The sequence below is a fragment of the Mytilus edulis genome, chromosome 11, assembly GCF_963676685.1.
Source record: "Mytilus edulis chromosome 11, xbMytEdul2.2, whole genome shotgun sequence".
In the NCBI taxonomy this organism is placed as follows: domain Eukaryota; kingdom Metazoa; phylum Mollusca; class Bivalvia; order Mytilida; family Mytilidae; genus Mytilus; species Mytilus edulis.
In genome coordinates, this window is record NC_092354.1 from 79,820,617 (window position 1) to 80,089,355 (window position 268,739).

A 268,739-nucleotide genomic window follows, 5' to 3' on the forward strand; every position below is an offset into this window, starting at 1 on the left:
GCTAGACTTTGCATATCTCCAGCGCTAGATTTTACACATCTCCAGTGCTAGACTTTACATCCCCAGCGCTAGACTTTACATCTTCAGCGCTTGACTTTACATATTCAGCGCTAGACTTTAGATCTCCAGCGCTGGACTTTACATCTCCAGCGCTAGACATTACATATCCAGCGCTAGACTTTACATCTCTAGCGCTAGACTCTATATCTCCAGCGCTACACTTTACACAGCGCAGGACTTTAAAAGACACTTTATAATCTGTGTGAGACCAACAGGACTTCGTACTTTAGAGCCTCTAGTTATTTATTATAAAGAAATCGCATGTATAGGCGCACCTGTATTCTGGTTGATATTCGAATGTGTTACGGAGAATATATCTCCCAATTGAAACTATATTCCGCGCTTGTATGACACTTATGAATATTTTTATATTTTTCTCATAGTATTTGTTATATGATATATTTTATAACAATTGCATTAGGATTTTTTGTAATTTCACATTTAAATTTGCAAAAGTATCATCTCCTCTAAAGCAGTGACATCGAATGTTTGCTTATAACTAATTTTTTTATCCAATATTTACAACATTTATTATAATTTCACAACATTGTTTTCGCTGTAATAAAAGCGAACTGTTTACGTCTGCAACATTAGACAGAAAATTTCACACTAAGTTAACCTGATTCCCAGAGATGATAAAAACAATGTAATTAAATATCCACCAGCTGCATTTGCAGACGACTATTATTTGAACTCTTAATGACTAGACTGGCCTACTGAAGGTGTCATAACATTTAGGAATCCCGTTAAGATTAACGTTCAACTTTCTACACTGTAATAAACTATTTAAAAAATACTGTTATTTGTAAAAGAAATTGTAACTTTGTTTCAACATAATTCATATTGTACTGAAAAATAACGATTAGATTAATTTAACTTGCAAAATTATAAGTAAAACTATAAAAACGAGTTCTACTCTACTTAAATTCAATCATACTCCTTAAAACTATTTAAAACTATTAACTATTGTTTTTCAATAATTTAAAACTACTTAAGTTAAGATATCTAATCGGGTCCTACTAAAAAGCGTCGGGAGCGCCCGGATGAAGAAAATGCGCCGGGGAAAAAAATTAGCGCCCGGGGAAAATATATAGAGATGAATGTTTCAATTTTAACAATAATATATGAATACTATTTCGAAAAGATAATAATGGATCACAGTTTATGCTGAAGATTTATAAATCGTTAAACACCGACAGACACGTTTCTCAAATTTCCCAGATTAATATTAATTTTATAAAATTAAAGGAGTTGCACATTATTTAAGAACGGTAAAAGTAATTGAACAAGTGTTCACCATGCAGTTGCGAATATTAGACCTCGGGCACTGATTTTTTTTAAACTAACTAAATATACGTTTTGATCGAGGACAATATCGTTCATGATTCTTCTATATACTTATATTTACCAACTTATATACAATTTTTAAATCTAAAATGTAAAAGTGCAACAACACTATCTACACACTTTAGATTTAGCATCGTAAATATCCCCATTTATACGGGTGAAACGCGCAATGTTTTTTTTTTCATTCAGGAAATCACTTATTCTCCCGGGCCTTTTTTTCTTCCTCGGGCGCTTTTTCTTTTCTCGGGCGTTCCCAAGCGTTTTTTAGTAGGACAGATCTTATCGTATTATTTATTTATCGTAGGACATGTAGAAAAAAATCCGTGCTTTCGGATAAGTAGTTTTATACATATCACCCCAAGGTTATCCTAGTAACGTGTCGAGTAACGAGTAGCAGCACAAAAGCAATTAAATGGTGGTAAGGACCGGTAACTCTGTATTTTTTTGCGGGAAAATATGAATGGCTTCTCATATCTAATCTTTCAGAAAAATCGATTTCTTACAAAAGAGTGTCCACCATGCACTTACACTGCACTATTAAAAGCATAGTAGAATATATTGATATACAAATGGATGAAGTATAAAAAAAAAAGAAGATGTGAAGGTATGATTGTCAATGAGACAACTATCCACAAAAGACCAAAATGACACAAACATTAACAACTATAGGTCACCGTAAGGCCTTCAACAATGAGCAAAGCCCATACCGCGTAGTCAGCTATAAGAGGCCCCGATAAGACAATGTAAAACAATTCAAACGAGAAAACTAACGGCCTTATTTATGTTTAAAAAATGAACGAAAAACAAATTTGTAACACTTGAACAAACGACAACCACTGAATTACAGGCTCCTGACTTGGGACAGGCATATACATAAATAATGTGGAAATTATATATACAGTCCTTGGATGGTGTAAACTTTCCAAAAAAATTGTATAGTGTACTGGTGTAATGGTGTAATGGTGCTGTGGTGTATGGTGTAAGGGGAATGGTGTAATGGTAATTGAGGAATGGTGTGATTGTGTAACGTGCGATCGGGAATGGTGTGAATGATGGTGTACGACATCTCATTGGTTGAAACGAATTTCTTTTTATTTTATTTTTTCGAATTGTAAACATAAACAATAATAATAATCTTAATATTTGAAATTTAATTGCATTATGGGTAATTTCGGATCGTGTAGATAGAATGGGGAATGGTGCATGGTGTAATGTGAAAGGTGTATGGTGCAAAGGTGTAACGTGTATGGTGTAATGCTGTATGGTGTATGGTGTAATGGTGTATGGTGTAACGTTAGTGGGAAGTTTACACCATCCAAGGACTGTACATGTAACTGTTATATTAATAATAAAATAACAACAAACCAGTGCATACTCTGTGACGTTTATTATATTAGTATAATAGTCCCAGGTATACTGATTTGTATCTCAACAATATCATAGTTATTACGGTGCGGTTGAATTTCCTGTCATTTATTTATCATCCGCGCAAGAACTTGTCTCAGAAAAAAATATACTCTGTACATTAAACTCAGTTTCAGGTATAGCAAATGTACAGAGGTGTGATCTTTTTCTGTGACATCTGCTTTTGACCATCCACAAGAACTTGAGTCATCCGATGTTCAGTACTTCAGTACTTTGATTAAGTTGGAAGTTTTCAGTTCAAAATCGATTCATGAATTTTTTTGGTGAAAATAAGATTTTTGAAATATCAATTATTGCAACAACAGAAATCGCGTAATTGTCTTCAATAGTTTTAATAAGAGCATAACACTTTGTAAATATAGGACCAATTGGCCTATTATTTTCCTTATTACAGTGTATCCAATTTAATGATATACATTGCCTTGTATTGTTTCTTGTGTTCGTCCGGAACCATTCATGAACTATTTGCCACTGGAGTCCAATCAAATCGTTTCCTTTGTTGACTAGTATATATAAATCGATTGAAGCTTGTTTATATCAAGTGACTAATTACATGTAATATTTTTTTTATAAACTGTAGTATCAAAGCTCCTCTATGCACACAAGACGTAATTTATAATAAATTATGGACTTCTTTCAGTAGTTATTTTATATCTATGTTAATCTTTGGTACACCATTCTTACATGTCAGTCCTCTCCCACCATAACACCACTCGATTTTGGTTAATAAGTTGAAAAGTTAAATTTCGTTTATTGTAAGTGTAATGTATCAAGAAAACAGAGACGGGTTCAAACAGAAAGGTTTTGAAATCAAAGATAACTGTGCACCTTAAGATCAGCATGGGTTTATTAGTCGTCAATACGTGTACTTAAAGTCCAGTCTAAAAATAAGCATACTAGGTACTTTGATTCAAGGACGAAACCACGATGTCTAGTCTTACTAAAAAATATAATCAATATTCAAACTCTACTTATGAAGATTAAAACAGATTATATACCCATGTCATATCTTTTACCACTTAATCATAAAAGAATCGAGTCTTGTCATTGCCAGTGGCGATCTATGATAAGGCGTGTGCAAGATGTTCACCCCCCTCCTTTCATCGAAATAGACAGAAAATAGTATGGTTCTCACAGTTATATGTATCTAAAGGATAAAGTTGTCCTTCACCTAGCTCCTCTCGCCGGTATGAATTGTCTTTTGGGATTTACACTCCCTTTTCACATTTCATGGATTCTCCCTGATTGTACCAACTATTGTACAGAAATGAGTTAAATCAGTCTAGAAAATACTTAAGGTGGTATGGGAGTCTAAATAAAAATGATATAATTTGTTCGTTACTTTGCCAAAACGTAGTATCTATTGATACATGTCGAAAAATATAATAAAAATGATAAGTCAACGCGCATTTTCTCAAGCTACAGGACGGGACAAAATGACACATTTTGTATGGATTATACAGGAAAAAACACCATTTTGTGATTAGAAACTAAACAAAATGATAGAATTATTAAATACTTCAGGAAAATATAGTTTTCAGACACTGCTTTAAGAATATCAAAAGAAAAGATAGGGTCACCGTACTAAATACAAAATAGGAAAATTCCATGAATCCTTCAGAAAATGCACTGTTTTAGAGATACCTCCCCCTAAAATGCCAATTAAAAAAACCTAAAAACAAGCCAAAATAGTTAACATTTGCAAATATATTAATATTTATAAGTTCTATTCTTATAAATTGGCTCTTATAAATGAAAATTTACATTAAATATCTGCATTCCTGCATCAAATTTTGCTATCTTGATGGAAAATCTAGATCTTTGGTTCTCTGTTTTTTACAATCCAAGATGGAGGAAGACACTAATACCACCTTAAGACTAGATCATCTTTTATTTAAATTTTCTCAACTTGTAATTTTTTAAGAAAAATATGTATAAGGTTTTCAATCAAATTAGTATTATCACAACTGCATGTGACCATGATGACTTTGTGTACTTTTGAAAATATTACAATTACTGTTACACAGTAGCATATCAGATTCCTAACCATTTATATCTATAGATGAAGGCTATTCGTTGGGGAACCGTCGTGTAATGCATTAAATTTTTGCTCGCTTAATTAACATAATTTAAAGAAAGATGTGATATTGTAATCAATGAGTCAATTTTTCACAACAGACCAAGTGACACAAAAATTAACAACGTAAGGTCACCGTACGGCCTTCACTAATAAAAAAATACCAAACTGCAAAATCAGTTACAAGGCCTCGAAATGATAGGTAAAACAATTCAAACAAGTTAACAAACAGCCTGACTTATGGTTTAATTGGTGAACGACAAAAAATGAATTATACTTCATATGAAAATGCAATATTTTGATGGCTGATACGAGGGTGTTAATTTACTCTATCACATGAGAGTGACAATTTTTTTTTTAATGTTACCTTTTCGTCTAGAAAATCGATAGTTTAAAGGACAATGGGTTGAATATACATCAAGTAAATAAAAACAAGGCTAAAGTTCCGCTACGTTTTGACTCAGATTTTATCATTTGACTGTCAATCCCCCCCCCCCCCAAAAAAAAAACCAATACCGTTCCTGTTTGTATGGTTGAACACTAGTAATTTTTAGGACACTTTATAGCTTGTTGTTCGGTGTTAGCTAAGGCTCCGTGTTGAAGGTCGTACCTTAACCTATAATGGTTTACTTTTATAAATTGATACTTGGATAGAGAGTTGTCTCATTGCCACTAGCACATGCCACATCTTCCTATATATATGTATACTATATAAATAGAAAAACTGATTACCAAAACAAGATGAATAAAAAATATCAAACAAGAATTACAAATACATCATTTAGTGAAATATTCCATGTGGAACACCTAATAAAATTATTATTTAGCGAAACAATATTGGGAGGAACATACATTATATTGATTTGCATATAGGAAAACACATCAACTTAACATTGAATACAATGTTTCTTTGAGGATTTTATATTAAATGGTCTTCAAGTGAAATGTGCCAATTTTCACCATTGAAGTGTTCTGTTAGGGGAACATACAAATATTACACTAAGAACACATTTACATTGTACAAGTTACAGTTTGGTAAATAATTATCTAGGGAACCTACACACCTTTTAAAAGACACATATTTATGGTAAACACATACATGTATCACTTAAAAATGAAGCGATCCCACATAACCCGTTATTTCCTGAGAGACGGACAGAGGTAAAGGACCATAGGAAGGGAAGCGGGGGTTAGCGGGCGGGCAGTTGGGGTCAAGGGATTAGGATCTGGATGAAGAGAAGAGGTAAAAGATGAGATACTCTGGTAAAAATGATTTGACGGATTTTCGTATAGGAGTTAAGAAAATTAAAAGTAGGAATCATCCCTCTTTTCTGTAACGCCAAACGTATTTTTTATAAATAATTTAACGACCGAAAATAGCAGATTTTATATAAACATGTACATACATGTATGTTATAAACATAAACATGTTTACCCCCGCCACATTTTTGCGCCTGTCCCAAGTCAGCAGCCTCTGGCCTTTGTTAGTCTTGTATAATTTTAATTTTAGTTTCTTGTGTACAATTTGGAGTTTAGTATGGCGTTCATTATCACTGAACTAGTATATATTTGTTTAATAGGGACCAGGACCAGGTGCGGGAATTTCTCGCTACGTTGAAGACATGTTGGTGACCTTCTGCTGTTGTCTTTTCTATGGTCGGGTAGTTTTCTCTTTGACAAATTCCCCATTTCCTTTCTCAATTTTATGACTTCCTCAAGTTTTATAAACAAAATGGAAAACAATTTTCATGCAAGTAACTTTTGTAGATTTGTAAATTAAAATTTTACTACAGTTTGGGGATTCCGGAGTGGAGGTGGGTGAGGTTCTAGGGGTTGAAACCCCCCCCCTTTTTTTTTTTAACTATGATTGCATTTGAATTGGGACATATGTTGGACCCCTTTTTTTTAAATGGCTGGATCCGCCTCTCAAGTATACGTTATGTTAGGTTTCATTGCAAATTTATTGTGTAGCATTTTAAAACAACATATTTTATACAACCTTGAAAATATATGTCAAAGTTCACCAATATTTACCGCAGATAGAAAAAGGCGCGTTGTTGAAACAATCAAATGCGATTATCAAACAAGATAGGAATGTTAAAGTTAGGCTTGTTGCTAATTAGAATAAACAGGCTGGGAGTTCCGATAATAAATCTCAGACAAACGCTCCAACTAGACTGTCAACAATTGAGATTTCCTGTCGAAATAATTATCCGCTATACTAAAGAAGAAATGCATGTGTTGGACGTTATAAAATGCGAGTTTCATTTTAGTATACTAGCTTTATACATTTTTTTTCTAAAACATTATTATATTACTACATATTACTTTTAACTGATTCGCTGTAATTGATTGTTATTTTCTTTACGTCCAGTCACAAATATTTCGAACATGTTCAGGACAAGAACAGATAAATCATAAGTACAACATGTAGGTCCTTTATGCAACTGTAATGGAGTTTAAACATCACGATTTTAATTGTTGTTGTCGTAATTTCTGCTTCTCGCTATGTTTTGATATAGTTATAAAGCCAGCAAATACGAATATCTCATAAAACTAGTAAATGCACGGGGTAATAAATAAATACGGACGTCAAATCTGTTGTCTGTTCTCTCTCATCATTGGTAGCGTGAATAACTAGTCAATAGTAAAGATGATACTTTTATTAAACAGCCGATATATTTCCATAAAAGTACAATATTCCAACAATAATATATAATAAACATACGGGGCGAAGATACTTAAATAATATTCTTTCTCGTGTATTTTCGTACGGGTCAACTGGAATTATCTTAAATATTTCAATGACAATATAAATAAAATGCAAGGCATACAGCTATCTGCGCTGCTTCTTACCTCTAAATTATAACCCTTACTTGTAATACAAAATGCGAGGCATACAGCTAATGCGCTGCTTCTTACCTCTAGGAACCCCCGGGATGAGCCTTGCTGCAAGCCAAAAGTAAACACAGCAAAGACTGACGAATGTGACGTTGCACTGGTATTTATTTCAAATTACCGGAAGTAAATATTCTAAGCAGGAAGAAAAACAACGTAAAACGCTTACATAAAATATAGGAGTCCTCGACTCAAAATGCTTATAATAAAACACTCTTATAAATAAACATATCTAGACATATTAATTCTTCCAGTTAAGAACTCATAAATGTACACTTTTGGGTTCACGCTTAAAATATTGACCCAACGGTAACGTTCTGAACAATACATGACAAAATTGCGCAATATACGACGTTATCGATACAGCTAATAACATAAAGTAAAACGTACGTTAATTACTCATTCAATATACTAAATACTAGAAATAACTTCAGACAACTGATATAAACTCTCTTAATACAATAATAACAATATTCCTTTACTTGGAAATAACCAATTCACACATTTACAACACTGCCCCTCCACCAGAATACATTTCGTCCCCGAAATATGGGCTTGGCAATTTTGACAATACGTCTTAAAACTCTTTTCACAATATTTCTATGTACATATTACTCTATCATACAAATAAAACATTTTTTACTCATCTCCAATTTGTCAAAAACAAACAAATATTTAAGCTATCTTTAAACTTAAACATACATCAACAAACTACTGCGCCTGTTAATGTCCTAACAAAAACAATATCTGCGATAACAAACTAATGCGCCTGTTAATACTAAAAAGGTAATACAAGTTAACTAAAATTTTCTTCCACATATAAATATATTCTCTTATACTTATATAACAGTAAAGTGTCACGAAAACACCTAGTTCTATTTTTTATACAGCAACAGCACTTACATACAGTTACTACATTAAAAGTTCATTCCAAAATTCTCCATTCTATCAGACGCTGGAGTTAAAACATCATGAAGCTCAACTCCATATAAACACCCGACTAACCATAAGCCGACAGATGTCCTACCAAGTACTATACCGCCGTCAAGGGTACCACCGTGTATAAATATTTACACAACCACGATACCGATGCACCATACTAACATAAGTAGAAAAATTAGTACAAAGTACAAGTAATAAAAAAAAATGGTCATCAGTATTCCCCGAGAAATATCTAAAATGGTGTAGACTATAGCTCAGCATACCCATGGTGTAACCTAAATGTATAATGCAATCTAGACTAATCATTAGCCTTAACTTATTCTCGCACCAAAACAAAAATGGCACCTAAAGTATCCCAACTGCCAATATACACCCACCGAAAGCAGCTTCCCACCAAAATAGTATTAAACAATCTTTTTTTACTGCAACAACAGCAACAATTCAATAGGATCATCAAATTCCAGATTCTGATAAAAAATCACCTGTTTACTGAAAATCTCAAAAACAATTTCAGTACCACAATATACTTTCAAAAATCTATAATACTGTATACTCTACATATTTGTGCTTAATGTACTCAGCGTATAAACTAATATTACAAGTCTTCTTAATAAACAATAAATCTCTTTTTTACATTTCATCAATTACAAAAAATCACACTAGTTTCATATCTACATTATAAAAAATCCGAATCTACACAAAAACATATTCTCATATTTGTCCAGTAGGCCTATCTGCTATATAGTCCTAACTATTTCTGATAACCCTGGCTTATAAATCCAAACTGCGGGTTCCCTCCAAAAGTATTCATATTTTCTGGTTTTCCTCTTTTTCCTCTTGAGAAAGGACAATCTCTGCTGTAATGCCCCTCCTGGTGGCATGAGTAACATGTATTTACTTGGTAACTGCTGTTTGCATGCAATTGGTCTTTCTTAATGTCTTTAAAATCCATCAACTCGTCTATGCCCGTTTTAAATTCTGCATTAGCGACATATTGGGTTGGACTCTCTGTCCTACATACATCGAAGTCTTCCGTTTCCTCTTGACCTGTGAAATTTTCATAGGTATTTACCTGTCTGACATTACCATTTTTGCCTACATTTTTTCTACAACTTGCGTGCCATGTTACTATATTTATTGCATCCTGCAATGTTGCTGGTTTCTGTTTGAGGACTTCATATGATAGTGACTGGTCTGGCAGACCCTTAATAAAGTGTTCTGTTTTAAAATAGTCTAGCAAACTTGAGTCATTTACTGCAGGGTAAGCCTTACCTACAAGTATCTCTACACGAGATGCATATTCTTGTATGCTTTCTTTATGATCCTGTTTAATAAACTGCAAGTTGGTCCTATAAGTCTCTGGTAAAATATGATCCCCAAATCTCTGTGACATAGCCTCATGTATATATTTTATGTCTCTGTGCAAAGAAACAGGAAGCTCGTTTACGTATACCAAGGCTTCATCTCTAAGACAATTTAAAATGAGCTCCTCTACTTGTCTGTCACTTGACCAATTGAACCTACTACGCAATAAACTAAACTGTGTCCAGAAGGCATTGAAATCCCTTTTACCATCAAAGAATGGACTTCTAGGTTTTGGTTCTTCCCTTTGTAGTTGCTGAATATGATTACTTTCTCTTACATAATTTGTACTAACTGGACGTGGTGTATAAATGCTGTCAGTACTTGGACCAGCTGGTAATTGTTGGGTCACTGATACCTGGTTATTTTGTTCAGTTGTGGTCATGCTATTTTGACTGAAATTCTGCGTATTGGTGTTGTTTTCAGCCACATGGTTACCCCTTGCTAATTGAGCTATATTTTCCTGATTTAGCTTAACTTGCGTGCTCATCTCTGATACTTGCGTGCTCATCTCAGAAACTTTCGTCTTGAGCTCAGAAAATCTATCATTTTGATTTGTTAATTGTCTCTGAATGTCCGTTAGAATAGCAATAATATTGTTATCATTCAAATTCGTCTTACTTTCCTCAATCGTCCTAGTATTCTGCACAGACGAGTTTATCGGGCTTACTATGGGGCTGTAGGTAGATAAATTAACATCATCTTCTATACCCAAATCTATCAAATTACAGGGCTGAACAGTTCCGCTCTGTGAAATAATCATATTCTCCATACTTTCCCCCCTTCCAAAATTTGGAGCTGGGATTTTTCTATTCCTAAGATCCATGTTTAAAACAAACAGTAATATGCCAATAGAAGCTAACTGCACCTCTATTCCCCTAATAAATAATTATTAGGAAGCTAAATGCACCTCCTTAATATATTTTTTTTCTCTAGGAAGCTAATTGCACTTCCTTAATAATTTTTTTTTTTAAAGGAAGCTAAATGCATATTAAAAAATATTTAAAAAATTTAGGAGCTAAATGCACTCCTGTATTTTCCAAAATAATCCATTCAACACAGAATTATGTATAGAGCTAAATGCACTCCATACACAATATACATGTATGTCACTTAGTGTGTTCCATACAAATTAATATTTCTAAAAATAGACGTGCCAAATTCCTTGAAACGTGAGAACTAAACCGCTGCCACCATTGTCGTAATTTCTGCTTCTCGCTATGAAAAAATTCTGACCATTTAGATATTGACAAATATAATGTCTATCAATATTAGAATAGTATAAAGCATGACATTATTCTCATTGGAAACTTTAGAACTTAAAATTGGGAATGAAAATTGGGAATGTGTCAAAGAGACAGTAACCCGTCCAAAGAGCAGAAAACAGCACAGGGCCACCAATTGGTCTTCAACACAGTGAGGAAATCCCACAAGTGAGGTTTTGCTTGCATCTAAACAGTATGTTTGTATCCAAGTTCTGCAAATATGAAATTTAATAAAAAAAAAATCTCCGAAACATATAAAGGAACCAAAATAAGTAGTAAAAAAAAACCATACTAAACTAACATAGGCCAGAGAATCCCGACTTAGAATAGCCGCACAAATGAGGCATGTATATATATAATGGCAGTCAGCAGGGTTAAAGAACATCAGTTGTTCGACCTGTTAGTCAAATGCGTTTTGTTTAAATATACTTTTTCACTATTTTGGTCTTTTGGAAAATGTTGTTTATGCTGTTTTTAGACCTTTCTACAACGAAATTTGGTTTACATGCACGAGTATAAAAATTGCGATCAAACATATAAATTGAAAATCAGTTTTTGCTGCTTTTCCGCTTGACAGGTGTAAAAGAAATCTTGTCTGCCAGGAGTCAGAATAATGTATTCGAGTAGAAACTCTTGTAATTTCGAACTTTATTCGATCGTCACTGATGAGCCTTTTGTAGACGAAACGCGCGTCTGGCTCAAATACAAAATTTAAATCCTTGTATCTACGATGAGTTTATTAGGCTTACTGTGAGTACTCTCATATTTGTACTTAAGTGTCTATTTGGTTTTGTTTGGGATGTACAAGTACCCGGACACGTCCACGTGTATTTTCATGTAGTATTTGTATCTTTAATCATCTGTCGAGTTAAGACTTTCAGCTGATTTTTATAGATCGTTCTTATGTTGTACTATTACACCACTGTTACATGTAAGGGAGTGGGTTGCGATCACGCAAACATGTTTGACCCCGCCACATTCAGTATGTATGTGTCTTTCCCAAATCAGGAGCCTGTAATTCAGTGGCTGTCGTTTGTTTCTGTTCCATATTTGTTTTTCGTTCATTTTTTGGTACATAAATTAGGCCGTTATTTTTCTCGTTTAAATTGTTTTACATTATCATTTTGGGGTCTTTTATAGCTGACTTTGCGGTATGTTGACCTATAGTTGTTAATTTCTGTGCCATTTTGGTCGTTTGTGAAGAGTTGATGCATTGGCAATCATACCATTTCTTCTTTTTTCTATATTTGCCTTGTGAACTAGCACGCTTAATAAACTGACCCAGTGCGTCATTGTAGTACAAAGTTTTGAAAATTTTCAAATCTCATATATCAATTTCCGTCATAAGACGGCATGCTGGACTCATTCGTATCTTGGACTGTTCGCATTCGGGATGCAATCTGGACTCAATCGGCAAAAAAACAGCAATGGTAAATCTTTCTAGATCATGCCCGTTCCACATGACACTGTCCAGAAAATAGTTATCAAAGACACAAGGATTATAGTTTTTTAAGGCAGACGCGCGTTTCGTCTACATAAGACTGATCAGTGACGTTCAGTTCCAAATAGTTATAAAGCCAAACAAATACAAAGAAGAAGAGCACTGAGGACCAACAATTAAAAAAAAGTTGTGCCAAATACGGCTAAGGTGATCAATTCCTGGGATAATGAAATTCTTAGTCACAGATCATTGTTACGATTTTGATCATCGCGATACTAGAGAATTTGTCACGACATAATAACGATTGTAATTCGACTAGACAAAATTGATTGAGACTTCCCGAATGTTAAGGGACGCACCTAACTGTCGGGGTGCTTGTCCAAACTCTCCGATCCGTAGGAGTCTGAGTGTTACGAACGTACACTACAGCGGTCAGGCAATAACAGGACATTCCATATCATTGAGGATGGTAATCCAACTTTTTAACTTTTCGAGTCTTAGCGCAGTCTGATCTCAAACGGGAGCAATAATCGACACTGTGTAAACCCCGCTTTAAAGATCATAGAACGATTCTAACAAGCTCATGCCGTCCTAATAACGCACGTCTTACGACCTTACTACGTTTATACTACGACCATTTTTACTTATAGCCATGCTCGGGCTCATTCTCATTGTCAAATAAAGCATGTAAATGCTCCCCAGGTTTTATTCGTCTGTATATAATTTGGATCTAATGTCGCTAGTCTCCAACAGCTCAGCCATGCTTGACACATTTGTATCATCCCACTATTAATTGTTCAATAAAATATCTTCATTTGATCTTGATAGATCAGTAATATACGTTGTGATAGGTTAATCCGACATCTCATCTGGATCAGGATTCGTATCAGAGGCCCCACTGACTCTACCTCTATCCATATCATGCACAAATACAAAATATTGTAGATTTTGGTGGCCTGTCTGTGTTGTTATCGAGAATTCTACGTATAAATGAAAATAAGGAGGAATGGAACAGTATTTATATTGACTCCGACAACGTGATATTGACGTTATTATATTACCGAGAGCGTAGTAAAATCGCCATATGAACATGGTAAGATCGTGGAATGATCGTGATAAAACCGTTCTTTAATCGCAGAAGAAACGTGCTAAGATCGTTTTTTAATCGGATAAAGTGTGGTATAATCGTAGTAAGAACGTGATGAGCGTAGCAAGATCGTGATTATCGTAGTGAGGTCGCAGAACAAGCGTGGTGAAAACGGGGTATACTCTTGGCGGAATCGTTGTAGAAAAGTAATGAAGTCGTAGTAGCATCGTGAACACATCCAAAATTTACATTTTCATGCCGCCCATACCGCGACCTCAACACGATCTGAATACTTTTTATATCGCGCTGATCGTGGTGCGATCGCGGTCTAGTGTGACTTGTTCATAAGATAACAGCGGGCAAGCTGAAGAGATGCCGTGCATTTACATTGATACATGTATACATTGTATATTTAGTATTGACCATTTACTGAAATAACTATCTATTCTGTCTTTTTGGAACATTACCATTCAGCTTTCATTGTAATTCTTTTGCACTATTGGGGAAGTTATATAATATAAAACATCGTAAAGCTTAACTTATAGCTGTTTTGATTTTAGCCAGTGGCTTTATCTCCGAAATCTAAAAATAACAGGAAAGACGAAAACACCTGTTATATTTACCTGAATGTGTGATCTTGGATTGGGTATTAAATAAAAAAGACACTTTTCTATTATTACTGTTACTATTACAAAATAGAAAAGAAATGAATTTCATCTTCAAATTGGTTGCAGTTAATCTTTCTTCTATATATATTGGCATTCTAAGATATCTTCCTTTTTCTATTAATAAATTATGATCTCTTATTCTAGTTTTGTTATTAGTTTTCTAAATTAAAATTTTGAGTAAGTTAAATATTTTTCATTTGTATTATTTAGTCTTACAAGATTATAAATAGTGAGTTTGCTGTTATCCTTCATATCTTATCATTTACTATCTTTTCATAAAAATTCTTCAATTTTAATTTTATTTGTTCTCTAATAGTTTTAGTTATCTTATGAGAGGAATATTTCTTGAAAGTGTCTAAATCCATACCAGTTTCTTCTGATACATGTTTTACATATGAGAACCAACTGAAGAATAAACTCGCACATAGTCTAAGCTTTGAGACAAAATAAATGATTCCTTTACAAGAGGAAAAATGGCATGAGAATATAAACGTATACCATACAATATAGATTGAAATTTAATATGTAGCTCCAGGGGAAGTCTCTCAAGACCAGCTCTTAGATATAGGAAGATGTGGTGTGCAGTGCCAATGAGACAACTCTCCATCCAAATAACAATTTTAAAAAAAGTAAACCATTATAGGTCAATGTACGGCCTGTAGACGAAACGCGCGTCTGGCTCAAATACAAAATTTAAATCCTTGTATCTACGATGAGTTTATTAGGCTTACTGTGAGTACTCTCATATTTGTACTTAAGTGTCTATTTGGTTTTGTTTGGGATGTACAAGTACCCGGACACGTCCACGTGTATTTCCATGTAGTATTTGTATCTTTAATCATCTGTCGAGTTAAGACTTTCAACTGATTTTTATAGATCGTTCTTATGTTGTACTATTACACTACTGTTACATGTAAGGGATGTACGGCCTTCAACACGGAGCCTTGGCTCACACCGAACAACAAGCTATAAAGGGCTCCAAAATTACTAGTGTAAAACCATTCAAACGGGAAAACCAACGGTATAAATTTGATGAAACTATGCTTAAACCACGTGTATATTTACAAAATTGTAAGTGTGACTTTTTAAAAGGTGGTTTGACATGAAGTGAATCAAATTATCAAAGGGTATCGAATAGTTGCAGGGGCGGATCCAGCCATTTTAAAAAACGGGGAGAGGGTCCTAACCCAGGACAAAGGGGGGGGGGGGGGGGGGGGTTCCAATTACATGTCCCCATTCAAATGCATTGATCGTCCAACAAAAAAAGGGGTTCCAACCCCCGGACCCCCTCCCCCCTCTGGATCCGCGCCTGAGTTGCCACTGACACATCGAGTCTTTTTAGTTTCATGCTCTCTTAATCAACTCAAGATCCAGAAAACTAGTAAATGGTACATATAAGACTGTACTTTGACCTTCAATGGTTTATCTTTAAAAAATATGACTTTAATGAAGAGTTGTCTCATTGGCAATCATATGTTATCTTCTTATATCTATAAAGGTCATGATACAACTTTCAACTATGAGTAAAACTCGTGCAGCATAGTCTGCTATATGAAAGGCCCCGAAATTACAAATGATAAAACAATTCAAACGAGATGCATTATGATTAGTTTGTTTTTTTTTCAATCCAAGAAAATATGTATAACTGTGTATATAAAATTAACAAATTGCAAATATCTCCTTTTAAGCTCACCAGGCCAAAAGTGACAAAATGAGATTATTTATTAAACTTTTCTCATCAATTGTCGTCCTTCGTCCGTCGTTGTCGTCCTTCGTCCGTCGTTGTCGTCTGATAGCTTTTACAAAGATATTCCACTCTGAATCTGCTGGGCCAAATAAAACCAATTTCGGCCTAAATCATTATTAGGGTATGTAGATAAAAAATTAATTCCGATGCATATGACCACGCTGGTGCACCGAGATGGCAGTCATCGCTAAAAATAGAACATCGGGGTAAAATGCAGTTTTTGGCGTATAAATCTCCGAAACTAAAGCATTTATAGCAAATCTTATGTTCGTTTAGTCAAAAGTTATCTGCCAATGCATTAGACAACCCGTTGTTGTGTTGTTTCCCCTTGAACTGATAGTTGAAAGAAAATTTTGCAGTTTTTGGCTATCATCCTGAATATTACCATGCATGAAGAAAAACTGTTGACAGCAAACTTTTTCAGCAAAACAAGGTCTACAAAAAGTAGTTATTGACTTTTACAGTTAATTTCCCACAATTTGTCTTACATTTCGGTAATCCTTTGCCAAACAATTCTCCTCTGAAACTATACTTGTCCAAATTAAAACAAACTTTGCATAAACAATCCCTAGGGTATCTAGTTCAAAAAAATGTATCCATTGACCAAATATCAACCAAGATGGCAGAATGGCTAAATAGTAAATAAGCGGGGATGCAGTGTTTGATTTATATCTTTGAAACTTAAGCATTTAGTCCTAAATAAGATATAAATGAGAGAAACTGAACAGACTTAAATGACCGCCAATATAAGATAAAAAAAAAACATATCTGTTTTTGTCATTTAATAATACTTTTCTCGTCTACAATGTTGAAGTGTGTCTTTGTCTAATATGATATATACCAAGATGAGCAACACAGGCTATTTTGAGCCTTCAATTATTATTAAACTGGCGTTTTTTTTGGTTTGTTTTAACTCGCACAATATTCCGGGACAGTAGTGAAAATAGAGGTAATTCGAATCTTTCATTACAGTGCAGACAATGAATGAATAAATAAAATTGAAAGACTTTGTCTAGCTGCAATATTCCTTTTTTTCCTCTTTCAGTATGCAATGCTAAAAACTCGACATAAAATATTAGTTAGGACTTCGATATGGGGAAAATATCACTCACCTCAAGTTCAAGAAAAACAATTTTCACTGTGTAAGTGATTCTTGATGTTTAAAGATTTCAGAAATCGTGAACTAAACTTTATCTTATAAAAAATATGTTGTATGATTGCCAATGAGACAACTCTCCACAAGAGACCAAATGACATAGAAACTAACAATTGTAGGTCACCGTACGGTCTTCAACAATGAGCAAAACCCAAACCACATAGTCAGCTATAATAGGTTCCGAAATGACAAATATAAAACAATGCAAACCTAAATAACGTACAAAAATGAACGAAAAACAAATATGTAATACATCAACAAACGACAACCACTGAATTACATGATCCTGACTTGGGACAGCTTGTTTGTAGTTTTTTTGTGTGATGAATGCAATAATATTGAAGGTTGACTTGTTACTCATTTTTTTCCTGCAGGAAATATTAATTCTCTACCGTATTATTAGAATAAAATTAAGCAAAAACTCCTAGAAAAGTTTCATAAATTAATTGAACATATGAACAATACTGCTTATGTTAAAAGAAAGATTACAATACATGTATTGCAATACAATTAAATGTGTCATGTCATGTTCAAACCGACCCGTCAGTTTCGTGCTAGCATAGACATCTTTCGTATGAGTGATATTTTTCGAGGCAATTAATAAGAACTATTACATTAGCAGATCCAGGGGGAGGGGGTCCGGGTGTTTGAACCCTCCTCTTTTTTGCCGATCAATGCATTTGAATGGGAACATATAGTTGGACCCCCCCCCCTTTTTGTCCTGAGTTTAGGACCCCCCTTTTAATATGGCTAGATCTGCCCCTGTATTATATGTCAGAGGAAAGACTGTGGTGCTCGCGGAGTCATATTAAGTTTTGTTGACTATTTAAATCTACTTGTACATTAGCACGTAAACAAAATACAGCGCTGCTTCCCAGTTTAGTTGAATATGCCATAACATTAGTCATATAATTCAAACAAACGCGAGAAGAAAAGAGTTCTAGTATTTCACAAGCTTTAAGAATTTATTATAAATTCAATTTAAATTCCAGCAACCTTTCACGTTGAAGTCCGTGAAAGTAAGAAGAGGGGGGATAGGACCTTTATCGGGACTCCGGGATCGGGTGTTTTTAAGCTCGGGATTTCGGGACGTCGGGACTTACTTTATTTAAATTCGGGACCTCGGGATTTCGGGATCAGGACCCCTCCTATCCCCCCTCTTAGAACATACGGAAAAAAAACGAATTTAACATTCAAACAAACTCATAAATTTGTTGTGAGTGTTTTTCTATTATATAGACTTTTTCAAATGATTAATTTAGTTTTATTTTATTTTGTGTCGTCGATTAGTTTGTTTTCCTTCAGAAGCATATTAACAGTTAAAGTTAAAACAAAAATAATAATTTATAACTAATATCTACGCTTGTGTATTGTGATGCGTTGTCTGTTTTCAAAGTTAATCTCTAAACTTTTATCACAAAATATTATATATTAAAGTGGCAAGTGCAATTTGAGGGATCAGCGTACCAATGTGACCTCTGTTTCTAGCTTAAGAGAAATGTCTAATCGTTGAACTATCACTAGATATAATGAGGTTTCCTGATGCACTTGAGCCATTAAAAATCAAATACCTTGTTACTGCAGCTTACAGTACACAGATGTATTAGTATCGTATTTCACTTCATTGATAAAACACAATATTTTGTAGCTTAGACGATTTATAATTACACAGTTTATATATCTCTGCAGATTATAATGTATTTATAGCACACATATGGAAACAGATACGCATACGTCAATGTGATTGCATCAACAATTTGTCAATAGTTGTATTTATGTCCTGCAATTATACTATCTAATATTTTTCGATAATTAAAATACGAATCGAATATTTCCGCTTAGCTCTCATTTAAAATTCTCCCAAACAGAGGTATGCCATGAACAAGATCGGTTTTCAAAATCTTACATTTTAAGCTAATCTAAGTCATTCCCTCACCATTTATACCGTCAGAGCATATATTTTCATCAGCAGGACTGTTAGTTACAAATAAAGTTGAGAATTAGCCTCATCCCAGGCACAGTTGTCAAGATACTACTTTTAGATCAGACAAATTCAATGCACCTTATGTAGACCCTCAGAAAATTATTAAAGTCATCAGTGATCATCAGTTAGTTCAAACATCACCCCTTTGTTGATTATTTTAAAAATGTGTTTTTTTACGGTCCCTTAATACTGTTGTTTGAGTAATATTTTTTTCTATAGTTATCACTTAATTACTGGATTAGATAATTGTCAGTTTACATAATAAAATAAGAACATGTATGTCATGTATTAAATAAGCTTTTAATTATGATTTATATGGTATATAATTCATATTATCTAGTCCATTGTTATAATGTTGAGGGTTTTACGTTTATAAGTCCTTAAATTCTTTATTGAAAAGAACTTTACGCCCATATGAGCCAATGGCTTAAAACATTATAAATAATATACAGTTTACATATATAAAACAATGAAAAAGACAACGACCCACAATACATAAAATGGATATAATTTTGTGTTTCCATTTTGTAAATGTTTTACCGAGCGAGTACTCTTCACCGAGGTAACATCCCTTCATGTTATTATATATTTTTTTCCATTGTATTTAAGAAAACAATAAATAGATTTCATTTGTCTCCCTTTTTTTTGTAGAGAATCAGTTTCAAAATATAGTTATCTCCCATCTTAAATTTAGCCTGTTAGTCAAAGGGAGACAACTTTAATTTTCCACAAAAATTACGGAATTCCATAATATTATGGAGTTCGCTAAGTGCCCCGACTGTTAATGATTACTTTAAACACATAAACAAGAATGTGTACCCAGTACACGGATGCCGCATTCGCACTATCATTTTCTATGTTCAGGTCATCGTAAAAATGGGGGAAAATCTCTAATTTGGCATTAACTTTAGAAAAATTATATTATAGGGAACATGTACTACGTTTGAAGTTGATTGGACGAACGCACAGACCAGAACATATAATGCCCATAAATGGGGCATAACAATCAAACGACTCATTAATTATTTTTAGCAGTTCGATGATTTATTACAAAGGATAACTACCCTCCAATAATAATAAAATCAAGCTATCCGACACGTGCTTCCTTCATCACAACTGAGCAAAAAGCAATACCAGTTTGTAAATAAGGATATTATGAAAGACGAATACAAAACATCTGGTCCAGATTCACATGTATAAAAATGACAAGAACAACACAGTGAAGAATAATTGAAAAGTCTGATCCTTGAATCGGAGTCAATATAAAAAAGAAGATGTGGTATGATTGCAATGAGACAATTGTCCACAAGAGACGTTATATTAAAGTCAATCAAAATCTACATTTAATTATTTTTTTTTAAATCCATTCGAAGGACTTACAGCAGCGATGTCCATCCGTTTTTACTTTTTATTTCGATCTAAAAATAATGAATATTAAAAAGAAATTCAATTATTGGTCCATATGAAAAGGGGGGATTGGATATGATAGATATCAGAAGTTATTTCACTGCTTTAAAAGCTATGTGGGTAAAAAGACTAGTACATGATTGTGAAGGAGGGTGGACAATTATACCTCAATACTATTTTTATAATTTTGGGTCAAACTGGTTAGTGTTTCAAACAAACAGTGGGGATTATAAAATGTTGGAAATTAACTGGTGGAGGTCTAACAAAAAAAAACAGAAACATTTACAGATATAAGAAAACAAATATTATGGAACAATAAATTTATTAAATTTGAAAATAAAGCTATATTTAAAAAAAAATGGATTAAAAGTGATCTTATTTATGTAAATGATATCATAGATGAAAAAGGCTGTCTTTCTCAAGACATCATTTTGAATAAACTAGAAAATAAATCAAATTGGATAGCTGAAATTAATTTAGTAAAGAAATCTTTACCAAAAGACTGGGCAGCAATTCTGAAATCGGAAAATTCTATAAAAAGTGTTGTTAATATAAAAAGAAACCAATTTATATTGGATGGTTAACCTATAAAATAAGAAGCATTAACAAATAAACTTTTATATAAGTCTCTGATAAATAAAAAAAAAATGAACCAGCTATTGGACCCAAACAATGGCTGCGTATATTTGATATAGATGATGTGTTATATCAAAACTATCTATATAAATTTTTATTGAGATATTTAAAAGAAAATAAACTTAGAATTTTTAGATGGAAATTACTACAACATATTCTACCTACAAAGAAACTTTTACGAAGGTGGAAAATTGTAAACAATAGTTCTTGTAATTTGTGTACACAAGAAGAAGATTATGATCACTTCTTTATACTGTGTCCGTATTTAAAACTTTTTTTGGAATAAAATAAATGAAGTTTTAAAGAACAGTAAAATAACTTTTAAGACAAAACTAAGACACTTAGTATTTGGATATAAAACTTCTCAGGAAGAATATTTTGACTTAAACTATTTTTTAACAATTGTGGGTTTTTCAATTTACAAAGCCTACTACATATCTGATCAAAAGACACAAAATGTAAACGTTTTCTCAATTTTTCTTAATGAGTTCAATAGAAGAGAATGTTTGAAAATTAAAAGAAATGTTTTAGCAACTATTAGAAAACATATGAATAGTCATATTAAGTGATATTATTTAATATATATATGATGTAAAAATGTTTTATGTATTTTACAACAAATCATTACCCTGAGTGATTAGTGGATTGTAACAGGGAACATCAGGAGGAGCTTGGACTCCTGAAAGATATTGCCACAAGCCAATGTTTGAAATAAATATCTATTTATGTTGTTAAAAAAAATAAAAAAATAATGAATATTCCATGTGTTCATATGTGTGTAATTCAACATGTGTGTAGTTCCTGTAGTTATCAAGAATATAAGACCTGAGTCGGTCAATATATTATTGAACATCTTCAACAGCATTTTGCAAGATTTAAGCCGTCAATATACAATTTTAAGCAATTATATGATTTTTTTTACGTAATTAACTTACAATGCAACAACAAAAATATCTTATTAGCTTCATAACAAGTAACATTTTTCATTCTGTCCAAGCATTTTTTTATGATGAAATACACGACAAATATTTTTGTCTAAAACCTTTTGTCTCAAACGCTCAACTAACTTCACATGTTTTACATCACAATTAATGTTCTCCTTTTAGGTTTATTGATGTGCCATAACCATGAGCGATCTACATAAGGTAATATTGTTTAACGTAATATTAATCGGTTTTTAATAGTTGTAATGATCAACATGAACGTGGCAAACTAACATTCTTCTTATTAACTTTCTTCATTGCCTTGACAAATATGTATCTAACATTGTTGGGTTGATGTTTAGACGAGTTGTATATAAATATACAATATATAAATACATGTATATAGATATAGGAAGTTGTGCCAATGACAATTGTAGTTATATATATATTACTATAAGACGTGTCACGGTACTTATCTATCCCAAATTCATGTATTTGGTTTTGATGTTATATTTGTTATTTTCAAAGGATTTTGTCTAATGCTTAGTCTGTTTCTGTGTGTGTGTTACATTTTAATGTTGTGTCGTTCTCTTATATTTAAGGTAGCACAATACAAAGATTTTGTCACTCCAAATCAGATAACTTTAAACTGATGTAATTCATTTCATCCTTCTTTATATTTTATAAATGAGGTACCAAAAGAAAGAAGAAAGATTAATCTTTCAAATTGTGATAATTTCATTATGACATAATTATTACATAATTAATTATTATGTAATTAGATGCTATATTGTGATGTCCACACTTGAATGAATTTAGCTTCTTTGTTCTTCATAGCATTCCAAAATATTTTATAGATTCTTGTACAACACAGCTTGACCTCCAAAACTGTGTCTCAGATTTCCAAAAACATCAAAAGAACAAATTGTATACCCAATTGAATTTAGTGGTCTCTTATGAATTGATGTTGCAAACTTCATTGAAGATTTATGAGAGAATGAAATACAATAGAAAAAATCTGAGACACAGTTTTGGAGGTCAAACTGTGTTGTGCAAGAATCTATAAAATATATTTTGGGATGCTATGAATAACAAAGAAGCTAAATTCATTCAAGTATAGACATCACAATATGGCAACTAATTACATAACAATTAATGATGTGATAATTATGTCATAATGAAATTATCACAACTTGAAAGATTAATCCTTCTTTTTTCTTTTAGTACCTCATTTATAAAATTTAAAGAAAGATGAGTGGAATTACATCAGTGTTAAGATGTCTGATTGGGGATGAAAAATCTTTGTATTGTGCTACCTTAATGCGTTTCCCTCAGTTTTAGTTTGTTACCCCTAATTTGTTTTTTGTCCATGGATTTATGAGTTTTGAACAGCGGTATACTACTGTTGCCTTTCGTCTAAACATCAACCCAACAATGTTTGATCTGTAAATTTGCTTTTGCAATATTTTTGTTCTTCACTCGCCGGGATTCTAATCCATGCTAATATCGTGACACCAAATCACCTGCACTGTAGCCGTCCCGCTAGACCACACGACCATCTGGGCTTCCCAAACAATAAAGCTTACGGTGGCCGTGTGTTACCTTTCCTCGTCAGTTTTAATCTAGCGGCGTAATACAGTACATGATATATAAGGCATGGAGATGTTATTGTTACAGATCAGCTCAATTATCTATAGTAAAGGATCCTACAAATTAATGCAAGATACAGTCACAAAAAATAATTATATTAATAAGAACGTCTAAGTCAGTGACAACTCTACAACAGATTTATCCATCGCATCGGATCACCAGCAATGATGGTGATAAATGGCTGTGTACATTATGTATATACAACTCGTCTAAACATCATCCCAACATTGCTAGATCTGTAAATTTGCTTTCGCAATTTTATTGTTCTTCACTCGCCGGGATTCGAACCCATTCTACTGAGATATCGTGACACCAAATCGCCTGCACTGTAGCCGTCCCGCTAGACCACATAACCACCTTTGCCTCACAAATAATAAAGCTTTCGGTGGCCGTGTGTTACCTTTCCTCGTCAGTTTTAATCTAGCGGCGTAATACAGTACATGATATATAAGGCATGGAGATGTTATTGTTACAAATCAGCTCAATTATCTATAGTAAATGATCCTACAAATTAATGCAAGATACAGTCAAAGAAAATAATTATATTAATAAGTACGTCTTAGTCAGTGACAACTCTACAACAAATTTATCCATCGGATCACCAGCAATGATGGTGATACATGGCTGTGTACATTATGTATATACAACTCGTCTAAACATCAACCCAACAATGTTAGATCTGTAAATTTGCTTTGGCAAATTGTTTGCTCTTCACTCGCCGGGATTCGAACCCATTCTACTAAGATATCGTGACACCAAATAGACTCCACTGTAGCCGTCCCGCTAGACCACACTACCACCTGGGCTTTACAAATAATAAAGTTTTAAGTGGCCGTGTGTTACCTTTCCTCACCAGTTTTAATCTAGCGGCGTACTACAGTACATGATATATAAAGCATGGAGATGTTATTGTTACAGATATATATATATATATATTAATAAGTACACCTCTTAAGAACAGGACATGCTTTTGATAATATCACCTTTCAAATAAACCTTTTCTTGAATCTGATAGACTTAATGAGAGTGATGAAAAACAGTTCTACCCTAAACCAAAGGAATAAATCTTGAATTTAATTCTATTTAACTAAAACAACTATTTGTTTAGATTTAAAAATTGTTATGTACAATAAACGGCAAAAATATGTTTTTTTATACCCCATCAATCAATATGTTAAACTTTTGGTGGCAGAAACCAGTTATTTTACAATAAATCTTCAGAATTTCATGGATTTTTGATTTTATTTTCTTGAAAATTCATTCAAGCTTATATACAAATAAAATGTATGGTTTCAAGGAACTAAGATGTGTGCGTGCTTATGTAAATATATAGAAAACCTTTAAATTTGGGTGTCTGTCCAGCATGGAGATTTTAAAATTTATAAATGCATTGCAAATTAGGCAAAAATGTGATGCTCTGATACCAATCTAATCCTCACCTGCAGAATCCTGCTAAAAGCCGACAAGAATTTTAGCCAAAATTCAAGAGAGAAAAGATATTCAGTAAATTAGAGCCTTGTCCGAACCTATCCTTACCATCTAAATCTCAAGATATTTTTGTTTACACAAAACTGATTTTTTCCCCACTTTGATTGGATGCCGTCAAGTGAGGAGATCACAATTTTGACATCTGATTTGACCTATATGTGCAGGAAATCCCCAACCTGTGTATGTAACTACTTACTTGTGTAGTATAATAGCCTAGAATTTACATTCATTCTTTTTCAGTCCACATGATGCAATTATATACCTCAATACTTAACTATTACAAAATTTCTGCGTGGGACACATGTTCTGGTACACCAAAACTGGTACCTGCCACCTTTACACAAATTTTGTGTAGCCGTCAAGCTACAAAGATAATTTTTGTCATGCATCCGATTTCACCTAGATAGATGCACACACCCGACGAAGCTAATTTGTTTAGCGAAATATTGCGTGAATAATATATAAAATATAACAACTAATTTTATAACACTGATTAGTGTGTTAAAGTTACATTCTTAGACACTTATATATATATATATTTTCATCATTTTGTAAATATTTTAAACATTCTTATATTTACATACTAAATAGTGTGTTAAAATTACATTGTTAGGCAATCTCTCTCTCTCTCTCTCTCTCTCTCTCTCTCATTTTAAACTCTATAGTTTCTTTTAATTTTTCTGCAACCAAATTATGGAAGTTTCTACATTTGCCTTCTGTATTTATCAATCTTTCGTAATGTTGTAGAAATTCCCTTTTAAAAATTCAAACGTATTAATTTGTTTATTGTTTTGTTCGGATGCATACTAGCCTTTATACATTCATTTTTTTACATAAATAAGGCCGTTAGTTTTCTCGTTTGAATTGTTTTACATTGTCTTATCGGGGCCTTTTATAGCTCATTATAAGGTATGGGCTTTGCTCATTGTTGAAGGCCGTACGGTGACCTATAGTTGTTAATGTCTGTGTCATTTTGGTCTTTTGTGGATAGTTGTCTCATTGGCAATCATACCACATATTCTTTTTTTATATTTACACAGTAAAACGTATCATTGTCAGTAAATTATTAGTACTGTAATATTTGTATTGTTAATATTGTATCCATACAAAAGTGATCCAAGTGATCCTATTTTAAGTTTATCGAGTAAAAGTTTTATTTGATTCTTAAAGGATTTTGAAAATGTGCATGTCAAAAGATAATATTCGATGACATTACATATATAACATATTATCGGAGTTTCAGTTAATTTCCAAGACAAACGTAATTGTTTGGTTAAGAAAATGTTATACAGAAATTTCCATCTTAATATTTTTAATTTATTATTTTGTATATAGTTAAAGATAAAGCACAGCACTTATTTTTTCTTGCTTGTGTTGTTTTCAAAATCAACATTTTTTTTGAAATACATTTGCTTTTCCATAACATCCATTAAGTCAGGGGTTAAATTTTTTTTGTTACAGCTAACTAGCCCAGGACTTATAGGCAGCAGTATTTTACTAGCCCTGTTGGAAGAACTGCTTGTCCATCAAAACTGACCGGCTAGTCCGAGTATGCCTTAAAAATTAGATTTTGCTTCATAATACAACAAAGTGGGTATTCGTTTTGAAGGCGATATTATACACTGTATTTACTATTCGTTGTTGATCTGCTATTTATTCTGTTGGTGCTAAACCTAACTTAGTTGTTTCCACATATAAAGCAGGCTTTTTGTTGGCGTGCTTGGGGAAATAACGGAAATATTCCTAGCATCGTCTCTGTTTTTTTTCCATCTCTTACAGCCGACCTTGCCCAGCGGAATCAATCTGTAATTTGTTTCCCCCTGATTTTCTCGGTCGTATTTGGCGTATTTGGGGGATGAATTTTCAGCCTCGTTACCCTCTTCATTTCCAGTTTTTGTTCGAAACTGACGAAGTTCCGTGGGTGCCAGTACTAAAATATTTTGTTGCATGGTTTTGTGCTAAACAGCTGTCCGCGCCAAGATGATCAATTCTCCATACCCCCAGTACGGTTAATTGAAAAATCTCGGCATAAGCATTAAGCAATCAAATAAATTTACAATACCACAGGTCATGGTATTAGAAATCAATATTTCGAATTGCGATCAATACATGATACCGGACCACCCAGAGTTATTTGTTCTATTTTAAAAAAATATGTAAAAACCATGAGTGTACAAACCAGTTCAAATTCTTGGAATCACGGATGACGTAAATTGTAATTGAATCTGATTGGCTAGGATAGAATAGTGATGAAAGGAATTTCCACTTTCTTCCTTTTTATTTTGGAAACGTCAAAAATTTTTAGTTACTAGTCCGTCGGGCATATTGGGTCACACATTTTGATTGCCCGATGTGTAAATGCTCTAGTCCCGAACGTCGGGCTAGTGGATTTTTAAAACCCTGATTAAGGAGTGAAAAGATAATGGTTTTTGAGAAAATGTTTTAAATTAATATAATTTTTCCTGTTCTATCTTTAAATTTAAATTCGAAGTTTGTTTTTATTGATGCTTCTTTAGTTAATTTATGCTTTCATTAATTTAGAATATTCCGAAAACCAAGTACCATGTCAAGATAGTTTATCTAAAATAATAATTGGAATAAATTTTTTTTTTTTTTTTTTATCAATTATGAAATTTACAAATAACACTTTTCAGTTTATCCAGTTTTTAAAAATGAGAAATATTTCGTTTAATTTGATATAATTATCTCATCACTTAAGTTGCTGTCTAATCTGTTTATTTAATAGTTGATCTGATTCTTTTTCAGATTTTGAATTTATCCATGATAAGATTTGTTAAGTAAAATTGTGGAATTGATTCTTTTAATTTATTAATATTGTCAAAGATAATTTTAGATATAAAGAATTCTTGTTTAAATTTATGAAAGTACAATTCTTGTAAGACTTTCCAATTGAATGTTTGGTCTTCGTTTCTATGAGTTTTTTTACCCAACTAATATTTATTGCTTCTAGATATATATCTATGTCTAGCGTCTTAAGCCCGCCAGCATTGTAATTATTTGCTTATTATATCAATTTTTACTTTTTCTGGTCTATTGTTTCATATAAAACTATGTGTTTTTTATTTAACTTTTGCAGGGTATACTTGATCAATTTCGATTACTGTTGCAGCATAAGCAATATTCGGTAGGGTTAATGATTAACATACAGGAGTTATCTTAACCTTAAATGGTTATTTTAATTCCAGTTTTTATTATTTTTTCAGTTTTTTCGTTTTGTCGTTTCACGTTTAATTGTTTACTCTAATTTCAAATAAGTCCAATGTATGATCCCAAAACTTTAATCGGTAATGGTGTACCTACCTTCAATTTTTTTGAAAAAAGCTTGAAGCCTGAAAGTGACTAACAAATTTCAAAACTATCACAGTTAACGAAAATTCTTGTTTTTAATTGAGAAACAAAGTTGTGTCATTTACAAGCTGGCCTTACTTTAATGTATGGGTTTTGTTATTTAGTTTAATTTGAAAGCCTTTAAATTTATTATCTTGTCTTAAAATTTCAACATTAATACCGAAAATTAAAGGGCTCTTCAGACATCCTTGTCAGATCCTGCACTCAATTTTTTTATATGCAACCCTTTATGTCTATTTTTTCAATGTCATGTCTTTTATATAAAGCTTTAAATGATCACTGTAAAATATTGTTCTCTTATCTTTATTTCAAACAGATCCCCCACAATTGCTTAGCCTTTTCTGTTTCTTAATTTTTCATATTTATCTATTAAAGTATTTATTTTGTATTGTGTATGATTCGTTGTTAAACGGATCAAAATTATTGGTTAAACCAAAATCCTACACATTCTACAATCATGTCATTTTACATTGTTGTAAATGGAGGTGTTGCATTACTTTTTCCAGGTGTGTATATGTTGATTACTGGTATTGGATTTACAATATGTAGGAGTAACTTGGCCGACAATTATCTTGATTCGCTTCATTTTAAGTATTATTTGGATTATGAAAATATATGTATAATCGCCAATATAATTGTTTGATACAATGGAGTATTAACATGATATTTTTCCTTACAGAAACTTTATGATGCAGTATCGAAAAACAATGTTGCAGAAGTTAGTGAATTACTAGGAAGAGGTGCATCAGTCAATTATCAAGGCGACTATTATGTAAGTCATTATGCATTATATAAAATTGCTATTATTGTTAGAATCAATATTATATTAATCATGGCAATATTTATGGCAAAAAGTTTCAATCAGTCATTTTTATCTATTTAATGTCTGTGTCCTTGAATACTATGACATTTTTATAAGACACCCAGTCCCACACAGAGCTCTGCGAATGGTTATGCATATTTTCATTTTTAACTCCTCGTCGTTAACGCTGTCATTTTACGTATGCACTACCTGGCTATCTTTATAGCTCTATTGATCTTCAAACATTATAGTGACGTCATTCTATTGTTGTACCTGTTCTTTATTTTAGTAATTGGACTATCCTTTACCTGCAAGAAACCAGTATGTTACCTTTAACTTCCAATATTTCAAAGAATAGCCCTCGTCGTTCTTTAAAATATTTGAACAGTTGAAAGTAGATACATGTTATAGACTTTTTTGAAATTTTGAACCCTCAATGCTCTTCAACTTCGTACTTGTTTGGCTTTATAAATGTTTTGATATGGGCGTCACTGAAGAGTCTTATGTAGACGAAACGCGCGTCTGGCGTACTAAATTATAATCCTGGTACCTTTGATAACTATTCGTACAGGTGAATTACAGTTGAATCAGTAAGAACAAAGCTTTTAATTCTGTAATCTTTTTTTCTTCAAGTAAAAACAAATTACAACCAAATAACAAATGACAATTAAGAAAAAAAAAACCCGAAGAAACTAATATCTAAAAGGAGATTGCTACATTTTGAAATATTAAATGTATATATAACTTGCCATTATTATAAAAAGCTGCATTTACTATATACTCTTTTTAATCCACACTGAAATCGAATTTAGCTGAGTACACATTTGATTTTAATCCAAAGTTTGAAACAAAACAATCACTATTAACGATATTACTCCTTTCGTGTTTTGCGTCAGAAAATACTTTCATCGTCTTTATCCATTTTGAAACAAAACAAATAATGTAAAGGTGTTCACGAAAAATATTTAGAGCAGTCCTTGCGCACACATAAATCATGATACGCATACTCTGTCATGTAATCGTCATGTATCAATGCATGTGGTTTACCTTCAGCTGTGCTTTTTTGTCTATTACTTAAGTTGAGCTACTGTTAGAGAAGGCCAACACGAAGGATAAATTCTAACGCTTAGAAAGTTTATTTACACTAGAAAATACCCGCGAAATATACTTTCGCTTATTTACCCAAAAATATTTCCCAACATGCTCTGCTCCGCAGAACATTGTTTTTTGCTACCGCCTTAACATTAAATCCTGAATCACAACCGTATGTATGGTGTTTCCGTGCCCAGAACCTTGTATGCATTAATATATGAATGGGTGTACGTCACATTCCAGCCGCACTTGGTACCCATTTTTAACCGAACACTGAGAAAATCCCCCCACCATTTTAATGTTGAATTGATGCGGTTCTCTGGAAAACCTCTTGAGGTGTAAAAATATGTTGTTAAAGTGCTGGGAGCGTAAACGGGAATGTGTATCACAAGTGTTTCAGTGTAAGGTCAATTTTTACCGTTGTTCAACTACGTTTACCGTATCTGCTACAAATTAAAAATCAATTTTGCCGGGCAGACGTGCAATGGCGGAAATATTGACTCTATAATTGAAATCTACTTTCTTGTCACTAAATAGTCTTCTAATTGCTATTTGTTGCTAAATAGTCTTCTTGTTGCTGAGTAATAAGACCGGATCAGAGGACGTAAGTTTTAGAACCGAACGTTGTGTAGGACTGTCGATCCGAACTGTTTTATTTTCGATTTTACCCTAAAATACCCCACAACAGAGCTTTTAATGAACACATAAAAAACTACGCTGGTCATCACCCCTTATGTTATAAAACAATGATCGTGGATTTTATGTGAAAGTAGAAAACGCGACACCAAATTTCAATTCTATTCATTTAGTAATATAGATAACAATTTTCAAATTTGATGAAAATATATCATAACAAAATTAGTTTTTGCGTACATTTGTTGACCTAATTGACGTGTTAAACACAATGTTTTAAGTAAGATATAGGCCTCAAACAGTCCATTTTGTAAATGATTGAACAGGTCTTCGGATATTAAGTATCTATTTTGAATAAACAAATCGTTTAGACATGACCTTGCTTAAACGTTTTTTTTTATCCCAGTCATATGTATCTATACTATACACAAATCATAAATATTCAATCTGTATTTATGTTTGTTGAGCGTGTTTGGTAGTCGGATTTTGTAATCCAGACACACATATGCATGGAAGGATCACGTTGCACTTGTGTGCCAATTAAATTGCATGAAACGGTCAACATTCACCTGCCAATCCAAATAAGCACATGGATAAAACGCGAATATGCAAAACAGCAACTTTGACATTTTTAAAAACTACTCATTTGTCAAAGTGTGAATGAAGATAGCCAAAGTAAGGTTACTAATGTGGTTTCGTGTAAAAGGAGATCATGGTTTGATTTTGTCAATAATTATCATATCCGAACAGCAAGGTAGCCTAGCAATGAGCAGTGTAATCCATTTCAACGAAAAAAACAACGGACTAAACTATATAAAAAATCGAAAAGAGATAGTGTTATGAAAGTCACCAACAAATAATCACTACTGAACATCAGGTTCCTGACTTCAGCCAGATGCAAACAAATACAGCGGGCGGGTTTGAACGTTGAACTAGGTACAAACCTTCACCCCTAATTTAAAGTATCAATTGAAATGGCTTAACTCAATCAAAAGACATATAAATTTGAAGTATGACACAATGTAAATACAAAATCAATAAAATAAGGGGTGAATAAACAAAGACAACAGTAGTATACCGAATAATTTCTGAAAGTCCAACATAACTTTGAACAAATAACCTTGCCGCCAAAAAGAATAATGAAGACAGGTAAAGGAAAATAATTTTGATGTAAGGTTAACAGTAAAAAAGAAGAACGGACATATATTTTATAAAATGAATAATTCATAGCACGAGAACAGGAAATTAATAGTCATACTACACACTTATCAAAACTGATATATTTTGAAAATAGAGAAACGAGATATACCCCTAAATAAAATATCATTAAAAAAAACAAAATTTAAAATCTGAAGTCAAAGCCTTTAACTTATCTTAAAAGTAGGTGATATGCACTTATCAGAATGATAAAAAGTAAAACAGAAAATCCTAAGAATAACATAAGTTTTTTAGAAAAGAAAAAATATAGAAATATTGATGGTTACATACACTACCCACTAGTTATATTTACTCTATTGTTTTAAAAAAAAATCCTTCTTTTTGTAGATTAAAGGGTAAATAATTCTACAGTAGTTCATGAAATAAATATTTTTTTCTATCATAAAGCGCTGTCAAAATTGTGAATACAATACATATAAAATAAACCTAACCTTTAAATACACCTGCGTTCATTAAATTAAATTCTTGATAAAGAAGGATCTTGTTAAAGAATGATCTTGTTAAAGAATGATTTTGTTAAAGAAGGATCTTATTAAAGAATGATCTTGTTAAAGAATGATCTTTCTAAAGAATGCTCTTGTTAAAGTAGAATCTTATTAAAGAATGATCTTGTTAAAGAAGGATCTTGTTAAAGAAGGATCTTGCTAAAGAAGAATCTTGTTAAAGAAGGATCTTGTTAAAGAAGGATCTTGATACAGAATCATCTTATTAAAGAATGATCTTGTTACAGAATGATCTTATTAAAGAAGGATCTTATTAAAGAATGATCTTGTTACAGAATGATTTTGTTAAAGAAGGATCTTATTAAAGAATGATCTTGTTAGAGAATGATCTTGTTAGAGAATGATCTTATTAAAGAACGATCTTGTTAAAGAATGATCTTGTTAAAGAATGATCTTTCTAAAGAATGCTCTTGTTAAAGTAGAATCTTATTAAAGAATGATCTTGTTAAAGAAGGATCTTGTTAAAGAAGGATCTTGCTAAAGAAGAATCTTGTTAAAGAAGGATCTTGTTAAAGAAGGATCTTGATACAGAATCATCTTATTAAAGAATGATCTTGTTACAGAATGATCTTATTAAAGAAGGATCTTATTAAAGAATGATCTTGTTACAGAATGATTTTGTTAAAGAAGGATCTTATTAAAGAATGATCTTGTTAGAGAATGATCTTGTTAGAGAATGATCTTATTAAAGAACGATCTTGTTAAAGAATGATCTTGTTAAAGAATGATCTTATTAAAGAATGATCTTGTTAGAAAATGATCTTTTTAAAGAATAATCTTATTAAAAAATGATCTTTTTAAAGAATGATCTTGTTAAAGAATGATCTTGCTAAAGAATGATCTTGCTAAAGAATGATCTTGCTAAAGAATGCTCTTGTTAAAGAAGGATCTTGATAAAGAAGGATCTTGTTAAAGAATATTCTTATTAAAGAATGATCTTGTTAAAGAATGATCTTGCTAAAGAATGGTCTTGCTAAAGAATGATCTTGCTAAAGAATGCTCTTGTTAAAGAAGGATCTTGATAAAGAAGGATCTTGTTAAAGAATATTCTTATTAAAGAATGATCTTGATAAAGAATGATCTTGTTAAAGACGGATCTTGTTAACGAAGGATCTTATTAAAGAATGATCTTATTAAAAAATGATCTTGTTAAAGAATGATATTGTTGAAGAATGATCCTGTTAAAAAATGATCTTGTTAAAGAAGGATCTTGATAAAGAAGGATCTTGTTAAAGAATGATCTTATTAAAAAAATGATCTTGATAAAGAATGATCTTGTTAGAGAATGATATTGTTAAACAATGATCTTGTTAAAGAATGATCTTGATAAAGAAGGATCTTTCTAAAGAATGATCTTGTTAAAGAATGATATTGTTAAAGAATGATCTTGTTTAAGAAGAATCTTATTGAAGAGTGATCTGAGTAAAGGATAATCTTGCTAAAGAATGATTTTGTTAAAGAATGATCTTGTTAAAGAATGATCTTGTTAAAGAAGGATCTTATTTAAGAATGATCTTGTTAAGGAATGATCTTGTTAAAGAAGGATCTTGTTAAAGAATGATCTTGTTAAAGAATGATCTTGTTAAAGAAGGATCTTGTTAAAGAATGATTTTGTTAAAGAATGATCTTATTAAAGAATGATCTTTTGAAAGAATGATCTTGTTATAGAATGATCTTGATAGAGAATGTTCTTGATAAAGAAGGATCTTGTTGAAGAATGATCTTATTAAAGAATGATCTTGTTAGAGAATGATCTTATTAAAAAATGATCTTGTTAGAGAATGATCTTATTAAAGAATGATCTTGTAAGAGATTGATATTGTTAAAGAATGATTTTGTTAAAGAATGATCTTGTTAAAGAGGGATCTTATTAAAGAATGATCTTGTTAGAAAATGATCTTTTTAAAGAATGATCTTATTAAAAAAAATGATCTTGTTAAAGAATGATCTTGTTAAAGAATGATCTTGCTAAAGAATGATCTTGCTAAAGAATGCTCTTGCTAAAGAATGCTCTTGAAGGATCTTGATAAAGAAGGATCTTGTTAAAGAATATTCTTATTAAAGAATGATCTTTATAAAGAATAATCTTGATAAAGAAGGATCTTTCTAAAGAATGATCTTGTTAAAGAATGATATTGTTAAAGAATGATCTTGTTTAAGAAGGATCTTATTGAAGAGTGATCTAAGTAAAGGATGATCTTGCTAAAGAATGATTTTGTTAAAGAATGATCTTGTTAAAGAATGATCTTGTTAAAGAAGGATCTTATTTAAGAATGATCTTGTTAAAGGATGATCTTGTTAAAGAATGATATTGTTAAAGAATGATCCTGTTAAAGAATGATCTTGTTAAAGAAGGATCTTGATAAAGAAGGATCTTGTTAAACAATGATCTTGATAAAGAATGATCTTGTTAGAGAATGTTCTTGTTAAAGAATGATCTTGTTAAAGAATGATCTTGTTAAAGAATGATCTTGTTAAAGAAGGATTTTGTTAAAGAAGGATCTTATTAAAGAATGATCTTATTAAAAAATGATCTTGTTAGAGAATGATATTGTTATAGAATGATCTTGTTAAAGAATGATCTTGATAAAGAAGGATCTTTCTAAAGAATGATCTTGTTAAAGAATGATATTGTTAAAGAATGATCTTGTTTAAGAAGGATCTTCTTGAAGAGTGATCTGAGTAAAGGATGATCTTGCTAAAGAATGATATTGTTAAAGAATGATTTTGTTAAAGAATGATCTTGTTAAAGAAGGATCTTATTAAAGGATGATCTTGTTAAAGAAGGATCTTATTAAAGGATGATCTTATTAAAGAATGATCTTTTGAAAGAATGATCTTGTTAGAGAATGATCTTGCTAAAGAATGATCTTGTTAAAGAATGATCTTGTTAAAGAATGATCTTGCTAAAGAATGATCTTGTTAAAGAATGATCTTGTTAAAGAATGATCTTGTTAAAGAATGATCTTGTTAAAGAATGATCTTGCTAAAGAATGATCTTGTTAAAGAATGATCTTGCTAAAGAATGCTCTTGCTAAAGAATGCTCTTGAAGGATCTTGTTAAAGAAGGATCTTGTTAAATAATGTTCTTGTTAAAGTAGTATCTTATTAAAGAATGATCTTTTTAAAGAAGGATCTTGTTAAAGATTGATCTTGTTAAAGAATGATCTTATTAAAGAATGATCTTGTTAGAGATTGATCTTGTTAAAGAATGATCTTGGTAAAGAAGGATCTTGTCAAAGAATGATCTTGATAAAGAAGGATCTTGTTAAAGAATGATCTGGTTAAAGAATGATCTTATTAAAGAAAGATCTTGTTAAAGAATGATCTTGTTAAAGAATGATCTTGTTAAAGAATGATCTTGTCAAAGAATGATCTTGATAAAGAAGGATCTTGTTAAAGAATGATCTTGTTAAAGAATGATCTTATTAAAGAATGATCTTGTTAAAGAATGATCTTGCTAAAGAATGATTTTGCTGAAGAATGATCTTGCTAAAGAATGATCTTGCTAAAGAATGAACTTATTAAAGAATGATCTTGATAAAGAATGATCTTGATAAAGAAGGATATTGCTAAAGAATGATCTTGTTAGAGAATGAAATTGTTAAAGAATGATCTTGTTAGAGACTGATATTGTTAAAGAATAATCTTATTAAAAATGATCTTGTTAGAGAATGATCTTGTTAGAAATTGATATTGTTAAAGAATGATCTTGTTAAAGAATGATCTTGTTAAAGAGGGATCTTGATAGAGAACGATCTTATTAGAGAATGATCTTGTTAAAGAAAGATCTTGTTGAAGAATGATCTTGTTAAAGAAGGATCTTGTTAAAGGATGATCTTGCTAAAGAATGATCTTGTTAAAGAAGGATCTTGCTAAAGAATGATCTTGTTAAAGAATGATCTTGATAAAGAAGGATCTTGTTGAAGAATGATCTTGTTAAAGAATGATCTTATTAAAGAATGATCTTGTTAGAGAATGATCTTGCTAAAGAATGATCTTGTTAAAGAATAATCTTGCTAAAGAATGCTCTTGCTAAAGAATGCTCTTGAAGGATCTTGTTAAAGAAGGATCTTGTTAAATAATGTTCTTGTTAAAGTAGTATCTTATTAAAGAATGACCTTATTAAAGAATGATCTTGTTAGAGATTGATCTTGTTAAAGAAGAATCCTGATAAAGAAGGATGTTGCTAAAGAATGATCTTTTTGAAGAATGATCTTGTTAAAGAATGATTTTATTAAAGAATGATCTTGTTAAAGAATGATCTTGTTAAAGAAGGATCTGTTTAAAGAATGATCTTATTAAAGAATGATCTTGTTAGAGATTGATCTTGCTAAAGAATGATCTTGTTAAAGAATGATCTTGATAAAGAATGATCTTGTTAGAGATTGATCTTGCTAAAGAATGATCTTGTTAAAGAATGATCTTGATAAAGAATGATCTTGTTGAAGAATGATCTTGTTAAAGAATGATCTTGCTTAAGAATGCTATTGTTAAAGTAGGATCTTATTAAAGAATGATCTTGCTAAAGAAGGATCTTGTTAAAGAAGGATCTTGTTAAAGAGTAAAAACACAAAAATACTGAACTCCGAGGAAAATTCTAAAAGGAAAATCAAAAGTCAAAAGGCAAAATCAAAAGTCCAAGCACATCAAACGAATGGATAACAACTGTCATATTCCTGACTTGGTACAGGCATTTTCTTATGTAGAAAGAAGGACCTTGCTAAAGAAGGATCTTATTAAAAAGGATCTTGTTAAAGAAGGATCTTGATAAAGAATGATCTTATTAAAGAATTATCTTGTTAGAGAATGATCTTGTTAAAGAATGATCTTATTAAATAATGATCTTGTTAAAGAATTATCTTATTAACGAATGATCTTGTTAGAGAATGATCTTGTTAAAGAATGATCTTGTTAAAGAAGGATCTTGACAAAGAAGGATCTTGCTAAAGAATGATCCTGTTAAAGAATGATCTCATTTAAGAATGATCTTGATACAGAATGATCTTGTTAGAGAATGATATTGTTAAAGAATGATCTTGTTAAAGAATGATCTTGTTAAAGAATGATCTTGTTAAAGAAGGATCTTGCTAAAGAATGCTCTTGTTTAAGTAGGATCTCATTAAAGAATGATCTTGTTAGAGAAGGATCTTGTTAGAGAAGGATCTTGCTAAAGAAGGATCTTATTAAAGAAGAATCTTGTTAAAGAAGGATCTTTCTAAAGAAGGATCTCATTAAACAATGATCTTGTTAGAGAATGATCTTGTTAAAGAATGATTTTGTTAGGGGATGATCTTGTTAAAAATGATCTTATTAAAGAATGATCTTGTTAAAGAATGATCTTGTTAGAGAATGATCATCTTAAAGAATGATCTTATTAAAGAATGATCTTGTTAAAGAATGATCTTGTTAAAGAATGATCTTGCTAAATAATGATCTTGCTAAAGAATGATCTTGTTAAAGAATGATCTTATTTAAGAATGATCTTGTTAAAGAAGGATCTTGATAAAGAAGGATCTTGCTAACTTTAAAAAATGATCTTATTAAAGAATGTCCTTGTTAGAGAATGATACTGTTAGAGAATAATATTGCTAAAGAATGATGTTGTTAAAGAATGATCTTGTTAGAGAATGATATTGTTAAAGAATGATCTTGTTAGAGAATGATATTGTTAGAGAATGATCTAAAAGAAGGATCTTGATAAAGAAGGATCTTGCTAAATTTGAAGAATGATCTTATTAAAGAATGACCTTGTTAGAGAATGATACTGTTAGATAATGATATTGATATAGAAGGATCTTGCTAAAGAACGATCTTTTTAAAGAATGATCTTATTAAAGAATGATATTGTAAGAAATTGCTATTGTTAAAGAATGATCTTGTTAAAGAAGGATCTTATTAAAGAATGATCTTGTAAGAGATTGATATTGTTAAAGAATGATTTTGTTAAAGAATGATCTTGTTAAAGAAGGATCTTATTAAAGAATGATCTTGTTAGAGAATGATCTTGTTAAAGAATGATCTTATTAAAGAATGATCTTGTTAAAGAAGGATCTTGTTAAAGAAGGATCTTATTAAAGAATGATATTGTTAGAGAATGATCTTGTTAAAATAGGATCTTGTTAAAGTATGATCTTGCTAAAGAATGATCTTGTTAAAGAATGATCTTGCTAAAGAACGGTCTTGTTTAAGAATGATCTTGATAGAGAAGGATCTTGTTAAAGAATGATTTTGTTAAAGAATGATCTTGTTAAAGAAGGATCTTATTAAAGAATGATCTTGTTAAAGAAGGATCTTGCCAAAGAATGCTCTTGTTTAAGTAGGATCTTATTAAAGAATGATCTTGTTAGAGAAGGATCTTGTTAAAGAAGGATCTTGCTAAAGAAGGATCTTATTAAAGAAGAATCTTGTTAAAGAAGTATCTTTCTAAAGAAGGATCTTATTAAAGAATGTTTTTTTTAGAGAATGATCTTGTTAAAGAAGGATCTTATTAAAGAATGATCTTGTTAGAGAATGATCGTCTTAAAAAATGATCTTATTAAAGAATGATCTTGTTAAAGAATGATCTTGTTAAAGAATGACCTTGCTAAAGAATGATCTTATTAAAGAATGATCTTGTTAAAGACGGATCTTTATAAAGAAGGATCTTGTTAAAGAATGATCTTACTAAAGAATAATCTTGATAAAGAATGATCTTGTTAGAGACTGATATTGTTAAAGAATGATCTTGTTAAAGAATGATCTTGATAAAGAAGGATCTTGCTAAAGAATGATGTTGTTAAAGAATGATCTTATTAAAGGATGATCTTGTTAGCGAATGATATTGTTAGAGATTTATATTGTTAAAGAATGATCTTGTTAAAGAATGATCTTGTTAAAGAAGGATCTTGCTAAAGAATGATATTGTTAAAGAATGATCTTATTAAAGAATGATCTTGTTAGAGAATGATCTTGCTAGAGAATGATATTGTTAAAGAATGATCTTGTTAAAGAATGATCTTGATAAAGAAGGATCTTGCTAAATTTAAAGAATGATCTTGTTAAAGAAGGATCTTGTTAAAAAATGATCTTGTTAAAGAAGGATCATGATAAAGAAGGATCTTACTAAAGAATGATCTTTTTAAAGAATGATCTTATTAAAGAATGATCTTGTTAGAGAATGATATTGTTAGAGAATGATATTGTCAAAGAATGATCTTGTTAAAAAATGGTCTTGATAAAGAAGGATCTTGATAAAGAATGATCTTGCTAAAGAATTATCTTTTTAAAGAATGATCTTGTTAAAGAAGGATCTTATTAAAGAATGATCTTGTTAGAGAATGATCTTGTTAAAGAATGATCTTATTAAAGAATGATCTTGTTAAAGAAGGATCTTGTTAAAGAAGGATCTTATTAAAGAATGATATTGTTAGAGAATGATCTTGTTAAAAAAGGATCTTGTTAAAGGATGATCTTGCTAAAGAATTATCTTGTTAAAGAATGATCTTGCTAAAGAATGGTCTTGTTAAAGAATGATCTTGATAAAGAAGGATCTTGTTAAAGAATGATTTTGTTAAAGAATGATCTTGTTAAAGAAGGATCTTATTAAAGAATGATTTTGTTAAAGAAGGATCTTGCCAAGAATGCTCTTGTTTAAGTAGGATCCTATTAAAGAATGATCTTGTTAGAAAAGGATCTTGTTAAAGAAGGATCTTGCTAAAGAAGGATCTTATTAAAGAAGAATCTTGTTAAAGAAGTATCTTTCTAAAGAAGGATCTTATTAAAGAATGATTTTGTTAGAGAATGATCTTGTTAAAGAAGGATCTTATTAAAGAATGATCTTGTTAGAGAATGATCTTGTTGGAGAATGATCTTATTAAAGTATTATCTTGTTAAAGAATGATCTTGTTAAAGAATGATCTTGTTAAAGAATGATCTTGCTAAAGAATGATCTTATTAAAGAATGATCTTGTTAAAGAAGGATCTTGATAAAGAAGGATCTTGTTAAAAAATGATCTTGTTAAAGAATGATCTTGCTAAAGAATGATCTTATTAAAGAATGATCTTGTTAAAGAAGGATCTTACTAAAGAATAATCTTGATAAAGAATGATCTTGTTAGCGAATGATATTGTTAGAGAAATATATTGTTAAAGAATGATCTTGTTAAAGAATGATCTTGTTAAAGAAGGATCTTGCTAAAGAATGATATTGTTAAAGAATGATCTTATTAAAGAATGATCTTGTTAGCGAATGATATTGTTAGAGAATGATATTGTTAAAGAATGATCTTGATAAAGAAGGATCTTGCTAAATTTAAAGAATGATCTTGTTAAAGAAGGATCTTGTTAAAGAATGATCTTGTTAAAGAAGAATCATGATAAAGAAGGATCTTACTAAAGAATGATCTTTTTAAAGAATGATCTTATTAAAGAATGATCTTGTTAGAGAATGATATTGTTAGAGAATGATATTGTCAAAGAATGCTCTTGTTAAAGAATGGTCTTGTTAAAGAAGGATCTTGATAAAGAATGATCTTGCTAAAGAATTATCTTTTTAAAGAATGATCTTATTAAAGAATGATCTTGTTAGAGAATGATATTGTTAAAGAATGATCTTGTTAAAGAATGATTTTGTTATAGAAGGATCTTGATAAAGAAGGATCTTGCTAAAGAATGATCTTGTTAAAGAAGGATCTTGATAAAGAATGATCTTGATAACGAATGATCTTGTTAACGAATGATCTTGTTAAAGAAGGATATTATTAAAAAATGATCTTATTAAAGAATGATCTTGTTAGAGAATGATATTGTTAAAGAAGGATCTTGTTAAAGAAGGATCTTATTAAAGAATGATATTGTTAGAGAATGATCTTGTTAAAAAAGGATCTTGTTAAAGGATGATCTTGCTAAAGAATTATCTTGTTAAAGAATGATCTTGCTAAAGAATGGTCTTGTTAAAGAATGATCTTGATAAAGAAGGATCTTGTTAAAGAATGATTTTGTTAAAGAATGATCTTGTTAAAGAAGGATCTTATTAAAGAATGATCTTGTTAAAGAAGGATCTTGCCAAAGAATGCTCTTGTTTAAGTAGGATCCTATTAAAGAATGATCTTGTTAGAGAAGGATCTTGTTAAAGAAGGATCTTGCTAAAGAAGGATCTTATTAAAGAAGAATCTTGTTAAAGAAGTATCTTTCTAAAGAAGGATCTTATTAAAGAATGATCTTGTTAGAGAATGATCTTGTTAGATAATGATCGTCTTAAAGAATGATCTTATTAAAGAATGATCTTGTTAAAGAATGATCTTGTTAAAGAATAATCTTGCTAAAGAATGATCTTATTAAAGAATGATCTTGTTAAAGAAGGATCTTATTAAAGTGTTATCTTGTTAAAGAATGATCTTGTTAGATAATGATCGTCTTAAAGAATGATCTTATTAAAGAATGATCTTGTTAAAGAATGATCTTGTTAAAGAATAATCTTGCTAAAGAATGATCTTATTAAAGAATGATCTTGTTAAAGAAGGATCTTGATAAAGAAGGATCTTGTTAAAGAATGATCTTACTAAAGAATAATCTTGATAAAGAATGATCTTGTTAGAGACTGATATTGTTAAAGAATGATCTTGTTAAAGAATGGTCTTGATAAAGAAGGATCTTGCTAAAGAATGATCTTGTTAAAGAATGATCTTATTAAAGGATGATCTTGTTAGCGAATGATATTATTAGAGAATTATATTGTTAAAGAATGATCTTGTTAAAGAATGATCTTGTTAAAGAAGGATCTTGCTAAAGAATGATATTGTTAAAGAATGATCTTATGAAAGAATGATCTTGTTAGAGAATGATATTGTTAGAGAATGATATTGTTAAAGAATGATCTTGTTAAAGAATGATCTTGATAAAGAAGGATCTTCCTAATTTAAAGAATGATCGTGTTAAAGAAGGATCTTGTTAAAGAATGATCTTGTTAAAGAAGAATCATGATAAAGAAGGATCTTACTAAAGAATGATCTTTTTAAAGAATGATCTTATTAAAGAATGATCTTGTTAGAGAATGATATTGTTAGAGAATGATATTGTCAAAGAATGATCTTGTTAAAGAATGGTCTTGTTAAAGAAGGATCTTGATAAAGAATGATCTTGCTAAAGAATTATCTTTTTAAAGAATGATCTTATTAAAGAATGATCTTGTTAGAGAATGATATAGTTAAAGAATGATCTTGTTAAAGAATGATTTTGTTAAAGAAGGATCTTGATAAAGAAGGATCTTGCTAAAGAATGATCTTGTTAAAGAAGGATCTTGATAAAGAATGATCTTGATAAAGAATGATCTTGTTAACGAATGATCTTGTTAAAGAAGGATATTATTAAAAAATGATCTTATTAAAGAATGATCTTGTTAGAGAATGATATTGTTAAAGAATGATCTTGTTGAAGAATGATCTTGATAAAGAAGGATCTTGCTAAAGAATGATCTTGTTAAAGAATGATCTTATTAAAGAATGATTTGGTTAGAGAATGATCTTGTTAAAGAAGGATCTTGATAAAGAAGGATATTGCTAAAGAATGATCTTGCTAAAGAATGATCTTGGTAAAAAATGATCTTGTTAAAGAATGATCTTGTTAAAAAAGGATCTTATTAAAGGATGATCTTGATAAAGAAGGGTCTTGTTGAAGAATGATCTTGTTAGAGAATGATCTTGTTAAAGAATGATCTTTTAAAGGATGATTTTGTTAGAGAATGATCTTGGTAGAGAATGATCTTGTTAAAGAACGATCTTGTTAAAAAAGGAAATTATTAAAGGATGATCTTGTTAAAGAAGGATCTTATTAAAGGATGATCTTTTTAACGATTGATCTTGCAATGAGTTTTATTTTCAGTTATTATACTTAATAAAATGAAAAATGTATAACAAAGTAGGTTTTTTATTCAATTCTGCATGTTTAATTATTCAACTATCGCAGATTTGTGTAATGTTGATACCATGTTAATCGCCATTACATATTAATTATGATAACAAGAGGAAAGATCATTACACGTATTGTTGAAAACATTATTGAGACAACAATAATTTAAAGTTTGAAGAGCAAATGCAAAACCTCTGACATTTTATTTCATTTTTGAACGATTTGTCTCACAAGTTAAAAAAAGATCTACAGGATAAAAATAAAACAAATTAAAAGAGAGCAAAACATTCATAGTCAAATATCTATACAAAACATTCTTATGTCATAATTAAAGTTATATGTAGAGCTTACACAACAAAGACCAACTTCAACTGTCTCCGCTAGTGTAATGCATCCGTACGATAACGAAACTATTAAAGTCTTTTGTAGTTGGTCTGATATTAAACTAAAAGTAAGTGTTAAGTAAATAATGTATTTTTCATTTTAGTGATGTTAGTGTTTTGCTTGATATCTTTGGTATTTTGTTATTGAAACATTGGTTGTTTTTCAATCTATTTTCTAAAAGACAACATTCTGTTGTTGGATTAAAGGGTGGTCATTTCTACAGTAGTTCATGAAATACATGTTTTTCTATAATAAGACACTACCAAAATTATGAATAAAACTATTATAAAACAGATTTTACCTTCAAATAATTATTGCGTTCATTAAATATGTTAAATTACACAACCAAGACCAACTTCAAATTTCTCCATTAGTGTGTTTACCCTGTAATGTAATGTACAGTACTTGCAACCTTAGGCGTTACTGTTTGACGTGAACTTGACTGATCGGTGAATGATCGGTGACGGATGTTTGACTGATCGATGAGTGATCGGTGATCGGTGACCCATAGGATCCGTCAGATAAGTCAACTAACATATATAAGAGTTACCCTGACAACTATCACCGATCGATCAGTAAATTAAATTTATGCACGGATCGTACGGATACGTATATATTTCAAATTCTTATGTAAACCGAACTCGACAGTGTTTACAATCGATGAACGCGGACCTCTACGAAGACACCTAAATTTACACGTTAATTTGTAATAAAATAAGTTGCAATAAAACATTGTAAATAGTATAACAGAATAATATGCTTAGAGCGTTAAATTGTTTGTGTAGATTAATAGTTTTGTATTAAAGATTGTTAACATCAGAGACATATAATACATAATTATATTATATGACTCTGTAAACATAAACTTCTTCCTACGAAAATCGTTAATATTGACCGCCATTGTATGTATGTATGTATGTACTGAGATTCCGCCAATTAAGACGCACCCCTTGATTGACTGCAAGGGTACAGCGGATCCATGTACACTCCCTAAGGATTAATGGAGATGTGTCCTTTACAATATTACCCCACCACCAGAACAATCCCCACCAACACCGCCCAAGGGAGCGTGTAGGACACCGGGAAGTCTGTTATTATGGTGAAGGAAGCCGAAGTACTCGGAGGGAACCACCGGGCCACTCGGTGGAAACAGACAAACCAGAGAGATATCAGAAGATTGATCTCCAGGTCAAAGTAGGGGACAACTTTGACCAACCGAGGCCCCCAAAGTACCCATTCTAGTTTAAACTCCGGTCTGGGTACCAGAGATGTGTGAGAGGGTGAAAATTACCCTTCTGATGTACTGATATTTTTATCACCCCAAGTGAGAATCGAACTCGGGACCTTCAGCACTGTAGCCATCGGTCTTAACCACTAGACCACGAACTCACATTGGATTTTTGTATTTTTTATAGTTTAGTATAGTTTTGTTTTCCATAGAATTAAAAGAATATCAGAAAAATCATACTAAAATTTTGTTCACATTGTTTAAAATAACCAAAATTATTCTTCTTTTTATCAAAAATGATACTATTTTATTTGAAATCAGTTATTTCTACCATCTTGTGACAAGTCTGCTAATAAGAATTGAGATATAATGAGAATTAAAATACTTACTTTTATTTTTGTGGAATAACAATGCAGTTATTGATTTATTTTGATACAAATTATTAACCGTCATATGATTTCAGTACTTTTTGTACATCAGGATTGACTGTTTGTCATAAAATATACTTACTTTAAGGAAAAAGATATCAAATTTTTGTACGCGTTGCCTAAAATGCAAATATTTCTTCATTTTACTGAAAATTTTTGACCGCCATTGGATTTTTGTACTTTTTATAGTTTAGAATAGCTTTTTTTCATAAAATTAAAAGAATGTCAGAAAAATCATAATAAAATCTTGTTCACATTGTTTTAAATAACCAAAATTCGTCTTCTTTTTATCAAAAATGATACTTTCTTTGAAATCAGAATTAACATATAATGAGAATTAAAATACTTAAACTTTTATTTTTGTGAAATAAGAATGCAGTTATTGATTTATTTTGATACAAATTATTAACCATCATATGATTTCAGTACTCTTTGTACATCAGGATTTGCTGTTTTTCAAAATGTATGCTTACTTTAAGGAAAAAGATATTAACATTTTGTACACGTTGCCACAATTGCAAATATTTCTTCATTTTACTGAAAAAGTTTTGACCGCCATTGGATTTTTGTATTTTTTATAGTTAAGTATAGTTTTTTTCAAAAATTTAAAAGAATTTCAGAAAAATCATACTAAAATCTTGTTCACATTGTTTTAATAACCAAAATTATTCTTCTTTTTATCAAAAATGATACTAGTTTATTTGAAATCAGTTATTTTTTAACCATCTTGAGACAAGTCTTCTAATCAGAATTGACATATAATGAGAATTAAAATACTTAAACTTTTATTTTTGCGGAATAAGAATGCAGTTATTGATCTATTTTGATACCAATTATTAACTATCATATGATTTCAGTACTTTGTACATCTAGATTGGCTGTTTTTCATAAAATATGCTTACTTTAAGGAAAAAGATATTAAATTTTTGTACGCGTTGCCTAAAATGCAAATATTTCTTTATTTTACTGAAAATTTTTTACCACCATTGGATTTTTGTACTTTTTATAGTTTAGTATAGGTTATTTTTAATAAATTAAAAGAATGTCAGAAAAATCATACTAAATTTTTTTTCACATTGTTTAAAATAACCAAAATTATTCTTCTTTTTATAAAAAATGATACTATTTTATTTCAAATTATTGGAAAATATAGTAATTTCAATTGCAATCAGTTGTTAAAAATGATTTTCATATGCTTTTTTGTAGAAAATGTATATTATTCAAGAATTAATCTGCTGAAAATTATTTCTTTCTTTTTAAGGAATATATTTATGTTTACCACCATTGAATGTTTGTACTTTTTTATTGTTTAGGGGTAGTTATTTTTTTATTAAGGTAAAAAAGACTATCAGAAAAATATAATGTAATGTTGTTTGCATTAATTGTTTAAAATTATTCATATTTCTTTCTAAAAAAACAGCATTTATTTTTGTAATTTGTTATTTTAAAGGCTTCGATTGTGACAAGAATATAGAAAGTTCGTGACTATGATAAGTTTTTTTGTTTTTTTTTAAGAATTTTATGATGATAAGGATATAAAAATTTACAATATTGAAAAAAAACAAAATTGCGATGTAGACACCGTTTTAGAACTCGCCGGGTTTGAAAATATATAACCTAAATAAAACTAAAAAGACCGTTCTTTAATGATGATATTTTAATTTAGGTTTTATCTGTAAATGTCTTTTCATTTCAATTCATAAAACTTTGCTAAATAATCAATAAACAAAATGTATCATTGAACGTTCGATTTAAGTACTGTACACTACAGTTTTATGTTATTGATCTGATATCAGACTGAAAGTAGGAAATAACATTTTTCATTTTCATAATGTTAGTTTTTCTCTTGATATCTTGGGTTTTTGTTATGGCGTATATATTGTCTGAAGTTTGATTTCATTTTCATCGTATGATGATATCCTATCATATTGTTCTTATAGATAATATTTTTTTTTTCATTTTCACTTTTATGAATTACAGGGCGATACCCCTCTTCACAAAGCAGCGACAGAGAGGAATGTCGAAATCGCAGAACTGCTGATCAGAAACAAAGCTGATGTTAATGCTCCTGACAATTTTGTAAGTTATTAATAATGTTGAAAAGAAGGACACTTTTCTGAAAAATACCAACAAAGTATCAATATATTGCATATGTATGGTACGGAACGATCACATTCAACATTTTCAAAGCCAAATTTATCTTTTTCCTAAACCTGTTTAAGTTTGCCTTAAGTTTAAGGTAAATAAGAAGACTGACAAAATATATAGAAGGTAAAAGCCTGATCAATTTAAAACCTCAATCATTTATTGTTTATAATTTGCTGCGGCTGTCATACAAGTGAGAGGTTTAGCGCTTTGAAACCAGGTTCAATCCACACTTTTCTACTTTTGAAAAAGCCTATACCAAGTCAGCAATATGACAGGTGTTGATGTGTTTTATCATTTGAGTTTGCCATTTGATTAGGGCCTTTCTGTTTTGAATTTTTACTCTGAATTCTGTATGTTTGTGATTTTTCTTTTAACATCATTCAAATAAAGATAACAAATGGTTGCCAATGAGATATTTCTCTTCACAAGAGACCAAATGACACTATAGGTCACCAACTGTACTGCCGGCATTAACACTGAACAAAGCCCATATCCCATAGTCAGCTATAACAGTTATATTTCAAATTTACATAACAGGATTTCAGAGATCATTTCTTCTCAAATCAGTCCAGACTATTAACAACAACAAAATATATGTTTATGTAAGCTTCAAAATTCAGTCCACTGAACATAGAAAATGATAGTGTGAGTAGGGCATTTGTGTTCTATGGACACATTCTTGTTTTTTTTTTATTTAAAAAAAAACGATTGCAGAGTCTTCAGTGATGTATGATAGTTGTGTATGATACACATCCCCTCTACCAACCACATGATGTCTTGGGTAAAAAACTATGTATAATACACACCTAAATGTGGTTGCTAAGACAGTCAATTCAGAAATTTTAGAGGTGCCTGCTTCACTGTTAATCACAAGCTTTAAGCAGAAATAGATGGTAAGTCAACTCTTAAACTATTGAAATCAACTTGGATTTGATAAACTGTCATTAATAAAATTTTATTTTAAACTGATTTCATGTAAAAATTTCGATTTGTAACATTTAAAAAAAAAATCAAGCGTTAATAAAGTGTAAATATCTCCGTCAATAGCTTTAGTTAGAATGATTTCTACGTAATTAATAATATTTGAAGTAATTATTGTATTTCCTTAGGGTGATAGGCCTCTGCATAAAGGAATCAACTCATACTATAACCAAGGGAACATGGTCATGATGGTGAAAAGTTTGATTCGTCTAGGTGCACATGTGTCAGTCTCAAATAACGAGGTTAGATTTCCAATGCATTTATACATATTTCTGATAATTGATATCATCACTGTTTCACTGTGCTCTTTTTTTATATGTGTAAAGATAATCCTAAAATTATAATACTGTATCCTCATCATTATATAAGTATAAATTCTTAGTTTTTTATAAAGTTATATTACTTAACATCAGTATATAAAATACAAATAGCAAAAAGGATTCTAAAATTGTAATTATTTGAATTCATTTATTTTCCTTGATACCAATTTTCCTGATTTGATAAAAACTTGTGTTGTCGTGAATATTTTATTCCATGTTATTGTCAAAGTCTGCATATGAGACAATTATTCTTGAAATTTGTATAACCAATAGTGGATAGTGAAAAGACAATAAGACAGGTTTTGTTTTCTAGTTTGTATAGTGCAATGTAAGTGCTGGTGACGGACATTACTTGTAAAAGTATCTTCTAAATTTAAAATAAACCCTGCATTTTTTTCAATTTACGGACACTACTTTGATCTTATTAAATATATAAAAGAAGGCAACCAAAATTGTTAAAATGCAGGCTATTATTCCGTTATCAGAAGGCAAAAAGGTTTTACAATTTTCACATGATGATAAACGTTCCGGTTGTGACAAATGTGCTAAGCCAAAAAGTCCACAATAGTTCAAAAGAGCTCCAATGACTTTAGTTGGAGCTAATGGGCAAATGGAAAGGATAGCTACATATATCCTTGGGGAGTTGCCCGAAAACAAACATATCTTGGAAGTTTCTGACTACTACAGAAAGTGGAGGGAATCTTTTGCTATGCCAAATATGGAAGCTAAGACTGGGGCTAAGATTATAGATGTAGAAGTCATTGTGAGAATTGGTGTTCCTCATTGGATACACTCAGATCAAGTCAGGCAATTTGAAAGCTTGTTGTTTCAAGAGATATGTTGTATTCTAAACATTGAGAAAGCACGTAACACTCCATATCCAAAATCTGAAAAGTGGAAAGGTTTAATTGAAAATGATACAGCTGAAAACGACCCTTTAGAGACCCCTGATTTACAAGACATTGTTTTCTCGTTTGAACTATTTTACATTGTCATTTCGGGGCGTTTTATAGCTAACTATGCGGCATACGCTTTGCTCATTGTTGAAGGCAATACGGTGAAATATAGATGTTAATTTCTCTGTCATTTTGGTCTCTTGTGACGAGTTGTCCCATTGGCAATCATACAACATCTTCTTTTTTATATGTATTCTGTCTCATTGTAATGTTTTGTGAGGACATGATTTGACTTATTTTCTTTATCTTAATAGCCAAATCCCCTTGATATGTTCTCCATGGTTTTTTGTTTATATTTATGCCAATACAGTATTTTTTTGTAGGAAAAACAAATATAAATCACAAAATTATAGAATTCTAAACGGAAAGTCCCTAATTAAAAGGCAAAATCAAAATGTCAAACACATCAAACAACTTGACAACAACTTGCATATTCCTTAGGAAAGGTTCCATTGTTTTATTATGTCATATTAAAAGACGAAGCAGCGGACAACTGCTATTTTAATGTCACTGATCTTTTGATCGGTAAACCAGTTACACCATTGATGTCAACGCTGTGTGAAACGACAGAACAACTTACACTGTTTTTGCTATAAAGGGTGATGCAGAAAATGTTAATTATGTTAAAGTCAACGCCGCAGTTATTATGTTCGAGCTACTATCTTTTTAATTTGATATACATTGTTGTACTGAATGAAGTCTGTGTGTTTATCCATTTTACGATTACCGCTCGCCTTGTTTTGAATTGTTATCGTGTTGGACCCCAGTTCTTTTGTAATTCTTCACAGTTTCTATTTCTGAAACAAGTGTCAATTTAATAGATCTAATGTTTCATTTGATAATCAATATTAACAAATCTATGGTTTAGCATCGGATGTAATACACCTCGGGATACAACTTGTTTGGATGACAATTAAGTAACAAAATACCAACCAAAAGAAGAAAAAAATGAAGAGGAATAAAGTTTAACTATGGGATTCTACATACACTTCATTCATTCCATAAGTAACTATTAAATGACTATCATACGAACATCACAACTCTTAAAATGAAAGAGTATGTATATGTAGCCCTTAAAAACTATGTTTAGTTATTTGGAATATAAATCAGCGCAGGAAATGTATTCCTCACATAGATAGTATCTAAAATCTAAAATAAATTGAGTAAGTGTTTTTGATTTACGGTCACTACTTTGATCTTATATAGAAAACAGAAGATGTTGTATGCGTGCCAATAAATCGCCATTAAAGTCACAATGTGTAAAAGACAAACCTTTGCAGGTCAAAGTCTTCAACACAAAGCCTTGGCTCACACCGAACATCAGCTATATAAAACCCCAAAGGAATAGTCTACAATCATTTAAACGGAAAACCAAAGTCAAATCTATGCAAAAAAACGAGAACTGAAAAATAATTATGAAAATCATCAACAAACGATTACTGCTAAATATCAGGTTCCTTACTTAGGACCATTGCAAAAAAAAATGCAGCGGTTTAAACGTTTTGATAGGTACCAACCTTTACCCTTACACAAACAAAAGTGTTAGATTACAAAATAAAAGACACACTATAACATATCAATTGAAATGGATTATTTCAATCAGAAGACACAAGTAAACACATATTGAACGAATAAATTTGATATATGTCAGAATATCAATACAAAATCAATAACACAAGGAGTGGATGAATAAAGGCAACAGTAGTATATCGCTGTTAAAAAAATCTGAAATTCAAACATAACCTTGAACAAATAAGATTTCCGCCAAAAAGAATAATATACACAGGTAAATGAAAATAATTGTGTTGAAACGTAGACAACAAAAAATGAAGAACTGAAATATGTTGTTACAAAATAAATAGTTCTGTTTTACAAAGTAAGAAAACAGAAGTGAAAGTGTAACGCATACTAAACACTTATCAAGGAAAACTATCAGCTCAAATATATTAAATAGTTATCATTCTTCTAATTGTTTAAACTTTTTATGTTAAATGTCAAAAATATTCTGTATTGTGTATTCGATATCATTCTTACGCAAATAGGAAATTTAAAATCTTGTATCTACGATCAGTTTATGTGTCAAGCTGTATTTTATTAAAGTATCACTATCTTTAGTATGTTGACATATATATAAAGAATGATATTGGTATAGAATGATCTTGTTAAAGAAGGATCTTATTACAGAATGATCTTATTACAGAATGATCTTGTTAAAGAATGATGTTATTAGAGAATGATCTTGTTAGATGATGATTTTGTTAAAGAATGATCTTGTTAGATGATGATCTTGTTAGATGATGATCTTGTTAAAGAATGATCTTATTAAAAAATACTCTAATTAAAGAATGATCTTGTTAAATAAGGATCTTGTTAGAGAATGATCTTGTTAAAGAATGATTTTATAAAAGGATGATCTTGTTAAAAAGGATCTTGTTAAAGAATAATCTTATTAAAGAATGATCTTGGTAAAGAAGGATCTTATTGAGGGATGATCTTGTTAAATAAGGATCGTGTTAGAGAATGATTTTGTTAAAGAAGGATCTTATTAAAGGATGATTTTGTTAAAGAAGGATCTTGTTAAAGATTGATCTTGTTAGATAATGATCGTATTAAAGGAGGATCTTGTTAAAGAATGATCTTGTTAAAGAAGGATCTTGTTAAAGATTGATCTTGTAAAAGAATGATCTTGATAACGAATGATCTTGTTAAATAATGATGTTATTAGAGAATGATCTTGTTAGATGATGATCTTGTTAAAGAATGATCTTGTTAGATGATGATCTTGTTAAAGAATGATCTTGATAACGAATGATCTTGTTAAATAATGATCTTGTTAAAGAAGGATCTTATTATAGAAGAATCTTGTTTAAGAAGAGTCTTGTTAAAGAATTATCTTGTTAGTGAATGATCTTGTTAAAGAAGGATCTTGTTTAAGAATGATCTTGTTAAAGAATGATCTTGTTAAAGAATAATCTTGTTAAAAAATGGTCTTGTTAAAGAATGATCTTGTTAAAGAATGATCGTGTTAAAGAATAATCTTGTTAGAGAATGATCTTGTTAAAGAATGATCGTGTTAAAGAATAATCTTATTAGAGGATGATCTTGTTAAAAAATGATTTGGTTAGAGAATGATCTTGTTAAAGAACGATCTTGTTAAAGAAGGATCTTAATAAAGGATGATCTTGTTAACGATTGATCTTGCAATTAGTTTTATTTTCAGTTATAATATTTAATAAATTGAAAAATGTATAACAAAGCAGTTTTTTCTTCAATTCTGCATGTTTAATTATTCAATTATCTCAGATTTTTATAATGTTTATTTCATTTTAATCGCCATTACAAATCTATAAATGATAACATGAGGAAAGATTATTATACATATTGTTGAAAACATTATTGAGACAAAAATAATTTTGAAGAGCAACCGCAAAACCTGTGGCATTTTATTTCATTTTTGAACGATTTGTCTTACAAGTTAAAAAAATCTACAGGGTAAAAATTAAAATTTTTAAAAGAGATCAAAACATTAAAAGTCAAATAAATATTAATACAAAACATTCTTATGTCATGATTAAAGTTATATGTAGAGCTTACACAACAAAGACCAACTTCAACTGTCTTCGCTAGTGTAATGCATCCGTACGGTAACGCACACATTACAGTCTTTTGTAGTTGATCTGATATAAAACTGAAAGTAGGTTTTCATTTTAGTGATGTTAGTCTTTTGATTGATATCTTTGGTATTTTGTTATTGTCACATTGGTTGTTTTTTCCATCCTTTTTTTCTAAAAGACAACATTCTTTTGTTGGATTAAAGGGTGATCATTCGGACAGTAGTTCATGAAATATATGTTTTTCTATCATAAGATACTACCAGAATTGTGAATAAAACAATTATAAACCAAACCTTACCTTCAAATAAGTATTACGTTCATTAAATTAACATTTAGAGCTTACACAAACAAGACCAACTTCAAATGTCTCCATTAGTGTGTTTCACCTTTAAGGTAATGTACACTACAGTTTTGTGTTATTGATCTGATATCAGACTGAAAGTAGGAAATATATTTTTCATTTTCATAACGTTTTCGGTTGATATCTTTGGTATTTTGTTATGGAGTATATATTGTCTGACGTTTGATTTCATTTCCGTCGTATGATAATGTCCTATCATGTGTTCCTTTTGAATAATATTTATTTTTTGTCATTTTCACTTTTATGAATTACAGGGCGTTACCCCTCTTCACAAAGCAGCTGCAAAGGGGTATGTCGAAATTGCAGAATTGTTGATCAGAAATAAAGCTGATGTTAATGCTCCTGACAATTTTGTATGTATTAATAATAAACATCTTCTGTAAAAAAAGAATAATGACATATTATTAATTTTGATTTATAAATTGAATGTTAATTTTCCTATACTGGGATTAATATGTTCTATTTGATGAGGTTTGTTTATTAAAATGCATAAATGTTGTGGGTCCTTTAAAGTAGAATTAGGCATTATAGCTCTGTCTTATTTGAGGGCCCTATATGTATAATGTGTTGGCAAGGAAATTAATTGTATTGTACATGTATGGAGTTTACCAAATGACCTTTCTTAATAGAGATGTTATATGTTCAACAACATAAATGAATATTACTAATGAATGTGGAACCCAGTCTTAGTCATTAATTTTAACTTCCGTGTATTGTTTTCACATTTTAATCTTTATTTTCTTTATTTTTTGTTCCCAAACAGGACAACCTACCGCATAACTCATCCCCCTTTTTTCTTGCCAAATTTGACTTTATTTGAAATACAAAAGTGAGTGAGTTTGTAGCAGTGGCATACTTTGTTCGACATTTTTTAAAGACATTTTATCAGGATTTAAAGTGTTGTTCTTTGATTTCAATTGAAATTGTCTATTTTTACACTAAATTATTCCAGAGTATATTATCTAACACATTTGGTCGGTATATTTAATAGTCTATTTTCTTTCAATCTGTGAAATCAAACAAAGATGATTTTCTGATCTCAAGGTATGTGTGTCAGATTATACAAGGTTAAGTGTATCTGTAATACATTACCATATAATCGTTAACTTATCCAATTCATATTCAGATTGCACTCGCTCATTACAGACATCTTTTCTTAATAAAGTAGCACATTTCTTGCATAATCCTGAAAATGTTAAAATCGAAAAAAATGTTCTTAACCACACTATTTCAATCCTGCATATTATGCTAAGGAACTAAACTATAGATGATGTCCTCAAATGACAAATAGAAATAGATGGTAAGTCAACCTTTAAACTATTGAAATCAAGTTGGATTTAATAAACTGTCATTAATAACATTTTATTTCAAACTGATTTCATGTGAAAAAAATTCAATTTGCAACATTTAAAAAAAAATTCAAGCGTTAATAAAGTGTAAAAAATCTCCGTCAATAGCTTTAGTTAGAATGATTTCTACGTGTGTAATATTGATTGTAGTAATATATTTCCTTAGGGTTATAGGCCTCTGCATAAAGGAATCAACTCATGCTATAACCAACGGAACATGGTCATGATGGTGGAAAGTTTGATTCGTCTAGGTGCAAATGTGTCAGTCTCAAATAACAAGGTTAGATTTCCAGTGCATTTACACATATTTCTGATAATTGATATCATCACTGTTTCACTGTGCATTTTTTGATTTGTGTAAAGATAATCCTAAAATTATAATACTGTATCCTCATCAGTATACAAGTATAAATTCTTAGTTTTAAATAAAGTTATATTACTTGACATCAGTATATAAAATACAAATAGCAAAAAGGATTCTAGAATTGTAATACTCTGGATTCATTTATTTTTGTTGATGCCAATTTTTCTGAATTGATAAACACTTGTGTTGTCGTGAATATTTGATTCCATGTTGTTGTCAATGCATATGAGACAATTATTCTTGAAATTTGTATAACCAGTAGTGGATAGTGACAAAACAATAAGACAGGTTTTATTTTCTAGTTTGTATAGGGCAATGTAAGTGCTGGTGACGGACATTAAGTTTGTAAAAGTATCTTCTAAATTGTATGCCTATAATGAAATATCCTAAGTCGTTTTGTACAATTATAATTCCAATACAATTTTTTAACAAAATACCAATGCAGCCAAGTGAAAAACAATTATATCACAGGAACAAAATTTCACTTTAGCATTCTGCAAAATCATACTCCCTTTCATAATTATAATAATTCAATGATTATTATAAAACAGCAGTTCTCTTAAAATAAAAGGGTATATGTATCTAGACCATTAAAAGTATCTAAAGTAAACCTTCTATTCATTTCTATAAAAATCAAGGCAGGAAATGTATTCCTTACATAAAACATTATTTAAAATTTAAAATAAACCCAGTATTTTTTTAATTTACGGACACTACTTTGATCTTATAAAATATATAATAGAAGGCAACCAAAATTGTTAACATGCAGGCTATTATTCCGTTATTAGAACGCAAAAAGGTTTCACAATTGTCACATGATGATAAACGTTCCGGTTGTGACACATGTGCTGAACGAAAAAGTCCACAAAAGTCCTAAAGAGTTCCAATGGCTTTAGTTGGAGCTAATGGGCCAATGGAAAGGATAGCTACAGATATCCTTGGGGAGTTGCCCGAAACAGAGAGTAGTAAGTAACATATTTTGGTAGTTTCTGGCTACTACACAAAGTGGACAGAATATTTTGCCATGCCAAATATGGAAGCTAAGACTGTGGCTTAGATTATAGTTGTAGAAGTCATTGTGAGAATTGGTGTTTCTCATTGGATACACTCAGATCAAGGCAGGTAACTTGAAAGCTTGTTGTTTCAAGAGATGTGTTATATTCTAAACATTAAGAAAGCACGTAACACTCCATTTCATCCAAAATCTGATGATATGGTGGAAAGGTTTAATTGAAAATGATACAGCTGAAAACGACCCTTTAGAGACCCCTTATTTACAAGACATTGTTTTCTCGTTTGAACTAAGTGAATGTGTTCTTTTTAGAGTGGACAGTAGGATAATATTGAATATAATTGAATATTATAAGTTAAATTGCAGATAATATCAGCAATTCAGTTTTCATTAGTAACTCCTTCTGTGTTACTTTCTCCTCTCTTCTGAGTGACGAAAACTGCTCAGCAGGCCATGTGCACAGCTGCAAGGAACATTCAGCCGACACGTTGTCCAAAGGAACAATCCGTGGCTAACCACAGCGTGAGTTACATTTAAAACATTAAAAATCATGTCTTTACATCAGCGATGAACTGTTTTGATATATTTTCCTATGTTATAAAGAAACTATGAACTTTTTACCGTTTCAAACTGTTCGTATCTGCGAATACATATTTTAATTCAGACAGAACCTGAGGTGTGCAAGAATATTCATCAATTTATTATTATAAAGAACAATAACAGCTTTATATATATATACGAACTGTTTATCCGTTTTTTTAATGGACTTTAATTATCATTGAACACATTGTAAAATTGTATTTATATTTGTATTTTTTTGTTTTTCAGCATTTGGATTGGTAGCTCCTGACTGTTTTATTCTTACTTAAACCCAGTCATCTTGGTTACACTCACTGGTCCGGCCAGTACAGTGAAAAAGCTACAACTTGCCTGTTGTTTTTTCTTGGATAACGTACGCCACTCTACGACAGTCAGCAATCCAACAACGTTGAACAAACATTGTCTACAAATAGTTGATTTACATCATGGATCCCACTAACGTGGAACAGCAAGAAGAGGTTTAGCACCCGGATGGAAATGTCACCAAAGAACTAGAAGAAAATCCGTCTAAAACAACAAATTTAGATGAAAATGCCGAAATTAGGCGAGTGCGTGAACTTACAGAAAAAGGACAGGGAGCCTTTATAGAATAACGTGACACTATCACGACTGAGAGGCCCTATGGTCAAACCTAGAATCTCAGTTATTAGAAACGGCCAAGCCTCCTAACGACCTCCAGCAATGGTTAACAGCACAAGATAAAATTGTACAAGCCTGTACTAATTATCGTAGGCTCACAGACGAGTACTTGAAATTTTTAAAAAATACAAAAACATTAAACAGCCTTCAAGACATTGATACGTGCAAATTCTCAACGGATAACCGAATGTCTTCAGTCGACCTGGCAATTGAAACTTTGCACGAGCATCGCCCTACCTTGACAATGGCTAAATAAACAAAAACGAGGACATCTAAGGGCAAGACTACCTCGCACAGTGGGATCTCAAACGTCTCTCACATGTCAAGTCTAGCAAGGAGAAAGCGTGCCAAGGCAGAGTCCGCTAGATCAAAGATAGCCTTAGCCGGGCAAGAAGCTGCCCTCCTAAAGCAGGAGGCCGTTTTACAGGAATAGACCTAATACAGACAAACAGAAATCAAAGTCAAGATAGAACAAGAAGCAATCCATGCAAAGCAAGAGGATAAACGTAGAAACGCCGAAGCGGAACAAGCGGCCATGCGTAAAATTCCTGAGGCTGCACACATGAAGATTCAAATTAAGCTTGAGGCTGCTCATCTGAAAGCTCGAATTGAACAGGAGGAAGATCACATCAAAGCTAAAAAAAGAACAAGAGGTCGTTTGAAGGAAAACTCAAATGGAACAGGAAGCCGCACGTGCGGTCTGAGAAAAAGCCAAACGCTATGAACAATCTCGTAGTAAAAAGAGAAGCTGGAGCCGCAGAAGCCGAGGCTCGTATCCTGGAATGCGGCGGCAGCCAAGCAGTAAGCGATCTCCCTGACGAAACGTAAGACCCTCTCAAGCGTGTGCAAGATTTCGTCAATAAACTTCCAGTTTCAACTGCTGTAAAGGAAGTAACAGGAACTCACAAGATAAGACAAAGTCCTGGTAAGATTGAGCTGAGTCATGAAGCACCAGCGTTCGTGCCATCCGTGGCACTGAACTTGTCGCCACAGATATCTGCTATCTTGCCTTCCGATACTAAGTCACCAGAAATTAATGTATTCTCAGATCTCGGAACAATAACTGGCATAAAAAACAGGGCGTTTCAGAAAAGATCCCTGTCTTACACCAGACACAGGGCGTTATAGAAGAGATCCCTGCTTTAAACCAAAATCAAGGCGTAATAGAAGGACCCCTGTTACATACCAGCAACACATCAATCCCACGTCGGAGATAACTAGATATCTTCTACGGGGAGACCTATTGTTTTCCCGGCTAACAAATGTTAATGACCAGGCAGAATCCTCCCATACATGGAAATCTAGCTTTAAAAACGTCATTGACGAATTACAAGTTTCTGACTCGGAACCAATAGACTTACTAATAAAGTGGATATGGCAAGAGTCTGGTAAACATGCCATGAGTATAAGGGCATCAAATGCTAACAACCCTACAATAGGCTTACAGAGGTTTTGGCAAAGATTGGATGAGCGATATGGTGCTCCAGAAATGTTGGAAGCCTGTATCACGAGTAAACTGATCAATTTTCCAACCTTGACAAATAAGGACAACGCACGTCTCTATGAACTGTCTGATAATCTATCAGAAATAGAATATCACAAGGAAAATCCCAAGCTGAGATGTTTGCTTGCTTATTTCGACTCTTCGTCCGGGATAAATCCTATTGTGGAAAAACTGCCATACGGACTCCAAGAAAAGTGGATAACAAGGGCTTCAAGATACAAGTCTAAATATGAAGTTGCCTTTCCACCTTTCGCAAAATTATATGCCTCCATCAGGGAAATAAGTAAAATTAAGATCGATCCTGGGTTCATTTTTGGGTCAAGAGTCACATCAAATTCAAAAGGTGCTGCACCCAGGTTCACACCTCAGCCTGGAACAAAAATCAGCGTTCACAAGACACAGGTCGAACAAGCGATCTGGAGAGACTGCACAGCAACAAAATCTGTGCATAATTCACAATACCGAACATTCGCTAAATGAATGTCGCGGTTTCAGAGCCGTTTTTGCGTACATTTGTTCACCTAATCGACGTGTTAAACAATGTTTTAACTTGTTGTTCGATGTGAGCCAAGGCTCCGTGTTGAAGGCCGTACATTGACCTATTTATGGCTTACTTTTTTTTAAATTGTTATTTGGATGGAGAGTTGTCTCATTGGCACTCACACCACATCTTCCTATATCTATTTAAGTAAGATATAAGCCTCAAACAGTCAATTCTGTAAATGATTGAACAGGTCTTCGGATATTAAGTATATATTTTGAATACAAAAATAGTTTAGACAATACCTTGCTTGAACGTATTTTTTTTTATCCAAGTCATATGTATCTATTCTAAAATAGAAATCCTAAATATTCAATCTGTATTTATGTTTGTTGAGCGTGTCTGGTTGGCGGATTTTCTAATCAAGACACACACACATCCCTATGTAAATCCGAAAATGAATGTTTGTCTTTTGTTGAGAAGAAAAGGGACGGGGTTGTCATTTTTGTAAAGCGTTACATATAAAATACATCTATGATTACCATCACTAAACTGATACACGTACTTTGGGTTATACTATTACTTTATAGGATGTTTTCTCTACCAAATCAAATGCTTGTCTCCAAATGACATGTGTTATATATATAAAGGAGATCATGGTTTGATATTGTCAATAATTATACTATCCGAACAGCAAGCTAGCCCTAGCAATGAGTAGTGTAATCCAGTTGAACAAAAACAAACAACGGACTAAACTTTATAAAAAATCAAAACGAGAAACTGTTATGAAAGTCACCAGCAAACAATCACTACTGAACAGCAGGTTCCTGACTTAAAAATGACTTAATTCAATCAAAAGACATATTAAAACAAGTGAACATACACTGAACAAATAAATTTGATGTATGACACAATGTAAATGCAAAATCAATAAAATAAGGTGTAAAGACAACAGTAGTTTACCGCTGTGAGATGTTTAATGATTTCTGAAAGGCCAACATAACATTGAACAAATAACCTTGCCGCAAAAAAGAATAAGGAACACAGACAAAGGAAAATAATTTTGTTGTGAGGTATACAGTAAAAACGAAAAACGAACATATGTTTTACAAAATTAATAGTTTTGTTGTTCATAGTACCAGAACAGAAGTGGAAATTAATAGTCATACTAAACACTGGTATATTTTAAAATAGAGAAACGAGATATACCCCTTAAGGGCATACGATACAATTACAGGGGAGGTAATGACGTTGCTTACGTAACTTGCTATTTTCGCTACGTCAAACTATGTCTTATCGGGAAAAGACTCAGTTTGCGACTGATTTTTATCATTCAAACTTATTGACCTGAAAATGAGTTCATAGACCCCTCTTTTTTAAAGTGTCATTTGGTTTGATTACATTAGAAGATTATGTGGTCAATTTTCATGAAGACGTAAATAGTGTAATTTTTTTAATTTGATAATTATACAGCAAAAAATGTCGTTTTTTCTCAATTCATGAAACTTATAAAATACACAAATTACAAATTATTTAACAAAAATCAATTTGTGTTTATCTTGTAAAACAAAAAAAATATGGCTCTCTTTCGAAAGGGAATCTGAATTTTGAGCAAATATACAAAATTTCGACCCCATTTTACTCAAAAAGTAGCACATGATGGTATATTTTTTTTATTGCATATGTGATTTAATCAGGTAAGAAATAGTCTATATGGAAGTTTTTATCAAAATGTAAATACGGGATCAAAACTGTATCGTATGCCCTTAATAAGTTAACATACAAACAAAAACAGTACAAATTATATCAACAGGTCAAATTATGACGAACATTCTAGTACTCTCTGTTACTGAAAGCTAGTAAAAAGCCAAACACAATTTGTTATAAAAAATCATGCTTCAGAGATTGAAATCAACTAAAACACATTATGTTTATCATTTATTCAATATGAATAACATTTCGTTTGTAATATTTTTTACCTTAGTCTATTTCGTTTTATATATTGTTTTATTGTTTCCATTTTTTAAGAACAGAATTACCAATAATTGTAAATATATAGATGTAATCAAACAGAATTCCAATATAAACTTATTTATGTTGAAACGAATAGGCTCAAGTATAAAATTTAAAATCTGAAGTCAAGCCTTTAACATATCTTAAAATTAGATGATATGCACTTATCAGAATGACAAAATGTAAAACAGAACATTCTAAGAATAACATTATTTATAAATTTTTAAAAGAGATCAAAACATTCAAAATCAAATATTAATAGAAAACACTGACATTCTGATGTCATAATGTAAGCAATCTGCAGAGCTTAAATCATTTTCATGTTTTTCATTTTTACTTTCATGAATAACAGGGATATACTCCTCTTCATGAAGCAGAGAATGTCGAAATCGCAGATCTGTTGATCAGAAACAAAGCTGATGTTAATGCTCCTGGCAATAATGTAAGTTATTAATGATGTTGAAGAAGAAATTTTTGAGACTCTTTTTGTATATTGCACATTTATGTGACAAAACGATCAAATATTCAAAGTCAAGTTTATAGTTTCCTGAACAAGTAAATAGATTATTTTATAAAAAAAAAATGCAAAAAAAAAATTAATAAAAAATTACCAAATATACAGAAGGTAAATTGTTTAAAAACTTCAATCATTTATTTGAAAATAATGTCTAGTATATCAAGAGAAAATGAAATGACTAGAATTTGTTGGGAAATAAACCATGTCAGTTCACCAGAAGTTAATTGAATTAGTTTTTGATAAATAAAAGAAAATGTCAGTAGCGCTAAAGAAGCACAGATAACTCGGGTGATACATTCTCCGGGAACTAACAGTTTACCAGAAGTGTATTTACTTACTTCTTGATAAAACCTAGTTTTATAACTAGCTAGATATCTCACTTTTATCTGAGTTATATCAAATTACATTATGTTGACAACGATGTGTGAAAAAAACCCAGACAAAATAAGTAAACAATTATATTGTTTTTAATTCTTTCAATTAGTGGGTTCTGCAGGCATAACTTATAACGCTGTCGTCGTCGAAACATCATGTGTTTACTTTTCGTTATAGAAGCTGTCTAATACCAGCGTCACACATCAACGTATCGCTCCGACGTACGCTGGGCGTGCTGAAATAGCATGTACGCTGCCAATTTGCTTGTAATTTTGGATGCATAAAACCTTTTAATCATACTTGTGTTTTGTGCACAACGAGCTTCACGCGTGTATTAGGCGTGCGAGAAGCACACATAAGCGGTTATCGAACGTTCAAATAACGAATGTTGGCGTAAACCTGGCATTTGTCTAACGTGGATAGAATGCACGCTACGAAGGAAAAAAGTCTTTTTAACGTATTTGAGACGCGTCCCGGTCGTATCATGGACGTTCTATTATGGGGTGTTCGTAACAAACACACAAACATTCATTTAAGTTAAAGTCGTACGATCTTGAAGCATATATAACGTGCCCTAAACGTGTCTGAAACGTATTCTGTAACGTTTTAAACGCACTTGTAGCGTATGTATGACGTCCGTAGACGTAGACACACGCTTGAGGTTGATGAAAATCTTTAAGCTGCATAACAAATTCCTCGAGTTGTAGAGTTCACAAAGCTTATAGCTTTGTATTTCGACGTACTTCAAACTTATGCATCGTGCGTCTAACGATTGCTTAGCGTTCCACTTGCTAGAAACTAACGTATACTGACTTTGTCAATTTTCTGTACGTTTGGTGCACGCTGGTCTATACGCCAATGTGTGACGCCGGCATTAGAAAAACTTCACCTGCTTCTCATGATATCTTTATAAATATATATTCTGAGTGTGTTCAAACTAAGCATTAAGCTTTATTTTTTGTTTTGCTCTATTTTTTCACACTAGGATTTTCTGTCATTTTATTTAGACGTTCATAGATCAAACACATGAACAATTACTGTTGTGTGCATCATTTCAATCTGATGTTATGTTAAATTTGCAATGTGCAACATTTGTTGTTAATTAAAGCGTTTATAGAATGAAAAGATCTCCGTCAATAGCTTCAGTTGGGATGTCTTCTACGTGTTGAAGTAAAATTATAGCTATTATTGTATTTCCGTAGGGTAATACGCCTCTGCATTTAGCATTCAACCCGTACGGTAACACGGGGAACATGTTTGTGATGGTGGAAAAAAGTAAAAACACAAAAAATACTGAACTCCGAGGAAAATTCACAAAGGAAAATCATAAATCAAAAGGCAAAATCAAAAGTCCAAACACATCACTAAACTGATACACGTACTTTGGGTTATACTATTACTTTATCGTTAGTTTTCTCTACCAAATCAAATGCTTGTCTCCAAATGACATGTGTTTTATATCCGTTTGTATCGACAACTGTATGGAAGGATCATGCTCCACTTATTTGCCAATTAAATTGCACGAAACGGTCAACATTCACCTGCTAATCCACATAAGCACATGGATAAAACTCGAATATGCAAAACAGCAACTTTGACATTTTTAAAAATTACTTACTTGTCAAAGTTTAAACGAAGATAGCCAAAGTAAGATTACAAATGGGGTTTTGTGTCAAAGGAGATCATGGTTTGATATTGTCACTAATTATACTATCCGAACAGCAAGCTAACCCTAGCAATGAGTAGTGTAATTTAGTTGAACGAAAAAAACAACGGACTAAACTTTATAAAAAATCAAAACGAGAAACTGTTATGAAAGTCACCAACAAACAATCACTACTGAACAGCAGGTTCCTGACTTAAGCCAGATGCAACCCTGAACTTAAAATGTCAATTGAAATGACTTAACTCAATCAAAAGACATATTAAAACAAGTGAACATACACTGAACAAATAAATTTGATGTATGACACAATGTAAATGCAAAATCAATAAAATAAGGTGTAAATAAATAAAGACAACAGTAGTTTACCGCTGTGAGATGTTTAAGGATTTCTGAAAGGCCAACATAACGTTGAACAAATAACCTTGCCGCCAAAAAGAATAAGGAACACAGACAAAGGAAAATTATTTTGTTGTAAGGTATACAGTAAAAAAGAAAAACGAACATATGTTTTACAAAATTAATAGTTTTGTTGTTCATAGTACCAGAACAGAAGTGGAAATTAATGGTCATACTAAAAACTGGTATATTATAAAATAGAGAAACGAGATATACCCCTTAAGGGCATACGATACAATTACAGGGGAGGTAATGACGTTGCTTACGTAACTTGCTATTTTCGCTACGTCAAACTATACCTTATCGGGAAAAGATTCAGTTTTCGACTGATTTTTGTTATTCAAACTTATTGACCTGAAAATGAGTTCATAGACCCCTCTTTTTTAAAGTGTCATTTGGTTTGATTACATTAGAAGATTATGTGGCCAATTTTCATGAAAACGTAAATAGTGTAATTTTTTTAATTTGATAATTATACAGCAAAAAATGTCGTTTTTTCTCAATTCATGAACATTTGATAAATATCAGTTATTTTTGAATAAAAAATGCATAAAATTTTAGGATACTTATAAAATACACAAATTACAAATTATGTAACAAAAAACAATTTGTGTTTATCTTGTAAAAAAAAAAAAAAAATATGGCTCTCTTTCGAAAAGGAAAATACGGCCACAAATCTGAATTTTGAGCAAATATACAAAATATCGACCCCATTTTACTCAAAAAGTAGCACATGAAGGTATATTTTTTATTACATATGTGATTTAATCAGGTAAGAAATAGTCTATATGGAAGTTTTCATCAAAATGTAAATACGGGATCAAAACTGTATCGTATGCCCTTAATAATTTAACATACAAACAAAAACAGTACAAATTATGACGAACATTCTAGTACTCTCTGTTACTGAAAGCTAGTTAAAAGCCAAAAATCAATTTGTTATAAAAAATCATGCTTCAGAGATTGAAATCAACTAAAACACATTATGTGTATCATTTATTCAATATGAATAACATTCCGTTCGTAATATTTTTTACCTTAGTCTATTTCGTTTTATATATTGTTTTATTGTTTCCATTTTATAAAAACAGAATTACCAATAATTGTAAATATATAGATGTAATCAAACAGAATTCCAATATAAACTTATCTATGTTGAAACGAATAGGCTCAAGTATAAAATTTAAAATCTGAAGTCAAGCCTTTAACATATATTAAAATTAGATGATATGCACTTATCAGAATGACAAAATGTAAAACAGAACATTCTAAGAATAACATTATTTATAATTTTTTAAAAGAGATCAAAACATTCAAAGTCAAATATTAATAGAAAACACTGACATTCTGATGTCATAATGTAAGCAATCTGCAGAGCTTAAATCATTTTCATGTTTTTCATTTTCACTTTTATGAAATGAATAACAGGGATATACTCCTCTTCATGAAGCAGAGAATGTCGAAATCGCAGATCTGTTGATCAGAAACAAAGCTGATGTTAATGCTCCTGGCAATAATGTAAGTTATTAATGATGTTGAAGAAGAAATTTTTGAGACTCTGCTTGTATATTGCACATTTATGTGACAAAACGATCAAATATTCAAAGTCAAGGTTATAGTTTCCTGAGCAAGAAAATAGATTATTTTATAAAAAAAATGCAAAAAAAAAATTAATAAAAAATTACCAAATATACACAAGGTAAAGTTTGCCAAATTGATTAAAAACTTCAATCATTTATTTGAATATAATGTCTAATGTATCAAGAGAAAATGAAATGACTAAAATTTGTTGGGATAACCATGTCAGTTCACCAGATGTTAATTGAATTAGTTCTTGATAAATAAAATAAAATGTCAGTAGCGCTAAAGAAGCACAGATAACTCGGTTGATACATTCTCCGGGAACTAACAGTTTACCAGAAGTGTATTTACTTACTTCTTGATAAAACCTAGTTTTATAGCTAGCTAGATATCTCACTTTTGTCTGAGTTATATCAAATTACATTATGTTGATGAAAAAAAACCCAGACAAAATAAGTAAACAATTATATTGTTTTTAATTCTTTCAATTAGTGGGTTCTGCAGGCATAACTTATAACGCTGTCGTCGTCGAAACATCATGTGTTTACTTTTCGTTATAGAAGCTGTCTAATACAAGCGTCACACATCAACGTATCGCTCCGACGTACGCTGGGCGTGCTGAAATATCATGTACGCTGCCAATTTGCTTGTAATTTTGGATGCATAAAATCTTTTAATCATATTTGTGTTTTGTGCACAACGAGCTTCACGCGTGTATTAGGCGTGCGAGAAGCACACATAAGCGGTTATCGAACGTTCAAATAACGAATGTTGGCGTAAACCTGGCATTTGTCTAACGTGGATAGAATGCACGCTACGAAGAAAAAAAGTCTTTTTAACGTATTTGAGACGCGTCCCGGTCGTATCATGGACGTTCTATTATGGGGTGTTCGTAACAAACACACAAACATACATTTAAGTTAAAGTCGTACGATCTTGAAGCATATATAACGTGCCCTAAACGTGTCTCAAGCGTATTCTGTAACGTTTTAAACGCACTTGTAGCGTATGTATGACGTCCGTAGACGTAGACACACGCTTGAGGTTGATGAAAATCTTTAAGCTGTATAACAAATTCCTCAAGTTGTAGAGTTCACAAAGCTTATAGCTTTGTATTTCGACGTACTTCAAACTTATGCATCGTGCGTCTAACGATTGCTTAGCGTTCCACTTGCTAGAAACTAACGAATACTGACTTTGTCAATTTTCTGTACGTTTGGTGCACGCTGGTCTATACGCCAATGTGTGACGCCGGCATTAGAAAAACTTCACCTGCTTCTCATGATATCTTTATAAATATATATTCTGAGTGTGTTCAAACTAAGCATTAAGCTTTATTTTTTGTTTTGCTCTATTTTTTCACACTAGGATTTTCTGTCATTTTATTTAGACGTTCATAGATCAAACACATGAACAATTACTGTTGTGTGCATCATTTCAATCTGATGTTATGTTAAATTTGCAATGTGCAACATTTGTTGTTAATTAAAGCGTTTATAGAATGAAAAGATCTCCGTCAATAGCTTCAGTTGGGATGTCTTCTACGTGTTGAAGTAAAATTATAGCTATTATTGTATTTCCGTAGGGTAATACGCCTCTGCATTTAGCATTCAACCCGTACGGTAACACGGGGAACATGTTTGTGATGGTGGAAAAAAGTAAAAACACAAAAATACTGAACTCCGAGGAAAATTCAAAAAGGAAAATCCAAAATCAAAAGGCAAAATCAAAAGTCCAAACACATCACTAAACTGATACACGTACTTTGGGTTATACTATTACTTTATCGGATGTTTTCTCTACCAAATCAAATGCTTGTCTCCAAATGACATGTGTTTTATATCCGTTTTTATCGACAACTGTATGGAAGGATCATGCTCCACTTATTTTGCCAATTAAATTGCACGAAACGGTCAACATTCACCTGCTAATCCACATAAGCACATGGATAAAATGCGAATATGCAAAACAGCAACTTTGACATTTTTAAAAATTACTTATTTGTCAAAGTTTGAACGAAGACAGCCAAAGTAAGATAACAAATGGGGTTTTGTGTCAAAGGAGATCATGGTTTGATATTGTCACTAATTATACTATCCGAACAGCAAGCTAGCCCTAGCAATTAGTAGTGTAATCCAGTTCAACGATAAAAACAACGGACTAAACTTTATAAAAAATCAAAACGAGAAACTGTTATGAAAGTCACCAACAAACAATCACTACTGAACAGCAGGTTCCTGACTTAAGCCAGATGCAACCCTGAACTTAAAATATCAATTGAAATGACTTAACTCAATCAAAAGACATATTAAAACAAGTGAACATACACTGAACAAATAAATTTGATGTATGACACAATGTAAATGCAAAATCAATAAAATAAGGTGTAAATAAATAAAGACAACAGTAGTTTACCGCTGTGAGATGTTTAATGATTTCTGAAAGGCCAACATAACGTTGATAAAAATAACCTTGCCGCCAAAAAGAAAACAGACAAAGGAAAATTATTGTGTTGTTAGGTATACAGTAAAAAAGAAAAACGAACATATGTTTTACAAAATTAATAGTTTTGTTGTTCATAGTACCAGAACAGAAGTGGAAATTAATAGTCATACTAAAAACTGGTATATTTTAAAATAGAGAAACGAGATATACCCCTTAAGGGCATACGATACAATTACAGGGGAGGTAATGACGTTGCTTACGTAACTTGCTATTTTCGCTACGTCAAACTATGCCTTATCGGGAAAAGATTCAATTTTCGACTGATTTTTATCATTCAAACTTATTGACCTGAAAATGAGTTCATGGACCCCTCTTTTTTACAATTTCATTTGGTTTGATTACATTAGAAGATTATGTGTGCCAATTTTCATAAAAACGTAAATAGTGGATTTTTTTTAATTTGATAATAATACAGCAAAAAATGTCGTTTTTTCTCAATTCATGAACATTTGATAAATATCAGTTATTTTTGAATAAAAAATGCATAAAATTTTAGGATACTAATAAAATACACAAATTACAAATTATGTAACAAAAAACAATTTGTGTTTATCTTGTAAAACAAAAAAAATATGGCTCTCTTTCGAAAAGGAAAATACGGCCACAAATCTGAATTTTGAGCAAATATACAAAATTTCGACCCCATTTTACTCAAAAAGTAGCACATGAAGGTATATTTTTTATTACATATGTGATTTAATCAGGTAAGAAATAATCTATATGGAAGTTTTTATCAAAATGTAAATACGGGATCAAAACTGTATCGTATGCCCTTAATAATTTAACATACAAACAAAAACAGTACAAATTATATCAACAGGTCAAATTATGAAGAACATTCTAGTACTCTCTGTTACTGAAAGCTAGTTAAAAGCCAAAAAACAATTTGTTATAAAAAATCATGCTTCAGAGATTGAAATCAACTAAAACACCTTATGTTTATCAATTATTCAATATGAATAACATTCCATTTGTAATATAAATTACCTTAGTCTATTTCGTTTTTAATATATTGTTTTATTGTTTCCATTTTTTAAAAACAGAATTACCAATAATTGTAAATATATAGATGTAATCAAACAGAATTCCAATATAAATTTATCTATGTTGAAACGAATAGGCTCAAGTATAAAATTTAGAATCTGAAGTCAAGCCTTTAACATATATTAAAATTAGATGATATGCACTTATCAGAATGACAAAATGTAAAACAGAACATTCTAAGAATAACATTATTTATAAATTTTTAAAAGAGATCAAAACATTCAAAGTCAAATATTAATAGAAAACACTGACATTCTGATGTCATAATGTAAGCAATCTGCAGAGCTTAAATCATTTTCATGTTTTTTATTTTCACTTTTATGAATAACAGGGATATACTCCTCTTCATGAAGCAGAGAATGTCGAAATCGCAGATCTGTTGATCAGAAACAAAGCTGATGTTAATGCTCCTGGCAATAATGTAAGTTATTAATGATGTTGAAGAAGAAATTTTTGAGACTCTGCTTGTATATTGCACATTTATGTGACAAAACGATCAAATATTCAAAGTCAAGTTTATAGTTTCCTGAACAAGACAATAGATTATTTTATAAAAAAAATGCAAAAAAAAAAAATTAATAAAAAATTACCAAATATACAGAAGGTAAAGTTTGCCAAATTGATTAAAAACTTCAATCATTTATATGAATATAATGTCTAATGTATCAAGAGAAAATGAAATGACTAAAATTTGTTGGGAAATAAACCATGTCAGTTCACCAGATGTTAATTGAATTAGTTCTTGATAAATACAATAAAATGTCAGTAGCGCTCATGAAGCACAGATAACTCGGTTGATTCATTCTCCGGGAACTAACAGTTTACCAGAAGTGTATTTACTTACTTCTTGATAAAACCTAGTTTGATAGCTAGCTAGATATCTCACTTTTATCTGAGTTATATCAAATTACATTATGTTGACAACGATGTGTGAAAAAACCCAGACAAAATAAGTAAACAATTATATTGTTTTTAAATTCTTTCAATTAGTGGGTTCTGCAGGCATAACTTATAACGCTGTCGTCGTCGAAACATCATGTGTTTACTTTTCGTTACAGAAGCTGTCTAATACAAGCGTCACACATCAACGTATCGCTCCGACGTACGCTGTGCGTGCTGAAATATCATGTACTCTGCCAATTTGCTTGTAATTTTGGATGCATTAAACCTTTTAATCATATTTGTATTTTGTTCACAACAAGCTTCACGCGTGTATTAGGCGTGCGAGAAGCACACATAAGCGGTTATCGAACGTTCAAATAACGAATGTTGGCGTAAACCTGGCATTTGTCTAACGTGGATATAATGCACGCTACGAAGGAAAAAAGTCTTTTTAACGTATTTGAGACGCGTCCCGGTCGTATCATGGACGTTCTATTAAGGGGGGTTCGTAACAAACACACAAACATGCATTTAAGTTGAAGTCGTTCGATGTTGAAGCATATATAACGTGCCCTAAACGTGTCTCAACTTATTCTGTAACGTTTTAAACGCATTTGTAGCGTATGTATGACGTCCGTTGACACACGCTTGAGGTTGATGAAAATCTTTAAGCTGCATAACAAATTCCTCGAGTTGTAGAGTTCACAAAGCTTATAGCTTTGTACTTCGACGTACTTCAAACTGATGCATCGTGCGTCTAACGATTGCTTAGCGTTCCACTTGCTAGAAACTAACGTATACTGACTTTGTCAATTTACTGTACGTTTGGTGCACGCTGGTCTATACGCCAATGTATGACATCGGCATTAGAAAACTTCACCTGCTTCTCATGATATCTTTATAAATATATATTCTGAGTGTGTTCAAACTAAGCATTAAGCTTTATTTTTTGTTTTGCTCTATTTTTTTCACACTAGGATTATCTGTCATTTTATTTAGACGTTCATGGATCAAACACATGCACAATTACTGTTGTGTGCATCATTTCAATCTGTTGTTATGTTAAATTTGCAATATGCAACATTTGTTGTTAATTAAAGCGTTTATAGAATGAAAAGATCTCCGTCAATAGCTTCAGTTGGGATGTCTTCTACGTGTTGAAGTAAAATTATAGCTATTATTGTATTTCCGTAGGGTAATACGCCTCTGCATTTAGCATTCAACCCGTACGGTAACACGGGGAACATGTTTGTGATGGTGGAAAAAAGTAAAAACACAAAAAATACTGAACTCCGAGGAAAATTCACAAAGGAAAATCATAAATCAAAAGGCAAAATCAAAAGTCCAAACACATCACTAAACTGATACACGTACTTTGGGTTATACTATTACTTTATCGTTAGTTTTCTCTACCAAGTCAAATGCTTGTCTCCAAATGACATGTGTTTTATATCCGTTTGTATCGACAACTGTATGGAAGGATCATGCTCCACTTATTTTGCCAATTAAATTGCACGAAACGGTCAACATTTACCTGCTAATCCACATAAGCACATGGATAAAACTCGAATATGCAAAACAGCAACTTTGACATTTTTAAAAATTACTTATTGGTCAAAGTTTGAACGAAGATAGCCAAAGTATAAAGGAGATCATGGTTTGATATTGTCAATAATTATACTATTCGAACAGCAAGCTAGCCCTATCAATGAGTAGTGTAATCCAGTTCAACGAAAAAAAACAACGGACTAAACTTTATAAAAAATCAAAACGAGAAACTGTTATGAAAGTCACCAACAAACAATCACTACTGAACAGCAGGTTCCTGACTTAAGCCAGATGCCACACTGAACCTACATTATCAATTGAAATGACTTAACTCAATCAAAAGACATATTAAAACAAGTGAACATACACTGAACAAATAAATTTGATGTATGACACAATGTAAATGCAAAATCAATAAAATAAGGTGTAAATAAATAAAGACAACAGTAGTTTACCGCTGTGAGATGTTTAAGGATTTCTGAAAGGCCAACATAACGTTGAACAAATAACCTTGCCGCCAAAAAGAATAAGGAACACAGACAAAGGAAAATTATTTTGTTGTAAGGTATACAGTAAAAAAGAAAAACGAACATATGTTTTACAAAATTAATAGTTTTGTTGTTCATAGTACCAGAACAGAAGTGGAAATTAATAGTCATACTAAAAACTGATATATTTTAAAATAGAGAAACGAGATGTACCCTTTTAGGGCATACGATACAATTACAGGGGAGGTAATGACGTTGCTTACGTAACTTGCTATTTTCGCTACGTCAAACTATACCTTATCGGGAAAAGATTCAGTTTTCGACTGATTTTTATCATTCAGACTTATTGACCTGAAAACGAGTTCATGGACCCCTCTTTTTCAAATATGAATAACATTTCGTTTGTAATTTTTTTTACCTTAGTCTATTTCGTTTTATATATTGTTTTATTGTTACCATTTTTTAAAAACAGAATTACCAATTATTGTAAATATATAGATGTAATCAAACAGAATTCCAATATAAACTTATCTATGTTGAAACGAATAGGCTCAAGTATAAAATTAAAAATCTGAAGTCAAGCCTTTAACATGTTGCACGTCCATATATCAAACACATGAACAATTACTGTTGTGTGCATCATTTCAATCTGATGTTATGTTAAATTTGCAATGTGCAACATTTGTTGTTAATTAAAGCGTTTATAGAATGAAAAGATCTCCATCAATAGCTTCAGTTGGGATGTCTTCTACGTGTTGAAGTAAAATTATAGCTATTATTGTATTTCCGTAGGGTAATACGCCTCTGCATTTAGCATTCAACACGTACGGTAACACGGGGAACATGTTTGTGATGGTGGAAAAAAGTAAAAACACAAAAATACTGAACTCCGAGGAAAATTCAAAAAGGAAAATCCAAAATCAAAAGGCAAAATCAAAAGTCCAAACACATCAAACGAATGGATAACAACTGTCATATTCCTGACTTGGTACAGGCATTTTCTAATGTAGAAAATGGTGGATTGAACCTGGTTTTATAGCTAGCTAAACCTCTCACTTATATGACAGTCGCATCAAATTCCATTACATTGTCAACGATGCATGAACAAACAAACATACTCAACATGCTCAAAGAGTAAAAATGTCAAAAATAGGGGTACAGCAGTCAATATTGTGTTATCATCTTAGTATCACTGTAAAAACAACAGATGTAACTAAGAAGCACACAAAGGCATACATCAAATTTAACATACTCATATTGCTTTTCTTATACGATTTAATTTATCTATGTAAAGTCTACCCGTAAAGGATTGAAGGTCTCAGTACTGGTGTAAAATTGCGCGTTTGAAATTCGCACAGGTAGACATAAAAATAATTTTGTCGTTCGATTGACGGCATACATAAATACAGAGTCACGTAAAGTAGATATAACAAAAAACAGACTTAACAGTAGAAGTAATAATAATAAATAAAATAATTGTGTGGTTCAAAGTATGACGGGATACATAAGAACAGTGTCCCATGTTTGATACGTCTAGGTGCAAATGTGTCAGTCAGAAATACCGAGGTTAGATTTCCAATGCATTTAAAGATATTTCTGATAAATTAAATTCAGATCGTCTTTTTTAACTGTGCACTTTTTTCGAAATGTTTATACAGTCATTGGATGGTGTAAAGTTCTCAATAACTTCCAAATAACACCATACACAATTACATCATTCACTATACACCATTACACCATACACCGTGTGTCAATACACGATAAACCTAACACATTACACCATAATGCAATTTAATTTTAAAATCGTCTGTAAAAAAAATAATGATATATTATTAATTTTGATTTATTACGTGAATGATAAGTTTCCTATATTAGAATCAATATGTAATCTTAGATGAGGTTTGTTTATTAAAATGCATACATGTTATGGGTTCCTAAAAGTAGAACTAGGCATTATAGCTCTTCCTTACTTGAGGGACCTACATGTGTATGCGTTGGCAAGGACATTTATTGTATTGTACATGTATAATTTAATTTTGGATGTAACGCTTCTTTTGATTGGCTGACGTTATATTGTTATGAGCCCATAGACACAATACGCGCGTTATTCAGTGTGTACCAAAGTCTTTCTGTTATTTCTTCATATACAGAAAAAATAATTCCTTAAATGGAGTTTACCAAAAAAACTTGCTAAATAGAGATGTTATGTGTGTAAAAACAGAAGTGAATATTACTAATGAATGTGGAACCCAGTCTTAGTTATTAAATCTAACTTCCGTGTATTGTATTCACATTTTTATCTTTATTTTCTTTATTTTTTGTACCCAAGCAGGACAACCTACCGCATAACTCATCCCCATTTTTCTTGCCAAATTTTACTTTATATAAGATACAGAAATGAATAAGTTTGTAGCAGAAGCATACTTTGTTTGACATTTATGAAAGGCACTCTATCAGTCAGGATTTTATGTGTTGTTCTTTGATTTCAATGGAAATCGTCTATTTTGTCACTAGATTATTCCAGAATGTATTATCTAACATTATTTGGTCGGTATATATATAGTTTATCAAAGGTACCAGGATTATAATAAAGTACGCATTTCTGATTAAAATGAGAGTGTATTAAAGTAGGAATTGATTTGATAGTAACTAACCATCATGTCACTGATATGACCGGAAATGTGTTGCATTTGAAACAAAACATGAGTAAAAACATGGCGACTCATGTAAAAAATCACAATCTCTTAAGAACGCATTGAACACTAAAAAGTAGATGTTTGATGCATGCTTATTCCAGGTATACAATGTCCGTTAAATTTATAATTGTTCAGAATAAATGACAGTTTTTAAAGCCCTGATTATGCTTTCATTTGATAAAAGCAGTATTTTACATGTATGCGTTTCATTCTCCCTGGCTAGTTATTTGGTCTAGGCACCTCTAGAAGGACTTTTTAAAAACTACAATAACATTGTTCGTGTGTTGGCCTTTACTGGGTTTTTTTTCAATTACAATCCTGACAATGGACCCATTCTGATTTTGTTCTGATTATGTTTTTTTTCTCATGTTATTTTTGGCAAGACATCGAAAAAATAGTTCATGACGTCGTTCAAGAAAATACGCTTTCAAAGCTTGCTCTGAGTGACCGTACACTTTAACTGTAAGTGTCATCTCCAAGCACACTGTTGTTTTGTCTAATTCGTTGATTTGAACAGAGGGATAACAGATACCAGAGGGACAGTAAAACTTATAAATGGAAAGTAAACTGACAACACCATGACAAAAAAGCAAAAGCTTCAGTATTTAAAATAGTGATGTTCGCAAAACTTAATAATGCATTGTTTGGTTTTTCCTCAAAAACCATTATACAATACTGACAATGTTTTTTATCAAATTGTTCGTCGTGACATACCGTCACTTTAAAATTTTAGTTAAAAGAGTACCGTACCTTTTTATAGGCATGTTCCTCTCTGGAAAGTTTGAAATAAATTGTATGGAGATATAAGTCATGAACCATATAAAGTAGACATTAAACACATTGTAATCGTCTGAAACGTTTTGCAGTGGTATTTTCACAAGAACCACTTATACCTTACATGTTGAAAGCTAAGGATGCATTAATTACTTAACACGTGAAACAAATCAATTGTCACTATGCCTGCGGAAGTCGGGACTTAGTTTGTTTTTCTATACTTTCACAAAGTGGTTGAAGCATACGGAACATGTGACGCTTTCGTATGTATAATGTATTGAGTCTTCGTTGTAGGCGCTGAATCAGTATGTTTCATCTGCTCCGTTTGATATCTGTATTAATTAAGTTTTGCCTTCTTTTTGTAAATATGTCTCATCATGTGTTTCTTATCAATAATAAAAAACAAATATTTTCACTTGTATAAATAACAGGGAGCTACTCCTCTTCACGAAGCAGCAAAACAGGGAAATGTCAAAGTCACAGATCTCTTGATCAGAAACAAAGCTGATGTAAATGCTCCTGACAATGCTGTAAGTTATTAATGATGCTGAAAAGAAGGACACATCTTCTGCAAAATACCAAGAGAGTCTCAAAATATTATACATTTTGTTACAGAACGACCATTTCAAAATATTCAAAGCCAAGTTTCTACATTTTCTAATTATGTAAAGAGATACATGTAAAAAAAATCTTAATTAAAATATCTTATTAATCCTATCTTCTCTTATTTTATTTCAAAATTCTGTCTCATGAACAATCTAGGCAAATGGTGGCAATTTTGAATATTTGAACTCGTACCTTAAACATAGCGCGGTGACCCATACTTGTTATCGTTTTTTTTAAACAGCTTAGTAACATCTTCATTTTGGCAAAGTCTATGACAATTCTGTCATTTTGTTATACCTTTGAACTACCTCAAGTATTATTATATTGACGTATGTTGACATATATGTTTAAAGAATTATCTTGCAAGTAGTTTTATTTTCAGGGCAATAAATGATCAATGATGAACAAAATGTATAACAAAGCACTGTTTTTACAATTATGCATGTACAATTATTAAATTATCCTAGATTTGTGTAAGTTTAATATCATTTTAATCGCAATTACAAAAATGTAAATGAAAACATCAAAGGAATGATGATTACATTTATTGTTGAAAATTTTATAGAGACTAAAATAATATGAAGTTTGAAGAGCTATCCCAAAACGTTTAAATTTGTGTACATTACTTATCTCACCAGTGTTAAAACATATTTACAATATAAAATCTTAAATTTAAAAAAAGGTTAAAACATTCAATGTCAAATATCAAAACAGAAACTAGCATTCTTTTGCCGTAATTTAAGTAGAAAAACATAGATCCTAAAATTATTGTTCTGGGTATTCATTTATTTTCGTTCATACCGATTTTGCTAAATTGAGTAAAACTTGTATTTTCCTGAATATTTGATTTCGTGGTTAAGGTCTGCATCTGAGACAATTATTCTTGAAATTTGTATAACCCATAGTGGATAGCGGAAATAGTTATAAAAGGTACCAGGATTATAATTTAGTTCGCCAGACACGTGTTTGGTCAACATAATACTCATCTGTGACGCTCATATCAAAATGTTTATAAAGCCAAACAAGTACAAAGTTGAAAAGCATTGAGGATCCAAAATTTCAAAAAATTGTGCCAAATACGGCTAAGGTATACGATGCCTGGGATAAGAAAATCCTTAGTTTTTCGTAAAATTCTAAGGTTTGTAAAGAGGAAATTTATAAAAATGACCACATTATTGATATTCTTGTCAACACATAAATGTTGACTACTGGGCTGGTGATACCCTCGAGGACGAAACGTCCACCAGCAGTGGCATCGACAAAATTTATAAGACACGTTTTATTTTCTAGTTGTTATCAGGCAATGTAATTGCTGGTGACAGACATTACTGGGAAAAGTATTGTCTAAATTTTATGCCTAAAATGAACTATCCCAAGTCTTTTTGTACAATTATAATTCCAATGCAATTTGTTTTACAAAATACCAACCAAGTTCAATGGGTCAGTATTTTTCATCTTTCAATAAGATTGTAGTAAAAATATTGGTTCATCTTTTAAAGATTAAGTAAAAATCTAAACACTGATGATAATGTGATATCTTTAAAATATATAAATGTGCACTGATTTTGTCATGAAATATATGTATTGTTGTGAACTCAAAAGACTTCAATGTATAAAAGGAGCATTCATATATTCAATAAGTTTGGACTATCGGCTGTGATTTTCTTCCCTTTGAATTTTCTTTTACATGAAAAATATACACATTTCGGAATTTGTAAAACCATTTTGTGTCGTAGACATATTATAATGACTTCATTAATATAATTTTTGATATACAATTTAAGGTTAAATAATAAACTATGGCAAAGAATATTAAATATTAAGACCCAGAACAGCAATCGTAAAATAGATTTTGATAAACATGACAACATCGTTTTGAATCTTTTATTACATATATGTAAACTGGTAAATATAGAACTTTGGAATGAAAAAGGCTAGGAATCTTTTAAAATCTTATCAATGATCAGATCAATGGAAGAAGGTATTTTGCAAACATGAGGTAAAACTAATCTAGGAATGAACGCCTCTACTCTCTAGTTTTTAATTTGAAAAATAACATCATCGGGTCGGGGGTAACTTCGTTGTCAGACCTCTTAAATCCAAATTATCCCTTCTTGACCTTAAATAATTATAAACTGATACAGTCCAGAAGATAACCAAAGGGATACATTGCAATAAATATTTGAAAAAAAAACAATTTGTCCATACAAAGAAAAAAAATTGTGTTTAGAAAATTTTGGAAACTGACCGATGTGTAGTGTTTGCAACCATCAGCATTGATATTTTTCTGCTTCTAACTAACTAATGTTATTCTTAGAATTTTCTTTTTTCAACATTTTTAACATTCTGATAAATACATAGCATAGAGATGTTAAAGGCGTCGACTCCAGATTTAAAATTAAATACTTCAGCCTATCCATCTCAACATATACATGATATAATAATAAGTTCAATATCATACATTAATTTACAATTAATGGTAATTCTGTGATGAAAAATGTTTACAATAAAGAAAACACTTAGAATGTTACGTGAAACGCTATTCCTATTGAGTAAATTATAACATGTATAAACATAATGTGTTTAAGTTAATTTCAGTCTCGGATGCATGTTTTTTTTATTCTAATTTATTTTGGCTTTTTATTAGCATTCAGTAACTGAGAATACTCTCAAATCGCACTTTCGTGATAAGTTGACCTGTTGGCATGGTTGATATAATTTGTAATTTTGGGTTATTTTACGTTAATTAATGGAACGCCGTAATAGTTTATAGTATATATATTTAATGTGTTTTGTCGTTTTTTCTTTATATTATTGCTTCTGACAAAGTTGTAAGCTATTAATTATGAAGAAAAGAAGGACACATTTTCGGTAAAATACCAACAAAGTCTCAAAATATTGCACATGTATGTAACGAAACAACCATATTCAATCATATAAAGCCAAGTTTATGTGTTTCCTAAACATATGAAGAGGTTAAGGTAAATAATACGCAAAAAAAGAAGAATGACAAAGTCTATAGAAGGTCAGGTTTTCCTCACCGATTTACAACTTTATCATTTAGATGTTTATAATTTCTGATGTATAAAGAGAAAATAAACTGACTCAAGTTTGTAGAAAAATATATCATGTCAGTAGCGCTAGCGACGCATGGAGGACTTAGCTTAATCAACAGATGCGTTACATCCAAAATTAAATTATATATGTATTAATACAACATACAGCCAATAGATTATAATGAGGTTTTCACAAAACAAAGATGTATCATAACAAAAAGTAAAGAACATTTACCTAACATTTGAGATAGGACGCTACTATTTACGAAATTATTTAAAGGAAGGATATACACAACATAGAGTAACGTGAAATAAACCAAAGATGGTTATTCTTAACGTAAAGAGGTATCCCCAAATAATACAGCAGATACATCTCAATGTAATACATATTGCACAAAAAAAAAACCCGTAGCAATGGCATATCAAATAATTGTGTTTGACCAAACACACAATTAAATTGACATAACACAGATATGCAATGTCGGGAAATAATTGAAGTTACACATACAATAAAGACGGAATGACAGGATGAAAAGACAAACCGACAAAACACCTAAAATAGTTACACTATTAAACAGTTAAGGCGTTCCATAAGTAAACATAACGTAACAAAAAAGAAACATTACAAGTTATATCTACAGGTCAAATTATCACGAAAGAGCGATTTGAAATTACTCGCATTTACTGAAAGCCAGTTAAAAGCCAAACTCAATTGATGCTTTTTATGCATGAGAGTCCAAACAGCAACTTTTAAATTTTGACATACGCAAGCATTATTCTGTGTTGAATTATAATCTATATGATGCAAATGTTGATGTACTAACATATTACCTATATACTAAGATACTTACCAGCTTGAATTTATGGTCAGAAGTTTCTTTTACAAAATACCCCAATGTTTACATTTTGCCATTGATTGTCATACAAATAATCACTTAACACCGTCATGTCAAAATTATCCAAACTATGAGAAACACTTCAACCAAACGATCCTGGATTTGACAAGGTCACTACCCATGAAAATGGGATACGAAGCAACGTGAACCATTATATTTATATCCCATTATACAAGATGCGAAGGGTAACTTTTCTATCCGCCTTTCAATTAACAGAAACAATATTTCCTTTCTTTTTTGATAGCTGCATGCATATTTTTCGATCAGAAGTGTGTCATTTTAAAACAATTTTTTCAACATTTTTGGAAAGAAAGTAAAGGAAATCTGCAACTTAAAGTTATGGGATTTGATTGTTTATGGGCTATTTAATTCCAAATGAAAAAAATAGCGATTGATATAGTGTTTAATGTAATGTACCATTATTCACTGCTATAGTATGTTTTTTTTCAATAAAGGGATCAACCCCTCTTCACAAGGCAGCAGCACATGGACAGGTGGAAGTCATAGATGTTTTGATTAGAAATAACGCTGAAGTCAATGCTACTGATAATAATGTAAGTAATACAAAAATTATATAAAAAAGCAGAAGCGATCTGTAAAAGATTAACTCCTTTACCAGTTTATAACCATTCGTGGAGATTTACAAATTATGAGGACAAAACAGTTTTAAAAACTGAAAAACCCAGATTGCCGTGTTCCTAGTATCGATGTAGAATCGTAGTGAATTATACAAAAAGGAAGCGTATTGAAAGATATCTTTTTCCTGAAAAAAAAAATAAGAAGAGCGAAACCTTTACCGCATATTATGCTATGAATGAATCCATAATGACGTGTAAAAAAACTCAAACGAGCATCATGACGATCTAAATGACGACGGCGCCGATGCTTCTACAAAATAAAGGCAGGAGATGTTGTGTGGTCGTCAATGAGACAAAGAGCTTAAATAAAGGGGTTGTAAGCAATCATTGGCAGCCGTACAATATCGTTTTGCTGTCAATAAATTGTATTCACGGCAATAGAAGGCCACCTCGTTAATAACAAAACAATTTATGAAAAACAAATATGAAACACATGAATCAATGACAACCATTTATATATATTATATTTGGCAAACGCCAATGGCAGTCAAATGCGTTTTGTTTAAATATTCTTTTTCACTTTTTCGGTCTTTTGGAAAATGTTGTTTGTGCTGTTTTTAGACCCTTCTACAACGAAATTTGTTTAACATGCACACGTATAAAAATTGCGGTTTTTATCCAACGCAATCATAGGTTTGAACGTAGTTTTCAATTTAGACTTGTTCATATTTTTTTGTTTGGGCTTGTATCATATTTTCCCTCCGGTTTATATGATCCGTTCATCCTATATTGACTCTTAAAATTCAAATGTTTATCTAGAACATGAAAAAATGAGGGTACTTTTCTAAAAATGAGGGTACTTTTCATATGGCCTTCCAAATACCGTTTCGATATCTAACATCACTGAAGAGACATTAATTGTCGAAATCCGGATATTGTGTACTTAAAAAAATTTTGACACCGTATGTTTGTGGCATAACATCGTGGCCACGAGTTAAATTATTTTGTTTCTGTTTAGTATTAAATTTATATTAAGATCCATTTTGTTACATCTTTGGATCAATTATATTTGGCAATCGCAAATGGCAGTCAGCAGGGTTAAAGAACATCAGTTGTTCGACCTGTTAGTGAAATGCGTTTTGTTTAAATATACTTTTTCACTTTTTTGGTCTTTTGGAAAATGTTGTTTGTGTTGTTTTTAGACCCTTCTACAACGAAATTTGTTTTACATGCACACGTATAAAAATTGCGGTTTTTATCCAACGCAATCATAGGCTTGAACGTAGTTTTCATTTTAGACTTGTTTATATTTTTTTGTTTGGGCTTGTAACATATTTTTCCTCCGGTTTATATGATCCGTTCATCCTATATTGACTCTTGAAATTCAAGAGTTTATCTAAAAAGGAGGGTACTTTTTCTAAAAAATGAGGGTACTTTTTCTAAAAATGAGGGTACTTTTTATATGGCCTTCCAAATACCGTTTCGATCCCTAACATCACTGAAGAGACATTTATTGTCGAAATCCGGATCTGGTGTACTAAAAAAATATTGACACCGTATGTTTGTGGCATAACATCGTGGCCACGAGTTAATTTTTTTTTCTTTCTGTTTAGTATTAAATTTATATTAAGATCCATTTTGTACAACTTGTGATCAAATAGGTTTGGCAATCGCCAATGGCAGTCAGCAGGGTTAAAGAACATCAGTTGTTCGACCTGTTAGTCAAATGCGTTTTGTTAAAATATACTTTTTCACTTTTTTGGTCTTTTGGAAAATTTTGTTTGTGCTGTTTTTAGACCCTTCTACAACGAAATTTGTTTTACATGCACACGTATAAAAATTGCGGTTTTTATCAAACGCAATCATAGGTTTGAACGTAGTTTTCAATTTAGACTTGTTTATATTTTTTTGTTGGGGCTTGTATCATATTTTCCCTCCGGTTTATATGATCCGTTCATCCTATATTGACTCTTAAAATTCAAGAGTTTATCTACAAATGAGGGTACTTTTCTAAAAATCGGGGTGCTTTTTATATGGCCTTCCAAATGCCGTTTCGATCCCTAACATCACTGAAGAGACATTTATTGTCGAAATCCGGATCTGGTGTACTAACATATTGACACCGTATGTTTGTGGCATAACATCGTAGCCACGAGTTAAATTTTTTTGTTTCTGTTTAGTATCAAATTTATATTAAGATCCATTTTGTTACATCTTGTGATCAATTATGTTTGGCAATCGCCAATGGCAGTCAGCAGGATTAAAGAACATCAGTTGTTTTACCTGTTAGTGAAATGCGTTTTGTTTAAATATACTTTTTCACTTTTTTGGTCTTTTGGAAAATGTTGTTTTTGCTGTTTTTAGACCCTTCTACAACAAAATTTGTTTTACATATACACGTATAAAAATTGCGGTTTTTATCCAACGCAATCATAGGTTTGAACGTAGTTTTCAATTTAGACTTGTTTATATTTTTTTGTTGGGCTTGTATCATATTTTCCCTCCGGTTTATATGATCCGTTCATCCTATATTGACTCTTAAAATTCAAGAGTTTATCTAAAAATAAGGGTACTTTTTCTGAAAATGAGGGTACTTTTTAATATGGCCTTCAAAATACCGTTTCGATCCCTAACATCACTGAAGAGACATTTATTGTCGAAATCCGGATCTGGTGTACTAAAAAAATATTGACACCGTATGTTTGTGGCATAACATCATGGCCACGAGTTAACAATTTTTTTTTCTGTTTAGTATTAAATTTATATTAAGATCCATTTTGTTACATCTTGTGATCAATGATATTTGGCAATCGCCAATGGCAGTCAGCAGGGTTAAAGAACATCAGTTGTTCGACCTGTTAGTCAAATGCGATTTGTTAAAATATACTTTTTCACTTTTTTGGTCTTTTGGAAAATGTTGTTTGTGCTGTTTTTAGACCCTTCTACAACGAAATTTGTTTTACATGCACATGTATAAAAATTGCGGTTTTTATCCAACGCAATCATAGGTTTGAACGTAGTTTTCAATTTAGACTTGTTTATATTTTTTTGTTGGGGCTTGTATCATATTTTCCCTCCGGTTTATATGATCCGTTCATCCTATATTGACTCTTAAAATTCAAGAGTTTATCTACAAATGAGGGTACTTTTCTAAAAATCGGGGTGCTTTTTATATGGCCTTCCAAATGCCGTTTCGATCCCTAACATCACTGAAGAGACATTTATTGTCGAAATCTGCATCTGGTGTCCTAAAAAAATATTGACACCGTATGTTTGTGGCATAACATCGTGGCCACGAGTTAAATTTTTTTTTCTGTTTAGTATTAAATTTAAATTAAGATCCATTTTGTTACATCTTTGGATCAATTATATTTGGCAATCGCAAATGGCAGTCAGCAGGGTTAAAGAACATCAGTTGTTCGACCTGTTAGTGAAATGCGTTTTGTTTAAATATACTTTTTCACTTTTTTGGTCTTTTGGAAAATGTTGTTTGTGTTGTTTTTAGACCCTTCTACAAAGAAATTTGTTTTACATGCACACGTATAAAAATTGCGGTTTTTATCCAACGCAATCATAGGCTTGAACGTAGTTTTCATTTTAGACTTGTTTATATTTTTTTGGTTGGGCTTGTAACAAGAAGATGTGGTATGTTTGCCAATGAGACAACTTTCCACAAGAGACCAACATGACTCAGAAATTAACAAATATAGGTCATCGTACGGTCTTCAACAATGAACAAAGCCCATACCGCATAGTCAGCTATAAAAGAAATGACACTGTAAAACACTTTTCAAAGTTATCCCTCGTTCATCATAACTTTTAAGTTGTGATATCATCCATGAAAAATGATCGAAGTGACATGAAAACTGTAGCCACTAATTTCTCGTCAAACGGTTTTTGACGAATACTAAATGTCTTTCCTACATTTGTACTTCGTTATGGCATAATAGGGTATGTTCTAGAATTAAATCAGCAGTGGCTTCCCGGGGGCAGAAATAGCACATATAACCACCTACAATAAAATAATTTAAACAATATTAACTATATTTAGTATTTACTTCAGGATAAATTATTTGTTGTTTACTGTCTTAATCAGAAATCTGATGTAAGATGACACATGCGTGTCGCCTGACAATTATTATCATGTATCATAATTTCCATCGCTCATTCACATATTTTGTGGCATACCTAGTTCAATAAATTTCTGTATATTAACAAAGTTCGTGTTTTCCCATTTCCAAATTTCTTGAAGCTTGTTCACCCTTCCAATTTTATAATATACTAGTATGTTGCTGTTTTCATAAGAACAATTAATTATATATGCATAAAAAGAAATGTCATAAGATGTTGGGACGTTTCGTAAATAATTCATCGCCATAATTTCATAATATGCTATCAGATATACGTTTTTAGTGTCAATATCAATAAAACAGTTTCCAGTTACGATTATCTTTTTTATTTTTAAATACCATAATTACGATTATCTTTTTTCCGAGTTACGATTATCATCCCGAATTTTTCAACGGCTATTTTCAAAGCGCTTAGACAATTCCAGTGCACCGTTACGATTCAAATATGATGAAATGGTATAGATAAACCTTGCAGCTGAGTAACTATTGACAAAAACATGCTACATTTAAGAAAAATGAGTATAAAGATTTTACCTATATCTACCGTCGCCATATTGGGATAATCGTAATTGCAGTTACGATTATCTCTTTAATACCAGTGTATCTGCTGACCGACTTAATAATAAACACATTATAGTGGCTGACTATGTTCATGTACTACATGTGTTTACTATTTTTTTTTTTGAAATTTGAAACAGTGTTGTTTCCAATGGTTGGTATTAACCAAAGTGCATCGTGTGTCAAATCTTTAACAATCAATTTGGCTTAACATTTTCATTGACCTGAACACTAACCTTATAATCATAGCCAGCATCGTATCTGAAAAGTATTCCGTTAAACTGATAAACAACTCAATGTTTGAAAATACCATGGAAAACACACGTTAACGGGTGAATATAATATTAATGACTACTGATAAGCAACCGTTTCAAAGATTTTAAATGTACGACATTCATTTGGACTTTGTGCGTAAACCAACGGGAACAAAGTTCGACAATTGTTTACCGACACTGATAGTTAAGCCTATTAAATTTAAACCGACGACTTTTACAAAGACATATCTCACATTCAAAACATGATTGACACATCAAACTATTGTATGGACAACCCGTTTTCGAATTCCGACCAACGTCAACAACAAAAAAATGATTGGTATGCATGTGGTGGTCAAATGATGGCTAACTTTGTATGGATGTTTACAAGATGTGTTAATATCGTCGTATATTGTCGATAAGCTGTAAGAGTTAAACAGATTTTATTTTTTCCCAGAGTTCAACAAATCGGGCTAAAACGTCACGACCCACTCGAGAATTCAACCAAAAAAGTTACAAATACTTGATTTTCTCCGTTATTAGAAGGAATATAAATTTAAAACTTTGCAAATGTGTTTTTTATGTTAAGATGAACATAATTAGATGATAAGTAAAAAATCGCGGAATTTCCCTTTAATAAAGTGTAAAAAATCTACGTTAATAGCTTTAGTTAGAATGTTTTCTACGTGTGTAAGTATGATTGTACAGTAGTAATTATTATATTTCCTTAGGGTAATACGCCTCTGCATAAAGGAATCAACTCATACTATAACCAAGGGAACATGGTCATGATGGTGAAAAGTTTGATTCGTCTAGGTGCAAATGTGTCAGTCTCAAATAACAAGGTTAGATTTCCAATGCATTTACCAATATTTCTGATAATTTATATCATCATTGTTTCACTGTGCTCTTTTTTTAAATGTGTAAAGATAATACTAAAATTATAATACTGTATCCTCAACAATATACAAGTATAAATTCTGAATTTGAAATAAAGTTATATAAAATACAAATAGCAAAAAGGATTCTAGAATTGTAATACTTTGGATTCATTCATTTTCGTTGATACCAGTTTTACTGAATTGAAAAAAAAAAAACTTGTGTTTTCGTGTATATTTTATTCCGTGTTGTTGCCAAAGTCTGCATATGAGACAATTATTCTTGAAATTTGTATAACCCGTAGAGGATAGTGAAAAAAAACAATGAGGCACGTTTTATTTTCTAGTTTGTATAGAACAATGTGAGTACTGGTGACGGACATTACTTGTAAAAGTATGTTCTAAATTGTATGTATATAATGAAATATCCCAAGTCGTTTTGTACAATTATTATTCCAATGCATTTTTTTAACAAAATACAAACTAAGTAAAAACAATTATACAACAGGAACACAATTTAACTTTAGCATTCTGCAAAATTATACTCGCTTTCATATTTATGATAATTCAATGATTGTTATAAAACAGCAGTTTTCTTAAAATGAAAGGGTATATGTATGTAGACCATTAAAAGTATTTTAAGTAAACCTTCTATTCATTTGTATAAAAATCGAGGCAGAAGATGTATTCCTTACATAAAAAGTATTTAAAATTTAAAATAAACTATGTATTTTTTTTAATTTACGGACACTACTTTGATCTTATATAATATATAATAGAAGGCAACCAAAATTGTTAAAATGCGGGCTATTATTCCGTTATCAGAACACAAACAGGTTTTACAATTTTCACATGATAATAAACGTTCCTGTTGTGACAAATATTCTAAGCGAAAAAATGCACAAAAGTCCAAAAGAGCTCCAATGGCTTTAGTTGGAGCTAAAGGGCCAATGGAAAGGATAGCTACAGATATCCTTGGGGAGTTGCTCGAGACAGAGAGTAGTAACAAACATGTCTCGGTAGTGTCTGACTACTACACAAAGTGGACGGAATCTTTTGCCATGCCAAATATGGAAGCTAAGACTGTGGCTAAGATGTGTTTTTTTATTTTTATATTCAGATTTTATAATTTTCACTTTAATGAATTTCAGGGAGCTACTCCTCTTCATAAAGCAGTGAAACTGGGGGAAGTTGAGGTCACAGATCTGTTGATCAGACACAAAGCTTATATTAATGCTCCTGACAATGTTGTAAGTATTGGATTTTGGATCCTCTATGCTCTTCAACTTTGTACTTGTTTGACTTTATAAATATTGTGATATGAGCATCACTGTTGAGTCTTATGTAGACGAAACGCGCGTCTGGCGTACTACATTATAATCACGGTACCTTTGGTAACTATTAACACCACTGGGTCGATGCCACTGCTGGTGGACGTATCTTCCCCGAGGGTTTCACCAGCCCAGTAGTCAACACTTTGGTGTTCACACGAATATCAATAATTTGGTCATTTTTATAAATTTTACTGTTGACAAAACTTTGAATTTTTAGAAAAACTAAGGATTTTATTATCCTAGGCATAGATTACCTTAGCCGTATTTGACACAACTTTTGGGGAATGTTGGATCCTCAATGCTCTTCAACTTTTTACTTGCTTGACTTTATAGATATTTTGATATGGGCGTCACTGACGAGTCTTATGTAGACGAAACGCGCGTCTGGCGTACTAAAGTATAATCCTGATACCTTTGATAACTATTAATAATTATGTTGAACAAAAGGACACCTTTTCTGCAAAATACAAACAGAGTCTCAAAATATTGCACTTTTATGTTACGGAACAATCATATTCAACCTTTTAAAAGTCAAGTTTATGTTTTTCCTAAACATATGAAGAGATTAATGTCAAAAAGATTCGACAAAAAAGGAAGAATGACACAATCGATAGAAGGCAAACTATAGATTTGTTCATTCTTCTTTTTTTAAAATAAATGTATGTAACCGAATGTAAACTTATCACGATATGTTGACATGGATAGGCTCATGTATATCATTTCAAATATGAAGTCAAAGCCTTTAACATGTTTGAAACTTAGGTGCTATGAACTTATTAGAATGATAAAAAAGTAGAAAAGAAAATCCTTTGAATAACATCAGTTTGTTAGGAAAATAAATACGAATGCTTAATCCAATGTAAACTTATCATGAAATGTTGACATGGATAGGCTCATGTATATCATTTCTAATCTAAAGTCAAAGCCTTTAACATGTCTGAAAATTAGGTGCTATGCACTGATAAGATTGATAAAAAGGGTAAAAAGAAAATCCTAAGAATAACATAAGTTAGTTAGAAGAAAATAGAAATGCTGATGGTTACGGCCACTTAAACTTAGTCAAATACCCATAAGTAAATTACACGATATTTTCAAAGAGTGTGACACCATCTCATTCTTTAGCCCACTGTATGAATATTCTCGTATAATTACAGCTTTTTGCCACCATAGGCTGTTACCGCGTATCGACAAACCTGAAGGTCATTTTTTGAAAATTAAATATATTAGCAGAGGTATTGATTTTATCAACTTATCTAGTATATTTAATGACTCTACCGTTCAAAGCTTTATACCTCCCTATTTTGATAATTTAGACCACCTATAATTCCATACACACACAAAAACCCAGCAGAAGTTTAATTTTTAATTATACGTCGGTTACATCAGACGTGAATATATATAGTAATATTCACTTAACTTGAAACTGTGAATCGTCGAAGATTAGATATGTTATATATGGCCATGTTATTACAGGGGACCTCAATATCGTCCAGGACATAGTGTTTAAAAACTTTTTGAAAAAAGGACCAAAATATCGTCCTCCATCTAAAATAGATTGGAAAGAGTGTCGTCGAGTCACAAAAGATGCTCTTTCCTCGTTTTGTAAAAATGGTGTAAACGGGAAAAATCTGATGAAAAATCTCTTGATTTTTATTTAAATAAATGTATGAATGCGGTAGATAAGATAATATCACATTTTGAAAATAATTTAGAAGTAAATAATAGAGTACATAATACACCTATTTCCAGAATAAGAAATAAACTTCAAATACTTTCAAAGCGGTTTGTGTTTGTACCGGCCGACAAAGCAGCCAACAATGTGGTGGTGGTATGCCGTAAATACTACACGGACGTTCTTAAGAATGAAATTTTAAATTCATCTACATTCAAGACCATCCGCTCCACAAAGAGTCATATAGTAAACAAGCATATCACAACCACATCAAAGCGTAAGGTTTCTTTTGTACATTTGAAGGTCCCTACTATGTATTGGCTACTTAAACTACACAAAAAACATTTAAATATCGTTTCATCTCGGCCTCTAGTAAAACGTCGCTTATTTAAGGAGTGTAATCGTCATTCGGACTATACGGCTATAAATCACAGTATTGGTAGTTCAAAGGTTACACTTCACATTTTGACATGTCGTCAAAAAATCGTACGGTACAATTTTTGTAAAATGGGCTTTGAAGTTCGTTCCCTTATTTTAAAGAAAAAAAAACTTTTAAAATTTTTTAGGCCTACATTCTTAAAGTACATTCGTGATATGCTTTTTGTTATTATATACATTGTTGTTTCACATTATTTTAACAATTTCAAACAAAGTTTAGCAAAATTAATCCGTTATTGAAGAGTTTTTTGTATATTGAATACTACGAGTATTTTTCATTTAAATAATAGAGTACGTTTCAATTCATTTCATCATTATTTTTTTTCGCTAAATGTAAAATAATCACATATATGATATTTCAAACCTTTGTTAAACAACAATTCCAAAATCCTTTATCTCAGAAGCATTACTTTGACTTTTGCATTGAAACAAAATATACACTACAAAATGAAGATACAGGTTTTCCTCTTGAAATTCGACTTTCCAAAAATACTGAACCGGACCGATACTATTATTCTAATCTATTATTATAAATGATATGTCGTATCACAAAGATTTTTCATGGCTAAAATTTGTTAAATTCGATCTTTTTTGTTAGTTCATGGTCCCATTTCGTGTTGGTTGTCGTGTTTTTATGTATTTTTTAAAAGATTTCTTATTTTCGTATGTTTATTGGATATGGTTTTATTTCTTTTTATTTATTTAAAAAATTAAGAACCAAGTCAGAATTTGGACATGTAGTTATCTGGAAAATGTTTGAATTAGGAAGTCCTGTACGATTAGATCCTAGTAGTTAATAGTTATCAAAGGATTATAATTCACTGCGCAAGACGCGCGTTTCGTCTACATAAGAATCATCAGTGATGTTCAGATCAAAATAGTTATAAAGCCAAACAAGTACAAAGTTGAAGAGTATTGAGGACCAAAATTCCAAAAAGTTGTGCCAAATACGGCTAAGGTAATCTATTCCTGGGATAGGAAAATCCTTAGTTTTTTTAATATTTCAAAGTTTTGTAACAGGAAATTTATAAAAATGACCATATAAAAAAGGCAACACATGTGTTTTAAATTTTAAAAGTGTATCATGTGCAAGAGAAGAAGTACTGAATCACTTCCTTTACTGTAAAGAGTAAACGTTGCTTCTTAAGTTCTGTTGAAAGACTTAATGATGGAATCTGCCAGCAATATGTTGAAGCGTATGGGTCTTTTGTTGAAATTCATGATTGGTGAACCAATTCGATTCTGATGTCTTTTTGCACTTTCCCTACCACCCTTTGGCCCATCACTCACAACTTACACCAGTCTGAGAGGTGGTATCGCATTGCTTTTTAAAAATGTATTGATGATAACAAAAAAGTAAACAAATTGGTGACCTTGCAGCTGACTATTATAAAAATGTGACCCTATGCTTTTCTTCTAGCGCACACAGTAGCAGACATTTTTTACCGCTACGATATGAAAAACTCAATAAAGTTGTCTGCTGAAAAGGAAATCCGCACAAAACCTACAGCTTCCAACAAATTGTATCAGATTATTGAAGGGAGATTATATGTTGTGTCATGTGTTCTATTGTTTGTCTGTTTGTCTTCTTTCCATTTTTAGCCAGAAATTGACAGTTTATTTTCGATTTATGAGTTTTACTGTCCCTCTGGTATCTTTCGTCCCTCCTTACATGCATGAGCTTTTGCAAAATATTAAAACGAATAGGTAACATTCAACACATTTACTAAATTGTATCGATGATAAAATTTAGTAAATGTCTTGAATGTTACCTATTCCTTTTGAAAACCAGTTGTTGGCATGACACGGGTTGTGTTCTTCTCATATATGTTATAATGGTATGCTACTAAACCCCTAACGGGAGTGATTATGCCTGATATTCATATGATGAAGACAAAATCTTCCATTCAGTGTAATTGAAGTCTGGAGTTGGCATGTCAGTTGACTGCTAGTAATCAGTTGTTATTTATGTATTATTTTGTATAGTTTCTTTTGTTACATCTTCTTGCATCAGACTAGGACTTCTCTTGAATTGCAATTTAATGTGCGTATTGTTATGCGTTTACTTTTCTACATTGGCTAGATATATAGTGGGAGGGTTTATATGTCATAAACATGTTTAACACTGCCGTCTTTTTGCGCCTGTCCCAAGTCATGGGTCTCTTGCCTTTGTTGGTCTTGTACTATTTTTAAATTTAGTTGTTGTGTATAATTTGGAGATTGGTATTGCGTTCATTATCACTAAATTAGTGCATATATTTATTTAGGGGCCAGCTGAAGGACGCCCCCGAGTGCGGGAATTTCTCTTTGCATCGCAGACCTATTAGTGACCTTCTGTTGTTGTCTGTTATATGGTCGGGATGTTTTCTCTTTGACATATTCCCCTTTTCCATTCTCAATTTTATTTAACAACAGAAAATAAATTGGAACACCGATGTTTAACCACAAAAATAAAATGAAAGGTTGCAAAAAGACTAGGCAACTGTTAACTATTGTATTTAAACACACTGCAATATCAGAGGCATGTATCGTGGATTTTATTATAACACATAACTCATCAGAGCAAGATACCAGGATTCAAATTATATATTTACGCCAGACGCGCGCTTTGTCTACAAAAAGACTCATTAGTGACCTCGAATAAAAAAAAATTAAAAGGCCAAATAAAGTACCAAGTCGAAGAACATTGAGGACAAAAAAAAACCTTTAAGTTTTGCCAAAACAGCTAAGGTAATCTATTCCTTTTCAAAAACTCAAAGTTTGGTTGTAGGTAACTGTAGTTTTCATGAATTTTTACATCATTATATATCATAGAATAAAGAATTATTCAAATTTGAGATAAGTATAGAGACAAATGGTAACTTTAAAAATAATGAAAAAATATTAAATGAATAAGTTATTTTATACCTTTTTGAAAAAAAAAATAGTTATTACATTTATCTAAGGAACATTTTAATTGTTACTTGTTTAAGTAATGCCCCTGACTGTCAATGATAACTCAAATCAACACAGAAATGCTGACTACTGGGCTGGTGATACCCTCTGGGAAATAAATCTCCACCAGCAATGGCATCGACCCAGTGGTTGCAAATAAACTCATCAGGGAAAGATACAAGGATTAAAATTTTTATATTTACGCCAGACGCGCGTTTCGTCTACAAAAGACTCATCAGTGACACTAGAATACAAAAAATGTTTTAAAAGCCGAAAAAAAGTACGAAGATAGAGCATTGAGGACCATAAATTCCTAAAGGTTTTGCCAAAAAAAACCCAGCTAATTTTATCTATTTTTGAGGTAGAAAAGCCTTAGTTTAAAAAAAAAAAACAGAGTTTGCTTCTCAACGATACGTTTGTAGAGTTTCGTCCGTTCGTAAGATGTTAAGATTACTCTAATAAGTGCATCTACATAACATACTAGTAGATTCACATAACATTCTGAATGTAAACCTTTTTATAAATTTCCTGTTTACAAAACTTTGAATTTTTCGAAAAACTAAGGATTTTCTTATTTTTGGCATAGATTACCTTAGCCGTATTTGGCACAATGTTTTGGAATTTTGGATCCTCAATGCTCTTCAACTTTGGACTTGTTTGACTTTATAAATATTTTGATGCGAGCGTCACTGATGAGTCTTATGTAAACGAAACGCGCGTCTGGCGTACTAAATTATAATCCTGGTACCTTTGATAATTATAAACAGAGCGTATCAATTGTTTGGCAACATATAAGCTTTACCATGATATATTATACTTTTCACATACGGTTCATAAGGAATGACTGTAATATTTTTTTTCTATGAAGAGATATGTTATTTTGAATAGACAAAAAAAAATATTACAGTCATCTCCTTATAATCATTATAATTGAATTCTAACTTTCCTTTTTAAATAATGAAAACACGTTTACATGACAATTTGTTTTTATCTTTGAGCTGATAGACACAACATAATCATAAAATAAAATTGAGAATGGAAATTAAGATTGTGTCAAAGAGACAACAGCCCAACCATAGAACAGAAAACATTAGAAGGGTACCAATAGGTCTTCAACATGTTCAATGCAGGGAGAAGTCGATCAAAATATGCGTTGCATCCAATATTTAGTTATTTATGTATAAACACGACATAAATCAAAAGAATATAATAAGGTTTGCATAGAGCAAAGATTTATGGAAACAAAACATTAAAAACATTCAACCTAACCTTTGAGACATGTCGCAATTATTTACGGACTTAGTTAAAGCAATGGTTAGAAACAACATAGAGTAATGAGAAAGAAAACAAAGATGGTTATCTTAACGTAAAGAGGTATCCCCAGAATATTCAATAGATACAACTAAATGTAATGCATTTTGCACATAACAAAACATAGCTTACATATCATATAATTGTTTGACCAAACAAACAATTGTATAGACATAACACAGAGATGCAGTGTCATGAAATGAAGAAATTTACACATAATATAAAGAGGAAATGACAGGACGTAAAGACAAAGCGACAAAACACATTAAATATATATACTACAAACTATTACGGTGTTTCATAAATTAATTTAAAATTAACAAAAAAAATAAACATTACAAATTATAGCAACAGGTCAACTTATCAAGAAAGTGCGATTTGAGAGTACTCGCAGTAACTGAAAGCTAATTTAAAGTCAAAATCAATTAATAATAAAAAAAAGCATGCATCCGAGACTGAAATTAACTAAAACAAATTATGTTTATACATGTTACAATTTACTCAATAGAAATAACGTTTCACGTAACATTTTAAGTGTAACTTAGTCTTTTTTGTAATTGTTAACATTTTTCATCACCGAATTATCAATAGTTGTAAATCAATGTATGATATTGAACTTAATTCCAAATGTAAACTTATCATTATATGTTGAGATATACTGAAGTATATAATTCACATCTGGAGTCCACGCCTTTAACATCTCTATGCTATGCATTTATCAGAATGTTAAAAAAGTTTAAAAAAGGAAATTCTAAGAATAACATAAGTTAGTTAGGAAAAAAAATAGCAATGCTGATGTTGTGGATTTAAGGGTAGTCATTTCTACAGTAGTTCATAAAATAAATGTTTTTCTATCATACGACCCTACCAGAATTGTAAATAAAAAAAAGATAAAACTAACCTTACCTTCAAGTGTATATCTCGTTCATTAAATTTATATTAAGAGCTTTCACAGCAAAGACCGACTGCAAATGTCTCCATTAGTGTGTTTCACTCGTTCGGTAACGACCTTTATGTAATTGATATGATATTAGACATGTTATACTGAAAGTAAGAAATGCATTTCATAATGTAAGTACTTTGCTTGATATTTTCGGTATTTTGTTATGGAGTATCACGTATTTGATATAAACGATATTCATTTTTTTTTCTTCTCTTTTTTGAATTCAGGCAGCTACTCCTCTTCATAAAGCAGTGGAACAGGGGAAAGTTGAGGTCGCTGATCTTTTGATTAAAAACAAAGCTGATATTAATGCTCCTGACAAAGTTGTGAGCTATTAGTTATGTTGACAAGAAAGACACCCTTTCTTCAAAATACCAACAAAGTCTCACAATATTGCACATTTATGTAACGAAACAATCATATTTAACATTTTTAAAGCCTAGTTTATATTTTTCCTAAACATGTGAAGAGTTCAAGGTAAATCAAAAGACTGACAACATCTATAGATAGTAAAAGTCTGATCGATTTAAAACCTCAATCATTTATTTGTTTATAATTTCTGATGTATTAATATAAAAAAAAGTGACTAAAGTTTGTAGAAAATTATGTCAGTAGCGCTTGCGACGCATAGCGTACCAAGCTGATACATTGTACGGGAACTTACGATTAACCAGATGTTATTTGACTTGGTCTGAAAAAAAATGTATCCATTAAATAAATTGTAATCGTCTGAAGCGTTTTTCAGTTGTATCGTCACAAGAAACATTCATACCCAGCATATTGGATGCTCAGGATGCATTATATACTTAACACGTGCAAAATCTAAATTAAAAAAAAATCAATGTTCATCTTTTCATGAGGAATTAACAGTTAAACACAAATATAAAGAACTCCGAGGAAAACTCAAAACGGAAAGTCAGGAATCAAATGGCAAAATCGAATGCTCAAACATATCAAACGAATGGACATCAACTGTCATATTTCTGACCAAGCTTGTTTGAAATTATCAAGTCGAAATATTCTCTTCTGAATGGATTGATACTTGATGTTTTTCAACAAAAAACATACAGATTTCAACAAATTCATATAGAAAAGTAAAGAAATTGTTCACTGCTATTGTATACATTTCATATTTAAGGGAGTTACACCTCTCCACAAGGCAGCAGCAAATGGACAGTTGGAAATCATAGATGTTTTGATTAGTAATAACGCTGAAGTCAATGTTTTTGATAATAATGTAAGTAATAACAGATATGTGAATGAATGAATGAATGAATCTTTATTGTCAAAATATCCTAATCAATTATAGCATGCTAATCGGTGTGAACCAAGGCTCCTTATTGGTGGCCATACTTTGACCTATGATAGTTTACTTCTACTAATTGTGACTCGGATATAACGTTGTCTCAATGGCACTCATACCACATCTTCAAGTACAATCCCAAGAAAATACGTGTTTACACAAGTTCAGCACTTATTGAAGTAATGCTTGCTATATCAAAAAGAAACAAATTTCAATCACTTATAACGGCAATGTGAAACTTTTTTCAGTGGATGTGGTTTATGTTCGTAATCTTTCTTTCATCTTAACAAATGACAGAAACATGCTGAATTACTTGATATACATTACATCACATTTAGCTTACTTTGGAATACAACCACATATAGTTTATTACTATAAAACACATAATATGAAGATTTGTAAATAATTATTACTCAACATAAGCCATATTCGCGACAATCACACAATTTATGTATTACATTTTTAATTAGGGAAAGACACCACTAGATTTACTCGAAGATAAATGCAAAACAGAAAACTGGTACATTGCAAATGACAAGGTAGGATGTACATTTATAATAGAGTAAAACTATATCCTAGTAAAAATGTAGTTGTATGTATAATCTACAAAAAGCTATTATATAGCACGCCACATATAACAGAGTTTAATGACATTCATTTTGTTCAATATTTAATTAAATACGATCTTATTCTTATTTTTTGATGTGAAAAAAAAGAAAAGAGGACCAGATTGCGATTATGATAATTTTAAGAAATATTGACAATCTGCGATTTAGCTAATCAAAAAACGGTCACCACACTCAAGATGGTATCAGTTAAATGTTTGAAACGATGCCGTCAGGATGATCAATTAAAAGCATGCCTCAACAGCTAAAAAAAATGTATCCGGAAAGCAACAACTCCCTGTCATGGAAATATTGGATTAACAAAATTATATTCATTAATTAGAACCCTGATAGATTTTAATTGTTCTCAAGTGATTTTATAAGTCAACCTTTAAATGCAAGACAAAATAAATAAATTTGGTGTATTTACTGTCTTGTGATTGGTTAAAAGTATTACTTTTCTTTTCAATGTAGTCAATGTTTACGGCGACACGCCCACTATTATCGGAACTACTTTTTTTTATTTTTCATACGCCAACATGTGTGTACCGTCGTTTTAGTTGTTAATAAAGATAATATAAAAAGTTCTTTGAGCCTTTTTTTTGATAGAAATTTATTTATGATAAATGGCGATTATTTATTTTTAATTTATTGAACTATAAAATTAATTTTTGACTCTTCACATTTTACATAATCCGCTTGGCGAATTATTCAATGTGAAGAGTCAAAATTAATGTTATGGTTCAAATTCAAAATAGATAATAGCCATTCATGGAATACAGGTACACTCATAACATAATTTGAATAATAAATTTTAACAACATGAGGTTAATAACATCAAGGTATGAAGACAGCAGTGTAATGGATGCGTATGGTTTGTTACTACTAGTTGTTACAATTAAAACGTATGCTGCAATTCTAAACCCATGTTTATCGATTACTAGTAACTAAATACATTTAGTCTTGGAAGCCTTGGAAAATCTTGTTAAACAATCAGACATTGAACAGATTGTTACAAATATTGTAGAAAAACTTTTAGGAACTCTAAAGAATGAGATTAAAAAAGAAGTCAATGACAAAGTAACAGAAATAACTAATAAACAAAACACAGAAATTCAGCTATTGAAATCCCAAAATAGTACTTTAAGTAATCAGTTAGAGGAACAAAATATTAGATTAAATAGTATAACAATAGAAATGGAGGATACTATGAACAAATCATATTCAGCATTGTCAATGGCTAATTACAATGAGCAATATTCTCGAAAATTTAACATCAAGATGGTAAACTTTCAGACAGAAAATGATGAAAATCTTAGAGAGTCTTTTTTGAAAACAGTGAAAGATGACCTAGATTTAAAGCTGGAAAAGAGAGATATAGTGGCAATACACAGGCTGAGGTCGTACAAATCTGGAGTACCACCAGTGATTGTTAAAGTGGTGAATAGTGAGGTAAAAACAGCAATTATGAGAAAAAAGAAACAAATGAAGAACCATGTGAAATTGTATGATGACATTACCATCAAAAATAGAGATCTACTGAAGGGACTACGACACCATAAAGACATTGATGTAGCATACTATTACAATGGATCTGTATTTGGGAAGACAAAAGATGGTCTCCAAATTATTTTTGACATTTTTGATGATATAAGCTACAGAATTGAATATGAAAGAACCAAAGATGTGAACAACGAAAATGGTGAAAGTTAAATATCTTCAACTTTAACAGTGAAACTATTGATATAAACATTTCAATAGTACATTGTTGTCTTAAATATGTCATATCATTATTATATGGGTCTTTTGGTTGTTTATTTCTATTATATCATAAAATTGAGAATGGAAATGGGAGTCTATATATCATGTCTATATACTTTAAAAAAATATTTTGTGTTTAATTTGAAACCAATATTTAATCTAAAACGCTAGATTGATTTATTAAAATAGACTATTTTCACATAAAATATGCAATATGTGTATATAAAAATATTGTGGTTATCTCCCTTAGGTAACAAAAGGGAAAGACTGTTTAAGATATGGTAAAAAGAAAGTCATGGCAATTATTTTATAACAAAACTGTGTACTAAACAATTTAAAACCAAGACTTATTACACAGCCTTCAAATCTTTGTATATAATTAGTGTAAAAGGTTCAAAACACCAAATGTGTAACAATACAGTGGTGACCATGTTGGACAATTTTTTTGATTTTAATTCCGGTTACACAAGATACTGTGTATCTTGTCTTACTTTTCAGCCTTTAGTCTTAATTTTTATATTAATATATATTTGGTCTCTATGTTTGCTCTATATCATATATTTGACAATGTATAAGAATTATGGAAGGTATTAAAATTTTGTCAGTAAATTGCCAGGGTTTAGGCGATATTGGTAAAAGAAGAGATATTTTTGATTACTTGCGAGATAAAAATTGTAATATATATTGTTTAGAAGATACTCATTTTACTCCATCACAAGAAAATGATATTGAAAACCTATGGGGATACAAATGCTATTTTAGCTCATTTTCATCAAACTCCAGAGGAGTAGCAATTTTTTTCAAAAATAATTTTGAGTTTCAAGTTCATAGAGAAAGAAGAGATTTATATGGAAATTATCTTGCATTAGACATTACAATTGAAAATCATAAGATAACCTTAATTGCTATTTATGGTCCAAATATGGACGATCCAGGTTTTTATGAAAAAGTATCAGATATCATTGAAGATTTTGAGAATCAATATTTTGTAATCTGTGGTGATTTTAATCTTGTGCTTAATCCTGAAATAGATTATTACAATTACTTACATGTAAACAATCCAAAAGCCAGGTTAAAATTATTGGAAATTATAGATAATCAAAGTATGGTTGACCCATACAGAGAACTATATCCAGATAGAAGACGTTATACTTGGAGAAAAAAGTCACCACTGAAACAGTCAAGACTGGACTTCTTTCTCATATCTGATGTGTTATTACCTTCTTTAAAAGATTCATATATAGAATCAAGCTATCGATCAGATCACTCCATCATAGTTTTGCATTTAGTATTTAACGATTTCAAAAGGGGAAAAGGACTCTGGAAGTTTAATAATTCATTGCTATCTGACCAAGAATATTTAGACACAATAAATGTAAAAATTGAAGATATAAAAAATCAGTATTCTGCAATACCACTTTCAGAAAAGCAGAACATTATGAATTCAGATTTTTTGTTAAGTATCGATGATCAATTATTTTTGGAAACCTTGTTAATGGAAATAAGAGGTAAAACTATAGCATTTAGTAGCTACAAGAAAAGAAAAGAGAGGGACAAAGTAGAAAATCTTACAAAAGAGATTCAAAGGGCAGAAGAAAATATTAACAGCAATACTGACTTTCAGAGTTTTGAGGGAAAAAAACAAGAGCTTAAAGACATTAGAGGGAAAAAATTAAGAGGGAGTGTACTAAGATCCAAGGCAATATGGATCTCAGAAGGTGAAAAACCTAGTAAATATTTTTGTAATTTGGAATCGAGAAATTTTACGAATAAAATTATCCCTAAAGTACAAAAAGATGATGGAGAAATGATTAATAATCAAAAAGATATTCTCAAAGAGGTTAAAATTTTTTATCAAGAGTTGTACTAAAAAAAAAATATTGTTACAGATAAGATTAAGAATTTTGATACTGTTTTTGAAAAATACAATGTTAACAAATTAACAAATGAGGAGTCAGATGATCTAGAGGGTCCAATCTGTCTACATGAGGCATCAAATGTTTTAAAAGCAATGAAAAATGATAAAAGTCCAGGATCATCAGGTTTTACAGCTGAATTTTTCAAAGTGTTTTGGGGAAAAATTGGTCCATTTGTAGTAAGATCCATAAATTATGGTTTTGAAAAAGGTCAACTCTCTGTTACACAGAGACAAGGTATAATTACATGTATACCTAAAGGAGACAAACCACGACAGTTTCTTAAAAACTGGAGACCAATTACTCTCCTAAATACTTCTTACAAAATTGCATCAGGGGTTATTGCTAATCGATTTAAAAAAGTATTGGGAAATTTGATTGATCCTGATCAAACTGGCTTTGTTCTAGGTCGATTTATAGGAGAAAACACAAGATTGTTATATGACTTGATGCAAATTGCAGAAGAAAAAAACCTACCAGGACTTCTCCTATTTGTCGACTTCGAAAAAGCCTTCGACTCATTATCATGGGATTTCCTACAAGAAGTATTAAAATTTTTCAATTTTGGACAATCTATTCGTAATTGGGTGAGAATTTTCTACTCTAATATTAATTCAGCTGTAAACCAAGGGGGTAATTTATCAGATTTTTTTAACATTGAACGGGGTTGTAGACAAGGCGATCCGCTTTCTCCTTATTTGTTTATATTGTGTGCTGAAATACTAGCTATTAAGCTTCGCAACAATAAGAAAATAAAAGGGTTAAAATCTGTTAGTATTGAAAATAAATTGTCTCAATTTGCTGATGATACTGCTATTATTTTAGATGGATCTGAAGAATCTCTAATGGAAAGCATGAAAGACCTTAATTATTTTTGGGAAATCTCTGGTTTAAAAATTAACTACAGTAAAACCCAGGTTGTATGGATTGGCAGTATGAAATACAGTCAGACTGAACTTTGTACTAGCTTAAACTTATCATGGGGTAAACATAATTTTTCATACCTTGGAATAGACTTTGATGTAGATTTATCAAAGATGATACGATTAAATTATGATAAAAAAATATTGGAGATTGAATCTCTTTTAAAGCAATGGAGCAAGAGAAACTTAACTCCTATTGGGCGTATTACAGTGGTTAAAACATTGGCATTGCCAAAGCTTATCCATCTGTTTTCATCATTGCCAAATCCAGACTCCAGATTTATTCAAAAACTTGATACCTTGTTTTATAGTTTTGTTTTGCAAAAACCAGTTGGTAAAGTTAAGAGAGAAACATTAGTGAAAGATTATTTTGAAGGGGGTCTAAAAATGATTTGTTTGAAACCTTTCATAAAATCACAGAAATGTACATGGGTTAGAAGGTTGATCAATAATAAAAAATTACAGGAAACTCTTGCTTTCTATGGGATTGATTTTGACTTATTAGAAAATACAGGTGTCAAAAACATAGAAAAAAGTATGAATGTATGCACAAATCCATTTTGGAAAGATGTTTTGAGTGCCTGGAAAGAAATTGTTGCATTAAATATTGAATATACATGGGAATATTTTTTGAATATGCCTTTATGGTTTAATGAGAAAATTAAAATAGAAAATGATGTTGTTTTCTACAAATACTGGTATGACAAAGGTGTACACATTGTAAATGATTTATTAGATGAAGCCGGAGAATTTTTTTCTCTGACTGAATTCCAGAAGGTGTATCAAATAGGTACAGATTTTCTGAAATATTATGGCTTAATAAATTGTGTTAAACAGTATTCACAACATTTTGTTAAAAATGCTACATCTCCAATTAAGAATTGTTACCCAAGCATTCCTAATAATATCAAGATTTTTTTTAAACATAAAAAAGGTTCTGAAGAGATGTACCTCATATTGAGAAAAAATCTTACGGAACCAACAAATAAAATGAAAATTATGGAAAAGTTTGGTGTCACTAATGATGAAATGAAACTCATTTATACACTTCCATTTAAAACTACTACAAATAGTAGAGCACAGTGGTTCCAATACAGGATAAACCACTTAGTTTTGACTACTAATTATTTCCTGGAAAAGATAAAACTTGTACAAAGCCCTCTTTGTACTTTTTGTAATATACAACCAGAAACCATTATACACTTATTGTGGGAATGTGAAAAAGTACAAATTTTGTTAGAAAATTTTGATACATGGACTTCATCTACAGCACATGTAACACTTAACTATAATTGTAAGACTTTTGTATTCGGTATTTTTGATGTTAGAAACTGTATTGTACAAAATAAGATATTGCTCTGTATTAAATATTATATTTATTCAAGTCGATGTTTGAAAAAAGTTCTATCACTTCAGGCACTCAAACATAAGTTAAATGATCTGTACTGTACTGAAAAAACTGTAGCTATTTACAAACAAAAACAAGAACAGTTTGAGAGAGAATGGAATAGCTGGCACTTTCTGTGTTTATACTGAGAACAATCACACAAATACATGAGACGTTTGTTTTTAAATTTGCTAATGAAACCTATAAATCTGGCTCTTTACTCTCCATCTTTCTTGAATCAGAAACCATATAATGGCAGTAATATATAGAGCAAACCACAGATGACCAATTCTTCTTTTTTTTTCCTAAAAATTTCAAACTTGTATTTGTTTTTTTTGTTAGATTTTTTTTTTGTTATTCTTTTGACAAACTTTTGATTTTTTTCTTTTATTTTTCTCTATCAATTTTTTTTTCTTCTTCAAAATTTTACTATAGAAATAAAACAAAACATAGACAAATTAGTTTGCAGCAGAAAACTCAAACTGTTCTTAAGAATAAGTAATTATAAGAAGTATTACAATTAACTTAATTATGATTATCTGTAATTGTATTACCTGCATTGTAAAGAATAATTTATATACCTTTGTATATTACCATGATTATGTATTGTGTTTTGATAAAATAAAATAAATATAAAAAAAACTAAATACATTCATAAATAGAACATGGATGACTACTCAAAACTGGTTTACTTTTATCATTCAGTAATATAACAATATAACGTTCACGCAATTATATATTCAGTTTTTTTTTATTTAACCCAGACTTAAGCTAGAGAATATTATTGAAACGGATTTGGCAACAGTTGAATATTCGTAACACAAGGTTGACGAGACTTCATATACAGTCTAACGTGTATATTTCAATGTTATTGACTCGGTCCTTGAAGAACACATCTTGTTCAACTTAATATTTCAGTACAAAATATAACGTGTGTTCTTGAATGACCCCTAAGTTGTTGTTGAAGGGTAGTTTACCTTTGCATCAAGTTACAAATAGCAGAAAGTAGGACATTGTTAATGCTTCAATATGTCTTGGGGCCAGTGTCAGCTGGATATATCGAAATAACAAATGGTTTTATTTTTCCAGAAAAATAACTAAATACACATAAATCGAAAGACATTAAAAAATGACAATACACATACACTGTAACGTAAACATGCCTCTGTTGTTCAATCAGTCCTTTAAGAACGCAGCGTGTTCAACTAACTATATCAGTACAAAATGGTAGTTGTTTAAAACTTTAATTATCGTGCTAAGACAAGACAGTTTGTTGATCATGAGTGACTTTTCATTTGTTGTTTTAGGGTGATTCAATTTTGCATCAAGCTGTAGATAGAGGAAACAAGAACATGGTTAAAGCTTTAGTAAGTGTTGGAGCCAATGTGATGGCTGTTAATATTGAGGTAAGCCATAGTTTTGTACCATAAACATTGACATTGGCGATTCTTCGTATGTTTCTGATGTAAAATATACTGGTACGTTCTAATTATTGTTATATGGTAACGTGAAGGTGTTCATTCTGAATGGAAAACTTACACAGTGATAGGATTGCAATTTCATAGTATAATTATGTTTAATTACTTTTGACTTATTGTTTTTGAAAAATATTTACTTTGTTTATTGATTAAAAATATTGTAAGAATACATCCAATTCAACTTATTATAATTTATCAAGAAAGAAGATAACACAAAGCATATCTTATATTTTCCATTTCTAAACATTTGCCGTAATGACTTTAGCATGTTTAGTCACAAAGCAAAGTATAAAGTATTTACGACAATGATTATGCAAATGCGTCAAATCTGACAGTATCAAACTCATCTTTTCTGTGCCAATATACTACACTTTTTACCGATTGTAAACTTGTTAACTGACAATGCATATTTCTTATGGCAGAGATTCATGAAGCATGTATATCAAAGACCAAATAGCCAATTGATTATGCGAATGAGCTAACGCGACTCGAATCTGATAAAATAAAATGTATGATGTGGTATCAGTTCAGTTAGAAGATACGGTTATGAATCAACTACGATGTCCGAGTACACAAATATAATTTAAAAAAATGAAACTTTTACGATTCTTCCAACACAACAAAAGTACATGTATCTATCTGTTTCGCCGATGAAAAATTATTACTATTTATATAAGAACCAGGATTTGTATACTATGCAATTTATTCCTCGAGAAAATAAACTTGATTTATTCACTTTAATCAATAGTTGATCAACTTGAACTTTGAAAAAGTTACATTTATATATCTTTTCGCATCCTTTAATTTAACGTAATTAATTCAAAAAACTAAATAAAATTAGATGTATTATTTAATTCAGATTTTTTATTTAATATCGTTGAAATATTGAACAAAAAGATAAATTCATATCAACAACTGTGGAATAATGTATCGATTATAAATGTACTTTGTCTGTAAACGTGAAATTTATTTGTACGAGCTTTAGAAACAGGACGAAAAGCGTGGCTTGCCGAATTTTCTCCTTTTTCGCAGCGAGAACTAATACATTTTATATTTTTGACAATGTACATATATTGTTTACAAGTTACACCTGGTATTTGAGCATAAGTTGTTTAAATCTTAACCATTGTCTCTGATTTTTAAATTATTGAAACGCGGACTCGAAGTAAACCCCAAAATAAACTATTACCCAGAAAGAAATATCCATATTACCGATTGATCAACATGAAAGAGGGAAGCAGGAAAATTTATTTGTACATGTAAAAAAAAAGTTTTTTACCTGTTATTTGTATACAATAACTAGGTAATTGCAGGATAAAAGCAAATTACTTAACTGTATCCATTTTTTTTTAAACTGGAGGAAAAATCAAATGGGGTAAAAAAATAAATAGATTAGCTGACTATGCGGTATGTTTTTTTTTGTTAAAGGCCATAAGGGGATCTATAGTTATTTATCTCTTTGTCATGTGGTCTCTCGTGGAGAATTGTCTCATTGGCATTCATACCACATCTTTTTTATTGATAGTCAGTTTTTTTTTTTTTGTCAGTTTTTTTTTCTGAAATTCAAAGGGCAAATTATGTTATGATGACCATTTTAGCAGCGAAATTATTTATTTATTCTTATCAAAACAAAAGCAACTATATGCACATCGCTTATACAAAAAGATAGATGAAAACAATAACAATTTACTAGTATATGTATTTTTTGGTATTGTTCTTGATGACACGGTTCGAAAAGTTACCGAACCAAATACGGATAAATGAAAGTCATTATCATGAGTTTCAAGTTGCGGGATTTAATTTCCAGTATGGCCAGTAAAGGTGAAACAAGGCTGATAACCCTTTCATTCAGAAGAAAATATGTGTATGCGTCATTTTTGTGGATTACAGGATAAGGCAGTTGTTAATATGGAAAAAACATTTTTTTTTAGAGAAAATGCAGCTTTTTGTTAAACCCTTTCTTCCTTTCTGATCCAAAATCAGATCAAATTTTTCCAAAATCCATGTTAGTTTTTAAAAAAAATTGACAGATAAGAAGGGCGCGTCACCTGACTCCCCCTTTTCAGGACACCCACCCGTCTCAACACGCCTTGTCAGTGACGGAGGAAATAGTTAGTCTTAGGAAAGTTATTTAGAATAATATTCACAACTGTTAAAGGAAATGAACAAAAATAAAATCTTAAACATTTTGTAGGATTCCTTAGCTGCTACATGAATCGTGGGAGACGTCATTACATTTGTAGCATTAATCTAGTACACGTTTCTCGCTACATAAAAACCCTACTGGGAGGGAAATAACAAATCATCCTGGTCTCTTGTGAAGCTTTGTCACATTGGCATTCGAACCACATCTTCCTTTTTATATCGTATTGTTCCTTTTGGTTGCACCTCTTGGAAACTAGAGTCGTGTCTGTATATTTGTTAAAATTTTCAACAAGTAAAGTGAACAAATTTTCAAAGCATAGATTCACTTATAGGGTCTTTGATTCGGAACTAAACACATTTATTTAAAAAAAACAGTTGTTGGCATGACACGGGTTATGTTCTTCTCATATATTTAATGATAGTATAATACTAAGCCCCTGACGGAAGGGATTGTGCCTGATATTCATATGATGAAGACATAATCTTTCTATCAGTTTGATTGAGGTCTGGAGCTGGCATGTCAGTTAGCTACTAGTATAGTCTGTTGTTATTTATGAATTATTGTCATTTTATTTATTTTCTTTGACATCGGACTCGGACTTCTCTTAAACTGAATTTTAATGTGCGTATTGTTATGCGTTTACTTAAATTTCTACATTGGCTAGAAGTATAGGGGGAGGGTTGAGATCTCATAAACATGTTTAACCCCGCCGCAATTTTGCGCCTGTTCCAAGTCAGAAGCCTCTGGCCTTTGTTAGTCTTGTGTGATTTTTAATTTTAGTTTCTTGTGTATAATTCGGAGTTTAGTATGACGTCCATTACCACTGTACTAGTATACATATTTTTAAGGGGCCAGCTGAATTACACCCACGGATGCGGGAGGTTCTCGCTACATTGAAGACTCATTGGTGGCCTTCGGCTGTTGTCTGGTCTATGGTCGGGTTGTTGTCGCTTTGACACATTCCCCATTTCCTTTCTCAATTTCATGCATAACGCCCACTCTTCATGCTCTTAAAGTAGAGTTAACTAATGTCCAATAAAACTAGATACAATGTATGTATATAGCATATTTACACCAATCAATATATAAAAATCCACAGTTTGTTAGAAAGGTCAAACTTTTAATTTTCTTTATTTTCAAAATGCATATCATTGATGCGTTTTGTTTTAATCTGTGTAATAAAAAAACGTTGACCAGAACGGAATAGGTGTTTGCACATAATGTAATAGGTGTTTGCACATAACGTAATAGGTGTTTGCACATAATGTAATAGATGTTTGCACATGACGTACATGGTGTTTGCACATAATGTAAGCGGTATTTGCACATAACGTAATAGTGTTTGCACATAATGATGTAGTTTTTATACATAACTTAATAGGTATTTGCACATAACGCAATAGGTGATTGCACATAAGGTAAACTATGTTTGCACATAGGGTAAACGATGTTTGCACATAAGGTAAACTATGTTTGCACATAGGGTAAACGATGTTTGCACATAAGGTAAACGAGGTTTGCACAAAACGTATAAGTTGTTTGCACATAATGTAAAAGGCATTTGCACATGACGTAATGAATGCTCACAGATAGTATAAACTGTACGGCAAAATGCATTTGAATTATACCATGATGTATTATGTTTTTCACTGGAGATACATAATACACAACATAACGCCAAAAGACTATAATATCATGAGATTTACATAGAACAAAGGTGCATCAAAACAAAACGTTTAACACATTCGACATAAAAATATCACTTGAGACAGGACGCAATTATTAACTGACTTACGTAAAAGAAGAATAGACACAACATAGATAAAATATGAGAGAATGTAAAGGTGATTGATCATAAAATTTCGAAGTATTCACAGAATATATAGTAATTACAGCATAATGTAATGGATATTTTTCACAACAAAGTTTAGAAATGACATATCATACATTTGTTTGACCAAATAAATTACTAATCTGACATAACACAGATATGCCGTGTCAGGAAATAAAGGCATCTGCACATAACATAAAGAAGTAATGACAGGACGTAAAGGCAAAGCGACAAAACACCTTAAGTATTTACACTATAAGACAGCTCCGGCGTTCCATAGTTTGATTTATTTTCTTTATCTGAGATTACATATAACCGCATCCCCTAGATCAATTTTCAATCTTTTTATATGTATACCAAGACAGTATGCTTTGTTTTTTTGGAAAAAAAAGTAAAGATCTCAAATTAACTGAAACGGAGAGTTCCTAATCGAATGGCAAATTCAAAAGCTCAAACACATAAAACAAATAGACAACAACAGTCATAATCCTTAGGACCAATTCCTTTCCATTGTTTGATGTTGTATTTTAAAAGACGAAGTAGCGGTCAACCACAATGTGAACATATAAAATACATGTATGATTACCATCAATAAACTGATACAAGTATTTAAGGTTATTCTTTTTCTTTATCGTGAGTTTCTCTACAAATCAAATGTTTAATTCTAAATGACAGGTGTTTTATATCTGTCCTGATATAAATAAATTTTAAGAAACGGTCAATATTCACCTGCTAATCCACATAAGGAAAAGGACAAAACTTTAAACATTTTTAAAAACTACTCATTTGTTGTTTATTCTTTAGTTTTCTATGTTGTGTCATGTATACTATTGTTTTTCTGTTCGTCTTTTTCATTTTTAGCCATGGCGTTGTCAGTTTGTTTTAGATTTATGAGTTTGACTGTCCCTTTGGTATCTTTCGTCCCTCTTTTGTCAAAGTTTGAACAAAGATGACCAAAGTGAAGGTACTACTTGGGTTTCATGTAAAAGTATATCATCGTTTGATATAGTCAATAAGTATACTCTCGGAACAATAACCCAAACAATGATAACTGTAACCTAACCCTAACCCTAACCCCATTTAAACGGGAAAAAAAACAACGGTATAATCTATATATTTTATCGAAACGATAAACTTTTACGAAATACACTATCAAAGAATCACTACTGACCCTCATGTTCCTGACTTAAGACAGACGCAAACAAATGGAGCCGGCGGGTTTGAACGTTGAACTAGGAACAAACCTTCGCTCTTAACTTAAAATATCAATTGAAATGGCTTAACTCAATCAGAAGACATTTTAGTATACCGCTGTGAGATGTTTAATAATTTCTGAACGGCCAACATAACGTTGAATAAATAACCTTGCCGCCAAAAAGAATAATGAACACAGGCAAAGGAAAATAATTGTGTTGTAAGGTATACAGTAAACATGGTAAAACAGAAGAACGGACATATGTTTTACAAAATGAATAATTTTGTTGTTCAAAGTACAAGAACAGAAATGGAAATTTAAAGTCATACTTAACGCTTATCAAATCTGTTACATTTTGAAAATAGAGAAGCGAGATATACCCCTAAATAAGTCAACATTAAAAAAAAACAAAAAACAAACACATTTAAATTCATATCAACAGGTCAAATTATCACGAACATTTTATTACTCGCAGTTACTGAAAGCTAGCTAAAAGTCAAAAACAATTAGTTATAAACAAACATGCTTCAGAGACTGCAATCAACTAAAATACATTATGCTTATAATTTACTCAATATGAATACCATTCCGTTTGTAATATCTTTTACTTAGTCTATTTCGTTTTATTGTTAACACTTTGTAAAATCCGAATTACCAATAATTGTAAATAAATAGATGTAATCAAATTGAATTCCAATATCAACTTATATATGTTGAAACGAAAAGGCTTTAGTATATAATTTAAAATCTGAAGTCAAAGCCTTTAATTTATCTTAAAATAAGGTGATTTGCACTTATCAGAATGATAAAAAAAAGTTAAACAGAAAATCCTAAGAATAACATACGTTTTTTAGAAAAGAAAAAAAAAGAAATGTTGATGGTTACGGACACTACACACTAGTTATATTTCCTCCATTTTTTTTCCAAAACTCTCTGTTTGTAGATTAAAGGGTAATTAATTCTACAGTAGTTCATGAAATAAATGTTTTTCTATCATAAGACGCTATCAAAATTGGGAATACAATAAATATAAAATAAAACGAACCTTCAAATATACCTGCGTTCATTAAATTAAAATGTAAGTGTATTTGAAAACAAAATGTCATTTACTAATGTCAAGTACATACAACATGTGCAAGGAAAACTATAAGCTCAGATATTTTATAACTTTATCTGGTTTCATTTTTTGTTAACCTTAAAGTGTCAAATCTGAAAAGAAAGAAAAAATAGCGTATTGTTTACTATTGCTTTGCTTTGTAGTAGAATAATAAGCCTGTTACGGATACTACACATATTTTATCATCTCATAGACATTATTCTGTCATGTGACGTGACGTCATCAACGTTTTTCTATGATGTACTCCGGCTTGAAATGGAATTTTAAAAGAATTCAATTATAAAAAAATGATTGTAATATTTTTTCTGTCTATTCAAAATAACAAAAAAAAAATGTGGTGCACATTTGATAGTAACCCGCTACGCAGGTTATTCAGTGTACACCCCATTTTGTTCTGTTATTTCGTCATAGACAGAAAAAATATTACAGTCATTCCTTAAATAAAAAAAATTAACACTAGAGTTTACAAAACAAAGACCAACTGCAAATTTCTCAATTAGTGTGTTTCACCTGTACGGTAACGCCCACTTTACAGCTTTATGTATTTGATTTGATATTAGACTGAAAGTAGAAAATACATTTTTCATTTCATGATGTTAGTGTTTCGCTTGATATCTTTGTCATTTGTTATAGGGTATATATTGATAATTTTTGCGGGAACTAACAATTCACTAGAAGTTACTTGACTAAGCTCTTGATAAATGAAATATCCATTAAACAAATTGTAGTCGTCTGAAGAGTTTTAAAGTTGTATCTTCACAAGAAACATTTATACCCATTATCTTGGAAGCTAAGGATGCATTAATTACTTAACACGTGCAGATTCTTAAAAATCAAAGCGCGAAAGCGCTGTAAAGGCAGTTAATCACAGGTTATGTGTATTTCTAGTCCTGTTATATCATTATCTTCCATACATAGTACAGAGGTGGTTTGTAGTATTTAAGTTTTAGAGTTCTCTTGTCCCTAGTTCACCTATATTTATAGTCTATTGTTTACAGTTCATTTTCTGTACCCCGCCATGAAATGCATTTTTAGACAAAAAAGAACTTTTCCTTATTAATATAAACAGACTATTTTCAATTACTGGTATTGATTATATATGCATATTCAATGACTCCCATCGAATGAAAAGTAGTTCACAACGATTGACTAGTCACCGTACTGTGTGTATTGCAAGAACATCAAGTAACATAACGCTAAATGCACATAGTAACATGTCAACTCTTTTGATGACCATACTTTTAACTCCAAGCAAAATTATTTTTTCAGTATAAACATACTAAAGTTATTTACCGGTATCAATAAAAAAGGAGATTTTAATTAAGAAAACAATGACATCTGGTTATTCTGGTGGTCATAATAGCTGTTTTATTAGCATTTTAACCACTTCCCATTTTGCAATTACAAAGATTTTATAGCTCCAACTCCCAAGTTTTAAAATGCTGTAACTTTCTTAATAATGCTTGCAAATTTATAAAAGTGGTAGTTTTGGATAGCTAACAGATTATTCTTTCAAATTAATGCAATGTTAGTATTATGAAACAATTATGTAACCAATTATAATTTTAACTGTGTCTAAAATATTTTTCACCAAATTTCCACTTTCAAATGAAATTAGCTTTTGCATAGGTATCCCTATAGGGTTGATTTTGTTATATGCTGTTCATATAACCATTATCTATAAAAAAGTGTCTCAGATTTCGGATAGAATGTATAGAACAAATTTTACACCTAATTAAACATTATCTTCTTTTATGGGGTGAGGATGTTTACACTAATTAGAGAATTATGAGAGAATGGAATACCATAGAGACAAGCTACGACATTCTTTTGAAATCCATGATGTGTTGAATAAGATTTCGTTAAAATTTTCCGTAAAGTTAAAGAGATGATAGAGCTAAATTCATTCAAGTAAACTTACCCAGAATTTGCCACTAATTACACAATAATTGATTACATAATGATTGCATAATAAAAATATTGCATTCATTTAACCGATTAATCTTTTATCTATCTATATAAAAGTTACAGCATTTCAAAGGTTAGTGATTGGAAGTAAAAAAATCTTTGTATTGTGCTACCTTAAAACGTAATAGTTTGCATATAGTTTGCAGTTGTTGTTTTCACATAATGTAGTTGTTGTTTGTACACAACGTAAGAAATGTTTACACATAATGTCATAAGTTTTCGCACATAACGTAATATGTGTTCGCACATCATGTCATAGGTTTTTGCACATAACGTAATGGTTGTTTGCACATGATTTAATGGTTGTTTGCTCATAACGTGTCAGAGGTTTTTCAACATTTTATGAACGAATGTGATAGCTGTTAATATTGAGGTAAGCCATAGTTTTGTACCATAAACATTGACATTGGCTAGTTTTCGTATGTTTCTGATGTAAAATATACTGGTACGTTCTAATTATTGTTATATGGTAACGTGAAGGTGTTCATTCTGAATGGAAAACTTACACGGTGATAGGATTGTAATTTCATAGTATAATTATGTTTAATTACTTTTGACTTATTATTTTTGAAAAACATAATATTTACTTTTTTTATTGATTAAAAACATTGGAAGAATACATACAATTCAACTTATTATAATTTATCAAGAAAGAAAATAACACAAAGCATATCTTATATTTTCCATTTCGAAAAATTGGCCGTAATGACTAAAGCATGTTTAGTCACCAAAACAAACTTTAAGGTATTTACGACACTTATTATGCAAATGCGTCAAACACCCTCTTATGACAGTAACAAACTCATCTTTTCTGTGCCAATATACTACACTTTTTACCGATTGTAAACTTGTTAACTGACAATGCATATTTCTTATGGCAGAGATTCATGAATAATGTATATTAAAGACAAAATAAAAATAGGCAATTGATTATGCGAATGAGCTAACGCGACACGAATCTGTTGAAACAAAATGTATGATGTGGTATCAGTTCATCAAAAAGCGGCATATTAGAACGTCCCATGCTGCGTGTTTTACGATGTACGCGTCAAATAAAATAGAGAATGGAAATGGGGAATGTGTCAAAGAGACAACAACCCGACCAATTAAAAAACAACAGCAGAGGGTCACCAACAGGTCTTCAATGTAGCGAGAAATTCCCGCACCCGGAGGCGTCCTTCAGCTGGCCCCTAAACAAATATATACTAGTCTAGTGATAATGAACGCCATACTTATTTCCAAATTGTACACAAGAAACTAAAATTAAAATAATACAAGACTAACAAAGGCCAGAGGCTCCTGACTTGGGACAGGCGCAAAAATGCGGCGGGGTTAAACATGTTTGTGAGATCTCAACCCTCCCCCTATACCTCTAACCAATGTAGAAAAGTAAACGCATAACAATACGCACATTAAAATTCAGTTCAAGAGAAGTCCGAGTCTGATGTCAGAAGATAAAACCAAAGAAAATAAACAAAATGACAATAATACATAAATAACAACAGACTACTAGCAGTTAACTGACATGCCAGCTCCAGACTTCAATTAAACTGACTGAAAGATTATGATTTCATCATATGAACATCAGGCACAATCCTTCCCGTTAGGGGTTTAGTATCATACCATCATAACATATATGAGAAGAACATAACCCGTGTCATGCCAACAACTGTTTTTAGAATAAAATGTGTTTAGTTCCGATGCAAAGACCTTATCAGTGACTCAATATTAACGCCAAAATATGCAATCTTTAATGACTTGACAACAGTATCGTAATTATATCCCTTCTCAATAAGTCTATTCAAAGGTTTTGTAAGTTTCTGAGGTGAATACTGATACCTTTGTGCTTTATAAAGAATATTTCCATAAAAAAATTGGATGTGAAATACCTGAACGTATTAAAAGTCTGCATGTTGAGCTATATTTTCGAATGATGTCTTTATAACGATGATAAAATTTAGTAAATGTTTTGACTAGTTTGTGATATCGAAAACCCTGGTGTAATAATTTTTCAGTAATACATAAATTTCTCTCGTTAAAATCTAAAACATTGTTACATACACGAGCGAATCGTACAAGTTGAGATATATAAACACCGTAAGATGGTGACAAGGGAACGTCACCATCTAAAAACGGATAATTAACGATAGGAAATGAAAAATCATCCCTTTTATCATAAATTTTAGTATTCAGCTTTCCATTAGTGATATAGATATCAAGATCGAGAAAAGGGCAGTGGTCATTGTTAGTATTAGCTTTATTTAAAGTAAGTTCAACAGGATAAATTTCATTAATATACATACTGAAGTGGTCATTATTGAGAGCCAAAATATCATCCAAATATCTAAAAGTATTATTAAATTTGTTTATCAGATGTTGTTTCGATTGGTCTTTGCTTATTTTTGTCATAAATTGTAACTCATAACAATACAAAAACAGGTCCGCAATAAGTGGTGCACAGTTAGTCCCCATTGGAATTCCGATAATCTGACGATATACGGAATCCCCAAAGCGAACACAAATGTTATCTAGTAAAAATTCAAGGGCATATATAGTATCAAAGCATGTCCAATAAACAGAGTTTTTTTGTTTATTGCTACTAAAAAATGACCTTAAAGAGTTTGAACATATATATTCACATTCTGATTTTTTGAATGCCCATTTAATTAGGTGTGTGAATTTTTTCAAAGGTAATTTATTCCACTATTTTCGAAGGCCTTATTTGAACAATTGATAATCAGGTTTTTAATTGTACCAAGTGTGCTGGTAAGAAGAATAGACAATTTAGTAGTTGAACAATGGCTTGAAGACGAAATAAATCTATATTTGTAAGGGGTTTTGTGTAGCTTCGGAAGCCAATACATAGTTGGGACTTTCATTGTATTTGGCTCTGCTTGTAAAGCGGTGACTAAAAGTTTATGTTTGTTACAGATTTCGTTTTCTGAAAATGGAGTCAGTTGGAATGTTGGTGAATTGGTGATTTCCTTTTTCAGAACCTCAATGTAAAATTTACGTCAAACAATAATAATATTATTAGCAGCTTTATCGGCCGGGACAAAAACAAATTCCTTGGCTAGTTCTTTTAGTTTATGTTTGATACGAGAAATAGGTTTATTGTGGTTATTGTTAATAGTAAAATGTTCTTTAAAATGTTGAATACGTATATCAACTATCTTCATTACTGAATTAAAAAAAGAGTCCAAAGATTTTTTGTCAGCTTTTTCCCGTTTTATCCATTTTATACAGTAAGTATGGAGTGAGTCGTGGATGATATTACGACACTCATTCCAATTAATAATAGACGGGGGACGATATTTAGGTCCTTTACTAAGGAATGATTTTAACTCTCGGTCTATAAAGATGTTAAGATCTCCTGTTATAACATGGGAAATGGGTCCAGAAATATATTCGGAATTACTGCAATTACATGAAGTAGGTGTATTTTCACTGATATTAACATCTTTACACAATTGACTATAATTAAACACAAATTTTCGGGTAGATTTCTTGTAAATATAACAAATAAGAGGTAGCTCAGTATTGTCAAAATATCCAGGAATTTGTTCTTTAACAGAATGGTCGTTAAATATACCGGCAATATTTACAAAATCAAAGCCTTTATTGACATACTTAATTTTAATAAAATGTTTTTTATGATCTTCAGGGCGATCAATTTTGGGAAATAATTAAAGTATACGTTTTATTAAGAACATTAGGACTGAATACTGCATGCGGCTAGTAATTATTGTTTACTTGTGTAAAAGCCGGTTTCTTGAGGCTTTTAGTAAATAATAACTAAACTTCTGAATAGGGTTCTGTAACTTTTATTTCAGACTAACGAAGTTCAATACTATATGGTAATGTAAATAAAGCCCTGTAAAATATAAATGTACTTATAAATTACAGAAAGATAAATCTGTTTACTAAGTAATAATAATTAAAACTAATGTTCGTAATTCATTATCATGCAAACTTATTTAGCTGCATACATATGTATCTGATCACAAAAATATATAATGTGGATACCATAGCAATTACTTGTCTCAATTACAATTATACCAATTCGACTTTAAGTTTTTATAGTACATGTTCTCATATGCTGTCTAATACCAAAGTCTATTGAGCAATACTTGTGTTGATAATATAAACTACACAAAACGTAAGCTGTATGCTTGTTAAATCAAAAAGCTACTAATCACAAAAAGTAACAATAAAAGCAAAGCAAATATTAAAAACTAAAGCTAAGCGAAACAAGAATACAAATACACTTAGCTTACCTCAAATATCGTGTAAGTGGCACATTTCCATATAAACCATATTACACACTACATCTTTAATACAGTAAGGTTTAAATATACCTGTATAACAAAAATGTTTTATTATAAATCTTTGTTAAGCAATGTTAATTGTTTATAGTAAAAATCAATATCAACCTAGATATCTATTTTTAGTTCTTATATCGATTTACTTTAATTCGATTAACCTTTAAACATTACAACATTCTTTCGGTCTACTCGACACTCGCAATCATTCAATTTATATGTAAACTTTATCTTCAAATCATTATACCAGATTTAATAGGTTATTGAAGTATTATTTTATATGATCGTAAAATTCAACTCTTCTTATGTTTTAATATATATTTTGTTATGAAATTTAGCTCTCGTTCTCGACATTCAATCTCAACATGCATACGTGTAAAATATGAACTATAGGACAGTTATTGCAAAGTTAATAAAGAAAGATATAGGACTGACCTTATTTATGAAACTTCAAATCACAGAATTGTTATTGTAAAGATTGTTATTTGCAGACAGGTAAAAATATAGGTGTTGACCACAAGATGTCTTCCCGTAAGATATCGAACAAAAGAATTAAACCGCCAAAAGTACTGACCAATAGAAGAAATGTCCGAAAGCGCTCAAATAACAGTGAAAATAAAGTAATAACTACAGTGAAATCAGACTAAACCAAAGCATAAGAATAGAATTCGTCCGTCAATAGTCCATGTCAATAAGTTAAAATAGAATAACACATAATACTAACAATTAATTACAGAATGTAATTAATAAACTTATAATATAATGTAACTTTATTCAAATATGTACTTATATCAATTACTAAGAATATAAAAATATAGAAAATACATAAAATAACAGGCTATCACATACTCCCCCCAGCCGTGAAATGACGTCCCGTCATTTCCTGTCTGTGGTTGCTGTTGTAATGACGTCAATAATAGCCTGTGCTGCTTCTGCCTGTTTTCCATGAAATAGATGAGTGTCCGCTAAAGATGTAAGGCATTGAACCCTCTGAAACCAATCTGAAGTGGTGGTATGACTTGCACTCTTCGAAAGCTCGTATTTCCCTGACGTAATCCACGTAAGTGCTTTCATTGCTCTGGTCGACTGACGATTACTAACAGGTGACGACGATGACGAGCTGTCAGAACTATCCTCCTGATTGTCACTTGTCACCTCTGGTGAAGGCCTTCTGTCGCCGATATCTGAATCTGTCCCATTGGTGTCATGAGAATGGGCGTCCCCTTCAGATTCAGATTCATCTTCTATTTTCACGTCGCTTGTTGAATTTACCACTGGCTGAGTGGTATCTGAAGTGATTGTTGAATCACTGTCATCCTCAACAAATTGTTCCAACAATACATCTATAATATCCTCATCAGATGACTCCGGATAATTAATGGTCGGTTTCCTCAATACTCTAGGTATTGGTTTCGGTGGTTCTTTCTTAGATGGTTTTCTGAGTTTTGGTACTGGTCTAGTTTTTTCTACCAGATGACCCACTGGTAACAGCAAGTTTCTGTGGAGGTTCCTTTTACGTTCTTCTCCACTTTCCTTCCTCACTGTGAAGACTGGTATCTCCAGATTCGGTTGTTCAAGTACAACGTAAGGGTCTTGTTCCCACTTGTCTGACAGCTTGTGTTTGCCTTCAAATGCCACTATTTTCACCAAGACTAAATCTCCTATCTTGATTGTACCTCTCTTTACTTTGGTGTCATAGTTCTTCTTCTGTCTCAGTTGTTCTTTCTTAGATGTTTCCGTAGCCAAGTTATGAGCAACCTCCAACCTTTGATGTAATTGGATCCTGTATCTTTCCGTATGCCAAATGCTACATCCACTGGAAGTCTAGGATCTCTTCCAAACATGAGGTAGTATGGTGCGAATCCTGTAGACTCATGCTTAGTACAGTTATAGGCATGGACAAGTGGTCCTACATAGGCTTTCCAGTTCCTCTTCTTGTCTGGTTGAAGTGTTCCTAGCATATTAAGTAGTGTTCGGTTGAACCTTTTGCACATTCCGTTGCCCATCGGATGATAACTTGTGGTACGTGACTTGGTCATTCCTGTTAGACTGCATAACTCCTTAATGATCTTTGATTCGAAGTTAATCCCTTGGTCAGAATGTATACGGTCGGGTGTTCCATAATGTACTATGAAGTGCTGGTACAAGGCTTCAGCTGTTGTCTTTGCCGTTTGGTTCTTGGTGGGAATGGCTTGAGTGAATCTGGTAAAGTGATCTGTTATGACCAGGATGTGTTGCTGACCTCCTTTAGATGGTTCTAACGTAAGGTAGTCCATACAAACTAGCTTTAGTGGTGTTGTTGTCTCAATACTTACTAGCGGAGCTCTCTGGTTTGGAAGTGTCTTTCTCCCAATGCACCTTCCACAATGCGCTATCCACTCTGTAACATCCTTGGCTATACCAGGCCAGTAAAATCTGTCTCTCACTAATGACAAAGTACGGTCTTTGCCAAGGTGTCCCATGTCGTTGTGTAATGCCTGGAGTGTTGTAGTAATATGAACTGTTGGAAGTACTAGCTGTTGTTTAACTTCATCGTTGATAGTAATTTGACGATATAATACTCCATCTATGATCTTCAGATGATTGTACTGCCTCTTGAATATGGCGTCTCCTTTCTCTGGTTTCTGGTCTTTCTGTATCATATCAATCCAGGGACTAACAACTGTGTCTTGTCTTTGAGCTCTCTTCCAGTCTATGATATCTGATGTTGACGTTCCATTCAGATCTATGTCATCTTGTAGTATATCTGGATTGACTGCTAAACACTCAGCATAAGGTACTGATGTTACGGAATTACAGATGGTTCTGATAGTGTGGGTGCTGATCTCTATGATATCCCTGGGAAGTCTGCTTAAGGAATAGCATCAGAGTTGTTTCTCCCAGGACGATACTTGATATCAAAGTTGTAAGTTGCAAGATCAGCCAACCATCTGTGTCCTGTGGCATCCAGTTTGGCAGTAGTGAGGACATACGTCAAGGGATTGTTGTCGGTCATCACTGTAAAATGTGCCGGTCCATACAAGTAATCCTTGAACTTGTCTGTTATCGCCCACTTTAACGCAAGGAACTCCATCTTGTGTGCCGGATAATTCCCCTCAGCTTTGGTAAGTCCTCTACTAGCATAACAGATGACTTGTTTTTATCCATGTTGTTCCTGGTAAAGTACAGAACCAAGTCCAAATCCAGACGCATCGGTGTGAAGTACGTACTGTAAACTGTTGTCAGGATAACTCAGTATCGGAGCTGACGTAAGGAGTTCTTTCAGTTTACTGAAGGCTTGGTTCTGTTGTTCTCCCCAATGCCATTCCTTCTGTGAATCTTCTTGTTTCTTTTTCTTCTGTCCTTTCCTACCCGATGGAATTGGCATCAACTCTGTCAATGGTCTGCTGATCTTGCTGAAGTTCTTTATGAAACGTCTGTAGTACCCAGCCAATCCCAAGAAACGTCGAACATCTTCAGGTGATGTAGGTGTAGGCCAAGCCATGACTTTTTCAGTCTTTTCTGGATCTACTTCCACTCCCTCTGCTGAAACAATGTGTCCCAGGAACTTTACCTTGCGTTGAAAGAACGAATATTTCTTGGGTGCCAACTTCAGGTTCGCCTTTCTGATGCGGTCCATTACCAGTTGCAAGTTGTTAAGATGCTCCTCATATGTCTTTCCAAAGATAATCACATCATCAATGAACACGCAGCATATTCTTAGATGGTAATCAGCTAGACAGTCTTCCATGAGTCTTTGGTAGGTGGCTGGACTGTTGGTGAGTCCAAATGGCATTCTGTTGTACTCATAAAAGCCTAAAGGTCCAACTGTGAATGCAGTCCTTTCCTTGTGTGGTTCGTACAGCTCCGCCTGGTGATACCCGGACTTCATATCAACGACACTGAAAAAGGTACTTCCGGAGAGACAGTCAAGCAGGTCTTCAATCCTTGGTAAACTATAGCTATCCTTTTCCGTCCTATTGTTGAGCTGACGATAATCAACACACAGGCGTAGAGTGTTGTCCTTCTTTCTTGCAAGAACTACATAGGAGGCGAATGGACTCTTAGATGGTCTAATGATCCCTGCATGTGTGAGTAGTCGAAGATGATCTCTAACTTCTTCATATGCTGATGCAGGAATTCTTCTGTATCGCTGCTTAAAAGGTCTATCATCTGTCATATCGATGCGATGTTTGACAATATCAGTACGTCCTTCGTCTTCATAAGTCTTGGAGAAGATGTCCATGTATGAGCGTAAAAGTTTAACTCCTGTATCTAGTTGTTCATCTGTTAAAGTGCTCTGTATTATCTTGATCTTCTCCATGATGTCAGTAATTTCCTCTTCAGATGGTATACTTGGTGTAGGTTCTAGTTGAACTGGTTGTAATTCACATACTATTGCCTTCGGTGGTATACTCAGTGTTCTAGTTGTCAAATTCTCTATGGTAACAACCACTGTCCCATTCTGTTGGTGTTGGTAAGTAATCAATGATGGTTCAACATCAAAGATTTCCGAATTTTTGGCTAAGTTGCAAGGATGGAGCATAGCTGATGTAGTATGGTATGGTATTTCCTTGTCAACATATCCAGACAATGTGATGGTCGTGTGCGGTGGTACAATGATCTTTTTAACTTCAGCATTCTTTATAAGACCTAAGATGTTGTTGTTTCTCTTTAGTTCATGTTCTTGAAGTAATATACATCTAAATGTGAGATACCAGGGTGTAGTCAGCTTACTAGTCTGTAAAAATCTTTCTCCAAAGTCCTTCTTGAGAGATTCCATGAAGTATGACAGAGTGTTAGTTCCTAATAATAATGGTACTTGCTGATTGTATCGACTGTCTGGTGTAAGTAACAGGATAGATGAATGTGTCTGTTTATAACCTGGTATTCGTAGATCTGCTTCTATGTAGCCTAAGTATGGTAGTGTCTGGCCATCAGCACATTCAATGTCTAGTAGTGTTGTTATGTTGTTCAATGGTGTTGTTAAATGTTCCATGTAAAATAATTCGCTGATAGTTGAGACGGTGGAACCAGTATCAAAAAGTGCAGGTGTTTCTAATCCTTCAATACTAATTTTAGTTTCTGTTAGTTTGCCAAATAATCCTGGTGGTAATTTAACCTGACTTGTTTTGGGAACACTACTTCTGCATAAGCCTATGGACGCTCCCCCTACATAGGCTTCTTGCCGTTTAAATCCTGCCTGCTGTGATCCATTCCTACACCACAACCTCTTGTATAGTGTCCAGTTTGTCCACATCTCCAACATTGTGGTTCATCATGTGTCTGTTGTTGTCCTCTACCTCTGCCTCTTCCTCTCTGTTGTTGCCATCTGGGTTGTTGTTGTTGTCGCCATGTAGATTGTTGTTGCCATGGAGGTTGTTGTTGCTGTGGAGGTTCTTGTTTTTCCAGTTTCTTTTCATAACGGTCCATTCTAGTTGTCATCTGCTGGATCATTCCTTTGATATCCTCAGCATCTGATTGTTCAATTGCTGCTTTACTGTGGCTTGGAAGACTTGGTTAATACCTCTCTGTGCATGTGTTCATTCTCAATTTGACGAAGTGCAACTCTCAGTGAATCAAATTCCTTGATGGTGTCATACTTGTGTCCTGAGATGTCCTTGAGTGATGTTCTCAACCAGTCCACAACATGGAGTGAAGCATACCATCAACATCTTGTCTTCCCACAATACCTCTCTCTACTGCCTGTCCCATGAGTGATTCTAGACGGCAACTCCAGCTGGTGACAGTCTCGTTTTCTTTTTGGCGTGATCCATAAAACGCTACTAAAAGTTCCTCCTTCTTGTCAACATTCCCATAAATAGAGTCTAGATTATGAATGACTTCTTCAACTGATGCATCTACATCAAGTCGCATAGCTGCATATCCAGCTTCCCCTCTGAGTGATCTCCGAACAGCATTCAAAATGGCTTCCTTCTCATATGACTGCTTCATCAATAACTTTACTTCCTGTTTCCATAACTCATAAGTGGTGTCTCCTGACTTCGGTTCATTTCCAGAAAATTGGAAATCCTTGGTGGGTGTGTCATGACTACTTTGCTAGATTTCTCCCTTGGTGGTGGCTTAGGTGGAGGTGGTAATACAATGTCTGGATTGACATGTTCTAACTTGATGGCCCCAGTAGATTTCAGGTAGTCTATCATCCATTTTGTTAGGTCCTCAGATGTATCAGCCTTTGGTTTGGTTCCTGTTTTGGCAAATGCCTCCATGATATCCTTAAGTGCAGGTGGTGGACTTTCAATTAATGGTGTAGTAGGTTGGTCAGTAGTGCCATTCTCCTCAGTTCCTTTAGTAGCCATATCAGTGTGTCGAAATAAACTATATGTATATATGAACAATTTCTCAAATGTACCTACCAAATAATATAGATAGCCTATTATTTTATGTATTAGAATATATTTTATATTCTTAGTAATTGATATTAGTACATATTTGAATAAAGTTATATTATTAGCTTATTAATTACATTCTGTAATTAATTGTTAGTATTATGTGTTATTCTATTTTAACTTATTGACATGGACTATTGACGGACGAATTCTATTCTTATGCTTTGGTTTAGTCTGATTTCACTGTAGTTATTACTTTATTTTCACTGTTGGTTTGAGCGCTTTCGGACATTTCTTCTATTGGTCAGTACTTTTGGCGGTTAAATTCTTTTGTTCGATATCTTATGGGAAGACATCTTGTGGTCAACACCTATATTTTTACCTGTCTGCAAATAACAATCTTTACAATAACAATTCTGTGATTTGAAGTTTCATAAAAAAGGCCAGTCCTATATCTTTCTTTATTAACTTTGCAATAACAGTCCTATAGTTCATATTTTACACGTATGCATGTTGAGATTGAATGTCGAGAACGAGAGCTAAATTTCATAACAAAATATATATTAAAACATAAGAAGAGTTGAATTTTACGATCATATAAAATAATACTTCAATAACCTATTAAATCTGGTATAATGATTTGAAGATAAAGTTTACATATAAATTGAATGATTGCGAGTGTCGAGTGGACCGAAAGAATGTTGTAATGTTTAAAGGTTAATCGAATTAAAGTAAATCGATATAAGAACTAAAAATAGATATCTAGGTTGATATTGATTTTTACTATAAACAATAAACATTGCTTAACAAAGATTTATAATAAAACATTTGTGTTATACAGGTATATTTAAACCTTACTGTATTAAAGATGTAGTGTGTAATATGGTTTATATGGAAATGTGCCACTTGCACGATATGTGAGGTAAGTTAAGTGTATTTGTATTCTTGTTTCGCTTAGTTTAAGTTTTTAATATTTGCTTTGCTTTTATTGTTACTTTTTGTGATTAGTTGCTTTTTGATTTAACAAGCATGCAGCTTACGTTTTGTGTAGTTTATATTATCAACACAAGTATTGCTCAATAGACTTTGGTATGAGACAGCATATGAGAACATGTACTAAAATAACTTAAAGTCGAATTGGTATAATTGTAATTGAGACAAGTAATTGCTATGGTATCCACATTATATATTTTTGTGATCAGATACATATGTATGCAGCTAAATAAGTTTGCATGATAATGAATTACGAACATTAGTTTTAATTATTATTACTTAGTAAACAGATTTATCTTTCTGTAATTTATAAGTACATTTATATTTTACAGGGCTTTATTTACATTACCATATAGTATTGAACTTCGTTAGTCTGAAATAAAAGTTACAGAACCCTATTCAGAAGTTTAGTTATTATTTACTAAAAGCCCCAAGAAACCGGCTTTTACATGTAGTGCCTTGTGTAAACGATCGTTAGTAAACCAAGTGCATGATATGTTGTGATTTGTTTAATTGAAACAAAAAATGTCTCAAATGAAGATTTATAAAAAAGAAAGTATGTTAAAAGATACGGTTATGAATCAACAGTTCCGTCACGAACTACTAAGAAGTAATGACAAATGTATAAATCTAGATCATACACACTTATCGTACTGATACTCAATGTTTTTCAATAAAAAAATGTACAGATTTCAACAAATGTACATGTGTATAGAAAAGCAAAGAGATTGCTCACTGCTATTGTATATGTTTAATATTTAAGGGAGTTACCCCTCTTCACAAGGCAGCAGAACATGGACAGGTGGAAGTCATAGATGTTTTGATTAGGAATAACGCTGAAGTTAATGCTACTGATAATAATGTGAGTAATAACAGAAATATGAATAGATGAACGAATGAATCTTAATTTCCAAAGTATAAACATGCTATGGCAAAATTAGCAACATATATTATAAATGTTTATTTAAATAAAAACATCCGAGAAAAACGACCGTTCAATAAATCTCTGTAATTGCACGCATTTCCGGCAAAAATCTGAGGCGTTCCGAAATCGGCATGCATATTATTGCATCCTTTGTTGTCGTCTGGAAAAAGAAGATGGCGGACGCTGGTCATACAGCAAATTTGACATTGACGTCAGAGTCTTTGATTGATAAGCAGATGGTCATTAGCGTTATTGATGATCAAAGGGAAAAAAACATCAGTTAATTGCACGAAGCGTGACTTAAAGGAGTAGGTCCGGTCAGGACCGATTTTGGCCTCAAATTTCAGGTTCATCTGACAAAAGATTTTGACCACTTTTTAAACACTTAAGTGTCTATTTCATTTGAATCAATTAGTCAATGTGAAAGATTTTAACCGATTTAGTCATGAAAAACGATCCGATTCAAGCTCAAATATGAATAATCTACCAAATATACCGAAAAATGTCACTTTTCCGATGGTTTTTGTCAAAAATAAAAGTGGCCGCATCCGTGTTCATCCTCAACCTTTATATATGTTATGAATTATCATAAAATACAACTTACATTTCAATATTAAGGATGAACACGAATGCGGCCACTTTCGTTTAACACGAAAACCGTATAAAATTTAACTAAAAAGCTGGAATTGTGAAGATTTTAGTAATTTAGCATGACTTGATAGTGCTAGTACCCGATATATGTGCATTGTATTGTCAAAAACAGCCCATATTTATGTAGCAGAAGCATTTTTCTGTCCAATAAATAACTAGAAGTTTACATTTTAATAACTTTGTAAAACTGTTATATTTTGGGGCCAAAAAGAGGTCTTACTGGACCTACTCCTTTATCATACAAATGGCTGGTTGGAAAGGGGAAGCTGAGGTCAATCGAGGTCAATCGAGAACATACCTCATCACTCACTTGTTCCTTTCTTGTTTGAATTCTACATTACCATAAAGAAAGAAAAGTCCATCGGTATTCGTACCAGTATTGAGAGGCGACATTTAAAGCACAAAGAGTAATTTCATTCATTAAGTGACAAGGAATTTATTTGTCAACAGGAGCACTTTCTGCAAAAAAGGTCCAGTTGAAAAAAATAGGAAAAGGAAAAGCTTCAAAGGCAGTAAGTAAGTATGAAGACGATTTGGTGTTGGAACAGGGGCAGCTCAGTGATGGTACACCTAAAATACTTATATTTTCTCTCTGGTACTATTTTACAAAATGTTTTGGACTACGTATCAAACATGACCATCGGCAAATTCAATTATAAGATATTGTAATAAAGAAGGACTCTGTGGATAACCGACAGTATTTAGAACTTTTGGGAGACTTACGAAAACTCATAATGGTATCACGGGAAAAGAGAATCGTACAGTTAAACCGAGAATGTATGAAAATTAATCTGATCGCTGTCCAATACGGCATTTTAAGCGTATCTTCTTCGACGTCCAGAAAATGTAATGGAACCAGCGTCACCATTTTATTTGACGTGTATTCAAAAGGAGTTTAATCCATGATATGTTTTTCGCAAGGCATACGGAAGAAAATACGCTGGCAAACATGATATCAATGGTCGCAAAAGAAGCTCGACTGAACCGATAAAGAAACCACAGTGTGTGTAAAACAACAATCAAACGCTTGGAAAGGCAGGTGTACCTAGAGACAAACCTAAACATAGATCTGGTCACGAAAAGTACAAGTTGAATTGAGGCTTACGATGATGATCTCTCCGATGATAAGCAAAGGGGACATTCAAATGTATTAACTAGTGTAAAATCGTCACCTGGATCATCAGTGACCGCAAATAAAAGTGGCAATAGTTTTATAAAAAAATAACATAAAACCCACTTAATCATGGTATGGTATCAATATTTCTGACCTGACACTAGGTACTTTTAATTTGTTCATTCTTTAAATTTTAATATGCAATGTTTCGGGTTCTTTCGGGAGTATTCCGAGGTAAATCCTTATCAGAGGCCGACATTTATGTATTTATTTCGTATCTAGTATCATAGATAGATGTGTGTTTGTTTCATAACAGTTTTTTTTAATTTATTAACTACACATGCATATAGGTCTACGTTGGAGCTAGTCTTTTTACAGACTAAAGAAACTGCACAAGTTGATCAGAACTTTTGTTTAATTAATGAAGATAGATATAGGAAGATGTGGCGTGAGTGCCAATGATACAACTCTCCATCCAAATAACAATTTAAAAAAGTAAACCATTATAGGTTATTGTCTTTATTTGTATCACTAATTATTTCAACATAAGTCTACACGGATATAATAGAGATAGTATTTATCAATGTCATTATGTTGAATTCAGGGTATACTGGCGTGTATGTTTTATCATCTATATGATAGTATACAAAAGTCTCCAGGTTTAGCATTTGGAGAAATATCTTCCCGAATTATATATCAGAACTTCGTTAAAATCTCTTTAAGATATCCAGCTTTATAATGCTATGTGGTAATGAACATATTTCTGCCTGTTATTTTAGTTTTATATTGTTTCCTGCGAAGTTTTAACTGTCTGTCTTCTTGACGAATTTTGTGCAATAATTGACTGATGATTTGTTTCGTGTATCCCCGTCTAGATAAGTTATCTATAAACAGTTTAATACGTTTATTAAATTCGTCCTTACTACTGGTGTTTCTTAGAATTTATAAAAGAATAAAAAACAGGTAGAAGCATGACTCAAGCTTCTATGTAAATACTGAAACGTTTCGGTGGGTTTGGTGTAACAGTTTACAACTGGTATTCCAGAAGTGGTGAACCATTTTCCATTATACAATACAGCATCTAAGAATTTCATGTAGATGGTCTGTTAATATCATATTCTTTATTTAGATGGTTTGTAATAACATTTACGGTACCAATTTTTCTGCACCAGATGCGCATTTCGACAGTACATGTCTCTTCAGTAATGCTCGTGGCCAAAATATGTAAAATTCAAAGCTTATATAAAAGATGAAGAGCTATTATCCAAAATTTCCAAAAAGTATAGCCAAATCCGTGAAAGGAATCAGAGCTTTGCATGAGGGAGATACATTCCTCAATTTATAATAATTTTTAATATTTTGTAACAGCAAAGCGTATTTTCTATTGCAGTTTTAATTTCATTGAAATTAAAATTAGTATCTTTATGGACCCATTTCCCATGTTATAACAGGAGATCTTAACATCGTGCAAGACCGAGAGTTAAAATCATTCCTCAGTAAAGGACCTATATATCGTCCCCCGTCAATCATTAATTGGAATGAGTGTCGTAATATCATCCACGACTCACTCTATACTTACTGTATGAAATGGATAAAACGGGAAAAAGCTGACAAAACATCTTTGGACTCTTTTTTTAATTCAGTAATGAAGATAGTTGATAAACATATTCAACATTTTAAAGAACATTTTACTATCAACAATAACCACAATAAACCTATTTCTCGTATCAAACATAAACTAAAAGAACTAGCCAAGAAATTTGTTTTTGTCCCGGCCGATAAAGCTGCTAATAATATTATTATTGTTTGACGTAAATTTTACATTGAGGTTCTGAAAAAAAGAAATCACCAACATTCCAACTGACTCCATTTTCAGAAAACGACATCTGTAACAAACATAAACTTTTAGCTACTGCTTTTTAAGCAGAGCCAAATACAATGAAAGTCCCAACTATGTATTGGCTTCCAAAGCTACACAAAACACCTTACAAATATATATTTATTTCGTCTTCAAGCCATTGTTCCACTACTAAATTGTCTATTCTTCTTACCAGCACACTTGGTACAATTAAAAACCTGATAATAAATTGTTCAAATAAGGCCTTCGAAAATAGTGGAATTAATTACTTTTGGAGTGTCAAGAACTCGTTGGAAGTACTTGATAAATTGCATGCTTATATTGGTGATTTTGAATCTGTTCAAAGTTTTGATTTTTCTACCCTGTATACCACATTGCCTCACATTCTCATTAAGAAAAAATTCACACACTTAATTAAATGGGCATTTAAAAAGTCAGAATGTGAATATATATGTTCAAACTCTTTTAGGTCATATTTTAGTAGCAATAAACAAAAAAAAACTATGTCTATTGGACATGCTTTGATACTATATATGCCCTTGAATTTTTACTAGATAACATTTTTGTTCGCTTTGGGGATTCCGTATATTGTCAGATTATCGGAATTCCAATGGGGACTAACTGTGCACCACTTTATTTAGGACCTGTTTTTGTATTGCTATGAGTTACAATTTATGACAAAAATAAGCAAAGACCCATCGAAACAACATCTGATAAACAAATTTAATAATACTTTTAGATATTTGGATGATATTTTGGCTCTCAATAATGACGGCTTCAGTATGTATATTAAAGAAATATATCCTGTTGAACTTACTTTAAATAAAGCTAATACTAACAATGACCACTGCCCTTTCCTCGATCTTGATATCTATATCACTAACGGAAAGCTGAATACTAAAATTTATGATAAAAGAGATGATGTTTCATTTCCTATCGTTACTTATCCATTTTAAGATGGTGACGTTCCCTTGTTACCATCTTACGGTGTTTATATATCTCAACTTGTACGATTCACTCGTGTATGTAACAATGTTTTAGATTTTAACGAGAGACATTTATGTATTACTGAAAAATTATTACACCAGGGTTTTCGATATCACAAACTAGTCAAAACATTTACTAAATTTTATCATCGGTATAAGGACATCATTCGTAAATTTAGCTCAATATGCAGACTTCTTATACGTTCAGGTATTTCACATCCATTTTTTATGGAAATATTCTTTATAAAGCACAAAGGTGTCAGTATTCACCTCAAAAACTAACATAACCTTTGAATAGACTTATTAAGAAGGGATATAGTTACGATACCGATGTCAGGTCATTAACGATTGCATATTTTGGCGTTAATATTGATTCACTTATGGGGTCTTTGCATCGGAACTAAACACATTTATTCAAAAACCAGTTGTTGGCATGACACGGGTTATGTTCTTCTCATATATTTGATGATGTTATGATACTAAACCCCTAACGGGAAGGATTGTGCCTGATGTTCATATGATGAAATCATAATCTTTCAGTCAGTTTAATTGAAGTCTGGAGCTGGCATCTCAGTTAACTGCTAGTAGTCTATTGTTATTTATGTATTATTGTCATTTTGTTTATTTTCTTTGGTGACATCTTCTGACATCTGACCCGGACTTCTCTTGAATTGAATTTTAATGTGCGTATTATTATTCGTTTACTTTTCTACATTGGCTAGAGGTATAGGGAGAGGGTTGAGATCTCACAAACATGTTTAACCCCGCCGCATTTTTGCGCCTGTCCCAAGTCAGGAGCCTCTGGCCTTTGTTAGTCTTGTATTATTTTAATTTTAGTTTTTTGTGTACAATTTGGAAATTAGTATGGCGTTCATTATCACTGAACTAGTATATAGATATAGGAAGATGTGGTGTGAGTGCCAATGAGACAACTCTCCATACAAATAACAATTTAAAAAGTAAACCATTATAGGTTAAAGTACGGCCTTCAACACGGAGCCTTAGCTCACACCGAACAACAAGCTATAAAGGGCCCCAAAATTACTAGTGTAAAACCATTCAAACGGGAAAACCAACGGTCTAATCTATATAAACAAAACGAGAAACGAGAAACACGTATATATTACATAAACAAACGACAACTACTGTACATCAGATTCCTGACTTAGGACAGGTGCAAACATTTGCAGCGGGATTAAACGTTTTAATGGATCCAAACCTTCTCCCTTTTTCTGAAACAATAGCATAACATCACAACAAAGAAAAACATACGATAAAATATCAATTGCCAGACTTAACTCAATCAAAAAATTTGTTTAGGGGCCAGCTGAAGGACGCCTCCGGGTGCGGGAACTTCTCGCTACATTGAAGACCTTTTGATGACCTTCTGCTGTTGTGTTTTTTTTTTCTATGGTCGGGTGGTTGTCTCTTTGACACATTCCCCATTTCCATTCTCAATTTTATACGAAATTAACTTCGTGAATGGGGATTCGACCTGACGCGTTTAAGAGGACAAGGTAATGACGGATGTTCTACGATGACTGGAGAAGTATCTGGTGTCAAGACGAGAATTACTCAAGAGCTTTCAAATGCGAAGTATTTCGTGCACTGTCGATCGCACTGTCTTAATATTGTCGTTGTTAACAGTTGTCAGTCAGTCGCAGTTGCCATAAATTTTATGGCAATTTTAGGGAAAAAGATATGGTTTATCAGAGCGTCCAGTAACAGCAAATATATTATGAAATCTGTAATGAAAGATGAAGGCCCAATCGCGATTCAATTTGATTTGATGTATGATCAAGAAGAAGGTTTATTCAGCCAGGAAAAACGACTACTACCAACACTAGCAGAAACTCGATAGACATCCCGAACTGATACATTAACTTGACAATTTAAACACTATGACAAGGTGCTTGACATTCTTGATGAAATTCAAAACTAAACCGTCGGCAACTCAGATGTTACATCTTACAAAATTACTCTTCTTAACTTTAAAATATTAGTATTAGCGGTCGTAACCCAGTTCCTACTAGGCTACCTAAGACCCTTGTCCATAGAACTTCAATCTGAAACCTGTGATCTTGTGGAAGCACATGTTCAAGTTCATTCACTAGCTGCATCTTGTCTCGAGATACGGGAACACTCAGAAGAAGCTTTTGATGGGCTTTTTAAAAGAGCATCTACAATCGCAAATAAGAACAAAATTATGATCAACAAACGCAAACATATGGACTTCACTGTCATAGGGCAAATGCAGCAGCTGAAACTGTAGAAAAGCATTCTCGGATCAACATTTGTATACCTCTGATTGATCACATCATTAAACATCTCAATGAAAGATTTCCGGACGATAGTAAGTCGATGCTTTACGGATTTTACTTGCTACCACGGTACTTTTGTAAGTTGACATTATAGCCTCTATTGCTAATGAGTATATAAATGATATTCCATGTCTTGATGACTTGCCACAAGAAGTTCACAGATGGAAAACTTTTACGTCAAGTAAGGAGATCGGGTCAAAATGTACACTAGAGCAAGCAATCAAACACACGCAGTTTTACTTAAATATAAGGCAATTACTATTGCTTCTGTTAGCCTTGCCAGTTGAGTCTTGCAGCTGTTAAGGATCGTTTTCTGCGCTACGGCGTCTCAAAACATGGAATAGGTCAACAATGACGGAAAACATATTGTGTGGTCTTGCTATGCTACACATACAGAGAAATGAAAAGTTTGGCAATATTGAAGGTATAGAAGTGCTCAAGAGATGGAATTCATCCGGTGACAGAAAAATCGCCTTGGCATTTGATAAAGCTTAACCAAATACAATTTTCAGTATAAACAAACAGTGTTGCTTTATATTAATTTGAATTTTATGATCAAAATTATGAGTGATAAATTACATGTGAATTTTCAGTTTAAGGTATGTAAATTGTGTCTGTGAAGCGAAGTAAATAAGCTCGATTTGAACAGACAAAAAAAAGCAGGATAAACCACAAAAAAGGCTTAAGTTAGCTATGTCAGGGAGTCTTTCATTTTAAGTTCGCAAATTGTTTCACTAAAACGTAGTAAAAAAGGCTTGTAAAGTCATAACGCAGTATAAAGCGTAAACAAATACTACTTTACACCTAACCTTACTCTGAATTATAAAATTGAGAATGACAATGGGGAATGTGTCAAAGAGACAACAACCCGACCATAGAGCAGACAACTGTTTTCAATATTTTTAGGCGCTTAAATATTGAAATGTAACAAAATAACAGAAGTGGTGGATTCTGAAGAGGTCCATTTCATACAGGGAAAAAACCCGATTTTGTTTTGTTTTTTTGTGTAAAAAGGGTTGTTAACAATAAATAACATAAAGCAACATGACAAATTGTATCAACAGGTCAAGTTATCACGAATGTGCAATTTAACAGTACTTGCAGTTACTGTCAGCTAATTAAAAGCCAACAACAATTATTAATAAAAAAAAAATTAGAGTATACAAAACAAAGACCAACTGCAAATTTCTTCATAAGCGTGTTTCATGTAATTGGTCTGATAATAGACTGAAAGTAGGAAATGCATTTTTCATTTCATGATGTTAGTGTTTCGCTTGATATCTTTGTCATTGGTTATGAAGTAGATATTGTATAATGTTTGAATTAAGATCCATCGTATGATAATATCCCATCATGTATTTGTTATAAATAATTTTTTTTTTCAATTTTCACTTTGATTAATTACAGGGAGCTACTCCTCTTCATCAAGCAGCTGAACGGAGGAATGTCAAAGTCGTAGATCTCTTGATCAGAAACAAAGCTAATATTAATGCTCCTGACAATGTTGTAAGTTATTAATTATGTTGAAAAGAAGGACCCTTTTCTGAAAAATACCAACAGAATTTCAAAATATTGCACATTTTTGTTACGGAACAATCATATTCAACCTTTTCAATGCCAGGTTTATGATTTCCTAAACATGTGAAGAGGTTAAGGTTAATAATATGCAAAAAAAAAAGAAGCAGAATGACAAAATATATAGAAGTATGCCTGGTCGATTTAAAACCTCGATCATTTATTTGTTTATATAATTTCTGATGTATTAATAGAAAATAAAGTGACTTAAGTTTGAAGAAAAATAAATCATGTCAGTAGCGGTAGGGACTCACGGAGTACCAACCTGATATGTTTTGCGGGAACTAGCAATTTACTTAAAGTTACTTGACTACGTTCTTGATAAATAAAATAACCATTAAATAAATTGTAGTCGTCTGAAGCGTTTTCAAGTTGTATCTTCACAAGAAACATTCATACCCAACATCTTGGAAGCTAAGGATGCATTGATTACCTAATACGTGTAGAGTGTTAACGAAAAAAAACCCCACTAAATCAATGGTCAACTTCTCATGAGGAAGTTGGTATCAGTAAATCACAAACATACAGAACTTCGAGGAAAACTCTTCACGAAAAGTCCGAAATCAAATGGAAAAATCGAACGCGCAAACGCATCAAATGAATGGATATCAACTGTCATATCCCTGACTTAGTACAGGCATTTTTTTACGTAGAAAATAGTGAATAAAACTTGGTTCTATAGCTATATAAAAATCTTACTAGTATGACAGTTTTATCAATTTCCATTTTGTTGACAATGATTTATGAACAAAACAAACATACATACAATAGGTATTCAGTTATATCGTTTTTAAATACCATCATATAGTTGGTTTTGCATGCATAACCTATGACGCTTTCGTCGTCGAAACATGTGTGTTATCTTTTCGTTGTAGTCGCTGTCTAAGTATACTTCACCTGCTCCTCATGATATCTCTATTAACTAAGTGTTAAATTGTTGTGTATTGTTAAAACACGTTACGTTACTGTCAATGTTTTAGTGACTGTTTTTTTGTTCTTTTTGTACATTTTGTAGCCATTTTTTTAAAACTGTGATTATAGATAGCCCCATGCCATTAATTTTGAAGCAGTAATGGATGACAAGTTTTTAGTCCACCCTAGTCGTTTTTGTGTCTGTTAATGTTTATGTAAAATGCGTTTTAGTCATTTGGTTTCGATGACAATAATTATAAATTTTCGTGAACATAGTGTAACAATGCGTATTGCATGTTCATTTGATAAAATGTAACTGCTCTTCACACAGCAAATAATGTTGAAGTGTTAAATGGGGCGTTGTTCTTTACTCTTCAGTAGTTTGTTTGATCGCAAAAAACAAACTAAATTATGATGAATCAAATGCTTATCTTTCATTTGATAACAGAGTTAACCTGATGGAGGGTTGATTGTTGCAAGTAAGATATTTAACTTATTGTTCGTAATGGTCATGTCAAAATAGGTGCAATTTGGGTATCCTCACGTTACATGGATATTAAGTCGTTTTCCCTTCTTGGTCATAAAAATAAATGACATGTGGGCATACATTTTACGACAAAGATAATCGACAGACATCTACATGACAGTATATAGATTCAAACAATTGAAAGAGCAAAACATACGGACAATTCTTGAAAAGTACAATAATTTGGTCTTAAACTTTTTAAACAACTTTTTGGATTTAAGGTTCAACTCACATATTTAAAAACATTATCTGTGGACTTTGATTAGAGAAGCCAAAAACTGGACCCGATTTGAGAACAAAGAAAAAGAAGTCGATTAGACGGACATAAATATGGCCGTCGATTTTGGATGTTATTTAATTGTGACGTCAGATTTGGACGTCGATTTGAAGAACGGACGTCGATTAGAGAACGGACGTCGATCATAGTCTTATAACAAGAACTATATCCCATTTTTTTGAATGTTTTTTAGAAATCTACCTGTAACGTCACTTTTGTGCGTCGATCTAGTGGGGTGACATGCATTGTATGATTCGGCTGTGCAGTTTTTATGTGCTGACCTAAGTTGTTTTAGGTGTTTTTATTCTGTAGTTAGTCAAAATTTCTGTGTTGCCATTTATATCAATAATATGGTCATTTTTATACATTTATTTCTTGCAAAAGTATGAATTATTTTAAATACTAAGAATTTTCCTATCCAAGTCAGATAACTTAGCCGTAATTGGCACAACTTTTTTGAAATTTCGGGTCATCAATGCTCGTAATCTTTGTTTGGATTCATTACTATTCTGACTCGATCGTCTCTGATTAGTCTTACGTAGACGAAACTTACGTCTAATTGTAGGCCTGGTATCTTTAATAAATATTAGCATGTCGTAATGTTCTATTGTATTGTTTATTTGTGTATTTCTCTGCCTTCTATGTTCTTCCATTTATTTGTATTGTAGTCCTGTCATGTAATGTTGTCATTATAGTGTTATTTCTAACATTGCCATACAAGCGGGAGGTTAGGCTAGCCACAAAACCAGATTCAACGCAACATTTTGTTCTTAAAATGTCTTGTTCTAAGTCAGATAATTGGTAGTTGTTTTCTGATAGTTCGTTTCCCTGTGTGGTGCATTGTCGTTTGGTTTTTTGTTGCACTTTAGCGTTTCTGTAATGTCGTTGTTTTCCTCTTATTTTTAACGTGTTTCCCTCAGTTTTAGTGTGTAACCCGGATTTGTTTTTTTCTCAATCGATTGATGATTTTTGAACATCGGTATACTACTGTTGCCTTTATTTACATATATATTTTGAAATTCATAAAAGTGTAAAATAACATAAATACCGAACTACGAGTAAACTTATATACTAAAAGTCCCTACGCTTATTGCAAAATCAAAAGTTCAAACACATAAAACGAATTGTGAGATTGTGCAAATGTTATTCAATTTGATAAAATCACTCTTGCTGTGTAAAATCTCTGTTCACTTATTATTCCAGATTTTTGTGGAAATTACCATATGCTATTGAAGAATGTTGATCATGTAATTTTTCTGCAAATAAAACATATTACTTAAATGTGTTAAAAAGCTTTCAATTTTAGTCAGTATAAAGCATTGAAAAACCAATTGGTTTTCGAAATTAAGTGTATTTTTTTAAGAAAAGAGAGAATAATTTGTCACACTTCCAGTGATTGACAAATCATTCCAAGAATATTGATGGTAACGCAACTTATCAAGAATATCTTTGTCAAATGATCAATTAGTAATGTGTCTGTGTAAATACAAAACTGAATCAAACAACATTCCTTTAAAACAGAAACACAAGTATGTTTGATGGCAAGGTTTTAAAAAAGTAGTTCGGGCATTTTCAAACAAGTATATCTTCGTTACTTCAAATAAATTTAATATAATATATATATGTACGTCTGAGTCAGTGACAACTCTACAACAGATTTATCCATCGGATCGCCATCAATGATGGTGATACATGGCTGTGTACATTATGTATATACAACTCGTCTAAACATCATCCCAACAATATTAGATCTGTAAGTTTGCTTTCGCAAAGTTTTGTTCTTCCCTCACCGGGATTCGAACCCTTGCTGCTGTGATATCGTGACACCAAATCGCCTGCACTGCAGCCCACCCGCTAAACATATATATATGTGTGTGTGTGTATCTATTGTGTGAACTAATATGAGTCAATTATGTTTTCAATATTATCAATTATCATTAAAAAAATGTCAAAAAATACCTATGTAACCTGGTTATAATACATCTTTTAGGGATGTATATACATGAACTTATCATAGCTACCAGGATTAAATTTGGTATTCACGCCAGACGCGCGTTTCGTCTACAAAAGACTCATCAGTGACGCTCGAATCCAAAAAAGTTACAAAGGTCAAATAGAGTTCGAAGTTTAAGAGCATTGAGTACCAAATTTCCTTAAAATTTTGCCAAATACAACTAAGGAAATAACAACCGTTCAGTACGAGCTGAGTTATTTGCTGTGTTCGTTATGCACGACAGAACAGTAACTAACACTGACCTAGCAGATACAGCATGTTGAGTATGTAGACAAAGTGAATTTGATACAAACCATAAATGTTATGGTCATCGTCACAAATTCGTTAACCTATAAGTAATAACGGTTTTTCAATGGAACGATCTTGATTTGACAAAACAAAGCGTCTCCTTCATATGAAATATATAACTGATTTTAAACAGATAACCACCGATCTATTCCAAGATAATGCAAGGTTTTAAAAAATTAATTCCGTCACTAAAATTTACTAAAAAGTAATAACGAATGTATAAATATAATTGATATTTTTTTCTTGTTGTAACGAAGAAGGGATAAGGAACAAGTACTTAACGTTTTTCAACAAACAAATGTACGTTTATCAATAATATAAAAAAGTAGGCACATTGTTTACTGCTATTGTATTTATTTCATCATAAAGGGAGTTGCCCCTCTTCACAAGGCAGCAGCAGATGGACAGTTGGAAATCATAGATGTTTTTATTAGGAATAACGCTGAAGTAAATGTTTCTGATAATAATGTAAGTAATAACAGAAATATGAATGAATCAATGAATGAATGAATGAATGAATCTTTATTGTCAAAATATTCTCATCAATTATAGCTTGCTAATTGGTGTGAACCAAGGCTCCTTATTGAAGACCACACTTTGACCTATGATAGTTTACTTCTGCTAATTGTGACTTGGATAGAGCGTTGGATGGAGCGTTGTCTCAAAGGCACTCATACCACATCTTCAAGTACAAACCCTAGAAAATATGTGTTTACACAAGTTCAGCAATAATTGAAGTAATGCTTACTATATCAAAAAGAAACACATTTCAATCACTTATAACGGCAATATGATGGGCAACTTATTCTTTAAAATGTTCAAGTGAAATCAAGCGAACTTAATTTTGTCTTAATTTGAAAAAAAAATCATGATTATGCTGAACGTTATGTTATCGGGATTCGAACCCATACTACTGAGATATCGTGACACCAAATCGCCTGCACTGTAGCCGTCCCGCTAGACCCCACGACCACCTGGGCTTCATAAAAATAAAGCTTTCGGTGGCCGTGTGTTACCTTTCCTCCTCAGTTTTAATCTACCGTCGTACTACAGTACATGATATATAAGGCATGGAGATGTTATTATTACAGATCAGCTCAATTACCTATAGTAAAGGATCCTACAAATTAATGCAAGATACAGTCAAGTACGTCTGAGCCAGTGACAACTCTAAAACAGATTTATCCATCGAATCACCAGCAATGATGGTGATACATGGCTGTGTACATATATACGAGTCTAAATTGGAAACCACGTTCAAACCTATGATTGCGTTGGATAAAATCCGCAATTTTTATACGTCTGCATGTAAAACAAATTTCGTTGTAGAAGGGTCTAAATACAGCACAAACAACATTTTTCAAAAGACCAAAAAAGTAAAAAGGTATATTTAAACAAAATGCATTTGACTAACAGGTCGAACAACATTACTGATGTTCTTAAACCCTGCTGACTGCCATTGGCGATTGCCACATAAAATTGATCACGAGATGTAACAAAATGGATCTTAATATAAATTTAATACTAAACAGAAAACGATAAACTTGTGGCCAAGATATTATGCCACAAACACAAGGTGTCAATATTTGTTTTGTACACCAGATCTAGATTTCGACAGTATATGTCTCTTCAATGATGTTAAGGATCGAAACGGTATTTGGAAGGCCATATAATTTACCCTCAATTTCAGATAGACTCTTGAATTTTAAGAGTCAATATAGGATGATAGGAATAATAAAAACCTGAGGGTAAATATGATACGATTAAACGAAAAAATATAAACGAGTATAAATTGAAAACTACGCTCAAACCTATGATTGCGTTGGATAAAAACTGCAATTTTTAAACGTGTGCATGTAAAACAAATGTCGTTGTAGAAGGGTCTACATACAGCACAAACAACATTTTTCAAAGGACCAAAAGAGTAAAAAAGTATATTTAGACAAAACGCATATATTTATTCGTTCCTCCTATTTCCACTCTTTAAAATTCAACAGTCTATCCTAAATTGAGGTAAATTATATGGCCTTCCAAATACTGTTTCCATCCCTAAAACCACTGACGGAAAATCATTTGTCGAAATCCGGATATGGTGTACAAAAAATAGCACCTCATGTTTGTGGTTTACGCTCTTTGCCGCACCTTCATTGTTTTTTGTTCGGTATTTAACTAATATAAAGATCCAATTGTTAAATCTTAATTGGGATCAATTTATTTGGCAATCGTCAATGGCAGTCAGCAGGGTTTAAGAACATCAGTTGGTGTTTTTGGTGGCTTAACATCTTTGCCACAAGTTTACTGTTTTCTATTTGGTATTAAATTGATATGAAGATCCATTTTGACATCTTGTGATCAATTTATTTGCCATTCGCCAATGACAGTCTGCAGAGTTTAGGAACACAAGTTGTTTGACCTGTTAGTCAAATGCGTTTTGTCAAGTTATACTTTTTCACTGTTTTGGTCTTCCTGGAAAATGTTGTTTGTGCTGTATTTAGACCCTTCTACAACGAAATTTGGTTCACATGCACACGTATAAAGGCTGCGGTTTTTATCCCTCGCAATCATAGGTTTGAACGTTGTTTTCAATTAGGACTTGTTTATTTATATTTATATATATTATATGTTATTCTGGTCTCAGACAGGGTATATACTGTGACATTCCCGGCTTAGATTTTATATCCCCTGAGCCGAAGGCGAAGGGGATATAAATCCTAAGCCGGATGTCACAATAAATACCCTGTCTGAGACCTGAATTACAAATATATTGCGGATTATCCCTGTTTTATTGTTTTTTCCAATGCAGGTAGGCCTATTTGAAAAACGTGCATGATGCAGCGTGTATATTCATTATATGTTTACAAAACTTCGAATTTTTCTAAATACTAAGGATTTTCTTATCCCAGGCATAGATTACCTTAAACGTATTTGGCACAACTTTTTGGAATTTTGGATCCTAAATGCTCTTCAATTTTGTACTTGTTTGGATTTAGAAATATTTTGATAAGAGCGTCACTGCTGAGTCTTATGTAGACGAAACGCACGTCTGGCGTACTAAATTATAATCCTGGTACCTTTGATAACTATTATTGTTTCTTAATATTTTGAGTAATCCATTTAAATGCACGTTTTTTTTTTATCTTGACAATTTTTTTTCCGTTAAGAACATGTGTTCAATAAAGTTTATATATTTCATATTTTGTGTTTGTATGTGTGTGCGGCTTTGTTTTTTAAAACACTGTTATATATATTGAAAACCCCGTGAAGTATTTTTTAATTTGCTGTAAAAATATTTTGATCATGTATGTAATAATTTATAGTAACACTTTTAACATTAAATCTAAGTATTTAAGGGGGCTCTCGGATTGAAATCATTTTTTTTTAATATAGGATTTCGCTACATTTTTCTATAAATGAACTTTATGTTATACTCAATAGAAAAATGAAATAAAAAATGGGGTCACCGTTCATTTACACTCACAATCGGCCTTCGAAAGAAGCATACATTTTTGTTAATGTCCTTTTTTTCTGTTGAACTAATAGGAGAAAAAGCAAGAAATATCGAAATAAAAGAAGAACTAAATTACAGAAATCGCTTAAATTTTACAATTCTTTAGTTTATGTACAGCTTATTCGAAAACAACAATAAAAAATATAGGTTACCGATGAGTTAAAAAAGATATTTCAATTGTAATACCCAACAATGGCATTCTTGCACCAAAGGGAGATCATTTAGAGCTTTTAAATGATATCTACATTTTAAAAGTCACCTGGGGCCAACACGATTTGTTATGAAAAATAAATGTTTATTCTTTTTCTGAAAATCCTATACCCGCGAGCCTCCTTAAAGTGTAGCCTGATTGCGTGATTTTGTATTAAAAATGGATGATTGACTGATGCACGTTATTATTTCCACTCTGTGAGCCTCTTACTTTCCTTAGTGTTCTGTAGAGCTTTTTAACTACGTCACACAGTAACCGATGTTATGATGACGTTTTTGAGGTTCCAATTGGGAATTAAAACGTCGTATATACCCCGGCAGTTTCCTGAATATATACTGACATCTCTGTGTTGTTATCCAATCACAAACCTCGCCACATTTGTAATCCGATATATATATTTAAGAGTTTATCTAAAAATGAGGGTACTTTTCTAAAAATGAGGGTACTTTTTATATGGCCTTCCAAATTCCGTTTCGATCCCTAACATCACTGAAGAGACATTTATTGTCGAAATCTGGATCTGGTGTTCTAAAGAAATATTGACGCCGTATGTTTGTGGCACAACATCGTGGCCACAAGTTAACAAAAAATTGTTCTGTTTAGTATCAAATTTATATTAAGATCAGTTTTGTTACATCTTGTGATCAATTTTATTTTGCAATCGCCAATGACAGTCAGCAGGGTTAAAGAACATCAGTTGTTCGACCTGTTAGTCAAATGCGTTTTGTTTGAATATACTTTTTCACTTATTTGGTCTTTTGGAAAATGTTGTTTGTGCTGTTTTTAGACCCTTCTACAACGAAATTTGTTTGACATGCTCACGTATAAAAGTTGCGGTTTTTATCCAACGAAATCAGAGGTTTGAACGTAGTTTTCAATTTAGACTCGTTTATATTTTTTTGTTTGGGCTTGTATCCTGTTTTCCCTCCGGTTTATATGATCCGTTCATCCTATATTGACTCTTAGAATTTAAGAGTTTATCTAAAAATGAGGGTACTTTTTATATGGCCTTCCAAATACCGTTTCGATCCCTTACATCACTGAAGAGACATTTATTGTCGAAATCCGGATCTGGTGTACTAAAGAAATATTGTTTGACATGCACACGTATAAAAGTTGCGGTTTTTATCCAACGCAATCATAGTTTTGAACGTAGTTTTCAATTTAGACTCGTATATATATATAACATCGTGGCCACAAGTTTTTTTTTCTGTTTAATATTAAATTTATATTAAGATCCATTTCGTTACATCTTGTGGTAGATTTTATTTGGCAATCGCCAATGGCAGTCAGCAGAGTTAAAGAACATCAGTTGTTCGACCTATTAGTCAAATGCGTTTTGTTTAAATATATTTTTTTTCACTTTTTTGGTCTTTTGGAAAATGTTGTTTGTGCTGTTTTAAGAACCTCCTACAACGAAATTTGTTTTACATGGGCACGTATAAAAATTGCGGTTTTTATCCAACGCAATCATAGGTTTGAACGTAGTTTTCAATTTAGACTCGTTTATATTTTTTCGTTAGGGCTTGTATCATATTTTCCCTCCGGTTTATTTGATCCGTTCATCCTATATTGACTCTTAAAATTTAAGAGTTTATCTAAAAATGAGGATACTTTTTTTTAAAAATTAGGGTACTTTTTATATGGCCTTCCAAATACCTTTTCGGTCCCTACCATCACTGAAGAGGCATTTATTGTCGAAATCTGGATCTGGTGTACTAAAAAAATATTGACATAAGTTAAAAGACTCAGTTAAAATTAAATGTTTAATACCACCCACAAATTAGGGATTGTAACCGATTTTGGGAATACTTCTCATCCTGATTAAAATTGTACAGAAATTAAATAAGCAAAATCCATTTTAATAGTTCTAAAAGAAAATGTTGTACGATCGCCAATGAGACTACTCTTCACAAGAGACCAAAGGACACAGAAATTAACAACTATATACGGCATTCAGCAATGAGCTAAGCCTATACCGCATAGTCAGCCATTAAAAGTCTCGAAATCACAAATGTAAAACTATTCAAATATTGGATTTTACATATAACACACCTTTTAAAGGATTAACGAATTATTGTCAATTTGTAATGACGCCATTTCCAAAATGTTTGGTGGCCATCTTGAAATTTTTTTTTTTTTCTGGCCAGCAGCGGATTTTTTTTCAGTATCATTTAGTCAACCTTTATACCAAATTTCATGCTTGTATCACGATTTGCACAATTATGTCCATAATATCTCCCACTAAAACTAAAAATCTAACGGCCGAATTTATGTGCAAAAAATGAACGAAACACAATATGTAACACATCAACAAAAACAACCACTGAATTGTACAGGCTTCTGACTGGGCACAGGCACAGGCACATGTATTCATAATGTGGCGGGGTTAAAAATGTTAGCGGAATCCCAACCCTCCTGCTAACCTGGGACAGTGGTGTAACAGTACAACATAAGAACGGACTGTACAAATCAGTTGAAAAAGGCTAAACTCATCAGATGGATACAAATAACAGACATTTTTACAAAAATACAATCTATACTTCACGTGACGGAACTGTTAAGTTACAACATTATTTTATCTTGAAAAGGATTAGTGGTTATCTGTTTAAAATCAGATATATATTCCACACGAAGGAGACAGTTTGTGTTGTCAAATCAATATCGTTCCACTAGATATCCGTTGGTTAACGAATTTATGATAATGACCGTCACATTTATGGTGTGTATCAACGTTCTCTACATGCTTTATGTGCTAGGTGAGTGTTGTTTTTTTTTTTGCTGCTCTGTCGTCCAATAAGCACACAACAAATACATCAGCACGTACTGAACATTTGTTTTACATTGCAGTTATACCTTAATACCTTTATATTCGGGTCGTTACATAAGCCAACGGAAGTATAGGCCCGGTGGATGCCGATCATTTGATGTAGCTGCAAATAAAGCATTATATACTTACCTGTATAGTTAAAGATGAACATTTGTACTAATTCAAAAAGGACAAAGTGACTAATCAATTATATTAAAAGCCATCAACAAACAAAAGACACTCTTTTGAAACTGTGCGGTTACCTAAGTACATGAACGACTAGAACACCAATAGCAGTTACATGTAACAGGAAGCAAGAAATAATACCACATCACACATCAATACAAATTATGATACCTTTCCATTGATTTTTTTTCTTTTTTCATCGTATAGTTTTAATATTGGAAAACAACTGACGAAGCTGTGATGTTTGTTTTAGAAATTATTTCACATTTGGTAAACACATTAGTTCAGCAATTTTTTTTACAGTGATGAAACAGGAAAATGCCAATTGTTATTGTGTAGTTTGTTTCTCTGTTGGCTGCATTGTCGTTCGTTTTTTGTTGACTTAAAGTGCTTCTGTTGTTTCGTTGTAGTGTTGTACTATATTGTATTGTTTGTTTGCGTAATTCTCTGTCCTGCTTGTTCTTGCATTTATTTGTACTGTATTCCTGTCATGTAATGGTGTCATTTTAGTGTTATATTTAGCATTGCCATACAAGCGCGAGGTTTGGCTAGTCACAAACCAGGTTCAACCCACCATATTTTTATTAAAATGTCATTTACCAAGTCAGAAAAATGGCCATTGTTATAGTTCGTTTCTGCGTGTGTTCCATTTGAGTGTTGTGTTTCTTTTGTGTCGCAGATCTCCGATTATATATGATGTGTTTCCCTTAGTTTTAGTTTGTAACCCGGATTTGGTTTTTCTCAATCGATTTGTTAAATTTCAAACAGCGGTATACTACTGTAGCCTTTATGGAACGCATTTTCTGTGATATAAATTCCAGTGAAACATTTTTTCTATGCTATTTGTTTTTGCGTTACACTTTCACATTGTAGGCAGTGTAAGTCTCTACAACATTGACAATCTAATTAAAGTTAAAAATAAAGAGGAGATTGTTCGAAGATTTTGAATAATTTTGCGGACTTTTTAGCGATTGATCAATTATTTTTAGTTAATAATATTTATGTGTACCAAATTTTGTAGGAATATATAGTTATTGAATTTGGAGAAACACAAATACTTTATAATTTATCTGCTTAAATATTAAACAAAAAAAAAACCAAACACAGAATATTCTAAACAGAAAAAACAGTATGTTTGGTGGTAAGTTGAAAGTCCTGTCATGTATATTCAATACTTTTGACATACAAAAATGAATAATAATATATTTATACCAATATATGATATCAACTTATACTAACGAGGATGGGATAATGTACTGCTAATTGGTGTTTTTTTAAACAAACAAACGTACAGATTTTAATATAATATACACAATATATACTGATATTGTATGTATTTTTTAAATAAAGGGAGTAACCCCTCTTCACAAGGCAGCAGCACATGGACAGGGGGAGGTCATAAAAATTTTGATTAGGAATAACGCTGAAGTCAATGCTACTGATAATAATGTAAGTAATAATAAATAAATAAAACGATATAACAAAGCAGAAGCGCAGGCATCGAGAATATACTGCTTTCACTGACACTGTAATATAGCTATTACGTTTCGTGTCATTAGTACTCTGACATAATATTACTTATCATAAGGAAGATTGGCAACTTATTCTGCATAATGTTCAAGTCAAATCAAGCAAACCTTATGCTATCTCAGTTAACAAAAACACGTACTCATGAATATGCTGAAAGCGTAACATATGACCACGTGTAAGTCCAAATTGACACAGTTAAGATTTCAACGGAATTATTATATAATTACTAATCTTATTCGCCTGGTTGTGGCATCCAACAATTTTAAATATCGCGATTTTAAATTCAAATGGACATTATTGGAGACATATTTGATTTGCTATCTAGTGTACTTGGTTTCATCTCCATGTTTCCTTAATCTTTGGAAATCGTTTGTCTTAGCCTTTATTCTTTTGTGAAGTATATTTTGTACTTTTGTTTTCATTTCGTTTCCCTATGGTGTGTTTGTCCTCGTTTGTGTGATCTTCTTTATAAGCACATGTGAGTCGTGTTGAATGCTGAATAAAACTTGCGCTAAATTTTAAATTACCTTTTTAAGTCACAACACAAAATGAACAGCAATAGATATAAAAATGTGTTTGAATAAAATAGTATCATTACATACCAAATGGTCATTTAAACTTATACATTGAAAAATATGAGCACGCCGTGGCAAAATAAGGGAAAAAACAACAGACAATCAACAGAACATACACCGCAAAAAAGAAACCGTAAGACTGAGCAACATGACAGGAAATATTGAGGGTGATCTCCGCTACTCATGTCAGTACAAATCTGGTAATACTTTGGATTCATTTATTTTCGAACTTTCCATATTTCGTCAATTGTGAAACATTTGTATTTCGTGGATATTTAATTTCTTGGTTTTGGTAAAATTTTACATTTTCCCTTTAGATTTGTAGAACCCCTGTACGAACGAAATATACGAAGAAAACTGGTACCAAACGTGCACGTACAATGCGATTTGAAAGTGATATTTGAAAACATGGACATATGATATGAATTGTTTTCGTAACGGGTAATGCCCAGTTTGAAAGGAAATAATGCAAACATAGACATTTGCTCTGGACACACAATTTCAAAAGTTATTATCATATGTTATGCATACATCACCAGCAATGCGTACACTCGGTTTAAATGCCGTTGTCGAACTATATTTACATACATGTACTGCTAATAAATCGAAAAAAAAAACCAGCTAATCATCAATTTGTAACGATGGTCGACATATTCAGTTACAACTTTAGTTGTTTTTCTTAAAACTCTCTTTGTAACAGAAGCACATCTCGATACAAGAAGTACATATTATGCTCGATTACCATTCAATTTGGCAGCGTAAAGATGCGTAACATTATTAAGTATTGTTTTCAATATTTAATTGTTATACACAAGGACAAAATTTAACTGTTATTGTTATGTTCTGTCTTAAATAAAAGTTCATTTTACGATGTTTTTATGATGATAATTATGTCTTATTACAATCCAATTAGCTAAAACGGATAAACACTAATGCATACTAAGTAACTTAAGATGAAACCATTTTTGTACCAGGATCGAGGGTTTTCAGGTGTTTGTTTTCTCCACTTTGAAATAAGTATTAGAACGAATATAACACCACAAAACTTAAAATAAAAAATCGCATTCAAAGCGAAATTAACATGTTTTCTACAGTGTAACATGGATATAGTGAAATGAACCTTTGTGTTTATTCGATTTTACCTATTAAACAATATTCCTAACCAATATAAAATCAAGGAGTAATATATATAAGTACAATTGCATGATAACATAAAATCCAAACGTCTATTAAACTTGTCACTTTTTAAATTGAGAACGGAAAACATTTTTTGAGAAAGAAAAAGAAAACTCATTTTGTCTTAAACATGTTTAACACAGCCCCATTTTTGCGCCTGTCCCAAGTCAGAAGCCTCTGGCCTTTGTTAATCTGGTATGATTTTTAATTCTAATTAATATTTAATTTTAGTTGCTTGTGTATAAATCGGAATTTAGTATGACGCGCGTCTGTCGTATAAATGCAGGAGTTCCGCAAGGCTCTGTATTAGGCCCCTAATATTCCTTATTCATGAAATGACACAGCTGATTATTTAATAAGTTTTATTCAATTAATTACTGATGACACATCCCTTTCTTATTCAAGTAATAATCCATACAGAATAGAGCATGTATTAAATGACGATTAAGAAAAAATCCCAACAAGGACTACATATTGACTTATTAATGTTAATCATGATAAGACGAACACTAAACTATTCTCCTGTAATACTTTCCCATATGATATTTAAGTAGATTTTCAAAATCAAAACTTTACATGCTGGTCAAATATGTTAAACAAATAATTAGCATGCAGTACCTAGTTATAAACTAGACATAACTAGCAAACAATTTTTCCATCTATTACTATTGAATTGTATAGCATGAAACAGGACATCTTTTGATATGAGAGTCACTGATGAGTTTAGTGTAGACTAAACGCGCGTTTGTCGTATTAAATTATAAGCCTGGTACCTATGATAACTATTTACACCACTTGGTCGATGCCACTGCTGATGGAGCTTTTGTCCCCGAGGGTATCACCAGCCCAGTAGGCACTTCGGTGTCGATATGAATATTAATTTAACGGTCATTACTTTACATTTTCTGTTTACAAAAGTATGAATTTGTCGAAATACTAAGGATTTTTATGCCAGACATAGATTACCTATCCATATTGGCACAACTTTTTTGGAAATGTTGAGTCCTTGAATTTTTTAGCAGACAACCAAGTCAACTTTGTCAACGGTAGACCAGACTTGAGGTCTGCCTATTTAGGACTGCTGCTGACCTGCTGACATGTCTGATTCAGATGAGACTGGTGAATAGGTCTGCTTACAAGACCTAGTGACAGGTCGTCTATTGAGCAATAAAATTTAGAGTGGGAATGAGGAATTTGTCAAAGAGACAACAAACCGACCAGAGAGAAGACAACAAACGGAAGGCCACCAATGGGTCTGTTTTTTTTTACTATAAGACGGGACAGAAAGATTATCCAATGCATCGTAACAATATTTTTATACCATAGATATCAATATTTGTTTACGTTGCATTGTTCCCCATTTTTTATAGCCTCTTCATAAATTAAACTTTAACTTGCTTGCCTTATATTTACGGTTCTGTTTTCGCCAAAATTTTAAAAGAAAAAAACAATACGGATTATAAATGACATCTTTAACGTCCGTAAAAATATACTCGTTGTGAACATGAACGAAATGTGAACATAGATGAAATATTTGTCACTTGATGTTTAGTTAGCAACAACATGAATCAACAATACATAATATACTAACAGTGTACTTTTCTCAGACTGTTTATTTTCTGAAAGTACAAATGAAATCAGTCATGCCAGTGATGGATGATATAAACTACTGACTTTCGCGACAGTTTAATATCACGAACACAGATATAAAATGTTGGCACTCTAAATTGGTGCGGGCAAGATTTTGTGTTCCAATGTTGCTGTCATTAGTATTATACATTCAATCCTGACATAAAAATATTACTGAATTACTATGCAGCTATATAGATTAACACAAAAAAGTGCAACTATGGTCAGTTTTGGTTAGCCTGAGGTATCAAAACTTCTGAAAGTATGTTGTGAGACAATATTTTTAACAAAAAGAGGACATGATGGCACTCTTGTTTGATGCTGACATCATTTTGTTCCAATATTGCGGTCATTTGTGTAATAAAACACATCCTGACATAAACATATTACTGAATATTTAAGTGGTTATATATATTTATCATCCTTCCCTGCTGCTATATCAGCTTCCTCAACATACCCGTAAAACCCGTATCCAGTTAGCGCGTGCAAGTTTGGTAACATAATCAAGTGATCAGGACCTATCAACAAATTCTCCCAACATATTGCCTTGTATTTTAATGGTGATAAGTCACCAAATGAATCATTTTAATAAAATAAATCACGCTTGCAGTACTTATTTTACGATTGACCATTTCTGTTTTTACTAAAATTACTTTTCATTCTGAAACGAGATATTGATAAAACGGTGTCGATGGCAGTCTTGATAAGTACTGCCGAAACAAATTTTTCAGAAGTGAACTATTTGACCTGATTTGAACTGTTGACCAGTATTGAGATCAATCTATCGATACAAATGTCAAAAATGTTGGGGTGGCAGTTTAAATTATTAGAAAAAGGAATAGTGAACATTAAAATTCACAATAAAACTAATAATAAAAAAAATGATTAATTAAATGCACATGTAGTATATACTCTAGATTAAACGTTTCATTTTAATAATACAATAACAAAAAAATATCTACAACAATGCAACAACCATTCTGACAAGTCTAAAGTACTTATTTCGTCTGCTAAAACAAAACAAAACAGACATACAAAATGGCTACTGACAAAGATAAGGTTTTTGAAGACCAATCAAATAGATATTTTTACGTCAATTCGGGGGAAATTCACCAAATGAAAGTCAAAGTCAAACTGATGATGATGCAATATGGGAATCAGAAAAAGAACTCTTAAGTGAAATGGATAGCCCATGTTGTAATAACTGGGTTTTTCAAAACCTAGTTCAATTGACCGGTAAAAACATCTCCCGGTAAACATCCCATCCAATCAAATTACACAAAAACAACCAGACGATAATGTACACTCAGAAAATCAAGTTGAAGATATCGCACAAAAAATGTAACAAAAAAAAAAGCAACCAATACATCAACAGACCATGAAAGATTTAGAGATGTGACAGATGCTGAATTATAAGCATCCATAAAGGAAAGCAAAAATACCTGCAGAAAAACCAAATCTGATCTTCACATCTTTCAATCATATTTGAACATAATGGTAAAAAAACATTGATGAAATCCCTCCACATGAATTGGACCCTTTTTTGTTATCACTGCAACAAAAGAAAGACAAACCAATAGCACTTTGGAGTACGAACCAACATCGTTGAAATCCATCCAATAAAGTATCAGTCAGTATCTAAATATCAGCAACTATCAATGCAACATCATGACGGCTGACGAATTTTATAAAAGCAGACAAACTTTGAGTTTCTTGGATTGGGAAATAAACCAAATGCTTCTGATCCATTAACAGATTTCATTTATGCATCAATATAAAAACTGATAATTTAAAATACTTTGTTGAAATTAAAGTGATATTAGTACATTAATTTAATGTTCAGCTTACTTGGTTATCTATGATTATCAACTAGCATGTATAATTTGTCAGGTTTTCTACATATGTTGATACATATGCAAGTTACAATGTGAAAACTGGTTTAAATCATAATTATATTGACTATATGTACATTGATAATTCACATGAGATAGACTAAAGAAGGCAGACTATTAAAAGATAAATACATGATAAACATGTTAAAATTCCATGTATAGTATTTACTGTTTCAGTGTAACTAAGGTAGGATTTGAACCTAAGACCTTCTCATAAAGAGACGCCCTGACCCCTGAGCTACCTAGTTGAATACACTGAAAGCATATACATTTTTTTCAAGAATCATAAGCATTATGTATCTTATCATTTTAACTCAAAGTTACCAAAATAATGATATATTAATGTACATGAACCAACAGTATGCAGCGACGCAATATTGAAAAATATTTCATAAAATTAGGTGATCTGGTTCTGTTATTGTTCCTTAGTGAAGAAAATACCTGCTGAAATATGTTTTCCTGAATGGTAACAAAAGCACTTTTAGGAAATGGTACCCAATAACTTAAACCAATGCAATTTTGTGGGATAGTCGGTAAAAAATAAACACATACCTTCCGGCTACAAATGGTGGGTACAAGGTGCGAGATGTCGAGGTATTTACATAAAAAAGGAAAATTTACCAATATATGTCTTAAATTATTTTTTCCTATACGAATTACGAATACCAAATATTTATGTACTCTTTGACTTGACAACAAACAGCATTTTGATACGATATTTCTGGATTGTTTTGTGAAGCGTATGCTTAAAAGTGGTTAAGAAATCAGCGAGTAGAAATTTTCTTCTTCTGGTGATATGTAATACTTCAATCTTTCAGTCTTTGATTATAGTCTTGTTTCTTTATTTTTGTATCATCTTCAAATATCATACTCCCATGTATGCATAATGATGTAGACGAAACATTTTTCTTCATATAGTTAATGGGAATATTTTACCCTCCGTATTATGGCCGCAAGGTGTATCCGAGGTTTAATATGTCAATGACGTGTGTTAACTAGTAATAACAGAGACACTCCGGTAATAACAATTCCCGCGAAATTATTAAAAAAGAAAATTTTGATAAGAACATTGCTTTAAAAGATGATAAAAATGTTATCTGAATGTGGATTATATAGATATAAAAAAAATATCAGCTTGCTCGACAGAATATGAAGCTATGGTCAGTTTTGATTGATGCTGTGAAATAATTTTGTTATACGAGTCAGCTTGAGGTATTAAAATTACTGAAATGTTGAAAAAAGGACATGCTGGCACTCTGAATTTAGCAGACACAATTTTGAAGTCAATGTGTTCCAATAATGCTGTCATTAGTATTTTACAACCCCTCCTGTCATTAAAATTTTGCTGTACTATGCGGCTTTATAGATTTACATAATAAATGCAAATATGGTCAGTTTTGGTTGATGCATTAAAATAAGTGTGTTATACCAGTCAACTTGGGTTATCAAAGCTACTGCAATTTTGTTGCGCGACAATATAAAAATAAAAATAAAAAGAGCTGGCAATCTTAATTGATAGGGAACAAAATATTATAGTCATTGTGTTTCAATTGTTTTGTCATTTGTATTATACAACCTTTACTGACATACAACTATTGCTTACATTCTTAGGCAGTTATGTAAATAGCTCTTATGCAATCATTTTGTATCAATGGTTCTGATTGGATGACAATAAGCGGAACATTTTCAACCTCATTGTCTGAAACTAAAGAAGCCGACTTTCTGATCGCGGCATGTGATTTCTACAATAATATCCATAAAAACATCATTTATTGCTCCTAGATATCTGCATTTTGTTTACATTATGAAGCGGTCAAGAAGACAGAAAACGTCTGGTGTTTATGTTAGACGCCGGAAACATGACTATGGCGTCACCTAGTTAAGGGAAAAAAAATAACAATTTTTCGCGGAATTTTCTTTCATGGAAATTTTACACTGAACTAATGGTTGCAATTTAATTATGTATTTGTTTTCTATTAGAAGAGAGATAACTGTAGAGTATTAAAGTATTAGGTCCGGTAAGGGCCGATTTTGGTCTCAAATTTCAGGTTCATCTAACGAAAGTTTTTGGACACTTTTTAAACACTTAAGTGTCTATTTCAATTGATTCAATTAGTTTATGTGACATATTTTAACTGATTTAGTCATTAAAAACGCTCTGATTCAAGCTTAGATATGAAAAATCTATCAAGTATGCCTAAAACGTCACTTTACGAATGGTTTTTGTCAAAAATAAAAGTGGCCGCATCCGTGTTCATCCTCAACCTTTATATATGTTTTGTATTAGCATCAAATACAACTTACGTTTCAATGTTATGAATGAACATGAATGCGGCCACTTTCATTTTAGACAGAAACCGTCTAAAAATTAACCAAAATGCTAGAATTTTGAAGATTTCAGTAATTTAGCATGACTTAGAGTGCATTTGTTTCTAACCCGAAATTTTGTCATCGATGACTATCGTTTAGTAAACGTTAAGCTGCTAGAAACAAATACATCGTTTAATAAACTTTATCGACCCGCGTAGTCAGACAGACCAAGGGGGTGTTTGGATATACGCCTAAGGCAGACTATGGTTACCCATAGGTACCTATGGTTTGATATTTTATATGTAAAATATCAAACCATAGGTACCTATGGGTAACCATAGGCTGCCTCAGGCGTATATCCAAACACACCCATAGATTACACTCACGCACTGTAAACAAACAGGTAAAAGTGCGGGAAATAAATAACCAGGACTTTATGAAAACAACACGTGCTCGTAATTATTTAAACGACAGATGCAGAAACAAATGTATCGTTTACACGTCTCAACGATAAACGATCAACGACTACGCGACTATTTTGCGCGTACATCGTTTATGTGAACGATGTCAACGTTGACCAAAAACTGTAAGCAACAAATGGATTAAACGACTACGCGCGTAATCGTTTACATCGTTTAGGTTAGAAACAAATGCGCTCTTAATGATGCTAGAACGCGATATGTGTGCATTGTATGTGGCAAAAACAGCTCGTATTTATGTAGCAGAAGCATTTTATTTTCCAAAATATAGCTTAAAGATTACATTTTCACAATATTTTAAAACTGCTATATTTTGGGACCAAAAAAGGGGTCTTACTGAACCTACTCCTTTTGCAGTTTGCAGACGTTCATCGGTAGTTTTACTGCCACGCGCCGCCAGATAAACTAAAGTTGTGACAGTAAAACTACCGATGGACGTCCTGAAAGTTTCAAATACGAAAGAGTTATCTCTGAAATATATTAACACATTCCCCATTTCATTCTGTAATTTATGATACAATGCAAATATAGTCAGTTTTGTTTGATACGTTCAAATAATTTTTTCGTACGAGTCAGCTTACTGTATCAAAACATGTGAAAATATATATGTTCCTGATATAGTCAAATAATTTTAATATATTTGAGCCAGTCTGAGATATGAAAACAACGGATATATGGTGGTGATTCAACTATTTGAATATAAAAAAGGACACGCTTACACTGTTGATTGGTGCAGAAAAAGAAATGTTAGTTAGACGGCCAGAATCATGATTATTATCAGTAGCTGTAAACCAAAATCGCTTTCAATTTTCATGATTGTTTTTACTATGCACTTAGTACCTTTCATGTTTGGTATTGTTTATCGATTTTATTTTATAAAAGTTTATAAGATTAATGCTACATTTTTTAAACGATCAGAACTTGATAATAGTGTTGTAAGCAATATCGTTTTGGATTGATAGAAAGGCCGATTGCGAATAAATCTGTATAACATGATAACAAGCTATTAAAGTTGTACTCGTTTTTTTATTAACAAATACATGTACTTAATCTGCATTGTTTATATCCCGAAAGTATTATATTGACTTTTATTTTTCTACCCTTCCGCACAATTACTACTTCGGTTGGTTCACTTATAATATTACAGTTTTATTTTTCGATTTTAATTACAAAGAACCAAAGACATTTAAAAATCGATGTAGAGCGGTCCTGGTTTCAGGTTAATTTAGTATTGAGCAGACCAGCTAAAAGTTAACTTGAAACCAGGTCTGGTTTGATCGGAATTGTCAAAATCAAAGTTAATTTATGTTAACTTATGATAAGACTGGTTTCAAAGTTAACTTTTTTGGCAGACACAACAACAGTACTAGGACCAAGTCCGCTTCTCGGATTTACTAGATTGTAGTCCTAGGACTGATAAGAGCAGTCCTAAATCCTGTCACAGGTAAACGCTGATCAGTCAAGATGACTGCATTTCAAGATAACTTGCTGTACAGAATAAAACTGCACCCATCTGTATATACACATATTTTTAGACTGGTATACGATAAATACTCGACATTTGCAATATGTGCAACAATCACACAATCTTTATTTTTACTTAGGGAAAGACACCACTATATTTACTCGAAGATGCATGCCAAACACAACACTGGTTCATTAAAGACGACAAGGTATGATGTACACTCACAATGAAGTAAATCATATGACAGTTCTTATTCTGATTCGGTTATATACAAAAGGACGAGATTGTGATAACTACAAATGGAACATATTGAAAAAACGCTGAACATACTCATGGTTGCATTCGTGAAATGTTCGAAATGTTGCCGACATTATTAAAACTTCAAATCGTCAATTCTTTATGTCGAGTTTTATTAAATAGATGCTTTTAATACAGGTACCAAACTTTGGAAAACGCATTGGACAGACATAATGAATACAGCGGAACGTTATATTATATGCCATGCCAGCTAATTTTCATTTTTCGCAAACGTGCAAAAAGCGAGATATAGCAATCCTACATTCCGTCGTAGGCGTCGCTCAAAAATATTCACTATGGGGTTAAAGTTTTTGAAATTTTAATAAGATTCCTGGATTTCTACCAAATTTGGACAGTAGCTGGTACATGATCTAATGATATTATTCAGAAGTAAATTTAAAAGCAAATTCATGTTTTACAGTATTTAACTTAGTGACATACCATTAACTATGCGGTTAATTTTTTTTTAAAATTAAATAACTATCTTAAACTATCCTAGCATTTTACCAGACTTGGACAGAAGCTTGTTTATGATCGAAAGATAGTATCCAGAAGAAATTCTTTAGTATATTTCTTATAAATGGACTTAGTTTTTCTTCCAGTTAACATAACATTCAGTCTGCAGTTAAAGTTTGTAAAACATCTATTAGATCCATAAACCATCCTGGATTTTTACTAAACGTGTACAAAAGCTTCTTACAATCATTTCAATAATGTTTCCCTATTTTTTGTTCAGCCTGCGACTTACAGCAAACGAAGGCGAGACACTGCGTTCAGCGGAACCCTTGCACATTTTTGTTTTAGAAACACGTGTTTCAAACAGATTGAACATGCTATTCGTTGTTTCTCATTTGTTTGGATCCGAGTAAGGTTTATAAATTATGGAAAACTCTTTATACACCATTACATTTGTAAAATTGAAAATGATGTGAATGGGGAATGTGTCAAAAGGACAACAACCCGACCAAAGAACAAACAACATGTTTACTTTGGCAGTTTATTTACTGAATCAAAGTACAAAAAAGTATTTCTATGTTTGCCTTAGTTAAACATGTGAAATTAAGACGATACGCTCGTAAAGGTTATAACTTTACAACCGTTTTTAATTGATAACAACTGTTATGAGGAAAGAAGACTACTATTAGCTGACTATGCGGTATGGGCTTTGCTTATTGTTGAAGGCCGTATGGTGATCTTTAGTTAAACAATCTGTGTCATTTGGTCTCATATGGATAGTTGTCTCATTGGCAATCATATTACATCTTGTTTTTATATATACAATTGACATTTCTAAAGAACATCCACCAACCTCACTGATTTTAAACTGTTCAATTCGATAAATATGTGTCTAAGCTCACTAATGAAATGCTTCCGCGTTCGTAAATCTTTAGATACTAAGAGTGTCTGATTGGTGATTGTGACATATTAACTTGTTCATACGGCGCCTGATCTCTGTTGTATACAAAAGTGACTTGTTATTTGTGTACGCATCATGTGTTTTTCCTGATCGAGTTGATGCTATCTCCTAAGTTGTTTGTCTTTTGCCAAGATTTATATATTATGATTGGATGAACATGGAAGCCTATTTAAGCTGTCGCTGTATGTAAATAAAGAAGCAAGTAACAAATTACAGAACAAATGAACTGATGGACAATTCGATAGCTTCACGTTAACATATTTTATTTTTCTGGATATAGATCGCAAGCTTTTTACATTTTTTTTTGTGTATCTTTTCAGTTGTTTTTTTTTTTTGTCTCTTTTTATTTTTATTTTTTTTTTGTCTTTTTTTTTCGTTTTTTTGTGTCTCTTTCTTCCTACTGTTAGAAAAATTAGTTATAATATGGCTTGTGTAATTCAGTGTAAAGAGATACATATCGGTAACTCTACAAACTGCTCAGAGTCTGAATTGACCAGTTTTTGTGCTCGACCAGTAAAATCGAGCACACATTTTACTCGACACTGTCTCGACTGTACTTAACTGTACTCGACTAGGTCTCAACTTTACTTAATTAGTCTGATTCAGTACTTGATGATCTTTGTGTAGTCTGAAATGGTCTTGACCAAGGCTCGACCTGTCTTGACTAGATTAAATATTGATCTTACAAAATTCAAGCTTATTACATGTATTAGGAAGTTTGATTTATTGCTGTGAAATGAAAGAATTGAATTTTGTTGTTTTTCTGTCAAATTTAAGAATTAAATTAATCTAGGTCAAAAAAGCTAGAATTTGCAGTTCGAACAAAATAGAGATCGTATACTTTATTTTTTTTTAATATTTTTATATATTAAAAAAAATAAAGTGTACTATCTCTATTTTGTTCGAACTGCAAATTCTAGCTTTTTTTTTACCTAGATTATTTTAAGTCCTAAATTTGACAACACTACAACAAAAACAAAATGACCTTGGATTCAGTAAGACTAATATATGTCTAAGATAGCTGCATAGTTTGATGAAAATCGGATTTGCAAAAATTATTAAAAAAATTAAAGTGTACTTTCTTTATTTTGTTCGAACTGCAAATTCTAGCTTTTTTATCTAGATTATTTTAATTCTTAAATTTGACAACACTACAACAAAAAACAAAATGACCTGGGATTCAGTAAGCTTAATATATGTCTAAGATAGCTGCATAGTTTGATGAAAATCCAAGTTGATTTGCAAAAGTTATTAAAAAAATTAAAGTGTACTTTCTCTATTTTGTTCGAACTGCAAATTCTAGCTTTTTTGACCTAGATTAATTTAATTCTTGAATTTGACAGCAATACAACAAAAACAAAATGACCTGGGATTCAGTAAGCCGAATATATATCTAAGATAGCTGCATAGTTTGATGAAAATCCAAGTTGATTTGAAAAAGTTATAAAAAAAATTAAAGTGTACTATCTCTATTTTGTCCGAATTGCAAATCCTAGCTTTTTTATCAATTTTACTTTCATTCTTACATTTTACAGCAATACAACAAACAAACTAAATGACTTGAGATTCAGTTAGATTAATATATATCTAAGATAGCTGCATAGTTTGATGAAAATCCAAGTTGATTTGAAAAAGTAAAGATGCCTATCTGAATTTATATAATTTTTTTTTTACCTATTGTAAAATTAAATTACTTCATTTCACAGCAATAAATCAAACTACATAATACGCTTGAATTTTGTAAGATCAATATTTAATTTAGTTAGATGGGCTGATTTACACCATCCAAAACTAAATGTGAAGGTCAAGACTAGTTGAGACAGGTCGAAACTGGTTGAGACTGAGTCGAGACAGGTCGAGACTAGTCAAGACTGGTCGAGACAGGTCGAGCCTTGGTCAAGACCATTTCAGACTACACAAAGATCATCAAGTACTGAATCAGACCAATTAAGTAAAGTCGAGACCTAGTCGAGTACACTTAAGTACAGTTAAGTACAATCGAGACAATGTCGCGACTGGTCGAGTAAAATATGTGCTCGATGTTACTGAGCACAAAAACTGGTCAATTCAGACTCTGAGCAGTTTGTAGTGTAAGATTAAACAAATAAATTGTGAAAAGCCGTTGTTAGTTATAAAAATCACAGTGGTTTGTAGTATGTGAAAGTTAAAAAAGTTGAGCATTAACGTATATCAAATAGGACGTAACGATGTTTCTTCTATTTGGTGTGTTAAGATTGTGGACCAACTACATATATTAACATGTTTATTAGTTATTAGTTGCTTTAAAATAGCTGTCAGTAACTGCGAGTACTATCAGATCTGTACTTAGTGTTTTTTTGTTGTTCGGGTGAACAAGTACTTTATGTATTTTTATCCATCTGATGAGTTAAGCCCTTTTAACTGATTTGTAAAGTTCGTTCTTAAGTTGTACTGTTACACCACTGTCCCAAGTTAGGATGAGGGTTGGGATCCCGATTACATGTTTAACCCGGCCACATTCTGTATGTATTTGTTTGACCCAAGTCAGGAGCCTGTAATTCAGTGGTTGTCGTTTGTTTATGTGTTACATAATTGTTTTTCGTTCATTTTTTGTACATACATTTGGCCGTTAGTTTCTCGTTTGAATTTCTCTACATTGCCATTTCGTGGCATTTATAGCTGATTATGCGGTATAAGCTTTGCTCATTGTTGATGGCCTTACGGTGCCCTAAAGTTGATAATTTCTGTGTCATTTCACTTATGGAGAGTTGTCTCATTGGCAATCATAACCCACATCTTCTCTTTTATATATCCTTATGTAATGTTGAAGGGTAGTTCACCTTTGCATCAAGCTGCAAGCGACGGAAAGATGAGCATGATAACAGCTTTAGTAAGTCTTGGAGCCAATGTGTCAGCTGTTAATGGTGAGGTAAGCCAAGGTTTTGTTTATTTCAAGTTCACATGTAATTTTCTGTTTAGATATAATGTGTAAACTATTCTATTACGTACTTATTATGGTAATTTGGTAAGGTGAAGGTGTTCATTTCTATTAGAAACATACGCAATGGTAAGTTTACAATACCATTGAATAATTCTGTTTAATTACTTTTGAAAAATACAACAATTTGCATTTAAAGAAATATACATATAAAAACCTCCGCTAATTTCAATTTATAAAAATCACAAATAAATAAATATCAAACCTGTTCCATGTCTGTAAATGGTTATCAAAGGTACCAAGATTATGATTTAATACGCCAGACGCGCGTTTAGTCTACATAAGACTCATCAGTGACGCTCATAACAACACATTTAAAAAGCCAAACAAGAACAAGGTTGAAGAGCATTGATGATCCAAAATTCCAAAACGTTGTGCCAAATACGGCTAAGATAATCTACTCCTGGTTAAAAAATCCTTAGTTTTTATCGAAAAATCCAAAGTTTGGTAAACAGGAAATTTATGAAAACTGCCATTTAATTCATATTCATTGGAGTGCTGAGTACTGGACACGTGATACTCTCGATGACAAAACCTCCACCAGCAGTGGCATCGACCCAGTGGTGTAAAATAGTTATCAAAGGTGCCAGGATTATGATTTAGTACGCCAGACGAACCTTTCGTTTTTTAATTTTTTATACAAATTGAAAAAATAATCACGCTGGTTCTTTATAATTATATATACATAGGGAAGGAAACCGTTGTTTTTTCTTGAAAGAACCTACAACAAGTCAAATGACCACATGGGAGAGTTGGAGGTAAGTAACAGTGCCTAAATCTGCTAACTGTGTTGAGTGACTCCCAGTTCATGTTTAGATATTGAAAAAAAAAATTCAGAACTTAAGCATACATATATCAGTTTGGAATATTTGTCATATCTGTACACACCTGATTATCAGATATTATTACGACAACCGGGGCTCACAATCAATATACTGAATCGTCCCTTTCCACGCTCTTATCACCAAATTTGTATTGTTGTAAGACATTATTTCCTCTTGTCACCCGGGGCGCTCGAATCAAATTGGTTTTTCTTTTGAGGATCATGTAACCGAAAATGCAAAGGTGCAGTGTCTTTTGTAGAATAATTGATTTTTCACACTTCAACACTTCACTAACATCCAACTACTCGAAAGAATATGCGACATTCTATTTCAGTCAGTACTTGTGTCTTATATATCACAGTTAGCTTGAGATTAAGGATACTAATGGTACAAGACTGACTGCTTCATATCTGGATCGTTTCTTCAATATTGACACAGATGAACGACTTCACACTAACAATCGATGACAAATAGGATGCTTTCAACTTTCCTATTTTATTATTTCCCATTTCTCAGCAGTACAAAAAAACCCACTGCACTGTTGTATGGTGATTATTTATCTCAACTGATATATCACAATCGTGCATGTTCACACTATCCGCATTGTATATAGAAGCTGATTTGCAAGGAGGAAAGATAATAAAGGAAACACTCCATACATTTAAAGGTCACCATCACAAATTGGTAGATCAATACGATATGTTCTTTGTCCAAACAAATAACATATTTACCACATATCCTGTTTTTAACTCTATATATGACTTTTATATCAAATGCGCAATGCGATACCTCGTGTCAGTGGTATTTTATAAATCAAGCATTCATGTATTCATTGTTGTTGTTTCTGGATTTAATGTGTTTTGTCGTATCGATTGTAGTCCAACTTGATTTTAAAATAGCCTTTCAGTAGCATCATTGTCGTGGAAATTGTTTTAACTAGTGATTCGAAAATAATTATGTGAAGTTGAAGAATACGTATGCGTTACGTAATTATCTCACTGTTAATGATGTCTGTCATTGATGGAAGATGTACGTTGTTGTGCCGACATTTACATTATTAGTTTGTGTGTTTCTCTGTTATGAGTGTTTTTGCGTGTATTTGATGCTGTATTTCTCTCTCGATAGCGATATGTTTTAACATTGACATAATAGCCGCAGGTATGCCTATCCATAAAACCAGGTTAAACCCACCATTTGTTCTTAAAATGTCCTGTACCAGGTCAGGAATGTGGCAGTTTTTTTTTTTTTTTTTATCTTTTTTTAGTTTGTTTCTATTCATTTTGGTGTCTGTTTTGTTGCACTTCAGTGTTCCTGTTGTTCCTGTGTTATACTATTATAGGTAATGCGTTTCCAAGTGTTTTATTTTGAATCCCGGACTTGATTTCTCTCAACCGTGAGCAGACCGACGGGTGCAACAAGTGGATCAGGATCAGCCTACCCTTCCGGAGCACCTGGTGTCACTCCAAGTGTTGATTGGGTTCGTGTTGCTAAGTCTCCAGTTTTATATGATGCTTTTAGTATATTATTGTTTGTCTGTTGCCCTTTGTTTTACTACTCTGAAACGTTACATTAACAATTGCTTATCAACTAAAAGTGGCTAGATCAAAACCAAGGAGGCAAAGCTTTAATTAAGTCGCAAAATTGTCATGGGTAGATATTAATGCGACGTTTCATTACAATAATGTAATATATGTAGATCATATACTAATTAAAGCAGAAAACTTAACAATTGTGTCCACGTAAAAGCAATCACTAAGTATAGCTTTTAGTTACAATCTTCGAAGGCGAGACAGAAACCATATAGGAGGATAGTGACACCGTATTTGCATCCCATGTTTTGCATTCTGTGGCTTTATTATCAGGCGATTTGTTTTTCAAATTCAAAGAAAATAGTCATTTTAACGATCGTCTAAATATTTGGGAATACTTATTTTTAACCGAAGTGTAAGGTAATATTTAAACTTATTTCGTTTATTAGCGGTAAAATCAGAACAAATTGACCAGAGTAGTAAAAAAACGTTTGCTTTTTTTTCAAATATGTCATTGAGGTTCGAAACTCAAACGGAACCTACAAAATATGCACATGTTTTAAATGAACGTCAAGCTGAGTCATCGGACAAAAAACAAATCAAAACAATGAGCAACTGACAAAAAGAAAAAGGGTCAGATAAACAGCAAAACGGACCAATGCAAGCAACGAACAAACGGCAACAGTTTCGGACTTAAATAAAAAAAACTGACAGAAAGCAACGGACAAAAACCAGAAGTGCGGACAAAAATCTAAATTATAGGACAAAATAAAAACGGACATAGGCATCAGACAAACAACAAACGAGTTGGACAAAAAGCAAAATTAACGGACAAAAATTAAATTCTAGCCAAAAACACCATATTATACGTACATGTATACGACGATGTATACATTTGTGATCTTAAAAATACCTCAATGACACAACTTGTCATAAATGTGTTTGGTGTTCAATGCTCTGCATTTATCTATACCTCTTATAATTAATTCTAGCTTATGCTTGTATTTGAAATAAGATTATAATAAATTATTCATTAAAATGATAATCATGTCAAGTCTGGATGAAAATGAAAATTTTTAGATTTGTAAATCTATTTATTTGTGTTTTAGGGTGATTCAGCTTTACATAAAGCAATGATTCTGGGAGACACGAGATCTGTGATAGGTTTACTTACCCTGGGGGCCGATTTGTCAGCTCAAAATAAGAAGGTTAAAAGTTATAACTTATATTTTGAATATGACATGCTATTTTAAATTTTATTTCTTTTTTTCACATACTGCTGAGACATGTATATAAGTATCAAAATAATTATTGCTGTGACGATCCTTTAAGATAGATATTGAGCTAATCTGCAGTCAAGTTTATCTTCACGCCTAATATAGGTTGTACTGTGTTACAACCTTAAATTTTCGTAACAAGAAAAGTTAACAGTAGGCTCTGAAACCTGAATTATTTTTCGATATCAAAAAAGAACAAGTAAGAATACCGACAAGAGAAGAAATACAATTTGCCTCTGGAAATTTGCAGATTTGACATTATTGTGATGATATCTAGAGTAGTTATGAATATAAGATATGTTTTCAGTCAAATGGATGCCTCTGTCGTAGATTTGTCACTTGCTTGAAATACTAATATAAGTATAGCATTATTGGTGTAGTACCACCAACTGATAATACAGTTGGGTGCAGACCAAGCATTACCTGTGGACGGGCGACAAAAGTTAACGCGGCGTTTCGTATTGTATGTGTCATTTCTTCAGCGAATTAAAGTAAATTACATTTCCATAAAAGAGGGACGAAAGATACCAAAGGGACAGTCAAACTCATAATCTAAAACAAACTGACAATGCCATGGCTAAAAATGAAAAAGACAAACAAACAACAGCACACACAACACAACATAGAAAACTAAGGAATAAACAACACGAACCCCACGATTGGAGCAATAGCTCAAATCACTGGCATCTTTGTTCAAAATATACATTCTACTCGGTGGAACTATGTTTTCACCGACGAACAACGGGTTTATCTAAAAATCGAGGCAGATCAACACACCCAATTAAATAATCTAAATAAAACTGTTTAACCACATTTTAATTAAATAAAACGGTCGCCATCATAAGCTGATTGGCCAGTATGACAAAAGTGTGTCAGACATCATATCTCATATTCTTCCTCAGTCATGATAACCTTCCATCATTACCGGACTGAGCAAAGAAATACCACGACGGGTGCCGCATACGGTGCAGGAAATGCTTACCCTTTCGGAGCACCTGATTTTTTTGGTTTTTAGTGGAGTTCGTGTTGTTTCTTAATTATCATTTATAACTATTTTGTTTACTCCTTGGGTTTGATTGTTATTGTCTCTAATTTTGTTGAAATAAATGTACCACTACGGAAAATAAATAGTTTTATCGTTAAAATGGTGTGATGTACAATATTTTACCTTTAAAATTAGACTAAAATATATATCGTGACATAAGATGTTGTTTTTGCATAGTTTTACCTCTAACATGTTGAAATTTATCAACTGCAATAAAAAAAAACATAATGCACCGTAACAGATGTGTTGTATATTATTTGACGCCTCATCTTTAAATTTAAGAGTAGAATTTATATCGTCACTTAAAAAGTAAGCTGAAATTTGTTTAATTTGCTGAATTTTATCATCCGCCACAAACTAATACATTTTCTGTCTAAAACTGGTCTGATGTATGAAATTTGACCATCAATATTTCATTATAAGAGTAGAAATGCTATGGTCACCGATGAAGTGTAATGAGATTCACTTAATATGTTGAAATTCATGTTGATATGAGCGTCACTGATGAGTCTTATGTAGACGTAACGCGCGTCTGGCGTACACCACTGGGTCGATGCCACTGCTGGTGGACGTTTCATCCCCGAGGGTATCACCAGTCCAGTAGTCATCACTTCGGTGTTGACATAAATATCAATAATGTGGTCATTTTTATAAATTTCCTGTTAACCAAACTTTGAATTTTTCGAAAAACTAAGGATTTTCTTATCCCAGGCATAGATTACCTTAGCCGTATTTGGCACAACTTTTGGGGAATTTTGGTTCCTCAATGCTCTTCAACTTTGTACTTGTTTGTCTTTATACATATTTTGATATGAGCGTCACTGATGAGTTTTATGTAGACGAAACGCGCGTCTGGAGTACTAAATTATAATCCTGGTAAATTTGGTAACTATTTACACCACTGGGTCGATGCCACTGCTGGTGGCCGTTTCGTCCCCGAGGGTATCACCAGCCCAGTAGTCAACACTTGATTATCAATAATGTGGTCATTTTTATAAATTTCCTGTTTACAAAACTTTAAATTTTTCGAATCACTTAGGATTTTCTTATCCCATGCATAGATTACCTTAGCCGTATTTGGCACAACTTTTTTGGAATTTTGGATCTTAATGCTCTTTAACTGTGTACTTGTTTGGCTTTATAAATATTTTGATATGAGCGTCACTGATGAGTCCTATGTAGACGAAACACGCGTCTGGCGTACACCACTGGGTCGATGCCACTGCGTGTGGACGTTTCATCCCCGATGGTATCACCAGTCCAGTAGTCATCACTTCGTTGTTGACATGAATATCAATAATGTGGTCATTTTTATAATTTTCCTGTTAACAAAACTTTGAATTTTCGAAAACTAAGGATTTTCTTATCCCAGGCATAGATTACCTTAGCCGTATTTGGCACACCTTTTGGGAAATTTTGGATCCTTAATGCTCTTCAACTTTGTACTTGTTTGTCTTTATACATATTTTGATATGAGCGTCACTGATGAGTCCTATGTAGACGAAACGCGCGTCTGGCGTATTAAATTATAATCCTGGTACCTTTGATAACTATTTATATTTTGTTACCACAAATCTTTCAATATAAGAGTATAAATGCTATGGTCACCTTTATAGTAAGCTGAAAATATATGAATGTACTGAAATTTATAAACCGCAATACAAAAATAACACATAATCTGTCTAAAACTTATGTGTTGTAAATTATATGACCCTAAATCTATTAATTTAAGAGTAGAATGTGTATCTTCACTAATAAAGTTAGCTGAAATTCCTTTAATTTGTTGAATTTTATCATTCGTCACCTAAACATAGTACCTTTTCTGTCTAAAACTGGTCTGATGTATAAAATTTGACCATCATATTTTGATATAAGAGTAAAAATTCTATGGTCACTTACGAAGTTAGCTGAAATTCCCTTAATATATTAAAATTTATCAACGGCCATTAAAAATAATACATTTTCTGTCTAAAATGATGTGTTGTATATACTATGATCCTTAATCTAGGGTAGGGGCATTAAGGCCTGGTTTTGGCCAAAGAAAATAAATTGTTTGATAATTATTCCAAATAGGCACATACTATTTCGAAATGCATAGGGTCAAGAAATATAAATGAAAATCATCAAGATTTTTATATGATGACGTCACAATTACGTCATCATATGTACTGTTTTCACAAAAACAATAAAAAATACAGAATTTATGCAGTTTTCTATCTTTATATCCATTGTGGGAACATCGTGCGCAGCCAAGAAACAACAAACTAATTTAACAGAAGCTTTATTATAACTATTGAAATAATCTCACCAAATATAAAGTTGTTTTTTGGGTGCGCACATACTTTTTTCAATCTAAAATATACTTTACAAAAACAAGGAAAATCAGGAAAGTTTACAAAATATGCAAATTAAGTCATGATTTGTTGCCATGGTAACTTGTTCAATGTCAAATTTGTTTTGTTTTTTTGAATACCTTGTATCTAAGTCAAGTTTTCAGTGACTTAAGAATATGTATGATAACTTTTAAATTAGTAGTAATTTTTGGGCCAAATAGGGGCCTTATTGCCCCTCCTCCTTTAAAATTAGAATGTTATCGTCACTAATAAAGTTAGCTGTAATTTCTTAAATTTGTTGAATTTTATCACCCGCTACATAACATTAATACATTTTCTGTCTAACACTGGTTTGATGTATAAAATTCGATCTTCAATTTTTCAACGTAAGAGAAAAAATTCTATAGTCACTTCAGAAGTAAGCTGAAATTCCCCTAATATGTTGAAATTAATCAACTGCCACACAAAATAAATAAATTATATATCTAAAACTGATGTTTAGTATATGAATTGGACACTAAATCTATAAATTAAAAAATGGAATTTCTAAAGTCACTAAAAAAGAGAGCTGAAATTCCTTTTATTTGCTGAAGTTAGCATCCGCCTTGAAAAAAATAATACATTTTCTGTCTCAAACTGGTCTGATGTATAACATTTAAAAATGAAATTGTAATTAGTAATACATGTTTTTCAAAGTGATTTTGTGTCCTAAAAACAGAAGCTGTGACATGTCCAGTCATTTAACAGTTTAAGTCATAAGCTGCCGTAAAAAGTTAAATTAAATCTTGTTTACATGTTCATGTACAAACATTGCACAGTACTTTGTTTAATCGTAGTTTATCTAGGACTGAATATTTCAAAAAAAAAAAGTTGTTTATAGTCGATATCTTTCCCTCATGTTACAAATGTACATGTTATGCATTGTTCTTTTGGTAACACATGAATTAGGAAAATCAGTACAATAATTCGAAACGTTATTTTTGAAATCTAAGGTAAAATTTCACACAAATCGATTAAAACTTTTAAAAAATAGTAAAATGTGTCTGACTAAAGTCTTTTGACCAAAATGAAAAGATGTATCGTCTATTTATAGATTACTACAAAAGTTAACGCGAAAAGGTTGGTTTCTTGTACTGAAGAATAACAAATTAAAACGTGTAAACAAAATCATCAAACATTTAAACACGTGTTTGTTACTTCCTGACCCTTAATTCAGATAAACTCAACATCATCTGATTTGTTATTGGGAGTAGCATGTCTATGATCCAATAAGAAATCAAATATTTCAATCAGGTAAATGTAAATATCTGAATTCATGTTTTATATATGACAGAATCAAACTCCACTCCATGTGGTCAAGTACAAGGAAGATGCTGAACTTTTAATTCAATATGGAGCCGATGTTAATAGTAGAGACATCAATGTGAGTATGCATGACTGTGTAAATTTAACTGAGAGCTAAATAGGTCAGCACAGATGTATAAAACGTTGATTTATAGTATGGTCCCTTGCATAAAAAAAGGAAAAACTGAGTTTACATGAACGTTTCAATAAAATGCACATACCAGACTTGTCACAAATATACCTAAGTACATATAATGACAAAATGCTGATAAACTAGTGTGCTGCAAGCTGTTTTTATATAAGATAACTGCCACATCAAACGCTTTTATGTTATGTTAAATATTATGTATCATAAAACAGAAGATGTGCTATGACGTTAAGACACCACTAGTTACCACTAAAGATTTCAAAAGAGGACCACAGTTAAAGATAATTGTGACATTTTCTTAAATACAAATTGGTGTGCATTATTCATCAACACAAATCGTACTGATTTACTTCTCTGAATACACTGTTATCTTTCAAAACAGAATCAAACACCACTTCATTTGGCAACACACAAAGACGTTGCTCAAATTTTAATTCAGAATGGAGCCGATGTCAACAGTATAGATTTCAATGTGAGTATAACATAATACATAGTAAGCAACTATCTGTCGTTTTATTATAGATTCGTTTGAACGAATGTTCACTATGTGACTAGTCTACGAAATAAAGCGAACCGAAATTGCTTTGCAAATGTCATTTTTTAATCATAGAGTACACGAGTTCAGTAATCAACAATGAATTGACATATTTAAAAAAAAACTTTCATCAATGTTCGTACCTCAAAATCCGTAAATGTATTTCACGTACAACTATACAAGCCGTTTTTGTATCAGTGTACCTGTTATCTGTTTTAGGCAGGAATTCGTTGAACACATATATACGACATACAAGATACTAACTAATAAGGGATACAGTTGTGTTATTTAATGTCTATATTTTAAGATACCCGCCACGTTAAACAATTATATGTTTTGAAAATATAATAACTTTCTTAAGAAGACTAACGATAAATGTTTTAAGCGTCAAAGTATTTGTTCGATACAGGCGTATATCTACTTCACCAAAAGTGCGTACTGTTAAAATAGTCCGACCGCATGACGTATTTGTCTCCTGTATTACAAGTTATGTTATTATATGTATTATGATACAGGTCTTTACTTAGAGTGAATCAATCACTCGCGAACATTTTAAAATTAAAACAAGAATGGACATTTGCATGATCACTGTTGATGTCACAAGAGGCAAACTAGATGTTTTCCAGAAGTTAGAATAAACTGAAGTTGTACCAAATGTTTTATTATACAAACATCATTTAAGGCAGGTGTGAAGTCATCTTGTTTAACCATAAAAAACTGCACTAAATCCAAAAGATACAACTCTTTCCAACGAATATATTGGTACTGGAAACGTTTTCTCTAATCGCAGACGTTTATTATTCTATCTTTTAACAGGGTCAAACTCCACTGCATGTGGTCAACAATCAAAAAGTAATTGAAATTTTAATTCAAAATAGAGCCGATGTTAACAGTGTAGATATTAATGTGAGTATGCATGACGTAGAACTGTTTAAAATAGGACAAAGACTGTATCAAACTTCATCCATTCATACATACTACGCTGCTTAGTCTAAACAATAAGGAATTCATACACGCTTCCTAAAACATGCAACATGTACTACTGTACAACATTCATTGCAGAATTGTAATGTTAAATAACATGTGTTCAATACTTTGATTATTCCAAAATATGTGATGCATCTCACAATTATAAAAGTCTAGCAAAACTATTATTTAAACTATTATTCACTTCATTTTGCTATTACTTTAACGTCCGACAGGGGTCCCATTGATACTTGTTGTCCTTAGTCACGTTTATAAGTCCAGCATGTTCCGCATAAGGAGCATAATCTACTTGTTCATGTTATACCTCCGTGGTACTTTAGATTATCAACGTGTTTAGCTCACCGATACCCAAATGGCCTCAATTGAGCGGATGTCATTATTTGGCGTCTGTCGTCATCTGTCGTCGTCTGTCGTCGTATGTCGTCTGTCGTCGTCTGTCGTTGTAAACTTTTAGAAAAATCTTCTTCTCTGCAACTGTGGGCCAAATACCCTTACACTTTAACCAAATGCTCCTTTGGCTATCTAGTTTATTATTGAATCCGAAGTTTTGATTCATCGACAAACATGGCCGACAAGGCTGAACATTTACCATAGGGGTTAAATGCAATGTTTGGCTTATATCTAAAATCTAGACATTAAGACAAAATATAACGGGGAGTAAAAATGTTCAAATGGTTAAAATCTATCAGCTCTGACATCTTTATACAAACTGATCACCCCATTATGGGGTTGCTGCCACTAAATTGCTTTTTTTTAGGGAAATTTTGCAGTTTTTGGTTATCTTGAATATTATTGATGATAAAAATAAAATGTAAAAAACAAAAATGTCAACAAATTCAAATCTACAAAAAGTCTTATGAGCAAAATTGTCAATTGACCCCATTAAGGAGTTATTGCCCTTTAAGGACAATTTTACACTAGTTGTTCATGTTTTTATCTTTAAAAAATCTTCTCATATGCATTTAGTATACATTTTGTATTGTATTTCCTTCTACGTCAAGAAACATAGACACTTTGGCTAAAATGGAACAAATGGGTAAAATGCAAGTATTTACTTTTGAAGAAAACATATGAAAGGTACAACGAATATTTAAATAGAATTTTTAAGCCACTTGTTAATATATATATTGAGCTGCAAATATAATCATTAATGAAAGATATAAGCAACAAAATATTAGTTGATTCAGACTCTTGAGAGCCTCGTGTTTCGTTGGGGCTAATATTGATCATTCCTGAGTTTTACTATGTTAGGCGTTTTGTAATATTTTTAATATTTTTTCGAGATTTATTTTGTAATGGAACAGTTAGTTTGGTTGATCTTGAGTGAATTTGCCTTTAATTTTTTTTAATACAGTTTTCTACCTTTGAAAACGTTTACGCCTAATCATCGGCATAATATAAATATGTATTTACTGCAATGCAATGCAAAAAAGGGTAGATATGACGATGCCAGCAATGAGAATCAGTGACATTTATATTTGCGATTACCTTACACAGGATGACACCTGAAGCCTTGTCTTTACCTTTCTGGCTTCAAATGATTCAATATATTTCACGCAAGCAGTAGCAACTCAAATTTAAAGTGAAGTACACTATAACCGTACACACAAGTTCTGGAATATAATATAACTGTGTCTGCTTTTTGGTCGGGTTGTTTTCTCTTTTACACATTCCCCATTTTCATTCCCAATCTAATTTTGTTTTCCACGATGTAAAATGCTTAAGGTGAAGGTCTACACATTGCGGTTGTGCACATATCATTTTCATCATATATTTAAGGATTTGAAATATCTTGGTCTCTTTATACGTCTTGGATATTTAAGTATGAATGACAGAAAATTATCTGCGGGATTCTTTCAAAAACTGCTTTGGCGCCAAGACGTGCGTCCGTCTACGTTTAAAAAAACATTTTCATAGACGGAAACGTCAATATATATGATGTTTGCAGTCATTGTCATCTTTTGGGATGTTGTCGTCCTCCTTCTCCGTATTTTCATATTGAAAACATATATGTATACTATTACTGATTACATTACTGAATAATTATTGCTCAGTTTTAGGGTGCAATTGGTCAGCTTAACTTTATATATATATATATATATGTACATATATTTCTTCATTAGGGTGATTCGCCTTTACATGAAGCAGCGAGTCAAGGAAAAGAATCCGTAGTAAAAATACTTAGTGCTGGCGCCAAAGTTTCTGCTCGAAATAATAAGGTATACCGTTCTGACTATTTTGTTTACACTGTTCGTACAATTTAACATTATTAACAAGGATCATAAGCAAAGTAGCAGAACGTTTGTATGGATACCCATATAGTTGAGATTGCATTATGTTCTACTGCTCAATGAAAGTTCAAATTCGTCATTAGAAATTGGATGTCCTTTGATAAGTAAATATAATTTTTCTGCATTTGTATCGTCACTAATAAAGTTATCTGAAATTCCTTTAATTTGTTGAATTTTATCATGCACCACAAAAAATAGTACATGTTCTGTCTAAAATTGGTCTGATGTATAATATTTGACCACCAATCATTCAATATAAAAGTAACAATGATATGGCCACTAATGAAGTGTAATGAAATTCACTTAAAATATATTGAAATATATAAACCACAATAAAAAAGATACATTATCTGTCTAAAACTGATATGTTGTAAATTGTATGACCCTTTATCTAAAAAATTAAAATTATAATGTTATCGTCACTAATAAAGTTAGCTGAATTTCCTTAAATTTTGTTGAATTTAATCATCCGCTACATAAAATTAATACATTTTCTGTCTTAAACTGGTCTGATGTATGAAATTTGACCTTCAATTTTTAAATATAAGAGTAAAAGTTCTATGGTCACTTCAGAGAGATAAAATTTTCCAAATATGTTGAAATTAATCAACTGCCATTAAAAATAAATAAATTATCTATCCAAAACTGATGTTTAGTATATGAATTGGACACTAAATCTATGATATAAAGATTAGAATGTCTAAAGTCACTAATATAGAAAGCTGAAATTCCTTTTATTTGTTGAAGTTAGCATCTGCCATGAAAAACATAATACATTTTCTGTCTCAAACTGGTCTGATGTATAAAATTTCAAATTAAAATTGTAATTAGTTAAACATGTTTTTCAAAATGATTTGTTGTCCTTTAAAGAGCTGTTCAAGTCATAAGCTGCCGTACAACATTAAATTAAAACTTGATTACATGTGCATGTACAAACATTGCACAGTACCTTTTTTAAAACCGTAGTATATTTAGGACTGAATAGTTAAAAAAAAAGTTGTTAATAGTCGATATATTTCCCTCATTTTACAATTGTACGTGTTATATATTGTTCTTTTGGTAATATATGAATTAAAAAAGTCAGTACAATAATTCGAAACATTATTTTTGGAATCAAAGGTTAAATTCCACACAAATCGATGAAACCTTTTTACTAGTTGTAAAATGTGTCTGACCTTAGTCTTTTGACCAAAATAAAAAGATGTATAGGCTATTTAAGAAATAATTCATGGGAGCTTGAACATATTGAGATTTTACCACGGGTAGGCCCTTTATGACAAATATTTCACCCTGAGCGATAGCGAGGGATAAAATATCGGCATAAAAGGACAACCCATGGTAAAATAAAGATATATTGAAGCCCCCATGAATTATTTCGATTCTAATAGGACAAATACGGCAATTCTTTTGGATCGAAGCGCTCTAGATAGGAGGCAAATATTTGCCGTTCCCATAAATAAACACACTTTCAAAATGGCGTAAAAGAACGGAGCAAACAAATTAGTGACATGCTTAAACTATTTACAATAGAATATTTATATAGTTTTGGATAAATTTAAATGAGAAATATGTTTTATTGTATAAAAAGATGGCTTATACAACAATTTAGCATCGTTTGTTTACGTTTCAATGTTGTGATGATTTTTGGTTTCACAAGCGTGTATTTCCCCGTATAATGCTTATATTCGGGTATCTCATTCATAAACAAACATAAAACGTGGGAGTGCGATCGGAACAGCCTAATCAATATATTCATATTTTACCACGGGTGTGTACTCAAATGGTTTGAAGGACGTCATGTTAGAATTATAGATTACTACAGTTAACGCAAAAAGGTAGGTTTTCTTGTACTGAGTTTACTTAAGAATAACAAATTAAAACGTGTAAACAAAATCACCAAACATTTAAACACGTGTCTGTTACTACCCGATCTGATTTGTTATTGGGAGTAGCATGTCTATTATCCAATAACAAACCAAATGTTTCATCAGGTAAATGTAAATTTGTTTGTCCCAAATATCTGATCTCATGTTTTATATATGACAGAATCAAACTCCAATTCATGTGGTCAAGTACAAGGAAGATGCTGAACGTTTAATTCAGTATGGAGCCGATGTTAATAGTAGAGACATCAATGTGAGTATGCATCACTTAGTAAGTCTGAATGAAAGCTAAATAGGTCACCACGGATGTATAAAACGTTGATTTATAGTATGGTCCCTTGCATAAAAAGGAAAAAATGAGTTTACATGAACGTTTAAATAAAATGCACATACCAGACTTGTCGCAATTTTACCTAAGAACATATAATGACAAAATGCGGATAAAATAGTGTGCTGCAAGATGTTTTTATCTAAGATAACTGCCACATTAAAGGCTTTTATGTTAAGTAAAATCTTATTTATCATAAAAAGGGATATGTGGTATGACGTCAATTCAACACTAGTTATCACTAAAAATTTAAGATAACAAATACTGCGCAAAGCGTTAAATAACAGCGCTATCGTTTACCTAACAAATTAATCGAATAAAAAAAAATTCAGATGTAAGGCTTTGATCATTCTCGATAAAGGTAACAGAAGAAAATCCCTTTTAACGCATGACATTTATTAAGTTTTGATTTACCTTGTTTTCCCTAGAAAACAGATAAATGTGATCATACTGATGTTTGCTAAATAAAACACCTAATTCATTGCAGCTGTAGTTTTATTTTCTTTGAAACTTGCGTTGACCATGTTGACAATTGATGTTCGATTATTGCATTCCGATCGACAATTCTACGGTTGTCATTACATATTTAGACTAAAAAAGGACAGAGACAGTAATATTGGCAACCATGAAAGCCATATACATCCGGTCTTGTAACGTTTTATCAGAACGTCTACTTATACTAAAAATCTTATGCCGCTTCATCTTCGATGCAATACTATACACATACACCCTTATTAAATCAATATTTTATCATTTTTGGTTGCACTCTTGTAGATATAGACAATGCAATTTCCCATAGGAACTCTCTTTCTGGTTAAACATGTTAAAGCTGTGCCTTTTTTTCAATGAGGTTTCGTACAAAATTATACCCTAGAACGAAACATTATTATGCACTACTTTGTTATCAAAAGGTGAAAACATAGGTTTGTGCAGCATATTTTCAACGTGTGTATGCCCCAAACTTCTAATAGTTTAACCTTAACTAAAATTCTGTACAACCCTTACCTTCACTTTTGAATCCACTGATAATTTAATGATTGCCGCTACTATGTGTTTATTAAATTTCCACATTATTTCGCTATACGAAGAAACATAGAGACCGTATAAGGGAACCAGTACGCTAACAAAACAAAGAATATGTTAAAATTACTTTTCTCTCCAAGGTAGGCGTGCCTTGTGAAACAGCTGAATTTACAAAGTGTATATAAAAAAGAAGATGTGGTATGATTGCCAATGAGACAACTATCCACACAAGACCAAACTGACACTAACGTTAACAATTATAGGTCAACGTACGGCCTTAAGTATGTCTGTTATTTTTAATTGTTTAATGTTTTTAGATTTCGAACATACATGAAATTGAATATACGCAAAGTAATCGGCAAAACCAAATTCCTGAAAACACTACTGCTTTAAACATAAAGAATAAGTGACAATTGCAAATGTTTAAAATAAATTGACACACATAAAAAAGCTTGCCTTCAAATAAGGACTACAGTTAAAGTTTACTGTGACATTTTATTAAATACATGTATGCATGACATTGTAACAAAAGAGATGCCAAAAGAGAGCCTCAAAGGACAAAGACTGTATTAAACTTCATCGATTCTTACTACGCTGCTTAGTCTAAACAATAAGGAATTCATATACGCTTCCTAAAACATGCAACATGTACTACTGTATAACATTCATTGCAGAATTTTGTTGTTTAATAACATTTGATCAATACTTTGATTATTCCAAATTATGTGATGCATCTCACAATTATAAAAGTCTAGCACAACTATTATTTTTACTATTAGTCACTTCATTTTGATATTATATTAACGTCCGACAAGGGTCCCATTGTTACTTGTTGTCCTTAGTCACGTTTATAAGTTCTGCATAATGAGCATAATTTACTTATTCCTGTAATATTTCCATGGTATTTCAAATTAACCCCGTGATTAGCTCATCGGAACCCGATGGACCTCGTCTGACCTTATGCATTACTTGGTGTCTGTAGTCATCTGTCGTCGTCTGTCATCGTCTTCCATTGTAAACTTTAAGAAACATCTTCTTTTCTGAAACTATTGGTATAAATACCTTTACACTTTAACCAAATGCTCTTTTAGCTATCTAGTTTATTATTCAATCCAAAGTTTTGATTCATAGTCAAACATGGCCGCCAAGGCTAAACATTTATCAAAGGGGTCAAATGCAATGTTTAGCTTATATCTCAAATCTAAAGCATTAAGACAAAATCTGACGGGGAGTAAAAATGTTCAAAGGTTAAAATATATCAGCCCTGACATCTTTAGACAAACTGAACACCCCATTATTGGGTTGCTGCCACTAAATTGTTTATTTTAATGAAATTTTGCAGTTTTTGGTTATCTTGAATATTATTGATGATAAAAATAAAATGTAAAAAACAAAAATGGTCAACAAATTCAAATCTACAAAAAAGTCTAATGAGCAAAATTGTCAATTGACCCCATTAAGGAGTTATTGCCCTTTTAAGGACAATTTTACATAAGTTGTTCATGTTCTAAACTCTAACAAATCTTCGCAAATGAATTTAGTATACATTTTATATTTTATTTCCTTCTACGTCAAGAAACATAGACACTATGGTTTAAATGGAACATATAGGTAAAATGCAAGTATTTGCTTTCGAAAAAAAATATAAAAGGTACAATTAACATTTAAAAGGAAATGTTACGCCACTTATTAATATATATTGAGAAGAAGCAAACATAATCATTGACGAAATATATAAGCAACAAAATATTAGTAGATTCAAACTCTTGAGAGCCTCGTGTTTCGTTGGGGCTAACGTTGATCATTCCTGAGTTTTACTATGTTGTGCAGTTTGTAATACTTTTTATATTTTTTCGAGATTTATTTTGCAATGGAACAGTTAGTATTTTTTTAATACAGTTTTCGACCTTTGAAAACATTTACACCTTATCATCGGCATAATATTAATACATATCTACTGCAATGCAATAACAAAAAAGGGTAGATATGACGATGCCAGCAACAGTTATTTATGAGAATCAGTGATATATTTATTTGCAATCACCTCACACAGGATGCCACCTAAAGCTGTGTCTTTACCTTTCTCGCTACAAATGCTTGATTCAATATATTTCTTTCAAGCAGTAGCAACTAAAATTTAAAGTAAAGTACACTATAACCGTACGGCCAAGTTGTGGAATATAATATAACTGTGTTTGCTTTTTGGTCGGGTTGTTGTCTTCTTTACACATTCCCCATTTCCATTCTCAATCTATTTTTTCCCCACTTACTACCGATGTTAAATGCTAGGTGAAGGTCAACATATTGCGGTTGTGCATATATCATTGTCATCATATATTTAAGGATTTAAAATATCTTGGTCTCTTCATACGTCTTTGATTTTTATGTATGAATGACAGAAAATTATTTGTGCGATTCTTTCAAAAATTGCTTTGGCGCCAAGACGTTTGTGCATCTACATTTAAAAAAAACACATTTACATAGACGGAAACGTCAATATATATAGTGGTTGCAGTCATTGACATCATTTGGGATGTTGCCTTCCCACTTCTCCTTATTTTCATATTGAAAACATATATGTATACTATTACATTACTGAATAATTATTTCTCATTAGCATGTTGCATGGACAAAACATACAACTGTATTAATCCTAAAAATATTGTTTTAGGGTGCAATTGGTCAGCTTAACGTTATATATATATGTAACACTTCAAAACGTGTCCTTCCCCCAAACGTGTCCGATTCCCCCAAACGTGTCTTTTCTCCTTAAACGTGTCCGAAATGTACAATATTCCCTAAACGTGTCCGATTTCATAACCCCCAAACGTGTCCGATAATTGTTAACGCCAAAACGTCACACGTCTTATAGCGTTAAAACCAGTATATCTTAAAGAAAATCGCTGATAACGTTTACGGCATTCTATAATGGGAGACACAGTTGAAGATGAAGTTGTCATTAATCAGATTAATAAAGTTAGTTCAATGTAGGTTTCTGTTATTATTAATTAACTTTGACTGAAATTGCTTAATGTCCAGTTGCAAGTATTAAATATTAATTTAGAGCGAACATGTACATAAATCAGGAGTTCAATTAATCGTTAAATTTGTTAATTATTTGTACTTATAAAATCTGATAATGCCTTTTATATTTATCCGAATATTGGATGGCGGGCTTTTAAGTGCATTTGTTGTCAATAGTTTGTGTGGTTATCCGGTTTTTTGATAAATTTTAGGTTTCCAGCATAACTAAAGACACACGATAAAGAGACATAACGTCCAGTGCCAAATATTTCATGCATAGGTTTTATAGATTCTTTTTTATGAATACGATTGTTATGTGATCAACGCCGGTTTTAATTGCAAATTTAAATGTAGTGTATAAATAACCTTTAGACTTTTGATTACGTATTGTCCAGTTACAAGTACTTTATGCATATTTAGAGCGACCAATAGTTTTGCAAGTTTTAATGTTTTTACAGTTGTACCGACACATTAAATTTAAACTGATGATCGCGTATTGTCAAGTTGCAAGAAGTTCATGTATATTTAGAGATAACATACAAGTTTTAAAGTTTTTGCCAGTTCTATTCAGATAGAACATAGGCTACCTGTTTTTATTTTTTTTTACATTTGAACATACATGATTTAATGTTTTTACTGTTCTATTGTTACGATAAACTTTAGAATGTTGGTTGCGTATTGTCCCCTTGCAAGTATTTCATGCATATCTAGAGAAAACATACAAGTTTTAATATTTTTTCAGTTCTACTGAATAAATTTACTGTAAACTGTTAATTGCGAATTGTCCAGTTGCCAGTATTTCATGCCTAATTATAGAGAACATACAATTTTTAATGCACAGAGAAAGGGAACCAGTTTAATTCTGCCGGTTTAAAAAAGTAATAACGTGCCTTATTTATTATATTTTTAATGAAATGGTAAAATTAGTATACGTTAATGAAATAGCAATAACCCGGCAAATAACGCTTGATATGGACACGTTTTGGGGATTGGACACGTTTGGGGGTTAGTTGAGAAATGGACACGTTTGGGCGTTTATACAAATGACACGCTTTAGCGCTGTTTTCAACTAGACATGTTTGGGGGAATCGGACACGTTTGGGGGGAAGGACATGTTTATGAGTGTTACATATATATGTACATACATTCATTCATTAGGGTGATTCACCTTTACACGAAGCAGCGAGCCAAGGAAAAGAATCCGTAGTAAAAACTTTGCTTAGTGCTGGCGCCAAAGTTTCTGCTCGAAATAATGAGGTAAACCGTTCTAATTATTTTGTTAACACTGTGCGTGAATTTAACATTATTAACAAGGATCATAAGCTAAGTAGCAGAACGTTTGTATGGATACCATATAGTTTAGATTGCATTATGTTCTACTGCTCAATGACAGTTTATTCATTAGAAATTGGATGTCTTTTGATAAGTAAATACAATATTTCTGCAATATTGGATAGTGCCTAGAATGTCAACCTACTATTAGGCAAACTATAAGGTATTAATTGTATTTCCATACCGGGGAAATGAACTCACATGTATATAGACTCCGTATATCTATAAGAACAATGCATACAATCGACAGCCGCCTTTTATCCTAAAAGCAGCCCAAAAAAAAACCAATCATGTTTTTTAAAAGTTACATTTTCGTATGCATTGGACACGGAAGACCAAAAATATAATGCATTTAGCCAAGGAGTGTATGATTAAAAAAATATAAAAACATGCTATCACTTGATACGATTGTATGAACTACAAATATTGATAGTTGAAAATGCAACATATCTACCAATATCGTTCTTCGTCTGTCATCAACAGAAGTGGTTACTCTGAAAAAAAGATATTTCAAAATTGACATATGCTTTATGGCATTTTTTAGTTATATATTATAGTTTTTGATATATTATTTAGTAGATTTGATATTGGTCTGATTTTTTACTGTTCAATTAGTTCTACTGACTGAAATGCAAGGTTTTTTTGATGCTACAAAAAAGACAGTTTAAAAATCCGTATGAATTTTTGTGTTAATTATTTTCTGTTAAATGAAATGTGTATTGTATAACAGAACATAAGAATAGAAAAATAAAATTTCAAGGTATAAATTAATCTGTTGTCATTAAACAACACTTTACAATTTGAGTACAAAGAGAGGTAAATACCTATATATATATATCTATAGTAAAGGATCCTACAAATTAATGTAATATACAGTCACAGAAAATAATTATGTTTATAAGTACGTCTGAGTCAGTGTCATATATACAACTCGTCTAAACATCAACCCAACAATGTTAGATCTGTAAATTTGCTTTCGCAAATTTTTGGTTCTTCCCTCGCCGGGATTCGAACCCATGCTACTGTGATATCGTGACACCAAATCGCCTGCACTGTAGCCGTCCCGCTAGACCACACAACCACCTGGGCTCTCAAAAAAAAAGAGCTTTCGCTGGCCGTGTGTTACCTTTCTTCGTCAGTTTTAATCTAGCGGCGTACTACAGTACATGATATATAAGGCATGAAGATGTTATTGTTACAGATCAGCTAAATTATCTATAGTAAAGGATCCTACAAATTAATGTAATATACAGTCACAGAAAAATAATTATATTTATAAGTACGTCTGAGTCAGTGACAACTCTACACTGACTCAGACGTACTTATAAATATAATTATTTTCTGTGACTGTATATTACATTAATTTGTAGGATCCTTTACTATAGATAATCTTTTTTTGAGAGCCCAGGTGGTCGTGTGGTCTAGCGGGACGGCTGCAGTGCAGGCGATTTGGTGTCACGATATCACAGTAGCATGGATTCGAATCCCGGCGAGAGAAGAACCAAAAATTTGCGAAAGCAAATTTACAGATCTAACATTGTTGGGTTGATGTTTAGACGAGTTGTATATACATTATGTACACAGCCATGTATCACCATCATTGATGGCGATCCGATGGATACATCTGTTGTAGAGTTGTCACTGACTCAGACGTACTTATAAACATAATTATTTTCTGTGACTGTATATTACATTAATTTGTAGGATCCTTTACTATAGATAATTTGGCGGATCTGTAACAATAACATCTTCATGCATTATATATCATGTACTGTAGTACGCCGCTAGATTAAAACTGACGAAGAAAGGTAACACACGGCCAGCGAAAGCTCTTTTTTTGAGAGCCCAGGTGGTCGTGTGGTCTAGCGGGACGGCTGCAGTGCAGGCGATTTGGTGTCACGATATCACAGTAGCATGGGTTCGAATCCCGGCGAGGGAAGAACCAAAAATTTGCGAAAGCAAATTTACAGATCTAACATTGTTGGGTTGATGTTTAGACGAGTTGTATATACATTATGTACACAGCCATGTATCACCATCATTGATGGCGATCCGATGGATACATCTGTTGTAGAGTTGTCACTGACTCAGACGTACTTATATATATATATATATATATATATAGACTTACAATGTTTTGTTTTGTTTACTTAGACCGTTGAAAATTACCCATACATTAATATGTGTAATTCCTCTGCTACACATTCAATAACTAGAAAAGCAACTATTGGCATAGCTAACTAAAACAATTTCTAAAGTGTCTTTGTATGAACAAATGAGAGAATGCTCTCGTCAAAATTATGTTTTCCAAAGCTAATTATATATCGCACGTGTATGAACAGATAAATGAGTGTCTTCGTCACCCAAGCAGATAGTTCTCTTTGATGTATTTTACTTGTTTAGACTACCATTGTGAAATGAATATAGCTAAATATACAACATCCGGTTATATTTCAGGGAGCAACACCTTATGAATTAGCAGAAAAGGGATACCAAAAAAATGAGGGACATTTTTTTCCCGCAAATAAATACAAGGAGACATTGAATTACCTCAAGGCAAGCGTTATATTTATTGTCTTAACTCTCTTTGAATATTTCACCTTGGTTATATAGTACAAGAGCACGATCTGCACAACCAATTTGGTACAAGATCGACTATCGCCGTGGATAATAATTGTTGCATGAACAGTATCAATAAATATATAGCTGCACCTATTTTTTTTTTTAGACAATGCATTTGTTTTTTAATATGTGACGATCGCATATTGTCGTTTTCTAATTAATCAGCTTGTATTATAGATATGGTACATAACATACATTTTACGACATTCATCTCCTTCATTTACGTTCAAATGAACTCAACATAGATAACAGGATAGGAATTTTGTACTTGTTACAGACGCGCATTACGTCTACAAAAGGCTCATCAGAGACGATCAAATCCAAAACAGTAAAAACTGCCAAATAAAGTATGATGGTGGAGAGCATAACAGACCTCAAATTCCTAATCGTTTTGTCAAATACAACTAAGTTATCTATTATTGGGGCAGAACAGCTTTATAATTGCAACAAAATAACAGTTGTGTAAACAGTAAAGTTATAGTTATGGACATATCATATAGACGCAGAACCTATAAACGGCATAGATGTTTGATCATACATACTTTTCGACATTTCCTATTTTGAAAGTAAAGTCTTCAAATTTCAAGTAGAAGATATGTGCATTGTGAATTCAAATTTTCAAATTGAGTCAGTATTTTTGCAAAAAGGTTTTAAAAACACCGACTCACCAAAATAGTTTGAAAGTAGTCATTATATTACAAATGACCTTCGGAACAACTATAATATGTGTCTGAACAGAAAATTCTTTAAAGTGCATGTGACATACTAAACATACATGTAGTACCAGTTACCATTTGTTTTTACTTTAAGAATGCATTAGAACCACAAACTCGTCCCGACAAAAAACACGAAGAATATGATAAACAATCCAACTTTCCGAAAGCTGGACCGTCGAAACAGAAAGTTGGTAAGTGTAGTGTGTTAAATTAATGCAAAAACGTGTATCTACTTTAACGCATATTGCTGTTACATGCATGTAATATCATCATGGCTCATTTATATCAAATGACACTAAATTTAGTCCTGGTATCTACGATGAGTTTATTTCAGATCAGGACAATGGCGAAAAATGTATAGGCAACATTCTCCAAATGATATAAAATATTTGATTATTTGTATACTTAAGTTTGATTGGATCTGTCAGGTAGGTTCGAGAAAAAGTGTTTCTTTCAAGAATTTATCAGTTTAATAAAAAAAAAAAATGGCAAGAATCATTGGATGTTGTGTATTCAGCATGGCGATGCTATGTCGTATACCAAATGATTTTAACACACTGTGATTGGATTGAAAAGTAACTTTACAGCAAGACACCACCGCCATACAACAATCTTACAGTTAAACCATCCGTAACGAAAACAGAGAAAGTCAAATGGCCTGTTTGTCGATAATTCTATTCTTCACATGCATGGTTTTGTCTTTTCCGGAAAGTGATCAAGTAATACTTTTACATAATATATATTTTTTAGAGAAAGATATTCAATTACCGTGGTTAGTTGATGCTGATGAGTTCAAACGAATGCTTTCACATGGGGAATACCTGTCTTATGAAAACCGTTTGAGTCTTGGTAGTACATTAATTATTGATAGACACAATTTTAAATTATTTCACATTATATTGGTGTTATTCGTTGACATACCTTATCTTTTAATCTACAATTGTGCAATTTAGCACATCCACCTCAACCATAATGCAAAATATTGCAGGAATCGGATTGCTAAAAGTGCTTGAACGAATACAGCAGCATCATGAGCACGAACAGTAATGTAAAAAAAAAAACAATTGTGTACTGCAGTTAGAAAAACAACATACTTTTAAAAATGTATTTTAAAAAGATTGTTTGTGTGTTGTGTGATAAACACAACTTGATAATGTTTCTATACAAACATGTTTAATTGACCACACTTCCCGCTTTTATGGCAATGTTGAACATAAAATTTAAATGACTAAACACTACATGATAAGATTACAATACAAATAAGTGTAAGAACATAAAGGACAGAGAAATACACTAATAATAGCTTAAAAAAGTACCAGGTTTAAATTTTAAAACGTCAGACGAGCGTTTCGTCCAAACAAAACTAACTGGTGACGCAGATGAAAAAAGTTCGAAAACCAAAAAAAGCAAAGTTGAAAAGCATTGCAAGTTCCAAAAAAAATGTGCTCAATACGGCTAGGTTTTTATGCCTGGAATAAGAACATCCTTATTTATTAAAAATAATTCATACTTTGGCAAACAGTATATGTTTATAAAATGACTATACAATAGATATATATGATAGAATCGGTGATTAACTACATAATAAAAAGGATAGACAAAACAACCTTAACCAGCACATAAACATTGGCAGCCGCGTAAGCCAAATCATTAAACGCACAAAGGGACGTCACATTTGATTTTTTTTCAAATTTAAAAAAAATCCTAAAAATAAGATAGAACTAGAATAGAATTCAAAATTAAGTCTGCAATGTTAATATAGCATTTAATAATGATAATGACAATTACAATATTAATTAATATCGAATTGTGGTAGTAATTAGATTCTTAGTTTTATTATCTAACTATGTTAGTGCTTCTTCTAAATCAAACTGTAAACCAAATATATATCTTATACATTCAGTTGAACCAAACTGAAATATAATAGATGAACTTGATGATCAATTATCTTTACCATAACACACGAAAACAACAGAATACAGATAAGATTTACATCAACAAAAAACAAGACATTTGAAAAAATCCAATTTATAATATTATCAAAAGAATAAAAAATTATCATCAAAACTAAATACATGAATTTTGGATAGAAAGTACCGTGCCACGTCTTATAGCAATGCGAATTTACACTGAGCAAAACAGTAACACGGTCACGTTCAGTAATTAAAAGATTAGACGACGTAATGAAAAACTACAGTCTAACACGTGGTAATAATGACCTTAGTTAGTTTTGACCAAGACACATGGATCAAATAATTCGTAATGGTGACCGTAAAATTTACGGATTGTCATTTTTTATCTGTCCTCCTCATAACCTTGTTACACAAAGGATGAATGAAAACTCGATGTTAAGCCAACTTTATGAAAAATACATTGCTTACAAAGCTGAAGTTGCTGTTCGGAAATACACTAAGGTATATTTGTCCAGTATATTGGACTAAGATTATGCATCCTTCTTTAGCACCGATAAGAAAGTGAAGACATGTACAATGACGACCGGACATGCATGAATTCCTTCATTATCTTTGTGAACATAATATTGTTTTTCATCAATTGAATGTTTCTGAAGTGGCCTTAAAAAAGTTACGATATATGTTATTGACACCGAAAGATATGAGTCTACTAATTCAATAATTATTCAGTAAATACAAACTGAATATGGAAAGCGCGCCTTCTTTAAATAATTTCAAGTATGCATCATTTGGTTTTAATAATTGCGATGCTAAAACCAAGTAATCAATATGCCTGAGATAAATAACTTCGACACCTGATATATTTGAATCTTTGATATTCCTTACATATCTTAAAATACATTTGAAAAGCGACAATATTGTTGACTTCAAATAAGAAAAAAAAATATACATGTTTGTTGCATCTTTTTTTTCATTTTTATACTCGTATTTTGTTTTCTCTTAGGTGGTCCCTGTAGGGCTGGGAAAAGTACTTTAGCAAGTGTGCTTATTGACGAAGACATTCCTCTGAAGTGGAATTCTACCGACGGACTTGTGATATTTTTTGGAAGGAATGGTATCGATATAGAAAATAAGAAAATGGTTCCACTTAAAAAGGGTACGCTTGGTGTAATTTCATTTAAGACCGTTTATTTTGTTTCCAATTGTTAATCATATATTGGTTTCATTATGAAAAAAAGAAACTTAACAGGATATCAATGTTAAAAAGATATATTGAAATATTATTAATTCGTAAAATTTAACTAATTTGGTTTGTTCAGGAAAAGTCACATGTTTAACTATATTTTCGAAGGTATATAGAAAATGGCGGATAGCAAAACAAGAAAGCATATTGCACATAAACAAAACATCGATTATCTGATGAAAATGCATAAGATTGGTGAAAAAACATTAAATAAATCTGCTAATATGTACCTCAGGCATAGATTACCTTAGCTGTATTTGGCAAAACATTTAGGAATGCTCTCCAACTTCGTACTTTAATCGACATTTTAAACTTTTTTGGATTCGAGCGTCAATAATGAGTCTTTTGTAGACTAAACGCGCGTCTGGCGCATATACTAAATTTATTAAATGACAATATTAAATGATCGAATATAATACACTGACTGTTTTGATAAAAATATGGTGAGGAATAAATAGTCTAGCAATAATATAAAAAAAGAAGATGTGGTATGATTGTCAATGATTAAACTATCCACAAGAGACCAGAATGACAAAGACATTAACAATTATAGGTCACCGTACAGCTTTCAACAATGATCAAAGCCCATACCGCATAGTCAGCTATACAAAGCTTTTGAATGACAACGTAAAACAATTCAAACCAGAAAAACTAACGGCCTTATTTATAAAAAATAATGAATAGCCTTTGTATGACGGCATTACGAGATATATCGACCAAAATAGGTATATTGACCTTTGACATCGTCATCAGTCAATATACTTTTTTCCCAGGTCAATATATACTTGCAAAGGCTATAATTTAAAAGTATTACGAAAACACATATAGTAAGATACCCGATTTCTGTATACAAAAAAAATATGATTTGCTGCTTTTTTTTTAATTGATGATATATGAAAAATCAGTTCACAAATAGAATACTAGACATTTGACAACGTGGTTAAATTTACAGATATACAATATCAACCCTTTGTTTCTTAATTTTGGACTGATACAAACACATTACGAACAAATACAGTTGCAAATGTATGATCAATTGCTAACGGAGTACATAGATGTAACATTCCGTTTTCTTAGAATGATTTACTGATGGTTGATAACTCAACGTCAACATTGCAATTATTGTATACAAATCTAGGACGAGACAGACTTAACGGTTCATCGTATGCATACGTTCTACATGGAAGGACGACACGAATGTAAGGGATGCTGGTTGGAACATATTCAATTATCCCGAACTGTCAAATTGATTTTCGAATTAAACACTTTTTTTTCATTTAAACTAAGTTTCATTAACATATTTACATTTGTTAATATATACATTAGTACCGGTACCTTATCCCGGCCTCGTTAACATTAGTATAGAACATCTATTATGATTAATTATGTTAGTACACACATTTTCATTAATCCGGATATAAGTCATGTCTTCGCTTGAATGTTTTTCTATACTAGTATCTTTGTTTACAAAGAAGGTAGATAACACGTGTAGCGCTTATATGGAATATAAATTAATTAGTGCTTATTCAAGGATATGTTTCAAAAAAATTAAACACTGCCGAGACCGTAAAAATATCATTTGATCATATGCATATGTTCATGTTCCCTTTTGGTTAGTTAATGATATATACATTGTTTTATAATAAACGGCTTTGTTAAGATGGCCCAGACATAATGTTTTTTGTCATTCAGTATCCTGTTTGAATCAAATACAAAAGAGGATATCAACAGTCTCTTGACAAAGAATGTCACACGCGGTTGTTTTATGTTTACTTTTTTCATGTACACATGCATACAGTCACAGAATCCCATTTCGATGTAAACGTTTTAACAGTTTCTACTATTGTGTTTATTATAAATCTAAATATCTAAGTATAACACATAATTGATATGTAATTTATACTTCAATATACATATTGTATCAACATTTGAAGGTGAACGAGGTCATGAAGTGTATGCGAAAATTCTTCGGGGTATACCAGATATTTGTAAATCGTCTGATCATGAAACCAGACAGCACACATTAACTCTTGAAGAGGTAGGTCAAGCAGTTCACTCAGAAGTGGACACAACTGTCTCAATAGTCAAATACAAACAAGGAGATAACACCATCGACCTTCCTTCAGCAGACCAGGTTACCAAGAAGACGTCTTCTCAAAGTATCAAACCTTTGCCAGGACATTTTGAACCACCAGTTGGCTTCACAGGCCTTTCGACATTAACAACTGAACTAGAATTCCAGAAGCTGCAACTGCAGTCGTCTATTTTAAAGGAAATTAGAAATCAGAAATATATAATTGAAATAGCACCATCGGACCTGATCGATTTTGGGGGACAGAAATCCTATGATATGACACATCAACTTTTTATTCAGCATAAGGGATCGTTTTTACTGATGTTTGACAGTAGATTTGGTCTGCATAACCCGCTACCCGAATATACGGACAACGTCACTGCTGCTGGTGAGTAGAAGCTTAAAACATAGAAAACGTATTATTCACCAATGAGAATACAAAAGGCTGACGAACAATGCTTAGAACATTTTCTTCAATTCAGTAAGAAATATAGTTTTATCATCGTATTAAACATATTCTACTCCTAACAATAACCAACACAGCCTTAGTTACTGAATAAAATATACGCTAGACTAATTTATCAAGGGGTTTGTTTTTGCCGGCTGATGAGGCTGCGAATAGTACCATTAGTTTTATTGTTTATTTTATATTGGGGTTCTTCAAATGAAATCACGATTTTAATAACATCCCACCTGACTCAACTTTCGGAACATAACACATGTTACAAAAAAATATCATGAACGTTCTAACTATGAAATGGCTTCCAAATCTACACAGCACACCTGGCACACATATCTTTATTTTGTCTTTTTGGCCATTCATGTGTACACTACATATACTGGATACAATGAAACCCCTAAAACACTTATAAAAGTCCCTTGAACATATTGAAATCAATTTCTTGTGAAGTGTCATGATAGAAGTTGTTGATGAATTGCATGCTAATAATGGTGATTGCTAGTCTGTTGGAAGTTTAATTGTTCTACCTAATATGCGATAGTGTGTCTCATAATCATGAATATACAATTAAGAACAAACCACGAAGCTGTTTAATCGGACATGTCAGAGTGCAAATGTATATGTTTAAAGTATTTCGTGTCATTTGTTAGTAACAAATATAAATGAACTATGTCAATTGACCTGCTGATACGGTAACTACACTTACATTTCACTTGATATTGTTTTTATTCGTTATGGCGAATTCGTATTTGACAAGTTTTTTAAGAGTTCAAATATGGACTGAGTGTGCATCCGTTTTTTTTTACCTGTTTGTGTTTTGTTACGAGTTAAAATGTATACCTTAAAGCAGCAAAGGCATATAGAAACAACATCTGGTACAAACACTTAAATACATTTTTAGAACAAACCACGAAGCTGACTGAGTTGACTTTACATAAAGCTAATACTAACAACAACCACTGCTCTTACCTGGATCTTGATCTCTGTAGTTTAACGGGAAGCTTGATATTATACACTACTATATATATATATTGAGGCCAAGGTGGTCGTGCGGTCTAGCGCACCGGATACAGTGAAAGCGATTTGGTGTCACGATATCTCAGTAGCATGGGTTCGAATGCCGGCGAGGGAAGAACCAAACACATTTGCGAAGGAAAATTTACAGATCTTACATTGTTGGGTTGATGTTTAGACGAGTTGTATATACATAATGTACACAGCCATGTATCACCATCATTGCTGGTAATCCGATGGATAAATCTGTTGTAGAGTTGTCATTCAGACTCAGACGTACTTATCAATATCATTAATTCGTAGGATCCTTTACTATAGATAATTGAGCTGATCTGTAACAATAACAATCTCCATGCCTTATATATCATGTACTGTATAACGACACTATATTAGAATTGACGAGGAAAGGTAACACCCGGCCACCGAAAGCTTTCTTTCTTTTTAAGCCAAGGTGTTCGTGGCACCGGATACAGTGCAGGCGTTTCGGTGTCACGATATCTTAGTAGCATGAGTTCGAATCCCGGCGAGGGAAGAACAACAAAAATTACCTTCTACAGATCTAACATTGTTGGATTGATGTTTAGACGAATTTTATATATAGATGAGTTTGATCTTACCTCGCCGGGATTCGAACCCATGCTACTGAGATATCGTGACACCAAATCGTCTGCACTGTAACAGAAATGCTAGACCATTTCTACCACCTGGGCTTCATAAAATATATATATTATTTGATCTCATAATTCTAATTATCCATTTTAGATAATGACAAAGGCGTAGGTCCGGTAAGGGCCGATTCTGGCCTCAAATTTCAGGATCATCTAACAAAAGATTTTGGACACTTTTTAAACACTTATGTGTCTATTTTAATTGATTCAATTAATGTATGTGAAAGATTTCAACTGATCTATTCATAATAAACGCCCCGATTCAAGCTTAAAAAAGAAAAATCTATCAAATATGCAAAAAAAACGTCACTTTTCAGATGGTTTTTGTCAAAAATGAAAGTGGCCGCATCCGTGTTCATCCTCAACTTTTTTTTATGTTATGTATTATCATTAGATACAACTTATATTTCAATATTATGAATGAACACGAATGCGCCCACTTTTATTTAAGACGGAAACCGTAAAAAATTTAACTAAAATGCTAAAATTGTGAAGATTTCTGTAATATGCATGACTTCATGATGTTAGTACCCGATATATGTGCATTGTATTATAAAAAAACCCAGCCCATATTTGTGTAGCAGAAGCATTCTTCTTACCAATAAACAGCTAAAAGATAACATTTTCACAATTTTGTAAAACTGCTATATTATGGGGTCAAAAAGGGGTCTTACTGAACCTACTCCTTTTACATAATCTTATGGTGCTCATACATCTCGTTTTGTTCTATATTCGCTCGTGTTTGTTACAATATATCTTATATTAACGAAAGAAACCTCTGTATTACTGAACAAAAATAAAACTAATATTTGCAGTACAAGAACATCATTTGTAAATATTAAATCAGCGTGCATATATATGTTATACGTTCAGGTATTTGAAATCCCATCTTTTAAAATAATATCGTATACAATGCACAAAAAAGTAACCAAACTTTTAACATGTTTAAACATACTTTATCAGAAGTGATAAAGTTACGATACTGTTGTCAGGTTATTAGGGATGCCTTTTTGGAATTTGATATTGATACACATTACGAAGAAAGTTAGATAATTTCCCCCCTGATTGGTTTTAAACAGATAGTAGTCAAAATTGATTAATATATCATTTGTGCAGAATAGACTAAGTGACAGATTCGGGGGAGGGGGTAAAAAGGGAAGAGGATAACTGAGTAGTGTCGTCATATATTTGTCGTTGATACAGACAAAACATCTATCATGTCAAAATCATGATACAGAAGGAAATTTCAATATGCACGATCAGAACACACGAAAACATTCTTACGGAATAGAGAAAAATGGCCGATAGAATTACAGATTACGGAACTACAGAATACGGCAAAATAAAACACCCTCCCCACTACCCTTTTCCCCTTATCAAGACCCTCATATATCATTGTGACTGATAGTTTTGTTTGTTCTATTATACATTTTTTATTTTCAAAAAGAATATTTTACAAGGTGTTGTTAATAAATGAAATGGACAATATAATATGCCATGCCTTCTCAAAAGGCGTACATTGTACTTATATTTTCTCTTCCTGACGGTGCAATATGATATTTAACTCAAAGCAGTTTTACTACTTGCATAATTGTTAAATGGTATTAAATTCTGTATCAAATTTATATTAATATTTTTAAAAAGTATCATATCTTCAATATTGAAAACGGATTAAAGTTATTTACTGTCTTTCAAATTGATATAAGGCAGCAACCATTTGATGTTTCGGGATTTTTTTCCGTACAAACTTTTAGCATTATATATAGTGGCAGCTTAGGGTGAAACAAACATTTTTTTTTCTCAGTGTCAAAAACAAATTATATTTGTTCTCCAAAAACTGAGAACATTCGGTTTTTTACGTGTTTTTGTTTGTTTGTTGGTAGCTCTGTTTCACTTTAATAAATAATTGACTTACAATTGTCACATGGTGTCTTCTTATGTCGTCTGAATACATAATGAATGTTATTGATCCTTAATAAGTGTTTATTTGGCATGCCGTACACGACAGAAGTGCGGACGTGAAAAAGCACTCTTCACGTAAACGTCAACGAAGATTGATCAAGATTACATAATAATAAAGAAACAAGTCGGCAAGAAGGGGGGCACAAAAGTCAATCTTTTAGCAAAGAGTTCACGCTATTTTATTTTAAAGTTTACCTTGAACTACTGTGTCTTTTTCGAAGATTTCATCATTATCATAAGTGGACAAATATTACCTGTGAATGACATAGTTCGAAATGAAAGATTTTTCTGCAATACTCAATAAGGCTGCACATATGTGATTATTTGTGTTTCAATATGTCACAATATAAGGTTGTACGTACAACTTAACGTCTATTGAAGACTGAAATATCAAATCAGCAGTATTATAGCGTGGCTTCCTCCTTCATGAGCAATATACATTGTAACATGCTTGTAATGAATAACAAAATATTTTCAGATATAATTAAACATTGGATTGACTCAGTTTTGACCTACATTGAAGATACTGAAGATATTATGCCAATGATTATGTTTGCTGCAACACACAGGGACCAGTGCAAGGTAACTTTGCAATAATTAACATACATAAGCAACTCGACAGGTGTAGTTGTCGAAGATCCTCCATCCTGAACAATAGATATGTTTAAGGTGTCTTTTAGTTGCAATCGATTTTATGTTGTACTGTTAAAATACTGTCCCAGGTTAGAGGAGGGTTGGGGCCCGCTAACATGTGTAAACCCGCAACATCCTACATGTAGGTGCCTGTCCAAAGTCAAGAGCCTGTTATTTAGTGATTGTCATTTGTTTATGTGTTACATATTTGTATTTCGTTCATTTTTTGTACATACATTAGGCCGTTAGTTTTCTCATTTTAATTGTTTTACATTGTTTTTTCGGGGCCTTTTATAACTGACTCTTTAGTATGGGCTTTGCCCCTTGTTGAAGGCCGTACGGTGACCTATAGTTGTTGATTTCTGTGTCATTTTGGTCTCTTGTGGAAATTTGTTATTGACAATCATACCACATCTTCCTTTTTTCATTATTGTTTAAATTTAGAAACAGTTTAAAGGGACCAATATACAGGATAATTTTAAAAAAGTTTATTCACAAAACAGTTTACACGTTTGATGAAAATAGGTTTTGATAAACATTCGTGTGTTAAACAATGTTTAAAGTAAGACGTAAGCCTCTTTTAGTCCATTCAACTGTTATAAACTATTATCGGCTTATATTCTTTACATATTATATTTTGAATAAAACGTTAAAACATCCTGCTTCAACTGGTACCAATCAGTACTGCGTATACTATACGCTCACATTCAATAAGATCAGATCATTGTTTAGCTTGTTCAGTGGTTGTTATGCACCTATACGCATAAAAACAGTACTGAGAGAACTGTGAACGACATGTCAGAACAAAATACTGAAATATTTACTATGACTGAATACTTCATTGTTCAGATTTATCAGATGATGTTAATTTCAAAATGACTGTTTTCTATTGAAAATGGTTAACTGGCGTTAGAGAAGGTTAAACAAGCCAGTTTATTCTATATAAATAGTTTAATCCCGTGTTTATATGCTTTAATATTTCAGTAAAATGAAAGTATGTTTTTTATAGATATTTTATAAACAACTTATAGCATGGAGCTTCGTGATAATTGATAATTTTTAAATTAAAAACACGTGTTAGATTTTGTTAGAGGTCAAAAAGAGACAAATAATACTAGAATGACAGTCAAACTAATAAGTCGAAAATATACTGACACGGCCATGGTAAAAAAAGAAAAAAAAAACGCAAAACTAATAGTACACAAAACGCATTATGGAAAACTAAGGACTGGTCAAACGAATCCCGTTAAAAAATGAAGGTGATATCAGGTTCTCCGAAATAGTAAGCAAATTTTGCTCCACAGGTGACAACCCGGTAATTATTCGGTAGGTCGTATTTTGAAAAGGGGACGTGAGTTATTTACGACAATAGGCACACATTGACTTTCATATAAGTAACTAATATTCCATAACAGTCAACCGACTCGTGATGGCGTCCGTAAAACTTAAGAAAGTATATACATGTGGATCTTATTGATTTTGTTGAAAATTCCGCCGGTAACAATGCCATATATCTTAACTGTTTTAAGCATAAATTTGCAACTCTCATTCAACCGGCATTTTTTTCTCGAGAATCCTGAAATGGAGAGTAACTCACCGAAAAGAATAATTTGAGTACACATTTGTAAGTTCAGACGTGTTTGAGTTGCCTTTTTGTCATGAAAACTGGTATAAGTAAACCATTTATAGTTAATACATTATCTTTTTTTTTACATCGATGCTTCAAAGTGATCTTATTACATTTACAAATATCACTATACTAAAATAATAAGATATATGGGCCAAGATAATGCCTTTCAAATTAGTCATGACAATATAGTTGTTATTTTTTTTTGGACTGAAAACATTGACGGCACATGCTTAAGTTAAATAATTGTTTCTGTGTAATTTCTAGGTTCATTTGTTTCTATAATCAACAACAACTGGGTCTATGACACTGCTGGTGAATTTTTCATTTCTCGGGGGTATCACAAGTATAGTAGTTAACAATTTTGTGTTGACATGAGTTTTCATTGATATGGTCATAACTATTCATTAGCTGTTAACCAAACTTTATATTTTTGAATCACTAAGGCTATTCTACCTGAGAAATATATTATCTAAGCTGTATTTAGCATAACATTAAAGAACTTTTGGTTCTCAATACTCTTCAACATCGTACTGTATTTTTTTTTTTTAACTGTTTTTGGTTCGAGCGTTACTGGTGAGGTTTTTTTTGTAGATGAAACGCGCGTCGGACGCAAACTCAAAACGTCAATCCTGGTATCTATGATGAGTTTATTTTATTCAATCTCTAAAATATGTTGCCCTGCCCTTTAAATCATATTTACTTGTTTACGGACTTTCAAAATTCCTGCTGCCACCAAGCAATCCATAGATTTAAGTTGACTAAATCCATATAAGTACAATAAAGAAGGTGTTATAATGTCATTAGTTTATACAGGAATGTAGACATTGTCTTCTTTAATTTGAAATCAATGAGGGTTTACCCGTGATATTTTGTTTTAAATGCGTATAGTTTTGTTTTATAATAAAACTTAAAACATTTTCAGAATACATATATTGTCTGTCGGCTTCATAGATATGTCAAAATCATAGAAACTAATAATGTGATTGTAAAAACTATAAACAATTAAATGTAACCTTTAAAAACTCGACACAAACATGCAAGACGTAGTATAGATGGATCTGTATATTCGAAATGTATAGCAATTAATTTATCTTTCCCATCGCAACATAGCTGTTAGTAACTTGCAGCATATTACATTTTTTTTGTTATCTGAGCATTCTTTTCATTATTAGGAAGATACTGATAAGATGAGAAATTGTTTCATTAAGGATATCAAATCTATGTTCTCCAACTATGACAACAAAGAACATCTACATCTTGAAACGGTATATTTCATAAACGGAATAGATAAACACGACGCAGAAATACAAAGAATGACGGATCAAGTGGTCCAGTTTGCAGTGGAACAAACATCATGGGGACAGCGGCGACCTATGCAATGGGTTCCATTAGAGCTACAAATCTCCAATATGAGAATGAAGAATATAAACATCATAACAAAGGCAGACCTACTCAATGTCAATCAGCTTAATAACGACCTTGCACTAGAAGGACGTCAGTTGAACGACTTCTTGTTAGTCCAGCACTCCCTTGGTAAGCTGATGTTTTACAATTTGCCTGGGTTAGACAACTTCATCATCATTCATCCACCTGCATTGGTTAACATATTGAGGTCATTCGTGACAGATGAGAAGTTCTTTCCAGATGAACCAAATCTTAAGACAATTTTGCTAAAAATGACAACGACAGGGAAAATATCCAAAACAGAACTTTTAAAGCTTTGGGAACAGCACCAATTTCACCAATACATGCAAGATGAATCCATTAAAGAATTTGTTGTACAGCTTCTCATGCATTTGGATATTCTGGTAATACCAAAGGCGTCAAAACAAACCAATGTTTACCTGGTACCATGCATGATCAAGTCAACAAGACCATCTCATTTCAATTCGACTGAAAATCAAGAAGGAAAGACGATATGCTTGAGGTATACAATAGCGCGACATTCTATTCCAACTTCATTGGCCTACAAAATAATTGGAGCATCAATTTGCGCCTGGCCATTGAAATATGAAGATAACAAACCCTGTCTTTACCACAAGGCTGCATTGGTGAATGTAAGTCAGGATATTGAACTGCGAATATGGATTGAAGACAATCATGTTATGGTTGTAATGACAAACGAGCTAGCATTAATACATATTTCGCCAGATGTAGCAGCAAGTGTTCAAGAATGTCTAACGAAGAATCTTGAGTCGTCCCTTCTGTTTCATTATAACAGCTTTGGGAAGCAAATGAAACCGACCAAAGCATCAGAACTATACACAATGGAAGTAGGTATTCCATGCGGACAAGACGTGTGTTACACATCTCTACAAGACGTAATTATGCAAGACAAATGGATATGTGAAAAGGAAAAGAATCATGACACAAGATATTTACGCTATTGGACATTTAATAAGGTAATTTAATTTATTTCTTTCGGTGACCAAAATTTTAAACTATTTTGAACATCATAAGTCATTGACTTGTTTTATCTTTTAACATTGTATCGCTTCAATTAGTTACATACGTTAAAACTTTGCAACACAAATATAAAGTGATATTAAAGGTAATTTCGACATGTTTATTACGTCGTACCGACGCTAGAAGAGTCCTATCAGCAATTGTGACAAGTTTATCATGCTTATATCGGCATATACTTTTATCAAATGAATAAAATCAATTATGATTGGTTTCAACATTTTGTTTTGTCACATTTGATTTAATAACTTCACATCAAATATAAAAAAATAACTTAGTAAGCCCTAGGATTTGATTATATCCATCGATACAACTGATACCAAATATATAGAACAGCCTCATTAAGTGCAATGTAGAGGTAGAAGAACAATAGTCGTTACCATACATTTAGTTGACAATGCTTATTCATGTTATTTGCAGATGATAATGTCTAATAGCATTGTTTATATTAGGTCTTTGGTAGATTGTTGTCCCAACGGCAATCATACATATTTTCCAAATGTTAGTTGACCTTTTACGATTGAAATGAATACTAAAGTTGATTAGATGAACAGCAATCGATATATTTTATAATCGTTGAGGATATTGCAGTAATCATTCTTTATTCATGTTTTGGAAAATGTTTGTAACTTCGGAATTACTGCAAGAATTTTTTCTTTTTTTTTAGTTTTAGTATAATATAATAGGTATGAAGAGTAACTTCTTTTAAAATGACAGTTTAAGGACTTTGGATCACTTGAAAATCCTAGTAAATAGTTATCAAATGTACGCGAATTATAATTTAATACCCCAACGCGCGTTTAGTCTACAAAAGACTAATCAGTAACGCTCAGATAAAAATAGTGATTAAGCCAAACAAGTTGAAATTTGAAGAGCATTGAGGACCCAAAATTCCAAAAAGTTATGACAAATATGGCTAAGGTAATCTATTCCAAGGATACAAAACAATCCTTAGTTTTTGAAAAAAATAAAGTTTTGCCAACAGGAAATTTATTAAAATGACCATATAAATAATATTCATGTCAACACCGAAGTGCTGACTACTGGGCTGGTTATACCCTCGTGGGCGAAACGTCCACCAGCAGTGACATCGACCTAGTGGTGTAAATAGTTATCAAATGTACCAGGATTATAATTTACACTCCGACGCGCGTTTCGTCTAAATAAGACTCATCAGTGACGCTCAGATCAAAATAAGAATAAAGCCAAACAAGTACAAAGTTGATGAGCATTGAGGACCCAAAATTCCAAAAAGTTGTGTCAAATATGGCTACTGTAATCTATTCATGGGATAAGCATGATAAGAAAAGCTTTATTTTTCGAAAATGGATCATTTAAAAAATGACATTGAAAGAAGAGGAACTCATCACCATATTCAAATTAAAAAATATTTGTTGTTTACTGCAAAATTTCGGAAACCAGTGCGCTCTAATATAACAACTAAACGGTTGTTGATTTGTTTAGCACAAGACAGAATAAGGTGTAGTGTTTTACATAAAATGACTGCCCACTTATTTGAACTCAAGACAACATACCTTATATATGCTTGAAGTTGCATAATTTAGAATACAAACCAGACAGGGATTTGTGTTAGTGGCGATAGTACTACATGGTACATTTAAGTCAGATAGTGATAATTTAATGCACCGATCAATGACTGGTCCATATAATTAGTTTTCAAAGGTTGATGTATTGTATCACCTTACTCGAAATTAAGTTCGAAAAATATAGACAATAAAATATGAAGCGAGAAATTACTCCAATCTTTGGTTTACTAGCTAGACGAAGTTCACAAAACGCTGCATTGTAAAAATGACACACCACTTACTTGTAAGCTTATTTCTAAAATGAATTTCAAAATATAATTGGTCAAAGGCAACTATTATGTTTACGCATGCGTCTGTCTAATAATATTTTTTCAATTAATCGAAAAAAGTTAACCAAATGGTATTGATGATGATATATCGTTAGACAGAACAAATAACACTAAGTTGTCATATCTTCCTTCGCACTGTTTCCTTGTGAACAAGCACGTTCAATTACGTTTAGATCATCGTGTTTTGGACCTGATGTTAGAGAACATTAAGACGTAATTCTGAAAAATACTTGTAATAGATTCCATTATAATATTTCATTTGAAACTGAATATTTTCAAGTGTCATATATGATATGGTAAAGTTCAATTTTCATGTGGAACGAAATGATACAACATTTTTTCCATATGGTACCAAATTGTTTCTCATGGTACAACATGGTTAATGTTCATGGAACGAAATTGAAAATTCATGGTACGAAATGGAAAATTTGGGTAGGAAATGGTTATACAGTACTTAATGAATGGATACTATAAATTTAAATACATGATTTGTGTCATTGTTCCTGTCATGTTCAAATTGAGTTTTGAAGAAGATTCCAGTGTATCATCTAAAATATACTTTTATTTGAAATATTTGCCAATAGCATCAGCATTAGAGAAGAAAATTTAAAATTGTTTTATAGTATGATTTATTTCTGAAACAAAAGTCGTTACTAACTTTGGTATTTGATACGTTTTCATCTGTGCATTTAAATCACTGCACACGAATACACAGTACATTATAATATTTTTCATGAAAAATACCAACGTATATGAACATGAAAAATGTTTCCCCTAATTTTGTATTATACATTCTTTTCAATTACAGAGTCAAACGACTTGTGGACCTGAGTGTAAAGGTAATTATATTAAAATCATTGTAAGACAGCGTCTCCAGGACAAGTTTATTCAAAAGTGATTTTCTGATATAAACAACTCATCGCGGTGGGGGAGAGGGGGGTATTTAAACTTTAAAGAAGAGTTTTGCTAAAAACCTTATCTGTTAAAATTAAGGCGGGTTCACAGAGTAAATATACGTAAATTAAGTGTATGCAATACCCATCGAAACAAGAAAATGAAGAAATGTACCACGAAATGAGAAAATTTGTCCACTTTGGAAAGCTGGTCTTTGGGATGTATACCACTATATATGAAAATGTAATAAACAAAGACTTGATTTTGAAGATGTATATGTGACAACGTTGTTGTTACTGGAATGTTTGATACCGTGCAACAGGTTCTGTTGCTGAAACTGGCGAAGATACCGAAACGAATGACAGTGACCGAAGACTGGTCCCCTGTCTATTAAACATAAATCCACTGGCGGAACTAACTCACAGACTGGTAGAGCGAATACAAACTAAGACTTTCAGGATGGATTTTTATTTTCACTTTAATGAACGGATGATGTCAGTTCAAAAGGCATTAACTTCAGTCGAAACATTATAAATATAGACAATGTTTACAGGTTGCCAAAAAATTAAGATTACATAATAATAAAGTTGAAAAATTTTACAAACATAAGATTAACACTTTAAAGTAACAATGGACCGTAATTGAAAAACGGATTAATGTCATTGTTATCATACATTTCCTGGACAAGAACTGATAAAACAGATATTGAAAAGAATTATCAATGTACGACATTAACGGATTAAAATAATTATGAAAAGAAATAGTTGTGAAACATAAATTAACACAATCCCTTGCATAGTTTTTCTCACAGTTTTAGATTAAAAAGTGACACGCATGAAAGATCTTTAAGAATGCAAATCAAAGTACATTGTCTGTTGAATTAGAATGAAATTGTCCGAAAGATTAAACAGAAACTATAAATAATATAAGAAACAAGTCCAAATGTCCGAAATAAGAAATACATAAATTAGTGCGATTTTTTCCACGTTTATAGATTTTTTTCCACGTTCACATATAATTCAGCCATGTATACTATTAGTATCATGGACTATGTAATACATATTGTGTATACTTTGCTACTGTAACGCAGTCTTCTGCGCCTGAGTTTTCTTTTATAAATTATGAAATTATAAACTACGAAACTATGAAAATACGGATTCAAGCAATCAGGCGGTCATTAGTAGATCAGAACAACACATAATATTCAACTTATCCTTATTTATAAATATTGCATTAACATATATTCATATGCCTTTGTTTTTCTGGGTTTTTTTTTTTAAATTGAGTTATATTCATATTCCAAAAACAACATGGTCTACACGCAATGAACGTCATAGTTGTAACTTCGGTGGTATTCTGAACATAGCCGATGACCAAAATGAACATAAGTGTTGCGCGCTATGATATTACATACAATCAGGTTGCAATTTAGTTTATTTATGTTTCATTTTTATGGATTATCGACATTAATTAATTTATAAATAGCATTGTCGTTAAAACATGCCACAAAACCAGGTTCAACACACTTTTTTTCATAAAATGCCCTGTACCAAGTCAGGAAAATGGTCATTGTAATATTATAGTTCGTTTCTGTGTGTGTTACATTTTGGTGTTGTGTTTTTGTTGTGTCGTATTTTTCTTATGTTTAATACGTTTCCATCAGTTTTAGTTGGTAACCCGGATTTTTTTTCTCTATCGATTTATGAATTTCGAACAGCGGTAGGCTACTGTTGCCTTTGTTTATCGAATTGTTTTTTAAAGAATTTCGAAACCATAACATCAACATATGTCTGTATTGCAGCATCGAAATACAATAACTCCTAATTAGAATCAAAATAGTTTGAATATATAAAAAAGAAGATGTGGTATGATTGCCAATGAGACAACTATCAACAAAAAAACAAAATGACACAGACATTAACAACTATATGTCACCATACGGCCTTCAACAATGAGCAAAGCCCATACCGCATAGTCAGCTTTGTCATGTTTTAAACTTAATATAACATAGTTAGAAATTGGGCTCGGAATATCAATACCGAACATTGCTTGCGATCTGTGTTTCTTAGTTGTAATAAAAAAATATTTTTGCACATTTCGTGATTAAGTCAATCTTATTTTTCATTTTCTCATAACAAAATATGAAGGTTTTATTTTGCGTGACATATTAAACATACCATGTTTTTCTTCATCGTAACTATATTTTGGGGAGTAAGTTTTTTGATTTCACTAAAATAATGTCAATCACATACTATTGTAAGGTCTCAACAACAACGAAATCAGAACAGAACCGAGTGATAAGCATCTCGTTCGATTAGGAAATCAGATTGGAATCAAGCTATTTGACGAGTTCTTTATCAACTTAAAAATGGATAGGAAAAAATGGGAGAGTATTGAATATACATATGCTGGTCACAGCCCCGAAGGAATCATGTCGATGGCACTGGTCAAATGGAAGGAGTGTAAGTTAGAAAACATGGATGATCCTACTTTGAACGATCTTTCAGAAGCATTGGCGGCAGTTAATTTGGATACGCATGCTATTTGTCAGGTACACAACATATATTAAGTATACCCATCATATCGACAAAACACTGGACTTTTGTAATGGTGATGTATTATTACATAGAAATACATGTTATTGCTTTAGTAAGTTCACAAGTCATGAAAATCACGAGGGAGTAGCTGTGTCAATGAACTTTTCTGTTTAGCTGTTTACCCGTATTCTAAATCATAAGATGACTATGTCGTCATAACTTATATCACTACTGGAACATAATTCCTGATATACTAGGTACACATGCATTCACAATCAATACCATCATTGTTAATTGCAAAACATTTTAAACACAAAACAATAGCCATGCATTATGACTATAACATGTTAGAGTATAATTGAATAGTTTTTCGTAGCTGCATTAATCATGAAGTTATTTTTCGTATCTGTATGTAATTCACTCAATAAGAAGTTGCCAAGTCTTCTGATTTTGAACGAAGATATTTACAAATTAATTATTAGGCGATATTTGCAACTCCCGATCTTACCTAGTATGTAATTAAATACAACAAAGACTTGCAATTATACTGATTGACAATAAAGGCATTGTAATGATTTACAGAAAATGTATTTGCAATCTGGACACATGCACTGTTAAATATGAAGTACACTGTCCAAATCAAATGATACACGTCCATCAGGTGATTCAGGATAACTGGTTTCCGTGTTTACACAGTATTTGCAAACTTAAGGTTTCCATAACAACGCAATGCACATAGATATAAAGTAGCATTCCGGTGTAAAAGATATTTCATTTCCAATATACCGATAGAACAGTTCAGCAGGAATTACAAAATAATATTGACGATAATCAGTTATAGTTGTACCAAATACACTATTCGTATCGATTTTATAGTCATAAAACGTACGTACAGCTAGGGAACAACACGGGTTTACACACAAGAAAAATATAATGTTACCCATCCACAGCGCATGACTTTACCTTTCCTTTTTTTTTTCGTTTGCACACTATATAGTTTTCCATGTAGTATTTTTAGTAGTTGTTTGTCTTTTTGTCTTTTTTTTATTGGTCATACATGACGTAAGTTTTCTTCGGCTTATGACTCAAATTCATACATTTCTCCCCTTTCGCACACTGTTTTAAAGTATTTATTTATCATTTGATTGTAAGTTGTAGTAGTATTTTTTTTGTATTTTCCCAGGTATTCAGGGAAAACACGAAATTACAAGGTAAATAAAACAAATTGAACAGTTAAAGAAAAATGGTGAATTAATGTGCCATTGCTTATTTTCAGTTATTCATATTACAATTTAAATCAGTCATAATAGTTGTTAAACATTCTTTTCACATGTTATATAATATGCAAGTATATATTTTTATGAACAAAAATCAATAGAATGTGTTTAGAAAATCCATTGTATTGAAAACTAGCAAAACCACATTATATATTTAAAAATGATGTAATATACTTTGGATTCCGAAGTATTTATTTTACAACTGATTTATAATAGTAGTCACGTGTTGGTTAGTTGAATGTTCAAATGAATTACAATATTAGTCTCGTGTTGGTTAGTTGAATGTTCAACTGATTTACAATAGTAGTCACGTGTTGGTAAGTTAAATACTCAACTGATTTACAATAGTAGTCAAGTGTTGGTTAGTTGAATGTTCAACTGATTTACAAAATTAGTCAAGTGTTGGTTAGTTGAATGTTCAACTGATTTACAATAGTAGTCTAGTGTTAGTTAGTTTAATGTTCAACTGATTTACAATAGTAGTCACGTGTTGGTTAGTTGAATGCTCAACTGATTTACAATAGTAGTCACGTGTTGGTTAGTTAAATGTTCAACTGATTTACAATAGTAGTCAAGTGTTGGTTAGTTGAATGTTCAACTTATTTGCAATAGTAGTCACGTGTTGGTTAGTTGAATGTTCAACTGATTTACAATAGTAGTCACGTGTTGGTTAGTTGAATGTTCAACTGATTTACAATAGTAGTCAAGTGTTGGTTAGTTATATGTTCAACTGATTTACAATAGTAGTCAAGTGTTGGTTAGTTAAATGTTCAACTGATTTACAATAGTAGTCAAGTATTGGTCAGTTGAATGTTCAACTGATTTACGATAGTAGTCACGTGTTGGTTTGTTGGATGTTCAACTGATTTACAATCGTAGTCACGTGTTGGTTAGTTGAATGTTCATCTGATTTACAATAGTAGTCACGTGTTGGTTAGTTGAATGTTCAACTGATTTACAATAGTAGTCACGTGTTGGTTAGTTGAATGTTCATCTGATTTATTTGTATGTTTGTTAATACGATTGTGGTTTGTCTTAAATAATACTTTTATTGTATAGAAAATGGATTTTAGCAAAAACAACATCCACCTCATATAAACTAAAGTGGATATACGTTGTTTCCTCGTTGGCTATCATCACACAACTCTGTATTTGTTCATAACATGTCACTAAACGTTATACATGCTAATATGAAAAACACTTTATTTTCTTAACTAATAAAACTCTTGGCAATCAGTGCATGTTTCATGACTGTGTTTCATATTTTACGGTTCTAAATTCGAGAAAACATTGAACATAAATTTGTATATTGATACATATATACATTGTTTTGATGCTTTGATGCTTGAAGCATTCAATTACACACATTCGAACATGTGAGACGATTTACTTATCCTCACATCATGTTATCATGTTTTAGTTGTCATGTTTGGTAGAGATAACACAGATATCAAATTGAAAATTTAGAGCAAACAAACTCATTTTTTTACAGCCTGTTGTATATTTACTATTTCCTTTTTCTGATTGTTTTGTTAAGAGGTTATCATGTCACTGGTCAGTTATTTTCTCACCAGTTGACATATTCTGTTTTATGGTTTGATACTTCGTGCTTAATTAAGACACATATTATTTTATTGCCACCATTGTCTTGAAATACTCATATTATGCCTTCTATAAATATACAAAACAGGAAAATATATGATACATGAATACTAAGTTTATGAAAATACACATTTTTCTGTCAGATATCGCAGACTTCAAACTCCTGGAAACCCCGGGAGACGATGTTTTGGAAGAATTATCAAAACAGATTGGAAATTGTGCACTGCAGTTAGGAATAGAACTTGGAGTCAGCTTCCATAAGCTTCAGAGCAGTTTTATCAAGTTTCCAAAAGATTTACCCGGTTTATTAGAAGACATATTGAAAATATGGAAGACAGAATCAAAAGTTCCAACATACCATAGCTTAATGATGGCACTTACACGCGTGGATGGAGGAGGAGTGGGTTATTTACGCAAACTTTTTATTTGATATGAACAATACAAGCACCGCATTGTGATTATGTAATTGAACTGCAGAGTGTTGGATTTTTTCTTTTTATTATATTTGTTAAAAATTATTTTTTGTATTTATTATAGAATATTTTTTATCAATGCATTATATTTTTACATAAGATTGTCTCTGACCATCTACATATAAATAATTATTATCAGAATCGTACTGTTAAGTACACCAATACTTCATACCAGCAAATATTTAAGCAATATTGCCATACATATTGTGCATCTTGCCGAAGAAAAATATTATGACACCTTAAAAATCCATTTACAATATCAGGCAATTCCTTGTTAAACTTATTTTTTCGATTGATTAATGTAGATCTATATCTCTAATATAGAACGCAAGCAAAAACAATATTCGTATAACTTTTAATAGCTAATGCATTCAGTTTTGTTATATTCCATAAAATTATACCTATATAAGTGGTTTGTAAAGTGTATTTGACAAATGGATACCAGTGTTTTAAATACAAAATTCTTCATATTTTTCGGAGTGGAATATACATTTTTTAACGTAATAACATTATAATTGGTTGTTTCATAACTTCGTTAAAACATGTAAAGGATAAATATTACTTTGAAAAAGTTCGTTAGTCGTTTGATTTAGCTTTAATGCGAATCGCAAGAATTTTTTCAGTAAACTAAAACATAATACTGATATCTATCTTCACTATATGTGGAGTTCTAATTATTATTCTACTTGAGTTATATGTACACTTGACAGTCTTTGAATTATGCCTATACTATACTAACATGTATTATCTAGATAAAAGTAATATCAAATCTGTTTTTAATTCTTTTTTTATGACATTGACTTTCATACCGACTGTGGAATGAATACTCTATATTTAGTCCAAATCATTCAAAGAATCCAAACTGTATCGCTTCGCTTGATAACTTCCTTGTGAGCAGCAAACCCTTATAAAGGAAATCGTGGTATAACAAGCAAACCCTTAATATCGTATTAATTTCAGGCGCTGTTAAAATGTTGCTACATAAAAAAGGAAAGATCACAATTTCGAAGACGACTTCATCTTTTTTGTCGTGAAGGTCTATTTGAAATTAGCCGTCAAAGCTAATTTTTAATTCGTCAAGATATGAGACAGACTTAACTGTATCTCCTGTATCCTTTATTTCAAGTTTGAGGGAATCGTTGTGTTCAAAATAGTAACCAACTTTTGAATTATTAAGTGATAGAACATCTTCTTTATAGCGGAAAGTGAAGGTTCAAGATACTTCTAACATCTGTTCTTTCATCCTTAAAATGTTCCTGTATGAAATCAGTCTAATATGTCGGCGATTGGAAGACCACAAATGTTTGTTCAATGACTTATGTTGACAATCATGACATTATGCATCGTGATAAAGTTAGTTGTATAGCATTTGTTGTTTCAATCAGAGTGATGTTTTGTTTACAACGTACGATTGATCCCTCCTTAAAATAAGATACATGCATCTACGTTGGCCAACAAAACAGGACTAATTATTCCAATTTTTTTTATAGTTTGAAATGGATAATACTTGTGTTAGGCGTAGACAAATGAAATGGTTTATTACTATTGCAAGACGAAACAGTTTGAAATTGTATGTACACTAAACGATCTTTGGATTTTTAATAACTATGATCTCTTGTCTCAAAGAATCTCTTGATTGTAATATATTTGATTGCCTGTGCCATAATTTATTATTGTTTTTATATAATTTAACAAAAACCTCATTTTTCAAATATTGGGCTAGATATTGTTCTTATATTTAACACATCACGAACATTGATTGAAGTAATCAGGCATGGGGTGATGCAAATGATCAATTGTAATGCATGGTGATGAATTACATGTTTCAAAGTAATTGCATGTAGTATGTAATGCAGTATTTTTTGCATTACATTGCAATTTAATGCATTACTTTAACACAAAAGCTATGTACTTCCATACATAAGATTGCCATATACGCATTACTTTTTTTTTATAATGTCACTAATTTTGTAAATGTACCAGTCTATTTTACCAGACAAAATGAGTAAATTCTATAACCTCAAGGCTAAGTTTGAGTAGCACTGTCATAGTGTTCTCTGTTCAACAACGGGCAATGTTAATCTAGCATTGTATTTGCTAGCGATTTTTCTATTGAAGACGTTGTTAAGGCTGAAACTAACGTCAATGCAGAATAATAATTGGCAGCTTGATGGATAACAGACATACCTTAATACATAATACTTTGAGTGCTTTGAGTGGGTGTGATTCCACTTAAAGTTTTTTTGTTGGCATTGATAAAAAGTCAGTATTCAAGATCCCAAGGAAGAAACCGAGCCTCTTCATTAATCTTCATATAGAAAGTGGAGTAGTTGCTGCTATTGTGCCCTAACGTTCTACGAATAATACTTGTACACACACATTTACTGTGATCATACAGAGTTACGATTGAGGTTGATGAGCCATAATAACGGCACTCTTCTATATGCAATAATGCATAGTATAATCAATTTGATACAAGGTCATGAGCATGCATGAAATATTTGACATTGGACGTTCAGCAACCAACAATCATATAATCAATCAATCATTTAAAATTCCAGAATATTACAGATAACCAATCCCATATCACTGATAATTGCGTGTGTTTCCCTTTTATAATCCTGGTACCTTTGATAACTATTTTGCTTATTACATACGACTATCTGTTGAGGGTATTTTCCAATACTTTTTATTTATAAATTACACGGTGTCTCTAGTAGTATAGACTTTCCTAACACGAGCGCCAGCAGTAGTATCGACTTCTAGCACGTCTATTAATTTGCAACTGATACAAGGTAATATTTCGAATGTACATATGTACACGGCGTTTATTGTATAATTCGCACAATCAGTTAACGTGAAAAGTGAATGCCCGTTTATTTTTTGAGTGCATGTATAAAATAAACTTTAGCGAACTATGTTTTTTTTTCATCGGATAAGGTCATTTTGTGAATCAATTTGTGATAGTTGCATGCTATGTATTATACTTTTTTCAATAACCAAATAAAATCACAAAAATACTGAACTCAGAGGAAAATTAAATCGGAAAGTCCCTAATCACATGGCAGACTCAAAAGACAAAACACATAAAAAACGAATGGGGAAGAACTGTCATAATCCTGATTTGGTACATGCATTTTCAAATGTAGAAAATGTTGGATTAATCCTGGTTTTATAGCGCTCACACTCTCACTTTGTACAACAATCTCCTCAAATTCCGTTGTATGTACAATGATGCATGAACTAAACAGACTTAATAAATATAATAGTCAAAATATGAGTACAGCAGTCATCCTCGTGTTTCAATTTTAAAAGAAACAGTTTAACAGAACACAAAAGCAAATCAAATTAAAAACACATTCATTGCTTCGTGTGTCTGACGTCAGAAATTTTATACGTCAAATATTTTTGTCGTTCAATGTTTATACCAACAATTTTAAAATTTCACATGGGCAATGTCAGCCTACATCAAAAGTATATACGAATTAATTTTAGAAAATAGACCAAAAAGTCCAAAAGTTATATAGAATTTATAAGAATCCACACATAGTTAATAACACTACGCGATTAAATAATATTTACGTTTGTGGTTCAACGTATTTTCTAATTTATAAAATAAATATAACCTAAAGACATATTGTAGAACATTACATACTGACATGATCTGTTTAAGTAGAGAGTCACGTTATAAAAAACCAAAGAAACACAAAAAGTAGCATATACAATACACCACCAAAAAATGAAAGATAATACAAACACATTGACGGGATGTATAAAAACCGAGCAACGTTAAATGGATATCACAAAAAAAAACAATTCAGCAGTAAAAGTAATATTAATAATAGATCAAAGACAAACATGACAAATGAACAACTATTATAACACATTTTTAAGATGATAATCAACGTCAGTACGCAGAATCTATACAAGACCGTCGTGTATTATTTGTGAAGTTGATACGATATATTTAACAACAAGGTATTGGCACCTTCAGATGAACTATTTTTTAAAAGGATGAGAGGTTCTTTGACTTACCCCTGGTTCATCAACTTTCTGCTCAGACACTGATGACGTTTTACAAAGTCTGAGTAGGAGCTGTAAGCTCCTGACTATCGAATAAGTAAGGCCATGACGTTGTCATTTTATTTTTGATTGATGAGTTGGACTGTCCCTTTGGTATCTTTAGTCCCCCTCTTTGAGAAATGTATATCCCATATCCAGGTGAAGTTGGTATAGTGCTATTAAAGTGGGTGGGGGATTTATAATTTCCAAATTGAAATTGACTCGTTTGTCATATATTCTGTTATTGAGATTACTGTGAAGTCAAATTCAGGAAATAAGTCTAAACATGAGGCGGAGGAAGGCTTGTCTGTTGTTTCTAGCTCTGGCGTATATGTTAATGGAACCCAATCAGAAACGTTTGGATTGTTTATGAAAAGAACATCATCAATATATCTGAAAGTGAAATTAAATAATCTTTTTTCTTTGATTCTCTTGATTTTGAAGATTCTGAAAATAAGAAGAGGTCGGCAAGGAGAGGCTCACTGTGTGTTCCCATAGGAATGCCGAAATTGTTTTGAAAAAGTCTACCTCCAAACTCAACAAATATGTTGTCGATAAGAAACTCCAGCATACTGATCACTTGTTGTTCTGTGTAGCATGTTTTACCTTTTTTGTTTTTCACTATCATATGCCTTATGATAACACAAAGTAATAAATTCATAGCATATTCTACCATTTTTATGTTGACAGGATTTGATTGTAAATTATTTCTTGATGGCGATTTTTCAATTTCACATCGGGAATGGTGATATATGTATACAGGATTGAAAAATCAAAAGTTTTGTTAGAACTAATTTCATAAAAAGACCAATATTTAAAATTATCTAGAAAAGGGATTTAAGATACCAAAGGGACAGTCATGACAATCAAACTCATAAATCGAAAATAAACTGACAATGCCATGGTCAAAAATAAAAAAAGACAAACAGGCAACAATAGCACACATAACATAGAAAACTAAAGAATAAGCAACACGAACCCCATAAAAAAACTAGGGGTGATCTCAGGTGCTCCTGAAAGGTAAGCAGATCCTGTTCCATATGTGACACCTATCGTATTGCTTATGTTATAACAACTCCGGTTAATATGTCTAATTCGGTATGTGACAATCATGATAGGGAAGGGGAATGTAGGTACAACATGAGGAACACATCCGATATCATATGTAACATGGTTATTCCATAACGGTCAACCAACTCGCGATGGCGTCCGTAAATTAACGAAGGGCTGATTTCAACTTCACCAATTGGAACTCTTGATTTAATAGCTTCCTTGTGAGCAAGAAAATCATTATAGGAAAAGCACGGGAATTAGAATTTTTAAGAATCAACATATGATTAATATCACTACGTGAGTAATCAGTTTCACAGTATTTCTGAAGACCCTCTTTCACTGCAAACATAAGTTTAGTCAATCAATCTAATGGACAATTATTTAGTAAAACATGAAGATGAGCCAGCAATAATACCACTAACACCACCAATTATACCTCCAGCACCAATAATACCTTCTCCTCCAAGTAAGACATCGTAATTTTTGTTGGTTACCCACCATGGCAATAAGGAACAGCAAGTATTCAAACCACCAGGAAGGAGAGGTGCCAAGTTACTTGTTGATTTTTATTTGTTCGGTACACATTTCAAACTGCATGTGCACCATGGTTAACTTCCACTGACACGTTCTGTAAAATACATCAATTTAGTTTGTTTTTGTCATGTATATCTTATCTTTTTATTGGTTGTTGAAAAATAACAGCATACTTTTTTAGTCAGAGATTGTGTACCATATTTGAATTTGCACATATACATTAATATTTGCAAAGTACTATAGTTCTTTACGTGTCTCAGCTTTGTAAGTGTTAAGTGAAAACAGCTTTATTCTCACGATTTCCACTTTGTATACAGTTTGTTGATTTTTTTTTATTTGATTTTTTTGACAACCTGTTTTGTCCAATGACCATTATCTGGTTTGTACATCGACACTAAAAATAACTAACTTGACATGTTTGATTTTTCTTGATTATACTCATACAATTAATTTACTAATTATAAAAAGAAGATAGGTATGATTGCTTATGACAAGAGACCACAGTGACAAAGAAATTAACAATTATAGGTAACTGTACGGCTTCCAACAATGATCAAATCCCATTCGCATAGTAAGTTTTGAAAGGCCTCGAAATGAAAATGTAAAACAATTCAAACGAGAAAACTGACGACCTTATTATATTAGAAAAAATGAAAGAAAAACAATTATGTACCACATAAACAAACAACAACCACTGAATTACAGGCTCCTAATTTGGGACAGACACATACATATATAATGTGGCGGAGTTAAACATGTTAGCGGGATCCCAACACTCCCCCTAACCTGAGAGAGTGGTATAACAGGTCAACATAAGAACGAACTATACTAGTCAGTTAAAAAAGGACTAAATTCATCAGGTGAACAAAAATAGAGGTGAACTAGGCCCGGTACTTGTACATCACAATAAAAAAAACACTAGGAGCAGATATAAGAGTACTCGCAGTTAACTGACAGCAAGTTCAAAGTCACTAACAACTAATAAAAAAATCATGCATCTAATACTTATTTGATCCATTGCAACATCTGTCTATGTTCTTTTGTATATTAAATTCAGCGAAACAAAATATGTAAGGAAGAGAAAACAAGCAGAGGTCGATTTTGATATCCAAAGACGGACGAGAATAGTTTAGTTTTTTAATTTTGTATAATAGAAACACCGAAAAGCTACAAAAGAAAGATTTACAACGAGCATTAGAAATGAAATCGGTGCCTAAGGAGACAATAAAAATCCGACGAAAAATAGATGATATATTCGTATAGTTTTTAAATTATTAAAAGCGTGATTTCTACCTCTTCAGTACTTGATAGATAAGTTACTAGACAATTTAAGCATCGATGCTGAGCCTGTTTATATGTCAATTAGCAAAATAAGTTCTTCTTGTTTATTCTTTAGTTTTCTATGTTGTGTCATGTTTACTATTGTTTTTCTGTTTTTCTTTTTCATTTTTAGCCATGGCGTTGTCAGTTTGTTTTAGATTTATGAGTTTGACTGTCCCTTTGGTATCTTTAGTCCCTCTTTTCTTGCAAATTATGCTATTCTCATACTGGGATTTTCGTAATATATTTATTTTTGCGCCTGTCCAAAGTCAGGAGCCTCTTGCCTTTGGAAGTCTTGTATTGATTTTAATTTTAATGTCTTATGTATAATTTGGAGTTTAGTATGACGTCCATTATCACTGAACTATTATATATATGTGTTTAGGGGCCAGCTTAAGGACGCCTCTTGGTGCGGGAATTTCTTGCTGCATTGAAGACCTATTGGTGACCTTCTGCTGTTGTATGTTCTATGGTCGGGTTGTTGTCTCTTTGACACATACTCCATTTACGTTCTCAAATTAAGATCAATATAATCAGTTGTCTTAAAAACAAAAACGTAATTGTTATTATAAATTTTAAAATACAGCGTCTGTTATAAGTGTGTAAACTATCTATCTAGAATCAATACACAATCCCAAGTGCAACTGCGTAATACAATGGTGACTGATGCAATAAGTACACTTAGGTTGATGTATCAAGCATTCTATAACGAATGCTCGGTTTGTATATATAGTATGCTTTTGAAGTCCGTGTGTTTTAACAGTAAATACTGAGGGCAACTTTTGAATCAGAATCATAGTTATTGTGATATAGGAATCGTTTATACTCTGGTGTCTAGAAGCAGAGTCTATCATGTTTCAAGCGTTGATACATTGTCCTACAAATGTTAAAAGAAGAATACATTTATATACTGTTTTAACATTTTACATTATATAAAGACTAAATGGAGCCTAAATTCTTAAAAGGGATGAAACTTACTAACGATGACGATAAAATATTGCACAGTACGTTTTTTGTTTTGTTTTTCGCTTTTTCTGTTTAGGATTACATCAGCAAAGTGCCAGACATCATCGTTGATGTTCGTGATGTAGGTTCTGTAAAATAAAGTCAGTTATCATTTAATGTCTAAGGTCAGCCTTTGCCTCTCATATATATTAAACATTGTTAATCATTGTTTACCATATATCAATCTCAACGCATAATCCCTGTAATTTTGTTATGATTTAAACAGTGTTAAGGGCAACGACTTCTAGGCTGAAAACTTAAAATTTAAGGTACAAACAACTTTACAATATTCAGTAATGCTTTAAGAAGAAGCGTTAAATAGGTTGTCGGAACACGAGATCCACTAGAGAAGCAAATAAACGTAATACATACGCTTAACAGATACAAGATAAGTATTCTTTACTTATTCGGGTTTAATAAACTAATAAGGTGTCTGCATACGGAAAGGTTGTCACATGTGTAACACACAGACAAAAATATACAGTTTCTAGGCTCACTAAGTGCTTAAGAAAGACAAATACAGTTCCAAAAAAAAAGCTTTTTTTTAACATAACATAATTTCGTAATGAGTTTATTGTTACCAGGTTACGAAAGAGCAGATTGAGAATCATTTAATCATAGTTCGAATAAAGCAGAGGAAATTAAAATGCAAAAAGTACTTAATATATAAATTACTTAGAAACATAATTTTCTCAAATGCAGTAGCTCTTTATCTCATGTATTGGTTCGTTTAAAATATTGTTGAAACTAATATGCCCCCTCGGGTCATGAATGCAACGCGTATTTATAATCGAAAGCGATTGGACATATGAAACAAATAAACGATAGATACTTTGATGCTATTCTACTTGATTGATCAACCTGTACAAAGATCGGGTCTAGGCAACATTTATAATGATGTGATGTCCGTTTGAAATGGTTTAACGGGGACGTGGTTAATTAGTTTGACACAGCTTAACCGAATCTGAAACTAACGTAGACAACCGCAGGCAATTTATTTGACTAGCATTACATTAACTTGATATGGATTTAAACGGATTCTTTTTTTTTATTTTTGCAAATCATTGCTTAATAAAATTGAGAAAGGCAATGGAGAATGTGTCAAAGCGAAAACAATTCGACCATAGAGCAGACAACAGCCCAAGAACACCAATGTTAATGTTCATTTATCTTGTTTAAATAGTGTGAATATCACTTGACCGTTTAAGCTAAATTATGGTTACTAGTGTAACTCATGGTGGAAATATTCTTTGTAATTTCAATACGGATACCCTTTTGTAACCAAGAAGAAGCAGAGACACAAAAGTTTGTAAAAAAGTAATAAGTTAGCAGTACTGACATAGATGTAGCAGAATACAGATTTCCAGCACTCACAACATTTACTGTGGACAAATTGTTGATAGGTTTTTGAAGGAATTCAGACTTTCAATGGCTTGGTTTACGTGACATATTAAACGCAGTCGGTCCTCGTGAAGCTGCTCTTCCTTTGTTTAACGCACTCAGTGGATGTGACACTGTGTCAGCATTTCGTGGAAAAGTGAAGAGGATAGCTTTGCAGCCAAGGAACGAATTCCAGGATGCAACGCACGTTTGACCCACAAGTATGAAGAAGTAAACATGGACATCATTGGAGCATTTGTTTGCATCATACACGACTGACAGAACAACGTAAAGATATGTTATTAGCGAGGCACCATTTAAATTGTTTGCCCGAAAACAGTGGCTTTATGATTTTATTTCGCCTTTGAAAAAAGTGATAACAAAGAGCACTTTAAAAAAAACAACAGAACAACAATGCAACAGTATACTAAAAAACAGCGTAAAAAGGATTATTTTACCTTTTACAAAGCTATATTAACTACAATCATAAGATGTAATTGTTGAGCCATCCCTTAGTCAATGGTTATGGTATTTTGTTTAGAGAGGTTAACCAAGATCTGCATTACATAGTTGTTCTGTAGAAGATGAGAATTACCAGACGAGCAAGTGATCAGTCTGCGGGTGTTTCCTTTTTGACAGCATGTTTTTTTTTTAATTTGGAGGAGTATTTTGTTAACAAGTTGTCGGCATTCCAACAAAACAGACAGTGTTTTTGCCCTTATCAAGCTTTTATACCATCATTTGCAAAGGAGTTCTGGTATACATTTTTTAAAAGCAAGATGATTTAAGAAACCAGATAACTTAATTGTACATTCAGACATATTGATGATATTCTTTTCATTAAAAGTCAAAATTGTTCTGATCCCAAACTAAATCCTCCAGAACCGAGCATGAATGACAAAACAGATGACGCTTCCTCTGCTCCATGTCAGACTATATCTCGAATATGATATATGTGGTCATCTTACTACTATAATCGTTAACAAACGAGACTAGTTTGATTTATTTATTAATAAATATTTATAAATGTTTCTGTTCTCTAAAAACAAAACATCGGTCTTATCTATATTAAAAACAAGAAACAATGTTTTGCCTTAGTAAAAATATTCTATTATTTGCTACGCTCAAAAGAATTTTAAATGTCAGACATTGGACAGTAACCTTTAGAAATATAATACCAGTTAAACATATAGTATTGTATTTGCCATTTGATAAGGGACTTTTCATTTTTTTTATTCATATTTTCCTTTAAGTGATTTTACTTTCTATGTCAGAGATATGACATATGATCATACCTTAATATGATGGAGTTTACATTTACACACACACACAATGATCATTGCAAAGTAGAATAAATGTTTATTTATCCCGGCAGGGAAAACCTGTTTTTGATGAAGGTTTAAATTGTATATCAAGGTTTGTGTTGTGTTTTAATTGTTAGAGCAATTATTACTGTAAGCTATAGATTAGTATTGATGTTGTCGTCGTTTTACCTTATTTTAACCATTGACTTGTAAAATCTTTGAAATACTTAGGTAGAAATACATTTAAAAATAATCATTAGTCAACCAAAACCTCAATGTGTCTGTAAATCAAATTAAAAAAAATAAAGTTGGTCTAGAATATATTTATTTAAAAGATATATAATTCGCAAGCATTTCATATCAGGTCTTCTTCGTGTTACCTAAAACGAGAGAAGACAATAATTAACATTTTCTGGATAATCTGTATCATTAATCAAAACTTAAGATAAGCTTAAAGAGAAAGTACTGTATAATATGTGATCAATTCAAGCTAGTTAATTATTACTTTTTGATGCATGACCCTAACTACAAATTGGTCCAAACTATTCTTATTAAAGTGGTGAATTTGCTTACACGGTTAATACACAAATGTATGATATTTATATCATACACTAAAAAGATGCAAACTTACCGTTAGAATATCTAATAGTATCCTTTACCAGTTGATCCGTATCCACCGACAATCCTACTGCCTCCACTAACTACGCTGACTGGTCCAGTTACAATACCACCAATTGGACCTCCAATACCACCGATTGGACCAAGAAGTCCACTACCACCTCCAACAAGACCACTAACGCCACCGATGATACCTCCACCACCAATAATACCAGCTCCTCCAAGTGAAGCACCGTAATTTTGGTTGGTTACCCACCATGGCAATAGGGAACAACAAGTATTCAAACTACCAGGAAGGAGTGGTGCCAAGTTACATTTCTTGTTGAGTTTAATCTGTCCTGGAGCACATTTCAAACTACATGTGCACCATGGTTGGCCTCCACCGACAAGTCCTGCAATTTAAACAAAACGTATTAACATTGAGATTTGATATTAGATGAAGAACATATTTAATAAATGAGCTGGAATATTCACCAATGCAGACATATACATATATAAAAAGAATATGTGGTGTAATTAGCAATGAGTTGACTCGCTAAGGATCAAATGACATAACATTTAGCAACTAAATATTATCGAACGGTTTCAATAATTGCAATTTGGTAAATTATTTTGAAAAAAATTGCATGAAATTAGTACTTATATATATATATATATATACAATATGGACACATTTTGTTGATGCTATTGTTCAGAACTATTTTGTTGCGGCTTTTTCCTTATTGATAATAGAAATGGTCATTTAGAACATACCTGTATTTAATCCTCCGATCAATCCTTCTAAACCACCACCATTTAACAGAAGTCTTATTTACAGTTTTTAAAAATTTCATATTTGAAAAGTTACCGAGTGCCACATATGGAGCAGGTTTACCCATCCAGAATTTCCAAAATCACTCATAATTGTTCTTTGTTCGTGTTTCTAGGTTTTTAGTTTGATGTGTTGTATTTTATGTACTATTGTTTGACTATTGATCGCATGAGTTATGAGTTTCTGTAGTCAGCTGTCGTATTTTACCTCTCTATTAAAGAATTTACAGTTCCAACCTTTTTAGCATTTTGACATAAGATATCAGGACCATAGTTTTTGGTGAATGAGTTTTATAACTAAGCTCTCATTTCTATAGTAATGCATCAGATTCTTTTTTTATTTTTGAGAAATTGATATATAAGGACATCAGTCAGTATTCGACTGTTACTTTAACTTTCCTTAACCATGTTATTTAATGCATTACTTTGACGTGTCATAAACTATAATGATAGATGTAATTAATTTAACCGAAAGTAGATCATCAATCTCAATCTCAAAGGAAAGATAGTTTAGAAATAGTAAATTGAAAACCTACTTGTTTTACTAAAAAAAAGGCAATGATTTTTTTCAACATCTCATTTTCTGTCTCGCACGTATCGATATTTTTTAGTGATAATAAGCTCAGTCTGGTAATTAAGGTGTGTTTATACACTGCATGAGAAACATGGATACAGAGCACTTTCATATATCATATGTCAGCTATCATGCACAGCGGTATATTCACGCTGTCGATAATAACCAGCAAATATCAAATACAAGGTAAAACTCTGTCTAGTTCTGTTCGGGATTACATCAGCAAAGTGCACGTAATCATGATATATATCCATGATAATGGCGTGAACTGCATTATAGTGTTAAGAAACAGATTGATCATTAATCATGTGTGGTTATTTAATGTTAAAAATATATAAACAACATTGTCATCTTACATCAACTTATAAATGAATGTATACGATTTGTTGATCGGCATACGATTATGACTAGTTCAAATATTTAACATAATTAACCACCTGTGCAGTTTAAGACAGTTTTTATCACTTAACCTAAAGGGATACTTGGTTTATTTGTTTTAATTCAAAACTTTCCTTAAATGGATTCAGAATTTTCATCAAATGGATTTTTGACTTATAAATTTTAAAATCCTGAGATTTGCACATGTTAGCCTCAAACTTTCGTATACAAGTTAATCAAGACAAACGTGTGATACGTTTAAACATAACAAAAAAATTATAGAAATCAAAGTTTCAACTTTCTCAGGCAACTTTTATACAGATATGGTCAACAATGTCCTTTGGTATTTTGTTTGTATTAATTTAAGTCTCAGGGTGCGGGAGTTTTTCGCTACGTTACAGACCCGTTGGTTGATTTCGGTTGTTGTCTGCTCTATGGTCGGGTTGGTGTCTCTTTTACCCATTCCCCATTTCCATTCTCAATTTTATTACATCTTATTTCTGTAGTTATAGAGCTTGGGCTGCATGTGTAATTATTGAGCCCTTCTGAAGAAAGGCACTTTCGAAAAATCGCTTAGAACTCACTAAATGTATTTAAAAAGATAATGTTTGTTCAAATACTCGGTAGAAATAACTATTTTTTTTCAGATCTGCAATCAATATTTTGTTCTGACATGATTATAAGATATCAAAATTAGAAGATGTGCTGTTAAGGCTAAAACATTTGAATGTAAGATATTACATGCAACAACAATGACAAAAACCCTCACAATGTATAGTTAGCTATACAACTCTCGGCTATTGAAGATCGACACAATTTTAACAGCCTTATTTATAATACAACAAAACGAAATATGACCAGCTTGAACCAACGGCAAACTCAAAACAACATGCTCCTGACTCGGGACTGGTTCATACTGACAGAAAGTGTTAAAACGTCACCAGTGTCTGAGAAGAAAGTTAGAACCGGGGATAAATTTAAAAAACAAAGTCGTCTGATTTTCTAAAAAAATATCGCATGATACCAAGACCTTGTTGATATATATTCTAAGTCAACTTAGATAATACTATACGGTCTGGATAAAAATTGATAGTACTGACTTTGTTTATCACTTTTATAATGTGGTATATTATTCTTTTATTTGCTTTTGCTAAATGAATAATTTTAATGTTACATCTATTTTTGGTAATGTGTTGTTCATATTCCTGGGTACTTATACATCTTGTTATTATGTGATTGTGCTTACATAAATATTTGTAGTACTGGCATTTGTTTTTGCTAATTTGCTTTGTCTATATGCCTTTCAATTTTTCTTTGTTGACAAATTTGTATGTATTGAGGTTCAGATTATAACACAATATTGACTGCTGTACCCTTTTTTACATTTTTGTTTGTTTTGTACACACATCGTTGTCAATATATTGGAATGTTATGCACGTGCCATCCAAGTAAGAGAATATAGCACTTTTGAAATCAGTTGTAAATGCCCGTTCACTTATAAGTTCAAGTATAAAACATGTGAAACGAAAACGTATTACTTTCGTCTAAAATGAACTATAATATGATGCAATATTTACCGTTGACAAATTATTTTAGCCATTTACAACTGGCTGACATCATCGAACAATGTTATGTTTATTCATCTAATTAGATCTTATAGTATGTTCGTGATAGTTGCATGCTATGCATCTGACTTTGACACTAACAAAACCTCCTTAATCAAAATATGCACATTTTTAAACCGAAATTTTAAAAATCTCCGTTTTCATAATATATCAAACCAATATTTTTTAAGATCTGTATAACGTGCTTAACAATAATTATTGTATATAAAGACATGCATATTTGAGTATACTTCAAATCTTCTACAGATCATATTTGCTCATCATAATGTTGAATCTTCTCCTAGTTTTGCTTGTCGCTTCTGTTTCGGCATATGGCAAAGTAGGTCCATATTTAGGAGGACTTGTTAGTGGTGGAGTTCTCACTAGTGGTCCACTGATTGGCGGCGGCGGAATTATTGGTGGATCTGGAGGAATTGTCAGTGGTGGTGGACTTCTGCTAAACAATGGGGGATTAGGAGGATTAGGAGGGTTGATCGGAGAATTAAACACAGGTATATTGTAAATAACGTTATGTTATCTATGAGGGAAAATCTACAATCCATTATACAATGGTTCCTAACAATAGCATAAACACACATTTCTCATATTTGAATGTTTATTTGTTCTGACATTGTATTCATCCTTTTTGAAATAAGGTACCTAATTTCAATTGTTTGAGTCGTGTTATGACCTATAGTTGATAAGTGTTGTGTCATTGGTCCCCAGTGAGTACTGTCATTACACCATATATTCCATATATTCTTTTTATACCTTATGAATAATCAATGTCTACATTAAACGTACATGTAGGTGAACGTTCTAGCTGAAGATAAAATAACAAAATACGCTATGAACTCTATGACATCAACAGGTCAAAAACTGGTGGACTCTTATTCATCGGCGGTATACGATAAGCTCAAATTAAGACATGTTTTCCCTGCTGATAGTATACAAAATTAAAAAGTCAAACACCACCAGCCAGACATACATTTGGCCATATATTTATTTGATTTTTTTATCATACAGCTTTACAGCACCTGCATACGGGGTATATATCTACCAATTGATATGATATTCCCGTGCTTGCGTTTCCTTTCATGATTTTCTTGATAGAGGGTTGCTGCTCATAAGGAAGCTATTAAACCAAGAGTTCCAAATGGTGAAGTTGAAATCATCCCTTCGTAAATTTTACGGACGCCATCACGAGTTGGTTGACCGTTATGGAATAACCGTATCACAAATGATATCGGATATGTTCCTTACGTCGTAACTACAATCCCCTTCCCTTTCCTGAATGTGACCTACCGAATTAGACTATTTACCGAATTTGTTATCACATAAGCAACACGACGGGTGACGCATGTGGAGCAGGATCTGCTTACCCTTCCGGAGCACCTGAGATCACCCCTAGTTTTTGGTGGGGTTCGTGTTGTTTATTCTTTAGTTGTCTATGTTGTGTCATGTGTACTATTGTTTTTCTGTTTGTCTTTTTCATTTTTAGCCATGGCGTTGTCAGTTTGTTTTAGATTTATGAGTTTGACTGTCCCTTTGGTATCTTTCGTCCCTCTTCTTTTACACATTTCATTGTATTTACATAAGTCTGATATTGGGATGGTTTCTCACGAAAACTCATTATTATGGTGATTCAAGAAATTCTAAAAATGTCCTTTCGTAAAATATTATTTATCAAGAATTTACGTCATTGGACGATTTAATTTACATAACTTTTTCAAATCTCGATGTTTTGATTTGTTTTCAGGACTTGTCGGTAGAGGTGCACATGCAGTTTGAAATGTGCCCCAGGACAGATTAAACTCAACAAGAACTGTAACTTGGGACCTCTCCTTCCTGGTGGTTTGAATACTTGCTGTTCCTTATTGCCATGGTGGGTAACCAACCAAAATTACGGTGCCTCCCTTGGAGGAGCTGGTATTATTGGTGGCGGAGGTATTATTGGCAGTGGCGGTATCATCGGTGGTGTTAGTGGTCTTGTTGGAGGTGGTAATGGACTTCTTGGTCCAATTGGTGGTATTGGTGGTGTTGTAACAGGACCAGTCAGTGTCATTAGAGGTAGCAGCAATGTTGTTAGCGGACCAATTGGTAAAGGCGGATATTATTAAGTATATAAATAGTAAGTTGGTTTTTTTCATATCTATTTTCGATGACATTTCCTCTTTAACTGTGAATTACTGGACAGGTGTAAATCATCAACAATCAGATTCACTACGATCAACGTATTTGTGTAGTCATGTTTCAGTTTTGAAAATACGAAAATTAGAGGAATTATATTGTTGTTTAAACTTCCGTACAATCTTTGTTTTTCCCCTTTAAAACAAAATAGTAGTATTTATGAACTTCCAAGTTTAGTATATGTCTTTTTATGAAACCAGATGTAAAATGGGAACAGCTAATGTTTTGTTACATAAATACAGGTGACAAATTAGCAAATGACCAGTACTGCATTATTGTTACGTTCACTTTTGTGATGGATTATATATTAACACATTTAAGATATATGACCTACTTACATTATCATTGGTAGAAGCATGGTAACATTTGTTTCTATCATATCTGGACTAACACATTAACATACGTTAATTCTTATTCAGCAGAATAAAATCGTTTACAAATAATAAGAGTTTAAACTTAACAAATCAGACAAAATGCTAAAGAAAATAAAAAAAAAACAAAAAAAATACACATTTGTTGTGTCTCAACTAAGAGTTGACATTGACTGTGTATCTGTAGCATTAATTCATGTATTTTTTCTTTGTAGTTGACAGTGATACGAAACAGAAATGGCATGCTTGCAATCTGTTAAGGTCTTTTATAAATAAAATCATCAGAAACAAATGCATTTGTTAATTTTGGTCCATGTGTGGTTCTGTTAACAATCGGAGTTTGCATGTTTGCTCGTGTAATTTGTTTTCCTAAAAAATTACCTCTTCATTCCGAAGGAGTTACATATAATAACAAGCTTAAATGACAAATGAGACAATAAAAGAAATAGTTGACATGTTTCATGCAGTTTTGAAACTTTGTTCGTTTAGCTTTACCGATTTATTTCTAACGAATAACGGTATTCTACCGTTGCCTTTTGTTATTCTACATTTAATAAAACACTTGCGGCGATATGTTGAGTTTCAAAAAGAAAAGCACATCATGTTCAGCTGGAATGCATTTTCTAAGAAAGAAAAAGCGTGAACACAGTATAACACTAGTTGAGTTAGATATCTGTGAATGTTTCCACTAAGAGGATTTAAGAACCTTAACTGACTTTGCATATTACAGAAATGCATATACATATTCTTTACATATTCGTGATTGTTATACAACTATGGTATCTTTCTACGAAACTGTTGTCACATTTGTGACACTCGGAAGAAATTATATAGTTTCTAGGCTGACTAACTGCTTTAGAAAAAAAGCAAAACAAAGATGTGAAACCGGTTGTAGAAAAATGTAGAACATTAAAGGACTTTAGGAGCATTTTTTAATTCAATTTTATTTATATTTTCACTAGTGTGGACACAGAATTCAATTTTAGGTATATAATCACATGGTTCGAATCCCGGCGAGGGAAGAACCAAAAATTTGCGAAAGCAAATTTACAGATCTAACATTGTTGGGTTGATGTTTAGACGAGTTGTATATATATATATAGATTAGGTGTCACGATATCACAGTAGCATGGGTTCGAATCCCGGCGAGGGAAGAAGCAAAAATTTGCGAAAGCAAATTTACAGATCTAACATTGTTGGGTTGATGTTTAGACGAGTTGTATATACATTATGTACACAGCCATGTATCACCATCATTGATAGCGATCCGATGGATACATCTGTTGTAGGATTGTCACTGACTCAGACGTACTTATAAATATAATTATTTTCTGTGACTGTATCTTATATTAATTTTGTAGGATCCTTTACTATAGATAATTTAGCTGATCTGTAACAATAACATCTTCATGCCTTATATATCATGTACTGCAGTACGCCGCTAGATTAAAACTGACGTGGAAAGGTAACACACGGCCAGCGAAAGCTCTATTCTTAAGAGCCCAAGTGGTCGTGTGGTCTAGCGGGACGACTGCAGTGCAGGCAATTAGGTGTCACGATATCACAGTAGCATGGGTTCGAATCCCGGCGAGGAAAAAGCAAAAATTTGCGAAAGCAAATTTACAGATCTAACATTGTTGGGTTGATGTTTAGACGAGTTGTATATATATTATGTACACAGCCATGTATCACCATCATTGATGGCGATCCGATGGATACATCTGTTGTAGGGTTGTCACTGACTCAGACGTACTTATAAATATAATTATTTTCTGTGACTGTATTTTACATTAATTTGTAGGATCCTTTACTATAGATAATTTAGCTGATCTGTAACAATAACATCTTCATGCCTTATATATCATGTACTGCAGTACGCCGCTAGATTAAAACTGACGTGGAAAGGTAACACACGGCCATCGAAAGCTCTATTTTTAAGAGCCCAGGTGGTCGTGTGGTCTAGCGGGACGGCTGCAGTGCAGGCGATTAGGTGTCACGATATCACAGTAGCATGGGTTCGAATCCCGGCGAGGGAAGAACCAAAAATTTGCGAAAGCAAATTTACAGATCTAACATTGTTGGGTTGATGTTTAGACCAGTTGTATATATATATATATATATATATATATACATAAATGTTGACACCTCATGTTTGTGGCATAACATATTGACCAAAAGTTTATTGTTTCTGTTTAGTATTAAATTTATATTAATATCCATTTTGTAACATCTTGTGGTTAATTTTATTTGACAATCGCCAATGGCGGACAGCAGGGTTAAAGAATATCAGTTGTTTGACCTGTTTGTCAAATGCCTTTTGTTTAAATATACTTTTTCACTTTTTTGGTCTTTTGGAACGAAATTTGATTTACATGCACACGTATAAAAATTGCTGTTTTTATCCAACGCATTCATAGGTTTGAACGTAGTTTTCAAGTTAGACTTGTTGATATGTTTTCATTTGGGCTTGTATCATAATTTTCCCTCCGGTTTATATGATCCGGTCATCCTATATATAGACTCTTCCTCATTATTTATGAATGTGCCTATCCCCAGTCAGGAGCCTGTAATTCAGTGGTTTTCGTTTGTTTATGTGTTACATATTTGTTTTTCGTTCATTTTTTACACAAATAAGGCCGTTAGTTTTCTCGTTTGAATTGTTTTAAATTGTCTTATCGGAGCCTTTTATAACTGACAATGCGGTATGGGCTTTGCTCATTGTTGAAGGCCGTACGGTGACCTATAGTTGTTAATGTCTGTGTCATTTTGGTCTTTTATGGATAAAGTCTATTTAAAATTGAGGATAAATTATATGGCCTTCCAAATACTGTTTCGATCCCTAACGTCACTGAGGAGACATTTATTGTCGAAATCCGGATCATGTGTACCAAAAATATATTGACACTTTATGTTTGTTGCATAATTTCTTGACCACAAGTTTATTGTTTTCTGTTTAGTATTAAATTTATATTAAGGGAACATATATTTATTCTAGTGAGCTTCCTCCGGGCATGATTGGAGGATGCTCAGCGCCTTTTAGAGGATTGTTATCGTTAATACACCATTACATTCTCATGAATGTCAATCAAATGGAAAAGTTTATAATTAAGAGCTTGTATGAGTTTTTTGTGAGCCTTTTGTATGTCTGTAATAATAAAGTTTTACTTTGTTGCCCTAGACAATTACTTAATTGACACACATGCATGCATATCAAAACTTGATTTTAAACAGTTAAGGAACAATTTGTCAAAATTAGTACGAAAAGCACTAATCATTGCTAATAGAACTAAAACATAATGATAGCATTTATATATCTAAAGCCAATAAAAAATAACACAACAGTGATTGTAAATAAGATCGATTACAACAAAGCAGGAACACGTAACCTTAACAGTAATCATTACTTGAAAATAAATAAACAAACTAATAGCGTTGTTTTCAAATCTATAAAAGATATTGTTGATAAACTATATAGGAAACAAGAAATAGATTCACAAACTTTATATTTCTTGAAGAATTATAACGAATCAAAACATGGACACATGTACATTTTGTTTCAAACTTCATAAAATCTATCTAAAAATAATTAATGAGGAATTTCGAACTGGTCATATAGTTGGCAACATAATCGTTTATTTACTACTAATACTCAATAAGTGTAACTCTACCACGAGACACATTGAAAGATTACTGGATCTGAATTTAAAATGAAGAGGCATCACTTTTACATTCAACATACGAAAGACTTCATTAATAAAATAGAGTCGCACAAGGTCAAGAAATAATGCATTCGTATTGTCTATGATGTAATGTAAATGTAAACAAATATGAAGAATGATAACTTAAAAGAAACAGTTATCAATGTACCAGAATCAGTTGCCACACAGACATATACATTATAAAATTTCCAACAAAAAAAATTTAACGGCATTTGATAAATTAATACTAAGAAACAATGCATTTGAATTTAATGGACAGTTATAAACAAAAAAAATCATAGGAGCGCATATTGGTGGTATATTTTCTCAGACATGCAGTTGTACATCTGTCTTTCTTATAATAAAATATCTTAGATACCTTCCAATGGAAAGAGAACATAATAGTACAATATTGATACATATGTAAAATGTTATTCGGTTGAAATAAAGTTTTATAGATTTAGAAACTTTTCTTACTTTCATGCACATATTGATAAATTTCTGATGTGAAAAAAAAACACAAACGGATTGCACAGTTTATTGATTGCAATGTAAGTCATTCAGGAAAGATCAAAAAGGCATTTTACCTAGTTGAATACATAATTATATAAAGATGTTACATATGTGTTACATTTTAACGTTGCGTCGTTTGTTTTCTCTTATTTTGGAGTGTAAATTCACATTGTGATAAGACGTGTCACGGTACTTGTCTATCCCAAATTCATGTATTTGGTTTTGATGTTATATTTGTTATTCTCGTGGGATTTTGTCTGTTGCTTGGTCCGTTTCTGTGTGTGTTACATTGTAATGTTGTATCGGTGTTCTCTTCTTATATTTAATGCGTTTCCCTCAGTTTTAGTTTGTTACCCCGATTTTGTTTTTTGTCCATGGATTTATGAGTTTGAACAGCGGTTTACTACTGTTGCCTTTATTTACCTAAAGGATCAAAACTTTCTTTGAACATGTTGAACTTACCAACAAAAAAATATTGCAAATTATTTTTGATAATTATACTTTTATTAATCCATAGACATATTATATTAAATAGGTAATATGTTCATAATGTCAGTAATATATTGAAACTCTACTCTAAGAAATTGCAATGTCTGTAAAATATTAATAAGTGTACAGAACAAAGATGTTGCATACCATCTTGATCACAAGTTTATTGTTTTCTGTTTAGTATTAAATTTATATTAAGATCCATTTTGTTACATCTTGTGATCAATTTTATTTGGCAATCGCCAATGGCAGTCAACAGGGTTAAAGAGCATCAGTTGTTCGACCTGTTAGTCAATATTATACCAGCTTAGATCGGAAAAAAACTGTTAATTGGGACTGTATTTCCACGCAGTTGTTTCAACATCTCAACTGTCCCCACCTTTAGAGTTGTGCCATTTCACATCGCACATAACTATTTTTATTTTGTCATATCTTTGTAGTCTTTGCGCCGTATTTGGAAAGTTTAAAATTGTACCAGCGTCTGTGATTTCGCTTTAAATATATCAATCTCAAGATTTTAATAATGCCTAAAACATAAATGCGAGTAAATAAAAGACATTCATTCAATTAAATAAAAAAAATATGCCTTTGTTACATAATAGCTTTCACTGCTGGTGGACGTTTTGTTCCCGAGGGTATCACCAGTCAAGTAGTCAACCCTACAGTGTGACATGAATATCAATAATGTGGTCATTTTTATAAATGTTTTTAGTTTACAAAAAATGGAATTTTTCGAAAAACTAAGGATTTTCTTATCCCAGGATAACCTTAGCCGTATTTGGCACAACTTTTTGAATTTTTGGATCCTCAATGCTCATTGACTTTTTACTTGTTTGGCGGTATAAATATTTTGATATGAGCGTCACTGATGCGTCTTATGTAGACGAAATGCGCGTCTGGCGTACTAAATTATAATCCTGGTATCTTTGATAACTATTATCATTCGATCTTTGCCGCCATGACCTGTTTATTTATGTGCCTTTTTAAAAATACCATAGAGTTCCTCTAGGAAGACATAACATTTGAAATTTCCCTCTTCATTCTCGTTGACATAAGTTGTCAACCTCTCAAAACCACCAATGTTAAAAGTGTCATACCTTCTGATATTGTAGTAATCTTTTGTCGCTTTCTTCTCCGATGATTCCAAAAGTTTGATATTTGCCAAACAATCATATTAGAAACATAATTAAGAAAATACTTTATCAATATTTATTTCAAGAAAAAATCTCTAGATATACATACATTCCATATTTCACTTATTGCCTTAATTTATGTTCGGCAATAGGATGAATAATCATCATCAGATTTCAGGAAATAAGCTTAATGCCTGAAAATTTCAGGAGCCCCCTTAAGGATCCAAAATTCCAAAAAGTTGTGCCAATTACGGCTCAGGTAATCAATCTATGCCTTGGATACAAGAAATATCGCTTAAACATGACATTTTGTGATATAATTCATTGATAAACTCTTTTTTCTGTATTGACGCATCCCTGCTCTGTACACCTTTATTTCTTTTTGAAACTACCAATATCCACAACCTAAGTACCAGAATAGCAACATCACCTGTAGATGATATATATAGTTCCTATCTCATTCAATATTCTGGAGCTTGAAGCTACTACACAGACTTTGTTACATTAACCAGGTTCTAAATAGAAAATTGATGATCAAAGAGTATGTCAAAGAACGTCTAGTCCTTTTTCTTGAAAAAAAGGTTCATCAGAAGAAACCATGACCTTATTTATGAATATACATGTACTGTATCAACTTCACAATTAATATACGATTGTCTTGAATCCTACAATATTGGTACTGACCGTGTGCACCATCTTGATAACGTGTTATAGTATTATGTTTTTAATTATACGTCTATGCAAAATTTTTACTTTTACTTTTTAGTCCATTAATGATATTATCCAATTTACGTGACTCGGTTCTTATACATTCTGAAATTGCCTCATTGTGCTTTGATAAATGTTTGTGTTATTGTCTATAGTTTACATTGACATGCTGTTGGTTATATGCCTTGGTTTTATTTTATTTCTTGATATATTTTCTTGTTTTATAGTGTTTAAGAGTACAACGCAATGTTGACTGCTTTCCTCCTAGTTTTATACATGAATAACATACTACATGTATTGTGTCTGTGTTTTTTGTTCTCACCCCGTTGTCAGTATAATGGAATACATTGTATGATGCATCTGTCAGATAAGGGATCATTGTCGTCAGCTTGACAATCATGTTCATTCCGCCATATTAGATATATGTAAGTGCCTATACACAGTCAAACATATGACAGTGATCAAAGTATAGATTACTACATGTTGCGTCATGTGTTCTATTGTTTTTCTGTTTGTCTTTTTCATTTTTAGCCATGGCGTTGTCAGTTTGTTTTAGATTTATGAGTTTGACTGTCCCTTTGGTATCTTTCGTCTCTCTTTTACTACAAAGTGTTAGTTCTATAGAATGATGTTCGTCTTGTCGTCGTGTTGCGTTCTTTGTACGAATGACAGGCAAAATCTTCACAAAATTTTGGTAAAAAATAGTTAAAAATAATCCGTACACAACTAAACACCTAACATAAATAAACATGAAAGTTGGTCAGGGATATATTTATTTTACAAATGTACAATTTTAAGGCATTTCAGACAAGGTGTTCTTCGTGTTATCTACAAAGAGACAATATATTAATTAAAATGTTTCAAAGGTTTTCTGGATAATATATATTATAAATCATGTATATCAAATGCTAAGATTGACCCGAAAAGAAAGGTTCACTTAAATTTGTTTTCAAAACTCTAGTTAATGTAAATTGGATTCTTAGTTGTCTGTAGCAAGGTGTTGTTTATCTATGTATTATATGTTTACAAAAACACAGCAGGAAGCATGCGACTACAAATAACCTCATTTTTGACAACTCGATCAGCTTCATACTGTTTGACATCTGAAAACTTCAAGCCATCTGAAAAATACTTTTTTTGCACGACCCGAACAATACTTTGTCGAAATTAATTGTTATTAAAGAGGTCGATGTGCATACATCGTTAATACACAAAGAATAATAAACTAGAAACTTACCTTTATCATATCTAATAGTATCCTTTACCAGTTGGTCCGTATCCACCGACAACCCTGCTGCCTCCAGTAACTACGCTGACTGGTCCAGTTACAATACCACCAATTGAACCTCCAATACCACCGATTGGACCAAGAAGTCCACTACCACCTTCAACAAGACCACTAACACCACCGATGATACCTCCACTACCAATAATACCAGCTCCTCCTAGAGAAGCACCGTAATTTTGGTTGGTTACCCACCATGGCAATAAGGAACAACAAGTATTCAAACTACCAGGAAGGAGTGGTGCAAAGTTACATTTCTTGTTGAGTTTAATCTGTCCTGGAGCACATTTCAAGCTGCATGTGCACCATGGTTGACCTCCACCGACAAGTCCTGCAATTTAAACAAAATGTATTAACTTCAAGATTTGATATTGGATGAAAAACATATTTAATAAATGAGCTGGAATATTCACTAATGCAGACATATACATATAAAAAAAAGAATATGTGGTGTAATTAGCAATGAGTTAACTCGCTAAAGATCAATAGTTATCAAAAGTACCGGGATTATAATGTTATACACCAGTCTACATAAGACTCATCAGTGACGCTCAGATCAAAATAGTTAAAAAGCCAAATAAATACAAAGTTGAAGAGCATTGAGGATAAAAAATTTAAAAAAAGTTGTGCCAAATACGGCTACGGTAATCTACTCCTGGGGTAAGAAATGACACAACATTTAGCAACTAAATATTATCGAACGGTTTCAATAATTGAAATTTGGTAAATTATTTTGAAGAAAATTGCATGAAATTAGAACTAATATATATACAAAATTGACACATTTTGTTGATGCTATTGTTCAGAACTATTTTGTTGCGGCTTTTTCCTTATTGATAATATAAATGGTCATTTAGAACATACCTGTATTAAATCCTCCGATCAATCCTCCTAAACCACCACCATTTAACAGAAGTCCACCACCACCGACAATTCCTCCAGATCCACCAATAATTCCACCACCGCCAAGGAGTGGGCCACTTGTGATAACTCCACCATTTACAAGACCTCCTAATAATGGACCTCCTTTGTTTAATGCCGAAACAGAGGCGACAAGCGAAACTAGTAGTAGAGTCAACATGTCGATGGGTTACTTTGATCTGTAGAAGATGTGAAATAGACTCAGATATTCATGTCCTTATATATACTAGATTGATTGTAAGACACGTGATACCTGGCTCTAAAAAAATGGTTTAATATATTATGAAGAAGGAGATTTATAAAATTGTGGTTTGAAAATATGCAAGCAGTGCATATCTTGATTAAACAAGGGTTTCTTTACAATATATAGCATGCAACTATCACGAACTGGAAAGATGACCGTATTAGATAAAACAAATACCTTGCTGATGTCAGCCAGTTGTAAATGAGAACATATGAAACTAACAACGTTAGATATTGCATCATATTATAGTACATACAAAGTATTTTGTTTTTTTTATTTCATCAGGGCTTTTTTTTTTTGACAGAAAAGGTTTAACCACATACACTTTCCTTAAATATTAATCCGATATGAAATTGAAAAGCAGAAATATTCTTCATTGAAAATGGAATATTATACAAGGAACAAGTGTTACATTTCATTATTTGATTCATAGAGTAAGAAATCTGAAAAACACCAATATCATTATTAGTAAAAATATAATGGGGTATGCAGATAATACTTTGCTCACCAATGATATGTGTTCGACTTATTTACAGTTTTTAAAAATTTCATATTTGAAAAGTTACCGAGTGACACATATGGAGCAGGTTTACCCATCCAGAATTTCTAAAATCACTCATAATTATTGTTTGTTCGTGTTTCTAGGTTTTTAGTTTTATGTGTTGTATTTTATGTACTATTGTTTGACTTTTGATCGCATGAGTTATGAGTTTATGTAGTCAGCTGTCGTATTTTACCTCTCTATTAAAGAATTTATAGTTCCAACCTTTTTAGCATTTTGACATAAGATTTCAGGACCATAGTTTTTGGTGACTGAGTTTTATAAGTAAGCTCTCATTTCTATAGTAATGCATCCCTTGTATACACCATTCTATTTTAACTAGAGATATTCTTTTTTTATTTTTGAGAAATTGATATATAAGGACATCAGTCAGTATTCGACTGTTACTTTAACTTTCCTTAATCATGTTAATTAATGCATTACTTTGACGTGTCATAAACTATAATGATAGATGTAATTAATTTAACCGAAAGTAGATCATCTATCTCAATCTCAAAAGAAAGATAGTTTAGAAATAGTAAATTGAAAATCTACTTGTTTTACTAAAAAAAAAAAGGCAATGATTTTTTTCAACATCTCATTTTCTGTCTCGCACGTATCGATATTTTTTAGTGATAATAAGCTCAGTCTGGTAATTAAGGTGTGTTTATACACTGCATGAGAAACATGGATACAGAGCACTTTCATATATCATATGTCAGCTATCATGCACAGCGGTATATTCACGCTGTCGATAATAACCAGCAAATATCAAATACAAGGTAAAACTCTGTCTAGTTCTGTTCGGGATTACATCAGCAAAGTGCACGTAATCATGATATATATCCATGATAATGGCGTGAACTGCACTATAGTGTTAAGAAACAGATTTATCATTAATCATGTGTGGTTATTTAGTGTTAAAAATATTTACACAACATTGTCATCTTACATCAACTTATAAATGAATGTATACGATTTGTTGATCAGCATACGATTATGACTAGTTCAAATATTTAACATAATTAACCACCTGTGCAGTTTAAGACAGTTTGTATCACTTAACCTAAAGGGATACTTGGTATATTTGTTTTAATTCAAAACTTTCCTTATATGGATTCAGAATTTTCATCAAATGGATTTTTGACTTATTTTAAAATCCTGAGATTTGCACATGTTAGCCTCAAACTTTCGTATACAAGTTAATCGAGACAAACGTGTTATACGTTTAAACATAACAAACAAATTATAGAAATCAAAGTTTCAACTTTCTCAGGCAACTTTTATACAGATATGGTCAACAATGTCCTTTGGTATTTTGTTTGCATTATTTTAAGTCTCAGGGTGCGGGAGTTTCTCGCTACATTACAGACCCATTGGTTGATTTCGGTTGTTGTCTGCTCTATGGTCGGGTTGGTGTCTCTTTTACCCATTCCCCATTTCCATTCTCAATTTTGTTACATCTTATTTTTATAGTTATAGAGCTTGGGCTGCATGTGTAATTATTGAGCCCTTCTAAAAAAAAAGGCACTTTCGCAAAATCGCTTAGAACTCACTATATGTATTAAAAAAGATGTTTGTTCAAATACTCGGTAGAAACTAATTTTTTTTTTAGATCTGCAATCAATGTTTTGTTCTGACATGCTTATAAGATATCAAAATTAGAAGATGTGCTGTTAATGCTCAAAATATTGGAATGTAAGATATTACAGGCAACAACACACCATTGACAATGACAAAAACCCTCGCAATGTATAGTTAGCTATACAACGCTCGGCTATTGAAGATTGACACAATTTTAACAGTCTAATTTATAATACAACAAAACGAAATATGACCGGCTTGAACCAATGGCAAACTCAGAACAACATGTTCCTGACTCGGGACAGGTTCATACTGACAGAAAGTGTTAAAACGTCACCAGTGTCTGAGAAGAAAGTTAGAACCAGGGATAAATTTAGAAAACAAAGTCGTCTGTTTTTCTAAAAAAAATATCGCATGATACCAAGACCTTGTTGATAAATATCCTACGTCAACTTCATAAATAATTCTATACGGTCTTGATAAAAAATATTAGTACGGACTTTGTTTATCACTTTTATAATGTGTTATATTATTCTTTTATTTGCTTTTGCTAAATGACTAATTTTACTGTTACATCTATTTTTGGTAATATGTTGTTCACAGGCCTGGGTACTTATACATCTTGTCATTGTGTGATTGTGCTGACATAAATATTTGTAGTACTGGCATTTGTTTTTGCTAATTTGCTTCGTCTACATGCCTTTCAATTTTTCTTTGTTGACAAATTGTTATGTATTGAGGCTGAGATTATAACACAATATTGACTGCTGTACCCTTTTTTACATTTTTGTTTGTTTTGTACACAGATCGTTGTCAATATATTGGAACGTTATGCACGTGCCATCCAAGTAAGATAATAATACAAGTCAGGAATATAGCACTTGTGAAATCAGTTGTAAATGTCCGTTAACTTTTAAGTTCAAGTATAAAACGTATGAAACGAAAACGCATTACTTTCGTCTAAAATGAACTATAATATGATGCAATATTAACCGTTGACAGTTTATTTTAGCCATTTACAACTGGCTGACATCATCGAACAATGTTATTTTTATTCATCTAATAAGGTCATATTGTATGTTCATGATAGTTGCATGCTATGCATCGGACTTTGACACTAACAAAACCTCCTCAATCAAAATATACACATTGTTCAACCGTAATTTTATAAATCTTCGTTTTCATAATATATCAAACCAATATTTTTTTTAGATGTGTATCACGTGCTTAACAATAATCATAGTATATAAAGACATGCATATTTGAGTATACTTCACATCTTCTACAGATCAAAGTAACCCATCATAATGTTGACTCTTCTCCTAATTTTGCTTGTTGCTTCTGTTTCGGCATATGGCAAAGGAGGTCCATATTTAGGAGGACTTGTTAGTGGTGGAGTTCTCACTAGTGGTTCACTCCTTGGCGGCGGCGGAATTATTGGTGGATCTGGAGGAATTGTCAGTGGTGGTGGACTTCTGCTAAACAATGGGGGATTAGGAGGATTAGGCGGATTGATCGGAGGATTAAACACAGGTATATTGTAAATAACGTTATGTTATCTATGAGGGAAAATCTACAACCCATTATACAATGGTTCCTAACAATAGCATAAACACACATCTCTCATATTTGAACGTTTATTTGTTCTGACATTGTATTAATCCTTTTTGAAATAAAGTACCTACTGTCAATTGTTGGAGTCGTGTTATGACCTATAGTTGGTAAGTGTTGTGTCATTGGTCCCCAATGAGTACTGTCATTACACCATATATTCTTTGTAATACCTTTTGAATAATCAATGTCTACAATAAACGTACATGTAGGTGAACGTTCCAGCTGAAGATAAAATAACAAAATACGCTATGAACTCTATGACATCTACATATGTACAGGTTAAAACCTGGTGGACTCTGGTGGATTCATCGGCGGTATACGGTAAACTCAAATTAAGACATGTATTACCTGCTGATAGTATACAAAATTAAAAAGAATATTTGTTCAAACACCACCAGCCAGACATACATTTGGCCATATATTTATTTTATTTTTTTATCATACAGCTTTACACATTTCATGTATTTACGTAAGTCTGATATTGGGATGGTTTCTCACGAAAACTCATTATTATGGTGATTCAAGAAATTCTGAAAATGTCCTTTCGTAAAATATTATTTATCAAGGATTTACGTCATTACACGATTTAATTTACATAACTTTTTTCAAATCTCGATGTTTTGATTTATTTTCAGGACTTGTCGGTGGAGGTCAACCATGGTGCACATGCAGTTTGAAATGTGCCCCAGGACAGATTAAACTCAACAAGAAATGTAACTTGGCACCTCTCCTTCCTGGTGGTTTGAATACTTGCTGTTCCTTATTGCCATGGTGGGTAACCAACCAAAATTACGGTGCCTCCCTTGGAGGAGCTGGTATTATTGGTGGCGGAGGTATTATTGGCAGTGTTAGTGGTCTTGTTGGAGGTGGTAGTGGACTTCTTGGTCCAATTGGTGGTATTGGTGGTGTTGTGACAGGACCAGTCAGCGTCATTGGAGGTAGCAGCAATGTTGTTCGCGGACCAATTAGTAAAGGCGGATATTATTAAGTATATAAAATGTAAGTTGTTTTTTTCATATTTATTTTCGATGACATTTCCTCTTTAACTGTGAATTACTGGACAGGTGTAAATCATCAACAATAAGATTCACTACGATCAACGTATTTGTGTAGTTATGTTTCAGTTTTGAAAGTACGAAAATTAGAGGAATTAGATTGTTGTTTAAAATTCCGTACAATCTTTGTTTTTCCCCTTTAAAACATAATAGTAGTATTTGTGAACTTTCAAGTTTAGTATATGTCTTTTTATGAAACCAGATGTAAAATGGGAACAGTTAAACATTTCTTTTATACTGTATTCTGTTTTCCAGTACACATTTTGTGGGAGAAATCCTGAGCAATCCATATCATGTTTTATCAATATAGAGATAATCAGGTGGTGTTTTTCCCTTAAATCGATCAGGAAATTAATATATTGAAATTATTTGACTTATGTTTTGTTACATAAATACAGGTGACAAATTGGCAAATGACCAGTACTGCATTATTGTTACGTTTACTTTTGTGATGGATATATATTAACACATTTAAGATATATGACCTACTTACATTATCATTGGTAGAAGCATGGTAACATTTGTTTCTATCATATCTGGACTAACACATTAACAGAATAAAATCGTTTACAAATAATAATAGTTTAAACTTAACAAATCAGACAAAATTGCTAAAGAAAATAAAAAAAAAAAAAAACACATGTGTTGTGTCTCAACTAAGAGTTGACATTGACTGTGTATCTGTAGCATTAATTCATGTATTTTCTCTTTGTAGTTGACAGTGATACGACACAGCAATATAATGCTTGCAATCTGTTAAGGTCTTTTATAAATAAAATCATAAGAAACAAATGCATTTGTTAATTTTTGTCCATGTGTGGTTCTGTTAACAATCGGAGTTTGCATGTTTGCTCGTGTAATTTGCTTTCCTAAACGAGAAAATAAAAGAAATAGTTGACATGTTTCATGCAGTTTTGAATCGGTGTTCGTTTAGCTTTACCGATTTACTTCTAACGAATAACGGTATTCTACCGTTGCCTTTTGTTATTCTACATTTAATAAAACACTTGCGACGATATGTTGAGTTTCAAAAAGAAAAGTACATCATGTTCAGCTGGAATGCATTTTCTAAGAAAGAAAAAGCGTGAACACAGTATAACACTAGTTGAGTTTGATATCTGTGAATGTTTCCACTAAGAGGATTTAAGAACCTTAACTGGCTTTGCATATTACAGAAATGCTAAACATATTCTTTACATATTCGTGATTGTTATACAACTATGGTATCTTTCTACGAAACTGTTGTCACATGTGTGACACTCAGAAGAAATTATACAGTTTCTAGGCTGACTAACTGCTTTAGAACAAAAAGCAAAACAAAGATGTGAAACCGGTTGTAGAAAAATGTAGAAAATTAAAGGACTTTAGGAGCATTTTGTAATTCAATTTTATATATATTTTCACTAGTATGGACACTTAATTCAATTTTTGGTATATAAATATATATATATATGTCGTGTACAAGTTGCGATTTTGTACAGGTTATAACATGTACAAAAATATTGTACATGTTATAACTTGTATAATGCAAAAATACAAGTTATAACATGTACAAAAGTACCTCATACATGTTATAACCTGTACAAAATATTGCTTAAAAATGGTTTTAACTTGTACAAAATTTAAAATAAATTTTAATGAAGTAAAATATACATTTAAATTCACCAATGCATAAAGAACAACAATGAATAGGCCAGAACGTGTTTTTTTTCTGTAGAGGACAATGATCACAAAGTTTCAAAGTTATGCCACAAACATGAGGTGTCAACATTTTTGTATATATATATTTTGTGATTTTGCTAGCGCTCGTCACTTTCGTATTTTACGAAAGGGTTTTCTCATTGACGAAAGTATTTCAACTCAATTTCGTCACTTTAATTTTGAAAGTGTAAAAAAATAAATCGCAATAAAAACTATAAATCTACCTGTCTTCATGTTTTTGACAAGTTTATGACCTCCAGGTAATTAACATTTTTAACAGGTGTTACAAGTTGTGATTACAATTAATCCGCTTATCGCCATCAGATGGGGCACTTATCTGTAATTTATTAATTAACCCCATAATTGAATGACCATCATAATTATTTCCCCAGGAAAATCAGTCAGTCGGCATTTCAACAACAAGGAGTATAATTTCGTCATTTAATCAAAAATGTAACATGAATTTCAATATTTCCCAAACGATCACAATCTGAAGTTAGTTTGTCGTAGATTCGTCATTCGAAGGCATTTTCGTCATGTTTGATTTAAATTTTCATCAAAAACTTTCGACAATTTCCATTTAAAATAAAGAACTTTAATGTCACCGTGTAGAACGCCACATGCGGGGTGTCGGCTATGTTTGACATGGGGTGGCAATTTTGAAGCGACAAAAAAGTAACAAGGTAAGTTGAAGCATCAAAATTTCTTATTTTTAGATCTTTCAGTACCATATAATGTATTGCACGGAAGGAACCGCAACATAATCTATTTCCTGAAAGCAAAAGCAGTCGTTTTCAGTGCTCAGTTTTCTCAAACACCTCGCACTAGTTTTCCGTGTTGCCGATTTTGAGCCTTTATATGCAAATTTCGGTATAAAAAAACACTTTACACTGCTACCCTCCGTATCATTTATATAGAATTGTATTCCTCTCATTGACTTATACCAAATACCAGTTTCTTAGTTAAAATCAATTGGTTTTAAAACTGTGTCAAACATAGCCGACACCCCGCATGTGGCGTTCTACACGGTGAATGTGCTTATTCAAAAAGTTCACGAGAAATGTTTTAAACAGGTGCTTCCTGTATTGTGTTCTACGCATGCGTGAAAGTATTCTTTTGACTATTTATAGACATTAAAAACGTAAAATACGAAATCATTTAGAATCAATTAAACGAGAGAGACAAATATATATCTCTAACTAAAGGAATTTAAATCGAAATATGATAATTTTTTGATGAATCCGGACTCGTTTTGAATTATTATCCACGTGTCACTTCCCGTTTTCGTTTAATTTTAAAACCGAAAGTAGTAAACGTGATCTATTGTTGATTTGTTTACAACCTCCTTTCAGTCATGATAATCGTTCCAAAAAGGATTTTATACATTTCCAACTTGATAGAAATGATTTTAAATTATTGACCAAGACGTTTTATAAGGATAATGATTATGCAGTGAAATAATCATTGCAAATTAATGTTTGCTGTGATTCCTTGTTTTAAAAAAATAGAATCCAACTTTTGTTGATAAGGAATGACCCCTGGAACAAACTAAAGAGAAATTGTGAACTAAATTTCTGAATTCCATGTCAGAATCTTTCATAATAATGGCCAATACAGTCAAATCATACAATAACTGCCAATCATGCTGGTGCCTCAATCCCTTAAAAATCTGACTAAGTCAAAAGATGAAGCTAGTAATATACATCATTGGTCCATTGCTTTTACACGAAATAAGGTTGATTTTAATAGCGCGCAAAAGTGACTAAAGCCCTCAAAATCCTAGCTTAAACCCTTAAACATATTGACCAAAAGTTTATTGTTTTCTGTTTAGTATTAAATTTATATTAATATTAATTTTGTAACATCTTGTGGTAAATTGTATTGCCAATCGCAAATGGCGGACAGCACTGAGGAGACATTTATTGTCGAAATCCGGATCTCGTGTACCAAAAAAATATTGACACCTTATGTTTGTTGCATAATATCTTGACCACAAGTTTATTGTTTTCTGTTTAGTATTAAATTTATATTAAGGGAACGTATATTTATTCTAGTGAGCTTCCTCCAGGCATGATTGGAGGATGCTCAGCGCCTATTAGAGGATTGTTTTCGTTAATACACCATTACATTCTCATGAATGTCAATCAAATGGAAAGATTTATAATTAAGAGCTTGTATGAGCTTTTTGTGAGCCTTTTGTATGTCTGTAATAATAAAGTTTTACTTTGTTGCCATATACAATTACTTAATTGACACACAAGCATGCATATCAATTTGATTTTAAACAGTTAAGGAACAATTTGTCAAAATTAGTACGAAAAGCACTAATAGAACTAAAACATAATGATAGCATTTATATATCTAAAGCCGATAAAAAATAACACAACAGTGATCGTAAATAAGATCAATTACAACAAAGCAGGAACACATAACCTTAACAGTAATCATTACTTGAAAATAAATAAACAAACTATTAGCGTTGTTTTCAAATCTATAAAAGACATTATTGAAAAATATATAGGAAAAAAGAAATAGATTCACAAACTTTATATTTCTTGAAGAATTATAACGAATCAAAACATGGACACATGTACTTTTTTTAAAAATTCATCAAATCTATCTAGAAATAATTAATGAGGAATTTCGAACTGGTCATATAGTTGGCAACATAATTGTTTATTTACAATTAATCATCAATAAGTGTAACGCAACCACAGACACATTGAAAGATTACTGGATCTAAATTTAAAACCATTTTTGAAGATGCATCACTTTTACATTCAACATACAAAAGACTTCATTAATAAAATAGAGTCGCACAAGGTCAAGAAATAATGCATTCGTATTGTCTATGATGTTATGTAAATGTAAACAAATATGAAGAATGATAACTTAAAAGAAACAGTTATCAATGCATTAGAATCAGTTGCCACACAGACATATACATTATAAAATTTCCAACAAAACAATTTAACGGCATTTGTTAAATTAATACTAAGAAACAATGAATTTGAATTTAATGGACAGTTATAAACAAAAAAATCATAGGAGCTCCTATTGGGGGTATATTTTCTCAGACATGCAGTTATACATCTGTTTTTCTTATAATTAAATATCTCAGATACGTTCCAATGAAAAGAGAACATAATATTACAATATCGATACAGAGACACGAGTTTTATGGTCTTTACAGGCACAAACGAACAAAACTGACCCTCTGCTGAAAATCACATTTGATGTGTCTAGATTTAGTTTGACCAATTTATATACCAAAGTGCATAGAGGTGAAAGATTCCATAAAAATGTATAACAGCCTCAAAATAAACAGCTGTGCCCTGAGCGCATGATACTCCCGTTACATTTTCAAAGACATACCGTTCAATCACTTCGCAATGTCATATTAGAAATGTATGAAAACCAAAAGAGAAGTGTCATCAATAGATATAAACAATTCATCAAAGTTTCATGAGAATTGCTGAAAGCATTTTTTTAGTTAATGTCTGAAAACTGGAAAGTCCCCCCTTTTTAATAAATAAAACTCCACAGCTCCGAAACGTAAAATTTAAAATATATAAAATTTATAGGGATTTAACATCAATAGATATAATCAATACACCAAAGATTCAGAAGAATTGCGTTTTGAGTAATTTTCCGAAAAAAATGGAAAATTCCCCCTTTTGTAATGAATAAAACTTCGAAATTTATAATCTAAAATTTATAAAATTCTAAAGGGAGCTAACATCAATATATATGAACAATTCACTAAAGCTTCATAAGAACTGAAGAAAGCATTTTTGAGTTATTGTCCGACAACTGGAAAAATCACCTTTTTTATGTAATTCGGAAACGATCAATATAAAAATTTTTAAAACTAAAAAGAGCTAATGTTAATAGATTTAAACAATTCACCAAAATGACATGCAAGTTGGTGAACGAATTCTTGAGTTATTGTCCGAAATCTGGAAAATCTCTCCTTTTTGGCCGAGCCTTCTATTTAAGTTGAAAAAACTAGACATAGCGATCCTATATTCCGTCTGTGTCGGCATCGGCGCGGCGTCCACACCTATTAACTCTTTGGTTAAAGTTTTTGAGATTTAAATAACTTTCTAAAACTATCCTGAATTTGAACAAAACTTGGACAGAAGCTTGTTTATGATCATGAGACAGCATAAAATACAAATACAAAGTGTTTCATTGTCAATTATGACGTTTTATATTTTTAGAAGTACAAATAAGTTCAATTTTATACAAGTGATTACGTATTGATTACATTGATTATTTAACGATAAAAGGGGCACTAGCTGTCAAATTCATGATCACCACTTTGACTCAAATTCTCATATTTGATTTATAACAATGTAAAACATTAATACAAACTATCAAAAATCTAAAATGAACAGTTTACAGAGCATGGCATAGATAATATATAGGTTCGTTTCGTGTGTATTTTAGCGCAGACGCCATCTAATTAACTATCGATTTGACCTCAGATGACCATATAAGCGATGTAAACATAAATAAGGATATGCATAGATTACACCTACACGTGCAGTTGGAGATGTATAGGTCTATTTGATTTTATTATATAGATTAAAAATATATGTTTTTCATTGTTTTTAACCGTATAAGATGATTTTATGAGCATCGAATTAGTAATCAAATGATTTACCGTAGTTTCACTTTCATTGTTGTCATTCTTTTTTCTTTAAATAACCAGTACACGTACAATGCATACGTTGTCTATATCTAGCTGGGGGTTAAATTGAAGTTCACATGAATACGGACTTAAAGAGGTCGACTCATTCACTTGCAAGTGAATAACTAATTATCAATGTTTCTTAGCGTAATTTGACAAAATTGAACCTTTTTGGCTGCACAAAGCGAATTGTTATTTCACTATTTCACTTTCGTTATTGATTGAACAAAGAAAAATCAAACTTTAGATTTTTTATATATCTCGTAGCTAGTGCCCCTTTAAACAAAGTCAAGTCTTTTTCAACAAAATAAATTTCTGCAGAAATAACATATATAGTTTTACAATATAATATAGATGGACCAACTACCGGTGACTAAACTGTATCTAGAATTGATTTTCTCTCTTTGAATAAAGTACCAAGAGGTAAATTTGTAAAACAAAAAACATTGTTTCCATATTTTTCTTATAAATATACTTAATTTTTCTACCAGGGTACCATATATTCATTCTGTGATTTAAGTTTTCAAAAATTGTTATTACTTCTTATAAAATATCCTAGATTTGTACCAAACTTGGACAGATATTTGTTTGTGATCAAAAGCTAGTATCTAAAAGGAAATTGTCTTAAAATGATGTACCTGTTTATCTGTCTTTTACTTATAAATGGACTTTTTTTCGGTAAATATTAGATACAGGATGCAGTTAAATTTTTTAAAACATTTATTAGATTCATAAACTATTCTGGATTTTTACCAACACATGGACAGGAGTATCGAGAGGAATATTTTGATTGATTGTTTCCCGTTTTTGTTTATCCTCCGATTAACAGCAAAAGTAGACAAGACACTTAGTTCCGAGGAACCCTTTTCAAACATTTTAAATGAATAAAACCACATAGCTAGAAAACGTAAGATCTAAATTAAAAAAAAAAAACGAAGGGGCGCTCACGTCAATAGATACAAACAATTCACCAAAGTTTTATACAAAAATAGGTTAAAGAGTTTTTGAGTTAATGTCCAACATATTGACGACGAACGGATAGACAGACAACGGTTTACCATAATACTTCCCGTAAACAGGCGAATATAAACCTAAACGTATCAATATTTACCAATCCCTAGTGCTTATCCTAAACACACATTTACAAGTATTACAGGGAATTTATACGTCATATTAGAAATAATGATGACATCGTTGAATTAGATAAACGTTTAACTATCTTACACGATACGTTAGTTGAAAGAGGATATTGAAAAAAAATGACAGAAAATGTTATTAAAAACGTTTAAAATAGCACGAATAGAAAAAACAATTGTATTGAAGACCAATAAAACAAGGATAGTTCCACTTACTCTCATTGCTAAATATAATCCAATGGTAAAAAACTTAGTAAAATTAGGGATTTGTATAGTCTTCACATACAAATCCTTGGTAAAATTATCAGAAAACATTGGAATAATAACTTAATATTCTACTTCAAAATACCAAAATATAATTAACCACAATTCCGGTGGTAAAAGTTCACTCATAGTATACTTAATACATTCAAGAAAACTGTTCAATGCTATGTCATAGATTATGCATGGCGTTATACTATAATAGAGCTTTAAAAATGCTCTAAAAAGCTCATTAGATTAGTTTATTTGCTTCCTCAATAATGCTCATCATTCCATGGTACATTTTATAAATGTTTTAGAACAGCATGTTTATGTAAACTGTTATTCGGTTTAAATAAAGTTTTATAGATTTAGAAACTTTTCTTACTTTCATGCACTTATTGATAAATTTCGTATGTGAAAAAAAACACAAACGGATTGCACAGTTTATTGCTTGCAATGTAAATTATTCAGGAAAGATCAAAAAGGCATTTTACCTAGTTGAATACACAATTATACATAGATATTACAGGTTGCACTTTGTAAATACAGCTGTTTCTCAAAACACGCCTCTTTTGGGGAGTAATTGAATATTCATAGAAAATTCATTTTGTTTACATACTGGTTCCCAGTTATGCTCTCTGTGTTCCATATCGCAGAGACAGAACTTGGGAATGTTACCAGTAAATAAACACGTGCATATTGTTTACATTGAAATCTGTGGTAACCTTTCATTCGAGGTAGGGGTAGTTAAGAAAATTAGTGTAAGTTTAAACTCTGAGAAGTTCAGGGCATATAAACGTTGAAAATATGCCGCACAGCCCTATATTTTGACCTTTGAAACAAATTGTGTTGCATATGAACTTTCAATTCTAGGATAAGATTTTTTTCAAAACTTCATAGTAAAAGTGGTACAGTTTTAGCCGTAAAAGGAGTTCCTATGGGAAATTGCATTGTCAATATTTACAGAAATGCAACCTATAGGGTGAAAAAGGGGAACATTCAGAATTTAACCAAATTTGCTTTATTTCACAGATTTCAAAGAAATTAACTCAAATAAGAAGTTTTATAAATATTTAATGAAGATTGATAGAAACCTGGGCCTTAAATATGATGACTCAGCATAAATTCACAGTTTACAGTATGCATAGTTTACTTAAAGTTCTGGATACAAAATTAAATCATAATATTTGCATATTTGTAAGTTAAATTGTTAAGAAGTGCTTATATTTACTCTTCGCAGTCATTGAAACTCATAGATCCTTCCTGAATATTATTTATGGGGTATTTGTGTCCTTTCGATAACCCAAAAGTAAGCCGCAACACCTAAATCTGCTTTTTTGTCACCACGGCATAATAAATACAAGCTAGAAAAACAAAAATATCTCAAGAAAACTTACAATAGTGTGTTCTATCCTGAATATGTACTAAATATTCCAAATTGCTAGAAACAGCAGAATTATTTAGGAAATTTGAGGCCCCAGGGGCAAGAAACATAGAAAATTGCCTACCCCTGGGTCATAAAACAAATAATTTAACTTGTAAATGCTATGATTTTATGATTTTAAAGTTCTTGATATAGAAAACAATAACTATGCTTGGAAGTTATGCAAAAATCAAATGTTAGCAGTCATCTCTACAACATTTTAAGTGAATTTATATCTCAGACTGGTATCTGCATACATACAACTATTGCAAATATGGCTTTGTTTGAACACTTCTAGTATATATAGTAGCTAAATTGTGTCAGATATATGGTTAAAGATTATACTGTTGTGGCAAGAATTCTAAATTGACCATTTGAGGCAGAAAATGTGTTCTTTAATTGACAAATAGGCATACAGTAAGATAAGGACTGGAGATAGAGGCTGGATTGGATACTTTATATAATCTTGAATGTTGTAATGATTGACTGCTAAACATTACATTTATGATATTCTGATATGCTTTCAATATGTTATCAAAACAGTTTTTAACAGGTTCTAGGCATTTTTTATCAGAAAATATGCAAATAGGGTAAGCTGGCAATAATTAAAGTCTTGTTTTCAAATTCTTTAAAAAATTGAAACAGGGGAGGGGGTATAAAATGTATAGTAAAGAAAAACTTAGAGTATACACAGTGATTTCTTTAAGACTATAATTCTGATAAATGAGTATTAATGTGAGAAAAACTGATTTTAGCGAGTTTTCTATTTAAATAAATGTCTGTATAGGTTGCACTTTGTAAATACAGTTGTTTCTCAAAACACGCCTCTTTTGGGGAGTAATTGAATATTCATAGAAAATTCATTTTGTTTACATACTGGTTCCCAGTTATGCTCTCTGTGTTCCATATCGCAGAGACAGAACTTGGGAATGTTACCAGTAAATAAACACGTGCATATTGTTTACATTGAAATCTGTGGTAACCTTTCATTCGAGGTAGGGGTAGTTAAGAAAATTAGTGTAAGTTTAAACTCTGAGAAGTTCAGGGCATATAAACGTTGAAAATATGCCGCACAGCCCTATATTTTGACCTTTGAAAAAAATTGTGTTGCATATGAACTTTCAATTCTAGGATAAGATTTTTTTCAAAACTTCATAGTAAAAGTGGTACAGTTTTAGCCGTAAAAGGAGTTCCTATGGGAAATTGCATTGTCAATATTTACAGAAATGCAACCTACATATGTGTTACATTTTAACGTTGCGTCGTTTGTTTTTTCTTATTTTTTAGTGTAAATTCACATTGCGATAAGACGTGTCACGGTACTTGTCTATCCCAAATTCATGTATTTGGTTTTGATGTTATATTTGTTATTCTCTTGGGATTTTGTCTGTTACTTGGTCCGTATCTGTGTGTGTTACATTGTAGTGTTGTATCGTTGTACTCCTCTTATATTTAATGCGTTTCCCTCAGTTTTAGTTTGTTGCCCCGATTTTGGTTTTTATCCATGGATTTATGAGTTTGAACAGCGGTTTACTACTGTTGCCTTTATTTACATAAAGGATCAAAACTTTCTTTGAACATGTTGAACATACCAACAAAATGATGATTATACTTTTATCAATCCATAGACATATTATATTAAATAGGTAATATTTTCATAATGTCAGTAATAGATTGAAACTCTACTCTAAGAAATTGCAATGTCTGTAAAATATTAATAAGTGTACAGAATAAAGATGTATTTTTAAACTGAAGCTGCTTTTATCTAATTTATAAACGAGCAACTTCAAAAGGCTAATGTGAGCTTTTTATAAGTTGAAATCAGCGTGGATTCTCAATCTGATTGACATTTGTGGGATCTGAATGGTTTATTGATTAAATAAGCTTTTCTAAAAGGCTCGAGGCATCCTCCAAGCATGCATTGGGGAAGCTCATAAAAATAAATAAATGTTCACTACGATCCATTTTGTTACATCTTGTGATCAATTTTATTTTGCAATCGCCAATGGCAGTCAACAGGGTTAAAGAACCTTTGTTGTTTGACCTGTAAGTCAAATACGTTTTGTTTAAATATACCTTTTCACTTTGTTTGTCTTTTGGAAAATGCTGTTTGTGCTGTATTTATAACCTTTTACAACGAAATTTGTTTTACATGCACACGTATACAAATTGCAGTTTTTATCCACGCAACAATAGGTTTGAACGTAGTTTTCAATTAAGACTTCTTTATATTTTTTCGTTTGGGATTGTATCATATTTTACCTCCAGGTTATATGATCCGTTCATCCTATATATAGACTCTTCCACATTATTTATGAATGTGCCTGTCCCAAGTCAGGAGCCTGTAATTCAGTGGTTTTCGTTTGTTTATGTGTAACATATTTGTTTTTCGTTCATTTTTAACATAAATAAGGCCGTTAGTTTTCTCGTTTGAATTGTTTTAAATTGTCTTATCGGGGCCTTTTATAACTGACTATGCGGTATGGGCTATGTTCATTGTTGAAGGCCGTACGGTGACCTATAGTTGTTAATGTCTGTGTCATTTTGGTCTTTTATGGATAGTTGTCTCATTGGCAATCATACCACATCTTCTTTTTTATATCTTAAAATTCAAGAGTCTATCTAAAATTGAGGGTAAATTAAATGGCCTACCAAATACCGTTTCGATCCCTAACATCACTGAAGAGACATTTATTGTCGAAATCAGGATCTGGTGTACCAAAAAACATTGACACCTCATGTTTGTGGCATAAAATCTTGACCACAAGTTTATTGTTTTTTTGTTTAGTATTAAATTTATATTAAGATCCATTTTGTTACATCTTGTGATCAATTGTATTTGCCAATCGCCAATGGCAATCAAAAGGGTTAAAGAACATCAGTTGTTCGACCTGTTAGGCAAATGAGTTTTGTTTCAATATACTTTTTTACTTTTTTGGTCTTTTGGAAAATGTTATTTGTGCTGTATTTAAACCCTTCTACAACGAAATTTGTTTTAAATGCACATGTATAAAAATTGCGGTTTTTATCCAACGCAATCATATATATAGGTTTGATAGTAGTTTTCAATTTAGACTTGTTTCAATTTTTTCTTTTGTGCTTGCATCCTATTTTCCCTCCGGTTTATATTATCCATTCATCCTATATATATAGACTCTTAAAGTTCAAGAGTCTGCCTAAAATTGAGGGTAAATTATATGGCCTTTCAAATACAGTTTTGATCCCTTACATCATGGAAGAGACATTTTTTGTCTAAATCACGATCTGGTGTACAAAAAAATACTGAAACCTCATGTTTGTTGCATAACATCTTGATCACAAGTTTATTGTTTTCTGTTTAGTATTAAATTTATATTAAGATCCATTTTGTTACATCTTGTGATCAATTTTATTTGGCAATCGCCAATGGCAGTCAACAGGGTTAAAGAGCATCAGTTATTCGACCTGTTAGTCAAATGCGTTTTGTTTAAATATACTTTTTCACTTTTTTTGGTCTTTTGGAAAATGTTTTTTGTGCTGTTTCCCGTGTTTAGTATAATTTTTTAATTACACTAACTTTAATTACAGTTGGCAGGGATGTATAAATACGCAGCCACGTGATATTACTTACCCATAGGACACATGGTAAAAATGTATTACAATTTTTTCTGATCATCAAATTGCTATATATTTGGGATGTTTAAATACGCAGTCTCTGTTGCAATTTCTCTACCGTTGTCATATTTTAAATATTATACCAGCTTAGATCGGAAAAAAACTGTTTATTGGGACTGTATTTCCACGCAGTTGTTTCAACATCTCAACTGTCCCCACCTTTGGAAATTTAGAGTTGTGCCAGTTCACATCGCAAATAACTATTTTTATTTTGGCATATCTTTGTAGTCTTTGCGCCTTGTTTGGAAATTTTAAAATTGTACCAGCGTCTGTGATTTCGCTTAAAATGTATAAATCTCAAGATTTTAATAATGCCTAAAATATAAATGCGAGTAAATAAAAGACATTCATTCAATTAAAAAAAAAAATATGCAATTGTTACATAATAGCTTTCATTACGAGAACTGAAGTTTAAAATAATGTCATCTACTGGAAATAAAATCACAGATTACATATCTTTTTAATATTAAAACTTATCAAATATTACTTAAAAAATATTAAAACTTGATAGAAATGTGTGTTAATATCATTTGTTATCACAAGTTGTTGGAATGTGAAACCGACTATTGCACTGTCTCCCGTTTTTTCTGCATTTGCACCGCATAATTACGCATTTAAATTTACATAAACATTTGAAAACTCCTTCCCCTCCAGATAATGACTGATGGGTTGCTGCCTCGCGAACACTTAAAGTTGTTCCACAATGTATTGCCTCTTCCAGAATTGAATTTTGTTAACAGATTTCCATCTCATTTTATCCAAATGTTACTAGGAGTTGTCCAAATCTTGTAGCTACAACAACATTGCCCTAATCATTGACCTGAAAAGATAAACAGATGAAATTCTTATGGAGGCAGTTTGATTATTTTCATTAAAACATAGATAAAATAATGTTTGTGAGAGTAGAATTAATTAGTTATTTGCAATTATTTTCAATGAATTACAAAATGAAGTCATGTTGCATATGGTGATTTTTAACTGTCTTTGTGGCATTAATCGGCATCTTACTTTTCTCAGCAGGTGCAGATCATGGATTTTTCAAAAGAGGTGGGCCATTACAACCTTCTTTAATTAACATAATCATATTTACTTTTACTAGGTTTTTTTTCTGTTCTGTATTAAATGATGCAAACTTTTGATTAAATATCTGACCTCAATGACTCAGCCGAGTAAATTTCTACTGTAACACTTCCCTCGATCAAATATAGGTATTGGTACGACATCTGTTTTATCTAGGCATATATTACCTTAGCCGTATTTGGCACAACTTTTTCCAATTTTGGATCTTCAATGCTCTTCAACTAAGTACTTGTTTGGCTTTATAAATAGTTTGATATGAGCGTCGCTGATGAGTCTTATGTAGACGAAACGAGCGTCTGGTGTACTAAATTATAATCCTGGTACCTTTTATAACTATTTACACCACTGGGTCGATTCCACTGCTGGTGGACGTTTTGTTCCCGAGGGTATCACCAGCCCAGTAGTCAACCCTACAGTGTGACATGAATATCAATAATGTGGTCATTTTTATAAATGTTTTTAGTTTACAAAAAATAGAATTTTTCGAATAAACTAAGGATTTTCTTATCCCAGGCATAAATTACTTTTGCCGTATTCGGCACAACTTTTTGAATTTTTGGATCCTCAATGCTCATTAACTTTTTACTTGTTTGGCGGTATAAATATTTTGATATGAGCGTCACTGATGCGTCTTATGTAGACGAAATGCGCGTCTGGCGTACTGCATTATAATCCTGGTATCTTTGATAACTATTATCATTCGATTTCTGCCGCCATGACCTGTTTTTTTATGTGCCTTTTCAAAAATACCATAGAGTTCCTCTTGGAAGACATAAAATTTGAAATTTCCCTCTTCATTCTCGTTGACATCAGTTGTCAACCTCTCGAAACCACCAATGTTAAAAGTATCATACCTTTTCATATTGTAGTTTGTCGCTTTCTTCTCCGATGATTCCAAAAGTTTGATATTTGCCAAAAAATCATATTAGAAACATAATTAAGAAAATACTTTATCAATGTTTATTTCAAGAAAAAATCTCAAGATATACATACATTCCATATTTCACTTATTGCCTTAATTTATGTTCGGTAATAGGATGAATAATCAAGCACGAACGAAGAAATTGATTATGTTAGATCAAAGAAAAATGACATAGTTCGCTGTTGTACGCCAGTTGTGAATAAACTCATCATAGATACGAGGAATAAAACTTTATATTTACGCCAGACGCGCGTTTCGTCTTCAAAAGACTCATCAGTGACGCTCGAAGCAAAAAGTTGTAAAAGGCCAAATAAAGTACGATTTTGAAGAGCATTGAAGACCAAAAATGCCTAAAAGTTTTGCCAAAAACAGTTAAATAAGAAAAGTATACATCTAGCAATGTTAACTATTGCATCATATTGTATTATTTTACAGATATAAGCACTTTGTTTTTATTTCATGTGTTCCTTGTTGAGAAAGAACATATTGATAATCATAACATATATTTTGAACAAAATTAGAGGAAATTAAAATAGCAAAACAAAAGTTGATATTTAAATCATTAAGAAAATAATTTTTAGATTGCCAAATCTGCAAATTTACCAATTAGAAATATCTTACAAAAAATCAAATAATGGTTCTTGAAACTGATATACTTCTAATAAATGATATTTTCCCGAATAATTCAACAGATTTTTATATACGGCATTTTATGATGTTGTCGGTTTATTTTTTATCTACTAGTTTGACTGTCCCTCTGGTATCTTTCGCCCCTCTTTTATAGACACTAACGTTTAAACTCAGAAAAAAAAATGACATTAAATACACTTAATAGTTATCAAAGGTACTTTGTAAGAACGCCAGACGCGTGTTTTGTCTACATAAGACTCACCAGTGACATTTATAAAGCCAATTAAGTACAAAGTTGAAGAGCATTAAGGATAAAAAATTCCAAAAAGTTGTGCCAATTACGGCTCAGGTAATCAATCTATGCCTTGGATACAAGAAATATCGCTTAAACATGACATTTTGTGATATAATTCATTGATAATCTCTTTTTTCTGTGTTGACGCATCCCTGCTCTGTACACCTTTATTTCTTTTTGAAACTACCAATATCCACAACCTAAGTACCAGTATAGCAACATCACCGGTAGATGATATATATAGTTCCTATCTCATTCAATATTCTGGAGCTTGCAGCTACTACACAGACTTTGTTACATTAACCAGGTTCTAAATAGAAAATTGATGATCAAAGAGTATGTCAAAGAACGTCTAGTCCTTTTTCTTGAAAAAAAAAGGTTCATCAGAAGAAACCATGACCTTATTTATGAATATACTGTATCAACTTCACAATTAATATACGATTGTCTTGAATCCTACAATATTGGTACTGACCTTGTGCACCATCTTGGTAACGTGTTATAGTATGATGTTTTTAATTATACGTCTATGCAAAATTTTTACTTTTACTTTTTAGTCCATTAATGATATTATCCAATTTACGTGGCTCGGTTCTTATACATTCTGAAATTGCCTCATTGTGCTTTGATAAATGTTTGTGTTATTGTCTATAGTTTACATTGACATGCTGTTGGTTATATGCCTTGGTTTTATTTTATTTCTTGATATATTTTCTTGTTTTATAGTGTTTAAGAGTACAACGCAATGTTGACTGCTTTCCCCCTAGTTTTATACATGAATAACATACTACATGTATTGTGTCTGTGTTTTTTGTTCACACCCCGTTGTCAGAATAATGGAATACATTGTATTATGCATCTGTCAGATAAGGGATTATTGTCGTCAGCTTGACAATCATGTTCATTCCGTCATATTAGATTTATGTAAGTGCCTATACACAGTCAAACATATGACAGTGATCAAAGTATAAATTACTACATGTTGTGTCATGTGTTCTATTGTTTTTCTGTTTGTCTTTTTCATTTTTAGCCATGGCGTTGTCAGTTTGTTTTAGATTTATGAGTTTGACTGTCGCTTTGGTATCTTTCGTCTCTCTTTTACTACAAAGTGTTAGTTCTATAGAATGATGTTCGTCTTGTCGTCGTGTTGCGTTCTTTGTACGAATGACAGGCAACATCTTCACAAAATTTTGGTAAAAAATGATTAAAAATAATCTGTACACAACTAAACACCTAACATAAATAAACGTGAAAGTTGGTCAGGGATATATTTATTTTACAAATGTACAATTTTAAAGCATTTCAGTCCAGGTGTTCTCCGTGTTATCTACAAAGAGACAATATATCAATAAGAATGTTTCAAAGGTTTTCTTGATAATATATATTATAAATCATGTATATCAAATGCTAAGATTGACCCGAAAAGAAAGGTTCACCTAAATTTTTTTTCAGAACTCTAGTTGATGTACATTGGATTCTTAGTTGTCTGTATCAAGGTGTTGTTATGTATTATATGTTTACAAAAACACAGCAGGCAGCATGCAACTACAAAAAACCTCATTTTTGACAACTCGATCAGTTTCATATTGTTTGACATCTGAAAACTTGAAGCCATCTGAAAAAATACTTTTTTTTGCACCACTCGAACAATACTTTGTCTAAATTAATTGTTATTTAAGAGGTCGATGTGCATACATCGTTAATACACAAAGAATAATAAACTAGTAACTTACCTTTATCATATCTAATAGTATCCTTTACCAGTTGATCCGTATCCACCGACAACCCTGCTGCCTCCAGTAACTACGCTGACTGGTCCAGTTACAATACCACCAATTGAACCTCCAATACCACCGATTGGACCAAGAAGTCCACTACCACCTCCAACAATACCACTAACACCACCGATGATACCTCCACTACCAATAATACCAGCTCCTCCTAGAGAAGCACCGTAATTTTGGTTGGTTACCCACCATGGCAATAAGGAACAACAAGTATTCAAACTACCAGGAAGGAGTGGTGCCAAGTTACATTTCTTGTTGAGTTTAATCTGTCCTGGAGCACATTTCAAGCTGCATGTGCACCATGGTTGACCTCCACCGACAAGTCAAAATGTATTAACTTCAAAATTTGATATTGGATGAAAAACATATTTAATAAATGAGCTGGAATATTCCTCAATGCAGACATATACATATAAAAAAAGAATATGTGGTGTAATTGGCAATGCGTTAACTCGCTAAGGATCAATAATGTTATACACCACACGCGCGTTTCGTCTACATAAGACTCATCAGTGACGCTCAGATCAAAATATTTAAAAAGCCAAATAAATACAAAGTTGAAGAGCATTGAGGATCCAAAATTCCAAAAAGTTGTGCCAAATACGGCTAAGGTAATCTACTCCTGGGGTAAGAAATGACACAACATTTAGCAACTAAATATTATCGAACGGTTTCAATAATTGAAATTTGGTAAATTATTTTGAACAAAATTGCATGAAATAAGAACTAATATATACATGATATATACAAAATTGACACATTTTGTTGATGCTATTGTTCAGAACTATTTTGTTGCGGCTTTTTCCTTATTGATAATATAAATGGTCATTTAGAATGTACCTGTATTTAATCCACCGATCAATCCTCCTAAACCATCACCATTTAACAGAAGTCCACCACCACCGACAATTCCTCCAGATCCACCAATAATTCCACCTGCGCCAAGGAGTGGACCACTTGTGATAACTCCACCATTGACAAGTCCTCCTAATAATGGACCTCCTTTGTTTAATGCCGAAACAGAGGCGACAAGCGAAACTAGTAGTAAAGTCAACATCATGATTGGTTACTTTGATCTTTAGAAGATGTGAAGTATACTCAGATATCCATGTCCTTATATACTAGATTTATTGTAAGACTCGTGATACCTGGCTCTACACAATGGTTTGATATATTATGAAGAAGGAGATTTATAAAATTGTGGTTTGAAAATATGCAAGCAATGCATATCTTGTTTAAACAGGGGTTTCTTTAAAATATATAGCATGCAGCTATCACGAACTTGAAAGATGACCGTATTAGATAAAACAAATACCTTGCTGATGTCAGCCAGTTGTAAATGAGAACATATGAAACTAACAACGTTAGATATTGCATCATATTATAGTACAGACAAAGTATTTTTTTTTTTATTTCATCAGGGCGTTTTTATTTGACAGAAAAGGTTTAACCACGTACACTTTCCTTAAATATTATTCCGATATGAAATTGAAAAGCAGAAATATTCTTCATTGAAAATGGAATATTATACAAATAACAAGTGTTACATTTCATTATTTGATTCATACAGTAAGACAGTAATGCAAATCACCGAGTCTGAAAAACACCAATATCATTATCAGTAAAAATATAATGGGGTATGCATATAATACTTTACTCACCAATAATATATGTTCGACTTATTTAAAGTTTTTTAAAAATTTCATATATGAAAAGTTACCAAGTGCCACATATGGAGCAGGTTTACCCATACAGACATTCCAAAATCACTCATAATTGTTGTTTGTTCGTGTTTCTAGGTTTTTAGTTTGATGTGTTGTATTTTATGTATTATTGTTTGTCTATTGATCGCAATAATCCCTAGCCATGAGTTATGAGTGTCTGTAGTCAGCTGTCGTATTTTACCTCTCTATTAAAGAATTTACAGTTCCAACCGTTTTAGCATTTTGACATAAGATATCAGGACCATAGTTTTTGGTGACTTGAGTTTTATAACTAAGCTCTCATTTCTATAGTAATGCATCCCTTGTATACACCATTCTATTTTTACTAGAGAGATTCTTTTTTTTTATTTTTGAGAAATTGATATATAAGGACATCAGTCAGTATTCGACTGTTACTTTAACTTTCCTTTATCATGTTAATTAATGCATTACTTTGACGTGTCATAAACTATAATGATAGATGTAATTAATTTAACCGAAAGTAGATCATCTATGTCAATCTCAAAGGAAAGATAGTTTAGAAATAGTAAATTGAAAACCTACTTGTTTTACTAAAAAAAAAGGCAATGATTTTTTTCAACATCTCATTTTCTGTCTCGCAAGTATTGATATTTTTTAGTGATAATAAGCTAAGTCTGGTAATTAAGGTGTTTTTATACACTGCATGAGAAACATGGATACAGTCCACTTTCATATAGCATATGTTAGCTATCATGCACAGCGGTATATTCATGCTGTCGATAATAACCAGCAAATATCAAATACAAGGTAAAACTCTGTCTAGTTCTGTTCGGGATTACATCAGCAAAGTGTACGTAATCATGATATATATCCATGATAATGGCGTGAACTGCACTATAGTGTTAAGAAATAGATTTATCATTAATCATGTGTGGTTATTTAGTGTTAAAAATATTTACACAACATTGTCATCTTACATGAATTTATAAATGAACGTTTACGATTTGTTGATCAGCATACGATTATGACTAGTTCAAATATTTAACATAATTAACCACCTGTGCAGTTTAAGACATTTTTTATCACTTCACCTAAAGGGATACTTGGTATATTTGTTTTAATTCAAAACTTTCCTTAAATGGATTTAGAATTTTCATCAAATGGATGTGCACATGTTAGCCTCAAACTTTCGTATACAATTTAATCAAGACAAGTGTGTTATACGTTTAAACATAACAAACAAATTATGGAAATCAAAGTTTTAACTTTCTCAGGCAACTTTTATATAGATATGATCAACAATATCCTTTGGTATTTTGTTTGTATTAATTTAAGTCTCAGGGTGCGGGAGTTTCTCGCTACATTATAGACCCATTGGTGGGCTTCGGTTGTTGTCTGCTCATTGGTCGGGTTGGTGTCTCTTTTACTCATTCCCCATTGCCATTCTCAATTTTATTACATCTTATTTCTGTAGTTATAGAGCTTGGACTGCATGTGTAATTATTGAGCCCTTCTGAAAAAAGGCACTTCCGCAAAATCGTTTAGAACTCACTAAATGTATTAAAAAGATAATGTTTGTTCAAATACTCGGTAGAAATAACTATTTTTAATCAGATATGCAATCAATGTTTTGTTCTGACATGATAATTAGATATCAAAATTAGAAGATGTGCTGTTAATGTTAAAAAAAATTGAATGTAAGATATTACAGGCAACAACACGCCACTGACAATGTATAGTTAGCTATAAAACGTTCGGTTATTGAAGATTGACACAATTTTAATAACTGTCATCTAAGTGAGAGGATAAGCTACTTATAAAACCATGTTGAAAACTTCATTTTGAACATAAGACAAGTCCGGCATATGAACTAGTGAAATCAGTTGTAAATTTCTGTTCACTTTTAAGTCCACGTATAAAACTTATGAAACGAAAACGCATTACTTTTGTTTGCAATGCACTATAAAATGATGCAATATTTAACGTTGACAGATTTATTTAACCATTTACAACTGGCTGACATCTGCGAACAATGTTATTTTTATTCATCAAATAAGGTCATATTGTATGTTCGTGATAGTTGCATGCTATGCATTAGACTTTGACATTAACAAAACTTCCTCAATCAACATATGCATGATCTGCACATTTTTAAACCGCAAATTTATAAATGTCCATTTTCATAATTTATCAAACCACTCTTTTTAAGCTATGTATAACGTATTTTAAAATAAACAGAGTATATAAGGACATGCATATCTGAGTATATTTCACATCTTCTACAGTTCAAAGTAGCTCATCAGAATGTTGAATCTTCTCTTAGTTTCGCTCGTCGCTTCTGTTTCGGCATATTTCAAAGGGGTCAATTATTAAGAGGACTTGTTGATGGTGGAGTTCTCACTAGTGGTCCACTCCTTGGCGGCGGCGGAATTCTTGGTGAATCTTAAGGAATTGTCAGTGGTGGAGGACTTCTTAACAATGGTGGATTAGGAGGATTGATCGGAGGATTAAACACATGCATAATTTGCATGTTTATTTGTTCTGACATTGTACTCATCTTTTTTTAGAATAATGAACCAAATTTTAATTGTTAGAGTCGTGTTATGACTTATAGTTAATAAGTGCTGTGTCATTGGTTCCTAGTGAGTTATGTCATTGACAATTACACCACGCATTCTTTTTAATACCTTATGTATAATTAATGTCTGCATTAAACGTACATGTAGGTGAACGTTCCAACTGCAGATAAAATCACAAAATACGTTATGAACTCTATTGCATATACAGGTTGAAACCTGGTGGACTCTTATCCATCGGCGGTATACAGTAAGCTCAAATTAAGACATATATACACTGCTGATAGTATACAAAATTATAAAGAATATCTGTTCAGACTCCACCAGCCAGACATACATTTGGCCATACATTTAATTCAATTTATTGTTATCATACAGCTTTAAACACTTCATTGTATTTACGTAAGTCTGATATGCGGATGTTTTCTCACCAAAACACATTATTATAGTGATTCAAGAAATTCTGAAAATGTCCTTTCGTTAAATATTATTTATCGGAATGTACGTCAATAGACGATGTTATTTACATAACTGTATCAAATCTCAATGTTTTTTTTTTTAATTTCCAGGACTTGTCGGTGGAGGTCAACCATGGTGCACATGCAGTTTGAAATGTACTCCAGGACAGATTAAACTCAACAAGAACTGTAAGTTAGCACCACTCCTGCCAGGTAGTTTGAATACTTGTTGTTCCTTATTGTCATGGTGGGCCATCAACCAAAATAACGGGGTTTCCCTTGGAGGTGCTGGTATTCCTGGTGGTGGAGGTATTATCGGTGGTGTTTGTGGTCTGGTTGGAGGTGGCAGTGGACTGCTTGGTCCAATCAGTGGTATTGGAGGACCCATTAGTGGTGTTGTAACAGGACCAGTCAGTGTAGTTAGCGGAGGCAGCAATGTTGTCGGTTGATACGGATCAACTGGTAAAGGCTACTATTAGATATTCTAATGGTAAGTTTGCATATGTCTAATTTTATTTTATATGAAATTCATCATTCAATTTGTGAATTGTAATCGTGTTTTCACATTGACCAGTTCTATCAATTAGAAATCATTTGAACAAAGTATTGTTCAGGTCGTGCACAAGAAAGTAATATTTAGCTGGCTTGATTTTATCAGATGTCATGCAGTACTTTCTTTTAAAGCAACTCTTAGGTTTTGATTAATAATATAGATTATCTGTAAAATGTTAATAAGTATTTTGTCTCTTTTAGGTAACACAAAGAAGATCTAATAGGAAACATTTGAGAATTGTATATTTGTAAAATTAATATAATCCAGGTCAACTTGCATTGTTAGTTTGGTTTACAGACACATTAGGTATTTGCTTGTGCAATTCAAATTTTTAAGTAATATTCTTCCTCAAATTTTTGAAGATGTTGCACGTCATTGGTAAACAGAGCGCCGACAAGACGAACTCATTCTATAGAAAACACATTATAATTACATCTACTCTGATCAATTACAACTCAAAACAAACCTTGATATACAAGTGTGTGCTTCCGAAAGACAGGATTAATTTGTTCAACTAGAATTTAGTTTTTTACACCCAACATAAAACAAGCCGAGACAAATAAAGAACTACACTCTGAAATAATAATTGTCTGTGTGCAAAATAAAAAAAATCCAGACAACACCAGCATATTTTTGGTCTCTTGTCGATAGTTGTCTCATTGGCAATCATACCACATCTTTTTTTTCTATTTACATGTCATATATGTGACATAAATAGTGATATCACAAAACTGCTTAACTCCACGGAAGATAACAAAAAAGAAAAAAACCTAATAAAATGGTAAATATAATACGCGTTGTATTGTATTTAGCAAAGAAATTCATTTGATTACCTTAAAACTTAGATTTTTTAAATTAGAAGAGTTTGAACAGAGATGTAATATACAACTTACAGCTGCATTAACTCACTACCAGTTTTCTTTCAAAAACATATTTTTTAATTATTTTTATTGTATTGTCAACTTTAGTTATCATGTTGTTAAAGGTGCTTATCCGATGTAAGATAAGAGAAACAGTATATACTGTAAAATACAAATGACAGCAATATTGGAAGACAATGACTACACAATTGTATCCTATCCGCATACACTAAGAGTGCCAACATGTCCTCCTTTTGTTCAATATTTTGATTCTGACAAAATTGCAGTAATTGTGATACCTCTGACTTGTGTACACAATTATTTGACCACATCAACCAAAACTTACATATTTGCACTTTAAAATGGTAATCTATATATCTGCATAATACTTCAGTAATATTTTATGTTAGGATAGAATGTGAAAAATAAAATTGGAATACATTTACTTCAAAATCTTGTCCTTGTTTTATTCTAAATGTTGTATCGCAACAGGATTTCAGTAGTTTGAAACCTCAGGCAGACTCCCATAACAAAAGTAATTGACCGCATCAACCAAATCTGACCATATAATCACTTTATTGGGTAAATATTCATAGGCGCAAAGTAAATTAGCAATATTTGTATGTTAGGTTAAAATGTATAATACAAATGCCAGCAAAATTGTAACACAATGACTACAATAATTTGTCTGCATAAATTTAGAGTGCCAACATGTCCTCCTTTTGTTAAAAATATAAATACGTAAAAAAAATTCAGTAGTTTTGATACCTCAGGTTGACTTGTATACCAAATGCTTTGCCCGTATCAATCTAAACTGACCATATTTGCACTTCATCATGTAATTTATATATCTGCATAACTATGTCAGGATGTATTGTTTAAAAAAAATGACAGCAATATTAGAACACAATGACTACAAAATTTTGTCTGCGTAAATTTAGAGTGCTAGCATGTTCCCTTTTTATTCAACTTATTGTCTCGCATAACTTGGCTGATTTGCATAACAAATTATTTGACCGCACCAACTAAAAGTTACCATATTTGCACGTTAGTGTGTAAATCTATATGGCTGCATTATAAAGCAGAATTTATTTTTATATCAAGATGGATCATATACATGTAATACAAATGAAAGTAATATTTGAAATCAATACATACAAACTCTTTCCGCATTAATTTAGAGTGTCAGCATTTCATCTCTGTATTCATAATATTAAACCGTCACGTAAGTTAGTAGTTCCGAATCGTGTTTATAACAAAACTATTTGACCGCACCATCCAAATACCAACACTGACATGTGTGAATTCATTTGTACTTTATATATGAGGTTGTCTTCTGGGAGTAGTATACTGTTAACAGATTATGTCGGTGGATTGTTTTTTTTTTGTAGCTAAACGTCATGTGGCAACTATTTCATTTATGTGCACAACGAGTAAACAAGGAAAATTACGATGAAATATTCATGTAATGCATGAAGTAAAATGTAGGTCGAGACTGTAAAACATGAGGAACGAAGCAAAGTTGACAATGATGTTGATATACCATGATTATAATAGTGTTCTGATGCGTTGGATAATCTTTCTATCCGTCTTCTAAGAAAAAGAAACAAAATCAGTTCTTTTATTATAGCTGTATTTGATTTAAAAGCCATTATTTCATGTATATAAGAATATATGAAATAAAAAAAAATATATACTTGTTTACTGAGTATAATATCTATATAGAGTCTCAGGAGTTAGGAAATTTGCTATATAGGGCTACTGGGATAAAACAGCAATGCGACTATTGTTAACAAATTTAAAGCTCAAGTCTGATATGAAAAGTCTCAAATCTGTCATAAGCAGATCTGTCCTCATGTCTGGATAGTAGTAAATCTTATCTATCCTTGTACAAATGTACATGTACCTGCAATCAGTATCGATCTATATATCTTTACCAGCTCTCACCAAATGTAATTTTTTGAATAAAGTATGTTTTTATCTTTATTTATTTCTCACAAAGGCTACCTGTATTTATTAGGCAGTTCCAATTTTATCGTATACATCAAGTCTTTTGTTATGTTAATTTAAATTACATTTAATTTCTGGTCGAGTGATCATTTACCTCGTGCGATTTGTTAAAGATATGTGTAGTTCATTCATAAAAAAATGGATTAATGATTTTGATTTTCAAAAAGTATTTATTTCAAAGGTATGGTGAATAAATATTTGTTTATAAAATGAACCTGTTGATCCAACATTTATTGTTACAATGATATACATGAATTACATACACAATAGAAATTACATGCAGGGAGTTGACAGCAGTGTACATATTATTATTCAATCTGTAGTAAAGAGGTCACTGCACTGACCTGACCACGCAAAATATATATTTATACACAAAAAATGTCACACATAATAGAAAAGGCTTCGTTTTTCGTCTTTGGTTTAAGACATTTGAGCAAAAATTGCATTTCATCTTTTATCATATTTAAAATCACCGATTTACTTATCCCTTTCTTTTGATATTTTGCGATATTTCTAGTTTTCCAGATAATCCATTTCGTGATTAGAAGCACCGTGTCTAAAATTTGGGTATAAGATGCATCTGCATTAATGACCCCAAAAATTATACTTGTTTCCGATTTTTGTAATTTCTCGATATTTAATTTTGAACAAAATTCCATATTTTCTAAAAAAAATTCCTGCCAAACGTCTTCCACCAGTTTACAATAAATAAATAGATGAAAAAGTGATTCGTTTTCATTGCAAAAGTGACACTTCCCGTTTGAGCGATTCATTTTTTGTAATTTTTCTTCAGTGTAAATTATATTATGTAGTAACTTCCATTGAAGTTGTTTAGTTTTTCTGTTAGCTAAATTCTTATTTAAAGTTTCCCAAATGTATTCCCATGGTAGTTCATTCCCAAAATGTAAATTCCACTTAAGCTGGCTATTTGGAGCTGTTTTATTCTCATACAAGTATTTAATATCTTTAAGGCATAATTTTTTGGCAAAAACGACAACTCATTTTTTTATAAATTGACAAGAATTTGTAATTTATATAGGTCTATCAGAATGACTTTGTATGATAGAGTCTGTTTTTAAAACGTCAATTTGTTGAGGTGTTAACGAAGATTTAATGCGGCTATATTGTGCAATCCAATTTCTTTTATCTTTAAAACTGTTAAAAATATCAAAAGAAGTTTTAAAGGATTTATTGTTTAAGTCCCAAATATCTTTTATTTTTTTATTCCACTGGAGGCAAAATGCATGTCCCTTGAACTTAAATTTACAATTGCCGAATATATTTTCTTCTAAAAGGTCTTCTTTCGTGACCGATTTTTTGATTTTTTGTAAGTCAGTCCAGGAAATTAAAAGTTCTTTATAATATTTGGACATTTGTATTTGACTAAAACATGTAGTGTCCGAACAAGAACATATAAAAAAATTTGTATCATATTTTTCGTCAAGTGACGTTAACCAGTATTTTCCTATTGCATTCCATTTTTGTGTTTTTGAGTTGACAATACTGTACATACTTTTCACCTGTTTTGATGTAATAAAGTCCCTTAAGTTTGTCATTCCTATCCCCCCTTTTTCTTTCGGTAAACAGCACACTGTTCTAGCGATTTGGTTTGTTTTCCCATCCCATATAAAGGATCATATAATATTATTTAATTGTTTTTCGTATATATCCGGGATACCTCTCATTTCAATTTAGTATCCAATGACAGACAGTACAAAAGATTTAATAATTAAAACTTTTCCCGTAAATGTGAGATCTCTGGATTTCCAAACTTCCATGCAGTTTTTTATCTTCTTTATTTTTTCTAACCCAATTTGATCCAATTCCACCCCATATCCATGTTGTACCCCTAATGCTTTCACAGGACGCTTAGAGGCCTTAAGGGCATATGATACAGTTTTGATCCTGTATTTACAGTTTGATGAAAATTTCCATATAGGCTAGTTTTTGCCTGCTTAAATCAAATATGTTATAAATAATATACCTTCATGTGATACTTTTTGAGTTAAATGAGGTCGAAATTTTGTATATTTACTCAAAATTCTGATTTGTTGCCGTATTTTCCCTTTCGAAAGAAAGCAATAACTTTTTTGTTTTAAAAGATAAACACAAATTGTTTTTTGTAAGATAATTTGTAATTTTTGTATTTTATAAGTATCCTAAAAAATTATGCCTTTTTTTATTCAGAAATAACTCATATTTATCAAATGGTCATGAATTAAGAAAAAATCGTAATTTTTTGCTGTATATTTATCAAAATTGAAAAAAATCATCTATTTACAGTTTTATAAAATTTAGTCCACATAATCTCCCTGCAAAATGAAACAAAATGTCGTTTTAAAAATAGGGGTCCATGCACTCGTTTTCAAATTAAATCAGTTTGAATGATAAAAAATAGTCGAAAAATGCATCTTTTTCCCGATATGTCATAGTTTGACGTCGCGAAAATAACATTTTACGTTAGCAACGTCATTACTTCCCCTGTAACTCTATCGTATGCCCTTAACAGCATAATTCCTTTGTTTGAACCTAACATATATACAGGAAAAAAAGAAATTGAGAGCATACCTTCTGTGTTTGAACAGATAGCCTCTTGGAAGACACGAGCAAGAAACAAAAAAATATTTCCTCTGTTTAAACATGTTGGTCCCAGCCGGTAGGAACAGGTGAACAATAAATTTAGAGTCTAACTCGGAATAAATTTATCTTGAAAGTATGCTCCTTTTGATTTCATATCAACTATGTACATATTATAAAAACTCACAGTGAGGCTATGTATCTTATGTTATAAGAGTTGATTAAAATCAATAAAACCAGAAATAACTTTCATCAAGCGTAGTAATCAGAAGATTCAAGTAGTGTTTTTACAATACTTTTATCATACTGTTCTAAATTGTTTTTGATAGCAAAAGATTTCATTTAACAATGAATTATGTTCTTATACTCAATATTTTATCAAGATCAACTTAATCAGATCAAAAACACGAAATGAAGTTTATGCATAGAATTAAAAAAACAATGGCATATGCAAATTAGGAGATAACTGTATTGTATTTTAAGCGTTGCCTTCGTAAAACGTAGATTTTGCTGTCGCAAATTGAGTTTAACTAGCGACGATTATCCTATCCCTAAATCAACTTTTACGAAGACCAATATTCAAGTACAATACAGTTATCTCTATTCTAATGCATCGAATTAAAATAAATACCATTGAACAAATATTTGTTCGCAAAAATGACATAAATAAAAAAGTTGCAATTTCTTTAGCAACTGAACAATTTGACGTCATATGTATACTTACGATCTCATTGGTAAAAGTCTAGACATTTGTATACATTTATCACGCTTTAAAATGGTGTCAACGCTAACAAGAAAATAAACATTTTGAGGCTCAAAATGGGACATACAGTTTGTTTTTAATTTAAAGAAATAGACATCAGCTAATATTCTACGCTGTTTGCCCTTTTCAGTTAATTAATAAACTACTTTAACCAGACAAATACTATAGGGATTGGTGCAATTGTTTTAACCGAAATTAAATTTGTTAACCATAATAATAAAACTTTGTCATTCTACATCAATTTGCATATTGACGGTTCGATGATCAGCCCACAACAACATTATCTTATGCAATATAAAAGTAAAAACCAAAGAACAGTTGTTTGTTTCACCACCTGCTGAGTTTATACATTTTTTTTCTATTATTATATTTTAAGAGATGCCTAGTATTTTGTTTTCTAATAATATAATGCTCAAATTTTCATCATTCGATTTTTTACTTTTATTTTAGGGACCTCTACGTTATATATCTTTGTTCCTCAGTACTTTGAAATTCCATATTTTCCACATATTTGTCGTAAATAGTTATCAAATGTAAAGGTATAAAAGGATTTTAATTTTATACGCCAGAGGCGCGTTTTGTCTTCATTAGACTCATCCGTGACGCTCAGATCAACATAATTGTAAAAAGGATTATAATTGTAATTATAATTATAATTGGGCTGGTGTTACCCTCGGCGACGAAACGTCCAGCAGCATTGTCATCGACCAAGTGGTGTACATAGTTATCATAAGTACCAGGATTATAATTATATGCGCCAGAAGAGCATTTCGTCTACATCAGACACATTTCGATTAACTTATAATAGCCAAACGAGAAAGATGCTTTAACTGCAAGTTATGTTTACACTGATATTTTTACATTTTGATGAATTTAAATATTGCCGTGAAATTTTAAAGTGAAGTAACAAAAGTAAAAAAAACTACGAGGAAAATTGAAACGCGACTTACCCATTAACATATTATTTTATAAGTAGTATTGTGTTTAAATCTTTTGAATTTTACACGATTGTTGACAAGAGTATTAATAGCTGAAATTGTATAGCTAATGA

At 32.0% G+C, this 268,739-nt stretch overlaps 5 protein-coding genes and 1 long non-coding RNA gene across 9 annotated transcripts; 5 read left to right on the plus strand and 1 right to left on the minus strand.

Moving 5' to 3' along the window:
• The first annotated feature begins 22,629 nt into the window (after positions 1 to 22,629).
• LOC139494637 (putative ankyrin repeat protein RF_0580) lies at positions 22,630 to 50,124 on the plus strand. The gene is made up of 5 exons (XM_071282796.1): positions 22,630 to 22,647; positions 29,612 to 29,704; positions 48,088 to 48,186; positions 49,365 to 49,478; positions 49,996 to 50,124. The coding sequence occupies exons 1-5, from the start codon at positions 22,630 to 22,632 to the stop codon at positions 50,122 to 50,124; spliced, it is 453 nt and encodes a 150-aa protein (XP_071138897.1).
• A 20,740-nt stretch (positions 50,125 to 70,864) lies between these two features.
• On the plus strand, positions 70,865 to 82,028 carry LOC139496372 (uncharacterized). Its single transcript, XR_011657640.1, has 3 exons — positions 70,865 to 70,954; positions 77,353 to 77,451; positions 81,935 to 82,028. It is a non-coding gene; the product is annotated as an uncharacterized lncRNA (long non-coding RNA).
• A 5,708-nt stretch (positions 82,029 to 87,736) lies between these two features.
• Positions 87,737 to 162,982, plus strand: LOC139494638 (putative ankyrin repeat protein RF_0381). The gene is made up of 14 exons (XM_071282797.1): positions 87,737 to 87,844; positions 89,029 to 89,127; positions 96,737 to 96,835; positions 97,648 to 97,746; positions 98,283 to 98,351; positions 105,712 to 105,810; positions 126,547 to 126,645; positions 135,046 to 135,144; positions 139,600 to 139,698; positions 147,295 to 147,393; positions 157,140 to 157,208; positions 161,524 to 161,622; positions 162,381 to 162,449; positions 162,881 to 162,982. Exons 1-14 carry the CDS (start codon positions 87,782 to 87,784, stop codon positions 162,980 to 162,982), a joined length of 1,263 nt encoding a protein of 420 aa, XP_071138898.1. The 5' UTR covers positions 87,737 to 87,781.
• A 2,164-nt stretch (positions 162,983 to 165,146) lies between these two features.
• Positions 165,147 to 208,420, plus strand: LOC139494639 (uncharacterized). Its single transcript, XM_071282799.1, has 17 exons — positions 165,147 to 165,252; positions 170,033 to 170,122; positions 170,574 to 170,663; positions 171,543 to 171,632; positions 173,837 to 173,932; positions 176,051 to 176,158; positions 181,421 to 181,519; positions 185,027 to 185,123; positions 185,683 to 185,781; positions 187,849 to 188,001; positions 190,023 to 190,550; positions 194,745 to 194,848; positions 197,702 to 198,931; positions 201,677 to 201,707; positions 204,024 to 204,313; positions 205,483 to 205,510; positions 207,322 to 208,420. Exons 1-17 carry the CDS (start codon positions 165,178 to 165,180, stop codon positions 207,606 to 207,608), a joined length of 3,495 nt encoding a protein of 1,164 aa, XP_071138900.1. The 5' UTR covers positions 165,147 to 165,177; the 3' UTR covers positions 207,609 to 208,420.
• A 10,197-nt stretch (positions 208,421 to 218,617) lies between these two features.
• LOC139496373 (shematrin-like protein 3) lies at positions 218,618 to 257,309 on the minus strand. 4 transcript variants are annotated; one of them, XM_071284944.1, is made up of 3 exons: positions 257,047 to 257,308; positions 218,941 to 219,319; positions 218,618 to 218,689 (listed from the first exon to the last, which is right to left on the minus strand). In XM_071284944.1, exons 1-2 carry the CDS (start codon positions 257,264 to 257,266, stop codon positions 218,952 to 218,954), a joined length of 588 nt encoding a protein of 195 aa, XP_071141045.1. In that variant the 5' UTR covers positions 257,267 to 257,308; the 3' UTR covers positions 218,618 to 218,689; positions 218,941 to 218,951. The 4 variants fall into 4 exon arrangements, with proteins under 4 accessions (XP_071141045.1, XP_071141048.1, XP_071141046.1 ...); XM_071284947.1 differs by lacking the exon at positions 257,047 to 257,308 and adding an exon at positions 233,545 to 233,807; XM_071284945.1 differs by lacking the exons at positions 218,618 to 218,689; positions 218,941 to 219,319 and adding exons at positions 232,152 to 232,223; positions 232,633 to 233,011 and having other exon boundaries at positions 257,047 to 257,309.
• Positions 237,270 to 239,431, plus strand: LOC139494993 (shematrin-like protein 3). Its single transcript, XM_071283109.1, has 3 exons — positions 237,270 to 237,503; positions 238,220 to 238,583; positions 239,355 to 239,431. The coding sequence occupies exons 1-2, from the start codon at positions 237,278 to 237,280 to the stop codon at positions 238,570 to 238,572; spliced, it is 579 nt and encodes a 192-aa protein (XP_071139210.1). The 5' UTR covers positions 237,270 to 237,277; the 3' UTR covers positions 238,573 to 238,583; positions 239,355 to 239,431.
• Positions 257,310 to 268,739: the final 11,430 nt, after the last annotated feature.

What these genes read in the sequence shown, in the direction of transcription:
- LOC139494637 (XM_071282796.1), top strand. An exon ending in ATTATCAAGGCGACTATTAT is followed by an intron (nt 29,705 to 48,087) that starts GTAAGTCATTAT and finishes TATGAATTACAG; the next exon opens with GGCGATACCCCTCTTCACAA. An exon ending in TGTCAGTCTCAAATAACGAG is followed by an intron (nt 49,479 to 49,995) that starts GTTAGATTTCCA and finishes AATATATAAAAG; the next exon opens with AAGGCAACCAAAATTGTTAA.
- LOC139494638 (XM_071282797.1), top strand. Translation starts at nt 87,782, where the DNA reads ATGGTCATGATGGTGAAAAGTTTGATTCGTCTAGGTGCAAATGTGTCA. An exon ending in GGTACATTGCAAATGACAAG is followed by an intron (nt 98,352 to 105,711) that starts GTAGGATGTACA and finishes TTGTTGTTTTAG; the next exon opens with GGTGATTCAATTTTGCATCA. An exon ending in TTAATGCTACTGATAATAAT is followed by an intron (nt 126,646 to 135,045) that starts GTGAGTAATAAC and finishes GATTAATTACAG; the next exon opens with GGAGCTACTCCTCTTCATCA.
- LOC139494639 (XM_071282799.1), top strand. Translation starts at nt 165,178, where the DNA reads ATGATTCTGGGAGACACGAGATCTGTGATAGGTTTACTTACCCTGGGG. An exon ending in TGTCAGCTCAAAATAAGAAG is followed by an intron (nt 165,253 to 170,032) that starts GTTAAAAGTTAT and finishes TATATATGACAG; the next exon opens with AATCAAACTCCACTCCATGT. An exon ending in TTAACAGTGTAGATATTAAT is followed by an intron (nt 171,633 to 173,836) that starts GTGAGTATGCAT and finishes TTTCTTCATTAG; the next exon opens with GGTGATTCGCCTTTACATGA.
- LOC139494993 (XM_071283109.1), top strand. Translation starts at nt 237,278, where the DNA reads ATGTTGACTCTTCTCCTAATTTTGCTTGTTGCTTCTGTTTCGGCATAT. An exon ending in GATCGGAGGATTAAACACAG is followed by an intron (nt 237,504 to 238,219) that starts GTATATTGTAAA and finishes ATTTATTTTCAG; the next exon opens with GACTTGTCGGTGGAGGTCAA.
- LOC139496373 (XM_071284944.1), bottom strand. Translation starts at nt 257,266, where the DNA reads ATGATGTTGACTTTACTACTAGTTTCGCTTGTCGCCTCTGTTTCGGCA. An exon ending in GATCGGTGGATTAAATACAG is followed by an intron (nt 219,320 to 257,046) that starts GTACATTCTAAA and finishes TTTAAATTGCAG; the next exon opens with GACTTGTCGGTGGAGGCCAA.